This window comes from Oryctolagus cuniculus, chromosome 2, assembly GCF_051225735.1.
Source record: "Oryctolagus cuniculus isolate XC-2025 breed Fujian yellow rabbit chromosome 2, ASM5122573v1, whole genome shotgun sequence".
In the NCBI taxonomy this organism is placed as follows: Eukaryota; Metazoa; Chordata; class Mammalia; order Lagomorpha; family Leporidae; genus Oryctolagus; species Oryctolagus cuniculus.
The window spans coordinates 4,988,133-5,233,702 of NC_142868.1; the positions used below are offsets into that span (position 1 = coordinate 4,988,133).

General features: G+C 53.6%; 4 protein-coding genes, 3 long non-coding RNA genes and 1 pseudogene across 11 annotated transcripts in view; 6 read left to right on the forward strand and 2 right to left on the reverse strand.

Moving 5' to 3' along the window:
- Window positions 1–819, forward strand: part of TMEM128 (transmembrane protein 128) — a 16,159-nt gene extending 15,340 nt beyond the window's left edge. The window contains exon 5 of the mRNA XM_002709352.6: window positions 113–819. The gene's annotated coding sequence lies outside the window, so the exon portion shown is untranslated. The remainder of the gene's footprint in view (window positions 1–112) is intronic.
- Window positions 820–7,725: 6,906 nt separating this feature from the next.
- OTOP1 (otopetrin 1) lies at window positions 7,726–37,815 on the forward strand. 2 transcript variants are annotated; one of them, XM_051829829.3, is made up of 6 exons: window positions 7,726–8,466; window positions 20,891–21,027; window positions 27,278–27,336; window positions 32,090–32,220; window positions 33,900–34,831; window positions 36,773–37,815. In XM_051829829.3, exons 1-6 carry the CDS (start codon window positions 8,166–8,168, stop codon window positions 36,941–36,943), a joined length of 1,731 nt encoding a protein of 576 aa, XP_051685789.3. In that variant the 5' UTR covers window positions 7,726–8,165; the 3' UTR covers window positions 36,944–37,815. The 2 variants fall into 2 exon arrangements, with proteins under 2 accessions (XP_051685789.3, XP_089182954.1); XM_089326828.1 differs by lacking the exon at window positions 20,891–21,027 and having other exon boundaries at window positions 8,334–8,466.
- Window positions 37,816–51,838: 14,023 nt separating this feature from the next.
- Window positions 51,839–56,038, forward strand: DRD5 (dopamine receptor D5). The gene has a single exon (XM_008274145.5). The coding sequence runs from the start codon at window positions 52,222–52,224 to the stop codon at window positions 53,671–53,673; it is 1,452 nt and encodes a 483-aa protein (XP_008272367.3). The 5' UTR covers window positions 51,839–52,221; the 3' UTR covers window positions 53,674–56,038.
- Window positions 56,039–81,551: 25,513 nt separating this feature from the next.
- On the reverse strand, window positions 81,552–224,051 carry SLC2A9 (solute carrier family 2 member 9). 3 transcript variants are annotated; one of them, XM_051829847.3, is made up of 16 exons: window positions 223,708–224,051; window positions 220,787–221,071; window positions 220,440–220,542; window positions 217,241–217,339; window positions 214,882–214,978; window positions 210,116–210,214; window positions 194,722–194,882; window positions 182,220–182,344; window positions 176,326–176,471; window positions 145,015–145,147; window positions 137,672–137,859; window positions 129,397–129,507; window positions 120,779–120,880; window positions 120,020–120,095; window positions 95,888–96,015; window positions 81,552–83,407 (listed from the first exon to the last, which is right to left on the reverse strand). In XM_051829847.3, exons 4-16 carry the CDS (start codon window positions 217,303–217,305, stop codon window positions 83,153–83,155), a joined length of 1,686 nt encoding a protein of 561 aa, XP_051685807.3. In that variant the 5' UTR covers window positions 217,306–217,339; window positions 220,440–220,542; window positions 220,787–221,071; window positions 223,708–224,051; the 3' UTR covers window positions 81,552–83,152. The 3 variants fall into 3 exon arrangements, with proteins under 3 accessions (XP_051685807.3, XP_051685823.3, XP_051685813.3); XM_051829863.3 differs by lacking the exons at window positions 220,440–220,542; window positions 220,787–221,071; window positions 223,708–224,051 and adding an exon at window positions 214,417–214,557 and having other exon boundaries at window positions 217,241–217,281; XM_051829853.3 differs by lacking the exons at window positions 214,882–214,978; window positions 217,241–217,339; window positions 220,440–220,542; window positions 220,787–221,071; window positions 223,708–224,051 and adding an exon at window positions 212,459–212,635.
- On the forward strand, window positions 96,407–101,412 carry LOC149127674 (uncharacterized). 2 transcript variants are annotated; one of them, XR_016229743.1, is made up of 2 exons: window positions 96,407–98,668; window positions 100,957–101,412. It is a non-coding gene; the product is annotated as an uncharacterized LOC149127674 (long non-coding RNA). The 2 variants fall into 2 exon arrangements; XR_016229744.1 differs by having other exon boundaries at window positions 101,036–101,412.
- On the reverse strand, window positions 206,227–207,002 carry LOC138848844 (thioredoxin reductase-like selenoprotein T pseudogene; annotated as a pseudogene).
- LOC149127675 (uncharacterized) lies at window positions 212,755–215,310 on the forward strand. Its single transcript, XR_016229745.1, has 2 exons — window positions 212,755–213,123; window positions 214,959–215,310. It is a non-coding gene; the product is annotated as an uncharacterized LOC149127675 (long non-coding RNA).
- A 7,755-nt stretch (window positions 224,052–231,806) lies between the features above and the next one.
- LOC149127676 (uncharacterized) lies at window positions 231,807–234,079 on the forward strand. The gene is made up of 2 exons (XR_016229746.1): window positions 231,807–233,107; window positions 233,799–234,079. It is a non-coding gene; the product is annotated as an uncharacterized LOC149127676 (long non-coding RNA).
- The last annotated feature ends 11,491 nt before the right edge of the window (window positions 234,080–245,570 follow it).

Sequence of the window (245,570 nt, forward strand, 5' to 3'; positions counted from 1 at the left end):
AACCCAGAGGCAGGTGGTGCTGTGGCCGTGGACTGCACTGCGCTTTGTAACGCTAAACTCAGAACTACAGAGGGGGTGTTCTTCTCGCACGTAAATGCTGGTTTTCTTTCAGCTGTCGGGCCGCCCACAGAAGGCGTTACAGACGGAGAGAGGGAAAGCCACAGTGTTTTTGCACCCACGGAGAGCTTTTCTTGGAAGAATTGGGACTTTGCAAATGTGTTGTTGGAATCAGAATAAATTATATTTCATTTGGATATTCTCAAACTCAAGTGATTGAGTTTCTCAGAAGTCAGTGTTACGTGGAGGTCACTGTTGGACAGCGTTAATCTGTTAGTATTCAGAGGAGAGAGTAGTTTCACCCCAGGTTCTTAGTGCATCCTAATACCCAAGTAAGTGGTTCCGTCTCCCACTTCCGGATGGGAGGTCATTGTATGAAGGAGTAGACGTGTGTGGAATGGGTTGCGTTGTCATGTGCCTTTAACCCCCCTTCCGTAATACTGTATATCTTACTTCTATAATGGTTTCTAGAGGTGAGGGGAGCAACTGAAAGTATGAGGGGTCTTCAAAAAGCTAGTGGAAATATGTTAGAAAAAACTATGCATGATTCCGAATGTTTCTGCACCCAAATAAGTTTATCTTTGAATTCAGTTTTTCCAAACTTTTTGAAGTGCCCTTGTATTTTGTTTTCCTATCATTTATCAGATTTTATCTTTGTGTAAATCACAGGATTTTTTAACATTTTTTAAAATATGAACTGTTGATCATTTCTCAGTGTATAATTTTTTCTGCAGCATTTAAATAAAAGTATTTTTATAACTTTCTTGTGTGTTTTGTTTATCTACACTTTGGAATAGCTTCCATTTGAAGCTCTGAGCACTTGGATTAGCTGTGAAATAATAGAGGCTGAGATCCGGCTCTCTGCTGATGTGCATGGGAAAGCAGCAGCAGATGGCCCAAGTGCTGGGGGTCCCGCCACCCACGTGGAGACCCGGGTGATGTTCCAGGCTTCCGGCTTCCGTGTATCGCAGCCCTGGTTCTTGTGGCCATTTGTGAGATAGCAGATGTAAGCTCTCTCTCTCTCTCTCTGATGCCTGCCTTGCAAAAAGTAAGTAAAATAAATAAGAAATAGCAGAGACTTTTCTTCAGAGAAGGGCCGCCTGCTCATAAGAGGCAGTTTGCACGTTGAGATCAAGAACGTTCTCATGAAACCCAGGCACTGCGCGCACGGTGACACAGCACAGCGGATGCTGACGGCTTTCCCGGCAAAGGGACTTAGTCACCTCTCGCACCTGGCTTAGCCACACTCTGCCGTGCACTGGCGGCTAAGTAGTCCTTCTCAGCTGTGAAAGGAGAATGATCTCTTAGAGCTGGTAGACAGTAGTAATATGTGCAGGGCACCACTATGTGCCAGCACATAGTAGGTACTCAAATATAGTGCAGAGGGACAGATAGCAGAATCTAGGATCACGAATACCACATCAGGTCCCCCGCCTACACATCCATCTATCCATTCATTAGTGTCTGTTTCTTTTATTTATTTGAAAGAGGGAGAGAGACACAGAGTTCTTCCCTCTGTGGGTTCACAAATGGCCGCCAACAGCTGGGGCTGGGCCAAGCTGAAGCCAGGAGGCTGGAACTCCATCTGGGTCTCCCAGGTGAGTACGGGGACGCAGGTACCTGGGCCGCCCTCCTCTGCTTTGCCAGGCGGGTTCTGAGTGGGGTTCAGAGTGAGAGGAGACACTGACAGGCTGTGGCACCAGCTGCTCGACTGCTCAGTCTCATAACCCAGCAGAGCCAAGGGCATTCGACGTTTCTGTGCAAACAGTGTGCCGTGTGGAGACCGGCGGGCCGATGGGAGCAGCACAGAGAGGCGCCCCGGGACCTGAGGGCAGATCCATACTCTTCTGCAGAATTATTTCCTTTTTGAGAAGCAATTGCTTACTGCCAGCAGCCCTTGGTAGGGACGACACACTTCATTATAACGCAGGATCGGAGCGCCTCAGGAACTGGGTGTTATCCGCTGAGCCACAGGGTTGGGCCTGCACAGCTGTAACATGTTGTCCTGTATAGGACATTGAACTTGAGCAGGTTTGGAAGCCAGAGTTCAGGAGTTGCACAACATGCAGGCATATTCCATATTCCTTTGAGACCAGCTCCTGATGACTTATCTCTGTGGTCTCATGGGCAGGTTTTATTTATTTATTTATTTATTTGAGAGGCAGAGAGAGAGAAGTCTTCCATCCATTCGTTCACTCCCCAAATGGCCGCAACAGCTGGAGCTGGGCTGATCTGAAGCCAGGAGCCAGGAGCTGCTTCTGGTTCTCCCAAGGACTTGGGCCATCTTCTGCCTTCCCAGGCCATAGCAGCTGGGCCGGAAGTAGAGCAGCCAAGACTTGAACTTGGGCCCATATGGGTAACTTCTTATGGCTGAGAAGAAGCTCGGGCTGATGTTAAAGGTGCTTCTGCACCTTGGGTGGCACCAGCCCAAGATGGGGAGCTCCAGTGTGCGGCGTCACCCGGCGGTGGCCCTCAGGGACCGTGGTGGAGCAGAGTCCACCCAGAGGAGTGTTGAGTGGTGCAGTCGGTTGTCCGCTTTAGGTGAAGAGATGTCTGGAATACCAGTCTGCATGCTCAAAGGCCACCAGTTTGGGCGCACTGTCAGTGACTTGCTAGGAACCAAGAGAAGTAGGAAAGAGGACAGGGATGGGGGCTGTGAGTCTGAAGTCTCCCACCAAGGCGGAGCTTGCTGAACCTGAGCCAGGAGTGCAGGATCTGCTGTGCTCATACGGATTTATTTGTGAAGATAAAGAGAGGGAGAGACAGAGATATTCCATCCATCGTTTCACTCCCCAAGTGGCCACAATGGCCAGGGCTGGGCCAGGCCAAAGCCAGGAGCCAGGAGCTTCATCCAGGTCTCCCACGTGGGTGCAGGGGCCCAAGTGCTTCTTGGGCCATTTCCGCTGCTTTCCCAGGCATGTTAGCAGGGAGCTGGATTGGAAGTGGAGCAGCCAGGACATGAACCAGTGCCCAAATGGGATGTCGGCATCGCAGGTGGTAGCCTTTTTTTTTTTTTTTTTTTTTTTTGGTAAGGTCTATTTATTAAAAAGGAAGGAAAGAGACAAGTGATCTCCCATCCGCTGGTTCACTCCCCAGATGGCTGCCATCGCTGGAGCTGGCCCAGGAGCCAGAAGCTTCTTCAGCTGGGTCTTCTACATGGGTGCAGGGGCCCAAGTCCTTGGGCCATCTTCCGCGGAAGTGGAGCAGCTGGGACTTGAACCCATATGGGATGCCGACCTGCTGCTTTACAACACCTGCTCCCTGTGTTTTAAAGAAAAGGTCCTGATGTTCTCGACCCTGTTCCCGCTTAGGAGCTCTGTAGTCCCTGCTCTTGACATGGAGTGGGCTAGGACTGCCTTCCTGATAGAATATGCTGGAAGTGGCGTCTAAGCCAGGTCACAAAGGCCATGCGGCCTCTGCCGGGTTCTCCGGAATGCTTGCTCCCCACAGATTCCCTCCTGGAATTCTCCCTCTCAAAGAGGATGGAAGTTCTCAAAGCCCAGGGGCCTGGCTGCCCTGTGTCCACACTCTGCTTGACCGTCCCAGCTGGGCCCAGCTTTTGGCTTATCTTCTCCCAGGCCCCAGACTGTGAGAGAAGAAGCGTGGCTTTGAGAAACTCCCCCGTCCCAGCCCCCTCGGGCTGCTAAGCACAGTACCATGGATTGGGTGGGACGGAAACCACAGAAACGCCCTCTTCACGGTTCTGGAGGTGGGCGCTCCGAGGAGAGGGTGCCGAGAGGGTGCCGGCGCTCAGCGGATGGCGAGGCCTGATCTTCATGGGTCGTGCCTCCTGTGTCCCCGCATGGTGGAAGCGCTGTGTGAGCTCTGGGGTCTTAGAAGGACACTAATCCCCTCGTGACTGGATAGGGGCCTCCCCAGAGCTCCCATCTCCCTAATACTGGCACCTCTGTAATCATGACTCAACATATGCATTCAACATGTGGGAGTGGTGGCGGGGGTGGCGTCACCAACGTTCAGACCAAAGCACCAAGTCTTCGCTAAGGCCTAGGCATTGTAAATTAGAGAAAAAGCAGTCTTCAAATCCTGACCCACAGGGCCCAGGAGCCCGATAAAATGGGTACTGCTACATACTGCTAAGCGGGGTAGGTTTGTTTCTTTGTTTTTGTTGCAATAAAACTTTTCCAAAAGGCCTACATAGAAAAAAAAAAATGGAAAAAGTAACCTCATGTGGATAAAGTCTCTGAAGTATTCTATCCATGTTAATTTCCTGGTTTTGAGAAATGCACGTGGCAGAAGATAAAGAGGGCGCTCTATGCTATCTTCATGAGATGTGTGTAAATCTAACATTTCAACCCAAGAAAAAAGACCTTGCAGCGACCCTTGCCGAGTGAAAGATCACCATGATGTGGTGCTGAAGACCCTGGGGGAGGCTTAGCCACGGGCTCACGTGATCTGTTTGTGGCAGTGTTGCAGGATTTATCTCTGAAAATCAGTCCCTGCCCATTCAAGAACGCGGGCAAGTCTGACTCAGGTTGAGGAACTGTTTACCCTTCCTCGAGATTTGTCGGTTATATAGATCAAATCGTCTTTCTTTAGCAAAGCTTTTTAAAGGAATTTTTATTGAAAAAAGTACATAAGTATCATGTACAACAGATTTTGAAATATATATTGTGGAATGACTCGAGTTAATTAATGGACGCATTATTTCACAGACTTTAACATTATTATTCTGGTGAGAAAAATCTATCCTAGCAATCTTCAATACCATGAAAATGTCTGGTTAAGACTTGTCATTCACTATAGGTACCTTCTGTAATCTGCTGGCTTATGCCTCCACCATAACTGAAGTTTTGTGTCCTTACATCTCCAACTTGCAGTGGCTTGGCACACTTCTCACTCGGGTAAGGCCCAGCTTCCACAGAGAACTCGACTTCACCCTCCACTGTGGGGCCTCGGGATGGCGGGCTCTGCCATGGTCAGAGGGCTCCAGGGTTGCTATGGATGTGGGTGTCCAGGGAGAGGATTCCATAGGGGATTTTCATGGTCTGGATCTAAATGCACTCCCTGACCACAGCTTAGTCACACGGCCCCACCTAGATGCGGTGAGTGCCTGAAATTGGAGTCCCTGGCTGGGCAGCCACTGCCCAGTAACACCTCTCCAAGGTGGAGGGGAGCACCTGTTGGAGAGGCAGCTGAATTCCCCTCCCACACAGCCTCAGCTCTGTGCCCGACACTCAGCAGGTGCTCAGCGAATGGGAAAAGTGACTGAGGATTGCAAGCATTTTCCAAAGTGCTTTGTGAGTAGCAGCTCATTTTTGAACAAATGTGTAAGCGTGGTTCTTTCCAAGGACTTCATTTTACAGATGAGAAGCCCGAGACACACAGAGGGTTAGCGCAGTAGTAAGCGATGGATTCGCAGTCAAACCCTGCAGCCTAACTTTGGAACCTGCCCGCCCAGTCGCCACTGGACACTGCCTTTTCCCTCCGATTCATGTCGAATTGAGCTGATGTATGAAAAGCAGAGCATGGATGGGAAGATGCTTTGTAAAGCGGTCAAATGAAGGAGAAGCAGTTTGGTTTTTATGGGGCCTGGGACACTCATGGGATCCCTGCCATCTGCCAGGCATCGAGTTCTCTCTCCCGGCTTCTCGTGGCATTTGGCACGAACTGTGGGCTTCATTTTCCTGTCCCCAGGCCTGGCACATCCCGGGGACACAGGTGGTAGGTACTCAGCCTACGGTTCTCAATGGATTTTTAAAAGCCCAGATGCTGATGCCGGAGAGAAGAAGGAGCCACACAGAGTTCTGCCTTCAGGGACCTCATAATTGGAAAGAAAGTTTAAAAATGATTCCTGTGATGTGTGAGAAGTAAAGGGGATTGCAAGGGGGACAGAGCTTTTCCATGTTATTCACCCACCCCTCACCCATCTGTCTATCCATCCTTCAATCCCTCATCCCTCCATCCATCTCCCTCCCTCCCTCCATCCCCTACCCATCCCTCAATCCCCCATACATCCATCTCCCTCCATCCCCTACCCATCTCTGTATCCCCCATACATCCATCCCTCACCTACCTGCCAATCGATCCATCCATCCATCCATCCATCCATCCATCCAATCACTCATCCATCCATCCATCCATCCATCTATCCCTTCATCTATCTCTCTCCTCCATTCCTCCCTCCCTCCCTCCGTCCATCTACCCCTCATCCCTCCACTGAGCACACTGCTGCACACCTACACACGAGGCACCACTGCTCTGCATGCTGGAGAACTCACAGTGGGCAAGACAGACAAGATCCCCACGGTGCTTTGGGCTGCTGCGGGAGAGGCAGGCAGCAGATGTCGACACCATCTGGGCAGTGTGTGCCAGGCGAGGGGACAGGGCACTGAAGGGAAGGGGGGCGGCCATCAGCCCTGCAGCCTCCCGGGAGCCCGGGCAGAGCTGTGGGCCACACTCCTTTCTCTAAGTTCCCTGGATCTGGTCTCACCGCTGCCGGTCTCAGCCCTCCCAACCCGCCAGCTGCATCTCTCAGGTGTCACACAGCCTCCTCCCGGCCCCTCCCAGCCCTCCTCACCCCTTCCGGGCTCCTGTTCCGGGCCAGCACTCACAAGGTTCCTGTCTACCCGCGTGCCCGCCTGAAACTCAGCTCCACCAGGGCAGCGTCTTTTCACGGCTGAATCTCCAGCACCCAGAGTGGGTGCTGGCAGAGGATCCAGTGTGGAAAGAAGGGGGAGGAAGGGAGGAAGGGAGGAAGGGAGGAGGGAGGAGGGAGGAGGGAGGAGGGAGGAGGGAGGAGGGAGGAGGGAAGGGGAAGGGGAAGGGGAAGGGGACAGGGATGGGAAAGCAAAGCCCCGAGACTGACTCCCTCCAAGCCCAGGGCTCCCGGCCCCTCCTTGAGCACCCGTCGCCCCTTCGTGGGGGCCCAGCAAGGCCAACGTGTGGGTCTCTCCTTCAGAGACCGCCGCAGCCAAGCGTTAACCAGAAGGCGAGGGGGTCTCCAGGGGCGGCCTGGCGCTCCCAGGGCACTGTGCACCAGGACCGCCCTTGCCCTCCAGGGGGCTCCCGCTCCCCAGGCCCGCGCCACGCCCCGTGCATCGGAGGTCCCGGCCCCTGCCAGACCTGGGGACACTTTTTTGGAGAAGCCCCCCAGCCCCCTCTGAGCCGCACAGCAGCTGGACGGGATGGGGGTGGGGGTGGGGGGCGGTGGACACCGTGCCAGGCGGGCATCCTGGCGCTGTGAAAGGGGAGCCCGTGAGCTGGGGGCGGGAGGAAGCACTTGGGTCCCGGACACCACCGGCGACCCCGCTCCTCTGCCTCCCGGCAGCGGGTCCCCAGCTCCTTGCACTCAGGACTGAGGTCTGATTCCGCGTCTCACCGCGGACGCAGTGGCACACCAGACGGAGAGAGAGAGACCACACCTGGGATACCCCCTCGCTCTATTCCAGGGCTGGGCGCCCCCACCCCTAGCCAGACACTCCCAGGCATAGGCCCGCACAAAGAAACCCGATTTCAGAAACACACAGGGGCCAGGGCAAAACGACCGACGGGCACACACGACACACAGGGGCTCCCCCGGACACACGCGGGGGTCCCGGGGACAGTCCCGGAGAGCGCACGGCCCGGGGCCTGCCTGCCTGATCCTTGGCTCTGCCCCGGCCACGCCCCCGGGCAGCCCCTCAGGCAGCTGCAGGTGAACCCCTCGACTTCCTCCCCCTCCCTGCGGCAGCAGCGGGCTGGCGGGCCGCACCCCTGGCCACCCAGCGCTTCCGGGCGCCCGGGGCGTGGGCGCTGCGGCGGGCAGCGGGCGGCGGTGGGGGCCGAGGTGCAGGAGGGCGCGCGGGCGTCGGGTAGAGCTGGCTCCGGGGCTGGGGACGGGGAGCAGGGGTCGGTCCGCGTGGGTCCCGGAGTGGGCGGGGGGCTGCTGGTCCTCCTGGGATGAGGGAGGTGGGCGTGGGGTCTGCGCGGTGCTCGTGGATACCCAGGTCCCTAGCGGGGTGGATTCCTTCACCGAGGGCCAAAGGGCGCACAGGGGAGGACAGGTGTGGGAAGGCGTGGGAGACCGGGCCAGGCTGACTGAGGGCGTGGGGGCTCGGACGGGCTCCGGTGCGGCGGTCCCCAGGACGAGAGACGCCACGCTTTCGGAGATGCTGGCCGGCCAGCCTCGGGCCCCGGAGCGCGCGGTGGCGGTGCGCGCCAGCGTCCCGCAGAAGCTGGCCGAGGCGCTGAGCAGCCAGTACGGGCTCATGGTGTTCGTGGCGGGGCTGCTGCTGCTGCTGGCCTGGGCCGTGCACGCGTCGCGCGTGGGCAAGGGCGACCTGCTGGGCTTCCTGACGGCGCTCATGCTGCTGCAGCTGCTCTGGATGCTGTGGTACGTGGGCCGCAGCGCTGCGCAGCGCCGCCTCATCCGCCCCAAGGACGCGCACGCCGGCGCGCGCTGGCTCCGCGGTGAGTGGGGCGCCCCGCGGCCTCCCCCTTCCCGGCCTCCCTTCCCCTCCTTGTGCTTCTCAGCCGGGCTCCTGCCTGGCGCCTGCCCTGGAGCACGCGCCTGTCCACGCTCCGCCTAATGCCCGCAATGGCCCTACTGACCCCTTCCTTTATCCTGGAGCTCAAGGCTACCTAGTTCTGGCCCCAGGGGCCTCTTGTGTTCTCCCCTCCCCCACGGTTAGCTCTCTCCTGCTCGCACCCCCATCATTCACAAAAACTCTTTCCACGCCTTTGCCTATTCGGTTCCCTACTCCCGGAATGCCTTGTGCCCCTTCCCAGCGCCGTCTGCTTTCCAAGCCAGGGCCATGAGCCCCTCTTCTCCCCACTTCCTCCTTTCTCTCTCCCTCTGTCCCTCTTCTCTCTTTCTCTGCCTTCCTCTGTCCCCCATTCTTCCTCCTTCCAGGATGGCTCTGAGCACTGGCGCCTACATCTGTGGATGAGTGGTTGTGCCACTGCCTGAGCTGCGAAGCCCAGGGAAGCTTTGCTCGCCCCCCACTCCGTGGGTCTGATCACACCCCTCCACTTGCGCTCTGCCCTGGATGCCCAGGCCAGGGCTGCTCCTGGCAGCTCCAGCCTCCGGGGCAGCCCCGGGAGCTCCCAGAGCCACCTGAGGCTCGGGTATGGGGAAACAATGAATGGGTGGATGTGATTTGGGGCCCTGGGGCACAGAGGCACTTGCTAGTAGGGAAGGGAGCTGTCCCCTCCTGCAGGGGAGGGGCTGCTGCTCTGTGAGAGGAGACAGACCCCGCGCAGGTCAGAGGGAGGAGGCCAGAGTGAGGAGAGAAAGCCAGGGCACTGAGGGGCCACAGGCATTTCACACCAGGTTGTCTGGGCACAAGGCACCTCCCCACCCTGACCTGCAGGCGAACCTCCCTAAGAGTGGGGCTCTGCCCTCCTTGCACCTGAGTGACTTGTCACCTCCCTGCACCGAGCCCTAGTTCCTAGTAGCTGGGGATCCCACGCTGGGTAGGCTGCGATGGCTGTGGGCGCACCACGGTCCCTTCCCCAGTCTGGCCCAGGTGCCTCTTGCGGTCCGTGTGCCTGGCAGGAAGTACTCAGGCGCGTGGAAGCTCTCGCGAGGTTGGTGTTTATTTCTGCCTCGTACTGTGACAGAGAGGACTGTGTCCTGGTTGGTCTTGCCGTCGGGGAAACTGGACTCCATTCCAGGTGGCCCGAATTCCTGCTCTGAAAATGGTTGTTTTGGGGGAGGTTCGTGGTTTTATGGTTGTGGATGACAGCGATTCCTGTGCCATGGAAAACCAACACAGCCCCCACATGACGCACACACCCTTTCACCTCTGCTTCCCTGGAGTGGAAGCTCCTTGCCTTCACCCCTGCCTTGCTTCCTCCCTCCCTCCACCTTCCTCTCCTCCTCCCTCCTCACTCAACCCTCCTTTTCCCCTCCCCTCCCCACTTCCTCCTTTCTCTCTCCCTCCATCCCTCTTCTCTCTTTCTCTGCCTTCCTCTCTCCCCCATTCTTCCTCCTCTCTGACTTCCCTCCTTCCAGGATGGCTCTGAGCACTGGCCCCTACATCTGTGGATGAGTGGTTGTGCCACTGCCCAAGCTGGGAAGCCAGAGGGAGGAGCTGCATGGGGACACAGGAACAGCCTCCTCTTGTGCACGTGTCCCACTTGAGAGGTCTTAGACCTCGAGTAGGGACCGAATAAATGATGCAGAATAGAGCAAGCGCACAGTAGGTGTTCAGTAAGTGGTGGCATTGAGACGCTTGGCAGGTTGTCCCATATGAACGGCCATTTAGACAAGGCTGGGAACCATGGAGACCGGGCTGGCCTGGAAGCCTCAGCTGAGTGCCATTTTCTCATCAGTAGGAGTCCCAGTGACCTCTTGAGGAGGAGCTGGGAGATGAGAGGAAGCAGATGCCAACCAAGCCTGGCCCGTCACAACGGAAGCAAGAAGCAGTCAGGAGCGTGGGGAGCCCTCGGTGCCCAGGGTGGTGGCTTCGGCCCCGGGAGGAGTGTGTTCTCTTCCAGAACCTTAGCTGGAAAGAGAGACCTGGGTCCGGAAGTCGGCTCTGCCCTGGTGCTGGGGACAGAGCTGAGAAGTGGAATGTTCTGAGAAGGCGTCCCTTGGCGGACGTCTGGGCACCGAGGTTTTCCAGGGAAAGCCTTGGGGTGCGCTGTGGGCAGTGCGCTTGCCGCCCCCGGGCGTGTGAGAAAGTGAACGCTTTCTTTGGAACAAAGGCTAGTGTCCTTAAAGCACCGGCAGCAATGAGGGTCACTGATCCAGCACCTGTTTCCCAAACAAAGGGGTTGGTTTCTTCTACAAGAAATGGCAGCAGCCTCCCTGCCCCGTATGTGCAGTGAGGATGAAAACCCAGCCAGCGCCTTGCCCTGCCGTGAAGCGCCAGGTCCTGTTTCTTTTCTGTTTCTATTCTCCTTAAGAGACAGCGTGGTACACCGGGAGCCTTCCCTTTCTTCCTGTCCTGTCTCGGGCATAGAGACAGCTTCTGGGAGTGGCAACAATGAGTAATAGCTCCATTTGTTGAGTGCATTTTGAATGCTGAGTCCCATGTAAGCACCGTCCAGCTGTTTGTCATGGCGGTTCTGTTTTTGGGTGAATGAGTGTCCCAAACTTACTGCTTTCGTGAGTTCAGAGTCTCACATAGTGTTTTTTTTTTTTTCTGAAAACTGGACAAACCTTATCTACAACACGTTCTTTGTTCAGCATGGTAACTGCACACCATCCCTTGCAAATACAAGGAACCCGCAGTAAAGGGGCAGGCGTGAGCTGGCTATGGGCGCCCAGCCCAGGCTTTCAGGCTATGGAGACGAAGGCCAGCAGTGTGCCTGTGCCCCTGGGAGGAGGTAAAGGGGCTGAGTGTGTGTGTGTGGGGGGGGGGGTGCCATCAGGGATGGTGGCAGAGAGCAGTCGGGGGAGGATAGGAGTGAAACACAGCAGAGGAGCACAGGTAGCAAGGTTGGAGAACACAGAAGGTACTGGAACCCAGGGGCGCACAGTCTGACCCAGGAGGTTGCAAACCTGGCATATGTTTTGTTGTGTTTTAAGATTTGGTATTTGAGAGGCAGAATGAAAGAGAGTGGATGAGATGCTGAGAGAGAGAGAGAGAGCGCGCTACCTTCTGCTGGTTCTCTCCCTAAATGGCCACAACAGGCAGGGCTGGGCCAGATCTAAACTCCATCCAGGTCTCCCATGTGGGTGGCAGGGGTCCAAGTCCTTGGGCCTTTTTTCCACTGCTTCCCCAGGCACATTAGCAGGGAGCTGGATGGGAAGCAGATCGGCCAGGACCCGAACCAGCTCTCCAATATGGAATGCCAGCATCGCAAGCAGTGGCTTAACCTGCTGGGCACGATGCCGGCCCCAACCGCCAGTCTTCTTCCTGGCTCCGTGGATTTGCCTGTCCTGGGCGTTTCCTAGCCAGAGTTACAGCGTGTGGCATTTCAGGGCTGGCTTCTGTCGCTGTGCATCATGTTTTCCATGTCAGAGTTCTTGGGGTGTGTGTGTCAGCCCCCGGTTGGCTGGCCACACAGCCGAAAGGGCTGCAGGAGGAAGGGGAGCTCCCCACCCCTGGAAATATTCCGATGGAGTGAGGAGGGAACAGAAATGAGGACCTCGCTTTGGGGCAGGTGGTCCGGCCTTAGCAGGTGGCACACGAGGTCAAGCCCTGCCCTTCCCCTTGGTCTTTTATCTTCTCTGTGGGGCAGAGGGGTCTTTGACACTCATAGAAAGTAGTGGAGGAGGGGCTGGCGCTGTGGTATAGCAGGTAAAGCCACTGCCTGCTGTGCCGGCATCCCACATGGGTGCCGGTTTGAATCTGGCTGCTCTACTTCCAATCCAGCTCCCTGCTGATGGCCTGGGAAAACAGAGCAGGATGGCCCAAGTGCTTGGGTCCCTGAACCAGAGTGGGAGACCTGGAAGAAGCTCCTGGCTTCTGGCTTTGGATAGACCCAGCTCCAGCTGATATGGCCATTTGGGGAGTGAACTAACAGATGGAAGATCCTCCCCACCATCCCTCTGCCTCTGCCTCTCTTAACTCTGCTTCCAAATAAATAAATAAATCTTTAAAAAAAGTAGCAGAGGAGGGAGCCATGCCCCTGGCCTGGGAGAGCCTTGGTTCTGTTCTGCCTGTGCTGTGGGGCTCTGCCTCAGTCTCCCCATCTGTGAAATGGGGGCAATGCCACTGCCTGCCACCTGGGCTGTTTGTGAGAATCAGTGAGTTGGTTCCTTAGCAAGGGACGCATGGGAGTTCCCTAGAGACGAGGATTTGGGGGCTCAGGGAAGGGGTCCTGGAGGAAGGCTTTCCGTTCCTGCTGGAGTCTGGGGGTGGGTTCAGGCATGCTGGCCAGGTCTGTGTTCTGCAGGGCCCTACCCGGCAGGCTTCAGACCTTGGCGTCGTCTGGGGGTCACAGGGAGCCATGGAAGGTTTTGAAGGAAGAGAAGTGATTCTATTTGCATTTCAGAATGAGTTCTCTGTCTACAGGGAGGACCCTGGGTTTGAGAGGTCCCTGCAGGCTGGCTGTCAGTCAAACAAGGGGACCAGCGAGAGATGAGGGCTCAGACGCTTCCCTGCATTTTATTTATTTACTTTTACTTTGTTTTGAAGAGTTTATTTGTTTATTTGAAAGGCAGAGTTACAGAGAAAAAAGGAGAGGGAGAGAGGGAGGGAGGAAGAGAGGAAGAGGAAGAGGGAGAGGGAGGGAGGGAGGGAGAGAGAGAGAGAGAGAGAGAGAGAGAGAATACTTTCTACCCACTCGTTCACTCCCTAAATGGCCATAATGACCAGTGATGGGCTGTCAAAGCCTGGAACCTGGAGCCTCCTCTGGTCTCCCACGTGGGTGCAGGGGCCCAAGCACTTGGACCATTTTCCACTGCCTTCCCAGGCACATAGCAGGGAGCTGGATCAGAAGTGGAGCAGCCAGAACTCTAACCGGCAACGCGGGATGCCGGCTCTGCAGGCACCACAGCGCCAGCTCCTGCCCTGCATTTTAGAAACAATGCAAACAGCATGCAGGACATAGAGAGTCAAGTGGGGCAGTGACATCCAGAGAAGTTCAGGGGCAACCCCACCTGCAGGGGGCAACTCCCTTGGGGAAGGGGCAGGGCTCCCCACGGCCCCTCTGGGGCTGCCACGAGGAGGCTGTGTCTAGATGCGTGCATTTTCTTACAGATGCAGTGGTTCTGGCTAGGACTTCTGGTTTAACGGAAAACACAGTGTCAGGATTTCAGCACTGATGGGAGACAGTGGCTGTCCTTTCCGCGGCCCACTCAGGAGGGACATCGTGAGCAGATGCTGATTCAGCACTCCCTGAGAGGAAGTCTGACCGTATGAGGACAGTCTTGTCCCCCCGGCGCTGGGTGGGCCACTGCAGGACAGCAGTCACGTAGGGCATTCAGTCCGGAAGAGAGAAGGGTGCAGAGGCCACAGGGTAGAAAGCGGTGCAGTCTTGCACCTGTCAGTTCTGAGTTATCCTCTCAGCTGCCAAGAGTCACCTCCCCCAGGAGCCTTTCCGGATCCCTGCTGTGCAGGTGCAGCCTCTGGCTGTGTGTCATCGTGACTCCCTGTCCTTTTCTTCCTGGCGGGAGACTGCCTTATCCAGCTACTGCTTGCTGGGCCAGCCAGAGCACACGCTCCGGAAGGCAGACACCTTGTCTCAAGCACCTACCATTGTGCCTGAGCTCCTGGCGAGATGCCTGGCATGCAGCGAGTGCCAGTCGGTGTCTGCTCAATAATAGAATCAATGAACGCACGGATGAATGAATGAGTGGGTGATGGCGGAAGCTCCAGGGAAGAGGAGGGTGGTTCTGGGATGCCACCTGCAGCTCAGTTGAGGAAGACATTTGAATGGAAAGCACCAGGGCCATGGAAGGACACACCCTGAGAGACAGGGACCCTCTCAGCCTCGGCTGTCCAGGGGGAGGCCGGATGGCTGTGGTCATGCTTCAGTGGGGAGCATCTTTGCATGGGATGGAGGTGTGGGTTGACTTAGGTGGGGGTCCTCCCACCTATAGGTGCTGAAGAAGGACTTGGGAGCTGAGCACAGAGGAAGGGTCTTCCTCCTGCCAACACGAGGCAGGCACCCTGAGCAGTTTGGGGGTTACAGCAGTCTCCCTTATGCATGGGGGATGTGTTCCAAGACCTGCAGTGGAATCCCCAAATAGTACTGAGCATATATATATATATATATATATATATTTCAGTAGATATTAGGTACATATAATACACTAATAATATGTACACTTAAGTATATATATGAAAATGTTTTGCTTGCTTTTTAGGCACTGTATAACATTAGCAATGCTAAAATAGAACAATTACAACAAAAATTATAATGAAAGTTATGCAGGTGTAATCTCTCTCCACGTCCCTGCAGACACCTTGCTCTCCCTTTCTCCCCTCGTGGTGGTGTGAGGTGAGTGGTACAGGCACTCTGACATGGTGTTAGGCTACGACACGAGGTTACTGGAACATGGGCACTGTGACACAGCTACACTGCACTGATAACTAAGATGGCTGCTAGGAGGCTAGCAAGCAGGCGGTGGACAAGGACTAGGATGGTTCAGTTTGGGCAGGAGGGAGTGAGGTGGCACAAGATTTTATCACAATTTAAAACGTAGGAGTCATTTGTTTCTGGAATTCTCCATTCGTATTTGCAGACCAGGGTTAACTGAAATCGTGGAAATCAAAACCTTGCATAAGGCGAAGGACTGCTGGATTCTCAAGTCGTGTGGCTGATAAACTTTCTGATTGGTTCTGGTTCATTACGTTTTTCTTTCTGGTTGAATAGTGAGTTTATGGTGACAACAGCATCCCATTGATGGAACTCTAGCTGTGGTGTATTGTTCCGGGTGACTTCTACATAATGGCTTCTTTAATTTTCTCAGTATCCCGAGGGGATTTTTCTCATCCGCATTTTACAGACATGGGAACTCAGGCACAGGTAAGTTCAGTAACTGCCCAAGGTCATCAGGGAATCAGGATTTGAAGCTGGGCTGCTGGTCCATCCTCATCATCACTGGTCCATCTTTTACATCTGGCTGTCTTGTAGCATGGGACTGATTTTTGTCAATGTTCCATGGCATCCAGAATTGTATACTCTCTTCCTGAAGCATGCGAGGTTGTACACACACACACTACTCTTATGTGTATATATATGTGTATGGAAAATCAGGTTTATTGATTTTGTGTCTTATTTTTAGCAGTAAGCATGCTAGCCAACTTTTTTTTTAAGATTTATTTTATTTGAAGGACAGAGTTACAGAGAGAGGTAGAGCCAGAGACAGAGAGGTCTTCCATTCCATTGGTTCACTCCCCAAATGGCCACAATGGCCAGAGCTGAGCTGATCCAAAGCCAGGAGCCAGGAGCTTCTTCTGGATCTCCCACACAGTTGCAGGGGCCCAAGCACTTGGGCCATCTTCTACTGCTTTCCCAGGCCATAGCAGAGAGCTGGATTGGAAGAGGAGCAGCTGGGACTCAAACCAGCACCCATATGGGATGCTGGTGCTGCAGGCTGGGGCTTTAACCCACTGCACCAAAAGCGCTAGCCCTGCTAGCCAACTTTTTAAAAAAGATTTGTTTATTTGAGAGAGAGAGAGTTATAGAAAGAGAGGGAGAGACAGAGAGAGAGGTCTTCCATCCACTGGTTCACTCCCCAGATGGCCACAAAGGCCAGAGCTGAGCTGATCCGAAGCCAGGAGCCAGGAGCTTCTTCTCACACAGTTGCAGCGGCCCAAGCACTTGGGCCATCTTCTGCTGCTTTCCCAGGCCGTAGCAGAGAGCTGGTTCAGAAGTAGAGGAGCCAGGACTCGAACCAGTGCCCATATGGGATGGCAGCACTGCAGGCAGCGGCTTTACCTGCTACACCACAGCATCGGCCCCACTAACAAACTTTCATTTCTTTATAAAACCCGGGCCTCAGGTATTTTTGATGCAGCAGTAGAAAGGCGCAGGAGGACAGAGCCTCTCCAGTTCACGGTTGTGAGGTTGAAGCCCTGGCAGAGCACGGCCTGGGCGATAGCGTTTTCTGAGCAGGTTCTCTGCTCGGCTCTCACCCGGGAGTGTGCACTCCCACCTTCAGCTTCCGCCCTCTCCCTGCTCCACTTGGCACACCCTCATGCTCTTTGTGTGTTTGTTGTTTATTTCCTGTCACCCTCACTAGCACGTTGAGCTCCCAAAGGCAGCCACTGTATTGTAGCCACTGGGCAGTGCCTGGCCGGAAGCAGGGGTTCAACAAACAGCGGCTGATAGAATTACATCGCGAGCGTCCGCATGCACCTGTACTCTGTCTCTCGCCCTGCGTGCGGGCAGCATCCGAGCTGGGAACAGAGCTGGAGCTGCAGCCTTTCCTTACCGTGCGTCCTCGTTGACTCTGTCACTGTCTTCCGTTTTTCCGGGATGCACACGGAAGGTCTGGGGCCAGCTCACCCCTTTGTGTTTTGTGCACACACCTCAATTCGGGGATGTGCCACAATGTAGCAGAGAAGCCGAAAGAGAACCAGCTGACAACCCTCCGTTCATTTTTTTGTTTGTTTGTTTGTTTGTTTGTTTGTTTTTTGACAGGCAGAGTGGACAGTGAGAGAGAGAGACAGAGAGAAAGGTCTTCCTTTTGCCGTTGGTTCACCCTCCAGTGGCCGCGGCGGCCGGCGCACCGCGCTGATCCGATGGTAGGAGCCAGGTACTTATCCTGGTCTCCCATGGGGTGCAGGGCCCAAGCACTTGGGCCATCCTCCACTGCACTCCCGGGACACAGCAGAGAGCTGGCCTGGAAGAGGGACAACCGGGACAGAATCTGGTGCCCCAACCGGGACTAGAACCCGGTGTGCCGGCGCCGCAGGCGGAGGATTAGCCTAGTGAGCTGCGGCGCCGGCCTCATTTTTTTTTTTTTTTTAAGAATTATTTACTCGAAATGCAGAGTTACCGAGATAGAAGGAGAGAGAGTGAGAGAGAGAGAGAGAGTGAGAGAGAGAGAGAGAGACCCTCCATCCACTGGTCACTCCCCAAATGGCTGCAGTGGCCAGCACTGGGCCAGGCTGCAGCCAGGAGCCAGGACTTCCGTCTGGATCTCCCCTGTGCTTGAAGGGGCCCAACTACTTGGGCTCTCTTCTGCTGCTTTCCCAGGCGCATTAGCAGGGGGCTGGATCAGAAGTGGAGCAGCTGCACTAGAACCCGTGCCCACATGGGATGTTGGTGCCCCAGGTGGTGGCTTAACCTGCTATGCCCCAGCGCCAGCCCCCAAACAACCCACTCTTAGGAGAACTAACTGGGGTCTGGGAGAACTACATTAATCCCTTCCGTTGGCTCCACCCCCTAGAACTTCCACCACCTCAACATCCCTGCGCTGGGGACCAAGCTTCCAGCACGTGAACATTTGGGGGACACACACAGATCACCACAATCCACAGCAGCAGGACCGCTCAGGGTATCTGAGGCAGACATAGACGGGTGATGGACTGTAGGAGCGGGAGGAGCCATTCATGGCAGAGCCCCTGAAGTGTCACCCCGAGAGAGGCTCCAGACCAGTGGCTCCAGGCTCCCAGACCACTCGCAGCGGTGCCTTGACTCCGGGAGCTTGGTAGAGACGCACAGTCTGGGTCCCAGCCTGACCTCCTGTATCAGCCGCTCTGGGGGTGGAGCCAGCAATCTGGGTTTTCTCGAGTCTTGCCGGGAGTTCTGGTGCAAGTTAAGACAGGAGAACGGCCGCTGTGGACCGTCCTCATTTAACGCCCCGGGATACTGAAGCCTGGAGCAGGACGCGACCTGGCAGAATTCACACTTTGCACGGCCGCACGGCCAGGACTGGCGCCCCGGTCCTGTGGCCTCAGGCCTGGGTTCTTGCTGCTCATCCTGCTGTTGCCTCGTGCAATCAGAATGAGCCCATTCCGAGCACTGGGCTGGATTTCCAGCACCACACAGTGGCTGCCTCCCTGGCTTTCTTTCCCGCAGTGTCCCTCGGAGCTGTTTCTACAAGGCGTGCACGCAGGGTGGGGCCAGGCGACTGTATCTGCCGTCCCTGCAGGTCTCCGGCAGGGCTGGCACAGTGTCGCCGGCTGCTCTTCTCTGAGCTCAGGTCTTCACGCGTGGCACTCATGGTCCAGGGTCCTCCTGGGTGTGGGGGGTGGGGAACACGTGAGGGGCAACCGGTGTTGGCTCGGGAACTTGGACCCTGACAATTCCCCGCGATCACGCGCTTCCCTCACCGGTGTGTTCATTGGGCACAGTGGCTTCCCGTCCCTTCCCAGTGTTTTCCTCATGTGCATATATTTGTGTGTATTTCTTTTGGTCAAAGCTGTGCTGATTGCAACAAAGACCTTGCCTAGCGAGGACCTTTCCGGATCACCCCCGGAGATGCTGCACCTGTCAGATTCTTTAAAGAGGAATGCTCCATTTGAGGCGAGGTTTAGCTTACAGAGGTTGTCCGCACAGGACAGTGCCTGTGCACCTGTGTGCCTGCACCTTTGTTCTTTGCAGAGCTGTTTTTTTTTTAAACTTTTATTTAATAAATATAAATTTCCAAAGTACAGCTTATGGATTACAATGCCCCCCCCCCCGCCCCCAGCAGAGCTGGGTTTTAGGATCAGAGAACAGAGGGTTTGAGTAGAACAGTGCCACTTAGATGGATGCATTTTTGCAAAAGGCCCCAAGGGCTTTCTGTCGACCCCAGACCCCTTTGGTGAATGTTGTCAGCCCTCTCCACCCGCAGGATTCGAGCAAGTGCTGATGGAAAAGCCTGGAAGAAAGCCACTGGTCTGTACTCAGCACGGCAGGCTCCCTCCTTGTCGGTATTCCCTAAATAACACAGTACAGCAGCTTCTACGCTGCCTTACATCTGCAAACAACCTAAGTCATGATCCGCAGTACGGGGCAGGATGTGCACAGGTCCCACTTCATGTAAGGGACGCGAACACCTGTGGATCTGGGCACCCACGAGAGGCCCTGGAACCAATCCCACACAGATAGCAAGGGACAGGTGCAGAGGGCATTTGTCACACCCTCACCTATGCCTGGGGCGGGTACAGTGATGAACGGGACACAATACCTGCTTTCTGGATTCAGCTTATCAGCCCAATGGTGCCATTACTTGTATTAAAATACTTATTTTTTACTTGCTGCAATAGGTATGTGAAATGTAAAATTTACCATAACCGTTTTCAAGTAGCATTAGGCACATTGACATTTGTGGTCTCTCACAATTCCTTTTGCAAGATGCAGACTTGTTCCTGTTCCATCCGTAACTCCTCAGTCGCCTCCCCCAACCCCAGGCAGCCACCATCCTACTCTGTCTCTGAACGTGGCCACTCGGGGGCTTCCTGTAGCGTTGGGCTGTTTGCCTCGGCCTTACTTCACTTAGTGTAGCGTCACTGATGCTGTTGCACACGTCAGCGTTTCCTTTCTTTTCAAAGCCTGTCCCATTGTACGTGTTTTCCACATTCTGTTTATCCACTCAGCAGGCACTGGGCTGCTTCCGCCTTCGGGCTGCTGTGAATGCTGTTTCGGTATGGACACGGGTGTGGACACGGGTGTGTCAAGAGCCTTTTGTGCACCTGCTTTCAGCTCTTTCGGGTGTATACCCAGAATTCCTGGCTCACGAGGCATTTGCGGTTTTCCTGCGTCTAGAGGCTCCTCCCAATGGCCGTCCACAACAGGTGCAGCATTTTGCCTTCCCAGCACTGGTTGCACAGGGGTTCAGATTTTCGGCACCCTGGCCAGCACTTGTCATTTTGTTTCTTTTTGTTGCTGTTTCTGTAGTAGCCATCCTAGTGGGAGTGAGGTGGCGCCTCACAGCTTTGATTTTCCTTCCCCTAAAAATTGGTGATGTTGGGCATTTTTATATCTTCTTTGAAGAAATGTCTATCCACGTCCTTTGCCCATTCTTAACAAAGCTGGTTTTTCTTTGTTTCTGTTGTCGAATCATGGAAGTGCTTTCATATTGTGGCTATGAGTGACTTCACAGATATAGAATCTGTCAATATTTTCTGCCTTTCTATGGTTGCCTTTTAACTATGTTGATAGCGTCCTGTGATGCACAAAGTTTCTCATTTTAATGTAGTTCACCTATTTTTACTTTTGGTGTTTGTTCTTTTGTCATAGCCAAATCATCATTGCCAAGTCCAATGTCACAAAGATTTTCTTCTAAGAGTTTTCTACTTTTTGCTTGATATTTAGGTCTTTGGCTCATTTTGAGATAATATCACATATGGTCTCAGGAAAGAGCTCAACTTTAACATTTTGCATGTAGATATCCAGTTTTCTCAGCACCATTCATTAAGAAAACTTTTATTCTCATTGATTGGTCTTGGTATCCTTGTCAACAATCTGTTGGCCAGTATGTGAGTGTTTACTGTAATTTACTTGGAAAAGACACGAGTGCATATTAACACGCATGTGTGTATCCCTCCCCCAAATTTAGGCAGTATCACCTTGTTTGCAGTCATTACAGTCATCCTGGGATGCCTTAAAATTGGGTACTTCGTTGGATTTTCTGAATGCTTGTCAGCCACTGAAGGAGTTTTCCCTGTCACGCACGCAGTGCACACCCTCCTGCAGGTAAGTCCCTGGGGTTTGGTTGTGCTGTGCCCCTGGGAAGTGTATCCCAGGATTCCTGAAACCCACATCACTAAGAAGTCTGGCAGGACTGCTGCTTGGGATGCCTGTGTCCCACACCAGACTGCCTGGTTTGAGTCCCGGCTACTCCCCTTCTGATCCGGGTTGCTGCTAATCTCACCATGGAGCCAGCAGGTGATGGCCCAAGGATTTGGGTCCCTGACACCTGGATTGAGTTCCAGGCTCCTGGCTTCAGTCTAGTTCAGTCCCGGCCATTGCAGGCATTTGTGGAGTGAACCAGTGGGTGGAAGATCTCTCTGTCTGTCTCTCCATTTCTCTGCCTTTCAAATAAAATGAACGTGAATGAATAAATAAGACATTTGGCAGGTGCAGGCAGTGTGAGCTGCTGTAGACTTGCTCAGTGAGCCCCAAGGTGCACCTGAACCCATCTCTGAGCCTCAGTGCTTTGGCTGCTTCTACTGTAGGGCGGGGCTTGGACATTTTTGTGAGAATCCTATGGGGCAGGAAATCCTGCCAAGCCAGAGCCCACCAGAAAAGGTCTGGCGGGGGAGATCTTATTTTCTGGGAATAGTCCTAACAGTTTTATGAAGATTCACATAGAATACAACTCCCCCATATTATTGTACAATTCAGTGGTTTGGTGTACTTTTAAAGTTGTGTGACCTTCACCACGATCCTTTTTAGAACATTTTTATCACCCTCAAAAGAAGCCTTGTGCCAGGGGGCCGGCGCCGTGGCTCATTTGGTTAATCCTCTGCCTGTGGCGCTGGCATCCCATATGGGTGCCAGTTCTAGTCCTGGCTGCTCCTCTTCCAGTCCAGCTCTCTTCTGTGGCCCGGGAAGGCAGTGGAGGATGGCCCAAGTGCTTGGGCCCCTACACCCACATGGAAGACCAGAAGGAAGCTCCTGGCTCTGGATCGGCGTAGCTCTGGCCGTTGCGGCCACTTGGGGAGTGAACCAACGGAAGGAAGACCTTTCTCTCTCTCTCTCTCTCACTGTCTAACTCTACCTGTCAAAAAAAAAAAAAAAAAAAAAAAAAGAGAGAGAAGCCTTGTGCCAGGACAACCACCCCTCAGGTCCCTAAAACACTTTTTCATTAGCTCCATGTGGATTAAAATCTTTTAGAAATATATGAGGTTCTTTTTCTTCACATTGGTGGGCTTGGTGTGGCTCAGAAGAGTGGATTTTCACAGATGTAGTTTAAATGTATAGCTTAGAGTCAGAAAGATCTCATGAAAATAATTCTGGGTGGGCTTTCAGTGTGGGTTCATCCTTGGCTCCATCCCTGGTCATGGCTATGAGAGTTAAGGCCACTGCCATGGCCAACTTTCCAGCATGCAAAGTATTTTTCATTGGTATCTGTGTAGCCCCTTTAGCAACTCCATGAGAACAGGTGTGGGATTGTCACCATTGTTTTTTTCTTTACCTGTTTTTTTTTTTTTTTGAGATTTATTTGTCTGACAGTCAGAGTTACTTACAGAGAGAGAGGAAGGACACACACACACACACACAGAGAGATCTTCCATCCTTTGGTTCACTCCCTATATGTTTTTTTTTTTTTTTTTTTTTTTGACAGGCAGAGTGGACAGTGAGAGAGAGAGACAGAGAGAAAGGTCTTCCTTTTGCCGTTGGTTCACCCTCCAATGGCCGCCGTGGCTGGCACGCTGCGGCCGGCGCACCGCGCTGATCCGATGGCAGGAGCCAGGAGCCAGGTGCTTTTCCTGGTCTCCCATGGGGTGCAGGGCCCAAGCACTTGGGCCATCCTCCACTGCACTCCCTGGCCACAGCAGAGGGCTGGCCTGGAAGAAGGGCAACTGGGACAGAATCCGGCGCCCCGACCGGGACTAGAACCCGGTGTGCCGGCGCCGCTAGGCGGAGGATTAGCCTAGTGAGCCGCGGCGCCGGCCTCACTCCCTATATGGCTGCAGCAGGCAGGGCTGGACCAGGCTTAAGCCAGGAGCCAGAAACTTCATCCAGGTCTCCTCTATGGGTGGCAGGGGCCCAAGTGCTTGGGCCATTGTCTGCTGCTTTCCCAGGTACATGAGCAGGGAGCTGGATCCTAAGTGGAGGAGCCAGGACTCAAACTTGTGTCCTTATGGGATGCTGGCATTGCATGGGGGCAGCTTAACCCACTGTGCCATACACTGGCCCTGCCACCTCTTCTTTCTTATCGAGTACATTTGAGGTGTAAAACAGGATACTTGGATCTAGAGACACATAAGGAAGTGATCACTGCAGTCAAGCAAATTAAAGGTCCGTCGTCTCACGCAGGTACCTTTCTTTCCTGTTTTGGTGGTAAGAGCACTTAAGATCTAGTCTCTCAGTACCGGAGGCAGGCCGACTACCCACCATGCTTGTGCTGTGTGTCAGATCTCGCTAGGCCTTCTGATCTGCACTGTGTGCCTGCAACTCTGCCCCCATCACACTTTCCATCCCTTCCCCGCGAGCCACCCCTCTGCCCTCTGTACCTGTGTCTTAATGTTTATTTTCGTTTGTTAGCTTACACACATGAATGGGTTCATGCATGGTGCCCGTCTTCTTGTTTCTGGGCGATTTCCCTTTGCATAGGATCTCCGGGTTTGTCCATGGTTGCTGCCAAGGGCAGGATCCGCCCGAGGGCAGAAGCTGGAGGTCGGAGGACACGCCTGAGCTTCTCAAAGTCACCGCCCAGAGCCCCTGATTATTCCTCCTCAGGAAAATAGTGCTGGGACAGCGGGGACTTGCTCTTTCTGGGTCCAGCGATGCCATTCTAACAACTCCGTCTTCAACAGTTCCAAGGGGTCTGCAGGTGTACACGCAGCTGACTCACCAGATGGTTCCGGTGAGCCCTAGGCTGCTGTTCCTTGGGATCAAATGCCTTCTCCAGCGGTGAAGCTCTCTGCTGCGAGGGGCCCAGGGAGCTCAAATGCACTGCAGCTCGGGGGGGGGGGGGCTCGAGAGGGGCCTCCTAGCGGGGCCGTCTTGCACTTAAAGCTGTGACGCATTGAGTCCCCCAAGTTCACAGCTGAAACCCAAGCCCTCACTGGCTCAGCACATGTAAGGTCATGTGACAGTGCCCTTCTGAGATGAGGACGCCAGGACGGAGACAGAGAGGGATGACATCCATTTATAAACAAGTAGAAAGTCTTCAGAAGGCACTGACACCTTGAACTTGGGCTCCCAGCCTCCAGGACTGTGAGAGGATAGATTTCTGTTATCCAAACCACCCAGTGCCAGCAAACCAACACAGGGAGGGTCAAGTGCCCGCTCGGTTCCGGGGAGCCGTATCCCTCGGTGATGTCCTTACAGTGACGCCAGCGACCAGGGGAGAAGAGTTTTATTCATTCACTCCACGCCTAAGGCTGGGGCAGACGCTGCTGTTGGTACTGGGGATCCAGGGCGGAGCTGCCTAGTGGCTGTCCACCTGCCAGGGGCCAGAGAGTCCCTGAGCGAAAAGGGCAGCACAGGGGGTACGTGGCCAGCTTGGGTCTATGGGGGAGCATCCCAGAGCTGGTGGGGGCGAGGGGAGAGCATGGGGTGGTGGGGTGTCTTTGGGACATCAGAAGAGGATGTCCTTGGTGGTGGCATCTTGCCCTGGGATGGGGTTGGGGTAGATGTGTGGCTGCAGAGCTGAGCTGGGCTTGGGGCACTGGCACACACCGGAGCCCCCGTTTGGTCAGCCCCTAGCTTGGCCTGACACTGCGATTTCAGGCAAATTACTTAACATTTCTGGGTCTCTCGCGTCTCATCTATGAGGTGCAGAATGGAAAAGATATTTTTTAAAAATGGAGTATTTAAACATTTTAGTTATTTATGAGAGTGAGAACAAGAGTGAGCCACCTGGCTTACTTTCCCAATGCCTACAATGGCCAGGGCTGGGCTGGAGCTGGAGTTGGGAGCTAGGAACTTGATGCAGGTGTCCCACGTGGGTGGCAGGAGCTCAGCCAGGTGTGCCCTCACCCGTGCCTGCCAGGTCTACACCAGCTGGAAGCTGGAGTCAGGAGCTGGAGTGGGGAATTGAACCCACTGCCATATGGAATGCAGGCTTCTTAACTGTGGGGCCAAACCCCCGTCCTGTTGGTAAACACACAATGTAAAGTTGTCATCTGAGCCGTTTTACGTGTACAGTGTACAGGCTTTGTTGTGCAACCAATCCCCACAAATTCTTCACCTTGCAAGACCGAAACTCTGCCCAGTCAACCACAGCTCTGCATTTCCCTCTGTCCCACCCTCTGGCAACCACCATGCTGCTTGCTGTCACTACGAACTTGACCCAGGTGTCTCATACACGTGGAATCATGCAGAACCATCCTTCTCCGATTGACTTGGGTCACAAGGTTTGATGTCCAAGCTTCATAGCTGTGTGAGAATTCCCTTCCTTTTCAAGGCTGGGCACTGTTCCCCTGCAGGTGCACACCACCTCTGTCCATCTGCTCATCCGTCAGTGGGCACGGGGGTCTCTGCCACTTCCTGCCTCTGGGGAACGGTGCTGCGGTGAGCAGGGTGCCCAGCATCTAACCTGCTTGTGGTTGTTTTGGGTGCATACCCAGAAGTGGTATTGCACATGGTAATTCTAACACACATGCACACACACGCACACATACAGTATAACACGGCTGAAGAAAAGTGGGAGGGGAGAAAAATACACCTTTTAGTGGAAACCGGCATTTTTTTGGTCCTTTCTGTATTCCCCCTATTCTTGTCGATGTTTTACACAGAAGATGCAGGATTTTCTATTCCAAGTTTTTTATTTAAAGAATCCTAAACCTTTTGTGCTGCTGTATAGTCTGTATAAAAAGCACCATTACACGGCTGCCTAATTTACAACTCATGGGTAAATACTAATTTCCTTGACTGTTCTACTGTTGGGCTGAACATCACTGTTTGCAAGGGTCACTGCTGTCTGCTTTTTAAAAAAATTTATTTATTTGAAAAGGTAGAGTTGCAGAGAGAGGGAGAGACATAGATAGATAGAGGTCTTCCATCTGCTGGTTCACTCCCCACATGGCTGCACTGGCCAGGGCCGGGCCAAGCTAAAGCCAGGAGCCAGGAGCCAGGAGCCAGGAGCTTCATCCAGGTCTCCCATGTGGGTGGCAGGGGCCCAGACATTTGGGTCATCTTTTGCTGCTTTCCCCAGGCCATTTTTTTTTAATTGTGGAAGGTTTCTGGGAGAGTTATGCCCTAAAAGTCTCTCCTGGGCAAGATAGTAAATATTAGGCAAAACAACATGGAGATGGTAATATGTGTGCCTTGCTTTGTCTGGTTTGCTTTTTCTAACTCATGTGCAGAATAAAGGTTAAATAGGACACGCTTGTAAAGCTTCCAGAGGCATTCGGCAATGCGGGACGCTCAGTCCGCGTTCTTGTCCAAAACAAAATCCGGAAAGTTTCTGAAGCTCCAGTGTCGCCTGGCGCACAGAGGCGCTCGGCAGAGTCGGCGGCCGAGCTGACGGTGCAGGACGTCACAGGCACCAGGTCCTGTTCGCGCATCAGCTCATTTCACTGCTCCCAGAGCCCTCCCTGGGGAGGCGCCTGTACCACCCCCAGCTCACAGACAGCAGAGCAGAAGCAGACAGGCTCCGACTTCTCCATCGCCTTACGGAGCCAGGGTTTGCACACGGACCTGGCACCAGCGTCTGTGCCCTCCACCCCTTCCCTGTGTGGCTGCTCGTGACCATTGGCCAGGGGTCTGGGAACACGCCCAAGGATCTCCGAATGTTCACAGAGAAATGGAATCTCAAGATAATGTGCATTTTCTGTGATTTTTCTGGGGCTCCCTCTGACACAATAGAGTGAAAGAAAAGATCAGACAGAATTAATTCTATTCTGCATTTAAAGCAATCAACATTTGGCTTAATTTATCCATGAATAGTCTTTGGATGCATATATGACATAAACAGGTCACAGGGTTTCATGCCAGGCAGGCTATCACCCCCACACCCGATCCTGTAGCAGACATCCTCAATCGATCACAGCACCCCATCCTTCAGCAGACCTCCTCAATCAATCACAGCACTGCTTCCTTCGGAACAGGGAGAACTCTCTGTTTCTCACCATCTGCTTCTGGATCGCGGCCCAGTGGGGAGGGGCAGTGCTGCCCAGGGTGAGGACAGCCAACCACTTGCTTCTCAGTGGAGTCACTGAGGTCCCAGTGTTTCCCTTCACTTTCAAGTTTTATAGCTTCTCAAGTGTGCAGGTGCAATGCTGGGCTTCCCACTGATGCACGTTTCTTTTCTTCCTTTATTTCTGTCTAGGTCTATTTTCTCTGGGGGCATGCAAAGGATATTATCCAGTCTTTCAAAACACTGGAAAGGTAAAACACTGGGGACGGTGGCTTTCTGTGTCGAATCTGGAGTTTGTTTGAACACACAAAGTGCACCACTGCCATGCTGCTTGAGTTATAAAACCTGAGCCCCTCCAATCCTCAAAGATGTCACTCGTGCCAGGGAGACCTCCCGCTCTCAGCCCCTTCCTGGAGAAAGCCAGGGAAGCACGATGGGGCAGGCTGGAAGCTTTCACTCTGCCGTGTTAGGCACTTTTCCTTCCCAACCTCAGTTTTCTCACCTGTAAAATGGGGGTACTGATGTACCTGCCTCCGAGGACTGGACGAGGCAACTGCCGTAGAGCCTGCAGCTTGTGCCTGGTGCATGGTAAGGCCTTTGTACCAGCCGGCTCCATTGTTACCTCTGTCCACTGCTGTCTCGGCGATGGTGAGCACCGCGGGACAGAATCTGTGGATGACGGGATGTGCAGCCCAAATGCAAGGCGTGGGAAGGCACGGTGTGCACAGACGCACAAGTCAGGTGTCACTGCTTGCTTTGAGAGAAAAAAATCCCCCATCACATCAGTTCCCCATGAGCAACCGGAAGCTTCCAGCACCATTCAAGGTGACAGCTGATATTTAAAGATTGGTTTATCCATGGCACTGCTTAGAACTCGCCCAAGAGCCTACTTAATTAGAAATGGGTCTCATCAACTTGATGATGCAGGAAGCATCCTCATCAGTAGGCACTCGGGCATCTCTCGAGGGCCTGCTGAGTTCCCGCACTGCTGGAGACAGGCGGGGATGAGGCCAAGGTATCCTGCGCTGTGTGGCTGGCGTCCTGGAGCTGGCCCTGGGCCACCTGTGTTGTCCTCTGTGAGGTCCCAGGTGGTGGCCTTGGCAATTTTTTTTTTTTAAGATCCCAGGCCATTAAAAGGGAGCTGGATTGGAAGTGGAGCAGCCAGGACTTGAACAGGTGCCCACATGGGATGCCAGCACTGCAGGCAGTGGCTTTACCTGCTTCACCACAGCGCTGGCCCCTTGGCAGTGATCTTTAACCCCAGACTTACTTATACAAGAGCCCCCCCTCTTGCTGAGAGGGGAAGGGGCTGTCCTTTCCAGGATTGGGGGAGGGGACACGTGAGGTCCCCGACCCCAGACACCCAAGCTGGTAACTTCCACCCCGCACACCAGCTGGGGCGGGGGTGGGGGTGGGGGGGGTGATTCCCCCTGCACTACATGGCTGAGGCTGCAGGCTCCAGCAGTGTGAGCCTGCCCCAGGTTGCCAGCGCGCCAGCGAGGAGCCCGGGTTCTCAGTCCAGCCCTGTCCCCAGGGGCGCTGGGTGTGAGCGGTGTGTGTGCGTGCGGGTTGCCCGCTCCTCCTCTGCCTGAGAGCCTGGCTCTGCTGGCCGCTCCAGGCCAAGGCCTGTGGGTTTCGCTCCAGGCTGCAGGTTCCCCTTTGCTGGCTCCACAGTGCTACTCCTTAGGAATCGTTCTTTCCCGGGGCAAAGCGGGTCAGCCCAGGGTGGGGGTTATGCATCACCAGGCTGCACTGGGACGGCCCCAGTGTTGATGCCCCTCCCCCAGGCTCCCACGTGAGGCCAAGCCCCAGTGGGATGTGTTTGGGGGCAAGGCCTACAAGAAGTGCTTGGGTTTAGCTGGGTCAGGAGGGTGGGCCCCATGGGGGATTTGCGCCTTTATAAGAGGAGGAACAGAGACTAGAGATGGGGAAATTGAGGCTCTCAGTCCAAGATCAGACTGGTGGCTGGGCAGGGCTGTCCTCCTGGCCTGTGCGTGGCTGTGTCCCCACCCGGCACGCACAGATCTGGGTCCCTTCCTTTTCCTGGAAGGACACCTGTTCTGGGGGCTCCGAGCCCCGCCCACGTGACCTGCGTGACCCCCATGTCCTCCTTGACTCTCCAGATTCAGCCACACTGGGGATGGAGCTGGGGGCACGGGGCGCACCTGGGTCTCTCACATCCACTTGTCAGACACCTGATTTGCCTGACCGTCTCTGCTGCTGTTCTGAACGTCTGCTGTCCGGTGATGAACGTCTCCGGTTGTTTTCTTGGGTTGAACTCCCGAGAGTGGCTCTGGTGGGCTAAAGGCTTTGCCGTTCTCAACAAACGGGCACGGAGCGGGGCGTGCATCACCGAGCACTCCTGGCTGCCCGGTGCCGGTGCCGGTGCCGGTGCCGGTGATGACTTACAAAGCACTTCCTGGCACACGGGCCGCTTATGCAGGTCCCTCTCCTGACAGCCCCCTGGGGCTGGGGACAGTAGCAGGACTGTGAGCCCCGTTTAGCCGAGGCACGGAGCAGGCTAGCAAGTGCCCGGGGTTAGGAAGCTTGCTTGGGCGCAGCTCTGTGGGACCCTGACACTGACGGCCACTGCAGCGCCGGAGGGGTCTGCTTCGGTCGCTTCTTCGGTCGTGGCCTCAGGACCCTTCGGCCTAATTCCTTCTGAGCAGACGGGTAGCTGCCTTTGCCTGCAGCTCTGTGCTACCCAGTCCTGCAGCCCCCCGGGCACACGTGGCTACAGAGCACGTGATCAGTTCCAACTGACGGCTGTTGTTGGTGCCCCAAACAAAATAGAAAATATTCTATGAATTTTTTTTTGGTGTTGATTCTTTGTTGACATAACAATTAGATATATGGGGCTTCACAAAATATTACTAGAACTGTTGTCACCTCTTCCTTTTTTACTGTCATTTTTGATGTGGCCACTAGAGAATGTGAAATCACACAGGTGGCTCCCATCTGCACGCTGCGCTCTCTTTTCATCAGGCTGCGGGGCCCTGGGCCACACATCCGGGCGTTTATCTCCAGAAGCTGTTATCTGAGCACCTGGTCACGCCTTGGCCTTGCTGGCTGACACGCGAGACGAGGCAGGAGGGGGAGCGACTTGAGCTAGATACCGATTTATCTCCATTCCCTCTGCTTTGCTTCTGGGGGAAAACTGTACAACATTTCTGAATTACCACCTTTAGATTTTAGACTTTGATTGCTCCAGAAAAAGTGGAATATTAGGCAACCCCAAACATGCGTGGCCACAGGGAACTGGAACTGAGTTGGGGTTGTTCTCTCTAGCTGGGTCTGGTCCCTCCGTTTTCTGCCATCCCCACCACTCCCTATCGCTACCCTGCTCTCCCACCAGGCTCTCCTAAGGCTTGCAAACTTGCCACCCACAGGCGTAACTGCTCTCTTCTGAGTACTGCCCCTCGGTGGTTGAGTGCTTTTCTTTCCCCAAAGGTTGAGTTGAGAGAGACCAGGAGCATCTCAGGAAGCCGTGCCTTCCTTGTGGTCTGGGTTTATGGGCATGAGAATGTTCCTGGCGTGGGGAGGGAAGCCTGCCCGTGGCGTGCAGGGCCGTGTCCAGACCACGGGGACAGGAGATCGCCAGCCGGCAGGGAGAGCGGTTTGCAACTGTGGGCGGGGCCGGGAGTGCGACAATGCCTTTTGGGCCGGGAGAAAGGAGAGGATAAAGGGGACCCGAGCGCATTATGAGTCAGAGAAAAGCCAGCCGGTGGGAGGCAAACAGCACTGTCTGCTTTGTGAGCGGTTCTATAGAGGGCGGCCGGTGCCGCGGGGCAGGCAGCACGAGGGGCAGCAGGTGGGCAGAGCCCCAGGCACAGACGCCCCGCCCGGGGTTCTCTGTCCTTCCCAGTCGCGCCCGCACAGCGGCCTCCGGCAGCTGGGGTTCCAACGAGGAAAGGTCTTGCATGGGGTGGCTCACGGGAGCTCCACAGGGGCCAGCTGCAGTTGGACTCAGGGGGGTGTGGTCAGGGCTAAGGCCGCAGCTGCACCATTTCCCTGTAGGCAGGACGCCAGGACAAGTGGCCTCTTGGTGAGACAGAGAGGGAGCGGGCTCCCCCTGGGCTTCCGCACTCCAGGGTCGGAGGGGCCGCCTCCTCAGACAGCTCTAAGTAGTGCGTCTCCCACATCACTGATATTTACTGCACCTGCTACCTGCAAGGCTCACAGCTGATGCCCTGACGCCGCCCACGGCCCACAGGTGCAGGGAGGCCGTGGAGAACTTGGAACAGACAGCGATCCTATGGCAGCCTCGCTCCTCACAGACTTCCCTCTTTCTCATCTCTTTCATTCAGAAAGCAAGGGCTTTTTGGGCATGCCCCATATGCTGCACCTGACTGGACCGCGTGGCCATGCTGAGCTGCACAGTCTCCGGCCAGTTTTAGTTTTGGCGGCGAGGCAGAGAGCGGAGAGCTGGGAGTGCCCCTCGACATTTCGAGCATTGCTCTTTCATTCCCCCCTCCCCTCACTAGTCTCTGCCTTCGCCCTAGCAAGTAGGGGGTGGGGGATGGGGTTGGTTGCTCGCTTTCCGCCAGCCAGTTCTCATCCCTGTAGCCCTGTTTCCAAGGTCAGCCTCTTCAAAGTCCTGTTGGGCGTGGGTTGGGTTCGAGCAGGTGCACGGTGAAGGCAGAAGGGCCAGGCTCTGCGGTTTTGGGAGGTCGCAAGGAGCTGCCTCTCAGGGTCACACCCAGCCAGCACCGGAGCTGCCCGGTGGAGCCAGGATGGCAGCTGAGAAGGAGGCGTGTGCATGTATGTGCACATGTGTGCATGCACGTGCGTGTGTGCATGTAGCTGCGTGTGTGCATGTATGTGCGTGTGTGCGTGCGCGCATGTGTGTGCAGGCACATGTGTGTATGTATGTGCGTGTGTGCATGTATGTGCGCATGCATATGTGCGTGTGTGTGTGTGTGTGTGTGTGAGACCTGTCTGTCCCACTGCCTGGGGCTTGGGGCTTTCCCAGGGCCCCCCTGGAGCCAGGTCTCTTGCTTCCAGGTTTGGGGTCATCCACTCGGTGTGCACCAACCTGCTGCTCTGGGCCAACAGCGTGCTGACCGAGTCCAAGCACCAGCTGAACCAGCACAAGGAGCGGCTCATCACTCTGGGCTTCGGGAACGTGACCATGGGTGAGTGGCGCCAGGCGCTCTCCCGCCACTCGGGGCACCCTGGGGACCCTGCCGATACCAGAATGTTCCGAGACGCGGGGGCAGGAGCCAGAGGCCTGCGGGTGCCCCCGAGTCCACCCAGCAGACAAGCCTCTGTTGTTGCAAAGCTGCCACACCTGCCCGCACCCGCCTCCTGCCCGCCTCCTGCCCGTGAGAGCAGGCTGTGTGAGCTTAATGGCAGGGTTCAGGGCCCCGTGTGACCCCCGGCTTAGCACTTGGGGGCTGGTTCTCAGAGTCCAGTTTGCCAGAAAAAGAAATGTCATTGTTTCCAACGACGGGGGCTTGGTGGTTGCTTCTGTTTGTGTTTTTAATGAAGCCCCCACAGCCCCAGTGCCTTCTGCTAAGAGCGCGACTTTGGAACAATCCAGAGAAATCCAAATGGTAGGTGGCGGTGAGTTGCGGCCCACTGGAAGGCTTTGTTTCTCTGTACTTGGCTCACCATTTTGGCCCACTTTTCTTGCCCCTTGCTCCTGTTCAAGAGCCTGTACCACTCATCTTTTTTTTTTTTTTTTTTTTTTTTTTTTTTTTTTTTTTTTTTTTTTTTGACAGGCAGAGTGGATAGTGAGAGAGAGAGAGACAGAAAGGTCTTCCTTTTGCCGTTGGTTCACCCTCCAATGGCTGCCGTGGCTGGCGCGCTGCGGCCAGCACACCGCGCTGATCCGAAGCCAGGAGCCAGGTACTTATCCTGGTCTCCCATGGAGCCCAAGCACTTGGGCCATCCTTCACTGCCTTCCCGGGCCACAGCAGAGAGGTGGCCTGGAAGAGGGGCAACCGGGAAAGAATCTGGCGTCCCGACCGGGACTAGAACCCGGTGTGCCGGTGCCGCAAGGTGGAGGATTAGCCTAGTGAGCCGCGGCGCCGGCCTTGTACAGCTCATCTTTGTATTTTCTTCTGAGTTCTTTAGCATTTAGAATCAACCCCGTGTTGCTCAGAACACTGAGGCTGAGGGCCACGTCGGGACAGGGCAAAGTGGATGCCTCCGGGGTTGGCCTTGTCCCCGGCACCCACCAGCTGTGTGACCCTGGGAGCCAGCCAACGTCTCTGGGCCTCCCTTGCTCAGGTACAGAGGCCGGGGCCCGAGCCGGGTGCTGTGACGATGCTTTCCTGCTAACTACAGGAGGCATTTCCCGCACAGAGTATTTTTTTGAAAGAATCATTAAAAACTCACACACACAAATCATTCTCACAGAGAAAATGAGAAGGAACAGGGGAACGAGGTGTAGAAGACAATCGAAGTCATGTGGGCTTTGCCGCCCAGGGAGAACCATCGTCCGCGTCTTAGCTTGATGCCCTTCCAGACTCTTCCCTGTCTACCTGCCTGTCGCCATGCATGGATGTTTTACAGAAACGGAGCCACCCTCTCTTCTCTCGTGCTGCACAGTCTCGTGTGAACACCGATGTGTTGCCAAGTAGTTTTCCCCTTGACCACTCAGTGTGTGGATTAGATGGGCTTGGGGACATGGAGGGGTCCGTCTGGCCGAGCATCATTGGATACACGAGAATGAGCCCCCACAGAGCCTCAGTGTGGTGGGAAGACCCCAGCCTGCACCCCGGGACACACTTCTCTGAGCTCCCCCACCTCTCCCCTCCATGCACTAACACCCTCTCCCCGCCCCCCGCGGGGCTCTGCTCTCCCCTAGTTCTAGACGACCACACCCCGCAGTGCAACTGCACCCCCCAGGCCTTCTGCTCGGCCGTCTCCTCCGGGATCTACTATCTGTACCCCTTCAACATCGAGTACCAGATCCTGGCCTCCACCGTGCTCTACGTCCTCTGGAAGAACGTCGGCCGCAGAGTCGACAGCCACCAGCCCCCCCAGATACGGTTCAGGTTTCACGGGGTCGTGGTGGGCTCCGCCCTGGGCCTCACGGCGCTGGCCGCCACCATCGGGGTGGTGGTGGTGTATCTGGTCCGCATCGGGCGCTCCAAAACCAAGAGCGAGTCTGCGCTCATCATGTTCTACCTCTACGCCATCACCCTGCTCCTGTTCATGGGGGCTGCCGGGCTGGTGGGCATCTGGCTGTACAGGACAGATGAGACGTCGCTGGATGAGTCCAAAAACCCGGCCCGCAAACTGGATGCGGACCTCCTGGTGGGCACCGCCTCTGGCTCCTGGCTCATCTCCTGGGGCTCCATCCTGGCCATCGTCTGTGCCGACACCTGCCCCCCCTACACCTGGTACAACCTGCCCTACTCCATCCTGGTGATCGCCGAGAAGTATATCCAGAACCTCTTCATCATCGAATCCATCCACCGGGAGCCCGAGACGCTCTCCGAGAACATCCAGACGCTTCGCGTGGTCACCGTGTGCGGCGGCGACACCACCACTCTCCCTCCTTCCGGTCTCCAGGGCAGCGGAGGTGTGGCCGGGGACGCGGCTCCCCAGGGCGGGGACAGGCCACCTGCGGCCAATGGCAGCGCGTGCCTGCGAGAAGCCGGCGGCAAAGCAGAGGGAGAGGGGAGCCGGGCGGCGTTCCCGAGCCCGGCCTGCAGCCCCCTCTGCCTGCAGGGCGAATCCAAGAGGAGAGCGCTGAGAAACATCGCCGCCTTCCTGTTCCTCTGCAACATCGCGGTAACCCACATCTCGAGCTCCTGAGCGCTTTCAAAACTGCGTTCCGCGCCCTTTGCAGATAGGGAGTGGAGGCAGCTGTCACAAAGCCTCGGAGGATGAGGCTGGGCATTCAGAAAACTCGTGGAGGATGCAGACGACGAAGCAGCTATGCGTGGGTTTCAAAACTGCTTCGCCCCTCCTTCCATGTTCCACGGGCTTTTTGAAGCACCCTTGTGTGTTCCGCAAAGCCACTCACGGAGGACGACCTGGGGCCTCTCTCTAGGCCTCCCTAAGGCCAAATGACTGGGCAGGGCCATCTGCAGTCAGAAGCGCCTTGGGTCGGCCCAGCATATCTGACCCTTGCTGTAGGTCTCCTGGGCGGTAGGGGGCGCTCTGCAGGGAGGCGAACTGGCGGAATCTGGCCCCAGACAGACCCTCCTCTGCACTGAGCCCCTGCAGTTACAGAGGAAACCTGGAGAGAGAGGGAGATAGATAGATAGATAGATAGATAGATAGATAGAGAATCTTCTATCTGTTGGTTCATTCCCCACATAGCGGCAGTGGCCAGGGCTGGGCCAGACTGAAGCCAGGAGCCAGGCCCTCCATCTGAGTCTCTCACGTGGGTGCAGGGGCCCAAGCACTTAGGCCATTCTCCACTGCTTTCCCAGGCCATTAGCAGGGAGCTGGGTCGGAAGTGGAGCAGCCAGGACTCGAACCGGTGCCCGTGTGGGATGCCGGTGCTGCAGGCGGAGGATTAACCACGTGAGCCATGGCACTGGCTTGGGAGTGACTTCTACAAGTCCCTCAAGCCCATGCCTTTTGTCCACACCCCTGATTTCAACAGACCTCTTCAGCAACATCTGAAAATCCCCACTTTTCCTTTGCTTTTTTTTTTTTTTTTTTTTTGATGGCCACATGAAGCCCATGGTTTGTGGTTTTGGACCGGCTTGCACACAAACAGCTCCATGGGAAACCCTGGACTCCAGGGGCGTCTGGTGCTGTGTTGGGAACGGAGGCCAGGCCCAGGGTCTGGGCCCTGGCAAAGGACGCTCTGTCTTTCCCTCCCCGTGTTCCGCGACTCCCCCAGGCATGGGAGGGAGGAGGGGAAGGTGGGGCCCCTGCCCTGAGATCTAGACCCCCATGTGCTAAGGGGGCTGTGAATTCTCCCTCCTCGACCCCATCCTCGAATCTGGTGGGCTCAGACATGGCAGAAATGACCCGAGGCAATCTCCAAGTCTGGGCTGTAGCAGCCTGGTAGCTTTCACGTCCAGTGACTTGGAAGGCTGGCTGCGGGGCCTCGGGACGCCACGTGCCACATCCAGCTACTCTGAGAGGGCGTGGCTTTGCCTTATTCTGCTGTTAGAAGTGCGTCACGGAGCGTGGCTCATGGCCCAGGGAGGGGACTGCACAAGGGCATGGTTCCAGGTGCTGGCATCACTGAGGTTGTCCCAGAGAGGCTGCCTGCCACCAGACAGGATGGCGGGGAGGTGTGGATGCGTGCAGTGGGAAGAGAGCCCAGGAGAATGTGGACAGCGGAAGGAACGGTGGCAGGGGAGGGAGTGAGAATGGAGCGCAAAGTTTCTTAGGTTCCCTGAACGACCAACATAATAGGCTATTGCTCCAGGCTTTGCAAGCTGAGCTCTGTTTGGTCTTCATCTCGGGTGTTAGTGTGCCCATCTCACAGATGAGAAGACTGAGTCTGCTCAGGGCTGTGGGGGCGCATGGACTCAGGACTGACTGCAAGGAGAGGTGGCGGGGCAGAGAGAGGCTCACGGAGGGCTCCTGGTTTCCATGGCGTCCATGGAGAGGGGGAGTGCTGTGCAGCCTCCCGCCACCCCGACAGGTGCAGCTCTGTCGGTGGGGGAATCCGCGTCCACCCTGGCAGTGCCTGGCATTGGCGTGGGGCCTCCAGGAGGCGCCAGGAAGCTGCTCGGGATGACGGCGCCTTCTTCTTTCCCACAGCTCTGGATCCCTCCTGCCTTTGGCTGCCGGCCCGAGTACGACAACGGCTTGGAGGAAACCGTCTTTGGCTTCGAGCCCTGGATCATTGTGGTGAACCTGGCCATGCCCTTTTCCATCTTCTACCGCATGCACGCGGCTGCCTCCCTCTTTGAGGTCTATTGTAAGATATAGCCGGGGTGGACGTGAGACCCGAGGGTGAGCCAACGAGACAGCATCATGGGAGCCACCTGGGAGTGGCCGGGTCAGGCAAACAGCACCCGACAAAAGCCCCTTTTGTCTGCACTGGCCCTGTCTCCTCTGGGTGGCACGGGGAGTGTGGGCAGGGCAGAGCCAGACTGGGGTGCGGCTGTGTCCCTGGCCAGTTCATTCTAATCAAACTGTTTTTTCTCCATCTCAGCGAGACCCGCTGGTTTAGAAGCATGGGGTGCTGGGTTGGAAAAAAAAATCCAGTCTGTCTTTCATCAAAAGCTTCTCCTGTTTGTAATTCACCGTGTGACACAGCCTTTCCCGATCGCCTGCATGGCCACCCGTCCTGAATGTCACCTCCACAGGGCCAGTGCACGCGGACACAGTCTTGGTGGCTTACACTTAGTTTCCGAGTGGACCCGGCTTTGAACGGTGTCACTGTTCTCATCGGGATGGAGATTTGTGCGAAGACATCTTCCCTACCTGGGAATCGGGCAGGTTTTACCTTTGATCACGTTGGTGCATGGATTCTTTGCATTGTGATCGACACACGAGACGGGTCGCAATAAATTCAATGTTGCATCCATTTTCTCCCGCTTAGCAATATGGCCCACACACTCTCAACCTTTATCGATAGCATCTTCTAGCTTTGTTGTAGTCCATCACGTGCACGCATCATAATTAACTTACTTTCCTATTACTGGGTTTTGAATGTTTGTAACTTTTGACTGTAAAATCAACCACTTCTGTAAAATATTTCCTACATTTGGAGTTGATTCTTTAAGACATATGATCAAAGTCAGCACGCCCAAGTTCTTCCATAGCTATTTTAAAATCATAATAAAATTGGTTTTCTTGCTGTGAACATTTTACATCAGAGTCTAAATACTGCCGGTGCAGGCGATGGGATCGAGTGTTCTGAGGACACGCGAGATGACGGCCCCCTTCCTCTCTCAGGCTCATCTGTGTTTGTTTTTTGTGGAATGATTCCAATTGTAAACAGGCAGAGGGACAAGAAGCTTATTTTATTTTATTATTTTATTTATTTATTTTTATTTTTTATTATTCTATTTTTTAAATTTTATTTATTTTATTTCACATAGCATAAAATGCTTCATGTTATTTTGAAAAAAAAAAAAAACACCTTTAAATGGCCCCCTGGACCCAAAATGAAGGAAAACCGTGTGTTCTGTGGGCTCTCAAGGTGGGGTCTTGTCCTCGTGGAGGAACCCGGGGTGTGTGCCGACCTTCTTGACGTTCGCCACTAGGGGGCGCCCTGGCCCTCGTGGGCTGGCGAACCTTCTGCCCCAGGGAATCGCTGCAGTTTGGGGAACCCCTCCCTGCACACACACTGGGGCGGTTCCCCCAGTCCTGAATTTGCCTGTGGCTTGCTCTCTGTCTTCACACCCCAGAGTCCTCACTGATGTCCTAGGCCCACCCTTCCGGCCCTCCCGGGGGTCCTGCTCAGTCTACAGCAAGGTCCAGGGAACTACACCTCAGCAGGTTTCTCAGGCCGAATCCCTTCTAGAAGCTTCTGCAGAACACACGAGCCCACGTGACCCACAGCGTGCATCCCTCAACGACACGTGGGGATGGCTGTGCCAGGCCCTGATACTGGTCACTTGGGTGGCCCTTATAAACAACACCGCGATGAACATCTCTGTGCCCACCGATCATTGCCCTCTGGAGTGTGTTGTGCTGTGGCTGGGGGGCTGCTGCTTCCTCCTTTTTGGCTGATGCTCATCTCACCCCCACACACCAGTGCAGCCTGCGGGCCCAGGGCTCTGCCATCACCATAAGAATGCTGGACACTATGGGTCGAGGCTGCGATGATGTTGTGTGGACACATGCATGGCACCACCAGTCCCAGCTTGGAAAAGTCAGCTCAGTCTGGCGGGGCTCAGAGTGTCCCAGGGGTGAGCCCAAGACGCAGCCTGGAGCAGACCCGTGGTCTCAGGTCGGCGTTTCAGCGAGCGGCTGTCACCCGCCAGCCCTGAGCGTCCGGCCTCCCCCAGCGCAGACCCAGGCACTGCTGAGCCTTTTGAATCTGGAAGCAGATTTGAAAGCGGTAATGAGACACAGCTTCCTGTTGGTCTGACCCAAAGGCACAGGACCCGGGGACGCGATGGGAGAGTCAGCTGGTCAACCCAGACTGGGGACCGGCCGGTGATGGCATGGGGCCAGGGACTCCCCTTCCCCAGAGCTGCTGGTTCTGCTCCTTGGAGAACTCTCATGTGTCCAGGGATGGTCCCTGCAGCATTGGGCAGCGGCATCATGTCTGCCGAGGAGAGGGAGTACACCCCAGTCTCCCATCGGGGCACTTCCCACGAGTGAAGGGGACAGGGCCAGGACTGCGTGTCTCTGAGTGGACAGGCCCCGAGAACAGAGCTGCGTGGGAGACGGGGCAGCACGGGGTGTGGCTGGTGGGGCCGTTAATATGATGCTTTGAAACCGGCTGAACAATCCTGATGCCTAGGCTCTGCTGAGTCCCCCAGAGTTCATGTGTTAGAGACTGAACCCCCAAAGGCACCCACTGATGGTACTGCAGGTGAGGCCGTGGGCTGTCATGAGGTCACGAGGTGGGGACCCTCTCTCTGCCACCCAGTTGCCATGGCCCATCCATGCTAACATCCCACTCGTGGGCTTCTGCCTCTGAACCGCGAGGGGTGAGTGGCGGCCGTGGCTGGGCTGCCCCGCTGGAGGCATGTCATTGTGGAGGTTGGAGCTAACTGGCACTTAGCTGTTTGTACCTGGGGTGTCCATGCCTGGGGGCCTGAGCTCTGCCCTGAGCCCACGAATCCAGGCTGGAGAGTCTGGGAGCAAAGTTAAGAGCCGGACCGTGCAGCACCCCCGCCACTAGAAGACACCCCTCCCTCAGTGCAGTCTCCAAAGCATTGACCCAGACCCTGTGCGCATTCCCCAGCAGCTCTTGTCCGGGGGGGGGGGGGGTCATGTGACTCCTTTGTGTCCCCACCAAGAACAAGGAAGCCCAGCTTCAGTAATGCTGGCTTGGCCCTTGGCAGTGGCGGGGCAACCTGCATGCACACGGAGCACTTCCAGGGTCCCCCTCGACCCGTGCCTGCGTCCCTGGGCCACAGCTCAGAGCCCACCTGGTGAGGGACGCATTGCCACCTCGCTGCGATTTAGGGAGTTCTTGCGCTCGCCTGCATAGCCGGGGACGCTGGAGCCAGTCTCTAAAGCCCCATCGGCTCAAGAAGAAAGGCAACTCGGTGAAAGTATTGGTCCAGAAGCTGCTCGGGTATTTACCCCCAGAACAGGCCGGTCACTCACTTGTTAGCCAAGGGCAGAATGGGGCTCTTGTCCTACCTCGGGGATGGACAGCGGGGAAGCGAGCCCTGCTGTGCAAGAGAAGGACCAGCAGGGGGCGCCAGCGCGCTTCCCGCCGCGTCCGCGGGTAGGAGGGCAGTGGCCTCCAGCGTAACCGCGACAAGGGGTGCAAGTGACCGACTGCCTGCCGTGGCCCGCTGTGGATTCCTGTGGCAGGTGGCAGGGTCCGAGAGCCAGCCACAGGTCAGCTAGGACTTTCCCTGCCCTGGCCCGAGCCAGCGTCGGCGCCCGTGGGCTTGCGAGGGGGTTTCCGTGGGGAAGCAGGTCGGGGCCGGCGCTGGGACAGCGGCCAAGGGCATTTCCCTTGGGCCAGGGGGACCTAGTGGGACATCCGCTGCTTGGGGAGGGGACGAGAAGGGGAGAGACGCAGGGTTTTAGCCAGCGAGGGGTGGGGGGCTGTGGCCGGCTCGGCCACCCCCTCTGCAGCAGCGTGACAGTCATCGATTGACAGTGGCTGACAGCGACGCTCTAAGACGCACAGCAATCACCGCTGGACCCCGGGGCTTGGAGGAGGAAGTACAAGCCAGGGGTCCACCGGGACCCTCACGGCGAGGCCTCCCCGGATCTCCCGCGCCCCTCCAGCCCCTCGGGGCCTCTGTGCGCGCTGCCCGCTCCGGAGCGCCCAGCAGTGGCCACGCGCAGGGGCTCCCGCGTCCGGAGGCCCGGCACTGCCTTCGGCCGCTGCGAGCTCGGACGTTCCTGACCCGGCTGCGGGGACACCGAGGCTGTCCCCACTCCGCATGGCCACGCGTTCTGGGCCGCAACCCGCGCTCGCCCAAGCCACACTCATCCGCCGGGCACCAGATGGCGCTCGAAGCCTGGTGGTCAAGGAGGCCTCCACGGCTCGCTCTGCTGGCCACGCAGCCGCGGGCTGGGGGGACGGCGGAGGGTGGGCGGACTCCGGGGACAGCCAGCAGCCAGCGGGCGGCCGCTTTTTCCCGCGAGCGGCACGGGGGGCGCGCCCTGGCTCTCCGCGCCCGTGCCTCGGTGGGCTGCGTGCAGGTTCCCCAGGGACCCCAGCCACTCTGCCGCGCGGGAGGCGAGTGGAAGACGGGTGTGGGAAGGCTCGCGAGCTCCGGATGGATTTTTCCGGTTTCCAAGGATCGCCAGAGCGTACGCAACCGGGCGCGCGCGCACACAGGAGCAGAGAACGCGCTGTCCTACCTCCCCTGTCTCCCAAGCGTGGAATATTTACCGTCGGTGCCTTGGCAGCAAACACCTGCTGTCAGCGAGAGGGAAGGGATCTTTAGGGAAGGCGCCTCTCTAGGATTTTGATACCCTAAGTGCAAAAAGGACAAGGAGGAGGCCCACTATTGTTCCTGCCTGGAATATGGTTCTGGGAGGGAGTTATGCTTGGGGCTGTGGCAGCCAGTTTGTAACCATGAGGCAGCCAGCCCAGGGAGGCCAGGCCCACCTGGCCAGGAAGGAGACAGAAGATTGGGGCCTTAAAGACATGGCTGAGCCTCCATGGGGCCCAGGAGCTGCGCCCTGTGGACTCCTGGTAACAGGACATAATAAAATGCAGGAGCAGGCAACAGTTTTCAGCGAAGAGCTAGATTGGAAATGTTTAAGGCTTTTTGTGGGTTGTCCGGTCTCTGTTGCCTCCTGGCATGCAAGTAGTGGTGACAGCCTGTACATGAATGGGTGTGGTTGTGTTCTGATAGAACTGTCCATTAAACAGGTGCTGGGGCTGGCTTGGGGGGGGGGGCGCAGGTTAAGCTGTTGCTTGCGATGCTGTCGCCCCATATCAGAGGGCCAGTGGATTCCCGGCTGCTCCACTTCCCATGCAGCTCGCTGGGTGACCACGGCGGCCTGGCTCCCCCTGGGGAAGCTGTGCTCTTCACAGAGGTGGCGCTGCCCCATCCCTCCGCCCTCATCTGCCTGGGCCTTGCCCGGGGTGATCCCTCCCCAGTTGGGGGGTGAAGAGCTGGGTGTGGAGGGAAGCAGGGGCTCCCAGCCGTGCCCCAGCCACTTTGGTTACGGTGATGGGTCCACACGAGATTGCGAGGCCATGCGGGATCCCAGAGGAGACTGGACTGGGCAGGCGCAGACAAAGCCAGAGCCATGCCTGGTGCTTTCTCCGCCCCCTCCATCTCCTACTCTGGCTCTGGGTTTGGCCCCACAGGCACTGCTGAGAGGAGGCGGACTTTAGGAGCCCTGCGAGCAGCAGCAACAGTGACACACACGGGAGGAGGGGCAGCACAAGTACTTGGGCCCCTGCAGGAAGGCAGGGGTCCAGCAGGAGTGGGGGTTGGGGTCTTCTGGGAGAGGGGCCCGGTTTGCCCTCTGCTGGGGCACAGGAAGCTGTGGCTGCCTCTCTCCTGAGCGCCTGGTGAACCCTAGCAGGTGCAGTGCTGGGAGAGAGGCGGGCTGTGAATGAGCCCCGGCTCCTGCCCCTCGGTTCCCTCCAGTGTGTGCTGGAGGCGGGGAGACCATGTCAGGGGGTCCCTGGGAGAGCTGACGCTTGTGAGGCCGGGCCAGCTGTTCCCTGCACACCGGGTGTTCTTGCCAGCCCTTTCCCCCAGAGCTGCGCGGGTGCAGACCAGTGAATCCCTGCTCAGGTTCCCACTCTCATCCCAGCGCCTCTGACCGCCTCCAGTGCCAGCCCTAAAGGACCTGGGCAAGGGGCCGCCCCTGGCTAAGGGGACCTTGGGGACAAGAGGGAGAGCCCTGGAGGTGGGGAGGTGGTCGTGGACTTCGGCGCAGGCTCAGTGCACCCCTGTCTCGAGCGAGGCGGGCAGGCAGGAAGTGCAGTGGGACGGCCACTGAGTGCTGGAGACAGCGCTCTCAGCTGCCCAGGTCGCACCCAGGGTCTACGGCTAGGGTCTGCAGAGGCAGGGTGACTGCGGGGACGGGACTCAGGGAGACGACTCCCTCACTGGGGTTGGCTCCACCCCGGCCCCTCTTCAGGACACGCCCCACTGGTTTGGCTCCGCCCCTGGGCCCCTCAGGACATGCCCCTCTGGGTTGGCCCCGCCCCTGGGCCCCTCAGGACACGCCCCACTGGGTTGGCTCCGCCCCAGCCCCTCTCAGGACACACCCTGCTGGGTTGGCTTTGCCTCTGGGCCTCTTGAGAACAGGGCTCCTTACCCAGAGTTTGGCTGTCCAGTTTGCAGGGGCCCCGACTGTACTCTTTGGGGTCCTCGTGTGGCCTTCCTGTGACCACAGAGGGCCAAGAGAGAGAGCGAGCGAGAGAGGAAACGCAGTCTCTGTCTTGTGTCCAGAGACCCCTGCAGCTGCCTGGCACTGTCCCTGCCCATCCTCTCTCTGGTGTGGCGTGGGTACTTAGGAAGCGCCAGGCCAGTTGCCACAGGTCCCTCGATGGATGCTTCCCCAGGGACGGGAACGTCAGGCCCCCGATACCATGAAACTGCCAACCGTCCCAACAAGGGGACCCGGAAGCCAGTGGTCCTCAAGCCCCCACCCCAAGCCCCACCTCATTTGAATATTCAATTAGGGCACCACCCCCTACCCTATAAAGGGGTCAACCCCAACTTTGGTGGGGGCAGCAGCTATTCCTTCCTCACGTCCGAATGTGCATTATCCTTTTAAATACATCTCCTCTACCTAAGTCTCTGCCTTGAACTCTTCCCTGCGTGCGTGTGTGTGGCAAGAGCTTGGAATCAACCCAGCAGGGATCCTGTTCCCCACAGCAGCTCCCAGAGGCAGCTGGGGAGGAAGGCAGGGCAGCAACAAACCAACAGATTCCATACTGCCCCCCCCGGCCCCCACGCAGGTGTCCCAGTCCACTTACAGCACCAGCACCCAGGCAGGACAACTTCCAGAAATGTCCTGGCTGCTGGTTCTGGTTCTGGGGGCAGGGCAGTCTGAGAGCCTGGTGCTGGGGTCTCGCAGGGGTCTTGGTGCCACATGAGCCTGTGGCAGAGGGGGCAGAGAGAGAGCAACAGGTGGCACTCACAGCCCCGAGCCCTTGCGTTGTGTGACTGGCACTAATCCATTCGTGAGGGTACAGCATGGCTGTGGCTGGCACGGGGCTTGAGTGTGTTCCCCACAGGTCACCGCGCTGGGAGCTTGGGCCCCAGTGTGGCAGTGTTGAGGGTGGAGCCTGTGAGAAGTGGAAGGTGTGTAGGTCCCTGGGGAGGCGCCACCCTGAAGATGGGCCTGCTGTGGCTCACAACTTGCTCAAGGTGGCACAGCTCCTAAGTGAGAGGAGAGGGACTTGACGGAGGGCTTGTAAACCCCTCCTGCTCCCCAGTGCGCACAGAATGTGCCGGACTTCTAGGGGGCCACTCCCACTCCTGGTTCCAGAGCTGGCGAGAGGAAGGAGCCAGGGCCAGCCTGCAGCTTTGCAGAGGACGCCTTAGGACCACCACCGGGGGCCTGCCTCTGCCAGGGTAAGCCGAGGAGGGAGGCAGAGCTGGTGGCCGGGAGCTCAGGGAGTGCCCTGTGGCCAAGTAGCCAGCCAAGCTTGTCTTGGTGTAACCGGAGTTGGCGGCAGCAGCAGCAAAGTCCTGGCCGTTTTCCTGTTGGTCTCAGTGAAGCAAATCTGATATGAAGTCCATCTTCAGGAAACGGAGGATCAAGGCGTCCAGCAGAAGGGTATTTGCTGAGCAGATTAGGATCATGCCCTGCGTGCTGCAATGTGGGGTGGCGATCCTCTTCCTCTTTCCCCACTTCCTGGCTGCCTTCCCCTGTGTGGTGGGTCCGGGGAAGGGCTCGGGGCTCCCGCTGGGAGAAACAAGGCAGGAGCTTCTGAGCTGACTCCAGGAGATGCCCAGGCTGACGGTGTTTTGATCTCTGCCCAACTCTTTGGGAAAAGGTGAGAATCAGCCTGGCAGCCGCTCAGGGCTCCTCCTAGGGCAGCCTGGAGAGACCTGTGCAGAGATAACCAGGATGCTCTGCACACCTGAGACAGACAGACAGACAGCCCTGCACCTAACGCCAGGAGGAGAGTCAGGGTCTTTTGGGTACCAGGGCAGAGCTCTGAAAACTCGTCCTTTCCCTCATGGATCTTCGTGCCTCTGAGCCTCTGCCTACGCTGATCCCTCTGCCAGGTCTGCCCTGCCTCTCTCTAGCTGCAGTGTCCCCAGCCCGTGCAGCCCTGCCCACCCCAGCAGGCAGCCCCTCCCCTCTCCTCCCCTCTTCCCCCTCCCCCGACCCTTCCGCCATCCCCAACTCTAGTCTCACTCCTCGTTCCCAGCAGTGGGTTCAGCGGTACAACTCAGACGGTTGCCGAAAGGGAGATTCACTGGCTTTCATAACTTTCGAGCAGGCTGTTACTGGAGGTAGACGCTCCGAGATGTCACTGTCCCCTCCCTTCCCGCGCCCTCCTCCCTGCCTCTCCCCTCCTCCTCCTCCTCCTCGGCCTCGTTGCCTTTCCCTCCTTCTCCTACTCATCTCCAGTTGTTCTTTCTGTCTCTGTCTCTGCTTCTCCATAGGTCTCTGTCTCTTTCTCCCTGGTTTCCTCTGCACTCCGTATGGGCCTCATTCTCTCTCACTGCAAACAAGCACCAGAAACCTGGCAAGAGCTCCATGTGAGACTGTCAGGGATAGACGACCACCGAGGCCGGAAGCTCAGCTCCAGGAAGGCACTGCCGGGTCCCAGGCCACCCCTGTAGGACAGCCTGGCCTGCAGTGTCCGAGCCAGCTCCCTCCCTGGGGGCTCAGCCGTGCTGTCCACCAGAGACCCTCCTGTCTGTGTGGCTCCCATGTCTCACAGCCTGGTGGTGGTGGTGGTGGTGGTGGCGTGTCCCGAGAGCGTGCCCTGAGAAAAGCACTAGAAGGCCAACATGGAGCCCGTGAGCCTGCTCACAGCCCTGCCTCAGTGGTCTCGCTGCCCCCACAGCATAGTGCAGACCAGAGGGACAGGGCCACTGGGGTCATCTGCAGGCCTTGGCCATCTGGGGCTCTGCTTCTAGAACACATGGCTTCTCTGGCCAGTGCAGAGCCGGAAGAAGGGCTCAAGAGTCCCATGGGTGCTTGTGGGGTTCAACTCTGGGGTCCTGTCACTGCTGGCTCCTGCAGCCTCCACAGAGAGAGAGGGAGTGGAACCACGGGAGAGGGAGCATGAGGACGTCTGTGGGGCCGTTGCTGCCATGGGAGTAGGGGGAGGGGTGAGTAAGAAGGGGGTGGCGGCAGGCTCAGGTGTAGGGGTGCTGATGGAGAAGGCCAGGTGCCCCCCAAGGAGTGATGTGGGTGACCACAGCGGGGGCAGGGAAGTCACTCAACAGCTGCACCTCCAGCTCTCAGGGCCTCCCCATGCTCCTCCTTGTCCCTGATAATCATCTGCAGGTGCCCTGGAGCCCTCCCCACACTGTGCAGGGGCACTGGAGCCCTCCCCACACTGTGCAGGTGCCCTGGAGCCCTCCCCACACTGTGCAGGTGCCCTGGAGCCCTCCCCACACTGTGCAGGTGCCCTGGAGCCCTCCCCACACTGTGCAGGTGCCCTGGAGCCCTCCCCACACTGTGCAGGTGCCCTGGAGCCCTCCCCACACTGTGCATGTACACTGGAGCCCTCCCCACACTGTGCAGGGGCACTGGAGCCCTCCCCACACTGTGCAGGTGCCCTGGAGCCCTCCCCACACTGTGCATGTGCACTGGAGCCCTCCTCACACTGTGCATGTGCACTGGAGCCCTCCCCACACTGTGCAGGTGCCCCGGAGCCCTCCCCACACTGTGCATGTGCCCTGGAGCCCTCCCCACACTGTGCAGGGGCACTGGAGCCCTCCCCACACTGTGCATGTGCCCTGGAGCCCTCCCCACACTGTGCATGTGCCCTGGAGCCCTCCCCACACTGTGCATGTGCCCTGGAGCCCTCCCCACACTGTGCATGTGCCCTGGAGCCCTCCCCACACTGTGCATGTGCCCTGGAGCCCTCCCCACACTGTGCATGTGCCCTGGAGCCCTCCCCACACTGTGCATGTGCACTGGAGCCCTCCCCACACTGTGCAGGTGCCCTGGAGCCCTCCCCACACTGTGCAGGTGCCCCGGAGCCCTCCCCACACTGTGCAGGTGCCCTGGAGCCCTCCCCACACTGTGCATGTACACTGGAGCCCTCCCCACACTGTGCATGTGCCCCGGAGCCCTCCCCACACTGTGCAGGTGCCCTGGAGCCCTCCCCACACTGTGCATGTACACTGGAGCCCTCCCCACACTGTGCAGGGGCCCTGGAGCCCTCCCCACACTGTGCAGGTGCCCTGGAGCCCTCCCCACACTGTGCAGGGGCACTGGAGCCCTCCCCACACTGTGCATGTGCCCTGGAGCCCTCCCCACACTGTGCATGTGCCCTGGAGCCCTCCCCACACTGTGCAGGTGCCCTGGAGCCCTCCCCACACTGTGCAGGTGCCCCGGAGCCCTCCCCACACTGTGCATGTGCACTGGAGCCCTCCCCACACTGTGCATGTGCCCTGGAGCCCTCCCCACACTGTGCAGGTGCCCTGGAGCCCTCCCCACACTGTGCAGGTGCACGCAGCACGTGTTGTGTGTTTTGAGGGTTTGGATCCAGGGAGAGGGTCAGTGTGAGAAGGCAGTGGCTATACTCTTTCAGTTTTCTCTGTCATCTCTGTGGTCTCTGAGCCCTTGCCACAGGGGCCCACAGACTGTGTCCTTGGAGAGGTGTGTGGGCTATCGGCTGCCATCCAGTTCAGGGGGTCTTAACACCAGGCATCAGGAACTTGGCATAAGATGTAATCTCCTCACTATGGCAACAGGGCTCACCTCCCTCTCCCTCTCCATCTCCCATCTCCCTTGGCTACGATGCTGCAGCTATCTTGACCCTTGACATTTTTGCAAGTAAGCTCACTCTGCCCCAGGGCCTTTGCACTGGCTTTCTTTCCTCTTCTAGAATGATCTGCCTCTGACATTTGCCTGACCAAAGCCTTCTCAGCTTTCTGATTGCCCTAAGGCATTCTTGACCTCTTCTTGGAAGCAGCTGGTCCCTCTAGCCTCTGTCTTGTTTCTCTGCTTGATTTGTTCCACAGCACTTACCATGCAATTATGTTATTTTTGAAGCTGTTTATTATTGCCCTGTAGAATATATATTTGGATACCCATGGCCTAGAACAGGATCTAGGAACTGGTGGTAGCTCAGTCTCAGATAGCAACTTTGTACTACATGGGAAAAGAAGACTCTACCAATGTGAGCGTATTTCAAAGAGGTCATGGGAAGTGGAATTTCTTAAAAAATGTTTACTTATTTATTTGAAAGGCAGAGTTACAGAGAGGCAGAGGCAGAGAGAGAGAGAGAGGGAGAGAGAGAGAGAGAGAGAAAGAGAGAGAGAGAGGAAGTCTTCCATCCGCCGGTTCACTCCCCAAATGGCCACAGTGGCTGGAGCTGTGCCAATCCAAAGCCAGGAGCCAGGAGCCAGGAGCTTCTTCTGGGTCTCAGATGCAGTTGCAGGGGCCCAAGGACTTGGGCCATCTTCTATTGCTTTCCCAGGCCACAGCAGAGAGCTGGATTGGAAGTGGAGCAGCCGGGACTAGAACCAGCGCCCATATGGAATGCCAGCACCGCAGGTGGCGGCTTTATCTGCTACATCACAGCACCAGCCCCAGAAAATGGAATTAAAAGGTAAGTTATTTTGGTGTAAAAACCTTGAAGTCCATGCATAGTTTCTCAAAATATGCACTTCCATGAACTTAACGAGGATCCTCATAGGCATGGATTTGAAATGTTTTTGTTCCAAAATAAACTTATCTTTCAGTTCCCTTTGCAATGGCAATTTTGAACTTCGTTTTTTACTGCCTTCCACCGGGCGTTTTTCGTCCTGCCACATAAGGCCACCCTACGATGACTCACACCTTGCGTGTCCCTCAGTGCCGGCAGGAGATGCCCACTGTGCCGAGAGCATTTCCTACAGCACTCTTCCCACACTGGAGGTCTGGGTCTGAGTTCTGGGTCTGCCCCCAGTTCCAGCTCCCTGCTGATGTGCACCCCGAGAGGCAGCAGGGTGTTAGGGTCCCTGCCACCCATGTAGAAGACCCGGACTGAGCTCCAGGCTCCTCCTGGCTCTGATCTGGCCCAGCGCTGGCTGTTGGGGGTGTTTGGGGAGTGAACCAGTGAATGGAAGATCTCTCAGTCTCTTTGCCTTTCTAGTAAATAAAATCTATAAATAAAAACTAAGAAACCCCAAATGCTTGCTGGATGAAAGAATGGATGGATGGAATTCGCAGATTGGGAGTATCCACTTGTATCTTGGTTGACTGCATCATCTGCCTTTTCCCAGTGTGGGGCCCCAAGCCCTCCCTGGCACAGATTCTGGATTCCTGATGCACCCCCTCATGCTGCTGGCTTGGGGAATCCCACAGGGAGGGCCGCAGCTCCCTGGCTGGCGGAACTGAGAGCCTACAGGAGCGGCAACCGTGTGAATGAACACACCGGACCCGCTCAGTGTCCCTGTCATAATCGCCAACCCGGGGCTCGGGGACCAGCATGAGCACCTGCTGGGGCCAGGGAGTCCAGGGCACTTCCTGGAGAGAACTTGAACTCCGGTTCAAGGCAGGAGGAGGATGGGGCTGGCGGCGTGAGTGCCCCCTGCAGCTCCCAGAGCCCTGCTCCGTGGGTCCCAGCCCTCCAGCCCTGACTCCCCATAGGGTGATTTCCAAACAAGCTCTCCAAAGTGGACTGAGACTCCATCTCTCAACTCCCGCTTCCTGCCCCATGCACTGTCTCCCCTTGTTCCCTCACCCTTTCCATATCCTCTTCCCTGCAAAATTCTACCTCAGTCCACAGATCCTCTCTCCACTTCACTCCCTCCATGACAGAGAAGGGGAGGCAGAGACAGAGACAGAGACAGAGACAGAGATACAGAGAGAGAGAGAGAGAGAGAGAGAGAGAGGAGCTCTTCCATTTGCTGTTTCACTCCCCAAATGGCCACAACAGCTGGAGCTGGGCCAAGCTGAACCCAGGAGCTTCCTCCAGGTCTCCCACATGGTGCAGGGGTCCAAACACTTGGGCCATCTTCTGCTTCTTCTTCTTTTTTTAAATTTTTTGACAGGCAGAGTGGACAGTGAGAGAGAGAGACAGAGAGAAAGGTCTTCCTTTGCCGTTGGTTCACCCTCCAATGGCCACTGGGGCCGGGGTGCTGTGGCCGGCGCACCGCACTGATCCAATGGCAGGAGCCAGGTACTTATCCTCGTCTCCCATGGGGTGCAGGGCCCAGGTACCTGGGCCATCCTCCACTGCACTCCCTGGCTACAGCAGAGAGCTGGCCTGGAAGAGGGGCAACCGGGACAGAATCCGGCGCCCCGACCGGAACTAGAACCTGGTGTGCTGGCACCGCAGGGCGGAGGATTAGCCTAGTGAGCCGCGGCGCCGGCCATCTTCTGCTTCTTTCCAAGAGTATTAGCAGGGCACTGGATGAGAAGCAGAGCAGCCGGGGACCCGAACCAATGCCCATGTGGGACTACTCACAGCAGCTTAACCTTCTGTGCCACAGCGCCGCCCACTCCCTCCGATCTTCACTGTGAAGACAGACAGTCTCTTCCTATGGGGACCGTTGCTCCCCCTGCCCACTTCCCAGGTACAACACCTGCCCTCTGCACCGGGGCTGGGGCCTCTGTGCAGAGCAGCCCTGGGGCTGAGAACAGCAACTGCCAGAGGAAGAAGGGACGGTGGGGGAACTTAAAGCTCTCATTAGTCTGGCCTCACCATGCTCACCTTTTAAAGTCCCAGTATTAACCCGCTTTCCAGATGAGGAAATCGAGGTGCAGGGATCAACCTGCCCTCGATCCCCAAGCTAGCAGGTGCCCGTTACTCCTGCATACATTCTCGTCTTCTCTCAGCCTGCTCCTTGGCCTACTTAAATGTGATTTCAACCCACAGAGAAACTTGCCCAGGAAAGCCTCCCCCACCCAGTTTGTCTTGGTAAATCTCCCCTACTTGTTTTTAGAGATTTATTTTTATTTATTTGAAAGGCAGAATGACAGAAAGAGGGAGGGTTAGACAGATCTTCCATATGCAGGTTCACTCCCCAAATGGCCACAACGGCCGGGGCGGGGGCCGGGGCCGGGGCCGGGGCCGGGGCTGGTCCAAGCCAAAGTCAGGAGCCTGGAACTCCAGCCCGGTCTCCCACAAGGGTGGCAGGACCCAGATACGTGGTTCATCTTCTGCTGCTTTCCCAGGAACTTGGTAGGAAGAGGAGCTGCTGGGACTCGAATTGGCGCTACGATATGGGATGCCAGGGTTGTAGGGTGCAGCTTCTCCCTGCCGTGCCACACGCGCGGTGGGGAACGAAGTCGGGATGGGGCTCGGGTCATAGAGACTTCCAAGGCTGCTTCTTGCCCCGACACCGCGGACGCCCGCCCACCTGGCCACCAGGGCGTGCCTGTTCCTCCTCTACCCGTTTCTCAAACGTGGCAGATCAGACACCTTTTCGTCTTCCTGGACGCATTCTACCCGGGTCTGGTGCTGGGGCGCCTCTTGACCCCGTGAGTTGGCCCCCAGGACTCTGGCGGACCGAGCGCGGAGAGGGTGCCCAGGCACAGGTGGGGCGGGTGCGCTGGAGAGCCGAGCGCGGAGGCGCGGGGGGGGGGGGGGGGGGGAGGTGGCGCGGGACCCAGCAGAGGCCGGGAGCGGCGGCAGCGCTCACCCGGCGCCCTCAGCTCCCGGCCCCCGGAGCCCTCGGTTTCGGCTCGCTCTCCCCTTCCCCGGCTCCGAACCAGACACAGCCGCCGCCGCCACCCCGCGCGCTGCCGGCTCTCAGGGACAGCCCGGGCCGGCCACGGGCACCGGCCGTTTCCTGCGTTGGGACTGGAGGGGCTGCAAAGCGGCCACCGACCCGGAGGCGCCCTCTGGGGCCCGGCACAGCGCACGGTGAGCGCCCCTTAGGTTCGGGGAGGGGGGGCCCCTTAGGCGCGGGAACCGGCGCACCCCCGGGGTGCCCGATGGGGCCGCCTGGGGGGCGCAGGGCTGGAGTCGGGTCCAGGCGTAGCCGCCCGCTGCCGCCGAGCCTGACATGCTGCCTCCAGGGCGCAACGGCTCCGTGCACCCAGCGCGGTTTGGGCGGCAGCAGCAGCTGGCGCAAGCGGGCACAGTGGGGGGCTCGGCGGGGGCGGCGCCTAGGGGGCCCACGCAGGTGGTCACCGCCAGCCTCCTGACCCTGCTCATCGTCTGGACCCTGCTGGGCAACGTGCTGGTGTGCGCAGCCATCATGCGCAGCCGCCACTTGCGCGCCAAGATGACCAACGTCTTCATCGTGTCTCTGGCCGTGTCCGACCTCCTTGTGGCGCTGCTGGTCATGCCGTGGAAGGCGGTCGCCGAGGTGGCCGGTTATTGGCCCTTCGGGGCATTCTGTGACGTCTGGGTGGCCTTCGACATCATGTGCTCCACCGCCTCCATCCTGCATCTGTGTGTCATCAGCGTAGACCGCTACTGGGCCATCTCCAGGCCCTTCCGCTATGAGCGCAAGATGACGCAGCGCCTGGCCCTGGTCATGGTGGGCCTGGTGTGGACCTTGTCCGTCGTCATCTCCTTCCTCCCAGTGCAGCTCAACTGGCACCGGGACAAGGTGGGCTCCTGGGCCAGGGCGCACCTGCCGTCCAGCGCGGCCAACACGACACCCTGGGAGGAGGCAGGGGAGCTGGAGGCGAGGGCGGAGAAGTGCGACTCCAGCCTGAACCGGACTTACGCCATCTCCTCCTCGCTCATCAGCTTCTACATCCCGGTGGCCATCATGGTCGTGACCTACACGCGCATCTACCGCATCGCGCAGGTGCAGATCCGCCGGATCGCCTCGCTGGAACGCGCGGCCGAGCACGCGCAGAGCTGTCAGGGCCGCGCGGCCTGCGCGCGGGACACCAGCCTGCGGGCGTCCATCCGGAAGGAGACCCAGGTGCTCAAGACCCTGTCGGTGATCATGGGGGTCTTCGTGTGCTGCTGGTTGCCCTTTTTCATCCTCAACTGCACGGTTCCGTTCTGCGCCGGTGACCCCGAGGGCCGGCGCGCCAGCTTCCCGTGCGTCAGCGAGACCGCCTTCGACGTCTTCGTGTGGTTGGGCTGGGCCAACTCCTCGCTGAACCCGGTCATCTACGCCTTCAACGCCGACTTCCGGAGGGTATTTGCGCAGCTGCTGGGGTGTGGCCACCTCTGCTCGCGCACCGCGGTGGAGACGCTAAACATCAGCAACCAGCTCCTGTCCTACAACCAAGACACGGCCTTCCCGCAGGAGGTGGCGGTTGCCTCTGTCCACGTGATCCCCAACGCGGTGAGCCCTGGGGCTGCGGGGGGCGACGAGGAGGAAGAGGAGGAGGAGGAGGAGGGGGAGGAACGCCCCTTCGACCGTGTGTCCCAGACCTCCCAGAGGTCCCCAGATGGAGACCCGGCTGCCGAGTCAGTGTGGGAGCTGGACTGTGAGGGGGAGATTTCCTTAGGCAAAATAACGCCTTGCACCCCCAATGGATTCCACTGAACTGCCCAGAAATGTGCTCGCGCATCTGCACTAAGTCCACACTCGCGTGTGCGCACACATGCACACACACACCTCCAGTGCTGCTCGGCTCATCCCGCGTTTCCGTGTCCTGCGTAGTAGTCCACGTGCTGGGAGACCTTCCCCTGTGAATTCCTGGTTGGACATTTGCGGAGGCAGTGGAATAAATGCTGTCAAATACACCCCAGCCTGGCAAAGATGGACCCGGGGTTCTATCAAAGAGAAAGCTGCGCTTGGATTTTTAAAAATGTGATCCCCTTTTCTTAAGAAAGAGAAAACCCCTGGCCTCCTCTTTCAAGCAGCGTCTGGATGGGTGGGGACTTTTCTGTGTCTGGGCTGACTGAACAAAAAGCCGGGTGGGAGGGTGATGGAGGGGTGGGGCAGCTGTGTGGTGCCCCGGGCTTGTGCCGCTGTCCGCTCTGTGCTGCTGGATGTCTACGCTCCTGGAGCAGGTCGTCCTGATTCGCTGGGTTTCTACCAAGCACAGTTATGCGAGGATGGGCAAGATCTTTGCTTTGCTGCACTGGGGTTCAAGGCTGCTCCTGCAGAAACGGCCAGTGCACCCTTAAGAAGCAGAGGAGACGTTTGCTGGACCTGAACGCACACTTTTGTTTCCTTCACTGTTTGACCTTAAAGGATCACGCCGCGTGTAGGGCCTTGGGATTTTTCTTGGACACACACATCTGGAGTGGACGCTGGAAGCTGGTTTTGAGGCCACTGTGATGGAAATGATTTTCTCAAGCCTCCCACTGGAGGTGAGACCTCCTCTCACAGAGGAGGACCCAGGTATAGGAAGGTTACATCGTTTGCCCAAGGTCACGAGGCAAGGAGGGGATGGAACCAGGGCTTCCTATAAAAATAATGTAGCAGGAGACCACCCTTCCGATTCCTAGAGATGCTGTTGGTTCATGGAAAAGGCCTTCTAGAATAATGGCACGACCTTGGGATGTTTTACAGTGACGTGGGTTTGAAACAGAAGCATCCATATGCTTTGGAAAAGAAACCCCACTTTTAAAGGGGCGTGACTATTTGTAGACAAGAGTGGGTAGGCGGATACAATGTAACCAAATGTGGGAGCCAGAGATGAAACCTGAGTGCAGCTGAGACTGGGAAACCTGTAAGGCATTGGTCCAGCCGGGGCTGCTTTTAAGCTCTGCAGTGTGTGCAGTGATGGGAGCGTTTTATTCCAGTGCCATTCGAGTTGAGAGCGTCCGGTTACCCTTAGGTCTGAACGCAAACCCCGTTAATGGAAGCCAGGGAGATGTGGGTGTGCAGTCGCTAACAACTCCCTGCTCTGAAGCGCTCGTGTCAAGGGCAGTTCAATCAGGTGCACCCTCTTTAAGGATCATGTTATTGTCAGTCTTCTGTACCATGGCTTGCTCATTGCGATCTGCGCAGTGCCTGGGACAGAATGCCTAATGAATATTTGTTGAATGAATGACTATTTTTGGAACAGCGAGATTGAAAGCAAATCTTATTCAGTGCATTCATTCTCGTTATATGGTTTGGTCAAATGGATGGCTGGAATCGGAGGTCTGTGTTCAGTGCTTGTGCTCTCATGAACCGGGAACCGACAGCCACACAGACCATGAGGGCGGCGTCGGAGGCAGTGGAGGAAGCTCCGGGACTCAGGGGGTGGCTGTGTGAACTCCGGTGGGCCCATCAGCCCCTCTGAGCCTCACTTTCTGTCTGCACCTCTGAACTCAGACTTCTGCTGCATTGCTTTGACCCAGTTGTTCTGTTAATGGGCAGAGTCCATGGGGAAGGAAAATCAGCAAAGCCAGGACAGACAGCTGACTCCTGTACAGGCTTCTTGGGGGCTTCTTCTGTGGTAGGAGGCCCCCAAATGGGGCAGCTGCCCTTGGCCTTGAGAATGCTTGTTTCTGTACTTCCTTTTGCTGTCACTCTGGAGATCACAGTCACAGAGAAACAGCCTGGGAAAACTCGAATCTGACTGTCCAGAAGTCTTCCAGAAGGTTCCAGAATCCAGCTGTTCTGGTCTAAAGGACAAGCTGTCCTCAGCAGAGCCGTTCCTGGCAAGCTCTGCCATGAGCCCCACCTGAAATACTTTCTGTGTTCTGCCAGATGTGGGATGGGAGCACTGGGGAACTGTCTCTGTGAAATATCACTCAGCACACATTGCAATGATTCACATCTCCCACGTCCCAGGCCCTGTCCTTGGTGCTGGGAATACAGTCATTGATCCAGTCCTCTGCCAGGCTGGAGCTCCGTGGTAGAGAGATGAGCCAAGAACCCCATCATACTGTCGTGCACAGCACTGTGCTATGCTATACACACCATGATGTTGGGCCGTCCACCTTGCTGTGATGCAAAATAAACCAGAGTGACAGGCTTGGTGAAGCTGCTGTCTTGCTTTGGGTTGGGCATGGGGTGGGGGGCTCTTGGACTGGGTGATATAAGGGCTGGAGTGATGCAGTATCTAGCAGGGAGATGGATCCAGGCCGAGGGAAGCCAAGTGCACAGGTTTGGAGGCGGGGTTGTGCTTGGTATGGCCAGAGAGAAGAGAAAGGTGCCCAATGTGGCTGGAGGGCTGCAGCCCATTGCCAGTCAGAGGCTGGCCTTTGGCACAGTGACTGAGGTGCTGCCATCCCATATCGGAGTGCCTGGGTTTGAGTCCCTGCTCCACTTCTCATCCAGCCACCTGCTAATGCACACCCTGGGGGACAGCAGTGATGGCCCAGGTGGTGAATCCCTGCCATTCTGTTCTGGGTGCCTGGCTTCATCCTGGCCCAGTCCTGCCTGTTGTAGGCATTTAGGGAGTGAACCTACAGATGGGACATCTTTCTCTGCCCCTGTCTCTCTCTGTGTCTCTGCCTTTCAAGTCAAATGAAAATAAATAAAAATAAAAAAGAATCCCCAGTCAGCAAACACATGGATGTATAGGTCAGAATATTCAGTTCTTTGCTATGAGTTAATGATCTGGTTAACAGATTCCTTCCTGTATGCATGTCAGCCTGCCCCATGCACGGATTCGTGTCTGAAGGCAAGGACCGTGAAGTAGTGGACGAATAGCCAGGTGTTTCCTGGCCTCTTATCCCAGCCTCCCATGGACTTCCCTTGTTGTTACAGAGGAGGACCCAGGTAGAGGAAGGTTACATGGTTTGCCCAAGGTCACGAGGCAAGGAGGGCATGGAACCAGGGCTTACATCCAGGCCCAAGGTTCTCAACTGGGGCAGGTGTTGCCTCCCAGCCCCTGGGGCTAAATGGCAATGCATGGGGACACACAGGGCAGGGCGGGGGGAGTGTGGCCATTCACTGCACTCCCACTCTGTGCTGCGTGCTGCCTAGGCTGTGAAGGCAGTGGTGGGTCAGACAATCTCAGCTCTTGTCACCCCCCACTTCTCGGGTGATGTAGCTGCACCCATGCTCAGAACCTCGATGTCCTCCTCAGATGGTGTACGAAGCCACAGAGTTCTCTAAGAGAAGAGCAAAGGAATGGAAAAAGAATGCCACAATGTACCGGCGGGTTCCACGGACCCAGATGAGGCTGAGGTTCAGAGAGGTGCCCAGTGCAGACGGCGGCTAGACGGTGGTGCTTCCAAGCCCAGCCAGGGCAGCTTTGCTGGCAGACCATTGGCCTGGGCCAGGGCCACTCAACCATGGCCCTGTGGGCATTTGGGGTCAGCTGGTTGGGGCAGGAGCTGTCCTGGACCCTGGAGGCTGCTCACCATCACCCCAGATGGCAGGAGCACCCTGCCTGCGTTGTAGGTGCCAGCACGGAGTAACTCAGCATTCCCACGGGGAGTCCCTGGGCTGTGTTGGGAGTGGCCTGATACTGACACTGGCCTGGGGGTGGTGAGCTCTGCAGGACTGACAGCCCCACAGGAAGTGCTGTCACCCCACAGCACAACCGAATGCTTCTTACAACCAACAAACTCTCCTCGGTGTTCCCTGCAGCCCCCTGACACCAGGTGAGGGGACAGCAGCTGCCCATTAAACACACGGGGCAGTTGTGCAGGGACCCCCTCGGGTCACCCAGCCAGAGAGACTCAGAGTGAACCTGACGGTGGTCTTTTTTTTTTTTTTTTTTTAAGATTTGTTTATGGGGCTGGTACTGTGGTAAAGCTGCCACCTACGGTGCTGGCATCCCATATGGGCACCAATCTGAGTCCTGTGTTCCACCTCCAATCCAGCTCCCTGCTGTGGCCTGGGAAAGCAGCAAAGGATGGCCCAAGTGCTCGGGCCCCTGCACCTGCGTGGGAGACCTGGAGGAAGCTCCTGGATCTTAGCTTTGGTTTGGTGCAGCTCTGGCCATTTCACTCCCCGAATTACTGACATTTGGGGAGTGAACCAGAGAATGGAAGATTCTCTCTCTCTCTCTCTCTCTCTCTCTCTATATATATATATATATATATATACACCTACATATACATATATATGTGTATATATATATACACCTTTACCTCTGCCTTTCAATAAATACATAAATATTTTTAAGATGTATTTATTTGAAGGGCAGAGGTACACACACACACACACACACCATCATCATCATCTATCCACTGGTTCATTCCCCAAATGGCCGCAATGACTAGGGCTGGGCCAGGTTGAAGCCAGGAGCTTCAACTGGGTGTCCCATGTGGGTGCAGGGGCCCAAGCACTTGGGCCGTCTTCTGCTGCTTTCCCAGGTGCATTAGCAGGGAGCTGGATAGGAAGCAGAGCAGCCGGGACTCAAGCTGGCACCCATATGGCACTGCACTTGGCGGCTTAACCTTCTAGGCCCCAGTCCCGGCATCAGAAGTGGAGCAGCCGGACAAAAACTGGTGCTCAAGTGGGATCCCAGCATCGCAGGTGGTGACTTGCGGCCTTGACTCCTGCACCCTCTCCACCGCCTTGCTGCCTCACCCTGGCCCTCTGTGACAACGGAACAGCCTTGCCCCTCGGTTTGGGGAAGCTCCTAGTTCACAGAGCCCCACAGGAGCCACAGTATCACACAATAGCAGGGGGTCACTCCCTGACTACATCCACGGGGAGGCGGTTAGATTTCAGCTCTGTGCTGGGAAGAACACCCAAGGATTTGCCGGAGAGATGTTTCCCATCTTGTTTTCCTCTAGGACATGTGTTCTGACATGATTTAAGCCTTTCACTGAAAGGTTGTCAAATGACATGAAGAATTCCTACACGCTGCTTGGCCAGGTCCTCCACACATTGAAATTTGACTCATTTCACACCCTCTCTCCTGAAGCATCTAAGACAGGAAGACCAGTCCGGCACTTGAGTGCAGGTTTCAAGTCTCCAGAGACTCCCTTATCTCAGCTATAGACCACGTTCAGATTTCAGGATAAGGTCTTTTAGAGCGAGACAGCCCAAGACGGGTGTTGCATTCAAAGTGTCAAGTCTCCTTCAACCAGAAACAGTCCTGGCCATTTTGTCCTCTCTGGCCTTGACCTCTGCTGTGATGGGTACCTCGTCAGCCCTTTGCTAGAATGTCCTTGACATGTCCTTGACATGGGTTTGTCTGATTAGTCTCACAAACCCTGGTTCGTTCTGAGAAGCCTGATGGACAGGTGATATCTCTCGTGGGCTTGGGAGGTGGACGATGTGTGAAATGTCCTGTTTGCTGTTCGAGGCCTATCAGTGGTCCCCAACCTGCCTGATCCATTCAGCTACCTGATGGTTCAACAATTGATGTCTGGGGCCCACTCCCAAACAATGGAATCCCAAGTTCTGAGGGTTAGGGCCCAAGTTGTGACATTTTTAAAAATGTGAGTGTTTGAATGTGTAGTCACAATTGAGAAACACGGCTATTAAACATGTTAGGAATTTATCTGCCAGGATCCTGCCTGGCTTCAGGAATTCTGCTTTTGCTACAGTGTTAACTGGACTACAACTAACAATCCTCTAGATCTCGTTATTAGCTTGAATTTTTCTTAGACATTGTACCACACAGAAGAATTTGGACGACCGGTCTTAGTGGCTGATGATCTAAATAGTTCCACCAACTCAAGCTTTTCTGTAGATGTGGCTGGAGCATCCTCACTGACAGAGAACCTTTGGGAAAATAATCCAGTAGGCAAAGCTGTAGTATTTGGTCTTTGATTCTCCAGTTCCTCCTTGGTAAGACGGGAATGCACCCAGTGCGAATGAGTCAATTAGTGCAGTGCAAAATGGCAGTGTTTGTTAACGACGTGGGAGAAAGGAGGCCTGGCACAGCCATCCCATGCCTGTGATGCCCTGTGTGCTACACGCGTGGGGAAGACAGCGCGTCTTGCAGGCTCATGGGCCCACAGCTGGAGAGGAAGCAGACTCCAGGAGCTCTGCAAGAGGAATTACCCCCATGGGCGTCCTCCACCCCTGGGCCTGATCTGATGAGACCTTGGACTGTGAGTAGGGATGGAGGGGGAGGAGACTTTTCGGATTGGTGGGCGGGATCTTTGCATGTGTGGATCACCAGGTGGGGGGCCTGCACCCCCAGGACTCACACCCTTGTACAGTCCTCCTCAGTTTCCTGAGTGTGGGCAGAACCTCATGCCTTGCTTCTAATGAGCACAACAGGACAAAAGTGAGGGGCGGGACTGCTGAGACCAGGCTACAGAAAGACTTGTTTCCATCTCGCTCTGTAGCTTTCTTGGTCTGATGGAAGCCAGGAGCCAGGATATGAACTGACCCACAGAGAGGCCCAACAGCAAGAAACTGGGGGAAAGGGAGTGGTTGGGGCGGGGGCTGTAGCCAAGAGCCAGCAAAGACCTGAGGCCTGCCAATAGCTGGCATGGCCTTGAAAGTGAAGGTCACAGAGTGACCTTGGGAGCGAGGCCTCCTTCAGATGAGACCATAGCCTTGGCTAGCACCCTGACTGCAGCCTTTGGGGGACCTTGAGCCAGAGAAGCACTGCTGGGCTCCTGCCCTGCAGACACTGTTCATTAGTACATGTTTGCTGTTTTAAGCAGCAAAGTCTAGGGTTGATTTGATCCTGAGCAATAGATCACTAACTGATGCGCAGGGAGAGAGGAGCATTGGCTGAGCCCTCTGCTGTGCTTCCATTGCTTTGTAGACTCACCTCCATTCAGCCCTTGCTTTGGTTTGAACACAGTTTGGTCCCTGAACTCATGCAGATGCTTAAGCCCCAAAGTTGATGTTACCAAGAGGGAGGAAACTCAGTCCAATCATGGTGTTCAGGAAGTGGGCATAACGGGAGACCCTTAGGCCACTGGTGGGCCACCCTTGGGGGCAGTGCTCAGGACAGGGTGGTTGGAGAAGCCTGAGATGGGCCTGGCCACTCACTCTGCCTCCTGGCCTCCATGCCATCTTCCCATTGCACACGCTCTGCCCTCCCACCCTCACCAGAGGCCAACCCAAGGGGGCCACCTGCTCTTGGACTTGAACTTCCAAAACAGTGAGTGGAACGAGCCTTCTCAGGGATTCCGTGGTAGTCACATAGCTAACACAACCCTCAAGTCAACCAGGAGGAAACGCCGGGGTTCAGAGGCGCCCGGTGAGTGCCTCGCCTGGAAGCCAGGGCTGCTTGCTTTGAAACCTTGTGCTCATTCCTCAGTTACAGGAAGTTACCAGAGACATTTCTGTGCCCCCAAAGCCAGCAACAGAATGAGTAATTGCATGAAATGAGTTGCCATCAGTGTCCCACACACCCCCAGCCAACACCCGCCATGGCAATATGCACACACACTCCACAGGAGCACAGATGCCCACACAATCCACACAGCTTGACTGCATTCACCAGCGCACAAGCACACACAAGCACACATGAGCACACACATGCACACATATGCACCATGACAAACAACTGTCTCCACCTCACTTTCTACAAAAAAGTGCTGTAAGACATTCCATAAGGTGCTAGCCTGCATAGAAATGGCCAGTATAATTTTTTTTCCTTTAGCCATTCTCAAGGACTTTACTCCAATTTGAAATCTGACTAGAGACTTCAGAAACCATCTTGTCCACTCTTGTCATTGCACAGCTGTAGAAACAGGCCCAGAGACGGGGAGGGTTTTTCCTAAGCCCCCCAGCAAGGTGCTGTGAAGTTGAATCCAGGCGTCAGGACCCCCATGTCTCTCTGCTTTGTCTGGGGCAACCTGGAGAGGGGAGAATCACGCCTGGCCCCTGGGAATGCATTTCTGAAGGAGCTCAGGAGCACAGCAAAGCCCACAACTGTTCATTGCTTGCAAAGGAAGCTGATGACATTTACGCTGTCCCCACCATGTTCCCTGTTCAGCCGGAGCAGTGGCTCTTCCCGGATTAAACACAGATGTGCAGGGATTTGGGGACGCTGATTCATGCTCTATTCAAAGAGTCATGAGGCTGTCATTTCCAGATGACGAATAAATGCTAGCTCCTGTGGGGATGTGAGGGTGATCATGGTGATGATGGTGATGGAGATGATGATGGTGATGACGGTGATGGTGATAGTGATGATGGTGGTAATGGTGATGATGGTGATGGTGATGATAGTGATGATAGTGATGATGAAGACAGTGTTGGTGATGATGATGATGGTGATGGTGATGGCGATGATGGTGATGGTGATGGTAGTGATGATGAAGACAGTGTTGGTGATGATGATGATGGTGATGATGATGGTGATGATGGTGATGGTGATAGTGATGATGGTGATGGCGATGATGGTGATGGTGATGATGGTGGTAATGGTGATGATGGTGATGGTGATGATGATGGTAATGGTGATGATGGTGATAGTGATGATAGTGATGATGGTGATGGAGATGATGATGGTGATGGTGATGATGATGATGATGGTGATGGTGATGGTGATGATGGTGATGATGATGATGATGGTAATGGTGATGGTGATGATGGTAATGGTGATGGTGATGGTGATGATGGTGATGGTGATGATGGTGATGATGATGGTGATGATGGTGATGGTGAAGACAGTGTTGGTGATGATGATGATGGTGATGGTGATGATGGTGATGGTGATAGTGATGATGGTGGTAATGGTAATGATGGTGATGGTGATGATAGTGATGATAGTGATGATGAAGACAGTGATGGTGATGATGATGATGGTGATGATGGTGATGGTGATGATGATGGTGATGATGGTGATGGTGATGGTGATGATGGTGATGGTGATGGTAGTGATGATGAAGACAGTGTTGGTGATGATGATGATGGTGATGGTGATAGTGATGATAGTGATGATGGTGATGGTGATGGTGATAGTGATGATGGTGATGATGAAGACAGTGTTGGTGATGATGGTGATGGTGATGGTGATGATGGTGATGGTGATGATGGTGATGGAGATGGTGATGATGGTGATGAAGACAGTGTTGGTGATGATGGTGATGGTGGTGATGGTGATGATGATGGTGATGATGATGGTGATGATGGTGATGGTGATGGTGATAGTGATGATGGTGATGGTGATGGTGATGGTAATGGTGATGATGGTGATGGTGATGATGAAGACAGTGTTAGTGATGATGGTGATAGTGGTGATGATGGTGATGGTGGTGATGATGGGGATGGTGATGATGGGGATGGTAATGGTGATGAATGGATTGTGATGATGATGATGGTGATGGATTGTGATGATGGTGATGGTGATGGTAATGGTGATGATGGATTGTGATGATGGTGATGGTGATGATGACAGTGGTGATGATGGTGGTGATGGTAATGGTAATGGTGATGATGGATTGTGATGATGGTGATGGTGATGATGACGGTGGTGATGGTGATGAGAATGAGATGGTGGCCACAATGCTCTTAATCACTGTGGATCACTTGGTGTACTCAGGCTCTGTGCTTTGCCATTTCTCCACATTCCCTCATGTGATCCTTGCACTGTCTCTTCTAGGCAGCTGTTAATGCCTTGTTAGTAAATTACAGTCACACACAGTGCCAGGGGCTGAGTGCTGGCCCCCGACTCCCTGCTTGTCCCCTGCTACATGCTGTGTGACCAGAATAGCTGTGTGCATCTGGTGTGATGAGAGGATTGCTTCTCTGTCCTCACAGACCTCACCTCAAGCCTTGCTTTATTAGAGCAGATCAGAGTCTAGTGTAACAAGTCAAACAATAAACATGAGAACTCAGGAATAAAAAGAAATCACCTCAAAGAGTGTTGCCCCTGCTGGCTGGTTCCTGAGAGTGAGTGGCCTCCCTCCAGACTCAGGCCCTTGCAGGGCAGCTCCCTGAATTTGCAGGTGGCCAACAGGGGACAGCTCCCTGGTGCCCACAGAGCTGGCCAGCAGGGGTCTCTGGCATGCGGCTTGGAGAGTAAATTCGCATTGGCTTCCATCTGCACTGTGCAGCTTCACCTATGCCTTCCCCACTGCCTCTTCCATTATGTCAAAGCATTTTTAGCCAGGGGAAGCAGCAAGTAAGAAATCTGTATGTACAAGCTTTCCTTTCACTCGTCTATTTAATTATGAGGATATGCACTTTACCTAGAATGCCTCTCCCTGCCTCCTCTCCTTATTCTCCTTTCAATACTAAGAAGACACCATGGCTTGGCTGCATGGGAGTCATCCCTAGCCCCCTCTCCTCGCCTGTCTCCCAGTATTTCATGTGCAATGTGGGAAAATGGCCACAACAATTTGTTAGAAAAGGAAGGCATCCAAAAGTTGAAGCAGCTCAAGTGTCCACTGATGCGTGGCCGGATCAATGAAATGTGGTGTTTACCTGCAGTAACAAAATTGGAATCTTAGTGTTCTTAAGGTATGGTGAATAGTCATTGTTACTTAGAAGAGTTGTTGCTTGACCTTGACCTTGGCTACTATCCCTGCTTTGTCACATATCATATTTATCCATTCTTTTTACCCATCCACTAATCTATCTAATTCCTTACTGGCCTGAGCACTCTGTCTCCACCAGGAGGGAGCCACCCGACTCCTCTCTCAGTGCTGGGCACAGTTGTCACTGAGGTGTGACCAAGGTCCCGGATGGAAAAGCAGGGATGAGTGGAAAGGGTGGGGCAAGACGCTGTCTTTGGGCCCAGATGGAGGCACAGAATCAGGCAGGAATATAGATGGAGGTGATCCCAGGAAGCAGGGGAGGAGAGAGGGAGGGAGGCAGAGCAGGAGGGGGTGGGGTGGTTGTGAAACACCCTCAATTGTTCCCTCCTCCAGGAAAGGGAAGGAGCCCCTCTCCCTGTGTCCTGATTCTAGGCTGGGCCATGTGATTTTCTTCGGCCAAGGAGACATTGTTTGCACCTGCCTAGGTCTTCCGAGAAGTGGATGCCATGATAGGATTCAAAGAGCATGCCGGTCCTGAGAGGGGATTTGAATAAATGGAGAAAACGGGGAGGGAGGCAGAGCAGGAGGACCCTGGCTTCAAGGACAGAGGGCTGGAGGCTGGCTGTCCCGAGCCACTGCAGTTACAGAAGCTCGGGGTGGGGGTGGGGGGGTGGGGGGCTCGAGCAGCTGTCAAAGGAGTCCAATGCCTCCAGGACCCCTGCCAAGCTCAGGCACAGCTGGGAGCCGCTGGTGGGGAGCATGAGCGGAGGGCAGAGCTGGACCCTGGGTCACGGTTAGGGGCTCAGTGCCCACTCCCAAGCCCTCATCTCAGAATGCAGCCTGGTTTGGGAATAGGGTTATTGCTAGGATGAGCCCCGTGGGACTAGGATGGGCCCCTACTCCAGTGTGCCCACTGTCTCACAAGGTCAAGTCTGGACAGAGACACTGGAAGAGGGGGAAGGACGAGAAGATGGCCATGTACAGCAAAGGAGGGAAGAGTCCTCTCTGGCTGCTCTGAGAAACATCCTGCTCTCGCACTCCCAGCCTGCGGCACCAGAGGACAAGACACTTCTGTGGTACATCCGGTTCCCCACCAACCCAATCCAGCTACGGTTCCTGCCGTGGGAACTCCGTGGGCGCCGGCTCGCCCCCCACCCCCATGTCTGCCAACGAGACGCAGGCAGGGGCCGGGAAGGGACATGCTGACTGCAGGCTGCCCACTTGCTGCTTTTGGGCATTTGGCTTCTGCTACAGGAGTAAGACCTTGAGTGAGCCCAGGCGACAGCCAGCCAACCGCACAGCAGGAGGGAGGCTGCCGGAGACGGACCATCTCTCTCTATACCCCCCATCTGGCTGCAGGTGCACAAGGAGCTCCAGCCGGGGCCAGCCTAGCCCGCCCCTGGAAGCCGTGTGAACTAAGGAAAGCTGCCGGGTGGCAAAGCTGGGACTCAGAGCGCCCTCCCAATGAGAAGTGTCTGGGCGCCTGCAGCACTGAAGTCAGGGAAGTCACAAGGGCAGGGCAGGTGCGGGATGGGGGACAGAGGAAGGTTGCAGAGGCACTGAGCGCTGCCAGACGGTCCTCACTGGTCGTGCCTCCTGACACCCAGGCTCACTCTGACAGGGAGCACTTTAAGCCAGGGGGAGCAAAGGCAGACCCCAGCGGACTGACGGGAAGCTGGCTTGGCTGGTGCTGCAGGCTCCTCTCTGCCCCCCTGGAGGACGCCTGCCGTGTGTTGCTAAGTGTGGCCTTGCGTCCGCCTCTCTGAGGACAAGGACCCGCGGGGGACGAGGGCTCCTCAGCCAGCCTCCCTCAGCCGGGGTGAGTCTTTTAAGTGGCCCCTGGAGCCAAGGACTTGATTAGAGACACAGGATTCACAGAAGAATGGAAGAAGTGCTTCCTGCAAGGGTCTTTTATTTTTTCTTCTAATTGGAGCTTATAATGAAAAGTAGTGAATTGTAGAGATGAGGGGGAGGCCTGCGGCTGGTGCAGGGGGCAATGGATGCCACAAGCAGGCTGCCCCCAGCCCCACTTCCCCAGGGTGTTCAGGGCGCAACCAGGGCCAGGCCTTGGAGAGAAGGCTCCAGGGCCAATGTGGGGGATGGGACAGAACCTTCCTCTTTTAGCCTGGACGCCCATTAGTGTGTCCACCTACCCCAGAAGACAGGCAGTCTGGGAGCTGTCCCTGCACCTGGCCTGGTCCAGGTTTCCCATGCATTCTAATCCTGGACCCCTACCTGGAAGACCCCAGTTGGCTTCCCAGGAATCCCTGGAGGGCACTGGGCTTTGGGACTGGATGACATGCCTATTTTTTTAAAATATTTATTTATGTATTTGAAAGGCAGAGTTACCGAGGCAGAGAAGGGGAGAGAGAGAGAGAGAGAGAGAGAGAGAGAGAGAGAGAGAGAGAGGTCTTCCATCTGCTGGTTCACTCCCCAGAGGTCCGCAACAGCCGGAGCTGGGCAGATCTGAAGCCAGGAGCCAGGAGCTTCTTCCAGGTCTCCCACACAGGTGCAGGGGCCCAAGGACTTGGGCCATCTTCTACTGCTTTCCCAGGCCATAGCAGAGAGCTGGATCAGAAGTGGAGCAGCCGGGACTCGAACTGGCACCGCAGGCAGTGGCCTTACCTGATATGCCACAGTGTCGGCCCTGCCCATTTTCTTGATGGTCAGGTGTGTGCTCCGTGGTGATGACAGGAGGGGTGCTGTTCAGGGAGCAGAGGGTTTGGAATGTGGGACTGTCTTGTGCTGTTGGTGCCATTATTCCATCTTGGCAGGCCACCTGTCCTCTGTGGGCTTCCACTGTCCAGTCTGCTCTGTTCCCCCATCGTCAAATGGGGCTAACAGTAGTTGGGGTGTTTGAGGGTTAAGTGTGAGTTCAGGGGAATTCCCACGTCCCCTGGGCTGCAGGGTGCCAGGGCGGTGACGACTCTGATGGTGACGACAGCCAGGCTTTGTGCCATGAAGTCACTGTATCAGCCACTAACATCACTCACCTGGTCCTTTTTGGCTATGTATCATCATAGATGGGGCTGAATACTTTTCTTTTTAAAATGTTTATTTGTTTTCATCAATTTGAAAGGTGGAGTGATGGGGGCAGTGTGTGTGTGTGGGGGTGGATTTCCCATCCACTGATCCACTCCCCAGATGCCACCCACAGCTAGGGGGCTGGGCCAGTCTGGAGCCCAGAGCCCAGAACTCCATCCGGGTTCCCCCATGGGGAACTTGGACTCAGGTGCTGGAGCTGCCGCTGCTGCCTCCAGGATGCACCAGCAGGAAGCTGGACTGGAAGCAGAGTAGCCTGGACCTCGTCCTCGGACGTGGGCTGGAGGCTTAACCTGCTGTGCCTCCACACCTGCCCCCAACTCATCATATCTATTATGGTTTAAGTATCGACAGCAGTTCTTTACACAGGCAGTGTCCTGTGGCTGTTCTAATGCTGAGATGCTGTGCGATGAAAAGCTGTGACTTAATCAAAGTTCTCCAGAAGCAGAACCGAGATCCAATCCCAGCCTGATCGCTCGTTGCAGCCAGTGGGTTATTTATGTATTTGAAAGCAGAGCGACAGAGAGAGACAGAGAGGGAGGGAGAGACAGAGAGATCTTCTATCTGCTGGTTCACTTCCCAAATGGTCACAACAGCTTGGACCTGTGCAGTCCAAAGCCAAAGGCCTGGAACTCCATCCAGGTCTCCATTTGGGTGGCAGGTGTCCAAGCACTTGGGCCATCCTCTGCTGCTTTCTCAGGTGCGTTAGCAGGGAGCTGGATCAGAAGTGGAACAGCGAGGACTTGAACCAGCGCTTCCCTAGGGGGCGCTGTCATGGAAAGTGGTGGCTTAACCCACTGCACCACAACTCTGGCCCTGAGACAGGGAATACTTTTTGAAGCACTATCACTGTTTTAACTCTTACTGCGCCTAAATATTCTTAATAGCACTTGAATTACTTGATATGAAATTACAATCCTGGTCTCAGTGCTTAGTACCCAGCTGAGACATAGTAGATGTTCAGTAAAGGGTCGGTGTGTCAGTGAGTGATATCGTTAATGACACACCTCCTGGGTGCTGGGGAGCCTGTTAGAGGCCGTGACTAGGACAGGCACCAAGGTAGACTGCATTTCTGTGTCGTGATACAGCTTGGGATCAATTATCTGAAGTTTATATCATCTGTTCGTTTCTCTCCCTCTTCTCTTCCAACAAAATGTGTGTCTGGCACTTTGTCACCATGGGTGCTTTGTGAAGCAATGTGGAGATGTCTCATCCACTCTTCTTCCCTGGAAGTTTGCAAGGGGAGTGCGAACAGACAACAGACAGCCATGCAATTTTAAATCCCCGGAGGGTGTGCACGAAGTGGGGTTTTTGCAAAAACAGATTGAAGCCGGGGCCCTGGGAGAGTAGGAGCAGCTAGAGCCAGCGGAGGAATCCTGAGAAATGCCAGAGAGGAAGGAGCCCAGTTCCCTGGGGTGTGGTGGGGACCCCAAGCCTCCCTGGGGGACCAGGAAGCCTTTCTGGAGGCGGCGGGACAGGACAGGAACGGAAACTTGAAAAATGACCCTGCAGTGGGGAGGAAAGAGGGATCCTGGGAGCACCAAGAAGCCACGGGCACGTAGGACCCTGGTGACATTCCCCCGGTCCAGTTCCCAAGACAGCCGCCTGTCCAGCCACCCTGGCTCTGAACACGGCATTCGGGCTCTCTCCAGAGGCCTGGTGGAGTCTCACTGCTCACAGGACGAGCAATTCCACTCCCCCTGGACAGACAGGCTTGGAAGGAGCCAGGAGGACAGAGGGGAACAGGCTCCTTCAATGCGGGCCTGCTCCGAACACTAGAAAGTTTTAAAATCAATCAATTTTTGTTTGGGAGCTGTAAAACAGATAGACAATATGTGGATGGACAGATGGACGATAGCTGGCTGGCTAGCTGGATGAGGGAGGGAGAAAGGAAAGGAGACGATACGGAGCTCACATCCACTGGTGGGGACCGGGCCAGGAACTCAATCCAGGTCTCTTGAGTGGGGGCAGGAACACAACTACTTAAGCCCCTACTGTTGTCCGGGAAGTGCCCTTTTGGGACTGCTGGCCTTCAGCACACGGCCACAGGTCCTCAAGATGGAATGCAAGGTCCTGTCTGCTTCCTGAGTCTGGAATCTCCCTCCACCTTCCTACCCTGGAAACAACCTATGTGCACTCCCCACTGCCACATCGTCATGTGTCGTCAGGCCTCTGAGCTGCGGCTTTTCCCCCTTTGCTTGAGAGACCTTTTCCCCCCTATCTGGGGCTCCTGCAGGATAAGTCCACCTCGTCCAGGAAGCCGTCTCTGATTCTTGGGAGCCCGGCCTTACTTCTATGATGCCCCACACTTCTGTCCATGCCAGCACTGATGCCCTTGTGCTCGGGTCACGCCCCTCCCCCAGCCTTTGCTACATGCAGGGCAGGGAGCCTGTTGGATTCACCTTTGTACGCTCCCAGTCGTAGCTTCTGAGTTACCGGGAAGATGGAGAGAGGCAGAGACAGAGCTTGTGGTAGCATTTCTGCTGGAATGGTATTCCTTGGCAAGCCCGTACATTCTGGAATTGCGTCCCATCCACAAGGCACTTTCTCAGACAGCCCCTCACGTTCCAAGATCACAAGTTAGGGTCCTGTGTTTAAAGGCGAGACTTTGGAATCTTCCGCCAGCGTCACAATTAGCGACAGACTGCCCGGGCTGGCTCTGTCCCCTCGGCAGGGTGCTGTGTGAGTCCTGGAGGGAACACTCTCCTTTGGCTTAGAAATCCCTCCTTCTGTCTGATTCAGTCTCGGGGTCCAGGCTGCCCTGCACAAGCCCAGGAGGCGCCATGCACACGAAATAGGTGCAGCACAGCGGCTTGGCTCAGACCAACCCTGCGAGGCATCAGTCGCTTCTTGGTCCGACACCGAGGTTTTCGCTGACCCCTTGGAAGTGGGAAACCTTTGTGTTTGGGCCAACTGGCCCTTCTGGGGAGGCCCACAACACAAATGAAAAGAAGCAAGGCCACGTGTGCACGGCTCGGGCTGAGAAAGTCTCACATGTGGCCTGCTTGGGAAAATCCATTCATTTTTCTTGACACAGTGTGGCTCCAATCAGGCTCCAATCTGAACTCCAGCCTGAGACTCTTGAGCAAGCCACAGACTTCAGGCTCCCATTCTGCATTCTACAACTGGGCAAATAATCCCTGCTGTAGAGTTCCCTGGTGGTGCTGTGTCCTGGGGTATCGTCACGTCTTGCTGTCCCTGGCCTGGGTGTCCTGGCTGCCATGGCACCCTGCAGGGGGCATTGGTGTTGGGCCCTGGGGCTGGGGAGGTGCCTGCTTGGTCAGGGTTGGAGAGAATGGGGGTGGCTCTGGGTAGCCCAATGCCTTTTCCCCTCCCACAGAAACCCCTGGGAGCCTGGGCGTGGCTGTCTCATGTGTGCTGTGGCAGAGGAGAGAAGAGTGGCTCGGGCAGAGGGGAAGAACTGGGGAAAGACCGGAGAGAGGAAGCAGGCAGCAGATTGAGTTCCAAACAGCCCGTGGGGCTGGCCTGCAAGGCTCGCCATGACCTGCCTTCTGGGGAGGAGCTATTTAGCCTCAGCCGATCCCAGTTCTCCACTAGTTAGATAGTGAGATAGAGGCAGCACTGCGGGCGGTCAGTTAAGCAGCAACAATGCTGTTTGACAGGCTAGAGGATGGAAGGGGATTCATTTTAGGCACTCAACAGAACATTTGAGAAAGTGTGGATGCTGCTGCTATGAGCAATTTTATTTTTTTGTGCTGATCTCCTAGTGCAAACCCACCCCCCAGCAAGTCCTACATCTGCACGATGAATTAAGCCAGGCCTCCCGGCTACACTTATGCAGAAGAGGTCATTTTGTCCAGCGAACCTGTGCTATGGATGGTTCCATGGAGGGCCTGCGGGTAACACTTGGTGCTGTTTGTACATCATAATTTCCTGGATACCCAATCTAAAGCCACAGCCCAGACACTAGCTGGCATGCCACCACTATCTTGTATTTGCACTGCATTGATCGCCAGTCGATGTTTGCGACCCCTCGTTTGTTTGATGACATATTTCCCATGGCTCTCTGCTTCAGACTCAGCTTCCGGAGAGAAAGCAGGACATTTTCTGATTTCATCTCAGCACTTCCAAGCCCATAGTGGGCACAGAGTTCTGAGAATGAACAGATCGCAAATCATGAACAGTGAGGAGCCGTTTTCTGGATCGTGGTTGCCGTCCTGTGCCCTGGGCAAGTCATTTTACTGAGCCTTTGTTTCTTCCAGGATAAAGTCCAGGTGGTGACCCCTGGCGATAAGGGCAGTGTGAACATGGCATCTCCAACGAGGCCCAGGAGACCCCTTGAGGGCTAAGATCCTGGCACATTCACCACGCCTGGCTTTCTGCCTTCAAGATGAAACCTTCTAAGCATCTGAGAACCAGTTAGCCTGGATGACACACACCTGCCAGTCTCAGACGAGACCAAGACACAGCCGGGCATGGGGACCTGCTCTATGTGCTATGGAAGGTAGAGTTATTAGGGGAAGCTAGTGTTTAAATTGGTTTGAGCAGTTCGCTGGGAGCCACATTACAATCAGAAGGCTGCCAGGCAGTTTAGGGATGAGGGAAAGTGACATGAGCTAATTGAGGTAGATTTTTGGCCGTTCTGGCACTTGGCTGGGAGACAGCGTGCACTCACTGCCAAGGAGAGATAAGCCGGGGTCAGCCTGCACATCAGGGCATCCTCAACTCTGGGGGGCACCATGGGCAGTGCCCTCTGCCTGTGAGCTTTATCTCAAGTCTCCATAGCTTCTCGTCATCCCCTTGGGACAGACAGAGCCTGCCTTGCACCGTGCTAGGTTTCCTTTTGTCTTCTGACCATGCTTTTCCATCCTCTACTACTACACCAGGGGTTCCCTCCCTGCTCCTGGGTAGCTCTGACCAAGTAGCCCGTTAGCTTACCCCCCTCCTTGTCCTCTGCCCTGCCCACCACTCCTGGGACGAGCACATGCCCAGGCTGGCCAGGCACAGCAACCATCCTCTACTGCACTGTGACTGCGCCGAGGGATGCACACAGAGCTGAGAGGGGCCGGCAGGCTTTGTGAGGTTGATCTCTGGACACTGCGGGTGGCAGGGTGGCAGGTCATTTACAAGTCTGCCTGTGACAGCTCCTCCCTCTGCATGCCCCTTCGTGCTGTGACCACAGGTGCCTCCCAGTAGACCTGGAGTGTGTTTCCCAGCCTCTTGAACCTGGGCTGGTCCATGTCTTGGTTGAATCAATTGAGAAGGCATCGTGGAGCTCTGAGCTTCAGTCTGGAGACGCCTGGCAGATTCCATTCTCATGCTCTTGGGACATGGCTGCCCTGTGAACGGTTTGGGCTGGGGCCTTACAGTTGGCAACGCCCCATGCGGGGGGAGAGGGAGAGAGAGAGAGGGAGGGAGTGAGTAGGGGGGAGGGAGGGAGGGAGAGAGAGAGAGAGAGAGGGAGGGAGTGGGGGGAGGGAGTGGGGGGGAGGGAGTAGGGGGTAGGTAGGGAGGGAGGGGATGGGGGAGGGAGGGAGAGGGAGGAGGGAGGGAGGGAGGGGGAGAGGGGGAGAGGGGGAGAGAGAGAGAGAGAGAGACCTGCAGAGAGAGAGAGAGAGAGAGAGAGAGGGAGGGAGGGAGGGGAGGGGGTGCGGGGGAGGGAGAGAGAGACCTGCAGAGAGAGAGAGAGAGAGATCCCAGCTGTGCTCACCGCCCCAGCTGCAGCTGCGCCACGTGAATGGGCCCTTTAGGACCCATCCTCCCCGGATGTCTCTACCTGACCTCAAATGCCTGCCCAAATCCAGTGGATGACACACGGGGCTGAAGAACTGCCAAGCTGAGCTTTGCCTGAATTGCTGAACCATGCAATTATGAGAAAAAAAGGTTCTTTGAAGCCACTAAGTTTTGGAATATTTTGTTCCTCATGAATAGACAAAACACACACATGGGGGGTTGGGGGGGGAGAGTGTTTTCCCCACCGAGGTGGCCAAGGTGAGAAGAGGCATGGCTGGAGGCTGCCATCCTGAGATACCACCTGAAGAATCAGAGTCAGTGGGGACAAGAACCAAGGCAAGAGACAGAGCTGGCACACAAAACAATGATATTTGAGTGTATGAATGCAGTCAAGACAAAACTTAGTAGACCTAAGCCTTAGCAGGGTTCCTAGGTAAGCAAATGGAAAACTTCCCTCTTTTAAGTATTTTGACTCAGGGTTCTGTTATATTCAAAGAGTTCTGATTCCTATTTATTTATTTATAGATCTATTTTATTTATTTGAAAAGGAGAGAGAGAGAGAGAGAGAGACAGAGAGAGAGGGAGAGAGATCTTTCAGATCTTCCATCCTTCATAGGGCTAGGCCAGGCTGAAGCCAGGAGCCAGGAGCTTCTTCCAGGCCTCCTATGTGGGTACAGGGGCCCAACCACTTGGGTCATCTTCTGCTACTTTTCCCAGGTGTATTAGCAGGGAGCTGGATCAGAAGTGGAGCAGCTGGGACTTGAACCAGTGTCCATTTGGGATGGCAGCATCACAGGCAGTGGCCCTACCCACTACACCACAATGCTGGTCCCTATTCCTATTTTCTTACCGGCTGGATTACTGCACACAACTAGGTTTCAGCCAAATTTTACTGGCCTGGTGACTTCTAATGTCTTTAAACTCACTGCATATATTTCTCAATGATCCCTTATTTAAAAAAATGACCTTATTCACATAGATTATGCACCTGGCAGTTTTTAATTTAGCGCTTACTATTTATGAGACAGCGTGGGAACTCGGATATTTAGCAGGTGGTGTGGCAGACCTAGTGTCCCCATTCAAGTTATTTAATTAGTTATCACTCCAGTTGTTTATAGAGAATTGTGTTAAATTCCAAGAAGGACAAGAAATGTGCATTACAGGAGGGTGCACATTCTACCTCAGTCTTGTGATAGTCAGAGAGGACCATGTCTGGCTCCAGCAAAGACGGACTTGTTTCTCTTCACTTACGGGATGAAACTATGAGTCTCTTTGTGAAGTATCTGCTCCCATCGCTGAAAATACCTTCCTTTTTTCAGTTGTCTGCACCCAGATCTCCCATGGAATGTAACATTCTCAATTTGCCAAACGCTGCCGTGGCAAGCCACATTTTTAAGACTGCTCCAAGTCAGACAGTCACACATGCATGGAAGACGAGGTTCACAACACACTTCTGAAATGTTGCCTGTGTCCTCACCACCCACACTTCCTGCTGAGAACCTACCCTCTCTTTCCTTTTCTTTGCCTTTATTAGCTCCCAGCTCTAGTTCTTGGCTGAGACGAACTGCAATCCCCAAATGCTGTGACTTAATGAGAGGAAATTTACTTGACTTAATGTATAAATTTGCCAGGGAAGTGAGACTGATAAGGATAATTACATCCACAGCGAAGTGTAAATTAGAGCAAATGTCTGCAACTGTGAGAGGCTGCTGAGTTCCTGCCACTCAGTGCAACCTCTCCTATGAGGTTCACACCCAGGTAGTGAAGGATCACTGGACGCCCAAGGAGAAGGTGGCTGACTACCGGGCCTGACCTTCCAGAGTCCTGTCATTCAAGTGAGGGGCAGTGTCAGGCTTGGTTGTCTGCTGCATAGACCTGTGTTAAGCTGAAAATGGAAGATGTGGGACAAGATTGGTTCTGGGAATATTTAGGAAGTGGGGTCTATGGGGAAAAACCCATGGTTTTTCACATCTAGACCAAAGCCACCATCCAGCATCCCACCCTTACCTTCACAGCCACCATGCTTATTCCAGTGATTTGCTGTCCTTGGAGTGTGCCATTGGCTCATTCATTCCATGTCTTTGGCCTTTGGTTTCCTCCCTCTCTGTTCCTCACGAGATTGTTATTTGAACCTGATATGTAGCTCACTTGCTGCCACTCAAAAGCACCTGCCCTAAGCATCCATGCCACATTTCTTCCTCCTCTGGGCAACTATTACATCCTCTTTATAACTTTATCATATGACACCCATTTCTTCTGGGAAGGTGTAATGAGAACTCACAAGGGATAGGAACATGGAGTCTTGAGATGAACACGATATATTTAAGGATCTCAGGTTCCAGCAGGGGAGCTGTGTAAGTGAAAAAAATCACTATACTTCTAAAGCAGCGAGAAGTACATCAACAGGATGTTGTTCACCAGTAAAGGTGAACTTCATGGCCAAGTCTAGAGACAATGTGGTAGGAGGTTAGACAAGGGCAGGGAGGCCAGGAGGCATGACTCACCAAGGCCATCCAGTGTCAGGTGGTCACAGCAGAAGGAATTAACGTATGGATGTGGTACACCCACGTAGGGAAATGGATCAGTCACCGTGGGGAAGGCAGCCGAGATCCTGCAGCGCAGTGGTAGGAGCACTAAAGCTGTCAGGAAGAACAGGCTTTGGATCATTTGAAATGAGCCCAACAATGTTTATGTTACAGGATATCTCCAGCATGCTGACACCAACGTGCAAGCATTTTTGCCAACTTGAAAAGTAAAGGAATTAGCATCTTCAGGCAGAAAGCCCAGTTCAGCACCATGGACAGCACAGCATGCCTGCAAATCCCGGGTTAGCGACTCCAGGCCAGAGTCCACCCACTTTCAACCTGCAGGCAGCTGTCTTCGGAGAAACAACTTGCTAAGTGTCTAAAGAATTGTGTTTGCTTCATATATTTTCATTTTCCCCCAGGCTATTTCCTGTCACAACCTGAATAAACTGTGTTGAGGTTTGGTTATGAGTAAGAGTGGCTTAAACAGGATGGAAGTTTTGACTGTCACAAGAAAAGGGGAGAGGCAGGCAGCTTAGGGCTGTCATAGCAGCCCCAGCCCCATTAAGTATAGAGCAGGACCCTTGCGGTGCCCTGTGTCACACCCTTAGGTGCTGCCCGCCATTTGGTGGTCTTGGGTGGGTGGCCAGTGCTCCTGGCACTGTATCTACATTTTTTTCATTTGTTTCTCCCTCCAACAAGGAAATTTCTATAGGACTCACTTTGTGCAAGAAATAGACAAAAAAGATGTTATTGTGTGGGATAAAAGTTGTCACTCTTGGGATTCTGTGGAGAGAAAGAAGAGAGCAGCTCTTTAAAATACCTGAAGCAAGGCCGGCGCCGCGGCTCACTAGGCTAATCCTCCACCTAGCGGCGCCGGCACACCGGGTTCTAGTCCCGGTCGGGGCGCCGGATTCTGTCCCGGTTGCCCCCCTTCCAGGCCAGCCCTCTGCTGTGGCCAGGGAGTGCAGTGGAGGATGGCCCAGGTGCTTGGGCCCTGCACCCCATGGGAGACCAGGAAAAGCACCTGGCTCCTGGCTCCTGCCACCGGATCGGCGCTGTGCGCCGGCCGCGGCGGCCATTGGAGGGTGAACCAACGGCAAAGGAAGACCTTTCTCTCTGTCTCTCTCTCTCACTGTCCACTCTGCCTGTCAAAAAAAAAAAAAATACCTGAAGCAGCCAAGATGTGTAATCTAAGTAGTGGCTAATCTAGGTTGGGCTAGTATTTGTATCATGTAAACTAAGCCCAGTGGTATTTGCCTCAAGATGAAAAATAAATATAAAAGACTTTCTAATATTTTCTTCTCACTTTTCAATGAGGCATCTTGTTCACTGCTTGCCCATTCCCCACTGTGGAGACAAAGGCTCAAGGTTAACCATAGCAGGTTGCTATTGCTGATGTAAGAAATGCCACAACTTAGCAGCTCATCAGAGTAGAATGGTGGTGGCCAGGGGCTGGAGGGGAGGGAGAAATGGGAGATGTTGGCCAGAGGGCACAAAGTTCCAGTTATGCTAAGATTAAGTTCTGGAGATCCAACACACAGCATAGTGACCACAGTTAACAAAACTCCATTGTATTCTAAAACCTTGTGAAGAGAATAGTCTCAAGTGTTCTCACCACATATAAGAAGACCTGTCTTATGAGTGGATTTTTGAATATTTTGGCACCATAAAAAAACTTATCTTTTAATTAAATTTTCCATGAACTTTCTGAAGTGCACTCATATTGAGCAAATGAGGCATTCCTTGCATAAATGTCCACCAGCTCTAAGCCAGACCAGCTGATGCCCATATGGAAAAAAGAAGAACTGAGACAGGAGGGCAGGGGCCTCGTCTGTTTGTTCACTGTTTCCTGCCAACATAGTACCTGGCACATAAAGGGTGAGCAATAAACATAGGGTGGAGGATTCAGTGAAGGAATGGGTAGGATGTCAGGCAGAATGCTGTACCCCAAAGATATACAAGACCGCACCCCCAGATATTCAAAAAGTCAATGGAATGTACATATCATGAAAAAATATTCATGGGCTTCAAAGCTTTTGACACAAAAATAACTATATTTTAATTCAGTTTTCCAAGAACTTTTTGAAGTACCCTTGTACACATGCACAAACACATTCACTCATGTAATAAGATCTGTACATCTGTTTTCATCACTGTCAATGCTCAGGGTAGACTGACCGTAACACACACTTCTGCTAAGGAGGTAGACTTTCAATGTGCCTCTAACTATCCTGGGAAACACCCCTAACTTTCAATCTCATTAAGCAATAAAAAAGGGAAGATTTTTAGTTCTACTACATCTTACACACTTTTTTTTTGATTCTATATTAAGTACCACTTATCAAAGATATTTTTATTTTTATCTTTTTTTTCATTGTGCTTGTTTTGAGTTTAATTTGTTCTTATTGTTCTAGTTTCTTTCTTTCTTTTTTTTTCTGACCGGCAGAGTGGACAGTGAGAGAGAGAGAGACAGAGAGAAAGGTCTTCCTTTTCCGCTGGTTCACCCCCCAATGGCCACTGGGGCCTGCGCACTGCGCTGATCCGATGGCAGGAGCCAGGTGCTTCTCCTGGTCTCCCATGCGGGTGCAGGGCCCAAGCACTTGGGCCATCCTCCACTGCACTCCCGGGCCATAGCAGAGAGCTGGACAGGAAGAGGAGTGACCGGGACAGAATCCAGCGCCCCAACCGGGAGTAGAACCTGGTGTACCAGTGCCGCAGGCAGAGGATTAGCCTATTGAGCCATGGTGCCAGCCTGTTCTAGTTTCTTAAGATGGAAGTTTATTTATTTGAGTGCTTCTTAGTACTTAGAGAATATAACAATATAAATTTTCCTCTAAGTGCAGTTAAAGCATCCAACATTTAATCAATTATACTTACAATTTTAATCAGTTCAAAATATTTTATTATTTTCTCTGAGATGTCCTTTTTGATTTATGGGTTATTTAAAATTGTGTTTCAGGGGCCAGCATTGTGGTGTAGTTGGTTAAGCCACTGCCTGTAATGCCAGCATCCCACATGGGCATTGGTTTAAGGCTTGGCTGCTCCACTCCCAATCCTGCTTCCTGCTAATGTGCCTGGGAAAGCAGCAGAACATGGCCCAAGTACTTGAGACCCTGCCACACACATGGGAGACCTGGATGAAGCTCTTGGCTCCTGGCTTCAGCCTGGCCCAGTACTGGCCATTGCGAGCATCTGGGGAGTGAAGCAGTGGTTGGAAGTGCCCTCTCTCTCCCTCGCTCTCTCCCTCCTTCCCTCCCTCTCTAACTCTGCCTTTCAAATAAAAGAAATAAAATCTTAAAAAATTATGTTTTAAATTTCCAAAATTTGGGAAATTTCTAGGTATATTTTGTGATTGATTTGTGTATTGTCATAGAACATACTTTTTTATTATTTCAATCCTTTTCAATTTGCTGAGGCTCATTTTATGACCTAGAATATGATCTTCTTGCTCAACGTTCCAAATACATTTAAAGAGAATATATCTTGCCATTGTTATTTGGAATGTTCTACAGATATCAGGTCAAATTGGTAGAAAATGCTGTCTGGGTATTCTAAAGTCTTGCTGCTTTCTGGTTGTTCCACTGATTACTGAGGCAGGAGCACTGAGATCTTCATGCACTGTGATGGATTGATCCAGCTTTTCTTCACGTATTCTGAAACTCGATTTGGGGTACATGCACATTTAGAATTTCTATCTTTTTGGTGAATTGCTCCACTTATGATTGTCCGATTTCCCTTTTTATCTCTGATCATTCCCTTTGTCTTGAGGTCTGTTATTTTCTAACATCAATATAGCCATGTAAGCTTTCTTTTGATTCATGTTCAATTAGTCCTTGATTCATTGCCATCCTGTATCGTTCCTCACTCTCAGCCATTTTGTAATTATATTTCACGTGAGTTTCTTGCAAACAGCATGTAAGTGGGTCTTAAAAATTCCAAGCTAGACTGACAGTTCTTTAAGTACCTAAAAAATATTGAACCACATTTTTAAATCCATTCATTGATTAGGTGTTTCCACAATGAAATACAATTCAGCCATGAAATTTTGTCATTCAAAACAATGTGGATGAAACCAGGGTCCCTCTGTCTGATGGGTCACTCCCCAGATGGCTGCAATGGCCAGGCCTGGGCCAAGCCGAAGCCAGGAGCCAGGAGCTTCATCTGGGTCTCCTGCATGAGTGGCAGGTATCCAAGCACTTGGGCAATCCTCTGCTGCTTTCCCAGGCACATTGACAGGGAGCTGGATCAGAAGTGGAGCAGCTGGGATACAAACTTATGCCCATATGGAATGCCGATGTTGCAGATGGCGGCTTGAGCTGCTACAGCACAACACCCCCTTTTTCTTATAGGTTCACCCCTTCCTGTCACTCTGGACAGGGACAGAAAGAGGGCTTCTAATGAGGCGACTTTGTCCATGCCCATTGTGCAGTTATGGAAAGCGGTTCCTGGAATGTAAATCATGAGATATGGGAGAGAAAAATTCAGAAAATTCACCATCATATTAGCTGTTTGAGTTTTGATTTCATCTCTGTCTTCAATCTGCCTGCTATAATTTCTCTTTCAGTCCTCATGTAAATTTGATTTTCAGCCATAATAGGAAGAGCATGCATACTCCATCCCAGCCAGAAGCAGAAATGGAAGAGCTGTTTTCCTTTTAGTGAACCTGAAAGACCAAGTGTCAACCTCCACAGCTTGGAGATAAGGGAATACGTAAAACAGTAAGACAAGGACCTGTGGGGCTGGCGCTGTGGCCTAATGGGTAAAGCCACTGCTTGCAGTGCTGGCATTCCATATGGGCACCAGTTTGAGTCCCGGCTGCTCCACTTCTAATCCAGCTCTCTGCTGTGGCCTGGGAAAGCAGTGGAAGATGGCCCAAGTCCTTGAGCCTGGAAACCCCTTAGAAGCTCCTGGCTCCTGGCTTTGGATTGGCATAGCTCAGGCTGTTGTGGCCATTTGGGGAGTGAATCAGTGGATGGAGGACCTCTCTCTCTGCCTCTGCCTCACTGTAACTCTGCCTTTCAAATAAATAAACGAATCTTTAAAAAAAAAAAAAGATAAGGACCTAACCCCTAGTACATGGGCGGTCATTAGGGAAGGAGGCCTGATAATTTGACTAGAGATTCTCTTAGGGTCCATGAATGAATACAGACAGAGAGAGATGGTTAGCACCTTTCATCAAAGCATTGAAGACTCACGGAGATGTCTGTCTGTTAGACTCACCACTCCTCTTTGTCTTTCAGCAGCTGAAATCAACTTTACACATGAAGAGGGCACTGTGGTGGGTACCAAGTATGGATAAAATGCCTTGGGATTGAGATGATGTGAGCAATTTAAAAGAAAGTGGGGAAAAAAAGGGAAGACCAGAGAAAAGGTGATTCTAATTGTGGTTTAAGTATTTTCTGACTGCAGGAGAATAGATAGGCAAGAAGTGCAGAGCTGTATCCAATTAAAATCCTACTGTTAGAGAAAATGAAGCCTAGGAGATTGTGGGTGTCTTACTAGTTTATTTTGCAAAACGTCCCGTCCTGTGGCTGTTTATCTTTTCAAATGTAGTCACACGTAATGATAATTCCTGCCGTACTGACTGACAGTCACTCTGTCCCCCTTCCTGGTCCTGTCCCCGATTTGGGAAGCCTTTCCTGATTCTCACCTCTCACCCCAACTATTCCTGTCCCATGCTCCTGTATCAGTGTGTCCCCTCTCCCCCAGGACTGACGGCGCTGCACTGTCTGTGCTCCGACTTCCCACTTTGACAGGTAAACCTGAGCTGGTCCAAGCAGGGGTGGTACATTTTCTTGCTAAGGATGCATCTTTAGCACCTGGCTAATGCCTGGCCCATGGCAGGTACCTAGCAAATATCTATTGACTACATACCCAACGCCCCCAGTGAAACAGAACACAGAAAAGCGAAGACTTCAAATTGACATTTTATTAGGCTCTTTGGATCTCAGACATGCCTTAAGTCCGTGTGTCGCCTTCTCTCCAAATTGACACTGTCCACACTGTCCAGCCAAGCCAAAGCTGGATACCTGGGGTGCTGAGTCAGCAGTCCCGTGATGAAAGAACACTCAGCAGGAAAGGCAAACCAGATGCAGGTTTTGGCTAAGGCTCCTTTGTCAGAAACGATCCAGGAAGATGGAAGGCATTTTGGCTGAAAGGATTCCAGTGGTACTGCTAGGTCCACAGCATTTTCTCTCTGGTCCTACTCCTTCTATGACAGATAACTCAAACACACTGGGGCTACGTCAAGTGCACCCTCATTCACTCACGGACACTTTGTATTTTGTCTGTTTTTGAGGCAAACATAGAGAATCACCCAAGCCACCAGCCACACATTACATAGGCAGGCTGCAAATCACTCCAAGCAAAAGACCTAGCATGGAAAGGCAGGAAGAGCCCTTCAAGACAGCTACTCCCAACAGCTTCCTCCGAAGTTTATACTTAGCTTTCCTCAACAACAGTCTAGACAAGCCAGCACCCACCCTGCCCTGAGTGCTTTGAGAACTCACTATTGTTCAAGGCAGTCTGCCACATTTTCAGATAAATCTTCCCTAGACTAGCAAACAGAAGGTACACGTGGTGACACTGTCACTCCTGTCCTCATGGTAGACATCACCAATCCATCATATAGTAGACATCACCAATCCATCACATGATAGACATTACCAATCGATCAAATCATTGACACCACCAATCCATCACATGACAGACACCACCAATCCATCACATGATAGACATCACCAATCCGTCACATGGTAGACATCACCAATCACTCACAAAGCTCTTTCCCACCAAGTCTAGGCTTAGCCTCAGAATCATTCCCAATCCTTTTTTCAATGGAAACGAGTTCAATTTGCAGTCCCTGCCCAGTTACTGCAAGTTATTTCTGCCTCTTTAAGCCTTCTGCACATCGATCTTTGTGCCCTTGTGCGCACACAGAATGTAATAGCCTGCGGTGAAGACAGCTGGAGCCCCAGGGGACACGCCGGGGAAAGGCGGAACCTGCAGCAGGGGTTGGGGTTAGGTCCTCCTACACCCGAGATCCACAGGGAGAGCCGAGGTGGGTAACAGGGGTTTGCTAGGAGTTCAGTCTTTCCACTGGATTCTGACGGCTCACATCAAGTTCCCAGGGCGCCTGCAGGGCCGAGGGTGAGGGCAGATGAAGGCAGGCTACTTACGGTAAAGCTGGGGTGGCACCTCAGGCAGCGACTCCCAGTCCACCGAGTCCCTCAGCAGACCAGCGCTGTCCTCTGAGAAAGCAGTCAAGCACGCTCTCCCCGACCTCCCCGTGAAAGCAGGGGTGAGGGCGTGAAGCAGCGGGCCAGCCGCTCTGGAGAACGCTGGGTCTCCTGAACACAGGACGGTCCTTTCCAGCTTCCAGAGGGGCCGGGGAGGTTCGGCTGTGTGCTAGGTCAGCACAGGCTTACTTTTAAATGGTTAAGGATGTAACACTTGCACGAAGCCTTCCGAAAAGTGGGGCAACCCTTGGTTCTCTGCAGGGGTGACATCGCCAGTTTAGACAATCCCGTCTTTGGCCTCATTATTCAGCGTGCAAGAGGAATCCGCACCAGACCTCCCATTGGACTTCTCATCCATGACAAGCGAGCCAATTTTCTCCTCTGGCGGGTATGCCTTGTTCCTTTTGGCAAATGCCTGGCTGATTTCTGTATAGGTTCTGTTCTTGGTCTCAGGCAGGACAAGATAGAGGTACACGGCTCCTGTGACACAAACAGTGGCGAAAACCAGGAAGCAGTAGGTGTCCAGACTCTTCTGCAGAAAGGCAGACGCAAAGTCAGCAAGGAAATGCAGTGACCTGCCTGCAGACCCCCCGCGAGCAGGCTTGTCTTTACAGATCCCCATTTACGTATTAAGGTTCATTCCCCAGATGGCCGCAACAGCCAGGGCTGGGCCAGGTCAAAGCCAGGAGCCAAGAGCTTCATCCGGCTCTCCCATGTGAGCGGCAAGTGCTCAAACACTTGGGCCACCTTCTGCTGTTTTCCCCAGGCCATTAGCAAGAAGCTAGATTGGAAGTGGAGCAGCCGGGACATGAGCCGGCGCCCATATCAGATGCCGGCACTGCACGCGGCAGCTTTACCTGCTGTGCCACAATGCTGGCCTCCTTCAGGCAGTTTTACACGAAGCATGAATAAATCAGCCTTAAACCCTGGTGAAGATGTGGCTATGACAGCTTTATTTTTTTAAGTTAGGCATTGAAGGGTTGATCACTGTGAAAGAAACACATGATGCAGATTGAACAGCGCCTTCGGTTTCTACTTAGCCAATAAGTCACATGACACAACTGTGACTTCGGAGGGGAAGACAGGTGCCCCAGTTCGTAAGAAAGGTGTGGAGCACAGACTAGGCCAAGATGACACAGGGACAGCCTTGCACAAGTACAGATTAGAAATAGAGAAGCGTTGGTCGCAATCACGCTGGCTTCTGTGTCCTAATCGCTCTTGGACTAGACCTTGCCCTTGGCTGTGAGCCAATCAGCGCTACAGCTCCTGTACTTGGCACAGTGGCTGGTAGGAGGCTCTAGGTGATGTCTGTTGAATAAAACACTTTTGGCTCCAGCAGCTGAGACTGTCCCCTTTCATGCAACAGATGTCAATTGCTCCAACGACCAGGAGACACATCCTTGAACGCTCATCTCCCACAAAGCACTATCTGGATTTGAGTCAACTCCACTTTACCCTTTGATTTGACAATGCTTGTTTCTGGAGTATAGCACAGAGCTTAGGAGATAGGCGTCTGGATCAGATCTTAAAGCCGAGACTCAGCACCACGGCTGTAAAGAGAAGATGGCAGTGCTACATAGAGGGCTGTTCTAGGCTTGGATAAAATATTCCCATCAGAGTGCTTCACGCAGCACAGCTTCCACACTCAGGGCTGCCAAGCTCTGGGCATGAAGCTTCCTGTGCCTCAAGGCTCTGTGAGTTGTGTGGAGGGGGGGAGAGTAGAGTGGGAAACAGAGACAAACCCAAAGCCCAGAAGTGCAAACACTTGAGCTGCACAAGCCTGTGGGCTCCTCATCTCACTTGACAATGCTCCCAGCCTTGGAGTGCTCGGTCAAACACCTGCAGGTGGGCTGGGCCCCTCTTTCTCTCTCCTGCCCAAGTCTGCTCCATCAGGAGGTTACGGGGTCTCTATCTTGATATGCACCCAAATATCAACACTTGCTACTTCCACTGCTGCCATCCTAGTGCTAGTCACCATCACGTGCTTGGATTATTCAAAAGACGCATCTCGATGGATTTCCCTACTTCTCACCTTGTCCCCTTAATATTCTCAAGAGAGAGGCCGAGTGGTCCTGGTGAGCAAAGGACATGGCAAAGGTCACTCCTTCGCTCAGGACCATGGCTTCCTTAGTCACACTGAGGAAGACCCGAGTCCTCACCGCGTGGCCCCTCCCTTCTGTGGCCTCACTCTCTCCTCGCTTTCTCTGCTCCAGCTGCACGGCCATCCTGACTTTGTTCCACGCCATGCCTTGGGACCTTTGCACGTGCCGTGTGCTTCCCTGAACAATCTCTCAGGTGCCTGCGCAGTCTGCACACGCACCCCCTTCACTCCAGCTGAAAGGCCACTTTCTCCGAGAGCCTCTCCCTGACTCTGGATCCTCCCAGCCTGCTTCGTGGCCCTCTAAAGCCCTCACCACTTATGAGGCAATGATAAGGGAACGCTGAGCTGTTTACCGAGTCCCTCCTCTGCCAGCAAGTGAGGGCAGGCATTGTCATTTTTATTCTATTCCCAGAACCGAGAGAGCATCTGAAACCCAGCAAATGGGCCGAGGCGCAGAGAGGCCCCCTGCCCTACCCCAGGGCACCTGTGGGATGTCTGGGGCATCCCTGCCACCTGCAGTGCTCCTCTGCTTGGCTGCCTTTCCCAAGAGACCTGATGGGGGTCACTAGGATCACTCCCAGAATTCAGTCAGGGCCCAGGGCTGTGGCAGCCATCATGGGAAAGAACAGGTGCGCCTGCCCTTGGGCGTCTCGGGGTGAGAGGCTCCCCCTGCTGGGCAAATGATTCCAGGAGCAGGTGCTGGGTGAGGACTTACTGTGCAGGCACTGCTGACTGACAGAGGCTGACCCCGCCCTGCAGTGCGGCTGCTGTGTTATAGCTGAGGTTGCCAAGAAGGGTGAGGGGATGAATCCAGCTGTTTTGGGCTGTGGGCCAAAGTTCTGACTCAAATCTGCCTATGGCCATCTGACCACAGGGTCTGGGATTGTGACCCCGTGCTCAGGCTCAGAGGGAAAGGACAAGAGAAGAGACAGGAGCAGCCTGGCCATGGCCAGTGGGAGAAAAACCCAGACCTTCACTTGTGTGCCTGCCTCCCCTGTGCAGGTGAATCAGTGTGGCCGGCAAAGTGCCCAGTGTAGCAGACGTGCGGGTCTCAGGCTTCCTGTCTGCTCATCTACGTCCAAGTCACTCAGCTGGCCACTCCAAGTCGCTGCTGGGTGGGAGGGTCTGTGCAGGACCCCAGGTGGGAGTTTTCAGAGAGCACTTCCCTGGTGGGAAGGACTCTGCCCTGGAGTCGCCAGACCTCCATCCTCCACCTGCTTCCACCCATGCTCAGCCCATCCCATGGCCCTGGCGAGTGCCACACCCACTGGGCCTTGCAATCCCCATCAATAAAACAGGCACAACCACAGCCACGGCTTTCTTTATAGCCACAAAGCTTAGCCCAATAAAGCAATCAATAAACCTGACTGCTTAAAATTCTGAGACTCTTTCCATCAAAAAGCACCCCACAAGGTATGAGAGTCACACACAGGTAACAAAGAATAAGCACCTGAAAGCAGAAAAACACACAGAGCCAAAACTCCCGTGTCAGTGAGCAAAAGACGACCTGACAGAGAAGAAGGGCTGAGTGCCTGAACGAGCATTTCACAGCACGAATACAAATGGCTCAGCATGCGGAAAGGTACGTACTGTTCCAACTCTAACAGCAGCTGAGACCACAAGGATCTCTCATTTCACATCCACCAGATCACTGAACGTAAAAAGTCCAACAATGACGCTGCTGTGGTTGGTAATGGGAGTTTGCATACCACCTGGGAGGCTGTGAGTAGCTACAACTATTCAGAACACAATTTGGCATGGGACCTGCATTGTGGCGTAGCGGGTAAAGCCGCCACCTGCAATGCCGGCATCCCATATGGACACAAGTTTGAGTCCCAGCCACTCCACTTCCGATCCAGCTCTCTGCTATGGCCTGGGAAAGCAGTGGAGGATGGCCCAAGTCCTGAGGCCGCTGCACTGAGTGGTAGACCTGGAAGAAGCTTTTGGCTCCTGGCTTCAAATCGGGCAATCTGTGGAGTAAACCAGCTGATGGAAGACCTCTCTCTCTCTCTCTCTCTCTCTCTGCCTCTGCCTTTCTGTAACTCTACCTTTCAATTAAATAAATTAATTAAAAAAGAAAGAAAACAACTTGGCTTTACTGCACGGAGATGATCATGTGTGTGTTCTGGGGCTCAGACACTTGTATTTATGTGGCATTGCATTGAATAATTTTTATTAGTATAAATATGAGTGCCTCATGTACAAGGAAATGCATCCTACACCAACAGAGAAAACATTGTATATACATGTCCATATTCTGGGGCTGTGTCATTGAAATCAATGAAAGTTCAAAATTCATTGCCATAGTTGCAGTAGGCAGAAGGGACAGGTGGCTTCCACATACCACAGCTCAGATGGCTGTGAGCACGGGATCCCGCACCCTGCCCAAGGATGCTCATAACGACGCTGCTTGAAGACCAAGTAAACCAGAATGAACTCAGATGCTCGTGGAAATGGGGCTGCATACATCAATCAGGGTAGATGCACAGACAGGAACCACAAAAACCCATGGGCTTCAGCAGCTCCTGTCAGTGCCACGCCTCTCAGCAGCTTCCGATGCGTAGGGAACCAGGCACAGAAAGCCGTCTCCAGGATGCTGCTCTTTGTGCAAATAGGAGGCAAAAGGGAAGCCTCGACTGTTAGGGACGCATTGATGGGAGGGCCAGATCATTAAGGAAACCAAGAGAATGATTAGCATAAGATCCCCTGGGATCTCTGTGAGGTGGCAAGCAAGCAACTGGGCTCTTTTCCTACTGTTTTATATATATGGTGTATCCCATAACCACAATTAAGTTTTCTGTAGATGTATGATGCATTTCCTCTTTGTATGTGACATATTCCATAATTGTCCTAAAGCCGCCTGCTTAACATAATACTATTTATACACATAAATCTATATATACTATATATACACTACATATACATACATATATATACACTATATGTACTTTATACTATATACAATATATACACTATGTAAATACATACCATATATATACATAAAAGAACATAAAAGTAACTTATGCAAAGCAAGCAGCAAATGCAATGTGACCAAGAACAAAGCTGGAGTGAGAGATAAGAATTTCAATTAAAGAGAGAAAAAAAAATCCCATGTGTGACAGCCTCAGCCTCTGCAGGTGTTTTAGTGGGAGCAGAGTGGAGTCGCAGGTCGCTGAGCCCCGAGAGCCTGGGAGCCAGGCACCTGGAGGAGCAGAGCCTTCCCAGGCCTGGGCACCTGGTCCTTCCCCGCACCCGAGAGCTACTACTTCCGTACTAACCCCGCTTCCTGCTCACATAACAGCGGCTGGCTATCCTCACATCACTTCTGCAACTGTACCTTTCACGCTGTTAACACCTGGCCATGAAAACGTTCCATACTCGCTGAACTGGATTTAAAACACCAGCTTTTCAGAATACCCCAAAATGTCAAATTATGCTAAAAATACAAGGCAATTTTGGAAAAGTGCTACCTTTTGAAAATGGCCCTTAATATGAAAGCGACATCTCAGCATTTGCCTTTTCTCCCTTTCGTTGGAATTGGGGGAAAATGTAGCTGCTTCTGTGGACAAGTCACATGGAGGAGAAACACACTGCTGGGAAGGTAGCTGTGAGCACCAGCAAACTGGCCCCGACACCTTGGCGCCTGCGTGTACCAGGGTTGTTGGGTGGGGGTGCAGAGCAGGGGCTTTGTCTGGAAATCTGTTCCCCAGATCAGTGTGCTCTGGAGGTAACAACACCTTCACCTCGTATGGTCCTGGCTAAACTCAGAGGGAGCCCCTCTGTGGGATCACCAGCAGCAACACAGGGCACCTACAGTGGCCTACACCCGCTGCAAGGATGGATGGGAAATATTCCTCCCTCTTCCCCCACCCCCACACCACGTCCACGCTCATGAGCGCCACCTGCTGCCGTGTCCTCACAGTCAGCTCCCTGGGGACCCAGGGTGCCTGCAACCCCTCGAGGGTCTCAACAGCTGCTCACAGGGTCGCCAGGGCCACGCGTGGCATCCAGGGCTGTGGATGTGACTCAGCCAGGCTCACGGATGAGTCGGTGGCTGGGCTGCCATTTAATAACCGAGGGAAGCCAGGGACTGCCCACCCTCTCGCCTGTGGGAGGTACCAATCTTGCAAAGAGGCGGAGCTACTGCACTTTATGAGCAGAGCACACCTGGACCCTGAGTCTGTTTGGGGGACAGAAGCTGCAAGGGCTCCTGGGTCACCACCCTGACTACTCTTGCACAGCCCAGGAACCTTGAGGGTGGCAGAGCTGTGGCCGCCCTGTGGCATTTCCCGTCCGCAGGCCCTGCTGGAAGCCACGCTCAGTGGCACTGCCTCCATCTCCTGCCTCCAGGCCTGCCTCCCTGTCCCCACACTGTTCCCAGCAGGGCTGGCCCCTCCTCCCACCAGCCCAGGATGGATCCTTGGGAATCACCTTCGACCACTTGCTCTTTGCCTGCCTGTGTTGTTTCTACATGCACATGCTTTAGAGATCAAGGTGAAAGTTACAGAGAGCAACGGGGCGTAGCTCAGTGAGTTTGGACCAAAGCACACAACTGTGTGCTGAACCCAGGATCCAGGACATTCCCCACTCCAGGAGGCTCCCTGAGCTGGCTCCCAGGTTTCCCCTCCTGCACACACAGACTCCACGGCTCTTCTGGTTCCTATCACCATGGCTTTCCCCATCTCTTGAGCTGCTCTACTTGTAGAGTGAGTGGCTGCCCCAAATCTGGCCCCCACTAGAGGACTTGGCACTGCACAAGATGGATCAGGTCTCAAAATCAGGCAGTGGCTTCCCAGAAGCCTTTGGATAAACCCCAAATCCCTGCCCAGCTCTCAGAGCCGGGAGGGACTGAGCCGCGGCCTCCCTGCCTCCCCTCGGGGCACTGCCTGCAATTCTCTCTGCCCTTGGGTGCCGCTCCGCCTGCCTGGGGCTCTGCCTCCCTTCCCAGCCTCCATCCACTCAGTTCTCAGAGTCAGCGTGGACAGTCCCCATGCTGGCCAGCCCCTTAGGGCTCCCATTTAGCCTGCACCTGTGAAACCTGGACCCCTCCTGTCCCAGTGGGAGTCATGCCTGCAGTTTTCTGAAACACAAGGGTGGGATTGTGCCCCTGCTGTTCATTGTTCCATGATGAGAACGCCATTGCAGCCCCATGGCCTGTCTTCTGCCCCGCCCAGGGAAGCCAAGGACAGCTGCCTTTGCCTTCACCCTCCCAGACACGGCTCTACTCCTCCTGACCCCTTTTCCATAGGCCTTTGGGATATGACCCAATATTTTTCAAGTTACAAAGAGTTCTTTTCTTCCCTCCAGATTGCAATGAACTCAAACAGAATCATAGGTAGGACTCCAGTGGAATTGAGCAGGCATACATCTGCATGCAATTTTCTCTGAACTGCAAACCACAGGTGCTGACGTCAGAGAGCGAGTTGTCTGTGGACCTGCTAGGCATGGCCCCAGCAGCAACGAGAATCAGCAAGAGAAACCAACTCTCCAAGGCTCAGGGTGCCATCACCCCACATTCTAGAACATTCTGAAGGAAGGGGACGGAGTAGACGGGAGCGAGAGGGACGAGGGAATATCCCTTTGGAGCAACCACGTGAGAAGGCACGTGAGACCGCTCGGTCAGAAGGGGGTGGACTGAGCGTCCAGCACGTATCAGGAATTGTCCTTTCCTGTCTTGTGTGTTTATGTCTCCGACCCTGGAATGGCCTGGCAGGAGACAGCTTTTCAGTTCTAATCATAATGACAGCAACTGCTGCCGCGGGTCCACGTGCAGATGCCGCCGGAGCCTCGGCCCGGTCTCTGGTTCTCTGGAGAGCCCTCCTGCAAAAACTGGAGGAGTTTCTTGTTCTGCAGACATGGCCAGTGCAGCTCAGAGCACCGCCAAGGTCAGAAACACTTTGGACGGCCCCGTCCATCACCCGGCTGTGGAGCACCCAGCAGGGACTCGAGCTCAGGCTGCCCGACCCCCACATCTCCTGCTGTCATCCTGGATCCAGCATAGCGAGTCTGCCAAAGGAGGGCAATGCGAACGGCAGCCAGCACAAGGAGCCCCACTGACCAAGCACTGCGTCGCCCAAGTGCCTGTGACGGGGCCCTGTGTTCTGCCTTCACCCACGCGTCCTCAGGACACCGACAGGGCTTTGAGTGAGAGACAATCCAGACAGGACACCCAGGAAGGGAATGCAGGTGTGAGATGGGGACGGGGGAGCTGACCAAGGTCCTGGCTTGCCCAGGATTGAGGGGATTTCTGGGATAGGGGGCGTTCAGGGATCGTTCTGCACAAACTTGCACGATTTGGCTAGAAAGGAAAGGGGTTATGGGTTGATGGTATTCCCCCAAGAGACACATTAAAGTCCTAGGCCTGATGTGATTTGGAGAATGAGTCTTTGCAGAGAGAATCCAAGTAGGATGAGGCTGTGCTGGATTAGGGGGCCTTAAATCCAATCCCTGGCACCTTGTAAAAAGACACAGAGAGGGGGTCATGTGCGTGTGTGCAGACAGACAGATACACACACACACACGGGGACAGGGGGCGCCATGTGATGATGGAGGCAGAGATTAGCATGACTTAGCATGACACGGCACCTGCCAGGATTGAGGAGAATCCCACAGGACGGAGTCTTCTCCACAGTCCTCCCTAGGGAACGGCCTTGCCAACTCCTTGACTTTGCCCTCCTGGCCTGCAGAGCCGTCAGAGCACACAGGTCTGCTGTGTGAGCCCCTGCGTCTGTCCTCCATTACAGCACCTCCAGGAGGCGTGGCGCTGGGATTATGGCTTCGTCCAGGTCATCACCGCCCCTGCTGCACCTCCCAGCACTGCTGCCTGCTCCTGCTCCTGCCCCAGGCTGGGAACAAGTCCTCCTCGGGGCAGGCCAGGGGGTGTGGCTCACACTCAGCCCCGGCAGTCTGCCTCCCCCCCTCCCCCAGTGATGCCAGGGCTAAGGGTGTGCCCTGCTCTGCAGGTGAGTGGGGGGCCTGCAGAGGTAAAAGGGCGGCCCAGGGCCCTCGGCTAATAAACGGGAGGCAGTGGAGGTTTGATCTGTGCTGTGTCCACAGCTGGGTCTGCCCAGATGCTTCACTGTGAGGACGAAGGCCAGGCCGTGGGGTCACTGCCCCTGATACGTTTAGGAGGCAGTGAGACGAGGGACAGGCCACTTGGTGGCCATCGTGGGCTGACCGGCGTCCTGCTCAGGTTCAGTTGTTGAAGTCCTAACCTTCACGACTCAGAATGTGACAGAAGTTGGGGGAGGGTCCTTGAGGAGGGCAGCCAGGTGAAATCAGGCCACCAGGCCCGGAGGGACCACATGAGGACTTGGGGAGAAGGAAGCGACTATGAGCCCAGGAGAGAGGCCCTGGGGGACACCGGCCCAGCCAGACTTCCAGCCCCAGGGACCGTGGGGACCAAGCTTCTGTGCATGGAGCACGGGCTGTGGGGCTCTGGCGTTAGAACTGCCCAGCACGGACCCGGCTCAGGCAGCGCTGTCGGCGAGTGCATGCCACGGGGCTCCCCTGGGCAGGCCTGGGTGTTGGGGGATGAGAGGTCGGAACTTGTCAGTATCTCTCTCTCTCTTACTTGCTGATAGTGCCAATGGCAGCCCCTGGACCCGTCCCCCATGACCTGGCAACTTCCCCCCTCCGCAGAGATGAGATGAATCATCGCTGCCTTCCCTGCTCCGGTCAGAACCCCCACTGTGGCCACTGACCAGTGCCTCCACAAGTCCAGCAGGGCTGCTCCCACTCTGCTGGAGGCTCCTCGAGGGTCACACCTGCACCTGCACCTGCAGTCCCCACCCCCCACCCCCACCCCCCCAGTGGCACTGCAAACCCAGGCCCTGGCTCTCTGTCCCTACACAGGTGCGAGTCAAGGCTCATGGCCAAGCACCAGGTAGGAACAGCAGAGCAGAAGCAAACCTGGACTTCAGTTTTTATAAAGTCACATACGTTCAGAAGAGAAGAAGGAAATGCAGCCTCATTAATCATGAACGCAGTGGGTTTGCTTCCTTATGTTTTCCCCGTTTCTATTGTGAGGCTGAATTATTCATACAGAGAATTCCCTGGGAACTTTATAGGAAAAAGGAAGAGGAGAGGAGAGGGAAAGAGGAAGGCGGAGGCCCAGGGGCAGTGGCTCCCTGTTTCTGCTCTTAAAGGGACCCACTCACACTTCCCCAAACAGCAGCTGAGCCAACGAACCCTGCCAGGACTGAGTGAGGATTCCTGAGAAAATGTACCTCACGCATCGGGCATGGTGCTAGGTGGAGAAAGACACTGGGTAGAAACGGCCATCACTGGGATGGGGCAGGGTGGCTATAGTGATCCCAGGTTGGGGTGGGGCTGGCGGATGCACCAAGGACCTCCAGCTTTCCCAGCCCCTCGGCTGCTCCGTGTCACTCATGTCCCCGGGACTTCATTCCCAGCACCTGCCTCTCTCTGCCCTTCTTTTGCCCTGCCCCTGCTCCAACTCCAAGAGCATGTTACTGCCTGTCTCTGGACACACCCTGTGATATGTGGATCGGATCTGTCCCTGGCAAAACTCCCCTGGGACTCAGCTCCTCCACCTGGCACTGCTGGGAACTGTAAGAGGGAATTCTGTCCCGCAGCAGAGCCTAACTAGTGTCATTTTGGGAAGATTGGGTTAATTCATTTTCTTTTTAAAGATTTATTTATATATTTGAAAGGCAGAGTTACAGACTGTGAGAGAGGGGGGAAAGGGAGGGAGGGGGAGAGAGAGGGAGAGAGAGAGGGAAAGGGATGGAGGGAGAGAGAGAGAGAGATCTTCCATCATCTCATTCACTCCCTAAATGGCCACAAAGTGCAAAGCCTGGGCCACAGCCAGGGCCAGGCCACAGCCAGGAACCTGGAATTCTATCCGGGTCTCCCATGTGGGAGCCAGGGGCCCAAGCACTCGGGTCACCCCCACTGCTTTCCCAGGCACATCAGCAAGGAGCTGGGCCCAGCTGGGACTCAAACTGGTGCTGGCATGATGTTGGCATGGCAGGCGGCAAGTTCACCTGCGGCTCCACAACACCGGGAGGACTCGGTTAATTCTCCTGAGATTGGATTAGGTCTCATGGGAGTGAGTTATGGACAAGATCAGTGATGAGCAAGTAGGCTGTCACAGAGCAGGGCAGCCTCCCTGGCTCTCTCCCTTGCAGGTGCTCCTGCCTGCACCTGCTGGCCACCTCTGCACACACCCCTGCTGTGGGTGCTGTCCAACACATCACCATACAGCCCAAATCTCTTGCTCAGTGGCAGCTGCCCTATCGTGAGCCTCCAGCTTCAGGGACTCTCAGCTAAATACACCTCATTTCTTTAACAATTTCCTAGCCTCGGGTATGTTGGTATAGCAACACAAAAGAGGCCAGGACATCATCATCACTGGACTGTGCCAGGATCTCCTTTATTTATGTTACCCCAGACTCTCCACTCTCATCCCTTTTGCCCTGCAATGGTCTCCCCCCAGCTCTACGCAAACTCATGTCTTGGTGTTTGATGAGTGCCCTGGAATCCACCTCTTCTATCTTCATCCATGTATGTGTGGTCCTCCTGTCACTTCCCTATCATCTGTCCATCTCTTAAATCGACACGAATGGTAAAAGGGCTGCATCCTTCGCTCTGCTGGTTTTGGTGCTGGGTCGCGATGCACACGTGGCGCCTGTCGCCGCTGTTCAAGATCTCACACGCTGCTTCCCTCTGCAGCAAGTCTCTATCACTGTGGGCATCTGCCATGCTTTGTGTGTGCTCTCCCCAAAGGAAGGCGACCCTGCTAACTTCTCTTTCCTGGCTGCCACAGACAAGGCCCTGGTTACCTTTCTTGTCCGTTCACTCTTACGAGACTTTGTGAAAACGTCTCTGCAGTATATACTTGGGGTGGAGCTTTGAGTCTTAGGGTATGGGGTCGCTTAGTCTGCCTGATTTCCAGCCACTGCTCCAGCCGTGCCCAGGGCCTTCCATTTATTTCCCTGTGTCTTTGCCACCATGGCATGTTCCAAATTTCCCATGTCGGTAACCTGATAAACGCTAGGGGGCGTGCCGCTGTTCTAGCCTGTCTGGCTCTGCTTCCCACCGGCTTCTCCCGCTATGGAATGTGTGGTAGTTTTGGCAACACCGTTGCTCTTGGAGCACCTGAAACCAAGACACTTCCGAGATTTATAAAAAAGAACCAGGAAATGGATGGTACTCAAACCTCGACCCACGGTGCCTCTTTCAAGAGGGCTTACAGGCCCCCTCGCCTAAAATACCACAAAATACCACCACCCTGGTGTGGCTGCAGGGCCACGGAACACGGGCTTTGTCCCCACTCCATCCCCACTGCCTGAAACACTGCCTGGCACCCGGAGGGGCTCCCATGTGTGGGATTAAAGGGAGAGTTGAGGAACAGGTTCTTTACCTACACGAAATGAACCCAGACCCGATTCCTGAGGATGTGGGTGCACTCCTCCCAGTCGCCATCACCCCTGGCAGAGTTAGCTGTGCTGATTGAAAGGACATTAAATTAGCCGGGCTAACAGTGAGAATGCTGCATGGGTGACGGCACAGCAGCGTGCACTGGGACCATCACGTGGAATTTATCTAACACCGTGACAAGCACATTGCAAAACTGGAGAGCAGGTTGTGGGTTCCAGAGTCTGACCTAGGGTTCCTTGCATACCCTCAGTGACGGGGAGCCCCCTCCTTCTGAGGCAGCCCGTATCGCTGAGGGGTAGCTCTTGGAAGGCAAAGCATGGGGAAAGGAGATTACGGGTCTTGGACAAAGCAGCGTCTCCCTTCCTTAGGACGACAGCTCTAGTGTGCAGCTGAGAGAGATCAGCCTCCCTCCCCCTCGCCCTCGCCCTCGCCCTCGCCCCCGCCCCCTCTCCCGCCCCTGTGGCTTTGTGGGAATCTGAGGGGCAGGAGGCGCTGCAGCAGTCCTACCTGGATGAACGGGAAGAGGAGCCCGACCGCAAAGTTGGAGAGCCAGTTGACGGTGCCCGCGATGATGAAGGCCGCCGGCCGCTGAGACTGCTGGAAGATCTCGCCAGTCAGGATGAACGGGATGCCGCCTGCAAGGGACAGCCAGGAGTCTAAGGTTGTGCCGCCCACACCCACCTCCGGACGCCACGGGACCACCCGCCCCACCCACCCCGCCCACACACCAGGCAGGAGTCGGCGCCGCCTGTATGCGGGACAGCTTTAGGAGCGGGTGTTGGGGTCAGATGACCCTTCACCTGAGAGCCCTAACCATGTGAAACTGTTTCTCTGAGTTGGCCGGTGCAAATGAGGATTCCTGGTCCTTGTGGCCCTGCCAGTGCCCTGTGGGTCAAGCTGTGAGCCACCACGAATTGCTACTCTCTCACTGACCACAGAATTAGCAAAGTTCCTGGTGTGACCTCCCGGAGAACCGAGGCAGCCTGGTATCGGCCACCACGTAGCTCAAGTGCAGACAGGTATCTTGATTGCCCCAGTATCCCCACCCGCCGTCTAGCAGAGGCAGAATCGGGCTGGAGACCCTGGCCTCCAAATCGTGGTTTTTTGTGTGTGTGTGTGTCTGCTCCTCTTTGCTTGAGAGAGGCCAGAAGGCCCTGCTGAACTTGCTTTCCTGTCCTTACGCCCTTGATGGGATGCAAGATGCATCCCCGGGTTACTCAGGGCAGACATGGCACTGGGCGGGACAGTTCCACATTTTTGAAGAACTGCTCTGTGCAGCTGCAGCATGCTTGTCCCCCCCACCTTGTGATACCAGGAGTGCCCCCATCATGCCGACAACCCAAACCACCTGCACATGTTTCCAAACGCCCTTCTGAGAGCTGCCCCCTCCCCTTCCAGAATGTTCTGCTTGGTGAGACGAGGAATTGGGCCTTGTGGCTGGACCCAGGACCTGGGGCTCAGCCTGGCTACTGGGGCCTGCTTGCATCTGTCCTCATTTGGAGTCATCACTCGCTCTTTTAATCAGACCTTCACATTGGCATTTCCAACAAGACAGGGCAGGTAGTGGAAGAGGAAACCCTGAGCAACTTTCCCAACCTCTAGGGAGGCCTCAGCCACTTGCAAGTCCCTAGGCTGGGGTCATTCCGTCCATCAGCTGTCAGCTGTTTACTGTGCTGGGGCTGCTCCTGCAATGGTAGCTGAGAGCATCCCTGTCCCTGCCTTTTGGGGGACCCCCTTGTCCGGCGGTGGAGACAACTTGTTCATCAAGGAGGAAGCGAGTTAGTACAGAATGTGCCGTGCACGCTGGAGGAGATGCACAGGGCAGTGGGGGGTCTGACTTTAGCAGTGGCCGGGGAAGGGCCCTCTGGGGAGGCTGGTGAGGGTGCTGGATGAAGGAGGAGACACAGCTGATGCAGATCAGGGGACGTCGTGCTGGGTGGAGGCTCTGCAGGGAAAAGGCCTGGGTCAAGATTGAGAACAAGTCCCAGTGTCTGCACAGCTGAGGGAGCTTGAGAGGAATGGGATGAAGGGGAAGAGAGCAGGGCCGGTGCAGCTGCCGCTTGTGGCCCAAGGAGAGGGGGTTTGCTGAAAGACACCACTGTGGGCATCTACGCAGAGCTGAGTGATTGTGACCTACAGGGCGTGCTGGTCCAGGGAGGAGGCAAGGGCTGAGTAGCAGCACTCAGATGGTGGCAGTGGGCGTGGGAAGGAGGGGCCGAATTCAGAGTTCCCCCCCACACAACGGAGGCAGAGCTCCCCAGGTGAGCACCACCCTGCTGACAGCAACAACTTATCATCAAGCTGACCGCACCAAGCAACCCAGGGTCACAGCCAAGAGCGGGACCAACACAAGCCTGTCTCTCCCGAGCTTCCACCGTCAGCACCCCAGCCTGCTGCTGGCCAACCCTGGACTACACGGCTGAGAACAGTCTCCCCAGCCGCCACTGAGCTGTGAGTCCCCGGTGGAGGCACCATCTCCATCGGCCTGGCTCCTTTGACAAGGACTAGGTACACCATCGGTACTGACTCAGCTTGCATTAACTGTTCACCACTAGAGTGTGGGGAAGATTCAGTGTGCTGTTTACCACGGGGGAAGTGGACTCTCTCTCCAACGTGTCTATTAAGATGTGTGAGGATGGTGTTAACACACTGAAATGTGGTAGACCAGGCTTCGGGGTTGTGGAGTGCAGATCACGCTGCTATCAGAGTTTATGGCACATACTCGCTTGGTCCTGCAAGCAACACCACCGGGAGCCCAACGGCATTTGCCAGGGCATCCGTCCACAGCTGTTCTGACAGGGCTGGGAGCTGGGGGTCTGCTTTCTCTGACATCTCTAGGTGTGGTCTGGGCAGCACCTGTCTGGGTTCGGTGGACCCCACCAGAACATGGTGCCTCCACTGACAATGCGGCAGAACCTGGATGAAGCTGCCTCCCACACAGCTCGCTGTTTCTTTAGGACTTTTCTGCTGGTTGTGGCACAGCACTGAGCATGTACTAGGTGCTCTGTGTTTGCAGGATTCATGAAAGAACAAATGATCGGCACCGTCGAGTTCCTGGGCCTCCCCTCTGGATCCCTCACTCGGCCTGCAGGCCCCTACACCCTGGGGACAAACACAAGCAGCCGTGAGGATCCTGCAGGCTCCATGGTACTCATGGGTTGTCATTTGCATTCGTCCCTCCAACCAGAGAAGGCAGTCAAGTGCTGTGGGCTGGACTTTGGCCTCTGGTCTCAGCAAGTCTTAAGCCTTGACCCCACTCAACCTGTGTGGAACTCAGCTCTCGTACTGGTAAAGTGATGACAGTAGAGACTTACTACTGGGGCAGTTGTGAGCATTAAATGCAAGTGTTACTTAAGTCTTGCACATGAGAAATACTTCATAAATATTAGATACTGTAAACATAATGGAAAACCTCTCTGCCTTATTTGCCCTTACAACAAGTTAGCTGAACCCCAGAGAAGGGGTTCCAGCAAGGAGTGGTAATGATGGTGGTGGTGATGATGGTGATGGTGGTGATGATGGTGATGATGGTGATGGTGGTGATGTGGTGATGGTGATTGTGATGATGGTGGTGGTGGTGGTGATGATGGTGTTATTATGGCGGTGATGGTGGTGGCGGTGATGGTGTTACTGATGGTGGTGATGGTGGTGAAGATGATGTGGTAGTGATGATATGAGGATGGGTAATGATATGGTGATGATGATGGTGATAATGGTGTTAATGGTAATGATAACAGTGATTGCTGGCCGGCACCGCGGCTCACTAGGCTAATCCTCTGCCTTGCGGCGCTGGCACAGCGGGTTCTAGTCCTGGTTGGGGCGCCAGATTCTGTCCCGGTTGCCCCTCTTCCAGGCCAGCTCTCTGCTGTGGCCAGGGAGTGCAGTGGAGGATGGCCCAAGTGCTTGGGCCCTGCACCCCATGGGAGACCAGGAGAAGCCCCTGGCTCCTGCTATTGGACCAGCGCGGTGCGCCGGCCGCAGCGCGGCAGCCATTGGAGGGTGAACCAACGGCAAAGGAAGACCTTTCTGTCTCTCTCTCTCTCTCACTGTCCACTCTGCCTGTCAAAAAAAAAAAAAAATCCATGGGAGGTGGCAGGCCCTTACTTCCTAAGTCCGGCTCTAGAACGTGGTGCTATGCCCTCGCTCCCAGCTTGGTACTAAGGTATTGCAGATATAAAGATTGATCCAGGTGCTGTCAGTAAGGCCAGGAATGCATGGCATGAGCAGACTCTTGGGGCCTCTCCCCAGATGCCCCATCCACACACTTTTGTGCATCCCAGCCAGACCTGGCACTGCTCCCACAGACAGCTGCTTCGCCCGAGGCCTCCCCCAGCCTGTGTGGCCCGCCAGTGCAGCCGGCCAGCACACTTCCCAAATAAGAACCCTCAACCAGTGACCGACAGAACTCCCTTGAGCGCCCTGCTTTGTGAGGAGCTCAGCTGGGTGACACTGGTCGCCTTACGGTGGTAGCTCCCCGGTAACATGCCCTTGACCTACTTCCTTTACTTCCCCCGTTCCTGCTGGTCTTTCCTTGTCAGGGAACAGCACAGGGTAAGATAACCAAATGAGACAGCAGATAGGACGCAAGGCAGACACCAATGCGGGTCAACCCAGAGACATAACGATCGGGGGCTCATTTGCAAAGTTTCAGCTGTGTTGACCTAGCAGGCAACAGTGCTGAGTACTGTGACATGGAGAGGAGCCTGTGCAGTAACCGCTGGAGGTAGCCTGTTTTTCTGAAGTGAGAAGTGCAGGCTGTGGGGTCAGAAGACCCAGCTTTGGCCTTACCCTGTGTACTCAGGAGCAGGACTAGGAACTCGGGCAGGGCCTGGAATTTCCTGGACTCTCAGTTCCCTAATCTGTGATGACAGCAACTCAAATTTGGTCATGAAGAAGGACTCAGTGATGTGGCATGGGGTTCCTTACGTGATAATCCCACACATACAAGGCCCCCATCAGAAAATTTCAGTGAAGGGGTTCTCTCATCAAAGTCCTATATGAGGGGAGATCACCTTCATCTGCCTTTAATTTGGAATCTTGTTAAAACCTAGTGGGACCTGGCAACATGGTGTAGTGGGCAAAGCTGCTGCCCGCAGTGCCGGCATCCCATATAGGTGCTGATTTGAGTGTTGGCTGCACTACTTCTGATCCAGCTTCCTGCTTAATGAGCCTGGGAAAGGAGCAGAAGATGGCCCAAGTGTTGGGCTCCTGCACCCATGTGGGAGACCTGGAAGAAGCTCCTGGCTCCTGGCTTTGGATGGGCCCAGCTCCAGCCATTGTAGCCATCTCTCTCTCTCTTTCCCGGCTTTTTAAGTAAATAAATAAATCTTTAAAACAAACTCATGGTGGATGGTATAGAAACACTGCTTATGATTTTGAGAATTTATCTACAAAGTCAATAATTTACTGACCTAGTTTGTAATGTTAATATTTTTCCCTCATAAACATTCATAAGTGCAGGCATATTCTTCTACTTCATGGGTAAAATTTTAATAACTCTGTTCAGTCATGTGAAAGTGAAAATAATTTAATAATGAGCATTCTTCATATATTAATTAATAACTTTTTGAAAACAGCCTTTTCCCCCAAGTGTCTGTGGTCTGGGTCTCAGCGGGGCAGCCCTGCGTATCTAACCAAACTGCACTGTGAACACAGCGCCCCTAGTGTCGGCATGAGGAACTCGCTGATACCAAGTCTCCACAACTTCTTCAGACCAACCTGAGCTCCACCTACAAGACACATGGCCACAGCTACCTGCGCGCTCAATTTCTCTCCCACGATACAGCGATAACAACAGTCCCTCCCTCTCAGCACTGTTTTGAGAATTAAACGAGACGACGCACCTGTGCCATTGCACCACAGGCAGCTCTGCTGCTTCTGCTTCCAGAAACTTTTCCAGTGTGTGTGTGTGTGTGTGTGTGTGTGTATTATCTGACTACTGCCCAGGTACTAAAGAAAAAGCCCCATTTTTATTTCATTGTTTTATCTCAAAAGCTTAATTTTTATTTGAATAAAAATAAAGAGCAACTGTCTACACTTTTCTATAATTCATACACCTTAAATTCTTCCAGTGGAAGCACCAACTTCAATTTCTAAAGTCCCAGCACATGCCCAGAAATCCCCTTAAAAGCCTCCACAAGACGGGCTGGAGGCGGGACAAGATGGCAGCCGAGTAAGATGCTGCTGGTCGTCCCCAAAGAGACACCAACACGAGCGGCATTCATGCATCCAGTCAGCCTCACGAGGACAAGGAGGCCAGGAGAGGGGCCACAGGGCCTGGCTTAGCATCGTAAGAAGACACTGTGGTGAATGAGCTACTGCGTCACCCTTCCCCCAGCTCCAGGGAATTCTGCCTGGACAGACACCCCCTGCCTTGGGGAGGGAGGGAGGGAGGACAAAGACCAGACCCCAGCCTTGAAGCCCAGCAGCAGGCCTGCTACAGTGAAACCTGGAGTTGCCCAGGGCTCCAGGGACCGTCTTTAAACAGGTGGCCAACAGATTCCCTGCACCACCTCTCCCCAACCCCCAGCAGTCCACAGAGCGAGACTCCAGCTCTGGCTGGGGGTAGGAGTGGGAGGGTAAGGAGGGAGAGTGAACTAGCATCTCACTGTGGGTAAGCACAGGACTGCTCACTCCATTTCTCCCTCACTGTCAGGGCCTATAACCCAGAGGGAGTCACTGCTTGGGAGAAGAAAGGGTAGGTGGGTTCATGACATTGCACAGAAACCCAGGGCCGGCACTGCAGGGATTCATGTAGCCCTGCCATATTTTAGTTCCACAGCAACCCTGATCATGCCCCCACTAACGCAGTAACCCGAGCAATCCCTCCAGGACTTCCAGCTAGCACTTCCACAACCCCAGCCAGAGTGGACAGAGCGCCAGTGCACCTGTGACCCCAGACCCCTGCTCCATGATCTGCTGCTGAGACACACACACCCGAGCTGGGTGCCCTCTCCCACGGCCACTGCCATCCATTGCTGTGCAAGAAGATACAGAAAGCCTGCACTACAGCATCCAGCTGGAAATAAAGACAAAATAGTTGGGGCTGGTGCTGTGGTGTAGCAGGTAAAGCCTCCGTCTGCATTGCCGGCATCCCATATGGGCGCCGGTTTGAGACCCAGCTGCTCCACTTCCGATCCAGCTCTCTGGTATGGCCCGGGAAAGCAGTAGATGATGACCCAAGTCCTTGGGCCCCTGCACCCACGTGGGAGACCTGGAAAAAGCTCCTGGCTCCTGGCTTTGGATCAGCTCAGCTCTGGCCATTGTAGCCATTTGGGGAGTGAACCAGCAGATGGAAGACCCCTCTCTCTCTCTCTCTCTCTCTCTCTCTCTCTCTCTCTGCCTCTCCTTCTCTCTCTGTGTAACTCTAACTTTTAAATAAATATTTTTTTTTGACAGGCAGAGTGGACAGTGAGAGAGAGAGACAGAGAGAAAGGTCCTCCTTTGCCGTTGGTTCACCCTCCAATGGCCTCCGCGGCCGGTGCGCCGCGCTGATCCGAAGGCAGGAGCCAGGTGCTTATCCTGGTCTCCCATGGGGTGCAGGGCCCAAGGACTTGGGCCATCCTCCTGCACTCCCTGGTCACAGCAGAGAGCTGGCCTGGAAGAGGGGCAACCGGGACAGAATCCGGCGCCCCGACCGGGACTAGAACCTGGTGTGCCGGTGCCGCTAGGCAGAGGATTAGCCCAGTGAGCTGCGGTGCCGGCCTTAAATATTTTAAAAAATAAGTACAAAATAGCCTCCCACACAGATACCTGAAGACACAGCCCCAGGACAAAGCCTTCTGCCAGGAAAGCCAGTCGTTAAAAGTGATAACAACACCCAGTCTGCCAGTTGTGGGAAAATCAAACAGGGACACAGGGAGTATGAAAAAGCAGCCTGATGCCCCCAAGGAACACACTAAGGCTTTAGTAACAGACTCTGAAGTGGGAGATCAGTGAAATGCCCGATAAAGAATTCAGGAGAACGACTGTAATGAAGCTCAAAAAGACAAGGGGAATGCAGAGAGCTCAAAATCAGGAAAACAATGCAGCCTCTGAATGAGAAATTCAGCAGAGAGAGAGATTCTGAAAGGTAACCAGAGGTCTTAGAACTAAAGGACTCAGTAAATCAAATAAAAAATGCAACTGAAAGTCTAGCCACAAAGTAGATCAAGGAGAAGGAAGAAGACATGAACTTGATGACAGAACTCCCCAGAAATAGAGAATGAAAGAAGAAAATGAAGACATCTCCCATGGCCTCTGAACACCCTTAAATGGAAGAGAATTGAATTGTGGGGATCCCTGAGTGTGATGAAAGGAGGAGGGGCTTAGAAAACCTATTCCATGACATCATAGATGAAAACTCCCCCAGCGGGGAGAAAGACAGACATCCCAGCACAGGAGGCCCAGGACCCCAGATGGACACAGCCGGAATAGATCACCAGCACACACACTGTAGTCTCCTAAGCGCCACATAGAATTCTCCAGTGTGCAAGAGGAGTGCAGCAGGTTCTTTTTATGGGCACCCCCATAAGATTGATGGCAGAATTATTAACAGTAACCTTACAGGAGAGAATGGAATGATGTATTCGAGTTCTCAAGTAAACTGACAACCAAGAACACTTTACCCAACTAAGTTATCTTTCCTGAATGAAGAAGAGATAGACACTTTCCAGGACAAGCAAAAGCCGAGGGAATTCGTCACCACTAGACCAGCACTATAAAAGACGCTGAAGGGAGTCCCAGCGAGAGGAACAAAGCAGGCAAAACAATGGTGAGGGAACAGGTGGAAGTATAAAACCACTAGAAGGAACAGAGGGCTATTCACAATAAATGGAATATTTTTAAATGATAGGACTAGTTAATTACTTATTAACCTTAACTTTGCATGTAAATGGGTCAAATTCACCAATCAAAAGGTGCAGACTGGCTGAACTGATTGAAAAACAAGACCCAGGGGCTGGTGCTGTGGTGCAGTAGGTTCAGCCTCCGCCTGCAGCACTGGCATCGTATATGGGTGCCAGTTCATGGTTCATGACCTGATTGCTCTACTTCTGATCCAGCTCTCTGTGGCCTGGGACAGCAGCGGAGGATGGCCCAAGTGCTTGGACCCCTGCACTCATGTGGGAGACCTGGAAGAAGCTCCTGGCTCCCGGCTTTAGATTGGCTCAGCTCTAGCCATTGTGGCCACTTGGGGAGTGAACCAGCAGATGGAAGCCTTTCTCTGTCTCTCCTTCTCTCTGACTGTAACTCTACCTCTCAAATAAATAAAACAAAATATTTTAAAAGATGAAAAACTAGATCCAATGTTATACTGCTATTAGAAATTCACTTTACCAGTGAAGACACACACGAACCCGAAGGGAAAGAATAGAAAAAGATATTCCATGCAAGTGGAAACCAAAAATGATCAAGAATAACTACATTTATACCAGAAAAAATACTTTAAGATAAAAACTAAAAAGAGACAAAGAGGGTCACCATATAATGATAAAGGGACCAAACCAACAAGAAGTGACCATTGTAGGCACCGTTGGGTTGGGCAACCAGGGTGTAGGGGGATTCAGTTCTAGAAGTTTCTCTTCCTCACCTAGAACTCGAGCACTGGAGCAGCTTACAATCTTGGCACATCTGGCTGTGGCATTCACATGGCACCTGGAACATTCCTGTGCTGAACTGTGGCCAAGAACATGGCTTTGGAGCCAGACCAGCCGGGGTTAAATTCCTGTCCCTCCACTTGCTAGCTATGTGACTACAGGTTATATCATGTCCCCACCTCTCAATTTTCTTGTGTATATAATGAGGACTGCGCAGTTGCTCCAAACTCTTAGCTGTGTTTTGGGAGCTAAATGAGGCAATGCTTAGCAATGTGCTTAAAATTCAGGAGCCGCTCCATCCCTGCCAAGTGTTGCTGCCAGTGTTACAGCACGGTCCTTCTTGTCGCTCCCCCACTCAGTGCTTGCTGAGCATGGACATGAGCCAGGCACTAGGCTGGGTGAGCAGACCACAGACTCCACCTCTGCCTCCAAGGAGCCTCCAGTGTCTGGGCACCTACTGAGTCCAATCTTACACAATAAAAGCAAAGCTGGAGGCATCACAATACCAGATTTTAGGACATACTACAGGGCAGTTGTAATCAAAACAGCCTGGTACTGGTACAGGAACAGATGGATAGACCAATGGAACAGAATAAAAATACCAGAAATCAATCCAAACATCTGCAATCAACTTATATTTGATCAAGGAGCTAAAACCAATTCCAGGAGCAAGGACAGTCTATTCAACAAATGGTGCTGGGAAAACTGGATTTCCACATGCAGAAGCATGAAGCAAGACCCCTACCTTACACCTTACACAAAAATCCACTCAACATGTATCAAGGATCTAAATCTATGACCTGATACCATCAATTTATTAGAGAACATTGGAGAAACCCAGCAAAATATTGACACAGGCAAAGACTTCTTAGAAAAGACCCCAGAGGCACAGGCAGCCAAATCCAAAACTAACAAGTGGGATTACATCAAATTGAGAAGTTTCTGTATGACAAAAGAAACAGTCAGGAGAGTGAAGAGGCAACTGACAGAATCAGAGAAATTATTTGCAAACTTTAGAACTGATAAAGGATTAATAACCAGAATCTACAAAAAGATCAAGAAACTCCACAACAACAAAATAAACAACCTACTTAAGAGACGGGCCAAGGACTTAAACAGACATTTTTCAAAAGAGGAAATCCAAACAGTCAACAGACACATGAAAAAATGTTCAGGATCACTAGCCATCAGGGAAATGCAAATCAAAACCACTGTGAGGTTTCACCACACCCAGGTTATAATGGCTCACATACAGAATCAACTAACAGATGTTGGCAAGGATGTGAGGGAAAGGTACATTAATCCACTGTTGGTGGGAATGCAAACTGGTAAAGTCACTATGAAAGACAGTCTGGAGATACCTCAGAAATCTGAATGTAGTCCTACCATATGAACCAGCCATCCCACTCCTCAGAATTTACCCAAAGGAAAGTAAATTGAAAAATAAAAAAGCTATCTGCACTTCCATGTTTACTGCAGCTCAATTCACAATAGCTAAGACATGGGATCAACCTAAATTCCTGTCAACGGAAGACTAGATAAAGGAATTATTGGATATGTACTCTATGGAATTCTACACACTGGTAAAAAAAAAAAAAAAAAGGAATCCAGTCTTTGAAAAAAAATGGAGGAACCTGCAAAACATCATGCTGAGTGAAATAAGCCAGTCCCAAAGGGACAAATATCATATGTTCTCCCTGGTCTGTGACAATTAACTGAACACCTAAAAGCAGACTTGTAGAAGTGAAACTAACACTATGGAGAAACAATGACTTGATCAGCCCTTGTCCTGACTGTCCAGGGAAAGCTTATTATTTTATTCCTTTTAGCATTTTCTTTTTCTACTTAATACAATCGGTTGAACAGTTTACCTAACACAGAATTATTTTTAGGTGTTTAAATCCAATTGAAAATTGATCCTTGTTAAAAATAAGAGCAGGAATAAGAGAGGGAGGAGATGTACAGTTCGGCACATATTCCCATGGACTTACACCTAAGGGTAAAGCTAAAAACTTGCCATAGGACTCCAAATCCCATTAAGTTGGCAGGTACTAATGCCAGCATACTAGTTAAAGTGATCATTTTAAGTGCATAACTGATCCCAAAGCTAGGAATAAGTGTCAAAGGGATCACATAAATAAGACCAAGTGTCTGCTGATAATAATAGATAGAATTAAAAAGGAGAGAATGATCCAACATGGGAAGTGGACACCCTTCCTAAGCACTCTGACCTAGAATCAGCCCTTAAGTCATTCGGATCTGGCTAAAAAGCCCATGAGAGTATTTCAGGCATGGAAAGCCAAGACACTGTGGCAAAAAATGACCTGCATAAAAGATCTCTGTGAGATCCCAGTGGAAAGAAGGGGCCATCAAAGGAGGAGGCACCTTTCTCTGAAAGGAGGAGAGAACTTCACTTTGATTATGGCCCTGTCTAAATAATGTTGAAGTTTGTGGACTGAAAAGGGTTCCATAACCTTGGCAGCTCATGACAAAAGCCTTGGGTGATCACTGATGTCATAATTAAGAGTGTCAATTGTGTACTTGCTCCCCATGAAGAACCTCTGTCCTTAATGTGTTTTACTATGAGAATTAATGGTAAAACTTGTCTTCAAACAGTACTTTATACTTTGTGTGTCTGTGTGGGTGCAAACTGTTGAAATCTTTACTTAGTATAGAGTTGATCTGTATAAAGATAATTAAAAATGAATCTTAATGAAGAATGGGATGAGAGAGGGAGTAGGAAGTGGGATGGGAGTGGGGGTGGGATGGCGGGTATGGGGGAAGAACTCCTATATTCCAAAAGCTGTACCTATGATATTTATATTTATTAAATAAAAGCTTTCTAAAAATTAATTAACAACAAAAGTCACTGTGTACTAACTCCTCATGCAGAACCTCTGTCCTCAAAGAGTTGTATTATAACTATGTCCAAGTGCTCCCAAAAGATATATAATTCTTGGGTGCTTCATTAAAATTAATTAAATTTTTATTTTTTAAATTAACTTCAAGATACAATGACTTTGAATAGCCCTTGTCTCGACTTTTGAGGAATAGTTTTTTTTCTATTTGTTTTTGTTTTTGTTTTTTACAGCACAAACTGTTGAACTCTACTTAGTATAGAGTTGCTCTTCTGTGTATAAAGCTAATCAAAAATGGTTAAAATGGATCTTAGTGGAGACAGGAACTGGGGAGGGGAGAGGAAGGGGGAGGAGGAGGAACAGTGGGAGATTGGGTGGGAGGGCGGGTATGGTTGGAAGAGTCACTCTTTCCTGAAGTTGTACTTACGAAATGCATAATGTCTGTATTCCTTAAATAAAAGGTTTCTGGGGGGGGGGGGAACAAATTAAAAAGAAGGGACACCGAGTGTCTCAGGAGACCCCTCAGCACTGGCCAGCTGGGTGGCATCTCAGCTGCAGTGTGTCCCCAGGGCTGAGACGTGGCCGCAGTGCTTGTGAGGTGGGAGAAAGAGATGCTGTCATGATGTGAGTATTTGCTGAGACACTAAGCTTCTGTATGCGGGGAAGAACCGAGAGAAAGGGGACCAGTGATGGACAGAGGAAGCAGCACCAGGTGCACCTGTCGGGGAGGGAGCTCAACGCCTTAGAGATGCTGAGACCCACAGAGAGAGAGAGCAACGTTTTCGGCACATTCTGCTGTGTGCTGTGCACGCATTCACGCGTCTGCATCTTCTTGATTGACTACGCCGGAGTTTAAACTGCTCCTTCCTTTGGATAAGGGAGACATATCTGCAACTGTGACTGCATCCAGCCTGGGGCACAGAGAGGGGAGGTAGCGCTTTCGTGCGTGTTCCTTTGCGTTTCCTTTGTTCACCCTCATGGCAGGCCTGGAGGGTGGCACTGCTATCCTGTTTTATTGATGGGTGGCAACACTCCGACTGTTTCCAAACTGGGGCCTTTTGAGAGTATCTGGGGGTGGGGGTGGGAGTGGGGGTGGGTGTTAATCATGGAGATGACCTGTCAGGAAAGGAGACTGTCCCAGGCAAGCTCAGGCGGGCAGCTCGAAGTCCAAGATGAAGACCCTCAGCTGAGGTCCTCAGTAGGGCAGGTAGGGGCAGACCCGGGACTTGACTCCTGGTGCCCTGGCTTTGCCACAATGCCCTCTCAGTGCAGGTGAATGTATGTGCCAAATACCATCCACCATGCAGTGACTGCCCACGGCGGGCCTCCCACTGCAGAGCTAAAGCAACAAAGGTGCCTGACTCTCTTCCCAGCAGGCGATGTCACTCTCAATTTATTTACTATAAATTTATTTTTAATTTGCTTGAAAGACAGAGATGGAGAGAGAAAGAGAGGGAGGGTGGGAGGAAGAAAGAGTGATATTCAGAGATAGGGAGACAGAGATTGAGATAGAAATAGACAGACAGATACACACACACACACACGCAGAGGTGATTTCTATCGCCTGGTTCACCCTAAATGTCTGCAACAACTGGAGCTGGGCCACGCTGAAGCCGCAGGCTGGAATCTCCAGCTGGGTCTTCCCCATGGGTGGCGGGGACCAAGCACTTGAGCCATCACCTGCTGCCTCCCAGGGTGCACATTAGCAGGGAGCTGGAATCAGAAGCAGAACCAGAATTTGAACTCAGGCATCCTGATCCAGGACACAGGTGCCTCCAGCGGTAGCTGAATCACTGTGCCAAACGCTGCGCCCCCCAGAGAGGTGAACCTCTACAGGTCATTCACTCAATTCATGGCAGAGAGAAGCCCTGACACATGGCTTTCCTACTGCACCGGCTCCAAGGCCAGAGATCAGAGTCCACATTCAGATAATTAGAGCAGGAGACCCAGAGGGTGCTGGAGCAGGGGTGCAAGTACTCCATGACCCTGAAGCCATCCTGGGCTTTGCAACCTTTTCTGACTTCCCTTGGGAGCTCCTCCCGGCAGAAGAGCGGACTTATTACTCCTTTCCATGTCTTTCTCGAACTTACACAAGAGCACCTGCACCACGCTCCCGATCTCATCTAATTCTGATCACCTGCCATTGGCCCCGCCTCCGAATACCCCAGTCAGCTTCCTTCCTCTCAATACTGCATCACGGTGATTAAATGCGTCACAGGAAGCCCCAGGAGTTACACTATCCAACCATAGCATGAGACCAAGCATGCGCCAGCAGCCACTGCAAGCCAGGAGGGGGACATGGGACAGATTCTCTACCACAGCAGTGTGGCTCTGCCGGCACCATGACCTTGCACTTGGAATGTGAGAGAAGAACTTCGGCAGTTTGAAGGCACTGGAGGGGGAGTCTTGGGCAGAGGGATGTGACAGACTTTTAGCAGGAAGCAATGCTATTCATGCAGGCATGAGATCCAGTGGATTCATATCCAAAAGACAGCCAGAAACAAAATGGGGCACTGCCTTACAGACAATCTTAGTTTCTTTGTCTCCCTTATATGGTTACATACATTCCAACTGGGTACTTTATGGCTACAGGGTTGCTAAAGGGCGGCACATGCACATATAGTCGTGGATTAGGCCATGTTGCTCTTTGCTCTGGAAGGCCCCTACCTCAGCACCTGGTCATGTGACTGAGACAGCGGCCACAGGAAACAAATGCACTGGGACACAGAGCCCTACTGTCACCAGCTCAGCGGTCGCCTGCAAGAATGAGGTGACGCCTTCCTTCCCTGAATCTCCAGGGCTGCCCAAGTCACAGTTAGGAGGAAGGGAGCTGCTGTTGGAGACCCCAGGAAAGGCCTGGGAGTTGGGATGCTGTCATTTTGAGAGAGAGAGAAAGAGAGAGAGGGAGAGAGAGAGGGAGAGGGAGAGGGAGAGGACACATTCCTATTCCCAGGTTTCCCCCCTAAATGCCCACAAGAGTTGGCACTGGGCTGTGCAGAAGCCAGGAGCCAGGAACCCCATCCAGGTCTCCCACATGGGTGGCAGGAACCCAACTATTTGAGCCATCACTGTTGCCCCCAGGGTTGGCGTTGGCAGGAACCTGAGTTCGGAGATGGAGCTAGCGATCTGTGGGTATCTTAACCGGTCTCTTAACTGCGAGGCTCAATGCCCGTCTCCCCCTCCCCACCCCCGCCCCTAACCAGGTTAGGAAACTTTCTCCATTTCTGTTGAAAATTCAGTCTTGTGCACGGAATCTTTCAGGGGCCCAAGTCTTTCTCAGAACAGTGTCTGCTTGGGGTGGCTTCTGAAAGACAAGCTTTTCTGGGGGGAACCTGGCAGAAAACCCGACAGGAACACTGCCAAGTTTTCACATTCAGGTTTCAGGCTAGGGGCTCCCTAATGAGCTCTGCCTTCAGCTGCGGGGAAGGGATAAGGAGAGACAGTGAGCGTCAGGAAAACTGGGGGGAGACTGGGAGGAAAAGATGAGATGGGGTTCAAGTCCCGGGGGCCACAATGCCCCCTCTGGGCTAAGAGGGCATTTTCTGCGGATGTCGTGAAGATTAGGGACAACGTGGCTGAGTACTTAGTGCCGAATGGGTACTCAGCTTAAGGGAGATAATTGATCAAGAAGTTCCACTCTGCCTCACGCAGTGGAATGGACGGGCACCCTCCTCCCCCGCTTTGGCCAGCAGCCTGTCCACCCATCTCTGCTGGGTCAGAAGGGCCAGACGGTGGAAATGTCTCATTCCCAAGACCCCTTCCCCTGCAGGGACTCCTCACCCCATCCTGAACCGCTGCCACTCAAGTTCATCCTGAACTCTTGGTCTAAACACAGGACTCAGACATCGCAGATAAAGATGCCCACCCCCGCTTGCTGCCCCAGTCCTGGTTCTTGTTACATGTGTGAGACTCTGGAACCACATGGGTTTGGCTAGGGAAGGACACACATCTTTTTACTGTGGATACAAACATGCTTTTATCCTCTTGGCTATGCCTTCTCGCTACCCAGCAACCCTTGACCATAACAACAGGGAGATAAAGCAGGAGGAAAAAACGCAGAACTCACCATGCAGACAAAATAATTTCCCACACATCTATCAAAGCTGTTGAGACCATTCTATTCCTTATACAATTCCACACATTCTTGATAAATAGTTGGAAGAAATAAGGTAACATCAGCATATTGTTTTCTCTATGATTTAGCTGTTGGCAATCTGACCACTTGTGTACCGGCTCTTGATGAATTAACCTTTGGAAAATTGCTTTGCTTCCTGCGCAGTTAGTAGGTGGAGGGGCGGGCCCTTGGAAATTAGCATATGCTGAGACGGTCAAAATACTTGAGGCCTTGGACATTTCCCTGTGGCTTTTGGACCACACTGCAATTTATTACTTTACCAAACACTCCTCAAATTATCCCAGTTTGAAAGCAGTGCAAGATGGCCCTGGTGCTTGGGCCCCTGCATCTGCATGGGTGACCTGGAGGAAGCTCCTGGCTTTGGATCAGCCCAGCTCCTGCCATTGCAGCCATTTGGGGAGTGAACCAGCAGATGGAAGACCCCTGCCCCCTAACTCTGCCAAATAAATAAATAAATCCTCAAAAAAAATTATCCCAGTTTGAGTGTGCAATGCACTCACATTCCCAGCAGGGCCCCGTACTCCTGTTATGTAAAACCAGCTCCCTGAGGGCAGAAATCATGAGTGCATGTGTGTGCACATGTGTACACATCTGTTTTCATGTGTGCGGTTTTGTTCACCTTTGTATCCTTGGATCTAAAAGGAAGCCTGGTGTGGGGAGCAACCCGGACTGGACTGAGTTACTGGAATTAAGACTTATTCTATGCATCTGCTCTCCCACAATATGGCGCTGAGAAGGGAGTAGTAGCTTCTACGCAGCTGCCTCTCGCCAATTTGATTGACTGAGCTGCAGGAGCTGATCTTGCTCCTGATTGGAGGAGAGCAGCATACTCGGCGTGTGGGTAGCAGAGTTGGGATTGGTGGAAGAGGACTATAAAGGAGGAGAGAGACAACATGCACCAGGAACATCTATCTGAAGGAACACCTGTGCAGCCCCCAGAGAGCCGGCCGGCGGTGTGCCGCTCCCCTGCGGAAGTGGGGAAAGTGGCCAGGGGGAACCGCCCTTCCACGGAGGTGGAAGGGATAGTAGCCAACCCGGGAAGAACCAGCAGTAAACCCGGGGAGGGCCGAGCAGACAAAAGAACAGCGCAGGGTCCTGTGTCGTTCCTCCACGAAGAGGGGGAGCGACACCTGGTCCACAGCAGGTGCTCAGGAGCAACCTATGGAATGGGTAAAGAATTCGTGACCTGTATTCCGATTTCTGAGAGCCTGCGATTGTCCTAACTGCTGCCCATTCTATGGTAGCAACTTCTGGGGGGCCACTGTAAGTGGCCACAGTTCTTTGCAGCTCTGCCCATGGGAGGTCAAGGAGTTCCTGCCAGCCCTCTGTCGCTCCCCCTCTTCATGGAGGAACGACACAGGACCCTGCGCTGTTCTTTTGTCTGCTCGGCCCTTCCCGGGTTTGCTGCTGGTTCTTCCTGGGTTGGCTACCGACCCTTCCACCTCTGTGGAAGGGCGGTTCCCCCTGGCCACTTTCCCCACTTCCGCGGGGGCCAGCACACCGCCGGCCGGCTCTCTCGGGAGCTGCACAGGTGTTCCCTCAGATGTTCCCCTTAGATGTTCCTGGTGCATGTTGTCTCTCTCCTCCTTTATAGTCCTCTTCCGCCAATCCCAACTCGGCTGCCCACACGCCGAGTACGCTGCTCTCCTCCAATCAGGAGCAGGATCAGCTCCTGGAGGTCAGCACTCAAGTTGGCAAGAGGCAGCTGCGTAGAAGCTGTTTCCTCCTCTCCCAGCGCCATATTGTGGGAGAGCAGATGCATAGAATAAGTCTTAATTCCAGTAACTTAGTCTAGTCCGGGTTGCTCCCCACAGCCCTCGCTCCCAGGTGGCCTGGTGACTTGCTGTGGCTGAGAGAAGGCGGCAGCAGGATGCCAGGACCAGGCCTGGGCTCAGGCCATTTTGCACCCTTCCCCTGCTTGCAACCTTGCTGCTGTCATGTGACCACAGCTGGGCCGGCCTGCTAGATGAGGACAGACAACAGCCACGTTACCCCTCCCACTGCCAGACCATCTGGGTCACTTTAGTTGAGCCGGTGCCTGTCTCTTTGTCTACACTGTGCATTCTCAATGGATGTAAACATTGTGTTTCGGTGGGGAGAGCAAGAAGTCAACCATCATAGCGGCCTGTGGAGTGCCCAAGCTCAGTTCTCTCTGACACAAATCTTATTTCTTATTAAATCATGGAGAAATTAAGCCTTGCAAAAATTTAAAATTATGAACCAATCAAAATAACCTCATTAATTAAATTTGTTAGTTCAAGATTGCTTTACATTGGTCTTGGGTTATATTTAAAATAAAGTTTATACTTAAGGGAATAATAATTTGGGGCTGGTGCTGGTACTGTGGCGTAGCAGGTAAAGCCACTGCCTACAGTGCCAGCATCCCACATGGACACCAGTTCAAGTCCTGGCTGCTCTACTTCTGATCCAGCTCTCTGCTATGGCCTGGGAAAGCAGTGGAAGATGGCCCAAGTCCTGGGGCCCCTGCACCCATGTGGGAGACCCGGAAAAAGCTCCTGGCTCCTGGCTTCAGATCAGCGTAGCTCCAGCTGTTGCAATCAGTTAGGAAGTGAACCAGCAGATGGAGGACCTCCCCCCTACCCCACCTCTCCTTCACTCTCTCTTCAAATAAATAAAGAAATAAATATATCTTTAAAGATAAAGGGAATAATAATTCAAAAAGGCCTGAAAAACAATGTTCCCTATCCATTGTCTATCACGCCTGTCTGTTTGCTTCCCTATCTGTAGGCACGTGCTGTTTAAGGACTAGAGCCTTATCTCCTCCTCCCTCCCTTTCCTCGTCCCTTCCAGCAGTCCAGGAGGGTAGCCTGGCAATGGAGCATCTAGCCTTTGAGAGAGACCACTCTGTCACAAGTTGTGCAACCGCCTGCAGCCTCAGTCTTGCCATCTATGAGATGGGCATGATAACAAGCTCTGCTTCATAAGATGTTTTGAAGAAAACTTGAGATCGTCCACATAAAGGGCTCTCAGTGGTCCCCTATGAAAAACAAATCTTAGCAGCATTGTACTGAAACGTTTGTCACGACAGGGACATTATTTTCCTCCTATTGCATGGTGGTTTTAAAGCTTCCTCCTTTGGTGGTGACCCGCGTCCCCCAGGGCTACAGGGAAGTCCTAACTCCTGGCACCCGTGGCAGGCTAAGAGGTAGCCATGATGAATTATGGCCCCAAAGCGGCATCCTTCTAAGGAGAGAGATCTAAAGACAGAGCAGATACAGGGCAGAGGCTGCGTGGTCAGGGAGGGAGACGCTGGAGCCGGGCACGCAGCCAACAGGAGGTGGACGCAGCCAGGAAGAGCCGATGGGAGCTTAGAGAGAGTGTGCGGGGACGGGGAGAAGGGGTAGGCGGAGGAACCCAGGAAGGACCCCTGATGCTGGAAGGCGCAGGCAGCCTTTCTGGATGAAATCAACGGGAGAGCTGGAGCCACACGTGCTCAGTAGCTCCTGGGCACAGCATCCCACAGGTTGCTCCCTCCTCTTCCGGGGCCCTCGGGCCAAATCGGCACCTTAATCCTGGCCGTGACCCCAAGTCCATCTCATTGGCACATGCCCTTCCTTCCTGGACGCAAGCGCTGCTTCGCGGGCCTGACCTGGGGCTGGGGCCGCAGCCTGGGCACGGTGAGACTTTCCTAACCGGAGCTGCTGCGGGCAGGCAAGGAGCTCCCTAGCTCCGTGATCCTGTCTCATCTGCGAGCTTCCTCTGCTGCCTTGGGGCCACGCACACAAATAAAATCTCAGCAGGAAGCTGCCTGCCCTGTTCTCTCTCTTTCCTTTTGCCTCATCTCAGCTCCCTATCAGGTCTGCTCCAAGGCACGTGCTCGCCCCAGAAGCTGCCTCGGGCAGACTCCTGGCTCCGCTTCATGGAGGACAACCCCGGAGGGGGAAGCCCCTGAGCCACTCCTCTCGTCCCATCTCCGTGCCTCTTTCCACAGGGCTCTTCTAGGGACTGGTTCCTCTCTGGCCACTTGGAGGATGAAGATGATGTCACAACTCAGGTGACAGCTCCCTCACACAGGTGACGTCCCGAAGCCTCCAGCTGTGCACCCTCATTGCCTGCTTAAGTGATGCTTCCAAACCCTGACCAACCTTGTGGCTAAAGCTGTGGCTAGTTGGCGAGGCCCAGCTCCTGGGTGAACACAGCGGGGGTCAGGGAAGGCAGCTGGGAAGAGTCGGGTGAGGGCTGACAGTGGTGCCATGACTGGGGGTGCAGGTGCCTCCCCTGGTTGCTGACGGGGATCTCGGCATTCAAGGCCCTGGCAACGCAGCGGCTCCACTGTCACAAGAAAACCACCTGGCAAATTCCGCTGGTGGATGTGAGAGGGAGCGGGCTGGGGAACACAGGAGGCGGAGCTTCATGCTTGCAGTCAGGGGTGTGAACGAGTTCAGCCTGGTTTATTTGTGCAAACAGAGGGAAGTCAGCCTATGCCTTGAGACTCAGTACTGACTGCTCTCCCCGGGGACAGAGGAAACCCAAGAAGCACTAGAACCACACCACAGGGGCTCCTGACCTGGGACCTACCCTGACCACAGAACCCTTCCCAGAGCTGCCCGGCCCTGCTCAGCTACTCCGGCCAGTGTGGCTCTGCCTCTGCTTTGTACCCTCTACCCCAGCTGACTCCTCTTTGCTGCAAATCTGCCCTGTGAAGTTCGTGTCCAAAGATCACCCCCACCTCACCCACTGTGCGCCAGCACTCCCAGGCCTCTCTGGAGCTCAGGATGAAATCCCAAGTCCTTAGTTTAACACCCATGGCCTCTGGGATCTGCGGTCACTCATCTCCTCCACGCCCAGCTTCACCCTGTGCCCTGGGTGCTGGCTCTTGCTGCTGGGGCCTGGATGTCCAGTGACTGCTGCCATTGCTCAAACCAGGGGAACAGTGATTGTCCCGCCCCAGCCAGGGCTGAAGCACTGCTCTGGCCGAGAGGGTGTGGAGTGCAGCTGCACGTGCCCCTGGTCCCGGGGACGGCGGCCTGGTGGCCTGCGGTGGAGCCTGGGTTCCAGGGCTTTGACAGCTTCCCGGGAGGCTGCACTCGGGGGTCGCTTGTGGCTCCTTTGATGCTACCTCCTGGTTACCTTCAGGCTGCGCCCCTGGCTGCTCCTGCTCCCCAGGGATCCCCCCATCTGCCTCCTCAGCTTGCTGCCTTTCCCTTCCTCCTACGTCACCCCGGAGCCCCTGCACTCTCTCTGTAAAGGTCACACAGCAAATATATTCGGATTTTTAGGCCAAAAGCAGTCTCTTCCCCCACCCCTTTTCTTTTTTACCTTTAAAATGGAAAAGCCATTCTTTGCTCATACAAAACGGGCTGTGGTCCAGATATGACCTGTGGACTACAGAGTTCCCCGTCTGTGAGGCAGTGGGCTCCCCATCAATAGAAGTAACCAAGCATGAGGAAACCATACTTGAGGCTGAACTTCCACTGAGTGGCCGGACGAGGAAAGCTTCATGGTCTTTTCTGAGCTGGGGCTGCCCTAGTTCATCCCAAGCCCCTGGGGAGTTCCTTCATTTTCAAATGGTCCCCGTGGTCCCCCCGGCTCTGACGTGGTCCCTGCCTTTGTGCCTCCGTTTACTGTGAAGCCCTGCTTGAGTTCACACCAAGCACTAGCTACGTGCCAACAACAGGACTGGGCATCCAGTACGTGATCAAAAATGCCAGTCATTACGAGGAATCGGGTTAGGGAGCTGGTGAGGTTTGGATGTGGTTTGCCCCCAGAGGCTGCTGGGCTCAAAGCCTGGTCCCCTACGCCATGGTATTAAAAACAGGTGGGGCCCCCAGGAGAAGCAAGGAGTTGATTACCCTCGCACAGGGACCACTGCTGGTCTCTTAGGCTGGGTTGGGTTGCCCAGGATGGGTCAGTTCCCACACGAGCAGGTGGCCATATAAGAACAAGGCTGTCCCTCCCCTGCCTCTCTCCGTCTCCTTGGCATGCTCTCTGCCACGTGATGCCATCTGCCATGTGGTGCTGCAGGCACCAATCCACCCTCAGTACCCCAGGTGCACTGGCATGCGTTGAGACCCCCAGACACCCGAGGCATGAATGGAGTCACCTCTTCATCTTCACAGGCTGCCCAGAAAACAGAGTAACATGGAGAGGTGTGAATGTGCTGTGGCGAGCTCAGAGTGCTGCAGTGATGTGAATCCGAGCATGGTCTTAAGGACCTGGGTTCAAATCCCGACGCCACCCTCCACCAGCTGCTTCATGTCTCATCTCGTCTCTGGCTTCAGATTCCTGTCTGGAAGATGGCCGTGGTTCATCCCAATGTACGAGACTGTTCTGAGAGTAGGACCAAGTATGTAACGTCCAGCTGCGTATCCACATCCGGGAGATGTGAAGGCAGGTTCCTGCCAGATGCTGCTGTGAGCAGAAACTGAGTGAGTGTGGCAAGCACCAGGCAAACAGCAGGATGGGGCCGGGGCAGCCCCAAGCCACCGCCTCTGGGTTTCACGAACCACTCTGGGGTTCTGCACCATCTCTGTGCACACCTTGGAGCTCTGTCTCTGACAGCGCCTGCCCCATACTTCTAAGGCCCCTGATCATGATCAAATCATCCATGAGTCCTGCTGGGAACCTTCCAGACCTCGGGCAGTGCTGGACTCTTGGGGAGACTGGTGTGCAAAGCTCAGGCCTGTGTCCAGCCTGGCCGTCTCACCTGTCTCAGCGTCACAGCAGGAGTGGGAGAGAGGCGTTACCTGGGTCGAGGCTCTTATGCCGCTCTCTCCACACTCCTTCCTCCTTCTGCCCATCAGAGGTGACTGATGGTGAGACCCGGGGCTGGCACAGCCCCTGCCCCAGCTACCAGGGTCACCAGCCATGGTTGGGTACCTGGGGGAAGTGAATTTCCTCTGACTTTTGGAGGTGTATTTGTTAGGCAGCCAGAAGGTCACTGACTGATACATGGCTGCTAAAGGATGACTTTTCCTAGCCAGTGGTTTTGGAACTGTTGGAGTTGGGAGATTCGGTTAAAAGTTAGGAGGCCATTTATATTTAATTAAAAAAAATTCAATGGAGAGAGAAGGAGGGAGGGAGAGAGGAGGGGGGCCCCAGCAGCCCCCTGCCTGCTTTTGTAAATGAAGCTTTACTGAAACACAGCCATACCTCCCATTCGCTCACATTCCCAGCACCACACAGAGGCGGCGAGCTGCAACCCACACTGCACGTGCTGTAAGGTGGGGGTATTTGCTGCCTGTCCCTTACAGCAAAGGCACACAGCTATGCAGGGAATAGACCAGCCAGCGAAAAGAAGTGAACAGGACGATGAGGGGAGCGCGTGTGTGTGTGTGCACCTGCTTTAGATTAAGGCCTCTCTGAGCAGGTCACCCTCTCTGACGCTCTGCCAGCATATAGCTGCATTCTGGAATGTCCCTGTTGCCATGCTAACTGGTCCCCAGGGTAGCACAGGGCCACACTGGGTGACATCACAAAGGCACTGATGTGACTGCTTCCCCCGGAGCTAGTGATGCAGGCACCTTGTGGGACCAAGCACATTGACTCCCAGAACCCACAGCCAGCCACAGTGGGTGCCCTTGGCTCCTCTTCCTGCTAACACGCAGCCTTGCTGCTGGCACCTTCGCCGCCCCCCCCCCCCCGCACTGTTCTGCCCATCTTCCCCGCAGGATGCACCCGATGCCGTCCCCTACCCTCCCATGGCCCAACCTGCATCGCACCGTACCACTCTGAGGTCACAGGGGGACACTCACTTTCCAGCCCCTCAAATGTGCTGGAAGCTGGAATCTGCTGGCCCATGAACATCAGACAGGCTTGCTCCACTTGTTGTGATAGAAGCTTCCTGCTGCTTTCATCACCGCAGACATCCAACCCGAATCAGCCACAATCATCCCCCCACGGAGAGGGCACCGGGCCATGCCAGAGCCTGCCCTGAACCCGGCTCCTCAGCCCCAGCTCGGCCCCTGCTGGATGCAGACATGGGCCCTGGGAACAGCAGGGCCTTCGATCTATGCCACCCTTGCCAGTCTGCAGACTGAGTCCCAAGAAGAGGACAGGACTTTCCCAATGACCGCACCCTGGCAGTGCAGGGAGGAAGACAGCGCCTTACCTGGCCCACTGCAGAAGGAAGCGATGACGGCCAGGACACACACAATGCTCAGGTAAGGGACCCAGGGGGCGCGGTCCTGCAAGAGAACAGCACAGGCGTGGGCAGGTGAGGAGGGAGCAGGCGTCCTGAGGGCCTGGCTCCCCGCCCAGCACCTTGTCTGCCCATCTGTGTGACCTTGCACAGGCCACTTCCCATCTCCGGTTCAGGGTTGGTTTCCCAGAACGTGGGGGAATAGTAACCTCTCTAAGAGCCTGGCCATTGCACCTGCTCACTTCATGCATGGGAGATGCAGGGTCACAGCTGAGCAGGGCTCAGTGTGGCCCTGGCAGGGGGAAGGGGTCCCCACGGGGAAGCAGAACCCACACTGATGGACAGTTTGGTCTGAAGCAGGTGTGATGAGCTCTTACAGGCACTGCACATGTTGTCATTGTGTAAAGCATAATGTGTTTGGTCCCCTGCCACTCCACAAGGCGTGACGGGGGCTGACCCACTGCATGAGGTGTGTCCGCAGGGGGAGACGGTCCCCTGCCTGCAGCGGGCTGGCTCAGCACTGGGTGTGGGAGGATCTTAGGGGAATCGAGGCAAACCCATCATCAAACCACCTCTCCTCTCAGCTCCAAGTGAGACCCCTTTGGGAGAGCCGCACTTCTAATGCCATTTGTGGATGGGACAAACCCCATGCACCAAAGGCCCCAGAGTGACGGAGCCGGAACCAGCACGGGCCCACCTTGTGCAGGGTGTGACAGGCCTGGCCCTCACCTGCAACGTCAGTGCGATGGTGAGGGTCCCAAAGAAGAGGGCCATGAGCCCAAAGCCACCGATGAGCAGGGGTCTCCGTCCCAGGCGCTCAATGACCAAGCCCTAGTGCAGGGGGCGAGAGAGGGTGAGAGAGAGAAAATACGCTTGTTATTCTAGCAATGAGCAAAAAGGAACAGCAATGGGGGTCACGGCTCAAGAGGGGCTTTGTGACTTTGACCCTGAGACAGCCCAGCCACTCTCTCCAAGGCCATGGTCAGAAAAGCAACCATCATTGTGGGAAAGAGGGCCAGGGGAAGCGATCCTTCTCGGGCACCTGCTGTGTGCCATGCATCCACCTTTCCTCCCCATCTTCCTTGGAAGGGTGGGCTCCTCCTCTGGGGGCTCTGGAAGGAGGAGCCGGAAGCATGTGGTCGCCACAGCCTTGTCCCCTCCTGCAAAGCCAGCCGGCCATGAAGGCAATTCTGCTGCACCTCCATGTCCTAGATTTCATGGGGGCAGGCGCCCCGGGCAGCTCGGGCAGGAGGGGATAGAGAAAGGTTCTGTGCTTTCTCTGGAGGGTCAGCTTCATGCTAGGATATGCAATGCCAGGAGACCTACTTGATGCAGCCCCTGAAGCAGTGTCTTCCAACTGCCGCTGACCTCATCTGGCTGGCCCCTGTGTCCACCCTCGGTTGGGCAAGGGCCCTTCATTGAACTCCTCACAAGGCTGAACACCCGGAACAATGGTGCTTGGGGCCAAGTGTCAGCATCTCTCACTTGGCAGGGGCATGAACTTGCCTTGGGTTCCACTTCCCAAAGCCCCAGGGCCTTTGTCTGTGACAAGAGAATCAGAATATGCTAGAGGACACCCCAGAGTGGGTGGCTGGTTAGCTAAGAGGCTGCACACAACACACACACACACACACACACCCCTGGAAATCTGATTCTGCCTGGTGCCTCCCCCACCACTTTACAAAGATAGGACACTGAGGACCAGAGAGGTGAAGTAACTCAGCAGACATCACACAGCAAGCAAGGGAGAGGGAGCCAGGAACTGAACTCAGGGCGTCTGCAGCACAGTCCATGGATTTCCTCAACTGGGCAATCAGCAAGACTCCTGGGAGGAGGCGACAGCAGGCAGAGACACACAATGAGCACAGGGGGCACCCAGAGGCGCGGGGACCGGCCCCAGCCCCGGCTCTGCCACGCAGGCTGCATGGCATCCAGGACAGGTGACTCAGCTTCTCCAGGCCCCTGGCTCCCCACCTGGAATGGGACTGATAGCACCAGCTTTGCAGGGTGCAGTGAGGTCTTCCTTGAGACATTAACATCTCCAAGCTGGACATGGGCAGAGCCGCCACCTCGTAGGAGCTCACTGTCCCACCTGGACGTCCGACTCCTGAATACCCTGCTCCCCTGCCCGCTCTCCTCACTTGAAGACCAGGGGCCTCCATCCTTGGTCCCCCAGCAGCTGGCGAATGCCTGGCAGACACGGGGCCAGCGTTTGCTGACAGAGTGAGGGTCCGCCTTTGCAAGGCAGATGCGAGGCTCACCCGTGGCAGAGCAAAATGGCGAGGACCGAAGGGGCAAAGGGACACAGCGTCACACAGCGAGAAGCCGGGAGGGAAGTCCAGCCCAGGGCAAGGCAGGGAGGAAGCAAAAACCAGCAGCTGGTGGAGAGAGCGAGAGCAAGCGAGCATGCGATGAGCCGGGTCCCACCGGCGGAGCTCGGATGCAGCAGCCAGGGCCAGGGCACCATGGACAGGGCAGCTGGACTCCAGTGGCAAGGGGACCCCTGGGGAGGTGATGGGAGGTCAAGATCAGAGGCCTGTGTGACTACGGTACTTGTCCAAGGCCACACAGAGCTGGCTGTTCTGGGGGAAAGGAAGTGGGGCAGGGGGGAAGGGACACAAGGACATTTTTTTGGAGTGACAGAAATGCTATCCTGATTACAGCTGTGCTGATCTGCTACATAAATCTGTCACACATACCGAACGGCCCCGTTAAGATGAGCACAGTTCATTCAGAGAAAACCAGGTCTCAGTGAAAGTGGTTTCCAAACTCCTATCCAGAACAAAAAAGCTTATCAATAAATACCATCCCACCAGGCGTCCCCTGCGGAGGGAGAGGCAGTGGGCCACCGGGTGGATGGCCGCTCCCTGGATGAGTCTCAGGCGTCCCCTGAGAGCATAACAAGGAGAACCATCAGTGCCCAGCTGGCACCAGTAACCTTCAGCGCCTGCTGTTCACCCTGAGCCAACGTCTGCACTAATAATGTCACCACCAGGTGAAGGGCCACATTCACTCTGAGCGCCTGCTACAGGTGCCCCTGGAGTGGAGGGAGGGAGGGAGGGAGGGAGGCTGCAGCCTGGTCAGTTTCCCGACCCGAGCAAGCATTTCCACCCTCCTCTCTCTTTCCAGGCTGCTTCCTCAGGGTCTCGCTGGACTAAGCTTATCGTCTGTAGATCAGGTGCTGCTTCCAGCTACACCGGCTTCCAGTTCCTGCTTCCCCCACAGACTTCAGGGGGATGAAAACCAGCCAGATCCGCACCTCACCCAGGGCACCCGAAATCCCGGCAACTCACGGTGTCAGATAATGGCTCTCAGCTGGTGTGTGTTTGGGGCACACTCTCCAGCACTGAAATTGTGGGTGGTGCACTTGGAGACACTTTAAAAAAAATCAGCTCTCAAGACCCTGCAGTCAGTAGGCGGCATCAGTGCATTTCAGCACAGCGGGCGTTAACCTCAGCGTAAGTTGAACATAGGTTGCTCTTGGTGTGACGACGTAATACGTATTAATCTGTGTGACAGCCCAATGTACTGATCGCGGGGTGACTGCGGCAGCACTCATCCTGGTTATTTCTGTAGGCATCTCAGCACCACGCCACTGCCTACTCTGACCCAACTCCCCCGAGATACAAATCCCACCGATTCCAGTTATGGGCAGTCTTCACTTCTAGTGCAGGTTTAACTTGGGCTGGGCCTCACCCTGTTAGCCACAAGATTGGCTAAAGGTCCTGGGATTGCAGCAAAGATACAGTTTACACGGTTCTGATACCTTACCAGTCAGGGTACGGGTGCCAGAGGAAGAATGAAGCCTGTGGCTTAGGGTACAGGGCTTAGCATCCTCACACATTTTCATTTTATTTGAAAGGCAGAAAGCCAGTGAAAGAGAGAGAGAGATCTCCCATCTGCTAATTCACACCCCCAGTGCTTGCAACAGCCTGGTCTGGAGCAGCCTGAAGACAGGAGCCCAGAACTCAGTGCAGGTCTCCCACGTGGGTGGCCAGGACCCAAGCACTTGAGCCAACTCAGCTGCCGCCCAGCGTGCGCATTAGCAGGAAGCCGGAATTGGGAGCAGAGCCAGGGCCTGAACCCAGACACTCTGATATGGGAGGCAGGTGCTGCGCCATACACCACCCCCAATCCGACCATGCCATGGGCTCTCTGGGAAGTGACGACACAGCAGGGCAGAGTCCCATGACTGAATCCGGGGGACTTCCTGAGGAGGGGGAGCTAATACACAGCCATGGAGACCGTGGGCTCCCTGTCTCTCACCACGGGATGCCCCGTGCCACCTCCAGACTCTGCCAGCCAGAAGACCGCCACGGAGGGGGCCCCCACAACCTTGCACCTCCTGAATTGTGAGCCCAAACAACACTCTTGTTTTATTTAATAAGGTAGCCTGCTCAGGAACTTAATTACAATAACAAGAGGCTGACCAACACACACACACTTAAAAGATTTTACATTGAAAAATAACCCTAGCAGGGTGTCCCCAGGAGTACAGGCACAGTGGTGGAAACAGCTGGAAATCTACAGCAGGAATGTGAACACCAAGGTGAGATCTGGCAGCAGATACGGGCCAGCACCCAGGTCCCCACATGGCTGTGCCCTGACTCTCACACTGGGGGGATGGAGAGGTCCCCCAGGAAGCTCCTGCCACACAGGATGTTTCAGTCTGATGCCTCTCTCCCCTCTCCCCTCTCCCCTCTCCTCTCTCTCGCTTTCAAATAGATAACAAATCTTTATAAAAACGCTCACTCAGTAGAAAGTCAATGCTGTCAAGAAAATCCATTTGGAAAACCAGGTGTTCTTGCAAGCCGGCAATTATTGATCACTGATGAGGGACAGTTGGAGTTCAAATTAATTGTAGGCCGAATGAACAAAAACGCCTGGTCCTTCTCAACGTTACTATGCTCCAGAGTCATTTTAATCGACTGCCAACATCTCAGCAAGAACTTAGAAGTCCTCTGGGATAGGCAACTGCCTTCCAGGCTTGGACAAAGCAGTACAGAAGATGCATCTGGAAACTCTGCTCATGGAAATGGGGCTGGGCCAGGGACCTGGCTCCTTCCGGGACGAAGGCACAGCCGCTGCATCCTCTGGGGTGTCAGTGAGCATCCTGTTAGCTTCCTGTCGCTGGGACAGCACCACAGTGTCGTCCACAACAGATCAGGCACCTGTATCTGGAACACCTGGGCCAGACATGTTTTAGATTTGGCGTGTTTTCCAGCTTTTGCATATGAGATGTTCTGGGGATGGGACCTGAATCTAATCATGAAATTCACTCCTGTTTCCCGTCCATCAGAAGCACACAGCCTGAAGGGGGTTTTCTGCGCCATCTTCAGCTCACGTTGACCCTGCGTTTTGACTGACACATCAGGTGTGGATGTCAGGTGTGGGATTCTCTGCTTGGGCTGCCCACGGAGTTTTCGAAGTTGGGGCTTTCCAGGTTTCAGATTTTCAGACCAGGGTGCTCACGTGTCTCAGAGTCTGGTTCCGAAGACAAGCAGATCTCGGGTGCACATCAGAGGATCAGCAGGGCAGCTTCCCCCTGGAGCCTGCGCGGTGTGTTCCCTGCTTTGCTCAGCTTCCTTGGCCGGTGGCTCCTTCTTCATCCTCGAAGCCAGCAACTGCATCACCCCTGCTCCTGCTTCTGCCATCACCTCCCCTCTCTGACTCTCCTGCCTTCCTCCTTCACTTATGAAGACCCTGGGGAGACCCTGAGCCCACCCAGACCTCCTGGTCTCAAGCTCCTTGGCACACCCACACCTGCAAAGTCCCTTTCTGCCACGCAACCTGACGCAACCACAGCTCCTGTGGACGTCTCAGCGATGTCCAGTGTTTTGCACACCACAGGTGAGCATGGTGAAGTCCACTTCACAGATGAGCAAATAAACCCAGAGATTGATTTGGCTGGTATCTGGTGGTAAACCCTGGCTGTGAGGATTTGAATTCCAAGTTGCCCAGACCTAAAGTGAACCAGCATAAGCTTCTGGCCCACGGCCCAATGGACGTCTCCTCTGCTGAGCTAACTCCTGCTGGCCCTGTAGTTCTTGGCTTCCTAGTGTCCTCTTCCAGGAGGCCCTCTGAGAGCCCTGGACAGGAGAGCTCGTCTCAGTACAACACATGCTAACTGTGTCTGCGTCTGGTTTCCTCTGGAGGCCATCACAACGTCACAGTGGCCTATAGCGCCATAGAGGTCTCCTTGGGTGTCTGTGGATGGATGAGCCAGGAGCAAGTGGCGGCCCCATGGAGCATCACCCTCCCCCCACCACAGGGCATCATGGGGCTCTAGGACACAGCCAGAGTTCAGCCACGGTCACAGCCTCCTCTATCAGACTGTGCTCCTGCAGGCAGGCATCATGGGAACAGCCTTCTGTGAGCCCAGCACAGGCTCAACAGGCGGCGTCAGGAGCAGCTGGTGAGAGCTCACCGGAGAGCACCACACTGCCCGACCATGGGCCACGCGACCGAGCTCCACCGTGGACTACGCCGGAAGGCGGCAGCAGGAGCACTCAGCAGAGGCCGTGTCCCCAGGTCCTGGGCTTGGCGAGGTCCCCTCCTCCTCTTCCAGGAAGCCACCATCACTTACCCTCTTCTGGAACCAGCACTTCCCAGGTAACCTTCACCAAGTACTGCTGGCTTTGAACGAAGCTGATGTGCCAGCCAGAGAGTGGAGGTCGCAAGCGGTGGTTTCTGGAGCCATGGAGACTGAGACGGGGCAGCACATCCCCAGCTGGGCTTGCTCCTCGCTCAGACAGGGCAGCTACTGCACTTCAGGAGTGAGGTGGGTGTGCTCTTCAGGGTCCTGGGGCAGGGGGCTGCCCACCTCCCAGCTCAGTCCCAACCGGCTGTGTGGCCCCACAGGAGTCACTTGGTCTGGTCTTGGATGCTCGGCAAGCGTCCCAGGGGACCCTGCTCTCTGCTTGGGGGTCAGCACAGCCCGGTTTACCAGGGCAGCTTGGGGAGCTGCCTGAGCCAGACAAGAGGAGCTGACGCCCTGAGTGCACATCAGGGCTCTGCCTGAACCTCTTAGCGTCCCCTCTTCTGCTTAATCTCAGCCCGGCCCTATGAGGCAGGACAGTGTCCTCACAGAAATGGGGAGACTGGGATCAGCGCTGTGGCACAGTGAGTTAAGCCACTGCCTGCGACCCCAGTATCCGATATGGGTGCTGGTTCAAGTCCTGGCTGCTCCACTTCCAATCCAGCTCCCTGCCAATGCACCTGAGAAAGCAGCAGAAGATGGCCCAAGGGCTTGGGTCCCTGTCATCCATGTGGGAGACCCAGATGGAGTTCTGGGCTCCTGGCTTTGGCTTGGCCCAGCCCTGGCTGTTGCAGTCATTTGGGGAAACCGAGTCACAGAGCTGTTGAATGACTCATTTGGTGTCATGTGGCTCAAAAGGACCAGAGCTAGGATCAGGGTCCAGGCCTACAGCTCTGTCACCCAGGTTCTGAGCAGAGAGACTCCCAAGCCCCACGCCCCAGACAGGGGCTAAGGAAACCTCCAGGCCCCTAATTTTTGGTCACTGACAGTTTTCAGTATCAGTGTTCACGAGTAGGCGGTGAGCTACACACATCTCATACGTGCAAGTGACTTCTGAAATGTTCATGGAACACATGGAGAAGACATTGCATGAATTTCCAAGGTTTTTGTCCATGGAAATAAACTTACCATTGAATTCCATTTTTCTTCCCACAAATTTTTTGCAGTGCCCGTATGAGGCATGCTTCAGTAAAAATTTTTCAGGGGCAGGTGCTGGGGCAGTGCTTACGACACTGGCTGGGTGCTCACATCCCGTTTGGAGGGCTTGGATCCCAGTCCCCGGCTCTGCTCTCCTCCAAATCCCAGCTTCCAGTGAAACCCCGGAAGGCAGCAGGTGATGGCGCAAGGTGGGTCCCTGCCACCCCTGTGGGAGAAGTGGACTGAGTTCTTGGCTCCCTGGCATTTGGGAAAATAAACCAGAGTGTGGGAGCACTCTTGCTGTCTGTCAGTGTTTCTCTGTTTCGGCTTATCATTCAGACAACAAATGGGAAAAACATTCTGACATAAGACTGTGTGATACACAGGGTAGGACCACCACTGTGTGAGCTCCAAACCCACGTCTACCCCGGAACACAGACAGGAGCGGGTGTGCCAAATTCCCTGGGAGAGGGTGGCTATGGGCCATTTCTCCTTTGCTACTATTTTCCTGCATTTTACAAATTTACCCTAACGAGCAGGTGATTTTTTTTCTAGTGAGAGTCTTTAACAGAAAACGAAACCCTGCACTTCCCCTCATCATTTTCATCCCAGACTGCCTGTGGCTTTTCCACTGATCAAAGTGAAAAATAATAAGAGCTGGGAGCAGTTTCTAACTCGAGACGGGGACTTTGTGAAACCCCCAGACTGTGAAACACAGAACTCGTCTCCTCTAGCAAAGAGGCCATGAGGTGAAAAGGAAGGAGCCCAGAGGCCACCCCTCTGCTTTGTGCCTTGTTTTTAAAGAGCATCCTGTTGGAATGACCCATCAAGGTACAGGAGCAAGCATTCTGTCGAGCGTGTCCTGGGGAGCCTCTGGGCTGTGCACCAGCATTAATCCCTTCTGTCTGGGTGTGTGGCTCAGGGAGCTGCTCCATCCAAATCAGATCCAGCACTCTGATGGGAGGCACCCCCCACCTCCGTGCCTTTGGACAAGAACCCCGCTGCACCACGTGAGCGCAGACCACACACCTGCAAGGCAGGGCAGACACAGCCCTTGCAGGAAGAGGGAAAGCAAAGCTCAGAGAAGCAGAGTGAACTGCTGAGCCTCACACAGCCCAGCCCACGTCCAATCTGGTCTCACTCTGAAACCTGGAGTGGTGAAGGCGTGGTCTTCCAGCTCACACACCTAATCAATTTTATCCTCCATGTCTGTCTACATCACTAGGACACCAGTGACTGCCTCGGGAGTCTCCCAGCTTCTCCCCCGCCCCGAGATGTTGAGCAGGAGTGATGAGCTCTACATGTCTCTATCAAAGTCGCTCCGCTCTCTGACCGACTGGAAGGCCCCTTCTCCTCCTCTTTGCCTTGCAAACACATGCGTGCTTGGGGGTGCAGAGATGACAGCTCACGGTTCTGAGAGATCAGGGAGTCACAGGGACTCTGAGGTCCTGGGGACGACGTGGCCCTTTCCCCTGGGGATTCCTTGTCTGGCCTCTGTGATGGGCGGGGCGCAAGGGAGGGAGCAGCAGCAAAGCGTGGAAAGGCACCTTCTCCAGAGGGGCAGGTGCCAGACCCCTCTGCGGGACAAGGAGTGTGTTCCTGTGAGGTGCTGGGGCTCTCCATGGTGCTGTCTGACCCCCAGCTTCCTGGGAGTCGCCCTCAGCGGACTTACAGAGAAGATGGCAGCCAGGGTCTCGATGCCGCCCGTGCTCAAGGTGACGTACGGGATCTTCTCTGCAGGGATTCCAGCTGCCCCAAAGATGCTGTTCGTGTAGAACCAGATCTGAAGCGGAAAGGAGGAGAGGTCAGGGAGAGGGCTTGGGTCTGACTTCTTCTCCTCCAGGTCTCGTGGCTCAGGGCTCTTGGTGGCCAGAGCACAAGGCCTGCATCACCCTTGCTTGCCCTTGGGACCTGGAGTGGCCCCTCCTGCAGGTGGCAGCTCTGGGACAGTGGCTGGTAGTGCTTCAATCCCTGGAGTTATCCCCACTTGTCCCATTGAGCCAAAGGAAGGTTCCAAGTCCCACGGCTCAAACCCTACAGCAGCCAGTGCCAATACCCAGCATAATCTGTGTTTGTCCTGTGGGATCTGGGCAAGATTCTCACCATCCTGCAGTGCTGGGACTATGACCCTCAGTACTAAATTCCCCAGAGTCACCCACATTTACCCCCATGAGACCTGAATTCCACAGGTCTAGTTCCATGAACACCAATGCATAATGATTGGAATAAAACACTCACTCAGTGGGGCTTGGGTGAGGGCCCCGTCACATCCCCCAGTGCTGGGACTGCAGCTATTGGTGCTACAAGTCCTGGTGTCACCTATGCTTGTGCATCAAAAACCTGGAGAGGGTCCCATCCACATCCCACAGCTCCAAGGCCATGGCGATCAGTGTCACAAGCCCTGGCATCACCTGTGCACTTGGGCATGGTCCCTTCTGTGTCCTGCAGAACCTAGACCATGGCCACTGCCACTGCACACTCCACAGTGGCTGGCACTTAACTCTGGGGCTGGAGGACATGCACCTTTGAACCCTGTGTCCACTGAAAAGTCACACTATAAACTGCTACCATGCATAGCATCGCAGTACCACAGACACCGCTGCTGACTACAGCTGAAGCAATCCCAGGGAGGCTAAACGTGTGCTTCCATCTGGAACCAAAGCCAGAGCAGCTGCCCAACTGACAACCTACATCCATGTCAATGAGAAGTCTTTTCTAAAGAAAGCTACTCCATAAAGAAGCAGTGATTACGCCAATTGTTCAGACACCAACATAGACACAAGAAACACAAAGAGGCAAGTATGCGTGGCACTCCCAGAAGAAAACAACAGTGCTCCAGAAACAGAGCCCGAGTTGAAGGGGATCTGTGACATCCGGCAGAAGAGCCCCGAAGGAACCTCAGTGAGACGTCAGATGATACAAACAGGCAATTCAAAAAAATGGGGAAAACAATGCAAGACAGGAATGAGAAAGTCAACAGAGAGATTGGAATTTTTTAAAAGATTTATTTATTTGAAAGTCAGAGTTACAGAGAGAGGTAGAGACAGAGAGAGAGAGGTCTTCCAGCTGCTGGTTCACTCCCCAGATGGCCGCAATGACTGGAGCTGCGCCAATCTGAAGCCAGGAGCCAGAATCTTCTTCTGGGTCTCCCACGCAGGTGCAGGGGCCCAATGACTTGGGCCATTTTCTACTGCTATCCCAGGCCATAGCAGAGAGCTAGATCAGAAGTGGAGCAGCTGGGACTAGAACCGGCTCCCATATGGGATGCCAGCGCTTCAGGCCAGGGAGTTAATCCACTGCGCCACAACACTGGCCCCAAGAGATTGAAATTTGTAAAAAAAGCAAACAGAAATTCTGGAGATGAGAACTGCAATCGCTGAAATAAAAACTGCAGTCAAGAGCTTCAACAACTAATAGACCCAGCCGAAATGCCCTGTCAGATGAAAATAAAGAAAATTAAAAATAATGAAGACAGCTATGAGACACATGGGACACCATAAGTGAACAGATATTTACATTAATGGAATATCTGAAGGAGAAGAGAAGGAAGAAGGCTTTGAAAACCTAGGCTATGTAATGATAGCCAGAAACTTCCCAGGTCATGAGAGACACGAAACATCTGGATCTAGGAAGCCCAAGGGACCACGACCAGATTCAGTCCAAAAAGACCACCTCCCACCTCCGGTCAAACTATCAGAAGCCAGACAGAGAGAGGCTACTACAGAAAGCAGGACAAAAGCATCCAGATACACATAACAGAAAACCAATCAGACTGGTACACACCCAGGATGATGTTGCAGGTCTTGAAAGAAAAACTGACAACCAAGAATGCCCAGAAAAGCTATCCTTGAGAAGAGAGCATGAAATAAAGTTTCGGGCCTGGTACACAGGTGTATAAGGTTAAGCCTCCACCTGCAATGCCAGCATCCCATCTGGGCGCCAGTTCCAGTCCTGACTGCTCCACTTCCAATCCAGCTCCCTGCTAATGCACCTGGGAAAGCAGTAGGAGATGGCCCAAGTCCTTGGGCCCCTGCACCCACATGGGAGACCTGGAAGAAGCTCCTGGCTCCTGGCTTCAGATAGGCCCAGTTCTGGCTGTTTCAGCCACTTGGGGAGTGAACCAGCAGATGGAAGACCTCTCTCTCTCTCTTTCTCTCTCTGTATTTCTGCCTTTCAAATAAATAAATAAATCTTTGAAAAAAAAAAAAAGAATAAAGTCTATTTCCAGACAAGCAAAATCTGAGGGAATTCACCACCACCAGACTGGCACTATGAGAATGATTAAGGAAGTCCTACATTGGAAATAAAAGCATAACAGGGCTCAGTGCTGTGGTGTAGGGGGTAAAGCCACCGCCTGCAGTGCCAGTGTCCCACATGGGCACCGGTTCAAGTCCCAACTGCTCCACTTCCAATCCAGCTCTCTGCTGTGGCCTGGGAAAGCAGTGGAAAATGGCCAAGTCCTTGGGCCCTGCACCCACATGGGAGACCTGGAAGAAGCTCCTGGCTTCTGATTTCAGATTGGCCCAGCTCCATCCATTGTGGCCACCTGGGGAGTGAACCAGCGGATAGAAGACCTCTCTCTCTCTCTCTCTCTCTGTCCCTCTCTAACTCTGCCTTTCGAATAATAAATCTTTTTTAAAAAGAATGAAGTTATAATCACAACAGCCATCATGAATATAGACAAGAACATGACATTCACTGCCACAGAGAAAGAGAATCAAGACTTTAGGTGACAGAAGGTTGCAAAGCACAAAGATGAGGGAGAAACAGAAAGAAACAAAGAAGATATAAAAAGTCAGTAACTGGCAACATGGCAGAAGTGGGCTGGGCCTTCCCTGTGCCCTGCCGGAGGCCTGGACATCACACCCTGCCAGCCGGTCTCACTCTCACTCCACACAGCAAGTCCCCCTTGGAGCTTTCTGTGCCCGCCTCCTGCATGCTACCTGCTTGCTGTCTGCACGCAGGGAGAAACCTGCCTGCAGGGGACCTGCTCCAGCTGGGGCTGGGTCAGCACCCGGAAGCCGGGGGCAGAGAAAGACCAGCAGCTCACAGTTTGATCACCGGATTCCCACACCTGTTCTCCCCTCCCCTAAACGTATCACCTGCACGACTATCCACGTCCTCATCACAACCCAGTTTGGTCCGTCCCCTGCCTCCATGTAACACATGAGAAAACTGAGGTTTAGCCAGGTGAGGGCCATGCGGCCATGAGCGGCAGAGCCAGGATCCGAACGCGTCATCCCACACCTTTCCACTGCCTTCACCGTGTGTGGACGAGACGGCCCTGCCTTCCCTGCGCAGGTGGTGTGAGGGGGAAAGGGGGCCCAGCGATCGCAGTGGGCTGCCTCAGAGAGAAGGGGCTCTGTGTCCTGCTGGACGCTGCCGGAGGCCCCAGGCAGATGTTGTCTTCGCCCCTCGGTTTGGAGGAGCGAGCTGGCTCTGCTGGCCTCTGTCTGTGGTGCTGGCTGCACACCTCACACTCGGGGAAACAGCACCCAGGTGGCGCCAAGGCCCTCTCTAGGGCTGGCCAGGCTCAGGGTGGCAGAGCTCCAAGCTCAGGACGACTCAAAGCCAAAAGTCCTCTGAGGGTTCTGGTGGGACAGACGGGAGGCTGGGAGCTGCACGGGGCGGGTCTGGCTCCCGGCAGTCGCGTCAAAGGCGAGAACCTACACACAGGTCTGCCCTGCCCTGCCCTGCTCTGCAGCTGTTGAGGGAGGTGAGATTTCAACAGTGCGCTGTACCTGGATGGCTCACGTGCGGTGTGTAAAGGGGCTCCTGCCTCTGCCTCCCACTCTTTTTCATTGTGAAAACCCAGGAAGAAGCAAAGGAAAACTTGGTTTTTAAGAGTGCCAGAAAACAGCGTTCACCAAAGTCCTGAGTGCTGGATCGCCCAGTCTTGTTCCTTAGCCTACCAGCAAAAACAGACCTTCGCACCCACCCAGCCCTTGCTCACGGTAACCAGCTCCCTGGCCTGTTCTCCTGCCAGCTCTGACGCTGAGACACCGGGACTCATGGGGTGAACCCAGGGCGACAGCGCTGGGAAGCTGGAGGATGTGAGGACCCAGGCTTCTTTTTAGCTTCCACCGTCCCTGCTGGGACATAGCAAATCCCTTCAGTAGGGTGGTCTCGGTGGTAGTGGTGAGAATGTTTCTAATTCTTATAATGTAAAAAAAGTAAATAAAGGGCTGGAGTTCATAAATAAAGGGCAGATTAAGCCATCACTGTGACACTGGTGTCCCCCATCAGAGTCGTCCCGGCTGCTCCACTCACGATCCAGCTCTCTGCCAACCTGCCTGGGAAAGCAGCGGAAGATGACCCATGTGCTTGGGCCCCTGTCACCCATGCAGGAGACCTGCATGGAATTCCTGGCCCATGGCTTCAGCCTGGCCCAGCCCTGGTCATTGTGGCCATTTAGGGAGTGAACCAGCAGATGGAAGATTTCTCCCTCTCCCCTCTCCCTTCTCCCCTCTCCCCTCTCCCTCACCTCTCTCTCTCTCCTCTTTCTCTCTCTCCTTTTCTCTCTCCCTCCCTTCCTCCCTCCCTCTCTCTTTCATTCTGTCAAATAAATAACTAGATATTTAAAAAATTCTAGTTTGTGTGGGAGAGTAGTTGCAGATGAACCTTCGCAAAACAAAAGCTATTGATAAAAGCTTCTGCAATTACGATTCAGAGGTTCTTTTGCAAAAACACCTGGGCTCCCGATGACACGTCAGGGGGACTCTCCAGTGGCTCCCTGCCAGGAAAGGCTGCAGCTATGCATTTTGCTGTAAACACATCTCAGGTTTTCTCATCCCCTGCCTTCCCTCTGTCCCACTCAGTCACCGAGCCAGGGGGGAGGGTGTCTGGCATTGTGCCAGGCACTGAGTTACAGGGGGCTTGCGCATCCCACTGAGGGTGCAGACCCAGGCAGCAGCACGCACCCTGCGCACCTAGTGGGGACAGGGGGCTCACTCACAGCTGCCTGAACAGGCCCTCGGGTCCCCACCAAGAGCTACACATTGCAGGCAGCAAATTTTGAAAACGTGTGGCCTTGCGAGAGAAGGAAACAGAGCTAGGAAGAGTCCTGGTGGTCCCTGCAGGGCTGGGGGTGGGGGCAGGAATCCAAGCCAAGTGCTTTCCAAGCGCCATTTCACACAATCCTCCCAGCAGCTGTGCAAGCTGAGTGTTACCATCCCACGCTGCAGGAGAGGAAGCTGACCCGGGAAGTTAGCAGGAGGAGCTTCCTGTGTGTAAGAAGGAAGGACGGGCCACCAGGGCAGCACAAAGAACCACCCTAACTCTGGGTCTTCCAGAGATTCAGAAAGGTTCCAGAAACCCAAGACTCTCAGGCCCGGGCTCGACAGCTGGGATCGGTCCGATTTCCAACCCAAAGACTTGGTAGAGGCAGTGTCCTTCTGAGCCCCTGTTTTCACCTCCTACTCCCTTTCTTCCCCAGATTTTCAGGTCACACAGGGACAGAGACCAAGTGCTGACTCAGGTCAGGGCAAGGGGGGGACGCCTTGGAGGTGGGCAAGCGGCAGCGGCCGCCCCAGACCAGGGGCTGGGCTCAGCATCCCAGATCTCCTGCACACGGGCAGGAGACGGCTGCTCCTGGCAGAGGCTGGCTTCCTCGCAGGGCACGAATGGCTCCGGAGGACAGCAGCTGCCCGGCACAAGCAATTTTCCCTGGCAGGTCTAATTTTAGAGATGGGAATTTGAAAGCCACTCTGAGACACAGCCCCGTGGTGGGGTGGGAATCCAATAGCAATGAGGAATTTCGGGACAACTCCATGTTGTTAAGTCTAACGCTCACTTGATTTCTGAAGTATGTGAAAGCCATCCATCCACTCTGCGGCATCAGTGCATGGAGTAATGTGTTCCTGTTGGCTGCACACCAAGGTTCTTGACAGCGGGAGGTACCTGGAGACATTTCCAGTTATCACTGCTGACGGCTCCAAGATGTGATGAGCTGGGAGGCACCGGCTTAGACCAAGGCTCCTGGGACTTGAGACAGACTGGCCGGTCCTGGGGCGGGCTGTCCAGGGCAGTGCACCTGACCCCAGGAGCGGGCGGCTGTCGGGGCAGGTGCCACTGTAGGGACCTGCAGCATGCCTGACTTGTAAGCCACGGCTACTTCCTCTAGAAAATGATGATGGCGCCTGCACGTGGCAGGGCTGTCTGGAGCGGGAGGTGCCTGGCTGCCTTTACAAATGTCTCAAAGGAGAAATCACGTCCTCCAAAAGAATGCCCAGTAAGGCTTGGGGGACAAAGCAGGCTTTAAAGGCACCGGGAGTTTCCGGGTCACATGAGGTCACGGGTTTGGATTAAAAGGCTGCATGTGCCAGGGAGAACTTAGCCTGAAGCACAGGCATGGCAAATGCAAGGCTGGCATTTGCCACTAACCAGCTTGTGTCCCTTTGTGTTTAAACAGACTGAAGCTGTAGTCCTCAGGTCTCCTTTCTACCGCTCCAGATGTGTGACCTTGCAAAAGTGTTCCAACATCTCTGTGCCTACCAGTGGCAGCTAGCTCACAGGGCTGCCCTGGGGACAGCTCCTGGCCACGCTGTGCCAAATACCTGCAGGCTAGAGCATCACCACAGCTGAGCAGACTGAGCCAAGCAAGGGGGACGCAGTGGGGCCAGGTCTCTCACTGCAGGTTGGTGGTCGCTCTGAGCTGGGAAACGGGGGCCACTGACTCCTGGCCCAGAGCTCCGTGCTGGGTGTCGGGGACAGCAAGCCGGGTTGGAAGCCTTCATCCCGACCTCAAGAGAGAAGGGACTCCTCCTAGGGAAGGCAAGACAGCGGAAGCCGGTGCTGGGAGCCGAAATGAGGGTCTCTCCCATTGGGCGCACGTGCAGGGAGCTTGCAGACACAGCATTGCGGGGTTTCCAGAGTTCCATAGCCTGTGCCAATGCAAAGATCGCGTTCTGGTGGGCAATTCCGCTTAGAAACACCGCGGTCTCCGTCTCAATGCCCCAGGAGATACCCATCCCAGGCATGCTGGTGAGAGTCCCGTGCGCCGGCATTCTCCCTCTCTGCAGTCTCAGGATGAGAGGGATGACCTTGGGGCCAAATGCTATGACCTTGACAGCAGGGAGGAGATGGTGGGACTTGCCCGGGGTTGCTCTGCACATTCAGGTGGAGCTGCTGACCCTCTGACCTGACCGAGAAGGCAAGGGCAGGGAAGCAGCAGGCTGGACCTTCATCCCACTGCCTCCGAAAACACAATCAGGAGGCTGCAGGTTGTGCTTGCAACTTTCTCCACTGCTGGCCGGGAGTTACTCTCAGAGGGAGCTTCAGGCTCAGAGCCGGACCCCCCTGCATGCACCCCTGCCTAGCGGGCAGCCAGCCTGCCTGCACCCCCCGCTCAGGGAGCCCCTCTCCGACCCCCAGGCAGCCTGTTCCATTCTGCAGAAGACAGGATAACAATAACAACCCAGACTCTGCCTCCCTCACTCTGAATTCCAGGTGAGAAGAGCTGGCCGAGTCCACCCTGGGGTGGGGACCTCTGTGCCTCCTCAGACTCCCCTGTCCATGGAGCTCCAGCCCCAGCCTCGGCCCCGAGCCAGCTTAGGGGAGGGCACTTCCATCAAATCATCCCAGTATCTCTCCCTTAGAACCTCCCCATTACGCATTTGCTGGGGGAGTGTGACTTGCAGGTATCCCTGGGGATCAGTAGAGCGACAGGCAGCATTTGGCATGGGGCAGTTCTGTGCCAGCTGCTGAACTGGCCCTTCCCCATGGAGTCCCTCTTTCAACACCATGTTATCCCATCCTCCAGGTGGGGAAGCCCAGGGCCAGGTGGCTCCGTGGTTGCTCAATGGCACAGCATCCATGGTGGTTGGCAGGGCTGGGATTTGAACGTGGGCATCCAGGGTTCAAGCCCTGAACCATCCAGCCCCAGCTGCCCCCTAGCCACTGGGGGTCTCCCTGTAGGTGCAGGATGCCCGGCAGGGCCCGGTGCTTACCGCATTGAGGCCACAGAGCTGGTAGCAGGCCATGGTGATGACCACAGTGACCACCTGCCAGCGGGCAAAGGGACACCTGAGCAACTCCAGGACGGACACCAGGCGGGTGTTCCTGTGCACGCGGCTCTCGGCCAGGGCCTCCTCCACCTCCTGTGAGACGTCTTCTCGGCCCAGGAGCGTCTGGAAGGCTACAAGTAGACAAAGCAGGGCTCTCAGTAGGGGGTCAGGATATCCTCACGGGGATGGACCCACCACCCAGAAACACCCTTGTCAGGGACAGGGCTGCGGGGGCCTTGGGAACCCCAGAGTCCACAGGCAGAGAGAGGCAGGGCTTTGCCTGGGGTCACCCAGCTGGCTGGGAGGGAACCTGCATCTCTGCATTGCCGCTTGGCAAGGCAGAACTGCCCAGGGTTCAAATCCGTCCCCACTGTGGGGTGGGAATGCCCTGGTTCATATCCGGTGATGACGCCTGCTCCCACGGCCGCGGGAGGAACCACATGAGGTTGCTCCCGCTGTGCCCTGGCTCAGAGCCTCCCAGCCAGCCAAGGATGAAAGTCTTTGAGCGCCTCCTGGCTGCCTGTGCCCACATGCTCGCTCTCACTGCGGGTGGGGGGTGTGTCCAGAGCCGGGGCTCACGGCCACCTGGCTGCAGACTCCAGAGCTGACCACATCACTTCCAGGAGCATGAGTCGCATGATCCTCAAGCCTGTGTCCACGCAGCCCCGTGGAATATGGACACCAGGGGAGGAAACTGTCTCCAGGAGCGGCCTCCCTGATTCCCTCACCCTGACCACATGCATCCTACCCCAGCAGACTGCACACTCTGGTTTCACAGAGCCTCTGGGATTTTACCAGCCCTTTGGACACTGGCAGGTGGGCTGGCCGATGAGCCCCCGAGGGCATCATCATGGGATTGAGGGGGTGCTTCTGGGATGTGTGCTCATAGTCTAGTCTGCTAGTCTGCCCTGCGGGGAGAGGCGGCTCCCATGGCGGCTTCCACGGTGGCTCCCGTGCACGGTCCCTCCCAGTCACCGAGGGTGGTGGCCTTGGAGCAGCACTCAAGCCACGGGTCATGCAAAATCACTCTCCTGATCTCTCTCACACACACCCCAAAACCACTGTGAAGCTCACTCCAGATTCTCCAGGTGGGCTTCTGGGTGTTTTTCCACCTTGCGCTGAAAACGGCTTCCCAAAGTCTTTCCTGAGCCATGCTTCCCCCAGCATTCATTAGAAAAGCACCCATCGAGTATGTTTCTGAGTCATGAACTAAACCATGTACGAGGACTCCTTCCCGTTCATGACAAACGTGTACCAGGAAGAAGCTGCGCAGATTTCCAAAATGTTTGCACCACAATAAACTTCTCTAATTAACTGTGTTTTCCCATGAACTCATATTGCTGACATTTCCTCAAAGTTCCAAAAGCAAATCCCTGTGCTAACACAATTCTAAGGCTTTGGGAGAATATTTTCCTCTCTTCTCTGACACACATAGCTTTCATTACAAAATAAGAAGCTCCTTGTCTATGTCTTCCTTCTTCACCTTGCCTTCCAGGAAGCTCTCTGCCAAGTTCACTGCTCAGCCCGCAGGGAAGTTTCCTGGAACAAACATCTGTACTTCCTCTAAACACTTGACTTTCGCCTTGAAGCATCAACTTCACATTCCTGCTATCCATGCGTTCATAAAAGCCAGCTGGTTTCCACTCGTCTCGTACCCCCATCTTGCTTTCTGGGCCCTGTGCACTCGGCCACGCAGCTCCCTGGGCTGGGACACTCTCCCGCCCACCCCCACCCCCCCGGCCTGCCCTTTGAGCCTCTCCCCCAGCACTGTCACTGGACGTCTCATCACTGGCCGGGAACACATGCAGAGCCCTGCAGGGATCAGGAGCCACGTCAGTGATTGTTGATCAGAGCTGAACTGGCGCAGCCGGCAAGCCCGGAACCTCCCTCGAAGCAGGGTTTCCCCACCTCTGCCCTGGTGACCTCGTGGGCTGAGAACCGAGAGCCAACAAACCTGTCGTCTGAGCCCCCTTCTGTGACGTTTTGTTACAGCCAACATGGAGCCAGCTGGGCTTCTCCTCTCAGGAGGGCCCGGCACGCAGCTGGCAGCAGCTGCCCAGGTCTCACGGCCTCGTCTACAGATGGGAGGTGGCGTCAAAGCACTGATGTGCAGCCACTACTAGGATGTGGTGGAAGGAGGTCACTGGGCTTTTGAGTCAGTTTGCACGTCTTGCAGCCCTCAGCAGCAGGCTCCAACGTGGGCCCTTGGGAGAGGGGTGGGGAGCAGATGCTGGCGGTCCTGTTGCTGGTTCTCTAACAGTTCACTGAGGACAGAGCCTGGGGGAGGGGGTGGGAGCTGGCGGTCCTGTTGCTGGTTCTCTACAGTTCACTGAGGACAGAGCCTGGGGGAGGCGGTGGGACTGTGCCAAGCGGAGGAGCTGGGGCAGGGGCTCTGGGTCTTTCTCTGCCTTCCGTGTGGAGTGCCACACTGTGGTTCACTTGTGCCATTCGCTGGTTGGTGCTTTTGGGACTGGAGTTTGGTTTTCATTGAGCCCACCCTGACAAATGCACTGGGTGGCTTATGGGTGGCTCACTTGGTGCTAGCCCCAGCCTCCACGGAGAGCACGCTGCCTCCCAGAGACATTCAGACTGAAGACACAATGCACCCGCCTCTTCAAGCTTACAGTAGCATCTTTTTTTTTTTTTTTTTTTTTTTTTTTTGACAGGCAGAGTGGACAGTGAGAGAGAGAGACAGAGAGAAAGGTGCTTCCTTTTGCCATTGGTTCACCCTCCAATGGCCGACATGGCCGGTGTGCTGCGGCCGGCGCACCGCGCTGATCCGATGGCAGGAGCCAGGTGCTTTTCTTGGTCTCCCATGCGGGTGCAGGGCCCAAGCACTTGGGCCATCCTCCACTGCACTCCCGGGTCATAGCAGAGAGCTGGCCTGGAAGAGGGGCAACCGGGACAGAATCCGGGGCCCCGACCGGGACTAGAACCCGGTGTGCTGGCGCCGCAAGGTGGAGGATTAGCCTAGTGAGCCGCGGCACCGGCACAGTAGCCAGAAACTTCTATAAAAAGAGGCTTTGGAAATGTTTCTATAGCCATGGGGTTTGGTACCCAAAATCGCATACACAGGTCACCAGTAAAACTCTCATATCTGCATATTAAAAACGATAAAAAGAAAAAAAAAAAAAAACCCTTGCCAACAGTATAAAATATTCCTGATTTAAAATATTCCAAATGCAGACTTCGGCTAAATTACTCTTGCTACGATGTAAGAAGACACCTTCTGATTAACTGGCCAGAACAATGACTGACACTAGGGAAGGGACAATTTCCTGGCTACACTCGCGGTGCTGGGGCACAGGCCCCATGCCACGTGTTTGGGTCAACCAACTTTGTTGCCTTCTTCTGCCTGAAGCTCCCTGGGCTGGCAGGTGCACTTCTGAGCCATGGCCATGATGAAGCCAGTCTTTACCAAGTCTTGACTGACACGGGCCAGAGTCTGTTCTCTGCAGGCTCCGTGAGTCCCCGGGGCTCACACGGTCAGGGCGTCCCTTCTGCAGGTGAGCAGGTGCAGGCGCTGCAGCCCTAAAAGTACAGCACGAGACAAGGACTGGGTATGGGGCATCTGCGGGTGGGAGGGTGGGACGAGCCATGCGGCACGTCACACGGAGCCATCGCCGCAGAGCCTTCTGTGGGTGGGGTGGGCGGCACCCCTGGGCTGCTGAGCGTTCCCGGTGCACTGTCCCCCAGGATTGTCCACCAGGGGTGGGAGTCAGGGGCAGGTACCCACCAGTTCCTGCCCCCTCCCCAACACACACGTGGACTGGGCGACACGTGGCCACAGAGGACACACAGCCAGGGTTTGGAGAGACCCCCGGTGCCCTGGAGGGAGGATCCATTTGCTAACAGCTGAGCTGAAGTCAGAGCAGGCCAAGGTAGGGTGTGATGGGGACCCCGGGGAAGCCACTTCACTGCCAGGAGGAGCTGGGATTTTCTAATTCTGGCAGGGGCCCGACCCTACTCCCAACATTCAGTTTTGGCCCTTGGGGACAGACTGAGTGAAACTTTGGGGGCTCAGGGCACAGCCATGCAGTTCTCACAGCCCCGGAAGCTGCAGGCTCAGAGGTCAGTGGGTCCAGCTCCCTGGCGAGGGACGCTCCCTGGCTTGCAGAAACGAGTGAGCAAGTTCCTCTTTTCACAAAGGACGCCATCATGAAGATCCCCCTGCCTCAGGCTCACCTGACCCTGTGACCGCCCACGTGCCAGGCCCCGTGCTGGCTCTTAGGACCAGGGTCGTTGGCTCTGGTGGGCTTCAGGGAGGTTAGGAGACGTGCCGAGGACCAGCCAGGCAGAAATCGGTGATGTTTCTCTCCATGCAACTCCAAAGAATGATGAAAAGAAACCACAGAGCTGAGAGGCTGATGGAATCAAATTCCATCGTTTCCATTAGTCTGGAGCTTCAGTGAGCATCTGTGTGCAGGGTGCAGACTGCAAACATCCACTGGGTTGTTACAGGAAGGACGAGGTCCAGTGTCTGCTCCAGGGAGGGCGCTACGGCTGAGGCCAGGGGTGCTGGACACACAGAGGCTACAACATCCTCATGAGACCCCACCCACCCACCGAGGTCAGCACTGATGGCCACTTAACACCTGGGGAAACTGAGGCAGAGAGGGATGAACTGGCAAGGAGAGCTGGCCTTCCTGCTCCTGCCCTGCTGAGCTTCCACAGGGTCACACGGGCCCAGCTCTGCAGGAGACAGGACAGGCACTGGCCACAGACACTCCTCCTCCTCTTGGCTGGAACGCTGATGTGATGGCAGCCACTTTGGACCACAAGGCAACCTTCTAAGGATGGCAGAGCAAGACATGGACGGAGCTAGGCTCTGACACAATGGAGAACCCGGCAGCCCTACACAGCCCGCCTTGATCAGTTGTGAAAGTGAGAGTGAATGCACGTTCTATTTTGTGTAAGTCACTACATTTTGGGCTTTCCATCGTAAGGTGGGTGGGCTGAATCGTGATATACACCAGAGCTCTCCAGGGACTGAAACCTGTGCTAGGTGAAGGGGAACCTCCCTCTTCTGGGATGGGATTGTCTCACGGGAGCTGCTCAGTGCGGTCTCGGTGCCGGGGGGTTGGGGGGGCGCACAGCCTGTCTAAGAAAGAAGCCTGCAACATCCTCAAAACGTCTAGATGTGTGCAGAGGCAGCAGCTTAGCGGCTGAGGGTTGGATGTTGGATCCCGCCACACCTGAAGGAAACACACCTGTTTGCTGCCTCCCTGCCTTCTTGGGATCTATGTGGTCGGAGAGCTCAGGCTCTCTCTGTCCTGCAGTGTCCTAAATCTTCCAGGGGCCAGCCCTGTAGAGGCCGACCTTGGGGAGGCAGCATGGTCAAGTTCAGGGTGCTCCTGGGACGTTCCTTTGATCACAAGACCCAACGCACCTGTCCAGGGCGCCATCTTCATCCTCATGGCCAGGGACATTTTTTTTTTTTTTTTTTTTTTTTTTTTATATTTTGACAGGCAGAGTGACAGTGAGAGAGAGAGACAGAGAGAAAGGTCTTCCTTTACCGTTGGTTCACCCTCCAATGGCCGCTGTGGCTGGTGCACCGCGCTGATCCGAAGCCAGGAGCCAGGTGCTTCTCCTGGTCTCCCATGCGGGTGCAGCGCCCAAGCACTTGGGCCATCCTCCACTGCATTCCCGGGCCACAGCAGAGAGCTGGATGGGAAGAGGGGCAACCGGGACAGAATCCAGCGCCCCGACCGGGACTAGAACCCATTTTGCCAGCGCCACAGGCGGAGGAGTAGCTTATTGAGCCGCAGCGCTGGCCCAGGGACATTCTTATCCCCACTGCTCTGTTCCCACACCCAGCCCTCAGCTGCCTGGAAGCTCAGGCAGACAGAGTGGGAGTGCAATTCCCCTTGCTCCGCTTCCACTGCCTCGAGTAGGGTTTCTGCCTCTTGCATGGCAAAGGGTCCTAATCAAGGGACCCCAGTCACGAAGCAGTGCCCGTCGAGTCCCCTTAGGGTAGAAGCTCGTCTCCGCCTTCCTTTCTTGAGGCAGAAGTTGGGGCTCTCTGTCCCACTTTGAGCCACAGAGCTGGCGTAGAGAAATAAAAAGAGCCAGGCCAGGCACTTCACCCTTGGCTGCTATGTAGGAGGGTGGGGGGATGGGAAAGGAGTCCAGGGAAGGAGGGACAACTGCACACAGACACCGTGTCCACAGGACTGTGGTTCCCCTCCATGAACCCAATCCGCAGCCCGGGCTGCGGACTTTCTCTGAAAGCTTAGGCTCCTCTCAGGCCAAGCAAAGCCGAGGACAGCGCCCCCTGGTTTCCCGTCACAGAAACCAGAAACTGGATCTCAGCTGTGAATGGCTAGACAAACCAGGCGGTGATGGATATTCTGTGTCATTTGGAATCTGCAAAATGCTTGCACGGCTTGAGTTCTCAAAGATGCTGCGTGCGCGCGTGCGCACATACACACACACACACACCTCCATGTGGGCACTCTGGCAGGTCAATCTCACGCATGAAAGGCTGTGCAGAGTCCCAAGCAGTGATGAGAGCGGACAGCAACACAAACCATCTAATTCCACCCACCACAGCCTGGGGGAAGCTCCCGACCGTCCCCTCTTCTCTCCATGTCCCCCGGGCTCAGGGGGCATAAGAGAATTGCTCATGGGGTGGCGGCAGTAAGGGTAGCCGCTAGCCCTGGAGCCTAACCTGGCGCCACCTGCTGGGGACCATTTTACAAGGGGAGCAAAGTGCAATGTTAAGCCCACCGTGTCTGTCTCCAGGCAGAATGATTTTGCCTTTTGGGGGCTCTAGGAGAAGCGCCTGATTCTGAAGCTGTATCTGCCTGAAGGCCCATTGCAAGCCTCACTTTCTCTCCTGTAAAATGGGCCCACATCTGCCCACAGCTGGGCCCTGAATGAGACAGTGATGCTCATTCTGCACTGTGCCCTCGAGTAAGAATGTGGAGGCAGGAGAGGAGGGTCCCCCCCCACCCATAAACCTCTGAGTCACTAGGAAATCTGTCTGCTTCCTCTCGGGGGTTGGGAGCAGCCACAGAAGTGGCACGGAACAGACTACACGCAAGCGAGGGTCCTGGGTGCCTGATCATCCTGGCTTTTCCAGACTCTGTGGATGACCCTGTGCCCGGCTCGGCCCCCGCAGCAGGGCTGTTGGGAGGCAAATGAGAAGCCATCCTTGGGTGCTCAGCCAGGGTCCGAGTGCCTGCAGAGTGACATCACAATGTGGTCCCTCCCATGCCCATCCGCCCAGGTCCTGGTGCACCTGCAGGGCTGACCCACGCGTGACAAGGGGATAGGACCCCTACCTTTCACAGCTCCCTCCTCGTCATGCTTCTCAAACAGCAGGTAGCGCGGGCTCTCGGGGAGGCACGGCAGGGTCAACAGCTGGATGAAGGCAGGCACCATGATCACGCCAAACAGGTATGGCCAGGTACTTTCCTGCAGGGAGAAGACATTGCTGGAAGAGTCTTGTCCAGGGGACAGGGCCACCAGGCCAGGTGCCTCAGCTCTCCATGCAGGTCCCCCTGCCTGTGTGACCCTGCGAACAAAGGCTGGGGACAAACTGGCCCAGGTGAGCACCAGCCCAGAGTACATGGCGATTTCAACGCACAGGTCTGGGACTCCTCAGAGGCCCCGTGTGTGAGTGATGTGGGGGTGGCTCTGAAAGGCAGGCTCAGGGCACCCAGGGGTGCTGGGGTTGGCAGGTTGCACCCCACACTCCCAGGGCACCACAGAGACCCTGAGAGGCTCAGCACAGCCCCCTCACAAGACTGCAAGGGAAGAGTCAGGCAATGCATCCACTGTACAGCTTACACGTAACAGGTGCACAGAGCCCTTCCAGGGCCACGCAAGTGCTCAATGTCAAGTTCTCACCATGTTGTGTTTTGTAAGCAAGTGCAAAGAGACAGCTAGGGAGGAAATAAGACACGTTCAGTCCTGAAGAGACTTCACACGATGGGGGAGGCACCATCTTCTCCCTTCGGTCCTGTAGGAACTTGGAAACGTGTGCATGGAGGGCTCCAGTGGCAACACGGCACAGCCCCAGCCTGTGGCCCCTCCCCAGCACTGGTGCTCTGCTCTCCCCTGAGACCCTTGATGGCAGAGACCCTCATCAAGTTCTGGGTCCCATGCAGGAGAAGCAGTAGGGACCCCTAAAGCACAGGATGAGGGGAAGGGGCTCTGCCCAGGGCCCTCGCCCAGTGGCTGGCCGTTGGATTCTGCAGACACAACACTGTTTATTCACAGGATTCCTCTGGTCCTCGCATCACAAGGCCAGAACTGGTTCTGTGGTCCAGGGGAGAGCTCGGGCTCAAAGACGATTACAGAAGTCAAAAGTAGATTGGAGGCTGCAGGTTTAATTTGGTTGAATTATTACCATACAATGTTGTTAAATAATAATTTTAAAATTAAAATGAAAGTAAATAATGATAAATAAAAAAGTAGGTTGGTGGCTGCCAGGGGCCGGAGGGAGGGGACAGCAGGGAGACTGCGGGTGGGAACGGGGCTTCCTTTCAGGGCGATGGACATATTCTGGGGTCAGGGTTGTAGAACTTTGTGACTACAGATGCGCCTCGCCTTATGAAGGGGTGATCCTAAGTCAAAAATACCCCAAGTCTGAAATGCATTGAACACACCTAACTCGCCAAACATCCTGCCAGGCAACACGGTGCCCTGCGGAGCATCAGCTGTTCACGGTTACGACTGCCATGAGAGGTGGTTGTGCAACGTAAACGTGAACCACTGTGAGTCGGGGGCCATCCACACACTAAGAAACCATTGAATCGGGCAGGCTAGCAGTTCAGACACTGGATGGCATGCCTGTACCCCACATTTGAGTACTTGGCTTTGATACTGGCTTCTGGCTCCTGACTCCAGCTTCCTCTAATGCTGACCCTAGGAGGCAGCAGTGAGGGCTCAAGTCTTTGGGTTTCTGCCACCCACATGGGAGACCAGGATCAAGTTCCTGGCTCCTGGCTTCAGCATCAATGCTTTCCCAGCTGTTGTGGGCATCTGGGGGAGTGAATGAGCAGATGGAAGCTCACTCTCTCTCTCTCTCAAATCAATTTTAAAAACCACCAAGCTTCTCCTTGCAATATTTTGGAAAAATCCCACTGAGTTATATACATTACTTTTTAAAATTATTTTTATTTATTTATTTGACAGGTAGAGTTTTATACAGTGAGAGAAAGAGAGAGAAAGATCTTCCTTCTGTTGGTTCACCCCCCAAATGGCCACTATGGCCGGCGCTGCACCAATCCGAAGCCAGGAGCCAGATGCTTCCTCCTGGTCTCCCATGCGGGTGCAGGGCCCAAGCACTTGGGCCATCCTCCACTGTACTCCCGGGCCACAGCAGAGAGCTGGCCTGGAAGAGGGGCAACCGGGACAGAATCCGGCGCCCAAATGGGATGCCGGCACTGCAGGCAGAGGATTAACCAAGTGAGCCACGGCACCGGCCCCAAATTAGTTTTTATTTATTTGAAAGGCAGAGTTAGCCAGATCCTTTAAAGAGGGACTGACAAAGTCTAAAAAGCATCCCGTGGTCATGATTTGCATCACCTCAATGCCCAGACCTTACCAGTAAGATAGGGAATCACCCGGGAACAGGCAAGGCAAATTGTAAAATCCTGCCCTTCCTGTGTCACGTTTCTCCCGGTCCCTTATTATGGTGTAAATCCTAGAGGTTTTATGCCTAATCAGCTTTGGCAGATGGATGTCACCCATTTTTCTGAATTTGGTAAACTAAAATACATACATGTCTCTTTAGATACATGTTCAGGTTTTGTTTTTGCCACCCCGCAGTCCGGCGAGGCTGCCAAACATCTCTCATTGCCTTCAGGCCTTTGCTGTTCTAGGAACCCCTATACAGATAAAAACTGATAATGGCCCAGCGTATACTTCCAACTCTTTTAAGCACTTCTGTACTAACTTCCACATCTCATCACCGGGATTCCTTATAATCCCCAGGGACAAGGTATTGTGGAATGAGCACATGCCACATTAAAAATTATTTATAAAAAATAAAAAAGGGGGAATACAGGACCATGGCATATTCCCCACAAAAATGGCTATCACATGCTCTTTTCATTTTAAATTTTTTTAATACTGGATAATCAAGGGAAATCTGCAGCTGATCGTCACAGGCATCCTGAAACCGAAAGACAACAAGTCTACGTGAAGTGGAAAGACCCTCTAACTGCTCAATGGTATGGACCTGACCCTGTTTTAATATGGGGATGTGGACATGTTTCTATACTCTCGCAAAAAGACAATGAAGTACGATGGTTACCTGAGCGACTTGTGCGGCAAGCAGACAATGTCACGAAGCAACCCCTCGATCTTCATTATGATAACATTGCTGATCGGAATCCCCCTGAAGATGAATGAAGCTTGCTGGCTCACATCAAACTAAGCCTAGGCCATGGACTCTGTTGGTGCGCACCAGTAGTTCAAAATTGTTCATGCACTTATGATAATGGAATTAAAACAGCAGAATTTGTGCAATGGGTAAGGAACAATCAAACCTTGTTCCTTACTGGAAGGGTTATAGTTGAAAACCAATGGCTTAATGTGACTGATCAATCGAAAAGGGAGAATACTGATTTTAGCATATCAAAACTGGTCACATTGACCAGTATACCTTTGTCATTTCTAGAAAAGAAGCCTGGTTGATGTATTGGTCAAAACTGTTAAAGTAATTCTTATGGTCAATTCCTCCTTCTCTGTTGAAAGTAGCAATTTCTGGCTACATTTAGCTGCCATTAACTACTTACTACTGAAAGAGCGTATAAGCTGTGACTTGATTCCTGGAAGTTGCTGCTTTAATATCTCAAATAATGTTCCTCACATAAAATATCTGGTACAGCAGCTAAAAGGTGAACTTCAGCATATGTTTCTAAATAATCCCTTCTCTTTTGGTGAATCTCAATGGACCCACTGGCTTTTGATGTTGCTGGGTCCTTTATTGCTGCTCCTGCCTTTCTGTCAGTGCCTCCCCTGTATATTCCAAGGCCTCTCTGTGCCATTTGGTACCGTTTGGTCTGAGATTTTAAAGTTGCATTCACAGCTTCACCCCCGAGCCAAAAAGGATGGCACTGAATTCCAATGACGGGTAAGACTCGGTCTCCTTGTACCAACCTAAGACAGGAGCCTCAGAGAATGTCTGGGGTGTCCAATGACGGGTAAGGACAAGAAGAGACACAGGCAACCTAGGACAGGAACAGTGCCTCAAAAAATAAAAAAGGGGGAAATGTGGGCAGCCACAGGTAGTCACTCCCTTTGTTTACACTTAAACATATGAATGGAGACTTCTCGGGCACAGACAATTGGGCTAGGGAGATTCCGGGAAGAGGCAGGAAGAACCTAAACCTTTCACAAGAGATGATACAGATAATCAGTCACACCTGAAACCTGCATTTATCACCTAAGTGTTTTATTGTACCCTTGTAATCAATAATTAAGAACCTTATTGGGAACTCTTTGTAACCTTAAGAGCCTTTTTGATATGTAAATCTTTTGTGCTCCTTCTTGTAAACAACTGGTCATGTTTAAATACTACTGGATTTATTCAATAAACGAGCCTTGATCAGGAAAAAAAAAAAAAAAAAAGAAAGGCTGAGTTAAAGAGAAGAGGGGGAGGAGGACGGGGTGGGGCCTTGCAGAGCACCAAGCTCCCCCAGCTCCCCAGCTTCTGCAGCTGTCCCTCCCCAACGGACTCTGCCACCACACTCCTCCCAGACCAGCTCTGGGGGTCGTGGCCGCTGGCACGTCTGCTCCCTCCCCCTACACCCCAACCCCGCCCTTGCAGGCAGTGCTGATGGACAGTGAGCCAAGCCCAAAGTCAGCCCTGAGGGTCACAGCCTCTCCTGCCTCTGGCGCCCAGCTTGCTGACTTCCTCGTCTCTGCTGTCTCAACTGTCAGGGTCTGAACCACGAACCACGGAGGAGCCCGTCTGTTTTGCTCTCTGAATTACCTGATTAGGAAACTGTCTCTTTTCTTTCTTTCTTTAAAAGAAACATCCTTTATCAGTCTCAAGACACAGAGCAGGTAAAGCAAAGCTCTCCCTTGGTGTACCTTGTATTTCAAGAATTATCTCGGCCATGCTGCGCACACGTGGATTTGAGAGGTGAATGTCACAATGCAATTACATACTCAGAAACGTTTGTTTTTTAGAAGAAATAATGGTCTTTGGGGATTTGGGTTTTTCAGGAACAGTCCTTTCTGTCTAAAAGACATCGTGTCTAAAAGACATTGTAGAATAAGCTCAAATCTAAGAAAGCAAATTTTGTAAATGTTTCTCATTATCCATGGTGAAAAGAGGAATATGAAGGCATTTGACACGGCATTTTAAAAAGCGTCAGGAGGTGGGAAATTTACAATGGATTCACTTAACATTTGGGTGAAGGCTGCAGAATCAGAGCAGCTGCAAAACAATAAAGCAATGGAGAGGCAGGCGGCACTGCACTCCCCAACTCACAAGGCCTTTTCATTTTAAGCATTTATGTATTTATTTCATTTTAAGCATTTATATACTTATTTTATTTGAAAGGCAGTGACAGAGGGAGAGGGGGAGGGAGAGATCTCCCATATGCTGGTTTACTCCCCAATGGCTACGACAGTCAGGTCTAGGTCAGGCCAAAGCCAGGAGCCAGGAGCCAGGAGCCAGGAGCCAGGAGCCAGGAGCTCCATCCTGGTCTCTCACGTGGGTGCAGGGGCCCAAGCACCTGGGCATCTTCTGCTGCTTTCCCAGGTGCATTAGCAGGGAGCTGGATTGGAAGTGGAGAAGCTGTGACTCAAACCGCCGCTTCCGTATGGGATGCCAATACTGCAAGCAGCAGCTTAAGCGCTTGGTCACGGTGGCCCAGCTTTTTGTCACTATAATGAAATACCTGAGGCAAGTCACTTTATAAAGAAGAAAAGGTTGACTTTGATCTGGAGGATCAAAGTCCAACAGCGTGAGGCAGGCACTGATGCGGGCCCTCAGCTGCACCACACAACTCCAGGAGCACCTGCGCATCTGTGTCCCTCTCCCTGAAGCCACCAAGGAACCCCATCCAAACAACCTAACCGAGTCACTTCCCACCTCTTTAAAGCCGTTAACGTAGGAGCGGGGATTAAACTCCTGCAGGAGCTCAGAGGAGCAACCCACATTCCAACCTGGCATCCTCAGTGCAGGAGAGCTGAGAGTGAGGACAGGGCCTCCGGGTGGGTCCTGCAGGCTGCCTGCTGCCCGCTGGCGGGGAGACCATAGGGGAACCCCCTGAGCTCTCTGTCCCACATCCCGCTCATCCATGGGGCTGAGTGCCCAGGGAGACCCCCAGGCAGGCAGCACTCTCTGTCCCTGTCTGATGGACAGCAGAAGACGCTGGCATTGGGCCGTATTCCAGAAAGGGGGTGGGTCCGTTCCTGCCAAGGCCAATGTGTGCTCACGGATTCTGGGACCTGGAAGCCGCACTTCCTGTGCTGCCGGCCGCCTGGCAGAAGCCCAGGACTCCCACGCTGGGGGCCTGAATGCCTCACAAAGAAGCGTCTGCGATTCACGAGTTCTGTGACTTCAAGGGCTAAGACTGTAAAAGTGTGAGCTTCCAAGGTCTCAGGCCACACGTTGCTTATTCCTGCCCAGGATCTTGGTGAAGCGGAGCTGGCTAGATCATGCTGGTCCACAGAAGCCCCGAGTGCAGTCTGCCCCATGGTCATGGGAAAGGAGGATGACCACAGCCCAGGCAGGCAAAGTGCGTACCCAAGGTAGCACTGCCACCCAGCCTGTCTCTACGCTCAGCTACACCCCACCACCAAGGGTTGGGGGGAGCCCAGGAGGGGCATTTGGGCATCACCATACTGCCTGCTCCTGTGGTAACTGTGGATCCAACAGTCACATTCTGCGAGCCTTGCTTTCCTTCTCCATGAGCAAGGATCCCAAAGCCCACACTGCCGGCTGTTGTAAGCATGAAGGAGAGTGCTCCCCCAACTCGTGGTCTCAGTCATACGCAGTTGACCCTGGGCACTGCTGCCATTGCTGGCAGCCCAAAGAGCCCACCATGGGCTTGGCAGTGCAATAAGGCCACTGCACCAGAACCTCTTTGAATTTACGTCTGCTTGGAGCCGGATTGGACGGGAAAGGGGGCGACACTTGCTCTCATCGCTCTGGGCTACGCTCTTTGCTACTGAGCCCTGGCCTCCTGCTGGCTCAGGTGCTTCCCCACAGTGCAGTCACCTACGAGGCAATCAAGCCACAGCACACTCACACCCAAAGATGCAACTGGGGGCCAGTGCTGTGGTGTAGTGGGTAAAGCTGCCACCTGCAGTGCCGGCATCCCCATATGGGTACTGGTTCAAGTCCTGGATGCTCCACTTATGATCCAGTTCTCTGCTATGGCCTGGGAAAGCCATAGTAGTAGAAGTAGAAGATGGCCCAAGGACTTGGGCCCCTACACCTGTGTGGGAGTCCTGGAAGAAGCTTTTGGCTCCTGGCTTTGGTTCAGCCTAGCTCTGGCCACTGCGGTCATTTGGGGGAATGACCCAGTGGATGGAAGACCTCTCTCTCTCTCTCTCACTGCCTCTGCCTCTCTGTGACTCTGCCTTTCAAATAAATAAATAAATCTTTTTTGAAAAAAGAATGCAACTTCAAATTGAGAAGTTTCTTTACTGCAAAAGAAACAGGCAAGTGAAGAGGCAACCAACAGAATGAGAAAAAATATTTGCCAACTATGCTACAGATAAAGGATTAGTAACCAAAATCTACAAAGAGATCAAGAAACTCCACAACAACAAAACAAACAACCCACTTAAGAGACGGGCCAAGGACCTCAATAGACATTTTTCAAAAGAGGAAATCCAAATGACCAACAGGCACATGAAAAAATGTTCAAGATCACTAGCAATCAGGGAAATGCAAATCAAAACCACAATGAGGTTTCACCTCACCCTGGTTAGAATGGCTCACATATAGAAACCTACCAACAATAAATGCTGGTGAGGATGTGGGGAAAAAGGGACACTAACCCACTGTTGGTGGGAATGCAAACTGATTAAGCCACTATGGAAGTCAGTCTGGAGATTCCTCAGAAACCTGAATATAACCCTACCATACGACCCAGCCATCCCACTCCTGGGAACTCACCCAAAGGAAATGAAATTGGCAAACAAACAAGATGTCTGCACCTTAATGTTTATTGCAGCTCAATTCACAATAGCTAAGACCTGGAATCAACCTAAATGCCCATCAACAGTAGACTGGATAAAGAAATTATGGAATATGTACTCTATAGAATACTGTACAGCAGTCAAAAACAATGAAATCCAGTCATTTGCAACAAAATGGAGGAATCTGGAAAACATCATGCTGAGTGAATTAAGCCAGTCCCAAAGGGACAAATATCATATGTTCTCCCTGATCGGTGACAACTAACCGAGCACCAAAAAGGAAACCTGTTGAAGTGAAATGGACACTATGAGAAACAGTGACTTGATCAGCCCTTGCCCTGACTGTTGATGAACAACTTAATACTTTATCTCTTTTAGTATTTTTGTTTGCTTTTCTACTTAATACTATTGGTTGAATTCTATAATTAATACACAGTTATTCTTAAGTGTTGAAACTTAACTGAAAAGTGATCCCTGTTAAATATGAGAGTGGGAATAAGAGAGGGAAGAGATGTACAGTTTGGGACATGCTCAATCGGACTTGCCCCAAATGGTGGAGTTAGAAACATATCAGGGGATTCCAATTCAATCCCATCAAGGTGGCATGTACCAATGCCATCTCACTAGTCCAAGTGATCAACTTCAGTTCACAATTGATCATAATGATAGGACTAAGAACCAAAGGGATCACATAAACAAAGCTAGTGTCTGCAAATACTAACCGATAGAATAAAAAAAGGGAGAGAATGATCCAACATGGGAAGCGGGATACACAGCAGACTCATAGAATGGCAGATGTCCTAAACAGCACTCTGGCCTCAGAATCAGCCCTTAAGGCATTCGGATATGGCTGAAAAGCCATGAGAGTATTTTAGGCATGGAAAGTCAAGACACTCTGGCAAAAAAAAAAAAAAAAAAAAAAAAATGACCTAAATGAAAGATCTCTGAGTGAGATCCCAGTAGAAAGAATGGGCCATCAAAGAAGGAGGTACCTTTCTCTGAAGGGAGGAGAGAACTTCCACTTTGACTGTGACCTTGTCTAAATATGATCAGAGTTAGCAAACTCAAAAGGCTTCCATAGCCTTTGCAACTCATGACAAGAGCCTAGGGTGATTACTGATGCCATAAACAAGAGTGTCAATTTGTTAAGTCAACAACAAGAGTCACTGTGCACTTACTCCTCATGTAGGATCTCTGTCCTTAATGTGTTGTCCAATGTGAATTAGTGCTATAACTAGTACTCAAACAGTATTTTTCACTTCGTGTTTCTGTGTGGGTGCAAACTGTTGCAATCTTTACTTAATATATACTAAACTGATCTTCTGTATATAAAGAGAATTGAAAATGAATCTTGATGTGAATGGGATGGGAGAGGGAGCGGGAGAGGGGAGGGTTGTGGGTGGGAAGGAAGTTATGGTGGAGGGGGGAAGCCACTGTAATCCAAAAGCTGTACTTTGGAAATTTATATTCATTAAATAAAAGTTTTTAAAAAAGGATGCAACTGTAAAATTTCAAAACAAGAAATTAAAAGAAGATTCTGAAAGCTCCCAGAGAGGAGGCACCATTCCCGCACCGGTGACCACAGGTGACAAAGGCAGGGACTTCTCATCAGCAATGTCAGATGTGAGAGGAGAGATGAGGAGCAGTGCCCACCACAGTCATAATCACCCAAGGGCCCTACCCTCAGCCACACTGTCTGGTGGGTCTACGTGCGCACATGGAAGGTCCCCCAAGCTTGCCTTCCCCGCACATTTTCTTGGAGAGGAAATGATTCAGCCAGACAAGGAGGTAAATAAACCAAGAAAAGAAAAACACAGGGTCCAGAGACAGTGGCTCCCACACAGGACAGAAATGCAAAGAACCCTGGAGGACCACCCTGCACCAGGACCAGAGACAGCTCACGTAGATGGAAACAACAGGCCAGAGGATGAGGCATGGAAGCAGAGTCCCAGACCATCTGTGCCGTGTCGAGCTGTTTATCACCAGGGGATTCGTGCTGGGGCATTTGGAAAAGATCAACTGTGAGTACATTTAAAAAATAACCAAGCAAATGAGAAAATAACAACCTGAGAAATAACTAACTCCAGGAAAACCAAAGGTTGCACAAGAAAGGAGAGTACTCGGTAGGTAGCTACAATGACATGCGTGGTAGCCATAACTGAGTGGGCAGCACACAGGACGGCAGAGGAGGGATGGTGACGTAAGACGTTCAGACTTCACCTGCTATAATGAGCCATCGGTGGATGTCCAAAGTGAGTGAATCTGGAAGCAGTGCTGTAACCAATTATTTTTGTAAAAGATTTATTTATGGGGCCAGTGCTGTGGCATAGTAGGTTAATCCTCTGCCTGTGGCACCAGCATCCTATATGGGCACCAATTCTAGTCCCAGCTGCCCCTCTTCCGATCCAGCTCTCTGCTGATGGCCTGAGAAAGCAGTGGAAGATGACCCAAGTCCTTGGGCCCCTGCACCCGTGTGGGAGAACAGGAAGAAGCTCCTGGCTCTTGGCTTAGGATCAGTGCAGCTCTGGCCATTGTGGCCATTTGGGAAATGAATCAGCGGAAGGAAGATCTTTCTCTCTGTCTCTCTAACTCCAGCTTTCAAATAAATAAATAAATAAAATCTTTTAAAAAATAAATAAAAATAAAAGATGTATTTATTTATTTGAGAGGCAGAGAGAGAGGTCTTCTATCCACTGGTTCACTTTCCAAGTGGCTGCAATGGCCAGAACTGGCCTGATCTGAAGCCAGGAGCCAAGAGCTTCTTCTGGGTTTCTCAAGCAGGTGCAGGGGCCCAAGGACTTGGGCCATCTTCCACTGCTTTCCCAGGCTATAGCAGAGAGCTGGATCAGAAGTGGAGTGGTCAGGACTGGAACCGGTGCCATATGGGATGCTGGCACTGCAGGCGACGGCTTAACCCACTACACCACAGCACTGCCCCCAATCAATTATTTTTAAATGTGGGGGAATTAGCAACCAACAAAAGCAAGAGTTGTAAGAGGTTGGTGCTGGAGAAGGGGGCTTGAGGGAAGCAAACAACGGGTTTCTGTTCTTCACGATAAACTTTGTAACCATTTGCATGCATTATTTTGACTGAAATCAGATTTAAGACAAATATGAAGTTGCCATGTAGATAACGTTTATTTGAGTTCCCTGCACCCTTTGAGACTCCCTCTGGGTGGTTCCTCCCAGACTCCACCCCATGATTCTGCCAGGACCGTAGCGTGGGCCTGAGAAACCAAAGGTTCTGCTCTCAGGGAGGGGCTGAGCGGCACCTGGCATTGACTTGACAGCTGGATGAGTGTTTAAGGCCAGGGGTAGGGAAGGGAGTTCTTTCAGATCATTACCCAGTTTCAACCCCACACCCTCGTGGGCAGGGACCAGGCTAACCGGGTGACACTCTCCCCCACCGCTCTCAGCGGGCAATGTTTGGGAGGCTTGGGGGTCAAGGAAGTTACATACGACGGGCATGTCATTGCTGTAAACAGCAGGGCTTGGAACTGCCACGAGCAACATCTGCCTCGTTTAATTACCGAAGCGCAATGTTTGGGTTTGCACCTCCCCAGGGCCCTGCGCCTGCCCAAGTCACTCAGATTCTGTTACAACTGCACAGATCAGTGCTGAAGAAATGAAACAAGTCCTTGTGCCCAGAAACCAGCTCCCCTTCTCCACTAGCCCCAATAGGGGTGGGAGAAAGGGAAATCCATACGAGAGTGGCCCGGCCCCCAGGAGCCACAATCACACTGGGACCAGCGCTGTGGCGTAGTGGGTAAACACCGCCACCTGCAACGCTGGCATCCCATATGCCGGCAGCTCCACTTCTGATCCAGCTCCCTGCTGTGGCCTGGGAAGGCAGTGGAGGATAGCCCAAGTGCTTGGGCCCCTGCACCCACATGGGAGACCTGAAGAGCCTTCTGGCTTCAGCCCGGCCCAGCCCTGGACCACTGTGGCCATTTGGGGAGTGAACCAGCAGATAGAAGATCTGTTTGTCTGTCTCTGTCTCTCTGTAACCCTGCATATTTTTTAAAGAACCACAGTCACGGCTAAGTCAGACAGTGAGAAGGTGGGCGCCTCCCAGCGCAAAGGACCCACAGTGTCGGCTAGGAGGGGTCAACAGAGGACACTTCTGTCCCCTCCCTGCTGTGTGAGCTGGGTCTTTCTGGAAGGTTGAGTGATGTGCATTTGTTAGGGAGAAGTTAGAATTCAGCCTATGTGTGTGAGAGGGGCCTGCAGAAGCTCGGCTTGGAAGCACCCAGGATTTTACACTTCAAAGTCCCACCCACACTCCCCCCCCCATTACTTGACAGGTGGTCTCAGCCCTCCCCCAAGGAGAGCTCCCCAGGACAATCCTCTCTGCTCAGCACCAAATGGGTTACCTGGCTTGATAACACTGAGCAAAAAACCCTTACATTCTTCCTCCACAGCAGGTACCCTAGGAGAAGCTCCTCAGTGCAACCTTGGGAGGAATTTCACCACCTGGAGGAAGAAGGGAGGGGAGCAAAAATGGTGGGAAGGACTGGACCCGTCCCCTTAGAAGCCCCTGGCTGCACGCTCAGCTCTCCGCTCTGCTGAGCCACCTGCCTGGCCTGCCGGCTGCATGCGCTCCATGTAACCACGTGACCTTGCTGTCCCCAGTCTGCGTGCCTGGGCACTCTCTCTTGGATTCTTCCCATCTGTTCTCAGGGATGCCCAACCCCACTAAACCTTGCTACCTTGCTGACCGCTGCTCTCTGTCTCACGTCTGAACTCTTGTGCAAAGACAAGAACCTATTGCATCCGCTGCTGCTAACACACAGAGAGGTAGAGAGAGGTGGCCCCAGGCAGAAGGAGGGACTGAGGATTATGGGAAGGTGGAAGAGCAGAGGGTATGTAGGTGTGTGCAAAGTCCTGGAGGGTGGCATGGGTCAGAATTGGCAACTGGACCCAGACTCTGGGGCCCTGACTGCCAGTGGAGGCATTCAGTGTCCCTTTGATGGACACCAGCTGCCAGCTAGCATGCCCCAACACAGCGCTAAGCGTCTTGCACACGCTGTTGCTTTCTCCCTACACTCAGCCCATGGAGTGTGCCTCACTGTCCCCAGTTGACAGATACAGAAATTGAGCCTCAGAGAACTGAAGCAACTTATCCAGGCAAAGCTAAAGAGTGGCAGAGATAGGATTCCAGCCCACAACTTCCTAGCTTCCAAGTCAGAACGCCTTCTGCCATGCCACGCCCACACCTGCTACAGGGTGTGGAGGGAGCCAAAGCCTGGGGCAGGAGGGTGGTCCTGGGGTGTGTGGCTGAGATGGCAGGTGCAGAGAGGGGCAGGAAGCACCCCGCTGACCTGCCCTCATCTCACACCGCCTCCCTGGCAATCCTACTGAACCTCTGAGCTTCTAGTTGTGCCAAGCTCTCTCCTTCTTGCTTGCTCCTGCCCTGGCTGTTCCCTCTAGCGTCCTGCCCTGACTCACTTCCCCGGGGGCTGTGGTAGCTGCAGATTCCCACTAAACACCAGCTGAAGGAACAGGTGGGAATGCCACAGTGACGGGTAGCAGAGACTGCAGGTGTGAGAGGAGGGGTGAAGAGGGCCTGAATTTAGGAGCAGTTTGAGGGGAGGGCAAGGGGGGACACAGGAGATAGAGACGGGGGGGGGGAGAGTGACAGGGCCAGGCTTGGAGCTGTGCTGGGGAACAGCTGGGGTGCTCCCCCAGGGATCCGAGGTGGCCCCACCCTGGTCAGCCCTGGAGGCCTCCCCTGCCCGCTCCACACACACAGTGGCCATGCAGCTGCCCTCCCTGCCCTCCACATCCCTCCTGCTTTGTTCTGTTCTGCAGGGCTGATGAGGGCAGGGGTCCTCGTCTCCATGTTTTGTTCACTGCTACACACAGCCTCGACCAGTGCCAGCTACACAGTGGGTGCTCCATATGGGCTTGTTCCATCACCAGGTACACAGTGGGTGCTCCATATGTGCTTGTTCCATCACCAGAGGGACAAATAGGTTAGGGCATGTACCTGCTGTAAACACTAGGGGGCGCCTTACCCCAGGCTGCCACTGGAAGCCACCACCCCTGGGTCTGGCAGAGGCCCCCTAGTCCCCTGTAAGGTGTGGCTCCTGAGCCAGACTGCGCTGGTTCTAGACAGGCAAGGTGGTCACGAGCAAGGGTCTGGGCTGGACTGTCTGAATCCTGGTCTGGGGGCCTGGGGCCACAGCCTGCTGGAGGAGGCTCCCCAGGGCCAGGCCTCCACCACCACCAGCCCACCTTGGGCCTGAGTCCTCTCACTTGTAATGGACACCTCTACCCCAGCTGTGGCAGGGACCATAAGATGGAGGACCACAGCTGGGAAACAGACGACTCGGATCCAGTTTCCAAGTGAGTGCTGGGGGTGGTGGCCAGAAGCCAGAACTGCCCCCCTCCACAGAGCCTGGGAAACTCTCTCCCCCAACACCCACTCCAGGCCACCTCGAGGCCACCTCCACAAAGGGCAGCTGAATTAACCGTGCTCCCTGAGGCTGCCTCAGAGGCAACAGCAAATCTTCAAAGCTCCCTCTAAAATTCCAGATGACAAGGCTTCAAGAGCTATTAAATCCATCTCTGCTCCCTCCAGCCTCCCTAGCTTGCAGATGGAGACACCAGCTGAGTCCAGCCAGGGCTCCAAGCGGCCCTGGCCCTGAGGCAGGCATGCCCTCAAGGCATAAGCCAGCAAGTCAGTGGGAGGGGCAGATGGGCCTGGGGGTTGCTTTAACTCAGCCCCTCCTTTTATCCATGAGTTCAAGGTCAGAAGCCTCACCCACCCAGGGTCATAGCTCTGAGCCCCACACACATCTCAGCAGGTGAGCAGGGGATGCTAGGAGCCTAAGCACGGTCCCAAGGTCAGGAGAATTGTGTGTGCCCCTCCCCCTGAGGGGCAGCTCAGTGTCCAGATCCCGCTGTGGGGGAGACCTCTGACCTCGGTCCTGGGAAAGCCTGACAGGTGCATGACCCCCCGCTGATGAGGACACAGAGCAAAGCTGGTCTGTGACACAGGTGCCAGGTCACAGGTCCCTGCCAGCAACGTCTCTACAGTTCTCCCTGGGGATCTGGGCAATGACACCTGTTCATGTTTTATCTACAGAAGTGTTGCTGAGGGTTTATTAAAGCCAACCCTGATGTACCGGGTTTGAAGCGTCCATGCCTCAATGCAGCAGGAAGCGGGCAGGGCAGGAGTGAGGGTGTGGAGGAGCCAGCCCTGCACACAGCCCGGGCCCTCTGTGCAGACGCTGGCTGATGGCAGAGACCACCCTCACCAAAGATGCTGCTGTCTCCCAGCGTGAGAGAGGCTGGCTGTGAGCCATAGGAGACCCAGGGAGGCAGTAGGACGCTTCTGCCTATCTGAAAACCCTACATTATCTCAAAGAGGGGAGTCAGGGCTCCGCGTGTCACTTCTAGGGTTGAGATGTCGACCTGTGAGGGACTCTGCAGTGGCAGGAAGGATGCAAAGGTGACGGCCTCTCATTCTCTCTCTTTCCCACTTTCCTCGAAGGGAAATGCCCCATGGGATGGATCCAGCCCTCTAAGATGGTGTCTGGGTCATGTCCCAAACCACAGCCTTCATTCCCAAGAGTGAAGCCACTGGCTGCACACCCTGGGAGGGGCAGGGACAGCTCCACCAGCTGAGCACTGGGGCTTCCAGTAACTTTTACCTGTTCTTCTAGACCCTTGACAAACCCCAGAGTGCTTTTCTGCTTGGGCTTGAGTGAAGCCTAGAGGGTCCTAAGTCAACAAACCTATAGAAGATGAGTGTTTTCGCCCACCCAGCAGATGGTCCTCGCAGAGAGGAGGGTTTGCAGTGCCAGCCCTGGCCCCGCCCCCACAGCAAGCCAGGGCCTTGGGCCTGTCTTGGGTCATCAGGCTTCGAAGCCAGGAAGCTCGGGGTCCATGGCTACAGACTGAGAAGTGATCAGCCCTCCCTGGACTGAGCTCTGAGCCTGCACAAGGGTAATTGAAACTCATTCCTAAGCACCTCTGTGGGATTCAATGAAATGATGGCCATCATCAATTTAGCACTGAGTCTGAGTGCTGTGCCCAGTGCTTGACACACATTTCTTCTCTTAAGTCACAAAGAGGTGCCTTGATTAATCCCACTGTACAGGTAAGAAACCAGGCTGGGATGCAGAACTGAGCAGCTGGCACCGGAGCACACACGCCCATGACACAGCACACGCCCTCTGTACCGCCCACACCTGCTACACTGCACATGCAATCCCATGTACACATGCTACCCTGCACACACCTGCTGCACTGTACACACCTGCTACAGTGTGCACGCCTGCTATACTGCATATGCCCGCTACGCTACACACACCCGCTACACTTCACACACCTCCTACCCTGCACACACCTGCTACCCTGCACATACCTGCAACCCTGCACACACAGCTGCTACCCTGTGCATGCCTGCTATACTGCATATGCCCGCTACGCTACACACACCTGCAACCTTGCACACACCTGGCACCCTGCACACACCTGCTACCTTGCACACACCTCCTACTCTGCACACACCTGCTACCCTGCACACACAGCTGCTACCCTGTGCATGCCTGCTATACTGCATATGCCCGCTATGCTACACACACCTGCAACCTTGCACACACCTGGCACCCTGCACATACCTGCTGCACTGCACAACTGGCTACACTGCACATGCCAGCTACACTGCATATGCCCATTACCCTACACACACCTGCTACCCTACACACACCTGCTACACTTCACACACGTGCTACCCTGCACACACCTGTTATCCTGCACATACCTGCTACACTGCACATGCCCACTACCCTACAGACACCTGCTACCCTGCACACAGTTGCTACCCTGTGCGTGCCTGTGACCTGTGTAGGCCTTCTACACTGTGCTGCAGCTGCTCCTGGGGATTCCTTGCTGCCTTTGCCCCAGAATTGCATTCTTCTGTCACAGATCACATGTTAGCACCTTTTTAATCACATGGGGATTTTTCTGATATGAGACTCTCTGCATTTTATAGCTAAATGATAACCATTGCAATAAGTAAAGTCATGTTGCACTGTTGGGTCTGTGTGTTGTGACTGTGATGAGAAGGTGCCCCATCCCTCAGCAGACAGGTACCAGTAACAAAGCAACCCCAGAATAAACCTCCCATGCTGCCCACAGGACAGACACATGATTCAGTTTTTTTTTACGCAAAACAAACTGACAAGAACAAAGTCACATCTACATGAGAATTGGAAATGGTGTTATAAATAATTAACTATGAAGATGGAATCAAAGTGACAAATTATTTAGGAAACAATAACATAGCAAATGTGGCAGGTTACAGTTTCTGCAATGTTGGGAAATTGATCCAAAATGTATGAATAATAATAGCAAAGTGGAAAATAATAAAGTTGGAAAGCAAAAAAAATGACAATTCAGAATTGAGTCTTTAAAAAAATTGGAGTGACTGGAAATTTCATTTAAAGAGAAAAATAAATATTTTAAATATGGACAAGAATATTTAAAATATGAACAGAGAGCATTAACATTCATAAATATTTTAAATATGGACAGAGAGCATTAACATTCATGAAGCTGTATGTTAACAAATTGAAATTTTCATGCAGTAAAACAACTTTATTGGAAAGATAGAAATGAACAAAACTGACTCAAAAGAACATAGAAACAGATTGTTAATGAAAGAAGAAAGTGATAAAATGTTTTCAAAGAATTTTTTTCTCCTAAAAGACTCCAGGTTGAGGTAGTTTTACTAATGAAGTCTTTGAATAGTTTAATTACCAACTGATGTTAAATAATCATTTCTAGAGGGAATAAAAAATGAAAAGATTCAGATGTGAGTTAAGCAGTAAGAACTCCAGACAGACCCCATCTATGGATGGACGCAAGTACCCAAGCTCTAAGCAAAAGCCAACAAATCAGTTTTTTTTTTTTTTTTTTTTTTTTTTTTTTACAGGCAGAGTGGACAGTGAGAGAGAGAGACAGAGAGAAAGGTCTTCCTTTGCCGTTGGTTCACCCTCCAATGGCCGCTGTGGCTGGCGCACCGCGCTGATTTGAAGGCAGAAGCCAGGTGCTTATCCTGGTCAGTTTTAACAACACATAAAGAGTCCACCATGACAGCAAATACGTATTGCAATAAAGTAAAGATGGCTTAACGCAGGACACCCGAATAAGATACCATCTTCAATAGTTAGTTGCCAGATAACATAAAAGCATCAAAGCTCAACAAATATGGAAGACTCCCTTCTTCACTACTGTCTGTGAAAACTAACATGAGACAGATTATTCTGTCTCAACATAATGATATCAACCCATCAAGTCAAATCTACTGGATCATATATTTGATAACTGTTTGTAAAATAATATCAATTTCAAATGAATAAAAATTGTCATATTTAACAGTGAAACACAGTAGATGTAGCTAATAAATCAGGAAAAGCAAATACGTCCAGTCATTAACATTACTTTGGAAAACGCAGTAAGACCAGGATGTCAATAAGAGGAATGACAAAGACAGGAGGGGGAGATGATCGCTGTTTGCAGACACTATCAATAATCACTCATTTGAATCCTGTAGGGAAGCAAGCAAAAAAATAACAACAAAGGAAAACTAGTAGAAATCAGGAATTCCAGCCGGCGCCGCGGCTCACTAGGCTAATCCTCCGCCTAGCGGCGCCAGCACACCGGGTTCTAGTCCCGGTCGGGGCGCCGGATTCTGTCCCGGTTGCCCCTCTTCCAGGCCAGCTCTCTGCTGTGGCCAGGGAGTGCAGTGGAGGATGGCCCAGGTGCTTGGGCCCTGCACCCCATGGGAGACCAGGAAAAGCACCTGGCTCCTGGCTCCTGCCATCAGATCGGCACGGTGCGCTGGCCACAGCGCACTGGCCGCGGCGGCCATTGGAGGGTGAACCAACGGCAAAGGAAGACCTTTCTCTCTGTCTCTCTCTCTCACTGTCCACTCTGCCTGTCAAAAAAAAAAAAAAAAAAAAGAAAGAAATCAGGAATTCCAGATTAATGCACACCAATCAGTACCTTGCCTACAGTTTGCTAACAACCAATTGGAAAACAGTAAAGATAAAAAACCTAATAGCAGCAACAAAACAGAAACTATCTGAGAAACTGAGAAAAGTCACTGTTTTTTTTCTGTGAAAAATACAACAGCAGGAACAGGCGTTCAGCAGAGCCTCTAAGACAGCACCTGGAACTCCTGCATTGCTTATGAGAGCCCTGGGGTTGAGTGCTTGCTCCCCTCTGGAGCCCAGCTCCCTGCCAAAGCAGAGCCCAGGAGGCAGCGGCGACGGCTCAACTACCAGGCTTCCTGCCACCCATGTGGAGACCTGGGTGGAGTTCTGGGCCCCTGGCGCCAGCCTGGCTCAACGCCAGCTAATGTGGATATTTGAGGAGTGACCCAATGGCTGGGAAATGTGTCTCTGAGCCCTTCAAACAAAAAGTTAAAAAATATAGCAGCAGCTCTCCAACCAGGGAGTGATAGGGGAGAGGACCAGGCTGTGAGGGATGCCGCTGTCCGTGGTTCTGAAACAAAGGCCACACCGCTCCAACCAGAAGCTCAGTGGCACTGCTGCTCTTGGGGGAGAGTGAGGACAGCATTCTGAAGAAGCCACAAGAGAAAAGGGAATGCTGCCCACACAGTTTTGGAAATGTATTAAATACATAACAAAGCGAAATGCAGTGTGGGCGCAGGAACAAAGTGGGTGGCACAAAAGCAGAAGCCGTCATTTTCACATGAATGTAGGGTGAGGCAGGAAAATACTCAACAAGGAAATGTTGTGTTGGGTTGAGGGATAGCTTAGGAAAAAGTAGTGATATGGGCTCCAATCAGGGAGATGAGATTAGGCTCAGGAGCTGGAAGCCACACACCCCTGCCCCAGTGTGATCTCATCTGTATCCACCCACCTGTCAATCAGACTACACAACCACGCCCCTTTGGGGAGTGGATTAGAGCTGTGGCCCCCCGAGCCTGCCCCTGTTGTCCCCTGCACCTCTCGGATTCTCATGCTGCTCTCCAGCTACCGCCCGCAGTGGTCGCTCTCTCCTGCCCGTGTGCCCTGGTACGGCTGGTACAGAGCTCCCTGTTCACCATTCTTGGGCCCCTCTCCCATTCAAAGCCCTCATGTTCCTGTGTATTTCTCTCATTTTCCAAATAAATCCTGGACTTGACCACATTGCCTGTCTCCTTGGTGCCTGAGCTTGGATTCTTCTCTAAGCTAGAGGCAAGAACCCTAAATGCTATGTTCTCCGATAACAGTAGCAAGGGGAGAAGAGACAAATTCAAATGTTTGTCACACTCCAATTCAAAATACCTCAAATTATTTTAAGAATCAAATGTAGGGACCAGCCCGTGGCGCAGTAGGTTAATCCTCTGCCTGCAGTGCAGGCATCCCATATGGACTCTGATTCTAGTCCCAGCAGCTCCTCTTCCAATCCTGCTCTCTGCTGTGGCCTAGGAAAGCAGTAGAAGATGGCCCAAATCCTTGGGCCCCTGTGCCCATGTGGGAGACCCAGAGAAACTCCTGGCTTCGGATCAGCCCATCTTCAACCATTGTGGCCATTTGGGGAGTGAACCAGCAGATGAAAGACCTTTCTCTCTCTCTTTCTCTCTCTCTGTCTATAACTCTACCTCTCAAATAAATAATTTTTTTTTAAAAAAAAAGAACCAAATTTAAAACCTGACACCATAGACAAAAGAAAAGTAAATACAGATAAAGATTTATTAAATTTCTGAATGGGGAAAAAATTTCTCAGTCAAAAGCCTGAGGAAGAAATCTTAAATGAAGACTTCATTATATAAAAAGTATGTAATTTATTTATGTAATTTATTTATAAATCTACTCATTAAAAATAAAAGTGAACCAGAAAAACATTTGCCACATGTGTATCAGGAGATTGATATGATTAATAGCAAAAAGAGCTTGCAAAAATTAATGGATTAATTAACTAATAGACACCTAAACAACATATATGAATAGTTAGGTCAATACAGAAGAAACAGTTTAATAAATGTACTGTGATGGGCTTATTAACGGCCTCCCTAATGCTATCCACATCCTAACCCCTGGAACCTGTGAGTATTAATTTATAAGCTAAAAGGACTTCACAGGGAATGAAGGCTCCTTCTAAATCTTTTTATTTGAGAGGGAGAGAGAGAGAGAAAGAGAGAGAGAGAGAGAGACAGAGAGAGACAATCTTGAATCTGCTAGCTAATTATCGAAACACACCCAGCAGCAGGTCTCCCTTGTAGGTGCAGGGACCCAAACACTTGAGCCATCATCTGCTGACTCCTAGAGCGCACATTAGCAGGAAGGAGCGAGGACTGGAACTCAGGCACTTGGATATGGGGTGCAGGTGTCCCAAGTGGTGTCTTAACCACTGGACTGAATCCCTGGCCCCATAGGAGGCTCTTGATATGCGGTGACTATCCTGGATTACTCAAGTGGAGCCCAGTGAAGTCACAAGTGTCCTTACACATGTAGTTTGGGCTTTTATGCACATTGTCCAGTCTTTCTGTGGAGAGGGAGAGAGGAAGCCTAGCCATAGCTTGGCGTGATGGGAACAGGGAACCCCAGCAGCCACCAGAAGCCGGCACAGGCAGGACCGCTTCTCTCCCAGGGCCTCCAGAGGGCGCTCAGCACCTCCGACACAACACGGCACCCCTTGATTCCCCCAGTGAGGCTGACTCTGAACTCCGTGGCAGTCACTGGTTCCAGCAACAACAGGAACTAAACCAGGAATTGCAATCCTGCTACCAGGCAAAGAAATGCGCGATAACGTGGTAAGGAGAGAGTATCTTTTGTCTATCAGATACCAGCGAGTTATTTAGGTGCTTCTGGGAGACACAGGCCCAGGGAGACAGGTGCACACCTGGACAGGGTGGGTGAGGTTGGGGATGGAGGCAGCCTCTTGGAAGACAAACCTGACAATACATACAAAGTCTTAGATGAATTCATATCCTTTGCTCCATTGTTTCCATCTTGGGGTGACTAAGTTATGTGAATAGTCAGAGTCGAGGAATGGTTTATGTAGAAGATCATTCGCACCAAGCTTGCCAACTGCAGGGTTTCAATCCTAAACACTGGAGAAGAGCCACGTGTCCAGCAAACAAGGGAGCAGTGATGCAATCAGAGTACCTCGTGCATCTGTGGGTTGTACAATTAGAATTCTCACAGCAAACAACCGCCATGACTCACAACACTGTGCTACAAAATAATCGGCCGTAGAAAATCATCAGTGGAATCAATGCAATCGTGTGTCTGTGTCTGTGTGTCATGTGTTTGTAAGAGCATGTTATATGTACAAAAACAAGTAGGAAGAAATTTAAAAGTTGTTATTTATTCTGAATGAGATATAGACATTTTCTTTTCTTTTTTTTTTTTTTTTTTTGACAGGCAGAGTGGACAGTGAGAAAGGTCTTCCTTTGCCATTTGGTTCACCCTCCAATGGCGGCCACAGTTGGTGAGCTTGTGGCCGGTGCACCGCGCTGATCCGAAGGCAGGAGCCAGGTGCTTCTCCTGGTCTCCCATGGGGTGCAGGGCCCAAGCACTTGGGCCATCCTCCACTGCACTCCCTGGCCACAGCAGAGAACTGGCCTGGAAGAGGGGCAACCGGGACAGAATCCGGAACCCCGACCGGGACTAGAACCTGGTGTGCTGGCGCTGCAAGGCAGAGGATTAGCCTATTGAGCCACAGCGCCGGCTGAGATATAGACATTTTAATGTTTAATTTTCAGCTTCTTTCTGTCAGGTACAGTGAGTATCGATGCTTCATAACCTTCAAAACTGAAACTATCAGTAAACAAGATTAAACAAGAGTTACAAGATTTATGAAAGATGGGAGGGTACTTCAAAAAGTTTGTGGAAGGGGCCAGTGCTGTGGCTTAGTGAGCTAAGCCTCTACCTGCAGTGCCAGCATCCCATATGGGTGCCTGTTCGCTTCCCAGCTGCTCCTCTTCCAATCCAGCTCTCTGCTATGGCCTGGGAAAGCAGTGGAAGATGGCCCAAGTCCTTGGGCCCCGAACCTGTGCAGGAGACCCAGAAGAAGCTCCTGGCTCCTGGCTCCGGTTCAGCTCAGCTCTGGCCGGTGCAGCCATTTGGGGAGTGAACCAGCAGATGGAAGACTTTTCTATTTCTCCCTCTCCCTTTCTCTTCCTGACTCTCAAATAAATAAAACCTTTATATTAAAAAAAATGTTGGTGGAAAGTGGAATTAAGAGATACGTTTAGGGGCAGGCATTGTGGCCTGTGGATAAAGCTGCCAACAAGGACACCTGTATCCTGTTTCAGAGTGTGACTGAGTCCTGCCCTACCTCTGATCCAGCTCCCAGTCACAGTCCTCTAAGGCAGAGAATCATGGCCCCAGAACTTATGTTCTCAGGCCCGCACTGTGGCATAATGGGTAAAGCCGCCACCTGTGACACTGGCATTGCATATGGGCATCAGTTCGAGTCCCAGCTGCTCCACTTCTGATCCAGCTCCCTGCTAATGCACCTGGGAAAGCAGCCGAGGGTGGCCTGAGTTCTTGAGCCCCTGCCCCCATGTGGGAGGCCCAGAAGAAGTTCCTGGCTCCTGCTTTTGGATTGGCCCAGTCCCAGCAGTTGTGGCCATTTGGGGAGTGAACCAGTAGATGGAAGATTCTCTCTCTCTCTCTCTCTCTCTCTTTCTCCCCTATCTGTCTCTGTCACTCAATCAAATAAATATATAAATAAATAAAACAAGGAAAAGAAGATAATTTTGGTGCAAAAAATTCTTAAGTCCATGGCTATGAGAGGTTCTTCAAAAAGTTTATGAAAACATGTATTATGGAAAAACTACATGATATCAAATTTTTTTCCTTCAAAATAAACTTCTCTTTTCATTCCATTTTTTCCATTAACTTTTGGAAGGATGTGTATGTTTATTCCATATTATTCCTGTCAGTGAACATGCAGAAACAGCAGAAGCATTCAGTACTGGACAAGAGTTGCACACCTTCGTGATGGGATATGATGCTAACACTGAACATGCATTGACAACCTTTAAAAATATGTGTGTGTGTTACAGAGATTCTTTAGGGATCTGGAGAATTATTCTGAAACAAAAGTGATTTTTAAAAAAGAAAACATACAGCACATTATTATCTCAGTTGTAAAGTATGTGTGAGTGCATGTGTGTATGTGTGTGCCTATATGTGTGCATGTATGTATGTGTGTGTATCTGTGCCTGCATGTGTGTTAGATGTAGCTGCCTTCTCTAACACAGAAAACATGCCCCTTTCATCTTAACATTGTGACGTGAACACAGTCTTTCACACCGGAACAAAACGCACTGAAGCTGTGTATGAAGCAACAGTGATCAACTCTGAATTCCCACATGCATTTCCGTGTCCACACCTCACCCACAGCAGATGCGTGTTGAGCACAGGAAATCATTCACTTCCTTCCTTTTTTATTATTTTATTTATTTGAATGGCAGAGTTGGGGGGGGGAGGGGGAGAGGAAGGGAGAGGGGGAGGGGGAGGGGGAGATCTTTCATCCAGTGGTTCACTCCCCAAATGGCCACCAAGGCCAACACTGGGCCAGGCCAAAGCCAGGAGCCAGGAGCCTCATCTGGGTCTCCCACATGGGCAGAGGGGCCCAAGGACCTGGGCCATCCTCAGCTGCTTTCCCAGGCACACTAGCAGGGAGCTGGATCAGAAGTGGAGAAGCTGGGATTCAAACCGGTACCCATACAGGACGCCAGCATCTTGGGCAATGGCTTAACTCGCTATGCCACTGTGCCAGCCCCAAATCATTCATTTCTGGCCCTGTGTCTTTCTTCTGGTACTTCTGCCTACAATCTTCATAGAAGTTCTTTTCTGCTTTATCTTGGCAAGAGAAAGAGCTAATTATTATGATTTTTGAAGATATCCTCTGAAAGCATAAAATGTCACATCAATGTTCAGACACCACAATGTTGTGCGATGTGTCTTTGATCAGATTCTCAGCCCCAGCACTAATGTCTGCATTTGTTCCCTTCCCTGCCTTCTGGCGGCCTATTCTAGGAGCCGCCTCCTCACTGCTCCCTCCACGCCACCTGGGACACCCACATCCCACATCCGAGCGCCTGGGTTTGAGTCTCATCGCTACCTCTGAGTCCAGCTTCCTGCCATGTGCACCCTGGGGAGTAGCAGGTGAGAGCTGGAGTACTTGAGTCCCTGCCATCCACACGGGAGATCTGCACCAGGTTCTGGACTTCAGGCTTTGGTCTGGCCCAGCCCTGGCTGCTGCAAGCATTTGGTGAATGAACTGGTACATTTAAGATCTCTCTTGCTGTCTCTGTTTCTCTCTCTCTCTCTCCACCCTTATTGTCTCACTGCCTTTCAAATAAATAAAAAGTAAATACATAACACAATAGTATGGCACAGCTATATGAAGAGACACATGGGCTAATGAAAGAATAGAGTCCAGAAATAAATGCAAGCATCCATGATCAGCATGAGCACCAAGCCATCACGCTGGTGAAAGAACAGACTCTTTAATAAATGGTGCCAAAAGACAAGCCTCCCACATGCAAAAGAATACAACGGGAACATACTTGAAAATCAACTCAAATCTGATAAGGGACCTCAGTCTAAGACCTGGAACCATAGCACCCCTAGAAAGAAGCACAGGGAACAGCCCCTTGCCAGGGGTTGTGATGATAATCTTTCTGGATGCCACAAACGCTCCAGCTGCAAAAGCAAAAATAAAGAAATGGGGCCACATCAAACGAACAACTTCTGCATGGCAAAGGAAACAACCAGCAAAGTGAAAGGATTAGCAAAGTATATTTGCAGGCTGGCGCCGCAGCTCACTTGGCTAATCTTCAGCCTGCAGCGCTGGCATCCCAGGTTCTAGTCCCGGTCAGGGCACCGGATTCTGTCCCGGTTGCTCCTCTTCCAGGCCAGCTCTCTGCTGTGGCCTGGGAGTGCAGTGGAGGATGGCCCAAGTGCTTGGGCCCTGCACCCCATGGGAGACCAAGAGAAGCACCTGGCTCCTGGCTTCGGATCAGCACAGTGCACCTGCCGCAGCGGCCATTGGGGGGTGATCCAATGGAAAAGGAAGACCTTTCTCTCTGTCTCTCTCTCTATCACTGTCTAACTCTGTCTGTCAAAAAAAAAAAAGTATATTTGCAAAACATATATCCGGTAAGGGGCTTACATCCCAAACAGAGAGAGCGCTCACTCAAGTCAGTGTCAGAAATACAAACAATCTGATTTTTAAATTGAAGAGGACTTGAACAGATATTTCTCCAAAGAAGACATAAACACAGCAACAGGTACATGAAAAAGTGTTCAAGTGACCACCAGGGAAATGCCAATCACAAGCATTATGAGACAACCAGGATGGCTACTACCAGAAGGACCGGGGAGGTGTGGATAAAAGGAACTTTGTACACTGTTGGTGTAACGCAAGCTGGTGCGGCCACTGAGGAGAACAAAAACAGTACAGGAGTTTCTAAAGAAATGAAAAAGGGAACTACCTTGCAACCCAGAAATTCCCCTTCTGACTGTACCCTCAGAGGACATGAGGGCACATCCGGGTCTCCCTAAAGACAGCCACGTTCTCCACAGCACTGCTCACAGTGGCCCAGATGTGGAAACCATCCAGGTGCCCACTGCTGGAATAACGGATAAAGAACTGCAAGGTGTCTATATCCATCCAAATCTAGTTCTGTATTTCCATCTAGGCCTATATCCATACCTACATCTATACCCACATCTAGCTCTGTATCTGTGTCTATACCTCTATCTATATAGAGCTATGTCTATACATACAGCCACCTCCATATCTAGTCCTATATCCATATCAATGCCTATGTCTATATCTGAATCTGCATCTAGCTCTATATAATGGAATAGTACCCAGCCTTTAAAGAGGAGACCCTGCCATCTGATACAACATGGACGGCTCTAGAGGTCATGAAGCCCAGTGAAATAAGCCAGTCACAGGAAGACAAATGCTTCATGGTCTCACTGATACGGAAAATCTTTTTCTTAAAAAACAAAAGGCAAATACACAGAGAAAGACAATAAAATGGTGGAGGAAAGAAAACAGAGATGTAAACCAGAAGATGCAATGTAGCAGATACGTAGCATGAACAAGCCTAAGGATCTGATGTACAACACAAGACGTTTAGCATATGGGATTTTTGCTGAAAGAGTAGATTTTCAGATACCTATGCCACATACAAGAAGAAGGGGATAAGTATGTGAGATGGATATGTTAATCTGCTTAATTAAACATTTTACTATGTATAGCTCTAATCAAAACTTTGGGCTGAACACATTATATATATATAATATATGCATAATGATTTTTAATAATTGCTCACCAAAATATCTTCTTACATAAGAGGATTTCATTGTAATGTTTCATAGCACAGCAGAGTAACTACAGTCTGTAACAATTTGACACGTCAGTTCTAGTCCTGGTTGCTCCTCTTCCAGTCCAGCTCTCTGCTGTGGCCCGGGAGGGCAGTGGAGGATGGCCCAAGTGCTTGGATCCTGCACCCGCATGGGAGACCAGGAGGAAGCTCCTGGCTCCTGGCTTCAGATCAGCGCAGCACTGGCTGTTGTGGCCATTTGGGGAGTGAACCAATGGAAGGAAGACCTTTCTCTCTGTCTCGCTCTCTCACTGTCTGTAACTCTACCTCTCAAAAGATAAATAAAAATAAATAAATAAAACCAATGTGACATATGTTTAACAAAATAACCAGAAGGGTCCGAAGCTTTTGGACATAACACACAGAGAAGAGACATATTTGAGACAACCATTACCCATTATATACCCACGTCAAAGTACCGTGCTATACCCCAGGGACATGCACCAGGCTGTTTGTCCGCACAAAGCCTAAAGGAAGTGCCATTTTTGTCCTGTCACTGTCCACCTCAACCCTTCAATGCTTTCTCTCTGCTCCTGAATCCAAATAAACCCACCCAGGATCCCTGGCTGGAACTAATCCGCAGTCAGGAAGCTTTTCTGTTTTCTAAAGGTCAATAGTAAAATCATGAAATATGACGTTTGTGGGGAGCAACTCGGACTAGACTAAGTTACTGGAATTAAGACTTATTCTATGCATCTGCTCTCCCACAATGTGGCACTGGGAGAGGAGGAAACAGCTTCTACACAGCTGCCTCCAGTTCGACCAGTAACCTGCAGGAGCTGATCCTGCTCCTGATTGGAGGAGAGCAGCGTACTCGGCGTGTGGGTAGCAGAGTTGGGATTGGTGGAAGAGGACTATAAAGGAGGAGAGAGACAACATGCACCAGGAACATCTAAGGGGAACATCCGGATAACATCTGAGCAGCCCCTGAGAGAGCCGGCCGGAGGTGTGCCGCTCCCCCGCGGAAGTGGGGAAAGTGGCAGGGGGAGCCGCCCTTCCACGGAGGTGGAGGGGTTGGCAGCCAACCCAGGAAGGACCAGCAGCAAACCCGGGAAGGGCCGAGCAGACAAAAGAACAGCGCAGGGTCCTGTGTCGTTCCTCCGCGAAGAGGGGGAGCGACAGACGTTAGATCTGAATTTATGACTTCTCTTGGAAAATCTGGCAATCAGGACAAAGTCTGTGCGGCCCTCAGCAGGCAAGACCCTTGTCTCCCAGTGGCCACGGGTCCCAGAACCCTTCATCTCGCCCACACTTCCCTGGACTCCTTCACAACGCGGGGGTAGGGCCCCCCACCCCAGGGAGCTGGCCCCGCCTACCTCCCCAGGGCAGCTCCCTAACCTGGAACACCCCTGCCCCTTCCGCCCCTCTCTCCAGTCCTGCCCCAGACAAATCCTCCTCAAGTGCAAACGTGTGTCCCGGCCCCTTCAGCAGGAAAACCACCCCAAGCCCTCCCTCCATCACCTGGCGACCTTGGTTAATAGTCCTGGGCACCACTGGGGCACTTTTCTGAGTCGGTCCCTGCTCCATCATCAGCGCCAGCCCAACACGTGGCACCTAGTGGAGGCTTTCTGATGAGCAGGTGAACTGGACACCGCTGGACCAGTAAACACACACAGCAGTGAGGCGTTATCTGTTTGGGGAGGAAAGATCACGGTATGGGAGAAAGAGGCATGTGGGCAGGGTGTGCTGAGAACACCTTGAACGGATATTCCAGCAACATTTTTCCTGGGCTTGGAGGTTTGGGACTTGTGGCCACTACTAGCACACCAGCTCAGAGAGGTGGGGTGCCAGCTCTGAGCATCCTAAAGATACAGCCTGTAGGTGTCATGCTCAAAGCTACAGCGCCACCTGCTTGCAAACTGATGCTTAACAATGTGGTAAGTGAATGAATGACGAGAAGAGAGGTCATGGAAGCCTTGGGTACCTGAGCAGAAGAAAGAACCTGGTGTTGATTGACAGCATCACGGTCTGAAGAATGCCAGGGAATTGAGAAACCATCTTCGCCCGGGGAGGCTGAGCCACTTTTGAGGCAGAAATGCCTCCATTTTTTGGTTCCCAGAGGACACCTGAACTTGTTGGGTGGTTTTAAAACGCATTCTGTTTCGAGAGCCGAGTCTGTAAGCACTACAGTGTTTTTCTTGTCACACACGAGATGCTCGTGTTTTATGTTTAAAAATGTCTTTCAAAGGGGAAGACAGGACAGTCTGCAGCGTGAAACACCACCTTGGCCCCTGCGACTCAGACGCCATCAGGCCCGCGGCACCTGCCATGCAAAGCAGGGAGGGTGCTCTTCCCGTGTTGCAAAAGGAAAACCAAATCAGCCCTCAGAACCCACAGGGGCCCCTAGAGAAAGATGAGAAGCCGGAGCCTCTGAGGGGGCCGGGGGCTTTATGCACAGCGTCACAAAACCACATTCTGAAAAGCGGCCGCGATGCTGAGGTTCATTCCGGATGCGCTTTACCACAACAGAAAGCCACTGACACCTTCAAAAAGACCTTCAAAATGGGGTGAGCGCCCACCGTCCCGTGGCTCCCTGCACTTGACCACTTGTGAGGGGGCCTGTGTGCAGGCTCAGCCCTGCTCATCTGCATGCCCCCAGGCCCAGGGGACCGCACCCCATGTGGGTCTGAGAGCACACAGGCTGGGTTCTGGTATCAGCCCCAGGATGGGTTGGTCCTCAGTTCTGTGCCTGACCCCTTGACATCTGGCGTCTGAGCTGCTCCTGGAGCCGCTGTGAGGGTTTGAAGGCCAACAGAGTGTTTCACGTGCTCCCCAGGTGTGCCCCTCCCACTGCTCCCTGCAGGAGCCATGCACAGCACAAGCCTGGGATGTCACCCGCCACCAGTGGGGTCATCTCCCACCTCCCCTGCAGCCCTGGGCAGCATCCTGGCCAGCCACGTCCCTCATCCTCACTGGATACTCGGGCAGCAGGTCCTGTGGCCTGCGTTTCTTCGCTGGTCCTGAATCCACCTGCTCCTCTCCACTGCCACGGCCACGGGCTCAGTCCTGGCCTCACCCCCGGCCGTCGCGCACACCATCAACAGCAGCCCCCTGCCTGGCCTCTCCCTGCTTGTCACCCTCCCCAGCCCTGTCTCCCCCACCCCTTCACTGCAGAGCCACCTTCTGCTGTGGATGAGTTACTCCCCTGCTCTGGTACCGCCCAGGGCTCCCCATTCCCCACGACGGTCTGCTGCAGCTCAGTGAACAGGGGCCTTGCTCTCACCCACCCATGCACTCTGCCTCACGTTCCTCAGCTTCCGAGGCTGTGCCTCACTCAGGGCTTTCCTCTACCTGTTCCCTTTCGCCAGAATATTCTCTCTCCCAACCCCCATCATCACCTGCCTAACACCTGCTCACCTCGCGTTGCTTACTTTAGAGGCTGCCTCTTCTTGGAAGCCTGCCTTGATTGCATCCCACCCCATTCCACCCTGAAGAAGACACTCCTCTTTGCCAAAGCCATCCAGCAAGCAAACTGTTGAGCGGGGGTTCAAACCCAGGTCTGCCTGCTCCCACAACAAAAGGCCGAAAATAGAAGGTTATGTAATTATGTGTTTGTTTAGGAAAAAAAATACTCCAGGGTGAGGTTGAATTGAGTGAACAACTTGGAAAGGTGCCCACGAATGCTAGATGACATAGCGAGTTGCAGCACAACGTGATGGTATGACTGCTCAGGAAGGAAAACACACAACAAACCATCTGTGTTTATGCAGGGCTTACCGTGCAGAATCAAGGCTGCATGGAGAGGAGCCAAGCTGTTAACAGCACTGGAAGGTTTGAACCTGTGACATATGCTGCCTGCCCTTAAAAAACCGCATCAAAGCCGATCAAAGGGATCCAGCAACTCTTCTCCAACACCACGGAAGAACAGAACTGGGACCTCCACACCAAAGGACACGTTTTAGAGAAAGGGCTCCCCAACACAGCCCGAAAGTGGTAGCAGCGAGCGTGGCCGGGCGTGGCCGGGCGTGGCGGGTGTGGTTGGGCGTGGCCAGGCATGACGAGCGTGGCTGGGCGTGGTGGGCGTGGCCGGGCGTGGTGGGCGTGGCCGGGCATGGCGGGGTGTGGCTGGGCGTGGCGAGCCCGGGAGCCTGCTTACCTTCCCCAGGAGCTGCGGCAGGCCCAGCAGCTGCCCAGTGAGCACACCGATGCAGATGAAGACGGCAGTCACCTGCCCCAGGGAGCCGCGCTTCTCCTTGGGCGAGATCTCGCTCAGGTACATGGGGAGCGCGCTGAGGGCGATGCCTGTGGAGCAAGCAGGGCAGCAGTGAGAGCGCCGTCTGCCCCCAGGGCGCAGCACTCTGCCCACAGCGCTAAATCCAGTACCCGGCTTCCTTATAAAGGGGCCGTGCGTGGGCTCAGACCCGTGGGCCCAGGAGGAGATGGCTCTGTGGGGAGGAGGCAGAGACTAGAGCGATGTCGCGACAAGCTGTGAAAGCCCAGGACACCTGCAGCCACCAGGGCCTCACGGAGGCCCTGCCCTGGGGCTGCATCCAAGCCAGCCCCGAGCCTCACTCCTGCACTCCGTTCCTTCTCGAGAGCCCTGTAGCTCTTAGCTATTTGGAAGCATCCTGCTCGTTACTCACCTGTGCAGCGTCTACACCCCACTTCCACCCACAACAAAGCTCCATGAGAGCCCGGCCCCAGGCCCAGAGCAGGCGTCCACCTCGCCTCTGTGGAGGGATTCCCTGAAGCACGATCGCTCTACCGCCAGACAGACAGGTGCACACGGGTTGGGCAGTGATGGGCAGTTCAGACCCCAGCAGACTGGGACTCAGGTAGGACTGTGGTTTGCTGGAGGGGCCTAGAGCCCAGCGGGGGGGGGGGGGCTCACAGGGCTGCAGACTTTGAGAAGTGAGCAGAAAGCCTCCTGCTTTGTCTCTTACCTGAATCCAGCATTTTACTGACTATAAATTTAACCTGTGAAAATTACAGCACCGGGGGGGGGGGGGGGCAGCACTGTGGTGTAGCGGGTAAACCTGCCTCCTGCAGCACCGGCATCCCATACCAGCACCCATTCACGTCCTGCACAAATCCAGCTCCCTGCTGGTGGCCTGGTAAGGGCAGCAGAGGACGGTCCAGGTGTTTGGGTTCCTGTCACCCATATGAGAGACCCGGATGAAGCTCCTGGCTCCCTAGCTTCGACTTGGCCCAGGGCTGGCCATTGTGGCCATCTAGGGAGTGAACCAGCAGATGGAAGACAGGCGTCTTCTGTCTCTCCCTCTCTCTCTGAAGCTCTTCTCCTGTATGGGGTTGTGTGTGACGGGCACCTGTGTAGCTGGACTTTACTCATTTTCACAGCTACAGAAGGCAGTCCCGTGCACATCTCTGGGAACATACATGCAGTAGATGCACATACATGATGCTGGCTCAGCAGGCATCCATCTTCAGCATCAGCAGAACAGGCCAACGCCCCCAGGAATCCCATCAACTTACAGCTTCAGGAGGGACGCACGTGCTCCCCAGTGTCTGGCGCTGTCAGCCACCGTGCTGCAAATGTGCCTCTCCGCAAGTAGTCAGGGGATTTTACCCGTCTACCGGCCATGCCATGAGGAGGCCTGCACACTCTTGGTCATTTCTGTAATAGGTTTTCTGTCCTTTTCTCACGGTCTTATGAGAGTTCTTAACGTATTCAGAATATGAGCTCTTGGTCAATTTCATTTCCTGCAAACGTTTTCTTGTTCTATACGTTTTGCCTTCTCATTAACAATGGTTTTTTTCAGATGAACAGACATCATTAGTTTTAACGTGGTTATATGTGTGTGTGCATAAACACAGTTTTATTCATGTACATATACACCTGGGTCTTCACAAATTATGTGGAAAATATGTATTATAAAAAAACTATGTGTGGATTTCAAAGTTTTGTGAGCAAAGATAAAATTTACTTTTCATTCCATTTCCACATAGTACCTTTGTAAATATGGAACTTTTGAAAAATGAGTGCATTTAAAGAAAAGTAACAAATAGGGAAATAGACACATCCCGAATCAGGTGCAGAACACATGCCTGAGGCCCAGGGTGCCCGATCCACCTCCTCTCCCCGCCTCCCCTCAGCCCTGCAGCCAGGCAAGTGGTGGGGCAGGCACCCAGGCCTGGCTCTGAGCCCCACCTCTTCCCAGGTCAGCGTGGGTAAGAGGTTAGACCCTGGAATGGCTGTGCCATGGCAGGGATGGATAGGGATGGACGGATGGACATGGACACACACACACACACACAGTAGGTGGGGACACGCATGACCTTCGAGATAAGGGAGCCTGGGATCCTCCAGCAGGACAGGATACCTCTGCCATCACCTATTTTTTTTTGTTTTTTTTTTTGACAGGCAGAGTTAGACAGTGAGAGAGAGAGAGAGAGAGAGACAGAGAGAAAGATCGTCCTTTTCTGTTGGTTCATCCCCAAAATGGCCGCCATGGCCGGTGCGTTGTGGCCAGCACACTGCGCTGATCCGAAGCCAGGAGCCAGGGGCTTCTCCTGGCCTCCCATGGGGTGCAGGGCCCAAGCACTTGGGCCATCCTCCACTGCACTCCCGGGGCACAGCAGAGAGCTGGACTGGAAGAGGAGCAACTGGGACAGAACCCGGTGCCCCAACTAGGACTAGAACCCGGGGTGCCGGAGCTGCAGGCAGAGGATTAGCCTAGTGAGCCGCGGCGCCGGCCATCACCTATTTTGACCTCAGGATCTGCGTGAATTTTGCCCCCAGCACTCCACCCCCACCCCGGGCTTATTATGCTTCCTGCCAGGAAAAGAACAATGTGCCCATCAGGGCTCCGATGATTGCCTTTTAATATCACAAAATCTGATGCAGGAATGCCCAGCCCTCTGTTTCCACAGGTTCTTCATCCACCAATTCCACCAAGTGTGAACCAAAAATACTCCCAAAAAATACATCTGGGGCAGGTGTTGTGGTGCTGCAGGTCAAGCTACCACCTTTGACGGCAGCATCCCATACTGGAGTGCGGCTCAAGTCCCAGTGGCTCTGCCTCTGATCCAGCTCCCTGCTAATGCACCTGGGAAGGCAACAGGAGATGGCCCAAGTGCTTGGGTCTCTGTCCCCAACAAGGGAGACCAGGATGAAGCTCCAGGCTCCTGGCTTCAGCCCAGTCTAGACCTCACTGTTGTGGCCATCTGGGGAGTAAACCACCAGATGGAAAATGGATCTCTCTGTCTGTCTGTCTGTCTGTCTCTCTCTCTCTCTCTCTCTGTCTCTCTCTCCCTCCTGCTTTTCCTTTCAAATAAATAAATCTCTGAACAAATCGCATCTGTACTGAGCACCACAGACTTCTTTTTCTTTACAAACAATGTAACAACTATTTATGTAGCATTTCCATTCATAAGTAACCTGGAGATTTAAAATATATGGAGAGAATGTATGTAGCCTGTATGCAAATAACACATCACTTTCTAAAAGGGATGTGAGCACCTGTGGGATTTTGGTATCCATGGAGAATTCTAGAACCAATGTCCCACAGATACTGAGAGACCATTGTAGTTGCTGAAGCTGCCACAGGTACGTGGCGGATCCAGCAGTCTGAACACACAGCCTTCACCCCTAACCACCTCCCCACCCTACCTTTCTGAGCCTCAGGGTCCTCAACATAAAATGAAAATGAAAAAAACCCCCCTTTTAGGGTCACTAGGAGATCAATGGAGATGGAACACATGGCACAAGTGGTCGATTGTAAAACACTACAGACACTCCAGCCATTATTCTTCTCATGCATTCTATAGCCATCTCTCTCCTGTTTATGCAGAAGGTCCACGAGTAATCTCTCTGTTCTTCAGCATAAAAAAGGTTACTTACTTGAAAGACAGAGAAAGAGAGAGAGTGCTCCCACCTCCTGATTTACCCTCCCCCCCCAAATGCCACAATAGCCATGCAGAAGCTGGGAGTTGGGGCCTCAATCCAGCCTCGGTGCCAGGAACCCAATCACCTCCGTTAACCTCCCAGGGGCTGCGTTGGTGGGAGTCTGGGGTCAGGAGCCAGAGGCAGGACTCAAACCCAGGCGCTCTGATATGGGATACAGGTGTCTTACCAGGGTCTTAACCTCTAGGCCAAAAGCACGCTCCCCATGGGGTAATCTCATCCTGAGACGGGATTCTTCCAAAGTCCTGGCTCACTGTCCCTGAGCAGGGCAATGGAGGAGAGGGAGCAGTGCCCCAGGCTCCATCAGGTCCCTCACCCCTCTGCTCAGTCCCCGAGATGCATGTCCATTGTTCGGCTCACGCACAAATCCTCAACAGAGAAGGGAACGAACCTTCCCGAGCCCATGCCAGGTTCCAGGCAGTGTGAGGCCGTTACTGCAGCCACACAAATGGTGAAACCAAGGCTCAGAGCCACGAAGCCAGCACCAAGAGCCAGGAATTGGAGAGCGACAGAACTGGTATCGGAACACAGGGATTTCCCGGCCTAATGCTGTCACTGACAGCGCCCCCAGTGCAGAGCTAGACGCCCTCGGGCCCCAGCCTCCCAGCCTTCCCCTTCCGGCTTAAAGTGCCCTTGCCCCGCCTTTCAACTGCACAAAACCCAACTCACTGAAGTTGTAACCACTGGACCCAGGAGGTCATTCGCTTCCCCAACAATAGCATCTTGATGACCAGCACCGACCCGAGGGGCTTGGTTTAGGGGAATTGCAGGCCCAAGGCAGAAGGTACGGAGGCTCACGTGCCCATCAAAACAATTCCGCGAAGACAGTCAGGATCTTGGCACAGCTGAACCTGTGACCCCTGACTCCAGCCAGCCCCGCAGCACCTGTCCCTACGCATATCCCCCTCATTCTCCACTCTCCCTCCTCGCAGCCTCCTTACAAACTCCCAAGCACCCCCAGTCTGGAGACCCAAGGCTGCCACCCCTCCTCTCTTGCTACCTTAAATTTCCTCTTTTCTTTATTCTCACACCTCATCTGCATGAGTTTTTCTTGAGGAGTTTTCAGTAACAGCATCTCTCCACAAATGCCTGAGAACCATCCTTCCCAGATTCGCATATCGAGGGAGGAAGCTGAATTTATCTTGACAAGACACTTTGAGTCTTCCACTCACACACCCACAGCCAGTGTCTGTGTCTCCTCCCCTCCTCCCCTGCTGTCCCAGCCAACACCCAGGTGCCGGGGACACCTGGCTCCACCCCCTACGTGCCCTTGGCTCCACTCCTGGCCTGCTTTTCCACTCTTCTCTACACACGAGCAGGAGGAAAGGTACTGAAACAGAAACCACTCCCTTCAACCCACCCAGGGCTTCCTTCACCCTCAGCACAACCCCACAGTCCTCACCATGGCCCACAGGGACCCACGTCATCTGGCCCCAGCTCCCCCTTGCTCACCGGGCTCCAGGGACACTCCGCTCCTCACTCTTCCCTGGACACCCAGTGCCCTTTTGCCTCAGCATCATTGCACGCTCCTCTCTGCTGGGAACCCAGCTCCCCAGAGATTCCCCAAGTTCTCATCTTTGGTTCAGTCTCATCTCTCCTCTTGTTGCCTCTTCCAGGCAGTCTTCCCTGTTTTTCTAAAACAGCCCTCACTGTCCCCCTGCCAGGCCTCATTTTTCTCCTGGGACCTGCTGTTCTCCACCTAACGTATCTCAGATGGCCCTCATAGAATGTATGCGGCAGAGGGGTAGGGTCTTAGCAACTGTTACGTCCCCAGACAGCACGGCAGGTGCATTGTAAATGCTGGGTGTACATATGAAAGAATGAAGGAGCCGGAGCCCAGACTGAAAACATCATCCTTACGAAAGCTCCCAGGAAACCAGACAAGCCTGGGAAGACCTGAACGGTGGCAATGACGAGCAGACGGCCACCCAGGTCTGTTGGGGCTGGCGTGGGTCTCCCCTGCGTGGTGGTTGTCAGTTTGGGAGCTAGAGCATCCTGCTGGGAACTGTTCAGTCCATGGGCCCTGCCAACCCAGGCTGCTATGCGACAGCCCCTAATGCCTCTCATGTTTGAAACACCCCTGGGGAACGGGTTAATGCCCCTGCCCCCATCACAATGGGTCTCACCTCCATCCACACCCATGATGAAGCGGCCCACAATCAGCATCTCGAAGGCTCCTGCCCGCAGAGCGCAGGCCATCAGCAATGCCGCGGCGACAGCAAACCCATTGTTGACCAGCAAAGTGGACTTCCTGGAAGGAAGAGAGGGTCTTGGTGAGGACCCCTACCTCATGAGGAAGCTCCATGCCCTGTCTCTCCCAGGTCCTTGAGCAGAGCAACACTGAGACACAGAGGACAGAGCTCTGGACAGTGGTCAGGAGCTGTGTGGCCTTGGGCCTCTTCTTCCCACCGGGCTCACCATTAGTCAGCTCGGTCACTTCCAGAAGCACCAGGGCCCTGGCATCTGTGACTCCCGTGTTGCAATGTTTGGTTTTGTAGACTCAGAGATGCTCACTGAATATTTCTGAAGGTGCGATTTAATCCACAAGTCAGGTCCAGGTAGGGAAATAGTCTAGTTACTTTATTTTTTTTTAAAGATTTATTATTTATTTGAAAGTCTGAGTTACAGAGAGAAAAGAAGGTACACACACACACACACACAGAGAGAGAGAGAGAGAGAGAAGAGCGAGCACACACTCTTTCACCTGCTGGTTCACTCCCTAGATGGCCACAATGGCTGGAGCTGGGCCAATCCAAAGCCAGGAGCCAGGAGCCAGGAGCTTCTTCCAGGTCTCCCACATGGGTGCACGGGCCCAAGCACTTGGGCCATGCCCCGCTGCTTTCCCAGGCACACCAGCAGGGAGCTGGATCGGAAGTGGAGCAGCCGGGACTTAAACTGATGTCCATGTGGGATACCAGCCCTGCAGACAGAAGCTTAGCATTCTATGCCACAGCATAGCACTAGTCCCTGGTCTAGTTGCTTTAATGGAGAGGATTTAATACAGGGACTTGGCTAAGCAGGCATCAGAGGACAGAGATGTCAAAAAAAAGGGGACCTGTAAAGGCAGGGTGTTGCTGGCCAGGTGCCAATACCTCTGGGGCTTGGGAAGGGGTGCTGAAGAGCTGGCTTGGAACTTGGCGGGGGGACACTGCCTGCTGGCACTGCTTCCTCTGAGGGGAAATGGGAGTGGAGGAAAGCCAGAAGCTGGAATCAACTGCCAAGGTCATCACTGGGATTGGCAGGAAGTTCAGGCAAATGAACAAAGAGCAAATCCCCTCTCCTTCCTACCCCAGTGTGTCCTTGTGTGTACATGCGCAGAACAAAGAAGGGTGTGGGTGGGTGGGGTGACTGACAGCTCAACCACCTGCCCAGCGTCCTGCAATGGCAGGGGTAGTTTTCTTCCCTTCCCCCATCCCCCACCTCTCTGCCTTCCTTCTTTCCCATCTAGGTGACCCATAAAATTACAATACTTCTTACACCCAAAGGCATCTTGGGTTTGCTAAACTGCTGTAGCCGGTGCAAGGCTGGATGAATCCACTCCGACAGGCCAGCCAAAGTCCCATGGCCATCACCATCACTAATATCTGCATGTCAGGCTTTCCCTCCACCCTCAGGTTGGGAGTCCTGGGACCCGGACTCCTGCTCCAGCCCCCAGCGGCCGGAAACTTTGCATTTCATCCTCTCGCTTGCAAACAGACTCCCTCAGCACACAGTCTTTTATCTCTTACTATGTGAGACCCTGTTGTAAACCCTTTATGTGAGTCGTCCCTTTAACCCTCAAGACAACACGATGGGGTCTGTTCCCTCGCCATCCCCGGCTTCGGGACAAGTGAGCTAGGACAGCAAATCCGAATCTTGTTTGGGGTCAGACAGTTGGTGAGTTGAAGGGTTGAGGAAACACCTTGGCCCCTCACAGCTTCCTTTTTGCACCTAAAAAAATCAGCTAGTTGAGATATTAAATTGTTTTGCACAAATTTCAAGGAGTTAGGGATTTGAAAGGGGACTTTGGTATTACTTGTAGGAGTTTAATCTCTTGACTTCCAAGCCAGAGCCGTACATGCTATTTCTGACTTGTCTCAAACTTAGCATTCAGTTCTCTCCCCTTTCTGCACCTTTCTGGAGATTCCTGTGGTCAGGGGCTTTGCTCAATGACATGGTACGAAAGTTGCTCAGTACAACATTCTCCATGATAGCAGGTGGTTGAAACAATCCAGGAGACCATGAACAAGGCACTACCTAGATAGATTATGGCACATCCACATAGTGGAACAGGCTACAGACGTTAAAACAGAGGTCAGTTGTCTATATTCTATAGGAAAAATCTCCAAGATAATAAGTTTAAAGGATAAGGCTCAGGACAACCTGTGTGAAAAAGAAATGTGTGTGTATATGTGTGTGCATCTGTGTGTGTGTCACAAACCTTGGAAAAGACACCCAAAACAGGTAACACTGATAACTGTTTCCCTCCAGGGAGGGACCAGAGTGCCTGAGGGTAGAGCGGAAAGGGAGACTCTTCCCTTTATATCCATCTGATCCTTTTCATAGTGAAGCCACATGAGTGTTTATCACTCAGGAAAAATGTGATTTCATTTCTGAGAAATTGATCCAAATGGACCTCATGACGGAAAAAACTGTGAGGACTGAGCAAATGCTTAAAACAAAGGATCCACTCCAGACCCAGCTCCCTGATTCTGACAAGGCAGGTCCCAGGTTCCGGGCAACAGGGGTCCGCCTGGGGGCACCCACAAGGGAGACCTGGAAGAAGCTCCTGGATTTGGCTCTGCCCAGTGCTGGCCATTGCAGCCATCTAGGGAGGGAACCAGCAGGTGGAAGAGCTCTCTCTGTCTCTGTCTCTCCCTCTATTGCTGTCACTCTGACTTCCAAGCAAATAAATAAATCTTAAAAAAAAAAAAAGTAAAGTGAGTCCAGGGATAAGCAGGGCTGCTGCAAGTCCCTGGGAAGCTGCCTGTCCCTTGGCCCTCTCCTTTCTCTGTTCTGACCCATTTCATCAGGAACCGCATGCTCTAGGCCCTCTGGTGCCCTGTGACGACCGGGCAGCAGCAGCAGGCCCTGGCCATCCCTCCTCTGCCCTCACAGCAACAGGAGTCTCCTCTGGGGGCCCCTTCTGTTTGCGTGGGAAACAGCCTGCCCTCCTCCACCACAAGGCCCTGGCTTTTAGACCTCAGCAATGCATCTCTTCCTCTGACCTTTCACCCTGGGGCAGAAGCAGTTTGACTACTTAAAGAAAAAAAGTTGGCAGAGGGCATTAACCTAGCAGTTAAAGATACCTGCATCCCACAGCAGAGGGCCTGGATGCAGTTCCAGGTCCAGCTCCTTACTCCAGCTTCCCACCTTGTGTTGATGCTTGGGGAGCAAACCATACCCTCTCCGTGCCTTGCGGGACAAATCCCTGCTGTTTAAGGTAAGCTTGAGAAAGGCTGATCCCATGGGGTTCAGCGCTCTCTGTGGACACAGAGAACCAGGCATCCGCAGAAACCCAAACTCAGCTCTTGCTCCTGACACTCTCTCCAGTGCCCTGTGCAGGTGCAGGGGCTACGGGGTACTAGAAGACACCAGTGATGAACAACAGCTCTGACAGATACAGGGGTGCCCAGACACAACGTGAGACCCTGGTAAGGAGCCATCATCTGCTGCTTTCCCAGGCACATTAGCAGCGAGCAGGATCAGAAACAGAGCAACTGGGACTCAACTAATGTTCATGTGGGATGCCAACCATGCAGGTGCAGCTTAGCCCACTAGGCCACAACACAGGCCCCCGGGAAAGTTTCTTCTGGGGCCAGTGTTGTGGTGTAGTAGGTTAAGTCTCCACCTGTAGCACCAGCATCCCATATGGGTGCTAGTTTGTGTCCCTGCTGCTCCTCTTCCAATCCAGCTCTCTGTTATGGCCTGGGAAAGCAGTGGAAGATGGCCCAAGTGCTTGGGCCCCTGGATGGAGCTCCTGGCTCCTGGCTTCAGACCAGCCCAGCTCCAGCCATTGTAGTCATTTGGGGAGTGCGCCAGCAAATGGAAGGTCTCTCTCTCTCTCTCTCTGTCTCTCCATTTGCCTATCGAATAAATAAATCTTTTAGAAAAAGTTTCTCCTATTCTCTGATCCTGGTATAATTCAGAAACAGGTTGGTGGAATTTGCTGATGGGCTGGACAGAGGTGGGGAGACGGAGGAGCCAAGGATGCTGCCCACATCTTTGGCCCAACTCTTGCATGAAACACAACAGTGCATTTTGTGCTATGCAATGAATGTTAAAATCACATTAAATTCTTACTTGAAACATTTGCAAATAGGACTGCACACCTTTAACTAAATTCCTCATTTTAATATATTCCTTCCCGAAATAACTGCCGGCCTGACAGCATCCCAGAGAGAATGGAAACCTTATTTGCAAATAGCGCACAAAGCTGACTCACTGGGTTTCAGATACGGGGACTTTAATCACTGTGTTTCCATCCCCCCCACCCCCACCACCACCACCAAGGATGAACACAGCAAAAGAAGCGAGGGAGCTGGATTCTGAGAGCAGAAATCCAGCTCCCCCTGGAATTCCACTCAGGGTACCTGATTCACTGTTTCCAGCTTTTCCAACCGGGTAGGATTCTCCCTGTGCAAACCAGGTCAACAGCCACCAGGTGGAAGGGAACCATGATAGAGTGATGAGGAGCTGAGGCCCTGTCCCCTGAGAACCGCCCAAAGGGGCTGGGGACATTTGGCCTGGACAGGAGGTCAGAGGAAGCATGAGTGGTGTCGTCCATGTAGGTCTTATCTTCAGTGGATATGCAGGGGCAGGCCCAGGGAACACTGTTTCAGAGTATATTTGAAAAGTGCTGTGGCATAGTGGGTAAAGCCACTGTCTGCAGTGCCGGCATCCCATATGGGTGCTGGTTCTAGTCCCGGCTGCTCCACTTCCAGTCCAGCTCTCTGCTATGGCCTGGGAAAGCAGTAGAAGATGGCCCAGGTTCTTGGGCCCCTGCACCTGTGTGGGAAGACCCAGAAGAAGCTCCTGGCTTCACATCAGTGCCACTCCAGCCATTGTGGCCAACTGGGGAGTGAACCAGCAGATGGAAGACGCCCCCCTCTCTCTCCCTCTCCTCTCTCTGACTTTCAAATAAAAAAAAATCTTAAATAAACAAACAAAAAAAAGCTTCTCATCAAGTCTTAGCTGGAGACACAGCACTGGCCGTGGCCACTTTACCTTCCGAGAAGTCTTTAGACTCACGAAGCCGACAAGCCAAGACAATACCTTGCTTCCACATCCTTCCCCCTCCTCACGTCCACCCATTGCTGTTCACTCAGCTGAACTCCACAGTCTAGCATTTTAAACATCTGTAACATCTGTAACCTCGGATCCACTCCCTTTCAATATATGTCCCTGGCAAAACTCCAACTGGTAACCCACAAAGCTCAGCTTGTGGACGGATCTTGCCTGAAATTCATCGCCAGACCTCAAGTGCTCTCAGGGCTTCCCCAGTAATGACCCTAAAGTTTCTGGTCCATTCAGTGCCTGGCTCTTTTAGAGGACAACTTGCTACTTCTCCCTTCAAACCCTTTTTCCTCATTCTCTTCACATAGAAGGTTCTCGGTGTTTGTTGAGTGAATCGTTGTGCCGGGGAGTGAAGGGTATGGGAGGAAGCTGAGCTGCAAGGCTGGTGCTGCGGGGCAGTGCCCTCTTCCAAAACTGAGTGGCTGCAACCCTCAGCCCCAGTGCAACAGTAATGGAGGCGTTTAGCCCTAAAGTCCGTGCTTCATGGATGTATGCAGTTCTGGAGCGGGTTACTGATAAAAGGGAGAGCTTGGCCCCCTGTCTCTCTGGCTGGCTCCTGCCGGCTCTTGCTCTCGTGCACACAGTCTCGCAGCAGGTGACGCCTCGGCCACATTATGATGGAACAGGAAGACCCTTCCCAGAGGCAGCCACTTGACCCCAGACATCCCAACCTCCAGAACCGTGAGCCCAATAAACTCTTGTTTATCAGTCACCCAGTCTGGGATGTTCTGTTACAGCTGCAGAGAACAGACTAGGACAGGTGGCCACTTTGGGGAGTTGGGGTGGAAAAGCTCCAAGCGTCCTTCCACCTACCCTTTGATTCATCCAGCAAACGCTCAGTGCTGCTGTGCTACACGCGGGGAACTGTGCACAGACATGGTTCTTAGGGGGAGCAGCTCCCTTCTCAGGGAAGTGATACAAATGTAGCAAACTAGTAACAACATAAAATCCTAAGTGATGAGACAGAGAAACGGCACACCCTAGCAAGCTCAGAGAAGGTTCTGATAGTTATGGGGTAGGCAGTGGGAGACAGGGGTCACATTAATTCTGCCTTTTAATTTCAAAATAATTAAATCAGTCAATCTATAATGTTCAATTTTCTGTTGCTGAGGTTGAGCACTTTATTTTTGAAAAAGGGTTTGTTTAGCTCCCAGTTTTGGAGGCTGAAAGTCCAAGATGGAGTGGTCCCACTGACTCAGCCTCTGGTGAGGGCCCCGCGGCCAATAGCATCAGCAGAGTGTGTGTGAAGAGACTCTTGGGCCAGACTCTCTCGGGAACTAGCCAGAGCTCCATGACAACTGCATTGATCCCTTCTGAGGGCAGGGCCCCTGAGGACCTAATTACCTGTGCACCTCTGCGATGTCCCACCACCTTTCCACACCACCACCGTGGGGACCCAGTCTCCAACAGGTGAACCTCGGCAGGACACTCAAACCCCAGCCAAATCACAGCAGGGGTAAAGACTGAGGGCAACTTCTGCCTTTTCAGCAGTTAGAAATCTACACCACCACGTGGACCATGGCCATAATAAAACAGATCAGCGATGCAGTGACAACTTGTTCCAAAGAAGCTTCACGTTTGGGGTTTGCTGGCTCTCTCTGTGTTCAGCTTTGGAGCCCTGTCTTCCTGGGCTCCTCGGTTCTTATCTGATACACCCAAGCTTTCTCCTTATGATCCATGGTGAGCTCAAGATGGTTTTCTCTTGCAGAGTTCTCGCCATGCTCATTATGCCGAACAAGCTTCCCAAGGCTGATAGGCTCAGGGGCCAAGTGCCAGGTTCCCTCGCTGGTATCTCTGCACCTGCTTGAATCTCTGTTCCCACCCCCCAGCTTGGTGAGTGATGGCTGCTAAAGTCTTGTAGTCGACCCTTCTCTGGAAGGCTGACATTGGCTCAGAAGATGGATCCTCCTCTACCAGGACAGCCTGTGGTCATGATAGACTAGTGGTGGGGGTAGGTACCACCCCCTTGCTGTGAGTGGGATAACTCTGTGGTGTGACTTATGCTCTGGAACCCACGTGGGTCAGGTAGAGCCGGACTTGGCCTGAGAATGCAGCCTTGCTTGCCTCCTTCCCTGGTCTGTTCTGCTTCCCTCACAGTAAAGGTTACTTCTCAAGAGCTCTCCCTTGGGCCGGCGCTGTGGCTCACTATGCTAATCCTCCACCTTGCGGTGCCGGCACACCGGGTTCTAGTCCCAGTTGGGGCTCCGGATTCTGTCCTGGTTGCCCCTCTTCCAGGCCAGCTCTCTGCTGTGGCCAGGGAGTGCAGTGGAGGATGGCCCAAGTGCTTGGGCCCTGCACCCCATGGGAGACCAGGATAAGTACCTGGCTCCTGCCTTCGTATCAGTGCGGTACATTGGCCGCAGCGCGCCAGCCGTGGCAGCCAGTGGAGGGTGAACCAATGGCAAAGGAAGACCTTTCTCTCTGTCTCTCTCTCTCACTGTCCACTCTGTCAAAAAAAAAAAAAAAAAAAAAGAGCCCTCCCTCTATGGAACATGTGCATCCCAACCCCAGTATCCCAGATCAGGCTCTGCTCCTGGGGAACTGTTTTCCTGGGATGACGCCAGCCTGAGAGAAGAAATAGCCAGCAGTATGGCACGTGTGCTCTCCTGCACACCAAACCGTGTTTGCCCACACTGAAGCCCTAACACCAGGGTGACTCCATCTAGAGACCAGATCTTCAAGGAGGTAATTAAGGTAGACTGAGGTCCCAAGGATGGGCCATAATCCAACAGGACTGATGGCCTTATGACAAGAGGACGAGACACCATGGATATGCACCAGAGGAAAGACCACGCGTGGACACAGTGTGTTCGCAGCCATCTGCGAACCAAGGAGAGAGGCACAGAGAAACCAGACCTGCCGGGACCTTGATCTTGGACTTCAGCTGTTTCAGGCACCTGGTCTATGGCTTTCCAGTATGGCAGCCCCAGCAAACTGCACATACTTGCCACACGCATTGCAGGCTCCTCCAGCAGGCATCTAGAGAGCTGAAGCTATTTTCTAGTATACAATGAAGACGCATCTTGCAAGGCTGAAGTAGGAAAAGATGACAAGAGAAAGAGCACTTCTGAGAGCCTACTGCTTGCTGGAGGTGATGTATGGGGGCCACTGTCAGTGCTGGCCCAAGAACCACCCTTCTGGGAGGAGTCCCTCAAGCTTCCTCCAAAGAAAGTTGCTGCCCACACTCTCAGCCTTGGGCTGCCATCGCTCACATCTGCAGCCCACTGTGGCTCCAGGAATGGGTGCACAGTACAGGGCTGGCCAGCCAACAGCACAATTGTTGATCTTTTTGAAAGAGGACATTTTTCTTTTAAGGTTTTGGATCCAATGCAGTAGAAGGTGATCTGCCAGGATTTCTCAACTTTGGCACTAGTAACCTTCGGGGCTGGAGAATTCTTTGTTGTGTGGAGCGGTCCTGTGCATTGCAGGGCATTGCATACCCTAAATGCCAGTAGCATGCCTTGGTTGTGACAACCAGAAATGTCTCCAATGCTGTCACATGTCTCCCACCCCATTGAGAATTTTTGGAGACATGTGACCTCATCAGGTCAATGAAATTCATGCCTGGGACTTCCTCCACAACTATGGCGCTGAGGAGTTTCATAGCACTGGGGCCGTCCTGCCTGCCCACGGTGGGGTCTGCCCGTGGAGGGGAGTGAGGCCAGCACAGAGAAAGGCTAAGCCAGACACAGAGGAAAGAGGCAGCTTGGTCTTTATTTTCAAATCACATGAGCTACCGGGTTCAACCAAGTCATACTTCACTTGTGGGGGCCAACTGATTCCCTCTGGAGCTTACACCAGCTTGACTTGGGCTCCTGTCGCAAGTGTTCCGAAAGCTTCCTGAGTGACAGGAGATGCTCTGTAAATTCTCTCAACTCCTGGCTGCTCCTCACCGAGGAATTGCTTATCTGCACTTTGCAGATTGAAAATTTAGGAGCACGTGAGCAGCATCCTCTTGTATCTCTCTTACCCATACATCGCCCCTCCCGGCACCCTAACGGCTTGCATAATGCACGGCTCAGGGCCTGCCTCCCCAGCCCAGCATCAGCCCCAGGCCGCAGCTGTGGTGTGTCTCCTGGCTTGTCCAAGACCAGGACCTGATGTCAAAGCCCAAGTGAGTTTTCTTATGGTTCTTACACGTGTTCTCTGCTTTGCTGCACAGTCAAGAGCTAGATCCAATGGACCGCATGAGGACAACGATTTCAGTGCACTTTGAGGAGTGTGTTCACAGTCACCTCTGACATGTGATGGAGGAGCCCTCTTGGGCAGAGCCGATGGTGGTGGTGGCACTGGCAGGCACGAGCCAGGTGCTGCCCGCGTGTCCACTGCAGGGGCAGGGATGCACACTTCATATGCACCTGTCACTTCCTGCTCACAACACCCCCCTCCAGACACAGCCCTTACTGTATTTGCCTGTCACCATGAACTAACTGAAGCTCAGAGAATTCAAGAAGCTTGTGTACGGGTCTCTGGGTTTCACACCTTAGAGGCCAGGTTTGCAGCTGGCTCATGGCCAATGTCCAGGCACCTCACACAGTCACTGTCTGTGCTCACGAGGGAAGAGGGCTCTGTCTATAGCCACACAAGCAGTGGGTGGGAGACCCCAAAAGAAGGCCCGAGGTTCGCCCAGAGGGCTCCCTCCACAGGCCCCCCGAGACCCAGGTAGCCCCAAGTGCCTTGGTCTTCAGAGGCTGGGCTCCAGCCCTGGTGTTTGCCTTTCCTCGTTTTGCTCCCAAATCACAGGTGAGCTCAATGCACCTTTGCTAGGACGAGTGCAGCAGCCAGGCCCCTCTGAGCCCTGAGGACTCCAGTGCCACCAGATCTTTGCTCTCAGCACAGGGCTGAACATCTCCCAGAGAACCTTCCAGGCTGCCTCTGCAGGTTCCCCAGCCTCCTCCGCCTCCCTGACAGTCACCATGGGAGAGAAACAGACTTCTCAGGCCTCTCCAGTAGCAGTACCCGCAGGGACAGTGTTGGCCTGGGCTCAAGCACACTGGGTTGGAATTCAGCCGAACACCATTCTTTGTAAGCTTGGGCAAGTTTCTCTACCTTCCCGGTGTCAGATTGGCCACTGGTAAAGCAGAGACGCGAGCAGAGTTTCAGGAACTAGCGGATCTGTCAGGTGACAAGCACTGACACGCAGCACGATATAAATAAACGGTAGCCGCCTTTGTCTGTGTTTGCTCCTTTCCCTCGCAGCACTGTGAGAATTTAATCTGAAACTTCAGCCCAATTCCTACAGTGAGGATGGACAGGGCTGGCAGCTGCTTGGGATGTAACAGTCAACATTGTTTGATCTTCTCTCTCCCTTCCCCCAGCTCCACTGGGTTGATGGGAAAATCCTTCCATCACTTAGAGATCTAAGGTGTGTTTTCAACTCTCTTTTGTTTTCCTCTTGCTGTCACACGGTTCAGGGCAGGAAAGCTGCCCTTGTTCTGCAGAGGAGAAAACTGCTGGCCGAGAGGAGAGGTGGCAACTTCTCCCATCACTCACTGGGACACGAAGGAGTCAGGATGAGGTGGGCCACAGCACCCTGCCTCTGATTCAGTGTTCTTTCTCCTATTGCACCTGCTAGGATTCAGAGACTCCTGGAGCTGCAATACTGGGGAATAAATGCTATGGCCAGGTACAAGGCAGGTGGCCAGCACAGGTCCCAGAGCCTGGGTAGGGGCAGGGTCGCCCAATCTAACTGGGATGGGCAAGAGGATCCTCGCCAGAGGATTGGCAACCACACCTCAGAGATCCTAGCCGGCCAGTTGCCTGTTGTTGGCACCATTGCCAGCAGGACCCTAATAAGACCCACTTGGCTCAGCAGAAAGTTCACAGGACTGGGGGCTATCAGGTGCTGGTTGTACCATGTGACCTACCTAAGCTGGAAATAGATGCCAGACGCTCTCTGACCTCCCAGTCCCCATCTATAGACCCCACAGAGCCCAGCTATTAAACACGAGTGCACATGAGTGCCTGGAATGTGGGGGTCCTCCAACGTGGCGCCCCCCACTACCTTACGTGATGGCCGTTCTTCTCCAGCACCGAGTCCTGTTAGCTACCACCTTGGACGTGGCCTTGGGAAGGAGCAGACCCTGGTGAGACCACGTGGATGCTTTCAAGGGGCCTCCTGCCCCAGCCTTGGCAAAGCCGCCTCTGCAGTACCATCAGCTCTCACACGCTCCTTGTTAGGGAAGGGAGGCTGAGTCTCAGAGAACTGGCCAGCCTCTTCCCAACAGTGCTTCTGCACCCCTGGGTCTGCGGAGATTCCTGGGCTCTGATGAATCTCCTCTCCAAGTCGCATCCAGGCGAGACGGCCACAGAGCGGCGAGGCTGAACGTGACGGTAATAGCAGCTTCTACAGCAGCTTCTGCTCGGTGAGCAGCTGCTAATGGCATCCGCCCTCCACTCATTTTCTTGTGACAACTCTTGAAAACAAGACTATCGTCCCCATTTCACAGATGAGAAAATGGAGGCTCAAGTCAATTAAATGACATGGCCAAGGCCACAGAGCTAGGAAGTGGAAGACACAGGTCATGATCAGACACGAATGCACCAGACACTCTATTTTCTTGGCATGCACTCCCCAGTAGCTCTCAGGAAGCTGTTGTTACGAGCAAGGAAACACGGAAATTTTATTTGGGAGAAATGTATTGATATCTTGATCTTTTCTGTTGATGATAACTGAGGATTAAGCTTCACAAGCCAAAGTGGAAGGGAAAGGGCCTCTGTGGGAAATTTCAATATGGGGTTTTTGATAGTCCCTGCAGCCTTATTTGTAACATAAAAGACTCGACATAGCCTGAGTAGCTATGAACCAGGGAGTGGGGACAGAAGTGACCGGCCAGTCATATACGGGGACACTGTGTAAGCAGTTGATTTCATTAAGAAGCCAACCTGTGTGCATGCAGGCGGAACAGCCGGTGAGTGAGCATGCTGTGTGCTCTCCATCCGCCCCGACACCCCGGACATCCACGCTGCGCTGTGCCCTGGCAGCTGGCCCTCCTGGACGGCATCAACACGCTCCCTGGGTTCTGGCTTCTGCTTTGGTGTGGCCAGTGAGAAGTGCTTGAGCAGACTTGGGGGCAGGGAGGAAGGGGGAAGTCCGGGTATCTCTCCCCGGCTCCTGCCTCTCTGGGTGCTGTCATCCTGACACAGCCCACGCCCTCCGCAGCCCCGCCTCCCGGCACCAGTTGCCATCCAGAGCTTCCGCTCTCCTTGGGCTATGGCACCATTCCCCCCCTGCCCCTCCAGCATTAAAATGTCCCCAGCAGAGCTGTCTGGGTGGAATCCCATTGCCCACTGTGGGGGCCCTGACCATGACCGGAGCTATGAGGCACAATACTTAGACGGCCCCTTACTGACCTTCCAAGGAACTTTCCGATCCCCTTCACCACGAACGTCCCCACAAGTCCTCCGATGGCGAATATGGACACAGTCAGAGACCAGAGCAGCGTCAGCGTGTCCGCGCCTATTGGCTGTCCGTGTCTTCTCTGCCATGAGGCATTGTAAAAGGCCTTGATGTACTGAAAGCAAACAACAAGGCACATTATTTCTTCCATTCCGTCCCGCTGCCTGCAACAAGCCCCTATCCACGGCGCTTCCTCTGGGTCCCGCACAAGGCTCTGAGGCTCTACGTGCTGGATTCTGTTAACAAATGTGGGGAACGGCCCCTTTCCTTTTTACCTCATTTTCCACATAAGAAAACCAAGGATCAGAGAGACAGTGATTTCCTCTACAAGTGGAAAACCAGGGAGCTGAACTCAGATCTGACCGCAAGCCTGACCCCAAAGATAACCTTTGTACCCAGGCTTCTCCAACTTGAATCCATAGCAGCACCACCCTGCTAGTGTGTTGAAAGTGTACACACCACACCGAAGAGTTACCTTGAGCAAAGATACAAGACAGAAGAAAACACCAACCATAAAAGAAAGGAAGTTCTCATTCAGACTTCATCAAAATCAAACTCTTCCATTCTTCCAGGTACCATCAAACAGGAAAAGACAGCACTACACTGAGATAACCTAAGCGCAACACAAACAGCTACGAAGAACTTGTATCCACAATACATGAAGAACTCCAGCGTATTCAATAGGAAGACAATATAAGTGAGCAAATCACTTGAACAGATGCTAAAGAAAATATAAACCACCAATGAGGTAACGACAGGACACCCAGCATCATCAGTCACTAGGGAAATGTATATCAAATCCACAGTGAGATACTGCCTCACACCCACTCGGTTCCCATGGCTCTCAGCTCTGGCCCAGGAGGTTTTAGATGGAACCTGGGTGATTCTGAGAGGCACCAAAGACTGAGGTCATGACAGTTGGCTCCCCCAAAAGGGTTCAGTTCCCAAGAGACTCACAGGTGTCTGCTGCTATGTGAAATGGGCCCGTGAATCTCAGCAGAGCCGGGATATGATGTCATGTGGAGCTGGCCTTAAATCCCAGCACTGTCACTTGCTAATGATTTAAATCCAGTGGACCTTGTTTTTTTTCTCTAAAAGCTGGGAACTGGTCACTGGCCCTTAGAGCAGTGTGAGAGCCACATGAGAACCTAGAGCAAGGTTCAGTTTTCACAACCCCTGCACAGGCTGGAAATGAAAAAGTCTCCCAAGACCACGTAGTGATGAGCTGCACAGTTCTCTGCTGGTGGAAGACTGATCCGTGCAGCCCACTTGGAAAACCATCCGACAGCCTCTGGGCAAGCTGAGGATGCCCATGGCCTACAGTCCAGCTAATCCACTTCTAGAAAAGTGTCTGCGTCTTGGTTAACTGCTAAGTGAGTGTGGGGCATCTGCAGGTCTCACCCCATGCAACCCTGTGGTCATCCTGGGCAATGTCATTCACCGCAGAGACCCCTGGGGCTGGGGAGCCCACCCCCTTAGCCACATGGAGTCCTGGAACCCCACAGAGATGTCTGGGGCTGAGGAGCCCACCCCCTTAGCCACATGGAGTCCTGGGACCCCACAAAGATGTCTGCGTTTAAGAAGCACACCCCCTTAGCCACATGGCATCCTGGGACCCACAGAGATGTCTGGGGCTGGGAAGCACACCCCCTTAGCCACATGGAGTCCTGGGACCCACAGAGCCCGTAAGACCTCACAGAATTTGTGCTTTTCTCCTCTCCCTGCCCACACTACAGGCCACATTACCCAGACCCTGGCATCGAGGTGTGGCCACAGGACTTTTCACTCAAGGACTGTGGGCAGAAGGGACACACGGGTCACCTTCACTGGGGCATGATGAGTTCGCATGCCTCCTCACACTCACTTCCTGTTCCTGTCCATGCACGGAGGGCCCAGCAGAGGGCTCAGTCCACAGGAGCAGCCTGGGTCCCTGAATGGAACAGGGAGCAGTGCACCCCGGCTCGCCTGCTGTGGAGGTGACCCGAGAGAGGAACTGTCATTGAATTAAGTCACTGAGACGGAGCTTGCTTCTCATAGCAGCTAGTGGACCCTGACATAGTGAACTGGACTCCAGTGTCCACACAGTGGCAACAGCCCAGTGGCACAGGGTCCCCAGGAAGGAGGGGAGATGGAGGGAGGCCAAATCGTGAATGCTGGACAGCCTGGTAGAAGGCGCTTACCCAGAGCTTTCCTTTTGTGTTTGGGGGAAAATCAGCTCAGGCGGGTGGGGCTAGGAAAAGAGAAGCTTCTTCTGAGAAGAATGCAACAGCCACCAAAGCACACCTTGCAAACAGCTCAGCGTTTTACACCACAAAGTCCTGCCCAGACCCCATCGACTTCACTGGTGGTCTCAGCCCTCCCCCAAGGGAAGCTGCCCAGGAGAGCCCTCTCTGCTCAGCACCCAGTGGGCTGCCTGGCCCGATGACGCTGAGCAATAAAACCTTCCCAGCCTTTCCCCAAGGCAGGCACCCCAGGGGCAGCTCCTCCGGCCCGTGCTGGTGGGCCCCCAGTCTGACAGCCCTGAGTGGTGAAACCTGGGGAGGAATTTCATCCAATTCATACTCAGCAAACCCTTTGTCCTGGCGGGGGTGGGGGGGACAGCAGGAGAAACGGGACCCTGTTCCCTTGTAAACTCTGGTCTGAATACAGGCTGGGTGCTCAGCTCTCAGCTCCCCCCTGAGCCGCCCGCCTGGCCTGCCTGGTGTATTCTCTCCATTAAGTCACGTAACCTTGCTTTTCCCAGTCTTCTGGCTGGGCACTCTCTTTCAGATTCTGTCTGGAGAGGTGCCCGTTCGTTGTGATGGATGATGCCCTAGCCCAAAAACCTCACTGCCTTGCTTACCGCTCCTGACTCACATCTGAATTCTCTCTTGCACAAAGACAAGAACCTACCCCACCCATCTCCACTCACAACTCCAGTTGAAAGAAATACTCTTCAATAAAAGCAAGTTTGAAGACCAGCATGACCCACTCTGGACCACCTCGTTCATGGATTCCATTTTTGTGTTTTCATGGAGTCTACACCCAAGACACCCATGCTTGTGCCTTTCTACCTGACTCAGGCTCTGTACAAGGGGCTCAGGATCCCACCCGCCTTGCAGATACAGGTTCCACTGTCGCTGCCTTCAAGGAGCGCACCGTCTGGTCGGAACCGCGCTGAGTAAACACCCAGCGGGAGCACGAGGTGCAACGCACTGCCTTAGCGGAACCTGAGAAAGCCCACGGGACCCCAGCCACGTAACCTGATCAGGTGGGCAGAAGGACAGGTGAGCAGGCTGGGGCTGCACGGCGGCAGGCAGAGGGAACAGACTGCTCAGAGCACTGACTCAGGGAGGTGGCCGGGCAGCAGGAGGAAGGCTGGAGACTGAGGCGAGGGCTGGGGATGCCCGGCTGTGCCTGCCAGCCAGGGCGGTCCACACGTACCCCGGGGGGAGCGGCCAGCACACAGCTGGCAGTTCCAATGGATTTAGAACGTTCATGGTCGGTGAAGTAGGCAAGCAGTTTCACAGAGGAAAGCACTGGGCCAACCAGAAGCCTCCTGAGTTGGGACAAGGCGAGCTGCCAGACAGAACTTTCCAGTGAGTTCAAGGTGTATTCCTACTATGGGCAGCACTAAGGGGAGCCTACGCAGCGTGGTGATGTGCTGTATGGTTACAGGAAGGAGGCTGGACAGAGTGGGGCTCAAGAGCAGCTCACACCCTGGAGTCCTTCTGTGGCTATCTGTCACCTCCAGCAAGTGGCTCTGCCCGTCTGGGCAGTGTTCCCAACCGTCGAGGCCCCACAGTCTGCTTTGTTTCACCCTCAGCTCTGCTACTTCTCTGCTGGGTGTTCCTGAGTCTCCGAGCCACAGGTGCCTCCGCTGTGCAGCTGGGTGACCGTGAGTGCAGAGCTGGGCTCTGAGAAGGGTGCACTAGAGATAACGCAGCAGGGGCCTGGGAGGGAGGGTGGGTGCTGGCATCACTATTTCTGTGTTTGTAAAACAAGGGGCTGACACTCATTTGGTTCCCAGGCCTGAGAACCCGTGAATCATTTGCCATTATCTCCCAGCACACGGAACTCAAGGGCCAACCTTCCGGTGGCAAATTGAACCTGCAGTTCGCATCCCTGAGATGACAAGAAATTGCAGACATCACAGGCAGATTGCTTGGGAGCCCGCTTGTACGATATTCATGTCCCCCACTGGCCCCCCAAAAGCCTGATGTGAATTCCTCTAAGATGTCTCCGAGGTGCTATAACGCACACACAGATAGAACGTTCTGGGGACTGGGTGCAGAGTACGCACGGTGTTGCCTAATGGAGCAAGGTGAGACCAAGCACCTGCTTGCGGCATTTGTAGACAGCACCACGGTACAGAAGTCCTGACCGGAGTGCCCACAGCCCAACCAGGCACACTCTGACGTCCAGGCATCCACGGTCATAGTTCCCCAAGCCCAGCAGTGCCCCTGAATGGCACCTGGTGCCCACACCAAGGCCTCCCATGCAGGGAGGAGCTCCCACAGCAGGCCTGAGGCTGCTGTCTCAGAAACGCCCCCTTCCAGGGCCGGCCCTGGGCAGGTATCAGGGAACTTGGACATCAGGAGGTGGCCACCGCTCCCAGAATCAGAGTGTTTCACTGCACCTGAGTGCTCATGTGAATGAGTGGCGTATGCTGGCTCCGTGTGGTTTGCAGCTGCTCGCTGTCTGGGAGTCGGGACCGTCCTATGCGTCAACTGGAGGCTGCTCTTTGACTGGCCCCCAGTAGAAACCCTGGGTTTTGAGGGATGAGTTCCCCTGGTAGGTAAGTTTCACGTGCGTTGTCACCAAGCTGTTGTGGGATGGGGGCCATTAGGTGCCTCCTGTGTGACAGGGAGAGGACTCTGGGACAGGGACTTGGCTCCTGTGCGCTTTCTCATGCGGGGTGTGCACTGTGTCCCTGCCCTGGGATAAATCACAGCTGGGCACACAGCCATGTGCCCGCACCGAGGCCTGTGGGTCCTCCCGGTGAATCAGCAAGCCGCCTCTCCCCATCCTAAGGCCATGCTCATGCCCCTGAGGGACTTGGCATGATAATCAGTGTGCAGGTGTGTGGGTGCTTGGTCCTCTCCCCTGGGTGCCATTCCCCGGGGAGTCTGGCTGGCTGACCAGGTGGGAAGAAGCCCCTGTACTTCTAGACACCGGGAAATATTCTGCTCCCACAAGCGCCAACAGAATGCAAACTGGACATGACGAGAGAGGGCACAGCATTGCATGCAGCCTCCGGAGCCTCCCCAGTTCCCCCTCAAGGCCCCTGCAGGGGAGGGGGGCAGCCTGAGACAGAACTGGACGAAAGCTTTGCTTTCTCTTTGGCCCCAGGCAGGAGCAGAGGGCTCACTGAGCTCCCGACATCCTCCTCACTGAACCCCCACTGAGTCCCGAGCCTCTGCCGCTGGAACGTTGAGAGGCTGCACCCGCTGTTTGCAGGGCACAGCCTGCTTTCCTGTTCTAGCAGATGGAAGCTGCCACTTCCGCCTCCTTTCCGCGCCCTCTGGTTGGTGCAATGACAAAGGCGAGTGCTCATCACTGCGCAAATTGCTCGAAGCTGCTGAAAATCAGGCTCCAGGAGTGGGGGCTTTCAGCCTCCACTCTCAGGGGCACCTGATCTAACACAAGCGCAGGGGGCGGTTCCGAGCCTTGGTGGGGACTGACTCACGTGCAGTGTGTCGCTGGGGCTGCTGGGAGGTGGCAACAGGGTTCGTGGAGGCCCCAGCCTGACATCCACGTGGAACAGGGGCTCAACCAATCTTAGTGCTTTTCTCCCGAGTCAGAATCAGGATGCTTCTAGTTTTGTTCGAATGCGTGTGTTCACACCCACAGTCCCACTCTCTCTGCACCTCCTCCCTTGCTGGGTCTGCCGCAGCACCCCTGCCCCCACCCCCATAAGGGGAGCCTCCCTCAGCCCCTGACGGGCCTGTGGTTCTTCCCCACAAAGGCAGTTTCCACAGAGGAACTTTATGAAACAAGAATATTCCGAGTCTAAGAGCAAGGTGTCCAGGTCTAATGGCCTGGGGCCTCCCGGGGCTGCAGCAGGGGGTTGACACCCACTGCCTGGACACCCAGACACCAGGGCCCAGGTCTGGGAAGGCCCTGTCCTCCCGGCAGGCAGTGGTTCTGCAGGCTCTGATTCAGAGCAAACCAAACCAAACACGACTGACAGGTTCCGGTGAGGAAGTGAGGGGGAGAGGAGGAGAGAAGGGGGAGAGAAGCGGGGAGGAGGGGGGGGGAGAGAGGGGGAGAGAGGGAGATTGAGGGGGGAGGAGGGGAGAGGGGGAGGGAGAGCATTTCCATCCCGACTCACAGGCTCCAGTGAGGAAGTGAGAGAGTGAGAGGGAGAGAGAGAGCGCACGCTTCCATCTGCTGGTTCACTCTCCAAATGGCCTCAGCAACTAGGACTGGCCAAAGCCAGGGGCTTCATCCAGGTCTTCCATGTGGTGCAGGGGCCAAGCACTTGGGGCGTCTTCCACTGCTTTCCTAGGCTCATCAACAGGGAGGCAGAATGGAAGTGGATCATCTCGGACACAAAGAGGCGCCCATATGGGATGCCGGCGTCACAGGTGGTGGCTTAACTCTGCTGCGTCACGGCACTGCCCTCCACTCTGGTTCTTAAAAGGCTGCCTCTCAATCCTGGGGATTTCTTGAGTGACAAGAGTGTCTTTGCTCTGCACAGGGGCCTCTGGGATCCCACCTGATAACTCAGGATGGGGCTGGCCATGCCAGGAAGACTCACCATGAGAACGCAGAGTCGGGGACTTTGCCGGTGACGCCAGCCCTCCTTCCAGGGAGGACAGGGGGACTGGAGGCTGAGTCCAACCTGGTGGCCACCTACAATGAAGCCACAATGCCATGACCTGACTGTGTCTCCACAGTCCCTGCGTCAGGCACTTAACCCGAGTCGGGTGTAGTGGTGCTGGGAGGTAAGATGGGATGAGATCAAGAGGTGGGGCCCCATGATGGCATCGGTGACTTCAGAACAACAGGAGAGACCTGAGCAGGCTCTGTCTTGGCGTGGGACGCCCTCAGCAGGTGTCAGCGCCTCACTCTTGGATGGCCCAGACCCCAGAACTATGGGCCAAGCAAACCTCTGTTCTTATAAATCACCTACTCGGCAGCATTTGGTTGCTGCAGAAGACACAGACGGAGCTGCTCAATAAAATCTCTGGACCGTGAAGCCCAGGAGGGTCTCCTGGTAGAGTCCCACCAGGACATGTGGCCCAGGCCCCACCTCCGCACCCCTCTCAGACCTCACCATGCAGCTCTTCTTTTGGTCCATTCTGATGGGCATCCCTGTGCTGCAATAAAACTAAATACAGGGCAGGTGCTGTGGCGTAGACTAAGCCTCCTCCTGTGGCACCCACATCCCACATGGGTGCTAGTTCAAGTCCTGGCTCCACCTCTTCTGCTCCAGCTCACTGCAAATGCACCTGGGAAAGCAGTGGAAGATGGCCCCAGTGCTTGGACCCCTGCATCCATGTGCAAGACCTGGAAGAGCTCCTGGCTTAGGACCAGCCCAGTTCTGGCTGTTGAAACCATTTGGGGAGTTAACCAGAGGACGGAAGATCCCTCTGTCTGTCTCTCCCTGTCTACAACTCTGCCTTTCAAATAAATAAATCTTAAAAAAAAAAAAAAAAGATTTGGATGTCAAGAAAAACCAACTCTATTTAAAAAAAAAAACAAACCTGCAAAAACAGCACTTTCTTGAGTTCTGTGAGTTGTTATTGCAAATTGGCCAGAGCTGGGTTGTAGTGGGAGTCCTGAAGCTGGAAACCAGATGTTCAGAAGTGCAGGTGGCCTTGGGAAGCCCCAAAGTCGGAGTAGGGATCTGATGGAGGGCTGATTCTTGGAAGCCTGTGAAGTGAGCGCCTGGCCCCAGAGCGAGCCTCCTGTGCACGCTGAGACATCAGGGAGCCAGAGATGACAAGCATGGCAGGAGGAAAGCCTGCATCTGCAGAATTCCGTCTGCCTCTGTTTGCCGAGTCAGCTGGCACTTCCCAAACGGCACGCCTGCGCCGCGCCCTCCCCAACTTCCTGTCTGCTCTTCAACCCCCATTCACTCCTGAGGTCCTGGTTTTGCTCACGCTTCCTGTTCAACCCACTGGGCTCAGTTCCCTTCTGGTGCCTCTGCCTGATGGCTACCTGCAGTGCACCTGCTGCCCAAGCTCTCCAGCTCCTGGCACTGTGACCGACCCCATCTACAGCCATGGGACCACCCGGGGCCCAGGGCAGGATCCCCACTGCAGGTCCACCACTCCATGGGTGGGCTACCCATGGACCCCCGCCCCCTTGGCTTGGTTCTCATCTTTATCTGGCCCCCTTGGGCCGCAGTCTGAGCTCCACATTGCCCACTTGGTGTAGACCTTGCGTTTCTTCCTGCTCCCAGCACCTTGCTGTAGGATGATGCTGATGAGCGAGAGGAGTCCCGGCTCATGCTCTGCCTGGTCACCATCACCCCACCCAGGCCTGCGTCAGCCCTGCCCATCCAAGGATAGGAACCCACCTCCTCTCCCAGAGAAAGGCTTGGAGCTCAGATGCCCCCAGTCCAGCTGTAACGCCATCCTTCACCCTTCAATGACCTCTGGGGGCCCACAGGGTTCAGGGGGACGTCTCCCACGGCAACTCTGATAATCCCCGTTTACCATAGCAGCAATAACAAAGCAGGTCCAGGGCAGAGCAACATTCTCCTACTGAAGGTCACGTCTATAAATGGCACAAATCAGAGGCAACTTGCCAGGTTTTGGATTAGCATCTTGAGCCTGCATGCATGATTGCTTGAAGATGCAGGCAATGATCATGTTTGATTTGGTTGATGTGCACATTAGCCACAGACTTTGCAAAGTGTTTTACGAGGGCATAAAAAGTGCTTTAGACAGATGTGTAAATATATAGATGGATAGGTAGACAGATGACAAAGATAGACAGGTAGGAGATAGATATAGAGATAAATGGACCGCAGGGATAGATAGAAAGATGAATGATAGGCATAGACAGAGATAGATAATAGAGATAGATAGATGTTAGGGAGATAACAGGGCTGGACAGATGATGGTATAGACACGATGGAGCTAGTAGAGATAGATGTGAGAGACAGATAAGGCAAAGACAGACAGCTGGGCGGATGGACGATAGGGGTAGCTAGGTAGGACCACACCAGTTTGAATTAGTCCTCATCAGAAGTCAAAGGCGAGACAACCAGTAATAGACAGAAGAGGAAGACACTGGGAGAATCCACCTGCAGGAAGGCACGGCCGGCACCATCAGCCAGCCAGGCTTCTGCCCGGAGGTCTGCTGCACAGGGCACCTCCAGGAGCTCCCTGCTTTCCTAGAACCTGGAGCACAGCAGTTGGCCGATAACCCCCAGCCCGCTGCTGCTGAAGTTTTCGGGGCACGCGGCCTCTCCCATCACTGGCATATCATTGGCAGCTGCTGTTTCACTGCAAAGATGGAGTTGAGGAGTTGCAGCAAAGACCACACAGCAGCAAAGTGAAAAACCGCATTTGAACCTCTGCAGAAAAGGCTGGACATCCCTGCTGTCCAAATCCCCTCAGGGGGACGGAAGGAAGGGCCACTCGAGAAGACGCCGGACCTGGGTCCAGATCCCCTCCTGTCTGGATGTGGCTGAGGCGGCGCCAGCACGTTTTTGAAAGTTTAACTTACGTATCTGGGGGCTGCGGGAGAGACAGCGAGTGCACGTGCACACAACAGCAAGAGCAGTATACTCAGCTGCTTCCCTCCCTAAAGTCCTGCAGCAGCTAGGGCTGGGTCAAGGACACGGAAACTCAGTCCAGGTCTCCTGTGTGAGTGGCAGGAGCCAGCGCTGCTGTGTTAGCAGGAAGCTGGAGTCAGGAGCCAGAGGCCAGTATCGCACCGAGGCACTGCAGTGTGGGACGTGGCCGCCCCAGCGCCAGCAGTCTCACCCGGGACAGACTCAGAGCTGGCAGTGGGAGGTAGAGTGAGGAGGTCTTGGAAACTTGCCTTGGGAAAGAACAAAGAAACTTTTTAAGAAAACATTAAATTTAGCCGTTTACTCACTTAGCAAATATTTACTCTAAATGCTAACTCTGTGCAAGACCTGGCCTAGACCTCGCCCTGTAGAAGCAGGAGAAGCAGAAGGCCTGTGTCTCCATGAACCTTTGGTTCTACAATGGGGAGGGTGGACATGGAGACAGGGTGGGGTGAAGCACCACAAGGGAAAACAAATGGGGGGGCTTGCGCTGTGGCATAGTGGGTGAAGCCTGCGGTGCCGGCATCCCATATGGGCACCGGTTCAAGTCCCGGCTGCTCACTTCTGATCCAGCTCTCTGCTATGGCCTGGGAAAGCAGTAGAAGATGGCCCAGGTCCTTGGGCCCCTGCATCTACATGGGAGACCCAGAAGAAGCTCCTGGCTCCTGGCTTCAGATTGGCACAGCTCCAGCCATTGCAGCCAACTGGGGAGTGAACCAGTGGATGAAAGACCTCTCTCTTTCTGCCTCTCCTTCTCCCTCTCTGTGTAACTCTGACTTTCAAATAAATAAATAAATAAATCTTTAAAAAAACAAATGGGGTGAGGGCCTGGGGGTTGCAGAGGGGCACTTTTGGATGGGCTGGCCAGGGAGGACATCCCTGAGCAGGGGCCCTTGAGCAGAAGTCACCAGAGGAAGGAGCACAGAATATTGGGAAGAGCATTTCAGCCAGTGGGAGCGGCAAGTGCAAAGGCCCTGTGGTGCCAGCATGCAGCATGTTTGAGGGGTGGCAGTTGGAGAAGGGCCAGGTGGATAGAGAAAAGGGAGGGGGGAGAGGTGCTGAGTGATGAGAACAGGGGTCACCAGGAGCCCTGGGCACTCAGGCCACAGATGGCTACACTGTCTTCTAGGTGCACAGGGAGCCATGGCAGGTGTTTTTTTTTTTTTTTAACTGAACAATAAATTGAAACTTTCTTATTTAACTGACACCTGCTTAGTTGTTTATGTAGTTAAGTATAAAGGCCCAGTTAAATTAACTCATCAGACTGGTCAAGGCAAGACACTGGAACTACATAATAGGACTTAAAAAGCAGTTGGTGTTACAGTAGTTCTCTGATAACCACACACACATACGCACACACACACACACACAATTTGGTAGAGTACTCTGGATGTTAGATTTCCCCCTACAATCTTGTATAATGCACTGTTCACAACTTGCAGTGTCTTGAAAACTACACAAATTGGACATGGCCAAATTAGAGATGTCTGATTGAACTCTTATAAAGTATTTGGTAACTTTGGCTACATTCCCAAGAAGACTGATTTTAAACCATAAAAAATGAAAATTCATATAAAAGCATAACAGATTTAACAGACATCTTTAAAATAAATCAAATTGTAACTCAATTTTCTACTTTTTCAAATATGTCTAAGAAAGTTGCAAGTAATGTCTACATTAAAAAAAAAAAACTATTAACTGGGTGAATTTGGGAGGGGGAGGAAAACTATACGGTGTTATTGCACTCCACAAAATGTGCAGAATTCCAAAATGTGCCAGCACTGAAAACCATCATGCATTGAGGTTTTCCAAGAGGTACAAAGAGCTTGCCAAAAAAGCGTCTGGTCTGTACTAACAGCTTGCTGTCTTCAGTGCAGGCCTTCATAATGCCAGTCATGCTGCTCCTGCAAAATCCCTTAATGTAAAGGGCTGACAGGTGGGGCGATGACTGACGGTGTGGGATTGAATCCATATGCACACTGAGTTTCATTTCACTGTCAAGAATGTGAACAAGTTGTTGCATGGATGGAAGGTGACCAGATTCCAGTTTAGACCACACAGGTACATCATTTAAAGTTCTCTCAAGTGCACCTGTCGACATACACTGGTTCTCAATCATGTTGCTCAAGAAGAAAACCATCACACATGCATAGACCTTATTTTCCTGGCCCCAAACCAGATGCTAGGAGCTTGCATGCCAAAGAAAGCAAAAGGATCTTTGCCAACAATTATTCAGCCTATTAATAGTTTGAAGACTGACAGGAAAGATGCTATGTGTCTATATATTGGTTGAGGGAGGTAATTCTCTCCTTCAATTCGGCTGTCTGGGTACCGCTGGCTAATAGCCCACATGTACTCCTCAAACACCCGCCTATACCTTCAGGAAACACAGATCTGGAACTTAAGCAGCAGCCCCGTAGCGTACTGCATCTTTAATCTCTTGCTTGGCACACTGCCCAGGTTGGCTGAGGCCTTGCTCTGGGTCACTGCCAACGGCCATGGCAGGTTTTAAACAGAAGCACAGGGGTTGGTGTCGGGCGTAGCAGGAAAAGCTACTGCCTGTGACACCGACATCCCATATGGGTGCCGATTTGTGTCCCAGCTACTCCACTTCCGATCAAGCTCCCTGCTAATGTGCCTGGGAGAGCCTAGGCCCCTGCCAGCCACATGGGAGACCCAGGCTCCTGGCTTCAGCCTGGCCCAGCCCTGGCTGTTGTGGCCATTTGGGGAGTGAACCAGCGGATAGAAGACATCTCCCTGTGTCTCTCTTTCAAGTCAATAAACATATCCTAAAAAGAAAGGGGGGTGTGGCTGGGTGGCAGCCAGGGCCGGGTCAGCTGGGCGTGGGCTGCCCCCGCAGTGAAGGACTCCCTGCCCTGTCGCTGTCCAGCCATGGCCTGGCCTCCCCTGGCCCCTGTGCCAGGCCACCACTGGCAGCCAGTGACTTTGCCGGAGCTTCAACAGTGCCCCCGCAGTCACCTCTGCAGGTGGACACCCCAATATCTACACCTCCTCTGTTCCAGGGCCTCTCCTTCTGGAGAGCCCAGGTGCAGCCTGGCTCCCACCGGGCACCAGAGTCCATCCCTCGGAGTCTCTGCTCTGTCCCTGGCCTCCCTGACGCCGGGGTGGCCCTGCCCCCCAAGTCCCACAGCAGAATCAGAGCGACAACTGCACCCAGGCTGCTCTCCCCCAGCACCTCAGCTCCCGTCATTTCACTGTTGAAACACGCGGCAGCGAGGGCTGCACTGCACATGAGGAAGCTGGGATTCCCAGGCAGCCCCAGCCTGAGCCCCCGCCCTGGGAGGGCTTCCCAGGGTGAGCTCAGCCCCAGCCTGGGTGGTACTGGAGCACGCTATCCTCCCAGCCTCTACAACTTCATTAACAATGACTGGAACGGAGTCTGATGACCAGGAAACCAGAACCTGTCTGGGTCATACCCTGGCTGGCACTCACGGTGTGAGAGTGGGCGAGTGCCTCAGTTTTTCCATCTGTATAATGGGGACCTCATGGAAAGTGCCTGCAGGAAGGGCTGGCACCTAACACGTGCTCTTTCCACGTGTGTCGCTGCCGAACAGGTGGAACTCACAGTAAGGAGTCTAAAGGGCCCCCTGGCCACGCAGGTCCTCAGAAATCCCCCCTCTCCACAAATGGACGCCTGGCAGGTTACACACTCTTTTCAGCTCATCATCTGTCCGATGGAACACTTAGCTCTGGCCCTCCTCTCCTGCCCACCGACATCAACGTTGTTTTTCTAGAAGATGATGAGTGTGTCACGCTGCCCACCTCATAGACCTGCCATGGCTCCCTGGTGCCCTCAGGCTACATCCTGGCTCCTCACCTTAATGTCCAAGGTCTTCTCCCTTCACCCAGCTGTTCCACCTCTTCTTGCATCCCATCGCCCGCTCCCGGGCACTAGCACCTGTTCCCAGCGCACCACAGCTCTGGCACAGCCAGGCCTTCCCTGTGCTCCAGTGCCTGCTCTGCCCCAGCCTATGGATATGCTGCCCGTCCTTCCAGACTCAGCTCAAACACTGCCTCCTCCAGGCTGCCTTCCCCGCTTCCCAGTGTTGGACACATAGTAGGCACTCAACAACCCCGTGCCAAGTCAACGGCTGAACTGTTCCTTCTTCGTGTTCCTGCAGCCACTGCAAGCACCCACATCATTCTGCTCCAAGTTCAAGTTCCACTTGTCTCTGCTCCACAGCTATGGGTACAAAGGTCTCCCCCAGCTCGGCTGCACGTTCTGCTGAGCTTACGACATGAAGCAGAATCCACATTCCTGTCCTCTTCAAAGGCCAAGGTGGACGTGTCCGTGCCCCACCTCTGGATGACATCACATGACTGGATCAAAGACTCCGAGGCTGGCATTGTGCCACAGTGAGCTTTATGCTAACTCCTGCAGTATGGGTGTGCCATAGCAGAGTGTGATTCGAGTCCCTGCTGCTCCGCTTCCAATCCAGCTCCCTGCTAATGTACCTGGGAAGGCAGCAGAAGATGGCCCTAGTGCTTGGGCCCCTGCACCCATGTGGGAGACGTGGATGGAGCTCTGGGATCCTGGCTTCAACCTGGGCTAACCCCGGACATTGTGGCCATTTTGGGCAGTAAACTACTGGTTGGAAGATATCTCTCCCCCCATGTCCCACCCAGTCACTCTGCCGTTCAAATAAATAAATTAAAAAAAAAAATCAAAGACCATGGATTGCTATAAGCGCCTGGAGCAGCCATCCAGGCCCCCATGTCTTCATGCTGTTAACATCAGAATCAACTTTTCACATCAACTTGTATACAACCCCCAAATAGCAAATTAACAGAATTAAAAAGCAAAACTAACAAGCCACAAACAGAGTTGCCCTGGTACAAATGCAGTCCAAGTCCCTGCCCTGTCCGTGCAGAATCCAAAGCTCGTGAGAACTCTTGGAAAAGACCCCTTCCACCGCCGCTGCCCTGCATTTCCTACCCGGGGCGCCTGTGCCGCCAGAGCTGCCCTAGCCTGGCTTCCGCCGCCGGGAGCTACCTGCACTTTCCAAAGGTTCCTTGGACCTCAGGCCTCTGCACACCTCTCCACCCTCCCCCCCACACCTGCACCCTGTCCCAAACCCAGCAGCCCAGGTAGGGGGACCCCAACGTCACCTGCACGCCAGCATCTCGGCGTGAAGACACCTGGGAGAACTGCAAGTGGATCTGATTTCAGACCAAAAGCAGTGCCAAGGACGGGTCCTACCCAGCAAACCCTCAACAGGCCCCTGCCAGCAGGGCCAACACAAAGGACAAATCGGGAGCAGAGACTTGATGCGAAGGCCCGTCACGCACCTTTCTTGCACCAGGAACCCTGAGGGTCCCAGGGACCTCCGAAGCCCCCTGTCCCCTCCCAACATTCCCCCAGGACACCCACACTGCAACCCCCAGGCACCAACCACATTTCATCTCCGTCTGGTTCCAGCACGCCCGTCTCTCCGGGGACAGGCTGGCCTCGCTCACTTGGTCCCGCCTGCCCACGGTGTCCAGTACCAGTGTGGACAGGGGTCTCCTACAAAGGCCCCCAGGCAGATGACGCGCGGCTGTTCCGCGTGGCCGCAGCGCCCTCTGCCGGGCAGACCCCGCGCGCGGGCACTCACCGGGGCGGGGGCGTTGACCACCGAAAGGTTGTAGCCATAGAGGAAGGAGGAGCCGAAGGCACCCACGAGCGAGGCCCCCACGAGCGAGCAGGTCCATCTCTGCGAAGGAAGAGACAGCACGTTGGTGCGGAACCCGCAGCAGGGAGAGTGGTGCGCAGGCGGGTGCCCTCCAAGGCCCCCGGCACTCTGCGGGGCAGCCGGCTCGTCCTCCAAGGCCACGTGCAGCGTGGGCCCGCCGGCTTCAGCAGGCTGCGTGGAGGATCCCAGAAACGCAGCCCTGCGTCCTTAGTAGGTGCCCTCAAGCGGCTGCGTGCTGCTGTTTTAGCTGAATTTGGCCAGAGCAGAAAGCAAGTCGAGGCCCTGGTGTCCGCAGCAGCTGGCGCTCGTTAAGCCCAGCTGGGTGTTGTTCCGAGCAGTATCTCTAAGCAGAATCCCTGGATCGTACCGTTTGCAGGTGTGGGAAGCTGTCCCTGTGCTGTCTGGGCTGGGGTCTGGAGCTCAGGTGGTCACACGACACCACACTGCCATTCCACTACTGACCCTTCAACTGGGTCATGCAGGGCCTGAGGCTGCCCACAGCCCCCACAGACACACATACATATGTGCACCCACACACGGTCCTGGCTGAGACATCAGTCTACAGGCTGGTGCAAGCATCCCAGGACGAGGAGCTGCAGACAAGGGGATGCCGGTCTGGGTGCTGAGAACAAGGTGCTGCCCCTCAGAGTCCTGCCCTGCACCTCCATCCAAGAATGGCCACGGCCAGCACAGGGCCATGGAACAGAAACACCTGCGCCCCTTGGCACAGGCTGGCCAGTTGGCTGGAGCCAGGAGTAGATGGTGCTGCCATCCTAGACTGGTTAGGAGACTGTGGGGTGGATGATGGAGAGCAGCAGGTACCTTCCCTGTAACTGCACGCCTGTGTGTGTGTGTGTGTGTGTGTGTGTGTGTGTATGTGGTCTAGATGCCAGGACAAAGCTTTGGCATTACAGAGGGGAACAAGGCAAAGTCCACAGTTCAGGGACCTGAAATTGGCCAAATACTGCTTGAAAAGGAAAGCAGATACCTGATAGCCAATTCTCTGCTCCGCCCATCTTGTTCTTCTATAGCTGGGCTCGCTCCACCTTTCAGCTGTGGGAGCCTGAGCAAGTTGCTGCAACCGTCCTGGGTCTCAGCTTGCCCCCCTAGCCCCCGCCCCAGGAAATGAGGTTTGCATCCTGGCCTGCTGCACAGGTCCATTGCATCATCTGTGTGTTGCCGGAGGTAGCCGTGTAGGGTTCCACACAGCGGGCAGTCAGAAAGGTGAGCGTTCGCCAGGGCTCCCTCAGCTCCAGCTGTGGCCCAGATAACAAGCCAAGTCCCTTCTACGACGTGCACCTGGAAGCTCATCCTTGCGTCCTGTGGCCAACGTCTCCTCCCCGGACAAGTCGCCTTCAAAGGCTCCCCTCCCCGTTTTCACCTGGATCTCTTTGGCTTGTCTGACCCTCAGCCCTGCCACTTGTGACTGTGTGTAACCTTGGGCCAGCTACGTGGTTGCTGGAACTGGCTCCTTACCTGTGGAGTGGGGTGGTAACAGGACCCCCCCCCCCCCCCCCCGCCATGGGTGATTATTCAGAGAGGAGAAAAGCAGTCCGGTCCTCAGGAGGTAGCCCGACCTGGCCCGTGGGGTGGGGGGGTGCCACGAGTGCCAGCCCCAGTAGTGGGGCCCCTACTCTTTGTGGCCCCAGGGTCTTGCTTCTTGCTCTCTGCCCTGGCACTCTGGGGGTGCCTGTGATCAGAGGGAGGGTTCATTGCTGCCAGGTACAGGTGCGGCCAGAATGTGTCACTGCGGCACCAGGTGCTGGAGCTGACTGGGTTCATTGCTGGAAGGGTCCCTTTAAACCCGCCCCCTGGGTCTCAGCTCAGATGCCACTTCCTCTGCGTCCCTGGGCTCCCCTTCTGGGCCCCGGGCTCCCAGCCTGACCACCCTAAAGGACCTGGACTCCTCCCTTGTCTGTGCCCATCAGAGGGGAGCGAGGAGGGCAGGCGGGAACCGTCTCCTCCCACCTCCCCTGCTGACCTGAGCTCCCACCTGGGCAGGGCAGGGCAGGGCAGGGCAGGGGGCACTGTGACAGCTATGCCCAGGGAGAGAGGAGGAGGGCACCACCAGCAACCCGAGGCTGGGGGAGCTGGAGAGCCATGCTAAGGCCACATGTGCAGCATGTATGACCCAAGCACATGGCTCCCTGCCTCAAAGCCCCAACAGCTGCCAGGCTGAGCTGACTGCTGTCCAGTGGAGGCCACTCCCCTCCCCCACCCGCCTCCCCGCTGGCCTACAGCACTCAGAGGCCCAGTGTTCTTTACCTGCACTCTCCGCCCAGCTGGCACCTGGCTCCTCCTCCTCCTCCTCCCGAGGCCGCTCCTGTGGTGCCTCCGGGGAGCGAAGCTCAGTTCCCTGGAGTCCATGCCTTGTCCCTGATGCCAGGCCCTGGTGGGACGGAGGCCTGGGTGGGGCCTCTGCAGGGCATCTCCAGGAATGAGGTGGCAAAGTCCACGGGGAGGCGGGGCGGGGGGGCACCCAATAGGAAATGCGGTGATGGACCTGCCTACATGGGACACTAGCCAACACTTTTTTTCTCCGCTCCCTGTCATTACAGCAATCAGGAGGCCTGGGACTCCTCTCCAGGATCTCCACCAAGGTGTCGATTTTCAAGGTTTTAGGTTTCTATCCTACCTATAAAGTCTGCACTCCTGGGGTGCAGGCGGGGGCACCTGGCACTGGCCCAGGCTCCTCCTGAACGACCAGGGCAGGACAGACAGGTCATGGCTCTGCCTCCTGCTTTGCAACCGCCTGTCCTTAGGCAAGGCACTGAACGCTGAGCTGCCACTTTTGCCCAAATGCAACAAATGGGAGTGAAAATGCCTGGCCTGGTGCTGCACAGGCCAACAGGCAGCCAAGGCATCCAGAGAGGAAAACCAGCCCCCGGGAGTCATTCTGCGGAGCCGTCGGTTGGGAACGCCCCTGGGAGGTTTGGCTGCTTCTTGAGTTGGTTTTCGGCTACTTATTCTGCTGCTTCTGCTGAGCTTGCAGGCTCAGAGTGGGATTGGAACACGGAGATACTGAGTTACGACAGGACAGGCAGGCGTGGGGCACTGCACGGGGCAGTGTGGAGGAGCCACCAGAGGATCTCAGTTGGATCCTGGAGATGTCCTAGGGGAGGTGGTTCTCAGGCTAGCCCATACAGGGTGGGTGAGCCTGGGAGTGGATGCAGGCAGAGGGGGCATGGCACCGAGGCCAGCAGGCAGGGGTGCTGGGGGGGGCAGGGAGTGAAATGGTTGGGTGTGGTCAGGGCCTAGGCTCAGGAGGGGCCAGAGGAGAGGTGGGGACAGCCACATCCTTGGTCGTGGAGGACCCTCCCACCTCCTGTGCCATCCTGTGGGGACTGTGCTCATCTGTTTCAGTGGATCAGGTAAGCCCTCCCACACTGGCATTCAATCCATGGTTCCCCATCAGCAATGGAAACCCAAGAGGCACCAGGAGTCAGGTGGCCAATGCAACGTGCAGCCCAGCTGGGCATCAGGTCAGACGGAGGGCGACCAGCCCCCCAGCCCCATCCCATTTCATAGTCTACACTGCTTTCCCAAGCGTGCTCACATCCCAGGGATCACCCAGCCTCCCTCAGCCCTCAGAGGAGCTGCCGGGCCTGACCAGACGGCGAGGGAGAAGTGAAGTTCAGAGAGAGGGTGAAGCAGTCTGCCTCCAAATCCTGCACCACTTCACATCCCACCTGGCCCGTGGCCCTGTGCTCTCGGGCAGATCCCGAGACAGCGACCTCCTGTCCTGCATGTGGCAGGGCCGGGCATGTCCAGGCTGCTCTGACACGCACTTTTGCCTCACTTACGTCCACCCGCAAGTATTTATTGAGCTCTTGCTCCTTCTAGTTCTCCTGGCCCTCGCTCAGGCCCTTCCTCCTGACTACCCCGGCCTCGCTCATCCGTGCCACCCCTTCCCAGAAGCCTCCCCAGGCCTCTCACCACCCTGCCTCCGGGCTCGCACACACCTGCCCCTGTGGACAGGAGCTCAGCGAGGGTGGGGACCGTGCACCCCAGGCTCATATGTGGGAGCCCTCATATGTGGGAGCCCTCATATGTATGAGCCCACCCCAGGCTCATATGTGGTGAACAGGACTGTTCTACCACCAGACTTATGACAAGTGTGGACACATTTACTTCCGAGGCATGGTGGTCTTCACACCCATCACAGATGGGTCACACATGGGCCACCTTGTCCTAGCTGCATAGCCTTGGAGAAGTGCCTTTACCTTTCTCTGAGCCTCATTTGTCATCTGTGAAATGGGGACAGTGCCTTGGAATGAGCAGGAGAGCCACATGGGAGGTACAGGGGTAGGTTCAGCACAGAGTCCTCTGGATGAAGGTTCACGGATCTGGTTCTAACAGAGGGCCTGTGGAGGTCCAAAGAGGGAGAGAGTCTTTCTAGCTGCCCGAGACTTCCTGGAGGAAGGGGCAGGTGGACTGGGCTGGGTTTCAGTGGTCATTATAGAGGATGACGTAATCTTCCACACCAATGTCCCTGTTAGAAGAGAGCTCGGGAGTGGAGACCCCTGCCCCAGTCCAGAAAGTCCCCCGTGGATCAGGGACAGGGACACCATCAGTCCCTGAGTGTCACCCCGCCAGACTGCAATTCACCCAAACCCTGCTGCCCAGAGGAGGGACAGCCCGGGCCACCAGCATGCCCACAGAGGGGACAGAGACAATCCAGGACTGACCGCTTTCTTTCTCGCCACATGGCTGTCTCTGTTTTCGGCTGCTTCCTTTTCCTTGAACTTCATGGTTTGTTTTTCAGATTTGCAGATTTTGTTGTTCCTGAGAAAAAGGAAGACGCCATCAGACGCTTGCTGTCACAGACGAGGCGGTCAGAGGAGGTGGCCTTCAGGTTTGCTGAGAAGCACACCAGGGGAAGGCACCAGGAAGGCACAGAGCAGCAGCCTCCCGAGGACCTGGGGCCCCTGGAGACCTGGGCACCTCCCTGCCCTTTGCTGGCCTCAGTTTCCCCGTGTAGGAGAAGTGGGGTTGGCTTCCACAGGCCGCTCTCCAGAGCATTCTCGTTCAGAAGGGGACTCTTCTGATGGGCACATTTTGGAACGACTAGACCATCTGTTTCCAGGATGCGAAAATAAAATCAGTGCAAATTAAAATGAAGTGCCCATGTCACCTGTCAAACTGGAAACAGTTACTAACATTCTTAGGATCACTGGCGTGACCGATGTGGAAAATCGCACAGCTTTTTCTGGAGTTTGGAAATATGTTTCTAGAGCCATGGAAACACTCGGGCTACTCCATTTACAAAAACTTACCCTAAAGCAGAATTGGAAGGTTGCACAAAGATTCAAGTTCAAGATAAACACTGCAGCATTTTTCATGTTAGGGAAATGGTGTTTATAGGTAGGAAAAACATCTAGTGGGAAAGTTTCAATAAATGATGGTTCATCCATCTGATGAAAATTCATATAGTCCTTAAAAATTACATTATATGAGAACATTTGATGCTGGGGTAACTGCTCATAATAAATCAGTTCTTGATTGAAAAAGGAAAATAAATGAATATACATTTGTCAGCATTAAAAATACAAAAGAACTCTTAAAAGTATATAGAAAATGGAATTCATGGATGAGTCTATTTGGGCATAAAATTTGAAATCCATATATAGTTTTTTCATAATATCTGCTTTACATAAACTTTTTGAAGATTTTGTATGAATGGATTTCAAAATGTTTTTGCACCAAAATAAGTATACCTTATAATTCCATTTTCCACAGTGCTGGCCCTAGATGTGTTATGAACAGAGCCACGGTATGGAAGCATATGTATGGATACTCTGTGTGGACTTTTTTACTTAAATTTAAAATACAGTGACGACACATGACATGATTGACTCACACGTTTATGAAGCCCCTAGTATCCTAGGCTACAGAGGAGGAAGAGGACCTGCCTTGTCTTGTGAGGTTCAGGTTTGAGGAGAGGCAATTGTGGAAATGTCACAGGCCGCTGGTGGGCGTCTGAGGGGAGTGGCCTGGCCCAGCGGGGGTCCATCGGGGCCAGGCCCGTAGTTGTGAGCACAGCGGGGAGATGCAGGAGACAGCACACACCATGAACAGCCGTTCCCAGTGGAGCCCATTTGTATCTCATTCTTGGTTTTCCTATAGTTTTCCAAGTTTCTACCCTGAAAAGGAACTATTTCTTTAGAAAAACAAGGTTTTTAATTCCTTAATTTTTTTTTCTCAAAAACTTAGCTCCTGAGCTTTAAGTCGCCATGTAGAGTGTGAACATGTTTGGATGCGCTGCTTCCGAGGGCAGAGAAGGCAGAGAATACCGTTCTGGAAGAACACTTTTTTTTTTTTTTTTTTTTTACAGGCAGAGTGGACAGTGAGAGAGAGAGACAGAGAGAAAGGTCTTCCTTTGCTGTTGGTTCACCCTCCAATGGCTGCCGCAGCCAGCACGCCACGCTGATCCGAAGGCAGGAGCCAGGTGCTTTTCCTGGTCTCCCATGGGGTGCAGGGCCCAAGCACTTGGGCCATCCTCCACTGCACTCCCTGGCCACAGCAAAGGGCTGGCCTGGAAGAGGGGCAACCAGGACAGAATCCGGCGCCCCGATTGGGACTAGAACCCGGTGTGTCAGCGCCGCAAGGTGGAGGATTAGCCTAGTGAGCCGCGACGCCGGCCAGAACACATGGTTTTTATAGGATGCTGACTCTGAGCCATTGCTGTAGCTCTCAGCCGGCCTGGTGAGAATGCTGGCTGGGGAGCTGCCATGGGCCACCCTTCCTGGGACATTCTGGGCCTTGCCCTGAGGGGTCAGCCACCCTTCTCATCCCAGCCCACACCTCAGGAACACTGCAGTCCACTGGCCTCCATTTAAGCCGTACGCGTCTTGTGTCCTCTCTGCCACGGCCTCTGTATGGGCCTCTCCTCCTCCCTGTGTCTCCAGATCAGGGCTCAGCTCCCCCTGTTCGTCTACTTCCTCCCTCTGGGAATCGGAGCCACTTCGTCCCGTGCAGCCGCTGCACCTCCCCCAAGGCCAGCAGGGATCAGAACGTAGGCTGCCTCTCGTTTCTGTGCTCACCTACCTTGGGTCCTTCCTTTGATTTCTCGGCGTGTCTAGTCTGAAGTGCCCAGCTGTGTGCTGAGACATCTGGAGCGCAGTCTACAGGTCATTGTGAAGGTGTCTGGGGGATATGAAAGCACCGGCAATGAGAAGTCTCCTTGATGTGTGTGGGCCCCGCCCATCAAAGACCTCAAGAGAAAGGCGGGGGTCCCCAGAAGAGGAAGGCATTCAGCCTCAAGACTGCAGCGTGGAAATTCTGCCCGAGTTCCCAGCCAGCACACCAAGGCTGCAAGGCCAGCTTGCCGGCCCCCAAAAGTGCAGAGCCAGTTCCTTATAAGTCCAGGTGGACAGGCTGATGATAGAGTGTGTGTGTGTACACAAGTTCAGGGGCAATGTCTATTAGGAAAAAGCTATGCGTGGATTTTAGGGGTTTTTGCACCAAAATGAGCATCTAGTGATTATGCTTTTCCACATATTGTCTGAAGCACCCTCATGCACTTCCCGCTGGTTCTGTTTCCCTGGAGAACCCTGGCTGCCTCCCTCCCAGCTGCCTCACCCTCGGGGTCCATAACTGATTGTTCCCTGCGTCCATGGTCTGACGGTGCCTGGCCAGAGAGGTGCCCCATAAGCACACTGGGTGGGGTGGGCTGGAAGTGGGGGAAGAGATGACACAGGGCAGGATCAGAGAGGGTGGAATGGGGCCAGGAAGCCATAGACACCACCCAGCCTGCCTTCTGGGGTTCATTCTCATCCTAGCTTTCATGAGCAGATGCCACCATGTCAGCTCCGGGATGCACACGGATGACACTGTCCATGTCCCCCTGGACTCACACCAGACAGTGGCTGTGCAGGGGTCCAGGGGTGAACGTGATCTCCAGACAGCTTGAAAAGGCTTGAGGAGGGAGAGCAAGGCCAATGCAATCAGTCACAGCCCAGGGCACGTGATTTAACCTGGGAGTCTACCTTGCAAACAGTCCACTGAAAAGAGTGATCATCCCTGCATCTCACGATTGGTGGAGGAGGGATACTGCATATACCAGGCTCTGGAGCTCCTGGCAAACCCTTGGGCTCTCATGACTGCTTGCTCTCATTCACTGAGCTGGGAGGGACTCAGAAGGCAACAGATTTGTGGGTGGGGAATCGAGAATTTCTGTTCTAGGAAGTTTATGAGGCCTCGAGGCAGAAAAGTCGACTGGACATCTGGAAGTAAGAACGGTGCTCCAGACGTGGCTGGACTGCAGACCAAGTAAGTGGTAGCTGACCCCTGGGATTAGGCAAGTGTAGGAAGAATGGAGAGAGAAGATTCCCAAGGGACGCTGACCTGGAAAGAGGAGATGGGGACGGCAAAGGGTGAAGGAGACTGAGTCGGCGAAGACAGGGGCGGGGGTTAGGGATGGCCAGACAGGCGCTCTAGAAGACGCTGTGTGGAACGCTGATCGGCGGTCACGTGCGTGTGGCCACATGGGGCTGCTGGTAACTCTCATAAGCGTGATTGGATTGCAGTGTCTGGGGAGGAGCCTGTGTCCTCACAGAGGAGGAGCAAGGAGGAGGAGAGGGGGCAAGGTGTGGGGTCAAAGGTCAAAGACAGCAACAAGGGCTCGCCCACTAGGTGTCGGTCCAGAGAATCCTTAACGTCCTCAGAACAGCTCCCAGGCTTAAATAGCAGAGTAAGCACTCAGGTAAAATGCGTAAGACGAAAGCTCAGGCACCGTGTGTGGTGAAGGCTGGGAAAGGCCAGCTCCCGTCTTCCCAGCCTGCAGTAGCTCCGGTGCTGCCGGAGACCAACACGCCTGCCGGCGTGACCGTGCCAGCTCTTACAGGATGCAAGCACTGCTGGGCCATTGGTGAGCAGCCAGTGCCGGAGCCCCCTGAGAGCCCACCTGCCACCAGGGCAGCTTACGCCCTGCCACACAGAGGCCCCCACCACCCAGCAGCCCAAGCCAACACCTAGCACCACAGGGCACCAGGACTCTGCTCTGGACAATCTGCACGGCTGCCACGAAGGCTGTCCCTGGGGTCGAATATTTAGAAAAGCATCTCTGCTGCCATCACTGAGGCTAGTGATAACAACAAAACTCAGTGCCCGAAGCTGTGCTGGGTTCTTCTCAGAAACAAAGCAGGCAAGGCTGGAAGAATGACTCTCCCCGCCCCCGACCTGTCATGCTGGTTGGATCCGAGCCCGCACAGCCTGCAGGCTTGTCAGCCAGCCGAAGGGCAGAGCAGCAGAGGCACTGGCCAGCACCCACACGCCACCACAGGCCGGCCCGGGGCACGCAGGGCTGGCCCCCCGACTCTGGCACCCGCAAGCTGGAGAGCACCCCCCTTGGAGTGCCTGGAGTCACAGCATGTGCACCGTTGTCCCCAGTGGGTGGCCTTCTCAAGCAAGGCTGTGTGGAGCCAACAACAGCCCTGAGCAGGAAACCCCGCAGACAACCCCGGGCCCCCAGTGACTCACAGTGGCTCTTTGATCTTACGTCGGGGGACAGCTAAATCTAACCCCAAAGCACAGCATTGAAAGTGAGCTGAGGGCCAGCGCTGTCCACTGCAAGGTAAGCCACCACTTGCGACCCCAGCATCCTTGTCAGAGTGCTGGTTTGAGCCCCAGCTGCTCACCTTCTAATCCATCTCCCTGCTAATGCGCTGGGAAGGCAGCAGCAGATGGCCCAAGTGCTTGGGCCCCTGCACCCATGTGGGAGACCCAGCTGGAGTTCCTGGCTCCCGGCTTCAGCCTGGCTCACTGTTGTGGCCATTTTGGGAAGTCACCTAGTACACGGGAGATCTGTGTGTGTGTGTGTGTGTGTACGCACGCGTGTGTCATTCTGACTTTCAAATAAAAATTAAGTAAATCTCTAGAAAAAAGTGAGTGCATGTGAAAAATAGATCAGCTTTGAGAGAGAAGGAGAGAGAGAAATAGGAACAGGAGGAAGAGGGAGAGGGGGAGAGAGTGAGGATAGAAGGACGGGTGTGAGAGGGAAGAACAGAGAGAGAGCCATCCCCAGATTGTCACTGGAATAAGTCTCGGCCACAGTCATTCGTGGCTGATTCTGTTTTTAGACTGGTGTTTTCCCACGCTCCACTACACAATGTCCATGCACGTTCTCACTCCATCTGCACCAAGACCCTGTAACGCTGAATTCCAAGCCCCTCGTTCCAGCTGCTCTGTGAGTCTGGTCACTCCTGAATCCCCCTGAAGCAGACCCAGCCCTGTGCACGTCACTCACCTGCACTCCACAGCTCCCCGCACCTGCTCCAGCCTAAAGAGTAGCCAGAATACGTTTTACAGATAGATCGCTTCCCGTTAGAGTCCGATGTGAACCTGGGGAACTGGGGTAGAAAACAGCGTTAATCATTACTCTGCATCCAGATGCTACTGTCAACACTTTCAGCTGCCCATCTTGATACGTGATAAATGATTAAGGTCACGATTCGTGCCGGCCTCAGCTTATCAGAAACACACCCACGGGCAATCCCAGGGCAGAGGTGGCTTTGCCAAGCTCCTGCTGACTAAAGGACTGACCTTGGCTCTGCCTCCCAACACCAGGCTGTGGTCAGCACAGAACCAACCCACCTGGGCCCCGGGGAAGGCCAAGTGGAGTGGTAGAGAAGGTTTTTGAAGCAGTGGCAGATGAAATGTAGGTGGGTGGAGTCCCAGGTCTAGATGAACAGGATGATGGTGAGCTCCGTCCATGTCGCCAGAGATGCTGGGCCATGGCCATTGTCATTGTTGCTGCTTTATGCACGCCATGTTGCTGAGAGATGATAAACAAAATGTGGTCCACCTGTACAGTGGAATATTATTCAGCCATGAAGAGGAATAATGTCCTGGCACCTGCTACAGCAGGTGATCTGATCCCTGGAATCAGAGACACAGATTAGATCAGTGGGCGCTCAGGGCTGGGGGGGATCACGCAGCTGCTCAGTACAGAAGCAGTTGCCCTCTGGGGTGATGGGAACATTCTGGAACCAGATGGAGGTAGTGTTTACATGATACTGCAGTAAATGCCATTGAATTTTCCACTTTAGCAGGGCTAATTCCATGCAATGTGATTGCACGGCGATTAAAAGAAAAACCACAAACTTCCCTTGAACCCACAGCTTCCTGTTATGGGAAAGTGACCCCCAAGAGAATTCACTGTCCCTACTTGCCAACTCCCACTCTCCTCTTGGCTCCTGCCTGTGGGGTTCCAGACCCCTACACCCCTGAAGCTACAGTGACCGAGGAAGCCAGTGACCTCCTTCATGCCAGGATCCACAGTCAGTTCCCTGCAACCTCCCTATGCAAAAGGCCATGCCTCTTCCTTCTAGAAACTTCTCTCCCAGCTTCTAGCTGCCTCGCTGGTTGGCTGGTGTTCCTCTGCTGCCCCACCTGCCAGACCTCTCGTGGAACACCTCAGGGCTCGGCACCAAGCCCCTTTCTCTTTGCCCACTCTCTCTAGGGTGACCCCATCCTCCCGTCCATGTGCTGCTGAGCCCCGACTCTGTCTCTGCTCAGGCTTGCCCCAACACCCAGACCCACAGGCGCACCTGCCTGGTCAGTGCCTGCCCTGGGCTTCAAGCTTCTCAAACACACCAGGTCCCAGGCTGCACCTCCCATGTCCCTGCCCAATCCCTTCTTCCTCAAGTCTCCTCCTCTCTCGGGCTCCCCCCAGTTTCTCAGGCTGAAAAGCCAAGGCTCCTATGTCCCCATGGCTTCCTGCTGCCCGTCCAAAGAATCGCAGCTCTCAGAAGTGCTGTTCACGATTATACCTGGAGCAGACCACGCCCATCTTCTCTCACCTGGGTGACTCCCACTGCCCCCTAGAGGACTCGCCACCCAGCAGTCTCCAGGGTGACCCCTACAGCAAAGGCAGACCATGTGACCCTGCGCTTAGAGCCCCGACAGTGGGCCCAGAACTCACTCCAGTCTGATTGCCACAGCCCAGGTTCATGCCATCCTCCTGCCTCAGTGTGGTAGAAGCCACAAGAACAAGACTTTGGCTCTGGTGCTGGCCAGCTGTGTGCCTACAGCAGGTACCCAGGCCTCAGTGAGGAGCTGTATCCACCACTCCACCTCTCCACTCTCTGCACTCTCCCTTGCCCCCACGCCTCCTCCCCAGCCTTCCTGCAGTCTCCCAGGCAACCACGTGTCCTCCACAGAGAAAGAGGGAGAAATTTTCTATTCACTGGCTCACTTCCCAAATGGCCACAATGGCCAGAACCAGGCCAGGAGCCTGGAAGTGCCTCTGGGTCTCCCATGTGGGAGGCAGGGGTCCTGGTAGTTGAGCCATCTTTTTCTGCCTTCACGGGCATATTAGCAGGGAGCTGGATAAGAAACAGCAGCCAGGGCTCAAATCGGTGCTCGTTGTGGGATGCAGGTGGTGCAAGAGGGAGCTTAGCCCACGGCACCACAATGCTGGCCCTGTTCTACAGGATTTAACTCCATGGGGGCTGGGACCTTGTCTCTTGTACCCACTGCTGCCTCCCCAGTGCCCAGAATGGGGTCTGGCACACAATCCACGAGGATTTCGTTACTGATCAACTAACTGCCTGACTTGCCAGGTCAAAATGCCCAGGCAGTCTCTCCTGCCCTTGGAAACCTGGAACGAGAGACCCACCTGGCTGGCGATGAGCCTCCTACCACCCAAGCCCCAGGTTCCTTTTCTGCTGGAGCCCAGCCTGCTCGGTCCCAGTGGCTTTGATCAGGATCCCAGTGGTCCTGGGAGCTGTTGTGGCCGTGGTCTCAGCTGCCTTCTCTTCCTTTCAGCCTCCCGTAGCAGCACGGCTTGAACCCGGGAGGGATCGGACGACTTGGGTGGGAAGAGAAAGAAGGAAGAAGCACGCAATCCTTTGTGATGGGAAAACTCAGCGAACTCACAGGCAGCACCTGAGGCTTCTGCAAGCATTTTCCGTTGAAAAGTGAAGCTGAGGGTTCCGGGATTCAGCCCCTCCCTGCTCCTCAGTTTGGTTGGAGTGGGAATGGCAAGGCTTTGGCACCCATGGGGACTCAGCTGCAAACCCTGGCTCTGCTGCCAAGCCGCTGTGTGACCTCAGGCAACTCCATGAACCTCTCTGAGCTCAGTGTCCTCACCTACAGCACGAGGACGACAACTTGTCCCCGGGCAGGGCTAAGTAGACATATGTGGACTTAACATCCAGCACCTAGCAGACTCCCAGGGCATAGCTTTTTTTGACAGCTGTAAGTCAATCATTCATCGAATCCAGAGGGTATAAGGTAAACATTTAAACTTAGCCATTTCATCAAGAGTTTTCTTAGGCCTGTCTGCCTGATGGGAGCCCAGCAGCCTTCAGTGGCCAGAGCTGGTCTCAACAACTTCGCTGTTCCCATGGAGACTCAGCCCGGGGCTCAGGGGTCTTAGGGGGCAGCTGTGCAGCAGACGCTGGCCAGCTTGGATTTTCCTGAAACCTGGACAGGCACATCCGGGCAACCAGGGAATGGAGCCCTGTAGGGAAAGAACCTCGGACAGGCCCCCAGTGGGGCCCGATACCCACCTGCGTTCAGTGCCGGGGTGAAGAGTCTCTTCTGAACAGGCCCCAGCAGGTGCAGAGCAGGCAGCAGGAGTCGGGCGTGACGTCTGCGGAGGGAAACAGGCTGTGCTGGTGTCAGCAGACAGCGGCCATGCCGATCCAGCCAGCACCTCCAGGGCCACCTGTGGGTTGACCTCTGCCAGTCTCCACGGCAACTCTCGGAGCCTTGCTGTTCCCCTCTCCCTTCCAGGAGAGGAGCCGAGGCTGAAGGAGCTTGGCAATTTGTCCAAGACCACACAATGAGTGAGCGATGAGCTGGGCTTGACGTGGGTCTGCTGAAGCAGATCCAGGCAGGCTTCCTGGTGGAGGAGGGGAAAGGGCATTCCTACCATTTGCGGGGGAGGGGGCGGAGGCGGTTTGGCCAATGGGAATGGTGGAGGATGAGGCAGACACTTGCAAGGCTCTGGGAAGTCCCCAGTCTGATTTCCTTGTCCCTCACCCCTTGGCAGGATTGGTCACCAGCACCCTCTCACCAGCCAGCTAAGCCAAGGATTGTCTTGCTCACCTCTGCCAGGCAGTGGCCCCTGGGACATGAACCTTCTTTGTTCTCCTGCCTCAGTGGCTGCCTTCCCCCTCCTCCTTAGGGGACTCCTCCTCCTCCTCACCCTCTCCTTTCTGGGCTCACTGCCCGGGCAGCTTGCCTGGTCTGTGGCTCTGTTCCCATTCCGTTTGCTGACAACTCCCGCATTTCTATCTTGGCGCAGACCTGTATTCCACCTTCCTGGCCAGCCCACGTGACATTGGCCCTAGGACACTTAAATCAGGAAGTTCGGACTTAATGGGACCAAGTGAAGCTGATGAGGTGGCTCAGCCGGGCTGGCATAGCCAGGACTTGAGGACAGTCTTCTGTTGGGCCTGCGCCGTCCCCTTTGAATGCTCAGCAATTCTGTTCCGGTGAGTGACAGGCACTCAGACTCACTATGTCCAGGGCCAGCCCCTCCCCGGGAAACAGCACTACCGTTGTCCACAGCTGCACCTGCCGAGCCCCTGGTTGTGTGAGATCTAGTCCCTGTTATGTCCAGACCTCCTCTGATGGCTCTGAACTCTGACCCTTGTCCCAGGCCCTGCCCCCACCTCTCTTGCCTCTGCCCTCTTCCCTGGGCATCCCCAGCGTCCTGTCTCAGCAGCTCGGGCAAGGGCTGCATGCCCTCAGCAGCAGCCCCAGTCGGCTCCCACCGCTGCCTGCTCTTTGCCCCTTGGTGCTGGGGTCCTGGTCCCTTGCTGTCTCTGGGGCTCTGCTTACCCCTAGACTGCTCCCTCACCCCCACCCAGCCCTCTAGCCCGAGTTTCAGACCATCTGGAGTGCAACCTCTCCTCCTGGAGCCCCAGCCCAGCCAAGCTGTGCTCCCTGCTGCATCCAGCGCCTGGAACAGAGCCTGGATGTTAAATCATTTAATTAGCAGGAGGAAAGAGGGGTGGAAACCAATATGCCACTTAACGGAATGAACAGATGAGTGAAGGGAGCAGACCGCTGTGCTTGTTTGAGGACAAGACGGGCTTCAGTCCATGAGCCCCTTCCACGGAGGCAGTCAGCGGGGGAGATGTGAGGAAGTGATGGGCTCCGTCAAGTCACACGCTCGGCAGAGCTCTGTGTCCTCACCTGTCTCCTGCTCTCTCCTTGGGGCTTAAGTTCGCAGGGCCAGCAGGGTCTCTGAGGGCCCCTTGGCCTTGGGGCTCCCTGCGGCTGCCCCCCCTCCCCTCCCTGGCTGCACACTGAGGCTCTGCATGGAAGTCTGGATACTCTCTGCCTCCGTGCAGCAGACCCTTCTTTTGCCTGCACAGGAAGAAGCCCCGGGCCCCCACCCCTGCACCAGGATGGGGACACCTGCCAGTGGCTTCTCTGGCAGGAAGGAGCTTCCTGCTAAACAGCAAAACCACCCGGGAGCAAGCATTGCCCATTGCCCGCTCTGGACTGCCTCGTTCATGCTGCTCCCGGGCAGCCAGCAGCCACTGCCATGGCTCAGTGACAGCTGCTCCAAGGGTGGAAAATCCATAGTGGGTCTGGAGGGGAGACCTCCAAATCCCCTCACCTTCCAACGCGGGCAGCTGCTTGTCCGTGCCTGCTAAGTCTTGGCCAGGACAAGGGGCAGGGGAGAGAAAACAAGGCAGCAAATCCCAGGATGGCGGGACCAGGAAGTGGCTGGGAGTTGGGGGTGGGCCAGCGCTGGGGGCTGCTGAGCTCTCCTGCCCTGTTTCCTGAGGAGCAGCTGCTCTGGGAGTAGTGAGCAGGTGCAGGTGGCCAGAAAGGCACCTCCTCCAGGGGTTGGGGAAGGAGGCAGACTCAGTGGCCCCTGAAGTCTTGCCCTCCCTCTTTGCCCAGGACAGCTAACTTGGTCCCCTCGCTCCACCCTGATAGTCCCTAGTGAGCCCCTGGTGCCATAAATGTCACAGCTGCCTGTGTGAGGCTCCAACCCTCTGAAGAATAGCCGCAGACAAGACTGCAAATTGACCCCTGCTTGCTGTGTTTTGCCAAACAAGATGTCCCCTGGGAAAGAAATTCATCGATCCACCCGTCTGTCCATCCATCCATCCACCCATCCTTCCTTCCATCCATCTCTCCACCCGTCTGTCCATCCATCCACCCACCCATCCACCCACCCATCCGTCCTTCCTTCCACCCATCTGTCCATCCGTCTGTCCATCCATCCACCCACCCATCCGCCCTTCCTTCCATCCATCCATCATCCATTCAACCAAGGTTTCCTGAGGATTTTCTAAGTGCTGGAGCCCCAGTTTGTGGAGGTGAAGCTGCCGCCTGCAGTGCTGGCATCCCACATGGCCCCCAGTTCAAGTTCCCTGCTGCTCCACTTCCGATCCAGCTCTCTACTATGGCCTGGGAAAGCAGTGGAAGATGGCCCAAGTCCGTGGGTCTCTGCACCTTCATGGGAGACCTGGAAAAAGCTCCTGGCTCCTGGCTTCAGATTGGCCTTAATCCAGCCGTTGAGGCCATCTGGGGAGTGAACCAGCAGATGGAAGATCTCTCTTTCTCTCTCTCTGCCTCTGCCTCTTTGTACTCTGCCTTTCAAATAAAAATGAATCTTTAAAAAAATGTTTGTGGAGAAATAGTTAAAAGATATTTATTTTGTACAAAACATTTGTAGCCTCTGCTTGTTTTTCAGTCACATGCATTTTCATGAACTTTTTAAAAACTCCCTCATATGCATGGATTAAAATTTTTGCACAAAAATAGATTTTAAATTCCATTTTCCATGACCTTTTTGAAAATACCTTCATATCCATACCATTACTTGTCAAAAATAAATAAATACATGTCAAAACTCTGGGTGGCACTATGATGACAGCACCTGTCAGTGTGCACTTGCCCAAACTACCAGGCTGCATGGGAAGCCAAGCGGGAGCTCGGGCGCACCCACGGTCACTGGGTGACTGGGCTGTGTCGGTGCACGCCCACAGGGTGCCTGCTGTAACACGGGTGCCACTCGGGTGGGGGGCAATGATAATAGGGAGCATCCATGTGCAAGGGCAGAGAGCAAATGGGGACTCTCTGCCTCTCTCAGCTTCGTCGTGGACCTAAAACTTCTCGAAAAACAAGCACAAAAACAAAAACAAAAGCAAAAAAATGGTTCATTTGCAAACAACCAAAAGTCATTCCGGCTTCCATGCTTTGAGAAAGCCTGGGCTGGATGCATGTCTTCCCAGTCCTTGTGGTCTGAGTCCAGGAGAAAACAGGCCTCTCTCATCCAGGAACCCACCGCGCAGACCACTTGCCAGGGTGTCCCCCGGAAGACCCACCACCAGGGCCGTTACCATGCCCATTTTACAGATCTGGAAACTGAGGCTCAGACTTCCGAGGGTTGTCTTTTCTAACACCAGGAAGCTCATTGCAGAGAACTCAACCCTAGCGGCTGGGCTCCGAGCCTCGTGTTTCTCCACCAGGTCAGGAGTGGGGACGTGGCTGCTCTGCCTTCCAGTGGGGTTGGATTGAAGAGCCGGGGGGGTGGGGGTGGGGTGGGAGCATTGCGCCTTGGGTTTTAGCAACAGCAGAGAAGAGGCTTCCTAAAGGCGTGGCCACAGGGACCCAGTGTGCTAAGCTTGAGTGTATCACCCTGTAACTGACCTGGTTTTATCACTGTCACTCAGTTCTAAACTCCTTCTGGCTTCCCCCAGGATCATAAAAAATGGCATCAAATCTCACTAGGATCAGAAGAGCCAAGCTTTAATCAGCATTATGGAGACCAGGTTTTCATTATTCAGTTGTTTGCAGGGCTAATAGGCTAGCCTATGACCTTCGTTCTCGGCAAAGCCCAATTGTACGAGAGCTCTGAGCACTTTGCAAAACCAAGCTGCATTATTGATTGACCCAGTGCAGTCGGCTTCAAATTCCCCGACCGGCAATGAGACGCACTGTGTGTTCTCCAGAGTGAGCGAGGAGGTCTGCTCCCGGGCAGCCGGGGACAGCTCCGTATTTAGAAGCTGACTCTGAGGTGGGTTCAAAGCACAGCAGGATGATAAATTCTCCCGATGTATTTTATTATTATTTGTTAAGTGTGAGAGACAGAAAGACAGAGGGAGACAGAGGAGAGCTCCCATTCGCTGGTTCACGCTTCAAAGCCCAACTCAGCAGGGGATGGGCCAGGGCAGCAACCGGGAGCCAGAAACTCAGCCCAGGTTTCCCAGGATCCAGTCACTTGAGCCACCACCGCTGCCTCCCAGGACGCTGGAGTCGGGAGAAGAGCTGGGTACTGAACCTCAGATGAACCTCAGATGAAGAGTTAAAATTGTATATGTATGGGTGTCAAAAGTTAAGCTTAAGCTTACAGGTTTAAACCTTCCTGGTGCAGCTGTGAAAATAAGACAGAGTAAAGTAGCACCTTGACAGTAGGGACTCCATTTTGGAGCACTTGAGACTGCATTCTGGGAAAGCAACCCCCCCACCGTGAGACTCTGGTCTGAAACTATGATCTCAAATAGTCGGACAATAGCAGTGCACTACACCACCCTTGGCAACGCACAAAAACCCCCTAGCATGATTGCTCAAGCTTAAAAGTAGAAAGGTTGCACCTGGGTTACCTGGGCTAATAATGAAGATGTGATTTGTCTATGTCTTAAAATCATAATTGCTGATTGTAAGATTTTAGCAACCGCTTAGCAATCGTGTATTCTCTCCCTCCTCCCGATTTTGTGGTTTTTGCCTTTATAAACCCTATGCTGTAGTTCCTCACTGCTCCTCTGTCCTTGTCAGAGGGCCCCAACATGTTGGATCAATAAATTTAACCCTTTGCTGGTTGCATGAGAGAAAAAGTCTCTTGGAGTCGTTCCTCGGGCAGTGGGCTTTTTTTTAGACCCTAACATTTGGAGGTTCCACCGAGATCTGACTGCTGCCTGTGGACGCCTCCAACGGATATCTCTCGGGGTGAGTAAGGTGCCTATTGTTTTGATTGAACGTGTACACTTTGATTTGTTGTTTGGTGAGGTTTGTTATTTGTTTGTAATCGGCAGCGTGGTTGTCGGGCTCGAGCAAGAGCTCCACCCGACTGTGGCGGGCAGACGTGCTCCAGAGCCACAGACCACATCCCGGGGGACGCCCCAGGAGAAAGGGAGAACTGGGGACGCCCAGTGTTTCCTGTTTGGTGGGTTGCCTGCAGTAGGGAAATAGACTGCAGAGACTCACATTTTGTTTGTACTGCCGAAACTTTGGTATTTGATCGAGCTCGTTAGTCTTTTGTATTTGTTAAGCATTTTTGGGATGCCGTGATGGCTCCCGTTTGGTAGACATTTGTGTGGTCGTTGTATGCTGCTTCTCTACGCTGTTTGTTTGTGTACATTGTGTTGTCTGCTAACATGGGCCAGACTGTGTCTACAACTTTGTCTCTAACTTTGAATCATTGGTCAGAGGTAAGCCACTAGGCACATAACCTTTCTTTGTCAGTCAAAAAGGTAAAGTGGCAGTCTTTCTGGGTCTCTAAATGACCTGCTCTCAGAGTGGATTGGCCCCCGGAGGGCTCATTCCATTTACCACTCATTCGCTGAGTGAAAGAGGCCATTCTCCAGCCTGGCCGTCATGGGCACCCAGACGGGGATTTTAAGAAGACATCAAAGGTCAGTATTCCTTCCCTCAAGCGGGACCGGATCTGTGGAAGTGACCGTTGAGTGTCCGGCACCCCACAGCTCTCCGAGAACGCGGAGTCCCCCCGGCCACGGCTTAGCTACGGCCGAAACTCCAGAGGGATTGTAAGGAACGGGAGGGAAATTAGGAAGGGCAGTTGGCTGAGAGCCTGGAGACCCCCTGAGCTCGCTTTGGCTTCCCGGCGGCCGGACTGCGACCCGAGGATCAGGTCTCTCTCTCAGAGGGACGCCTGGTCACGCTGCCTACTGCTACGCGAGCAGGGCTTAGCTTCGGTCGAGGCTAATATTGGCCCTCCAGGTAAACTCAGACAACTAGGTAGTGGGTAACCTTGAGTGATAGGAGATTTCAAACCCCACTCAGCCCCCAGACATGAGGAGCTTCATTGCTTTCTGCCTTCCTCCTCCTCCCGGGGGCTCCCTCTGCCACTCTTTTGCTCTCCTCATCTCCATTCCTATACCAATGGCCAGGAGAAAGGGAGAGGGAAATTCCACAAGTCTCTCCACCTAGGGAAAAGCTGTTACCTGTTACCTGTTAACCCTTTCCAACCTGGTAAAAAGTCTTTGCAGCTTATGGTAGCTCTGGTGCGTCTTAAAGTTTTTTGTGAAGTATTACTGTTGCTAAGCTTTGATTGCCTGAGGACTAAATCTAAAAAAAAAGCTAAAGTTAACTATCTGTTGTAATTGACTGAGTGTGTGCAGTAGTCCTAATTGATCTGGCTTTGGTTAAATTATAAGAGGTTCCCAACACTCTTAGTAAAATGGCACACTTACCCAACCCCACGGTTAGTCCTGCCAGGCCACGGTGTGTGCAGTCTTCCCTGTAAATGGGGGACCACAGCCTTTCTCTGCACTGTATTCTAGTTCATGTGGCCTGCCACACTCAGGCAGGCATAGCCAAATATCTCTAGGCAGAGCCCCCACCCCAGGGTTGCTTTTTCTCTACTCTCCTGGAGGAATTTCCAATTCAATACTACTGCTGGTCTTACCTAAGGGAGCCAGAACCTTAAGCCATTAACCCTTACCAACCTGGTGGGTTTTTCTCTTTGCAGCTAATAAAAACCTAAACAATGGGTTATTCATCTGAGAGCATTCACCTGTCTTGAAGGTTTCGTGTTTTTCTATTGCCATTAGAGTCTTAATTGGGAAAACTACAATGCAAAGTTGTTTACATTGTTTATCTGTTTTTAATGTCTGAGTGATTACCCAACTGATCAGAAATGTACTAATTTTGGCTAAATGGTTTGACTCTCTGTCAGCTTAAATTCTAAACCGAGTCTTCCAACTTTGGGCTTCCAGCCGGATCCCTGGAACTCTCAAAGAATGAGACTCTAAATTTATTAAAGTAACAGCTGCTTGGGTCAATTCAAATTATATAAAATATATTAAAATGTTATAAATGGTGTCAGACCTATACTGTATTTATGTTTTTGCTTTCCAGCTAAAGTGGTCTTATAAAAATAAGAGTAAATTCTGTGTATACAAGCCTTTATGTTGTTAACTAAAGTAAGCCAATGCAGATTGGTTCAGAAAATTGAGGTAATGCAAACACCCTTCGGTTTGCTCAGTGGCTTGCTTGCTCAGTTTTACATGTCTTTGATATGCTTTAAACTTGTTTCTCTTAATGAGGAAGATCTTTTCAAAGTTGTAAACATGCACTAATGTTTGCTGTCCAGGAGGTGTTATCCTCATGTTACTTAAAAACATAAAAATGTAATTTTAACTTCTATTTCAGATAATGGTGTGGTATTCATTAATAACTCAGTGTCTTAAGACATCTAGGCATCAGTGCTAAATAAAACTTGGGAAAATATATTATATATATTTTTAACATCTCAAATTTGATAAAAAAAAAACTGTTTAAGTTTGTTAACATGTATTCTCATAGGTTGTCCATACATGACAATTCAAGGCTATGTTAAAGTCTGATCTTCTGTTATAACAATGGGGTTTAAAAAAAAAAAAAAAAGGGTGTACTAATGTTAGTAAATATCTAAAAATGGTCTAAATCATAAATCTTGGAATCTGTTTCTGCAAAAACTGTAACGTCTATTTTAACAGTGTTTGCTTATTCGGTTACTCTGCCATTTCTAGAGTTAGGTCCTGTAAGCTCTTTTTTTGACTCTGTTAAATAATCCTAAATTATGTAAACTCTTATATACAAGGTTTTTTTATTTCTGGTTTATTCGACAACAAGAGACATAAAATTCATGTTAATCCATTGTGTACTCTACTGTCTCTGTTAAGTTATGGTTATGTGGCAGATGCTAGAAAACTGGGTTCCAGAAACACAAGAAAGCTCTAGTGTCCACAGGCTACACGGTAAATACCCAGAAGCCAAAGAATGGCAGAGACCTCTGCCACAATTTCTCCTCTAAGTCAGGCTACACAGTAAACACTGGTTAAACTGCCAGTTAAATCTAAAAGCCCAAAAAGTCAGGCTAGAGACCCAACTCGCTGCCTCACTTCTCCTCTTTTCTCTTCCAGAAGGGAAGTTACTACTGTTCTGCAGGACTCTCCACTGTGATGTACGGTTTGATCCCCAGACCTTATGTAAGGGATGACTGACCTTTTCTGTAATAATGCCTGGCCACAGTATAGGGCCCCAAACAACAACAACAACAACAACAAAGGTTAAACTATAAAATAATGTGACAACTAGATCAATTTTTCAGTGTAAAAAGTTACACTGACGACCTCAAAAGTATGCAAGCAGCTCACCACAGTTGATCTTACCTATAGGGTCATAGTTCTCCTCATGGGCACGGTCTTAACTCGCAGGAAAATACTAAGTGTCAGAATTTGCCCATGACCATAGTTTTTCTAGCTCACCCTGATATAAAAAAAAAATCTCCAAAAATCAGGGTTGGGTTAAGCACTCACTTGACTGACATCACAGAGGCTGCCTCCTTGGTCTACTTTATTAAAAACCAGGAAAACAAGGAGCAAGCTAGCAGCAGAGGATAGGCAACAGACCAATCAATGGCTGCTTTACATGGTGATTGCCATCAAGGAGACCCAGCAAGGCCAGTGCACCCCAAATGGCACCTGTTGCTGATATAAGGAGACAGGGCATTGGGCAAGCAGCTGTCGTGACAGCAAATGCCTTCTGTCAGCCCTGCCAAGAGCACGGCCACTGGACACGGAACTGCCCTGGGTGTCGAAGGACTCCTGGTTCAGAACCGCTGACCCTGTGGCCCCGAGCTAAAAAGCCTTTGGCTCTGCCCAGCCTCTGCCCAGCTTCCAGCTCCAGCCACTGCTATTGAGGGGATGGCCTAGGGTCAGTAAAACGCAAGTTGCTTATTTCCATCAGCCTCCTATTCAGCTCTCCTCCTAGTGCATCCATGTAATGCAAGTCAACAGGGTGCCTCCCTTAAAGGAGATTTGCATCTCTTTCAATTCTCTTCCAGCACCCCATGGATAGGTCTGGGCCTCACACACCCAGCCAGGCCTTAAAAGTCTATCCAATAACATTAAGCTTAGAAAGCCCTCCCTGCCAGTTCCTAAAAACAGGGCTTTCAGTAACAGCTAACTCAGATAGCCCTACACTGATTTGGACAGGTCCTCACTGAGGACTTAAAGGGGCTATCTCTTGAGGGGGGGTGCACAATAATCCATAATATAAATGGTTAAATGTAAATAATTCATTAGTCTGTCCTTTTCCCAGCCTGAGACTCTAGTCTTGTACATTGGCTTAACTTCCTAGCAAAACTGGCTACTAAATATCAAAAAAAAAAAAAAATTGTCTCTGGGTCAATCAGACTAGACAGGCACAAACCCAGATTTGTACTTTTCCTGGAAAAAGCCAAACAGCTCCAGGACCAGGCCAAGCAGAGCTGGGATTTCTGGCCTGACATCTGGTCATGGAAATCCTGGCTATTTCCTCTCCTTGGCCCGCTAACTTCTGCAATCTTGATGCTTCTCTTTGCACCGTGTGTTTTTAATGCCCTTGTTCGTTTTGTCTCTAACAGACTAAAAGCTGTTGAACTCCAAATGGTCATCAGGCAAGACTTCCAGCCCATTCCACTGGACGACTTGAGCAGCCCTCTGGACCGAGCAACACAGTCTTTCCAAGGCCACTGTTGCACACCATAAGACAGGTAGCAAGAGGAAATACCCAAATCCCCCTCGACGCCCACATGCCAGCTTCGAAGAAGTTACAGAAAACGGAACTCCATCCATAATCCCAAAGAAGAATTTTGGGTATTACCTCTTGAGGGGAAAATATTAGGCAGAAAGTCAGTTATGAGCTTATGTGTGTGTGACATAAAGGCCTAATGTGTCCAGCATATGCATCTGCATCTCAGTCATCCTGACAATGTTTCACGGGCAGCCTGGCCTTTGCATCCTGCCCTGCCCCCTTCTACCTGATAACCTGCCAGGTGGAGATGCCCGCCCCTTCTGCCTGACAAATCTTCCACAATCTCCCAGATGCAGCCCAGTATCTGCATTTCAGTATTACAGAACAGGCGGGGGTTGAATCTCATTTTCATGGGGGTGGGTTATGCACGGCCCTAAAAAAAAAAAAAAATGTTGTTTTTATGTCAACTAAACTGGGGTGGTTAGAAACTCCATGGCCAAACTCAAAAAAACGACTGAAAAAACGGCAACAGGAGAGGGAAACTCAACAGGGATGGTTTGAGTCATAGTTCAGCCGGTCCCCGTGGCTTACTACTCTACTGTCAGCCCTAACAGGACCCTTAATTGTTCTACTCCTAATTGTAACCATAGGACCTTGTGTGTTAAATAGACTCATCACCTTCGTGTGGAAACAAGTTAAAAATATTAAACTCATGGTTGTAAGACAACAATATGTCACATTAAAAGAGACAAAAACGAATAATCTCTAAGATTAGAGATCCTCACAACAAGGAGTGGGGAATGAAGAGTTAAAATTGTATATGTATGGGTGTCAAAAGTTAAGCTTAAGCTTACAGGTTTAAACCTTCCTGGTGCAGCTGTGAAAATAAGACAGAGTAAAGTAGCACCTTGACAGTAGGGACTCCATTTTGGAGCACTTGAGACTGCATTCTGGGAAAGCAACCCCCCCACCGTGAGACTCTGGTCTGAAACTATGATCTCAAATAGTCGGACAATAGCAGTGCACTACACCACCCTTGGCAACGCACAAAAACCCCCTAGCATGATTGCTCAAGCTTAAAAGTAGAAAGGTTGCACCTGGGTTACCTGGGCTAATAATGAAGATGTGATTTGTCTATGTCTTAAAATCATAATTGCTGATTGTAAGATTTTAGCAACCGCTTAGCAATCGTGTATTCTCTCCCTCCTCCCGATTTTGTGGTTTTTGCCTTTATAAACCCTATGCTGTAGTTCCTCACTGCTCCTCTGTCCTTGTCAGAGGGCCCCAACATGTTGGATCAATAAATTCAACCCTTTGCTGGTTGCATGAGAGAAAAAGTCTCTTGGAGTCGTTCCTCGGGCAGTGGGCTTTTTTTTAGACCCTAACAGGCCAGAGTATCGGAACAGTATTTTATTTTTAAAGAAAAAAACAAGGGGCTGGTGCTGTGGCACAGCAGGTTAAAGCCCTGGCCTGAAGCACCGGCATCCCATATGGACACCAGTTCTAGTCCCGGCTGCTCCACTTCTGATCCAGCTCTCTGCTATAGCCTGGGAAAGCAGTAGAAGATGGCCCTAGCCCGTGGGCCTCTGCACCCACGTGGGAGACCCAGAGGAAGCTCCTGGCTCCTGGCTTTGGATCGGCGCAGTTCCAGCCAATCTGGCCATCTGGGGAGTGAACTAGCAGATGGAAGATTTCTCTCTCTGTCTCTACCTCTCTCTGTAACTGTCTTTCAAATAACAAAATAAATCTTAAAAAAAAAGAAAGAAAGAAAAAACAGTGACTGTTGTCTGAATCTGACGTTCTAGAATGCCAGAGAAGCCGCAATGCAGGACTCACTCCTGCTAAAGTGGCTGCTGGGAGGAGCTAGAGGAGGAACAGGCTTGGTGCCCCGAAGCTGGCTCCGCCCTGCACTCTGAACGCAGAGCAGGGCTCAGCTCCCGGCCCCCAGGGATGCACCGTGATGGGGTCGCAGACACGGGCAGAACCTCCTGGTGCGCTCTTGTCTGTGCACTAACAGAGGCAAAACAGGTGCAGGACAGGAGGCTCACCCATTCACGCTTTCGTTTAGTCACTCATTCCTTAGTTCCCTCCTCAGGGCATAGGGAGCACCTGTTCTGGGTCAGGTCCACCTTCTTCTGGGCACTGTGGGCTGGAGGCTGACAAGGCTGGAGAAGTCCCCGCCCTCCTGGCCTCGCACACAGTGGGCAGCACAGACTAAGCAACCGTGACCTGAGCTGACACCAGCGGCACAGTCTAGAAGGTGGTGGCAGGTGGCAGGAGAGTCTGACTGCTCTGAGGGCTGAGAATTCATGGAGTGTGTGAGGACGAGAGCAGGAGCAGCCAGCAGGAAGGGCCCAGGGCCGGGAGCTCTCGTCTGAGGGTGCGAGAGGCCAGCGGGAGAGCTGGCCAGGGCTGCTGCGTGGGAGTATATCCCAGGGGCAGTGGGAAGGCTTCGTGGTTTCTAAACTCGGGCAGGGGGCTGGAGGACCGTAAGGCCAGCTCCTTACAGAGGAAGCTGTGGCAGCCACGTGGTCATTCATTAGGCTGGGAGGAAGTGGAAGCAGGAGGGCCTGACGTGGTCCAAGCAAGAGCTGATGGAGGCTGGGGCCAGGCTGAGGCCAGCGGCTCCCGCAATCTCTAGAGGTCACTACTGCCTAGAACCCAGCGCCTGTGGTGCCTGGTGCGTGGTGCCCTGGAGACCCGCATTAGCCCTGGTCATCACCCAGCTTGTGCAGCTGGAGAAGCAACGGTTACCGCTGGCCAAACGTTCCCGAAAGTGCCTTGAGGCAAGGTTGCTTAGCGCAGTGGGCGGTGGACTTTGGCTTCAGAGACACTGCGGGGTTCCAGTTCTGATGACTTAGCGTTGACCCTAGACCAGGACCAGGTGTGTAACCTGAGGCACGGTTGCTTTCTGTGTAAAGGGAAACTTGAACTTCTCTCTGCAGGCTGGGGGCAAAGTCTCAAGCTGTGGAGCTGCTCCTTAAGCCCTGGTTCCCTGCCCCCCTGGGTAGCACGTGCTGCTCTCTGCACTCCCCGCACGCTGGATTCTCCAAATGTCCAACGCCGTTAGCTCCATTTCCTGCCGGCTCCATGAAAACAACCTTTCTGCTCTTGGTGGCTTTATTATAACTGACTTGAGTGTAGCACGTGGGGTCATGTGACTGGGAAGAGATACAATCGCTGGTCTTGCTAAGTCAGTTACATAGTCTCCTTGACCCCCCTCTACAACCCCGGGGCTCCCACCTCCCTGTCTCTACCAGAAACTCACCCATCTTCCCACTCTCTTTCCTTCCTCCCAGCACAGCAAGGTGATAATAATAATAAAAATAATAATAATAATAGCTTGCCCCCTCTATTCGGCAGTGCAAATACTAGACCATCCTCCTCCCTCCGCTTGGCTTACCTGATCACACCACCCTTCAAACCTAACTGTGGTCTTGCCTTTTGCAAGAATTCTCCACTCCACACCAAGAGATCTTCTAGATATGGTAGATGGAACTGGAGGAACTACACTTAAAGCCCTTGGCATCTGTGACCAAGTCCAGAATCTTCGGCAGAATATACACCGGGATCCCTCTTGTGTGGGCCTCGCTCTGTAGCTCTTATTCATCAAGAAGCAGCAAAGTCGGAGTTTTTAAACCATTGCCCTCCTCTCCCACACGCATGGGGGACATTCTCGGTTATCATGCAGCCCAGATACAGCCTCAACATCTTTCTCAGCACAGCATCAGAAGCAAGGAGTGGGAGCCAGGGAGCCAGGTGTCACCTGCTCGAACTCCGTGCTAAGCGAGTGCACACACACCTGGGAGCCTCAGTGCCTCTCCCATTCCCTCTGCCTTCTCCAACTGTCCCTGGGCCTAACCCACACGGTGCCTCCTTCTCGACTGTGTCTTAGGCAGAACTAATAATTCCTCCATCCTGCCCTGGGAGCCTGCGCCTAGGCTGCCAGCACCAAGTCCTGGATGTCCTGGGACTCGGGGGGATTTAAACTGGCAAGCTCAGCCCTTATGCACTGGCTTTTTTCATCATAGGAGAGTCCATGATGATAGCAGAAAGGGTGGAAAAGGAAGTGAGATAGAGGGCATCAAATGCAAGCCTCGACCAGGAAACCCCCAGCCTGGCTGGCGTTGGCTGATTGGCCCTCTGGTGAAAGCCATGGTGGGCGAGATCTTTTCCCCGGGATATGCCATTCCCCACTTCCACTGGCAAGATCTCTGCTCTACACAATCCAACACTGGCTCACTCAACAGACACCTGGCAACCCTGGGCTGGGGCTGGGGACACGGGGTGGTCAGAAATCAGAGCGGCATCCATCCGAGGCGTCCCCTTGACAAGGCACAGAGACCCTGTCCTCCACGCTGAGGCTCGAGTCACCCAGGCCCGGCCACCCTACAGGACTCTCCGGCCTCTTGGGGTTGGTCCCATTCTCCTTTTCTTGCTGCCTTCTCTCCTACTGTCCCCAGGGACTCCTTCTCTTACCGACTCTCTCCCCCGAGACCCATCTCCCCGTGGACCTGTACCCTAGACTTCTATGTGGGTTTTCTCACTCCCTCGGGAATGACATGAAACAAGGAGACTCACAGGAAGAGCCAAAGTCCTGGGGTCAGTTGAGTATACAGTTGAGTTTCATGCTTTCGCTCCTTTGAAGGACACTCCCAGGCCGCGCAAACAAAAGTGCCCTGGCCGGCGCCAGGTTCCTGCTTGGTCAGCCTGGCGCAGCCTGGCACACAGAGATTCTGGTGTCCAGTGATTAAGCTGGGAGACTCTGGAGGGGCTGCCTTTGATGGTGACCAGAGGGAGCTCAGCCAGAGCTGGTCATTGGTCAGTGCAGGTGCCTTCGTCCTCACACCCTTATCTTTGTCCCAGGGACAGCTGGAGCTCGGCCATAGGAGAGGAACCCAGGGACGCCCTGCTCACTGTGGCTTGGGGTTTCCATTTCCTCAGCTGGAACCAGGGTAAGAACAAGGGCATGAACCTCTCAAAAGTGTTGTGAGGACTGAACCAGCAGGTGCACAGCACCCAGGCCAGCATTTGGCCCCACAGGAGCTCAGTCATGGGCAGAGGACTTGGGGCTCAGAGAGGTGAAACTACCAGCCTGAGGTCACACAGAAAGAACAGGCGGTGACATCCGGGTGTATTGGAGGCCCCTGGCTCTGAGCTGGCAGGTGTTTCTTTGTCCCTGGCTATGCCGTCAGAATGCATAACCAGAAACTGAAAGCTGCTGCTGACCTTTGACCAGAGGGACTTGGGATCTCTTGGACGAGGGCTGCACAGTCAGCCTTGGATGCCAGCAATCAACCAGGGCAGGCTCTTTTGCCTTCTCTGCTTTTTACGTCTTGGTCCCACGCCCTGCTGAGTGCTGCGCTGTGCAGATTTCCGAGATCCACGGCCCAGCAACCCTGGGAGCTGGCGTGCAAACCCTTGTCCCTGGCACGCAGGCTCCTTCCTTTCTGCCTTGTCATCAAGATCCCTGGGCCCTGTCCGACTTGGCTCCGAGCCAGGCCCTTTGCCCTCTTAGCCAGGAGAAGCATCTGCTGCTCCTGGGTGACATGAGGTCTCCCGGCTCTGCCTCACGCCTGGCTGCTGGGTCCTGAGCCACGACTGAGCCAAAACATTCCTCAGCTGCTGCAGCTGCACAATGGGAACCCACCCCACGAGCTGGGAGTGAGGATTTGCCCGAAGGGACCCTAGAGCAGGCTCAGTGCCGTGGCTGCCTCAAAGCCCATGACGGTCAGCCTCCTGCCTCTGCGGGTTCCGCACTCACAGAGTCAACCAACCAGGAACAAAGATTATTTTTTTTAATTGCCTCCAGGGGCTGGTGTTGTGGTGTAGGGAGTAAAGCCACTGCCCGCGATGCTGGCATCCACTATGTGCGCAGGTTTGATTCCCAGCTGCTCCACTTCCAATCCATTTTACTGCTAATGCACCTGGGAAAGCAGTGGAAGACCCAAGTGCTTGGGCTCCTGAACCCAGGTAGGAGAGCCAGATGGAGTCCCAGGTTTCTGGTTTCAGCCTGGCCCAGCCCTGGCTGTGGCGTCCACTTGGGGAGTGAACCAGCAGATGGAAGCTCTCTCTCCCTGTCTCTCTGTCACTCTGGCTTTCCCTTGTGCTGGGCATCATAAGTGATCTGGAGATGGCTTAGCGTCGCTGGAGGGCGTGCTCAGGGCTGGCACAAATGCCACACCGGTTCCGACAAGGCACTTGGGCATGCTCAGATGCTGGTGCCCTCAGGGCCCTGGAACCACCCATCACGGATGCTGGGGGATGCCGTGGTCTGTGAGAGTGGCACGTCACTGCTGCTACATCAAGCCTCAACTTAGAAAGCAGGGGAGGAGGGAAGGTGGGGCAGAGGGAGGGAGAGAAGGAGGGGAGGAGAAAGGGGAGGGCAGGGACTTGAGTGAGAGGGAGCCAACATACCCAGCACACAGCACCTGCCCAGGGTCGTCTTCATGGCATCGCGGGCCCAGCTGCTACCGCCATGCCTTTCCCTGTGCTGGGGACCTGAAGCCCCGAGCATCTTTGCTTGCTTTGAGGGTGTATGAGCACTAGCTTTGCATCCCTGAGGCAGCCTAACTTCACAGAACAGGCTGATCTGGGCTCGTGGTTCTGCAGGTGCGAGCCCCAAGGGCCTCGTCTGGGAAGGGTGTTCTTGCTGCCAGAGTCCTGGGGCAGACCAGAGTGTCGCATGGCCACAGGCGGCGAATGTGTGCCTGTTCCTAGGGGGCTCTCCCTTCTCCTCTGAAGCATCCGGGATTTGATCACGGGGGCTCCACTCTAACACCCTAACCCCATCCAATCACTTCCCGGGGCCCACCTTTAAATACTGTACTTGGATTAAGTTCCCACCCTCTTAGTACCACTGTCATAGACTTTGGGCATAAACCTCCGTTTGAATGTTGGGGGACAAATAGCCACACCATAGCAAGGGTCTCAGCCTCTGGGTGCCCTGTTCCTCACTGGAACACTGAATGGTCCACTTTCCTACACTAAGGCAAAAACTCAACAGAGTGTCTGGCCCTGGATATTGGTGAGACACACACTGAGACTTCTCAATAAAACTGAAAACTAGGGGCCAGCACTGTGGTGTACTGGGTTAAGCCACCACCTGTGGCGCCGGCATCCCATATAAGCACCGATTTGTGTCCCAGCTGCTCCACTTCTGATCCAGATCCAGCTCTCTTTTAATGGCCTGGGAAAGCAGTGGATGATGGCCCGAGTACTTGGGCCCCTGCACCCACGTGGGAGACCCAGAAGAAGCTCCTGGCTCTGGCTTTGGATCGGCGCAGCTCTGGCCGTTGTGGCCAACTGGGGAGTGAGCCAGTGAATGAAAAGATGTCTCTCTCTCTCTCTTTCTCTCTCTCTCTCAAATAAATAAATAAAACTTAAAAAACAAAACAACTGAAAGCCAGATGAATCATTCCAAACACAGGGCCTGAGTTTCCCTCTGCTTGGTTGCACAGGAGGCCAAGAAAGGGACAGCGAGGGCTGTGAGACCCGGAGGTGCAGACTGAGTGGGGAAGGGTACAGCAGCCAGAGGACAGCAGTCTGCAGACGTCTGAATGATCCACTAGTGACCCATCATCTTCTTTCTGCCAAGAACGGAGTTTTCCCACCAGAAACGTGAGCAAGGAGAATGACTGCCCTGAACAGGCACTGTGCATTCCACAGAGGGATGCATTTTACTCAGTGGGAGCAGCCCAAGCCCTTGGTCAAGAAGCCAATGATTAGGGCTGGTGCTGTGCCTCAATCCGTAATGGATACAGCCACCGCCTGCAGCGCCAGTGTCTCCTGTGGGTGCCGGTTGAGTCCTGGCTGCTCCCCTTCCCATCCAGCTCTCTGCTATGGCCTGGGAAAGCAGTGGAAGAAGACTCAAGTCCTCGGACCCCTGTACCTGCATGGGAGACCTGGAGGAAGCTCCTGGCTCCTGGCTTTGGATCGGTGCAGCTCCGAACATTGTGGCCATTTGGGGAATGAACCAGCAGATGGAAGACCTACATCTCTCTCTCTCTCTCTCTCTCTCTCTCTCTCTCTCTCTCTCTGCCTCTCTTTCTCTCTCTGTGTAACTCTGACTTTCAAATAAATAAATCTTAAAAAAAAGAAAGAAAGAAATACCAGAGTGACCGGTTTGCCTCCTGACCCAGACATTCCAGTAGACACACAAAACACACAGCCCACCTGCTTCATGCTGGATTTGCCTCAAGCCTGCATCACCCTCAAGGAATGCTGAGATACGCTAGGGCCAACTTATTTGGACAACCAACCTCAAGTTCCCCCGGCAGAACACTCTTACTTCTGAGCCTGGTTCCTGACTTCTACATCTGTTCTGTGCCCCAAAAAGCCGTCTTTGCTTGGATTGCAACCTCGTTTGGGATTTCTTGGTTCACAGTAAACCAAGCCATGGGGATCTATTTTTACAAGGAGTTTCTGAAGCGAGTGCTCTTGGGCAATGGAAAACCACTTGGTTAGAAGCCTGTTAGGATGGCAAACATGTCTCCTTTAGTTTACGCTTCTGGGGTACAAGTGGGGAAGAGCTTGCTAATACTGAGATACTGGAGCCAGTGTTGTGCTGATTCATGTCCCGGCTGCTCCACTTCCAATCCAATGTCCTGCTAATGGCCTGGGAAAAGCAGCAGAAGGTGTCCCAAGTGTCTGGTCCCCTGCCACCCACATGGGAGACCCAAATGAAGCTCCTGGCTCCTGGCCCAGCCCTGATCATTGTGGCTATCTGGGGAGTGAACCAGCAGATGGAAGATTTCTCTCTGTCTCTCTCTATATATATATGTATGTGTGTATGTATGTATGTGTGGTCCCTCTCTCTGTGTAACTCTTTCAAAATAAATAAATTTTTGAAATGAAATACTGAGATACCAGGCAGGTGATTTGAGGAAGAGGAGAGAATGACACAGGAACTCGGTATCATTCATTAGCATCTCTTTGGAAAAAAAAAATCCTTGCAATATGTCTCTTTTGATCAGGAAAAAAAAAAAAAAAAAAACCTGCAGAGAGCTCTGATAGCATTGGCGTGGTGAGGAGCCGGACCCTGAGAGACATCAGCCAGCTCCCTCCGGCCCTGCCTGAGAGCTGGAACAGGGCTCATCTCCTGCTGTGGACAGTGCTCATCTGTCCTGATAGGAAGAGACCCATCGGGAGTCTGGGTTATCTCTGCAGGGAGCGACTATCTCCTAAACAAGTAATTACAAAGCGGTTTCCTGCCAGCCCTTGCTCTTAACAAAGCAGGTGAGACAAAAGGGTCAGCCTCTCTCCTCCTAGGCTCTGCAGGTTCCACACCCGTGCCAGTAACGGGAAGCTGTCCCTTTCCGCAGTGGTGGGCACCTCCCAGCAGATCCGGCTGGTTTCCATGAGGGCAGAAGGCCCAGGCACGGGGCTGCCTGTTGGCAGAGGCAGGCGGGAAGGCCTGCCCTGTCTCAGTCCCTCTGCCCAGACACGGTCTGAAGCTGCTCTCTGCTGTTCCTAGCTGGGCACTGCATCTGGGGACCTCAGAAGCCAGAGAGGATGCAGGCAGAGGGACGCCCACCATGGGACCGGGAAGGCAGCGAGAAATGGGCTCATGAAACCAGCTCTGGGCCAGACTCCGAGTTAACATCCCGCATCTCTGAAACATGCACGCTGGTGACTGTCTCCCATCCACACTCCCCGGCGGGGTCTCTTGTCCTTGCTGGGGGATTCACAGCTCCCTGAGCAGTCTGTACCACTAAACCACGACACAGCTGGCCAAGAATCCCTGTCCAAGGCCCCCTGTAGCTCACCATGTGGTCCCAACGTCAAAGCTGAGTGTGCCCCCAAAGGCAAGTGAGGAACCCGGTACCTAGGAGAGGATCCACCAGGACCAGTGGGGAAGGGGTTGAAGTGCACCTTTCTGTCCTTTTGATGATTTACGCTAACGGAACTTAGAAAAGGAGGTCAAGAGGTGGCGGTGACCCTTGGGCTCCTTAGCAGCAGAAGGTGGAAGTGGTAGCAGACATGGCTGCCCTGGAGGCTCTTGTCTTCAAGCCAGAAAGAATTCAGATGTGAGACAGAGATGAGTGGTCAGCAAGCTAGCAAGGTTTAATGGGGTAGGGGCATCCGTCAGAACGCATGGGCCCCTCTCCAGATGGTTCCAACAGTCCCCAGCCAGGTAAGCAAGGTGGCAACGTGGGAAGGAGAACGCACCTCACAGGCCAGGTGGGCGGCTCAGCAAAGCACCGGGAGCTGAGAGAGCAGTCTGCCCTTAGACCTGGGGCTTAGAAGGGAAGGGGCCCAGGTCTTCCCTCCTGTTTCTCCTTCCCTCTTCTCCTGGACAAAGGGCTTGCTGGGTGTGAAACAGGTGCCATTCCTCCCAAGATTTTATCATCAGTGTTATCAGACCGGGTAGTGCACTCGGCCCGGGTACAGAGGATTCGTCTGGGGAGCTTTTCTTGGGGGGGATGGCTGGGACCACCTATAAAGTCACTGGGTCTGGGCAGGACTTGGTAGTGTAAAACACTGCGCTGCTTCCACGGCTGCCAGAGACCGCTACCTGCTACATTCCTTTGTTTTGTTATCCGTGGGCCCCTTTTACACACATAAGCTAATTTCTATCTTCCTGTCTAGTGAACCATGAAGCATGGTTATCCTCAAGGACCGGGAGAAGTTGGTGCAGATCTTGTTACAGTGACTTTTATCGCTTAGGCCTGGAGAGTGGCTGCTTCCTTATCATAGCCTCAGTGACTACCTCCGGGTGCTTCTGCAGGGCTCCCCTGGGTTCATAGAGACCTCCTTGCTGAAAGTCAGTGGCTGGATGATCTGCTTTAAGTCAGTTTCATCACAGCTGAACCCTGAGAGGAGAGCTGGGGGTTCTGCTACCCTACAGTTGCATAGATGAGTGAGTCAAGGGTTGACTGAGCTTCCAGTAAATCAATCAAGTATATTAAATATATATATATATATAAAATATATATTATATATATAAATATATATATATAAAGTATATTAAATATATTTTAAAGATATATTTATTTTGAAAGAGTTACAGAGGGACAAGGAGAGAGAGAGAGAGAGAGAAAGAGAGAATGAATCTTCCATCTGCTGGTTCACGCCCCAGATGACCATAATGGCCAGGATAGGGCCAGGCTGAAGCCAGGAGCTAGGAGCGTCTTCTGGTCTCCCATGTGAGAGGCACAGGTGCCCACAAGGGCTGCCGGCATCACAGGCAGCGGTTTTACCCACTACACCACAATGCTGGCCCTTTATTATTATTATTACTATTATTTTAATAAGGAAATTCATCTAGCTGGACCGCCACGTTCTAAACTCTTCTACCTAACAACATGAGCAACCCCCGACTCTTAGAAGAGAGAAAGGGATCCTTCTCGGAGCTCATAGTGTCTGTAGATGTTGGCGGCGGGCACAGCTGGGGCAGGGAGTGTGTGCTATTATTTCACGACTTCAACGAAAATACTTGAGAGGAGCCCCTGAGGAGGGAAGAAGGTTTCTCTGGCCTCACAGTTGGGAGATCCTCAGTCCATGGTTGGGTGAGTCTGGCATCTGATGGAGGCCAGCAGTGGCTGAGTGTGTGGGAAGGAACGGGCACACAGTGAACACAGGAAGCTCGCTCGGCTCATAGGTCCAACCCTCTCCTCAGGGCTGCTTACCATGACCCAAAGTCCTCCGCCGACCCCCATGG

What these genes read in the sequence shown, in the direction of transcription:
- OTOP1 (XM_051829829.3), top strand. Translation starts at nt 8,166, where the DNA reads ATGCTGGCCGGCCAGCCTCGGGCCCCGGAGCGCGCGGTGGCGGTGCGC. An exon ending in TCTTTCAAAACACTGGAAAG is followed by an intron (nt 27,337 to 32,089) that starts GTAAAACACTGG and finishes TCTTGCTTCCAG; the next exon opens with GTTTGGGGTCATCCACTCGG. An exon ending in TGTTCCTCTGCAACATCGCG is followed by an intron (nt 34,832 to 36,772) that starts GTAACCCACATC and finishes TCTTTCCCACAG; the next exon opens with CTCTGGATCCCTCCTGCCTT.
- DRD5 (XM_008274145.5), top strand. Translation starts at nt 52,222, where the DNA reads ATGCTGCCTCCAGGGCGCAACGGCTCCGTGCACCCAGCGCGGTTTGGG.
- SLC2A9 (XM_051829847.3), bottom strand. Translation starts at nt 217,305, where the DNA reads ATGTCTCAGCACACAGCTGGGCACTTCAGACTAGACACGCCGAGAAAT. An exon ending in ATGTGGCGAGAAAGAAAGCG is followed by an intron (nt 210,215 to 214,881) that starts GTCAGTCCTGGA and finishes CTTCCTTCGCAG; the next exon opens with AGATGGACCTGCTCGCTCGT. An exon ending in AGCTCTGTGGCCTCAATGCG is followed by an intron (nt 129,508 to 137,671) that starts GTAAGCACCGGG and finishes TTTCCGCTTCAG; the next exon opens with ATCTGGTTCTACACGAACAG.